We start from the raw sequence: 288,358 nt of genomic DNA, 5'->3' as shown, positions 1-288,358 counted from the left end.
GATAAATCAGTAGCTATCCGATCTGAGAAAAACGCATGAAGTGACGCGCGCGTGTAACGTTAAACAGCCGACCCAGTCCCAGCTCAAAACAAATTACACCAAAATCCATGATTGTTCGTTTCACACATGTATTTAATGATCTGTAAAATATGTTGTTGTCAATATTTATTTAAAACAAAATCGTGATAAAGTAAAATGCGATCAAACTAAAAGTAGTAATATGCGATAGGGGGCCCCGGCTGTCAATCAATATCTTCCAGTCAAGCGGGCCCCTGATTGGTCCGGGCCCGTAAGCAACCGCGTACCCTGCTTACCGATAGTTACGCCACTGCACACACACACACACACACATATATATATATATATATATATATATATATATATACTGTATATATATATACACCACACCTGTTGTGGTATCCTTAACAAATCACATTCTCTTTGTGAGGAACGATAGTTAATAATCTCGTATGCATCAGTGAAATTATTTGACTTCTTTGAGCCAAAAATACATGCGTTATAGTACAAGATTTTGCACTTGTTTTTTTATGTAACCATGACACCTTGTAATAATTTGGTGCTTCCTAAGAACATAAGCATTTATGCTAGTTAAAAAAAGAATGCAATAATATTTCTTTAAGGCTGACAGAAATGACAGATGATGGTGGTAAAAATAAGAATGAGGAGGAAAAATGCAGGCTCCCATTGGGCGAGGGATCACATTATAAAATAATCGAATGATTATGGTGAATAATGACGAAGCTGATGGGACAATATGAAAACCATTTTTTGGGTCTATATTTGGATCAGAAAAAAATCTGAAATCTCATGGAGACATTAGAGCAATGTTATAGAGCTAAACAGTGCTTGAATAATTTTGTGATCAAACTTTCTTTACAACTTTTGCTCTTTAAAAAAATCTAAAGATTGTGTTGGTGTTTCATTGGCCAAGAATCAATACAAATTGTAAAACACCTTGTTTAATGTGCTGTCTATAACTGCTGTAAGTGCTCATTAGTTCTGCAGCAATTAGCATGTTCAAGAAATTACAACAATATCTCCATGGTAACTGTTTGACATTTATCAACACAAAGCTGATTCTATAATGCAATTTATGCTCTTATAGTATGCAACGTCTAAGACTTTCACCATATCAACTAAGGAATGTTTGTCTTGATTGAATGTGTGAATTTGTAAACCTGTTGCTTCTGACTATATATTAGGTAATACCCACTGTGCAATAATATGCATTTATATGATAGGGAGCTGCTTTGTGCAGGCATAATTTACTGTATATAAGAAACATATCTGGCATTAATCAATACGATCTATTCTTAAGTTGTAGATACTCGTGCCTCATATCAGGCTTTCTTAAACAATTTTGAATCAATGACCCCTTTCATGACTTTAAACTTGTGCAGCACACTAACCGTTTTCTAATTAAATGTTTTTTTTTTTTTTTAGTTCCAGATATTTTTGTAATATGCTGATTTGATATTCAATATTTAGCTCCATGGGTGATATACTGTATAATGTAATGTAATGTAATGTAATGTAATGTAATGTAATGTAATGTAATGTAACGTAATGTAATGTAACGTAATGTAATGTAGGATAATATAATGTAATGTAATGTAATGTAATGTAATGTAATATTATATAATATGATATAATATAATATAATTAATATAATAAATGTTCTAATGTTGTGATTCATCAGAGCTAGTTTGGTTAATGTGGTCTTTACAGAATAATTTGTTGAAATACTTATGGAGAGTAAATGAAAATCAAATGTATACAGTACTTCCAGAACTAAGATAAAGAGAAAATAGTGCTTTTTCCCCCCTTCAAAATTAAAGGGATATGTCACACAAAAATGAAAATCCTGTCATTGTGTACTCACCATCATGCGGTTTCAAACTGTGCCTTTTTTTCTTTTCTTTTTCTCTCTCGAATTTTGAAGAACACTGGGGTTCAAAAATCATCAACTTTTATTGTATGAGCTAAAAAATTTTTTTTTAAAAATAACAAGCTTTTTCACTTGACACACAAGTGAAACACAAACAAAATAAAGTCATGCAGGTTTGGATAAATTTTGAGCAAGTTTTGACAATTTTCATTTTTAGGTCAACTGTCCCTTTAAGCTTTGTTCTAACTATCTGAGATTAAACATTTGATTCTACCTCAGACCTTTGTATGAGATTATTAGTTATCAGACTACATGTGACGCCATCAGGAAAGGTAATTGCACAGTCGCTGCTCTGTCGGTCCGAACAGTCGAACGTGAATTGTATTTGTCAGATCCCAAGTGCCTGACTACAAGCTGACATACAATTGTATCCCACCACCACACCCTAAAACACAGCAATACTCAATAGATAGATGATCAATGAGTGGACCTGCAATGAGAGATAAGGCCGTCTGACAAATCTCTCACAGTCTGCATGTATTGAGGCACTCATCCACCCATCCTTGTGATTTTGACCTTGAAAGTTTTCTGGCATCTAAAACCAAATGTCAAGGGAAAAAAAGGCCTGCCAAGATATGAATTAATATATCTTGAACAACAAATCCATCGTTCAGAAAAAGACCACGCTCCCTCGATACACTCAATTCAATTATGAGAGGACAGAACGCATTAATAAGATCCAAGGATCGTTGAGGAAGAGGGTGAAAAATGGAAAGGCAAATCATGTCATCACATCTGCCAGCTTGAATCTTTCTCTGTGGCCTTCTCACATAGCCTGTTAAATTTTATGGACGTTGTTTCATGGTCGTTGGCCACCCAACATGACTATATGCTATAACTATGCCAAATAGGCAACGGCTCACATAATTCATTTTAGTTTAATACAGCAACCCGCATCAAGGGCCAAAACACTTACGCGGGCAAAACGTCAACATGCTAATCGTCATAAAACCTGAAGTTGTCTGAAGCGAAGACTTCAAAAGTCCTCAAAGTCTTTGGGGACATCGAGCAGCGCGCCTCACTCAGGTATTACGGCCAAGACAGATAAAAAGCTTTTGAGGATTAGGCGGTCTAATTTGGTATTGTCCTTGTAGTTAGTCCAAAAGCCAATAATATGTCAGCACTCCGGTGTGAGCTGGAAGTCTAATGGGAAGGAGGACGGGGCGCTTTTGAGTTTTCTCAGCCAGCGTACAGACATATGTGGGACATGGCAAACATCACACTCTGACACGGGACAGTCATCCCTGTCCTAGGGACAAACATAGCTTCATTTATCATCCGCACCCAGCGTAGTGGCAGACGGCCCTTAGCGAACTCAACAAAATGAAATACTGGTGATCCACGTCGCATGCAGTGTGTGTAGTTGCATGTGTGTGTGTTTTAGGAGCGGGAACACAAGGAGCTGGGAGATTTTCTACAACCTTGACATCCTCAAGACCTGATTTTTTTTTTTTTAAGACGTGAGGGGGAGGGGGAACAACAACAAAAACAAGCTTGAAAAATGATTCTGCTGGGAACTTGAACAACCTATGTTGTGGCCCTAATGGCGAAAGCACTGCCAAACTAAAGGTGGTCTTCCTTGTGCACACCGTTTCAAAACCGTTTCTTGTTTTCTGTCGTGTTGCATAGACTGTAAACTGCAAGATCATCTTTTCCCCCAACTGTTGTTACGATCCTGAAGTTTGTTCTCATCCACAGAAACCTGAGAGCCCTGAAACGTTAACAAACAATATGGAGGAAGGGCCTGTGTTCAGACAAAAGGTGAAAAACATACAGAACATAAGGCTGTGTAACACTTTACAATAAGGTTCAATTCATTGGCATTAGTTAAAGCATGGGGTATCATGAACAAACAACAATCATGAATTAACAATATTATTAATATGTGTTCCGAACACATATGAAGACCACAGTAAGACTGGGAGTGTAATGTTGCTTTTAAGCAGTTCAATAAACAGGAATTAAATTGTATTGTTTGTGAATGAATTAATCCATTTATTTTAGTTGTTTTTTTTACAAATCGGCAGACTGAATGATTGAATGACTTCATTATTGAGTTACTTGTTTCGTTCCTGAATTAATATTTGTTTTTGAATGAATTGGTTGTGTAAAAAATAAGTTTTGAATGAATCAGTTAACTTAAAGTTAGCTGATTGCTGAAAGATTCAGTGTTTTTGAAAGAATTAGTTGACTGAATGCTTCAATGACTGACTTAATAAAGCAGTCACTTGTTTTGTTCCTGAATGAATTAGTGTTTTTGAACAAATCAGTGACTGAATGTTTCAGTGACTCACTTAGTTTCTCACTTGCTTTTTGGGGACACTTAATTTTCAATGATATTATTGATCTGACTGTTCTGATGCTGTTGTATAAGAACTAAAGGTTACTTGACTTGACTTGCCGCATAAAGACAGTAAATTTTGTGTTCCTGAATGTTTCAGTGTTTTTGAGCAAATCGGTTGGCTAAATGATTCAATCACAAAGAATACTGATGTATTGGTGTATAAAGAGTTACTGAAACATCACCATTTATGCTACATAAATAAATGCTGTAAAATGTGTTGTTTATTGTTAATTCATGACACACATCAATGAATTGAATCGTACTGTAAAGTGTTACCATGCATTTTTTTTCTATCAAAAGCAATGAGCTTCAGTTTTACTATTAGTGTGTGCTTTCAAGGAGGAAAAGCAAGGAACTAAGAGATTTTCAACATACTTAAGACTTGATTCTCACATTCTCACATTTTTAAGAAGTGAAAAAAAAAAAAGCAATATGCATGCAATACTGATAAAGATGAATGAGACATCACAGTTGTATGTGTACAATGTCATATATTAACCACGATCTTAAAACTTCATAGTCATAAGTATATGCATCAAACATTTTTATTTCTTCAAGTACATTTACATTTACATTTAGTCATTTAGCAGACACTTTTATCCAAAGCGACTTACAACTGAGGACTAAACCAAGCGAGTCATCGTGAAGAGACAAAAACAATGCAAGAAGTGCTCAAAATACAAAGTTCAGACATTGCTCGGAGTATAAGCCAGATAAGCAAGGATTTAAAGGAAAAGGATTTATTTTTTATTTTTATTTTTTTTATGTTAAGTGCTCACGGAAGAGATGAGTACGCACATTGTTGAATGACAAAAACATTTCTTAAGCCTTCTGCATGCCAGGTTGGAATGCAACTTATTTTCAATATAATGAATCACCTGATGTGTGGCTGTAATCTGACTTTGACCAAGCACCAGGACACAGCTCTCAAGGCTCCTTATGGGTCTTGATATATATATAATGACACTGCAGGACCATCTATCACAGCCTTATACTAACTAGATCCCTTAAGCAGTATTTTCTAGAGAGCGCCATGTCATGAAATGACTTACGCCATAACCCATACATGATCTACTAAATCATTCCACTATCCATGACCGGTAAGAAAACCACATTACATGAACCATTTCCTGCACCCAGGCTCAATGGTCGCCCATCCCATAGTGCAATTAGAGCCATGTTCAGCCCACATACATTACCACTTTTACCTGGGCATATCCTTGATGTCTTCCCACTAAAAGACGTGTCACCTAGAACATAAAGGAGACCCCGTGAAAGTGACATGATTTGGTATGTGGCCATTGACACAAGGTTCCATCCCATAATTCACCAGCAGATTGATGCATGCATGCGTGACCCAGGCCCATTGTGCGTTTAGAGACGCGAGGACAGAACATGGCATCATCATTAATCAGGACATCCCTGCAGATTAACAGCAATAGGCATTCATCTTCTTAACCTCTTAAAGCAATATTGCAAAAGCCCCGGGATTACAAAACCGCATGCGCGTAATTATTGTTCTGAGATAAACGGAGCTGTGCCTTCAAAAGCCCCCCAATTAGAGCAGATATACTGCCTGTCAGACATCCGTTTATGTTTATCATACTCATTATGTGGGATTGTGAGGTGAAAGGAATTCCAGAAAAAAAAAAAATCAGGTTAAAAGGAGGATTATTTGAATGAATTAGGCTGTAAATTAATGACGCTTCGAAACATTTGTTCAAGGTAATCACAATGAAGGTCTTTGATGCTTTTTCATTAATTGCAACCTCAGTTTAATTCGACATGCAATTTAAATGCTTCATAAATGTCTTTATCATAGAGTTTTAATCTTAAAATGCTCATTGCTGAAACAAAATTGCCAAATAAGTTATGTGAAAACATTCAATGAGGTCACACAAATGCTAAGAATAGCTATAAATATCACATTATGTATTTTTGGGGTTGTGTATTGATGGTGGCAATCATGTTGCTAATGTCTGAAAATAGATGGGGTAAATGTTGCAATAGTCCAACAGATTACAGAAGTTTGATTCTAAAACATTAAACGTGCCGTTAAACATATTTTCAGCAGTACAAGCACAAATTCTTTGGAACATAATTTGCATATTGGGCCACTAATGATGATCACAGTCCAAATATTACTTTGCAAACATATGGATTCTCAAATTCCCTTTCCACACACACTCTAACATATCTTCTTAAAAGCCCAATTACATTCTTTAAGATGAAATATGTTTGTTAAGATTGGAATAAAAACATTTTTGAATGAATTGTATATTAATATGAAGCATAAACTGCCAATAGTGAGATTTCAGTCATTGTTTACTCACACTGATGCAATTCCAAATCTGTATGGTCACTTGAACTGTCCTTGAATGGAGAAAGATGGATTTTGAATGGATTTTTTTTCCCTCTTTGTGTTCTGTGAAAAAATAACAGTATACTCGTTAGGAATGACAGCAGGGTGAATAAATAATGACAATGAAATTAATTTTGGGTGAATCATTCCAGTAAAAGCATGCATAAGCATTATGACAGCGGGAATGCTGGCCTTCTTTGCTGCATATTTGATTCACATTCATGTTTGAAGAAAACGGCTTATCTTGGCGGGGGGTGAGTTGGGAAAGAGAGAGAAAAAGGCCAAACACAATAGTTTATTTTGAGAATTAAATCAACACACTGTGCCAGTGCTCACTAGTCCGACAAGACATGGATGTGTGGGATCTCAGCAAGTGATTCCTACTTATATCAGAAAAACAACAAGCAAATAAATAAATCATTAAAAAAAATCCATCACTCACTCCCCCACAGAGCAGATCCAGAAGAATAGCCTTCTTTTCATTATAATATAATCTGCAAACAATCTTTAAATCATAGAGTAACCTAAACTAAACTGTACTAGAGGTGTATGATTAATGTTGGGTCAGTTTGACAATACAGGTTAGTAAGAGGTCTGACAAAGAAAACAATGGAATTTGTGTGGATATGTCATAATCAAAAACTGGACAGTGTGCAGCTTTAATGGAGCTCTAGAGACAGTGTCATAAGGGAAACATTTGTATCCCCAAACACCAAAACATCAAATATGTTTTTTTGTTTGTTTTTTTGTTTTTTAACAGTGCTTTTGTCATTATTTTTTTAATCTGTAGCTTGGACATTCTAGGGGGAAAAGAAATTCACTCAAGTTTTGAACAACTTGAGGCTTTGTAAATGATGACATCATTTGAGTATACACTACAAGCTTAGTCTTGGATAAAGAGCTGAATACAGCACAAGAGTTGGTGCTACACAATAAAAGATGCTTGACTTACTGAGTGTGTTGCTATATGTCGAACATGGACCAAGTATTGGCTGACTGCAAAGTTCACGGCCTTCCTTTGCGGGTGAGACTTGTGTTCTCTGAAGCCAGCACTGTAGATATGCAAAGCAGACAATGAATATGCATATAATCAAATAAAAAACATAGCTCTTTAAGGAATATAACTCTATAGAGCTTTTCACTGGAAATAGTTAACCCTAGGTCATTCTAAACTGTGGGTGAACGGAATCACGGGTTATCTTGCTTCACATTTCAAATTGCGTATAATGGCACCACAAAAGCACAGAGCAGTGCTAAACCCGCATCTAAATGTGTAAAACATTCCTTTATCCGGGGTTAAACATGGCGTTTAGAATGAGGTTAATACTGTGGGTTAAGCACAGTGTGAAAAGCCCTTGTGAGGTTTGGCTAGCTTGATCATTTATATTTTCATCTGAGCCACTGGTTCATATCTGTGTGAATCTTACAATACTATGGTAAACCAAGTTAGTCAGAGGGAGTTCACCTGCTGTGTCTTGCAGTTTGTCTGACAGATGGTCCTCAGGATCTCCTCATTTACATATCACACATCATATTTAGAAAACAGAGCCAAAAAGATGGAATCTGGGTGTAATTAACTTAATTTGATTCATTGATGTTGACTAACATCACAACATGCTCAAATCAACCATTCTGAAAAAGCAGGATTCATCTTCCTCCTTGAGGTTTAGTGTTTTTACTTATTACACAATTGCTTATGTTTTCCCTGCTCTCGTTCTGACTCATCCAAAAGACAGATTGTAAAAGCCCAGAATTTGCTTGTTTTGCACAGTCATGCCTGTAAGCATTTGCATTCCATTAACCTTATTACCCAAAAATCCCTCTGCGTATGACATTTCATTTCAGCTGACTGAAATTGCATTCTAAATGATGCCTGGCACTAAAGTTTTCACCCATTTCTTGTTGACAGGTTTCCAGGGCGTTCTCTATCAATGACATGTGTTCTATCTTCCCTGCTTTTGCATTTGACACATAGGCCGACATTTCTTCAAGACCAATTAGTTGTGTGTGTTTACTTGTTGAGTGCAGTGAAAGATAATATGTTCCTTGCCTTGAACGCAATTAAATGGCTCAACCAATTCAGCAGAATAAATTGCATTTAGCAGCACAAGGTGTTTACAGAAACAGTCTCTTCATAAATTCCCCATTTGTTTTCAACCTCACCAGAAAATGTATTACTACAGTGCCCCATAAAGAAGGTGATAATGGCCGACTATGAAGGTACGATTTCATGCTAACTATAATGAAGAGGTGAATTGACAATTGGATGGGAGTATATCAGACTCAATGCCAGTGGGAAATCATAGCCCGTTACAATAAAACAATTTGAGGACAAATAGACAATAATTTAGAGATGAAAGCACTCAGTTTATGACCACAACCCATGATGACCGTACCAATGCATTAAAAAAAGCTTTTACTTATGTTTTGGCAGGTTAAACTACAGACCTACATGTTATATTGAAACAAATATCCTGAAACACCCTAATGTAAGTTATTGTGTTTGACTTTTATTTTTTATTTTTTTATTTATCTTAACAGTACAGGACAAGAAGTCTAAATGCCTCAAGGGTTAAATGGTAACGCTTCCTTTTACAGTACAGTACTTACGTGTACTTACAGTGTACTTACCTAGAAAGTACTGCCTAATATAAGGTAAGTACATGGGTTAGGGGTAGGTTTAGGGGTAGGTTCAGGGTTAGTACCTAGTTATTACCCAGTAATTGTAATTACTACAATAAGTACCTAGTATGTACATGGGTAACAGGACTGTAAAAGGAAGCGTTACCGGTTAACCGGTTAAATGTCCTTCTGATTTTTTAAAGGGGTCATATAATGCCATTTTGTTCAAGTTAATATGAATCTTTAGGGTCTAAATGAAAACTTTGTAATATACTTTTTAAAAAAATTCTCATAAGCTCTGTTTTCAGCACACCGTTTCAGTGCATTTGCCTTTAGATGATAATGAGCTTCGCTCACTCCGCCCCTCTGTTCTGCGGGCGTTTTGACACAACGCACGTGGAGTGTTGCCTTGAGAACAGTTTAGGGTATATTTTGGAAAAAGAATGGCAGCAGGAGTCTCTGAGGACACATCTGTGCAACCGTATCAGTTTGAACCGGAGTCGGACCCGGAACAAGATGACGGCCGCAAAGAAGTTCGACAATTAAGGCTCGAACAGGACGTTTCTGAATGGTTGGTTAACGTAATGTCACTTTGATCTATTTTTGTATGAATTGGCAGGGTAGAGTAGTGAGATACGAACGCTATGTGTTTACTGATGTAACGGTATCTTATAGGTTAGTTCGTTGACAGATTGATGTTACAGTTAATGGTCATGAACAACTTTTTTTCGCGATTTGCAAAAATTAATATAAAGGTTAATACAATTTTACACTCACTTCTTCTGGAGGTGCAGCAGGAACATGAATAGTTGGCACCGATTCTTTTTTTCAGGAGCAGCTTTTTAGCAAAACCAGCTTTATAGGCTGCATTTACACTGCAGGTCTTGATGCCCAAATCCGATTTTCTGACTATATCCGATTTTTTTTGACGACCCGCTTACATCATCTTTTAAAAGTGACCCGTATCCGATTTTTTTTATTTACACTATACACTGCTGAAACTACCAAATGTAGACGTTCTGACCCGGAAAAGGAAGTAAAACAGCACGAAATGCAATGGATGCAGATGTGAATAAAATTATCCAGTGTTTTGCTTTCCACAATATTTTTAAAAGTCATTAAGCTTTTTATCTTACGGTGGCACTGTAACCACGAGCGCTTAAAACCGTGCCTCCCCATATCTCGTGAAATGTCTTCAAACACGGATTTATTTCTGTAACAACCCTGCATTTTTGTCTCTTTGCCCCAAACACTCAAAAGACATGAAACCTCCGTATTGCTCCACTGTGTGTATCCTTCGTCCTCCATCGCGCCTATAATAAGTCATGTGATCTCAGTTGGTGGTATCCACCTGAGTTGATGTCACTTTTTTAATGACGCATGACTCGCATTTACTGGGGAATATCCGATTTGTCTGCTTACATGGCACACGCAAATGCACGTATCCGATTCACATCCGATTTATTACCACATATGAGTGAGGCCTGAATCCGATCTGAGAAAATCGGAATCCATGCGTTTTTTTCCTGCTTACACGTTCATGGGTCATATCCGATCTGTGCCACAAGGAAAAAAATCGGATTTGGGTCACTTGAACCATGCAGTGTAAATGGGACCATAGTGACCCTCGTTCATAAAGCAGTCTGGTGAGAAATGATTTGCGCAAACATGAAAGCATTGACGTTGCTCGTGGGGAATATTCCCTTCGAAAACAAACTCAGCCACTGCGTCTTCAGCGGTTCGGATTTAGGAACATTAAAATGACTGCTGTGTTCGTTATTACACCCAAGAACAGAACACCACAATCGCTTAGACGCCATTCTGCTCCAGCGTATAAACAATGACGTATACTATGATGACAGCTCCCTCAGGGCGGGGATGTGTTGAAACGCTGCTGTCAATCAACAATCGTGGGAGGGGCGTCCAACCGTGTGACGTCACACGGTCGATTGGCTCAATTTGAGCCAGGGGAAAACATATAAGGAGATAAAAAAAAACACTGGATGGATTTTTATCATTATATGATGGTTGTGTACAGGCACTGCCAAAACACATTTCAGTACAATCAACTTGTAAAAGTGCATGTACCATTATATGACTCCTTTAACACCAACATTAAAACACTAGCAATTAATCAATTAATCAATCAATCCATCCATCAATCAATCAATCAATCAATCAATCAATCAACCAACCAAACAACCAACCAATTTTCTTAAAAAAAAATTTAACCATGAAGTCGTCACATGCAAAGACAAATGGTTGATTTTGAGAGACCCCAACCTTTTGCATGGCTATACTAACAAATTACACTGATACATAGTTTATTCTATTCTATTTTGTGAGTAGAAAAAATAATGCAGAATAATACAAGAAACATGAAATTTGACCGGAGTAGAAAATATGTTGCTCAATTGTACAGCTTATTGTCATTATACAAAAATATTTGCCACAATTAACCAAAATCAAGTATCTCAGAGAGTCTAATAAGCTTTGAGGACCAAATAATTCAATTCTTAATGTTTCAATAACCATCAAATAAGTGAAAGGACACATGTTGGGGTAAAATAACCCATTGATGTTGGGACTAAAGGCCCTTGTTGAGAATGTAAAATGGCATTGCAAAAAAAAAAAAAAACTGATTGTTTTCCATGACAAACACTGTAGCTCTAAGTAAAATCTAACAAGAGTGCATATTATATAGCCTATTCAAGAGATTGTGAAATGCCTCAAGTGATTAAACAAATGGCTAACTGGCTCAACATTTGCTAAAACGATCGTTTTGAATAAGTGTGTACTTATCTTGCTATATCAAAAATATTTGCATATGGGGACAAATTGTATCACTACTGTTCCTATGACTTTTTAAATATTTGCATGATCAAAAACAGACATTTTACATTTCACAAATTTCTCCTCCAATGAATCAATAAAAAATACTTTTTTATGACAATTTAGGACCAGAAAAATAATATTTAGCCCTGTTGTATCCAACACATTTTAGAGATTATTTTACTTCCGCTGTTGTTATCAATGGAAACCTTCTACCATCAGTAAATGATCTATCACCCTGTACAAAGATAAAAGAACAAAAATAAACAGAAAAGAAGAGAAGAAAATAAAAACACTGACCACCAAAAATAAAAAAACGTGAGGGGAGTGAGAGTCAGCCGGGGTTGATGAATTCCTGCTCTCTCTGTTGACATTGTGTTAGAGAGACGTCTTCCAATCTGCAACAGAGTTTATGGACATAATGGTATTTCTTAGCCTTCGCCCTCTGGTCAGTGAAAAAAAGTTTTCAGTCCCAACCTCCATTTTCTTAGCTTAGTTACACACAGTCATCTGCAGAGGCTGATATTTGTCTCCCTCTAATCTGGTTCCAGACTAGCATATGTATCATAGCTGATGTAATGTCCCTTCTGATAAGAGTGAACAATTTTCTCCAGGTGTGAAAATGTGAGAAGAATTCAGATTGTGCTTTGTATTTTTACAGTGTACGGCGATAGGTAACACTTTACTTGAAGGGGTGTGCATAAGACTGACATGACACCTTCATAATCATGACATGACACATGTCATGAACATGAAGGAGGTTTTATGCATGTTTATGACAACTGTCATTAAGTGTCATTCGCTCAATTATGACATTTTTAATGCAAATATGACATTGTTTAAGATGTCTTTGTTATGACAACTTGACATAAACCAATACATCATAACCTGTCAGTGTCTTGGTAATGACAACTTGGCATTACTAAGACCACACAACCTGTCATAAATATGTCATAAACATGACATAGCAGATTAATTATCAAACTTAACAAACCACTTAGCTTTATGGGTTAACATTACATTAAACTGTCACGTGGTTGGTTTTGACATTGGCTGTCATGAGGCATTATGAAGGTGTCATGTCAGTCTTATGCACACCCCTTCAGTAAAGTGTTACCCTTTTTTTTCATTATGAAGAACCTTAAGTGCATTGGAAAGTTTCTTCATGGAACCATAGATGCCAATAAAGGACAGTAACTAACAAGTTCTGGTTTGATGTCATTGATGCCAAATAATTCAACACAGTGTGCGGTTCGAATATGTAAAAAGAGAATTGAGAGCTCTATGGTACGATTTACAGTGAAAACCAACCTATATTTTGGTCCATTCATCATACAGAAGACTCAAAATATAGTGACTACAGCATTTTTTTTGGTGTTTTTATGGTGTATCCCCATAACTATTTGCATGGTTTGGAATAAGTCAAGTCACCTTTATTTATATAGTGCTTTTTTAAAATACAGATTGTTTCAAAGCAGCTTTAGAGTGATAACAGGAAAATAATGCAACAAAGTTTGTTTCGGCTGTACAGCAGATCTAGAAGATAGTGTCATTGTCCAGCTTAAGTAAGTTCAGTGTTGATTAATTTATGTTGTAAAAAAGTTATTTATTTAGTTATCATATCTATAACAGCGCTCTGGACAAAACAGTGATGTCATCGTCCAGCTCAGTTCTCATACAATGGTGTCAATACAGGCAGATCAATAATATTGTTGAATATTAGTGGCAAGGAACCCAAAACTCCATCAGGTGACAAAATGGAGAAAAAAAAAATCTTGGGAGAAACAAGGCATAAGCTGTGCAAGGCATTTCATTTTTTTGTGACGTTTAACTATTCACAAGGCAAAGTATTGCACAAATCAACAAATATTTGTTAAATATTGATCTTCATATTATAATTGAATACGGCAGAGTTTTGCATAAAACTAACCTCATTCACATAAATCCTTAGATTATCACAAACTGGATTCTGCCCCCATGAAAGTCTAAGTACACTTTTCTTTTTACCTATAAAGAGTCTGGAAAACATTACTCTAAATATTTGAAGAAGAAAAAAGCGATATATGAGTTCAGTTCAGTAGAAGAACGATATGAAAAGCAGTCATGAGAGCTGCTAAATGAGGCAGAACTGAATTACACAATATAGTAGTGAACAACTGGCCACCCTCATTCTCTTCACTGACCGTCTGATGTGTACTGCTCTCAAAAAGAGCAAGCACTTGCTTAAATCAGCAGTTCCGACACGACAGGCTTTACATAGCTTCCGTGACCGAGACCACACAGGTATTACTATCGTGCAAACGAGGAAACGGTTTGATACGATGAGATCAACTTTCTTCTGAGAAAGAACTAATCACTGAATTTGCCAAAGTTTGCCAGATTAGTCTCATTAAAACATGGAAATATACTCCAATGTTTTGTTTGAAGCACCCAAAGCTAGCAGTCCACCCATGAACATTGTCATTTGTCTGTGAAAAACAGTAGTCCATAAAATCAAATCACAAAGTCTAAATTACTGTAATACATGTTTTCCATTAAGCTGTTTGCAGAGACTATGACTGCACCACATATATTTTTTTACTTTTTTACTTTTACTTGTAAACCTCATTTCAAACTGCCCTACAATAAAAATGGTCAGTTGGTTTAGTCAGAAAGGGCTGCAATTAAAAGTATATATATATATATATATATATATATATATATATATATATATATATATATATATATATAATAAAATATGTGTGTACATTGAAGATTTTGCATTCGGCATTCGTCTGACGGCCATATCAGCCCATCTTTGTGTCAGTTGTTGACATTTCATTTCGTCAAACTGTTACATCAGCATTTTACATTTTTATTTTATTTGATTAACTACAAGAATTGGACACATTTTTCACAGAGCTGACAGTAGAATGACAGCTGATGCTGGATACTCGCTGAGAGAGTGAAAAAGAGAGAAAGAAAGACGAATTTTGAGAGGATATGAGAGCTGACAGTAGATATGCAGTTTTCTCCCCAACTCAAGCCTGAGGGAAGGGAGTCAAGCTAGGGGAAGGCACATCTTATTCTTAAATATGATGTGATTTTTCAAAGTGTCATTCCTTTGGCATCATGTATTGGTGAAGCATTAGTTTAGCCAGGCTTTGCTCTATTTACTTACAACTCATTGAGAAGACAACAGTGTCTGTCCACAAAAGCTTTAAGACTTTCTAAATAGAAAAATATGTATCAGATTAATATACGGTCAATACAATGCATTGGTTTAGCACGATTAGAGAAAAAATATAAATAATTAAATCAAGCTCATTTTAAAAGATAACGTAATTAAAAATAATTTTAAACATGGCTACACTTAAATAACATTTCTGTAATAATTTAACTGATCACAAAAGTAAATAAAACTTTCATCCACATGATTGCGTTGAGGAAGTATTTTCCACATTTGTATTCAGCGATATTGTAAGCCAATTACTTATTTTCTTATATATATATACATATATATATATATATACACTCACCGGCCACTTTATTAGGTACCCCATGCTAGTAACGGGTTGGACCCCCTTTTGCCTTCAGAACTGCCTCAATTCTTCGTGGCATAGATTCAACAAGGTGCTGGAAGCATTCCTCAGGGAGTTTGGTCCATATTGACATGATGGCATCACACAGTTGCCGCAGATTTGTCGGCTGCACATCCATGATGCGAATCTCCCGTTCCACCACATCCCAAAGATGCTCTATTGGGTTGAGATCTGGTGACTGTGGAGGCCATTTTAGTACAGTGAACTCATTGTCATGTTCAAGAAACCAATTTGAAATGATTAGAGCTTTGTGACATGGTGGAAGTAGCCATCAGAGGATGGGTACATGGTGGCCATAAAGGGATGGACATGGTCAGAAACAATGCTCAGGTAGGCCGTGGCATTTAAACGATGCCCAATTGGCACTAAGGGGCCTAAAGTGTGCCAGGAAAACATCCCCCACACCATTACACCACCACCACCAGCCTGCACAGTGGTAACAAGGCATGATGGTTCCATGTTCTCATTCTGTTTACGCCAAATTCTGACTCTAACATCTGAATGTCTCAACAGAAATCGAGACTCATCAGACCAGGCAACATTTTTCCAGTCTTCAACTGTTCAATTTTGGTGAGCTCTTGCAAATTGTAGCCTCTTTTTCCTATTTGTAGTGGAGATGAGTGGTACCCGGTGGAGTCTTCTGCTGTTGTAGCCCATCCGCCTCAAGGTTGTGCGTGTTGTGGCTTCACAAATGCTTTGCTGCATACCTCGGTTGTAACGAGTGGTTATTTCAGTCACTGTTGCCCTTCTATCAGCTCGAACCAGTCTGGCCATTCTCCGCTGACCTCTGGCATCAACAAGGCATTTCCGCCCACAGAACTGCCGCTCACTGGATGTTTTTTCTTTTTCGGACCATTCTCTGTAAACCCTAGAGATGGTTGTGTGTGAAAATCCCAGTAGATTAGCAGTTTCTGAAATACTCAGACCAGCCCTTCTGGCACCAACAATCATGCCACGTTCAAAGTCACTCAAATCACCTTTCTTCCCCATACTGATGCTCGGTTTGAACTGCAGGAGATTGTCTTGACCATGTCTACATGCCTAAATGCACTGAGTTGCCGCCATGTGATTGGCTGCTTAGAAATTAAGTGTTAACGAGCAGTTGGACAGGTGTACCTAATAAAGTGGCCGGTGAGTGTATATAATTGAAAATAAGTATGAATACACACACCAGCCCGAGCAAACTTCTCTGGAAAGACGGTTTGTCAAACTTTTCCGAAACAAACTCCAAACAAACTTAGTTTTGGCCTGATTTTGTTCGAAATGACGTCACATGAGTTACATTTTTACTTGAAGTATATCGTCACTGTTTATTGCCAAAATCTAACAAATCTGGGAAAATCAGGCAGCTAACCGTCTTCTATATTAAAGCAAAGGCTATAATAATACGAATAATACAATAATACGTAGACTTTCACAGCTGAACTGAAGTGGAACTCAGGTCTATATCAGCCTTGACAAAAAGAGAAAAGCTGAAATGATAAAGTCATTCATTTTTAATGGCATACTAACTTAATGGACAATCCACAGGCCAAATGGGCACTGGCTGCCTTGACTGGAGACACATCTTAAATAGTGCTTTACTGATATAAGAACACATCAGACCAGAAATGAATGCATTCATTTTTAATGGGCTACTCTGTCTCTCTCCCTCAATTTCTCTTGATCTCCCTCACTTTTACACCATCTTTGACTATGTAAGCATCATTCATTGTCATTATGCTCCTGCTCTACTGTTGGTTGGTCAGACAGGGCCGGAGGGGTCATGGGCAGAAGCAGCGAGGGGTCTGCAGGGTGGGCCACCAGCTGCCTGGATGCCACCTCTACTCCTAGAAGAAATGCTGTCCCCAAAACATACCCGGTCCCCGTCCTCGGGTTTCTCCACAGCAGGTGCCCAGAGTGTTGCAAGATAATTGAGGTAACCCTGCAAGGCTAATGGAAGCAAACTAATGTGCTCCCTGTAAGCTTACATTAACATCATCATCATCATCATCATCATCATCATCATCGGGAAAAAGCATGTTGGTGCTCTCTTTGTTGTCGTTAAGTGAAAAGCAAGAGTAAAATCTTGTGGATTTGATATATATTAAATTCGAGATGCCTTGAAACCAGTTGTCACGGTGTGGGTTTTGTGTTTTGTTCCTTGTTCTTGTCTGTCATGTGATTCCCTGTTTGTCATGTTATCCTGCCATGTGTCTTGTCTTTTGTCATGTTGTTGCTCAGTGTCCACAGGTGTTCCTCGTCTATGTCTATTAGTCTCCCCAGGTGTCTCTTATTGACCACGCCCCCTTGTTATCTTGTTTAGCTTGTTTGTCTGTGTATTTAAACCCCTGTGTTTCAGTTGTTGGCTGTCGGTTGTTGTTTAATGTTACTACTGTCTTGTTCTGAGTTCCCTGGATTTCCTGTTTGTTTCTGTTTAATTAAATGTGCTTGCGATTGGATTCACTCTCTGTTTCATCCTTGCTGCCGCGTAACAGAACAACCGACCGCCAATGAATCCAGCAGCACGGATCTCGTCTGATCTTCCCAGCATGGACCGGGAGTTTGCTGGGAAAACCGCGGCCTTAGCCCTGAACAGCCCGGATTTGTTTCAGTTTACCTGGGGGTTTGCTGCACTTGCTGCCTCATGCACCCTAGGGAATGAGGCTATAAAATTGTGTTACCGGCTGGGGGCTAAGGCGGTCAACCCTAGGGAGCTCCCCGATCTCTCTGGCCTGGATTGGAGAGAGGCACTCTCCAGTTGTCTGGAGAGCTTCAGCCCGGGGTACGCCAGGCCTTCAACACTGGTCCCAGTTCCGGTGGTTCCGAGTCCGGTGGCCCGGAGGAGGAGGAGAAAGGCCTCCTCAAAGACCGTCCAGCCAGAGACCGTCCAGCCAGAGACCGTCCAGCCAGAGACCGTCCAGCCAGAGACCGTCCAGCCAGAGACCGTCCAGCCAGAGACCGTCCAGCCAGAGACCGTCCAGCCAGAGACCGTCCAGCCAGAGACCGTCCAGCCAGAGACCGTCCAGCCAGAGACCGTCCAGCCAGAGCTTCACGTCAGCCACGTCCAGCCAGAGCTTTACGTCAGCCACGTCCAGCCAGAGCTTCACGTCAGCCACGTCCAGCCAGAGCTTCACGTCACTTCTGCCCAGCCAGAGACTGTTCACGTCACGTCTGCCCAGCCAGAGACTGTTCACGTCACGTCTGCCCAGCCAGAGACTGTTCACGTCACGTCTGCCCAGCCAGAGACTGTTCACGTCACGTCTGCCCAGCCAGAGACTATTCACGTCACGTCTGCCCAGCCAGAGACCGTTCACGTCACGTCTGCCCAGCCAGAGACTGTTCACGTCACGTCTGCCCAGCCAGAGACTGTTCACGTCACGTCTGCCCAGCCAGAGACTGTTCACGTCACGTCTGCCCAGCCAGAGACTGTTCACGTCACGTCTGCCCAGCCAGAGACTGTTCACGTCACGTCTGCCCAGCCAGAGACTGATCACGCCACGCATGCGCCGCCTGAGCCCTCAGTGACCGCAACACTGGCCATTATGGCCACAGCCATGTGGTGTGTGTGGGCTACGCACACCCTTGAGCCAGAGCCCGCTGATCCTGCGCCAGAGCCCGCTGATCCTGCGCCAGAGCCCGCTGATCCTGCGCCAGAGCCCGCTGATCCTGCGCCAGAGCCCGCTGATCCTGCGCCAGAGCCCGCTGATCCTGCGCCAGAGCCCGCTGATCCTGCGCCAGAGCCCGCTGATCCGGCGCCAGAGCCTGCTGATCCTGCGCCAGGGGCCGTTGATCCTGCACCAGAGCTCACTGATCCTGCGCCAGTCCTGTCCAGCGCAGAGTTTCCTTCGCCGCTGGTTCTGCTTAGCTCAGGGCCCTCTTCACCGCCGTGGCCGCCCGAGGGGTCTTCACCGCCGTGGCCGCCCGAGGGGTCTTCACCGCCGTGGCCGCCCGAGGGGTCTTCACCGCCGTGGCCGCCCGAAGGGTCTTCACCGCCGTGGCCGCCCGAAGGGTCCTCTCCGCCGTGGCCGCCCGAAGGGTCTTCACCGCCCTGGCCGCCCGAAGGGTCTTCACCGCCCTGGCCACCTGAACTGCCTACTCCACCCTGGTCGCCTGCACAGCCTGGTCTGCCCACGCTCCATGGCCCAGGTCCACCATGTCCTGGTCCCGTTCCCCTGTGCGGGCCTGGCCCTCCATCCCTCCCCCAGACCGCCTCCGCTTCACCACCCTCCTGAACTATTGTTTTTTGTTTTTATGGGCGTCGGGAGCCGCCCATAGGGGAGGGGCTATGTCACGGTGTGGGTTTTGTGTTTTGTTCCTTGTTCTTGTCTGTCATGTGATTCCCTGTTTGTCATGTTATCCTGCCATGTGTCTTGTCTTTTGTCATGTTGTTGCTCAGTGTCCACAGGTGTTCCTCGTCTATGTCTATTAGTCTCCCCAGGTGTCTCTTATTAACCACGCCCCCTTGTTATCTTGTTTAGCTTGTTTGTCTGTGTATTTAAACCCCTGTGTTTCAGTTGTTGGCTGTCGGTTGTTGTTTAATGTTACTTGTAGTGTGTTCTGAGTTATTTGTTCCTAGTTCTGAGTTTACCTGTTTGTTGGATTATTAAAGTGCTTGCGTTTGGATTCCCTCTCTGCTTCATTCCTGCTACTTCGTAACACCAGTGTTGTTTTAGTATCATTGAGATGCTATTATAGAATATATTAATATTTTGAATCAGTTACTTTCATATTTTCTGTTTTCACTTTAGTTTTAGATAATATATATATATATATATATATATATATATATATATATATACACTACCATTCAAAAGTTTTGGGTCAGTGAGAATTTTATTTTTATTTTTTGTAGGAAAGAAATCAATACTTTTATTTATCAAGGAATAATTAATTTGATCGAAAGTGACAGTAAAGACATTTATAATGTTACAAAAGTCTTTTGAACTTCCTATTCATTAAAGAATCCAAAAAAAAAAAAAAAAAACTGTACAACTGACAGACCAACAACTGTTTCAACATTGATAATAATAATAAATGTTTCTTGAGCATCAAATCCTCATATTATACTGATTTGTGAAGGATCATTTGACGCTGAAGACACTGACACTGGTGATGCTGAAAATTCAGCTTTGATCACAGGAATAAATTACACTTTACTATATATTCACACAGAAAACAGCTGATTTACACTGGAATAATATTTAATACTATAACTGATTTTTGTTGTATTTTTAATCAAATAAGCGCAGCCATGGTTAGCAGAAGATAATTCTTTTAAAAGTATTTAAAATCGTACCGACCCCAAACTTTTGAACGGTAGTGTATATATATATATATATATATATATATATATATATATATATCTTTAATAATATAAATATATATTTTAAAAAATGTCTGTATGGTTTTTACACATTTTTTTATTTTAGTTTTAGTTATTTTAGATTCAAATTCTTAGATATTAAAATTTTTATTTTAGTATCAAGTTAAACTTAATGAAAATGAGAAATATTTGTAACTGCTGAAATACAATTTAAGATCTTGTTTAGGTAAAAAATAGTTATACAACTCACATGTTGACATTTTGTCATGTTATTGTAAAGACAAAACGTTAATTACAGACCTATAGTGATATTGAATGTGGCAGTGTCAATCATTGATCCTCGCTGCTGTGACATCAAGGGGCGTCACCTTTAAACTTCATCAAAATAATTAGGCCCATTTATCAAATTGAGAGATGGGTGGGATCAAGTGACAGTGATGAGAAGGTGAACGGCCTCGTGTGGAAGAGAATACATATCTCGCTTTGCTATTGAGATTTAGAAAGATAGCTGCACAGAATCACTAGACAGTAAAAAGAGGTTTTGCTTTGAATCAATCAGGATGCCAAACTGGGGTGCATTTCCCAAAGCCAACTATTGTCGCAAGTTCCGTCGTTACCAAAAGAGTTCAATGGAAATTGCGTTCATAGTTGGATAACGATGCTTTCGGGAAACGCACTCCAGAACAATCCAAAGCTCTGAAACCATTAATGACCAATTTTTTGTGTGTGTGGCCCTATTTTCTAATTTAACACACAACAGTTTTTTCATACAAAAAAAAAAATCATTAGTATACACTCTTTCAGCACTGAAAACACTTGAAAACATTCTCCAGCATAATTTGAGATGTTCCAAAGCATCTTAAGCTTCAATGTCACAAATGTATCTGATCATCGGTAAAGGCGTTACATGGTCCGTCACAAATTGAATTATTGACTTAGAAATAAAAATCTTAGTGTCCATGTCATGCTATTTTATAGTTTCCTAATTTTGTTTTGAAGATCTCCTTCTATAGGATAACTTCCATCCAAGGTGAAAAAACCCTTTAATTTGCTCAGTGCAGCATCACCTCTTTTCTCACAGTGTCTGAAACAGTTTGATGAAGGATTAGGTCTTGATTAACCCTGTCTTTCCGAGAGATCTATACTCTGCTTCGATTGGTCAGATGGCCCAGTCTGATGCGATTGGTCAACCACTTACAGATTGTGTTGGAAACCAAACTCCCATTACCATATCTGAATTTCAGCTCTGGATCTTCCTCAGCACTTGTTTACACAGTGATACGAACAGTAACTATGGCATCGTATTTATCTCATCAATGTGAGCCTGAGTCCTCATCCTTTGGAAGTGTATGCAACGCAAAATGCTGACAACACGAACCAAGCTCTTCCAGGCAGTAGCGGTTTTAGGCACGGGCGAACCGGGCAGTCGCCCGGGGCGGCACGAGCAGTTAAAAAAAATCCTCTGCGCCGCGAAGGTTTTCTATTTTCTATCATTTCAATTCAATTATTGGCAATGGCGCCCCTGCTTGCTGAGAAGGTGCCGTGCACAGAAGCTATGTCAAGGGGGTCTTCCAGATTGGAGCTAGCTCACCAAGGGGCCGTTCACATATCGCGTCTTTTGCGCGCTCGAGGTCGTTATTTCAAATGTAGGCGCACGGGAAGCGCGCTCATAATTGAAGCGACGCGCTCATTTTTTCCAGGAGCAGCGAGATGAACATTTTTAATCTTTTCAGTATGGGGGTGCACCCAAACACGTGGGTGTTTTTCTCTTCTCCGTAAATAAATCTTTTAGCAGAGCTACAGCAAGCGTTTTTCTGTGGTGGAAATCCATTAGCTACTAAAACTTCTTTGTCGTTGTGGAGAGCGCAGTGCATGGTTGCATAGCAACGACAGCCATGGGAAAATCGGACCGAATTTTACTATTAACAATAAAAAATAAGCTACTGTGCATTATAAATGTCAGGAATTTATCTTTATTGACCCATTCTTTTTATAAGATGATTTAAAGGCTGAAATATGTGAGGTTTATCTTTTTATAAAATCTATTTTTGTCAAAAGTTTATTTGAACGTGTACATGTTATTAGATAACATAAAACACACTCCTTTAAAATTTGGCCATCATCTTTAATGTTATTAACTTGGTGAATAGATTTCATTGTGTATTAGGCCTACTTTTTGAACAAGATTCTGTGTTTAACCGTGATCATTTTGGTCACTATATTCATGAAATGAAAATAATTTTCATAATGATCAACGAAAATCAACTATAATTATGTGTTTTTACAGTAGCCTATAATATGCAAAGTACAATTTTCTATTAAAAAATAATCTCTGATTCTGTCCTTTTCTCTGACATTTAAGGCCTAAGCTATTTTAGGTCTAAAACAGTTTGGATAGTTGTTAATATTAGAGTTATTAGAAATTATTTAAGAGATAAGTATTGTGTTACTACATAAGTATCTCTCGGCCACTTTCACTTTTAAAAACTCTATTTCGTGACAAAGTATAGTTTAACAAGTCATAACTAAAAGTGTGCCATGCATAGAATTCGAGGCAGTAACCAATGAGCTAATGGTTCCTCCCTGAAAGTTAGATTAATATAGCAAAATAACTGGATTTTTTTACTGTTTTTTTTTTCAAATGAACGGTATGTGATTTTATTGTTGTTGTTTTTTTTCTTGGGGGGGGGGGGGGGGGGGGGGGGTTCAACACTTCACGTTTCAAGAGTTCAACACTCTTCTTTTTTTGTATCACAACTTTTCTTTTACACCCCATGTTGAACTCTAGTGCAATTCCAATGCGAATTTTCCAAATCCATAAACAACATAAATCCTGCTATGGTCTACTGTATGTTGTCATTGTGTTACACACAAAATTAAGATATATTTGCAGTAATAAACTCTTGGGGCAAACATCATCTGATGAATTTACTGAGATCAACTACTGTATCATAACAGCCCGTTGAATAAAAAAAAATAAAAAACCTTTTAAAACATCTTTTATTTATATCTGCAATATCTAAATGGATCCTCTATGACTCTGGACCCCAACCAACCCAATATGTATCCTGGATTTATGGGACTGTATCTGTGCATGTGTGTTTGAGAGAGTTTATGTGTGTTTCTTGAGGGTCTGGGGTACGACCAGACTCTCAGAGGAGCCATTTAGATATTGTAGATATAAATAAAAGATGTTTTAAAAGGGGCAGATGGCTAAATAGCCTTATAAAGGGTGAGGAAAATTAAATGCACACATCTAATACACTTAGCAAATTGCATTATATTGACTGTCAGAGCAGTGAAATCCCAAGAGACACAGAAAAGGCGGAATGGTACCCTTTTACTCCGGAGAAAGGAAACCGTCTCATTAGATAATCATTGAATCGAAAGAAGCCCCCCAGACAACAGAGTGCTCTAACACACAACCAAACACACTCGCCCATACATCAGCACATCAAACACACACACAAGTTAGTCCAAAAACTGTTCTCGTAATGTTTCCTCACCAGCATGCTTTAAGCCATTAAACGCTTCCCTCTATTTCCATACGTCTCGTCTCTCTCCCCAGACGCACGCCCACAACCCAGAGTAAATGCAGTCGCTTTCTCTAAAAGCCCACGTGTCCTTGATGGAAATCAAATCGACAGAGTGTGTCAGCCTATATGTTATGGCTCTTGTCGGCTCTTGGCCTGGGACTTTTCCATACACATACGGCGAAGCTTATTAAAAGGAGAGCCTATATGCATTTTGCATGTATATTTGACTTTGATCTGACAGGATAACATACTGTAGTACGGTCGAAAAGCAATGGCGGCAACCTTTTTTTAAACGTTTTTGGAAGAAGTCACAATGTTTTAACCATATGCAACATGACACCGTGATACGCGATAAAATGTATCTTCTCCATGTTAATCAGAGTTTGGTCCTAACCAGCTGGGACGACGATACACGAAGAGGAATTTTTAGAATTCATATTAGAAACAGTTTCTCTTTCTGTGACGTCGTGGCTGGAACAACAACACATAAAGCATGACACTGATAATCTCAGGTAATGATTTAAAGTTAAAATAATTGAATGAGATTTTGAATATGATTTTGCATGACATTTATAGCCATAATGAAAGCGACAATGGATAATTCAACTCATATCTTGAAAATACATTTAAGAATACAAGAATGTTCATACTGTGAACTCAAACAAGTGTATTCTAACAAAGATTGTTTCAATCACTAAGAATGATCAAATTGTGTAAAATTTATGAATTTCATCATGTACTTATTAATTCATACTTATCCACATGCTCTTTTTACTTATTATCAATGTTGAAAACAATTTTGATGGTTAATTTTTTTGTGGAAACCCTTTTATATATATATTTTATTCTAATAAAGTTCAAAATAACAGCATATTCAAATACAAAACGTTTATTATACATGTAATTTACTGATTACCTAAATTTAAAATATTCTTGCTGATTTAAAAAAAAAAAAATACCCAAACCTTTGGAACAGTAGTGTATATTTTTTTTCATTTATATACTGTGCAGTGCAGACAGACAGACTTTTTTTGTGCTCTTGCAAAAGTTAAAGACATTTCAGCATCTTTGCACCTAAAATCTTGTAATGATGAACTTAACTTCTACTTAATAATAAGCAGTCTACATGCTGGTTTGGGAAAAAGATGTTACTCCATCATAAAATACTGCATGCTGTTATTTAAGATGATCTTAATAGCGTGATTTGCACCATTACTAGGAAACCCAGACCTCGTTACTCTCTTTGCCAAAACCTCTCTCTCTCTGTGTCATTTCTACACTTTGTGCAAACCTTCACTATCACTTCTTCTCTCTATAACAAGGTCATTTGGGAGACAATTTTGCAACTTCCTCTTCAAACAGCATGAGGAGCAGAAAATTTGGGATTCATGTAAATGAACGGTAGGGAAACTCTCAAGAGCACCCCTTATCTCCCTCACTGAGAAACAAAGATACGTCATTTCCCTGCACACAATCCAGAGACCAATAACAGAGAAAGCGAACGGCACAAACATTTTCAAGAGCAAAAAAGGTTTTTTTTTTTACATGTGAAAAAAATAAATGTTAAAATTTTAAAAACACTGGCCCAGTGATGTGGATTCTTTAGCTTTTGGGGTCAATATGGAGCTCTGAATTTTTTGATTAAATAATTAAAAGTTATAATCTTCAAAAAACCTTAAGAAAGAAAGAAAAATTGAAAATATTATCAATTTCATCACTTCTTCCCCCCACTGCATCAATCAGTCATTTTTCTTCCAATGGAGCTGCATTATTCATTTATAAGTCACATGAATAATTAATGGCATTCTTGTATTGTGTTTCCAGTGCTGTTTAAGGTTAAAAATAAAAGTGTGCCGACTGCATATTTACAGGTGTACGAGGCATTGGCCACATACAGCGGAACATCCATAATGGTATAGAAGCTTTAACCTTGGCTTCACACTACAAGGAGAGAGTTTTGTGATAGGAATACCAAACAAGCACGAAGACAACTTCAACACAGCGGGACAGCAACACACCCCATAGCCTCCCACTAGTCACTGTTTTTCTTAAAAAAATGAAAAGAGAAAAGAAAGAATAAATAAATAAAGAAGGGAAAAAATATTCTTGAGAGCAAAGAAGTGTCCATTTTTCTTCATTGATGTTATCTTACTGGGCCATTCTTAAACAATCTGGTCCAATCTCTTAAATTATTGATGTAACTGTGGTCAAAAGCTATGACCAAGTTAGGTTTCACATCATGTATATGTTACAGAGAACTGGGGCCCTATCATACACCCGGCACATTGCACCTGGCGCGTTGCTATTTTGAGGCAAATGAAATAACGCGATCTTTAAATAAGAATAAAAAATTATTGTGTCAAATATAGTGTCAGTTGGTCAATGGCACTGTATTTTTTTATTATTTAAAGAGCGCGTTATAATGTGCACCTATAGGCGGTTCCACGATGCACGTACACGCACGGCTTTTAAAGGGAATGGCAGATGAGACTCTGATTGGTTAATTGCACGTTACACCCAAAACACACACATTACTCATTAAGAGAACAGTGACAACCCTTTTAGACCATGCGCTGGTCGCGCTGACCATTTTTCCCGTCGTTAAACTAGCAAAAGTGGATCCGGACACGGCCTAAGTGCACAAATGTAACCCATAGGGAAAAGCCGGAGCTTCAATCAATTGAAATTAGATACATCTTTAAGATATGTTTTTTTTTTTATTGCAGGTTTTTAATTTTACAGCTTTGGGGTAATATATTTTGAATGCTTTTAGTTGTATTAGTTGCATTTCATTTTAGTTAAATTACATGGCATTACAATTTACTTTTACCATTTGAATGAATAATACAATTCAAAACAATGAATAAACTGAAAATAATAATACTAATTTGTGATGATGATGCTAAATAGTAATAATAACGCACGTTAAAAGCAGATAGATAGATAGATAGACAGACAGAACGACAGATAGAGCCAACGGTAGAATGGATCAAATGAACAATAGAATGATAGATACACGAACAATAAAACAATTCATAGAAGGAATGATAGAATGATAGATAGAATGAATGACAGATCTGATCATGATTTAAACGTATGCTCTGCTATACCATTCCATAAGCTTTACATATTAAAACAGAATCTCCTTGTATGTACCACGTTTAGAGCCCTTAAGAACAGGCGCCCCTCAAATATAATGATTTGGAAAGGCACAATATCCTTTTGCCAATATGTGATTGCACTGTTTTGATTAACTAGAAGCGTCTGGCACAAATAAAAAACACAAACACTCTTAATTAGAAATTTAAATTAAATTAAATTAAAACTGAAGAGACAGCAGTGATTCATTATTTTGCTCTGAATACATTTGTAATCCCAGGGAGGAGTTGGAAAAATGCGTGTGTTTTTTTTTTTTACCAAGCACGTGAATCATTGTGATTTCAAGTTGTTTTTATCATTGAATGCGCCAAATAAATGGAGGAAGCCAATGGCCATCTTTGTTTGTAAAATAAATTATTATGCAGTGAATGGCATCTGTTCAAAATAGGGTCTTTGCCTCTATCTAGTCAACCGTGGCGTCTTTTGGAGCCCAAATGGGCACCAGGCTGTCTGTCAGTAGCAGGTCCCTAAAGTAACGTGCTGAAGTACTTAACCTCTCTGTGGGGGGGTGGGGCACTGGGCTGCACCTGAACACCAAATCTGTCACGCACATGGGCCCCCATCAGGGACCGAACACAAAGGGCACACGGCACGCAAGGGTGAACGCAATCAGAGCAGCACAGCATTTCCTCAGACGTGTTAGACACACATAGATGGATTCACAGGCTCACACATGCATCGTGTTGGTTTTCTAAGACAGACATGCATAGGACCCTATGATTTCAACGATGGGGAAAATGCAGATAGTATCATGGAATCCAGTCATAAAAATGAAATTTACAGTATAAAACGGAATGTCATGGAATTGCATGCACTGTTTTGTGCACTAACATTTATTTTAGCCATTAAAACAAAAGGAAAAAATAAAATAAAACAGAATTTGGTAAAAAAATAAAACAGATTTCATAGGGCCCTACATGCACACAAGCCAACCCACAGCAACATCTCCACGACATTCTTTTGCTGACATCGTGAACTCTCTTTTGCACACACACTAGGCCTGTCAAGTCTACTTCCAGGCTGAGTGACGAGACTGGCTGCTTGACTCATACACACCAACCAACCCACATAAACATGTCAACAGCCATTCAAAATGAGCCAAAGCGTAACAAACACACATTTCTCACCTGAGACGCACAAACATAACGTGCACACCAAGTTGAGAAAACTAAGTCAACATCAACTCAAGTTAGGCAGACACACATGGACACAAGTTGTAACTGGATGGATTAAACGGGCAGGCAAACACAGACTCTAACACACGCCCGAAATCATGTTCGAGTTCACTCAAGCAAACCATCTGAGAGAGCAACACCACATGGTGCCCACAACACACCACTTGAATTCACAGGCTCTCACTCCATTCATCACATTTGCCAATCTTCTTACATTCGACCGCACTTTGAGCGATAGGCGATGTTACTGTAACGCACAAGGAATCAACACTGTCTTTCTTCACTTGTGGGCTTCTACCCTTAGTTCTGTCACTGAAACTGAAACTCTATAGAATAGATGATATGCTAACACAGATCACAGAAAATTTGATGAGGGATAAATCTCTGGGTGTGAAAAATGACATTATTTATCCTAATATTGACCAAAGAAAGGAATGATGAGCAAGAAACTGGCCATTTTTTATTGCTAATATACGTATTGCCTGTTTCAATGGCATTCATATTGTTTATTGACCTGTACATACACTTGGACTTTGTTTGTCTACATTTGTTTTACTGTCAAATTTGAAATATAGGTTTTTAAAGAATATGCAGTACCAGTCAAAAGTTTGAATATACCTTGTCTAACTGTTTTGTGATAAAAAATATAACACAGAAGAAGATATTTGATGAATGTGTGTGTAACCGAAGCCATTGACTTCCATAGTATGGAAAAAAAGATACCATGGAAGTCAATGGACAACTGTTTGGTTACACACATTCTTCAAAATAACTTCTTCCGTGTTCAGCAGAAGAAATAAAAACATATTGAGGGTGAATAAATGATGACAGAATTTATTTTTTAGGTGAACTATCCCTTTAACTACAATTTTAAGTGTAAAAAATATATTTAAAAATATTCGTATAAAAAAAAAGCTATTAATTAGTGAATATTAAACAGTAATCAATATACCTTCAATCCAAAAATGAAAGTTCTGTCATTAATTACTCATCCTCATGACGCTCCAAACCCACAAGGCTTTCGTTCATCTTCGGAACATCTTTTTTGATGAAATCTGAGATATTTCTGTCCCTCCATTGACAGCTACGCACCACTTTGATGTTTCAAAAATTTCATAAATAGATCGTAAAACTAATCCATATGAATGATAGACCGATTGAATTTAGCCTTTTATTCACATATAAACATTGATCAGAGAAAATAAACAGAGGCTCAACCGAACCTGCCTGATGTGTGAGAACAAACCTCTTGCGGAAGCTCAAATGTGATGCGTAACACAAGAATGAACCTCAATGGTTCTTGGCGGAAGCTCAAACATGATGCGTAACACAAGAATGAACCTCATTGGTTCTTGACGGAAGCTCAAACATAATGCGTAACATGAGAATAAATCTCATTGGTTCTTGCGGAAGATCAAACGTGATGCGTAACACAAGAATGAACCTCATTGGTTCTTGCTGAAGCTCAAACATGCTGCGTAACACGAGAATGAACCCCATTGGTTCTCGTACGTCAAGCAAGCATGAGCTTACGTTCCCTTTCGAGGGAACTTAACACTGCGTCGAGAATCGACTCTTTGGGGACGCTCCCTTAGCGTGCGCCTCTGAAGTATGAATGAAACTATTCCAATCCTGATTGGTGTTGCGTCATGACGTAACATGTGACGGCATAACCGGATGCATAAAAGCTACGCCGGAACAAACACAAACTAGCTTTCGCTCTTCAGCAAGCGCTCTGTGTTGAAAACTGTCTGTCTTATTTGGTGTTGTTTGTCAGAAAATATTGTATATTAAAGCCAGCGAACAATTCAAAGCTTGTGTGCCTCCCTGCCCTCGTTTCATCACGGGTGGGGACACACATGCTTTGTGTGTGAGTTGTTTTGGAGCGCAGCATGCACGGGCAGCTCTCGAGGGAGCTGCTTGTGTAGACTGTGAAGCACTTCCCATTAGAGTGCTGCGCTCCCGGCTGGCGTGCTTTGATGAGCACGGTCAGGCTTGCGTTCCCCATGGTTCTGGTCCCGCGTCCGTTGAGGCGGCGCGGCGATTGAGATCGTGGGGTTCGCAGCGGGATCTTGTGGATGAGATTGAGACTGCTGAGGCACCTTCTCACTCTTCATCCGAGGATCTCGTAGCCTCTGAGAGTGGTGCAGGAGCCCGCATCGCGGCTTCTCCTGCCCATGATCAGGTCCCGATGCTTGAGCTCTCTGCTTCCGAGGAAGTAGATGTGCTCAGCATCGATGCGGATGACCGTGATCTAGGCGCGCCAGTTCACGGCCAAGGTTATGAGGAGCTGGTGGAGGTTGTGACTCGTGCTGTGGCCAGACTTAACATCAGCTGGCCACATGATGAGCAGGGAACGCAAGTGAGAAGCAAGCTTGATGAGCGTTTCCTGCAGCACAGATCGCAACCTCAGCGCCGGGGTTTGCCGTTTTTCCCCGATCTCCACAAAGAGATTTCGAGATCGTGGGATAAACCGCACTCATCCCGTGTCTCCAATCCCAGTATGGTGGATTACAGTAATGTTATGGGGGCACGGGATATGGGTTATGGGAAGATGCCTAAAGTGGAAGAGGCTTTAGCGGGTTATCTTTCTCCTGAGTCGGCATCTTCCCTAAAAACCCTGGCGTTGCCTAGTAAGCCCTGCAGAGATACATCTGCATTAATAGGCAGGGCTTACATGGCGGCAGGTCGGGCTGGTTCATGTCTGCACTCTATGGCACTCTTGCAGGCATACCAGGCCGACCTCCTGAAAGATTTGGATGAGGGGGAGGGGCCAACTCCTGAAGATATTGCGGAGTTAAGGAGAGCCACAGATCTGTCTCTTCGGGCCACAAAAGAGACGGCCCGCGCTATTGGCCGCTCTATGGCAGCTATGGTGGCCACGGAGAGACATCTGTGGCTAAATTTATCTGGCATGAAGGAAAAGGATAGATCCTTTCTGCTGGATGCGCCGCTTTCGCCTTCTGGCCTGTTCGGCGACGCGGTTACATCGGTCGTCGACAGGTTTCAGGAGGCGAAGAAACAATCTGCGGCGTTCCAGCAGTACCTCCCCCGTAAGGCGAAATCCAAATCGAGTAGGGTGGGGCCAAAAGATCAGCCCCAGCCATCAGCCGGCTCCTCACACCGAGCAGAGCAGAGAGAGAGCGTTTCCTCTAGAGCCCCTCCTCCTGGAGCTTGGCAACAGAGGAAACACTCTCAAAAGTCGAAGTCCTCCAACCAGAAGGGCGACCTGAGGGACGTCATTCAGGCTAGGAGGGCTTCGGGGAAGAGGTCCTAACCGAAGTGGTAGGACCTCTGAGGGCTGTCCCCTCCGCTGTAGGGCAACCGAGGTTGTTCTCGCAGCGGAGCCCTCTAGGAAACGATGTATGTTGCCCGCCGTCCACGACGCTTCGGGCCGCATCTCTTTCCAGCGAAAATATACTAATAAAGAAAAAGCATCAATTATGGTCACAAAAGCCGTATCGACTACACCCTGCCGGTATTCCGCTTCAGGGAGTCGAGAAAGATGCTCGAAAAACACCAGAGGCCAGTCTCGAGAGGCTGGTACCCCTAGTAGATTTTGTAGAGGCATGGTATCATCTTCCCAACATATCTGCATGGGTCCTGCATATAATAAAATCAGGGTACAGACTGCAGTTCGCGTGCTGCCCCCCCAGGTTTTCAGGGGTAGTGCAGACTACAGTGGTTCCAGAGCAGGCTCAGGTGATGGAACAGGAGGTACAGACTCTGCTGCTAAAGGAAGCCATAGAACGTGTTCTTCCTTTGGACAGGGAGTCCGGGTTTTACAGCCGGTACTTTATAGTTCCAAAGAAGGATGGGGGGGTTAAGGCCAATTTTAGATCTCAGGGTTTTGAACCGGTCTCTGAGGAGGTTCAGGTTCAAAATGCTAACCATTCCTGCAATCGTGAGTCAGATCAGGTCCGAGGACTGGTTTGTCACGATAGATCTAAAAGACGCTTATTTTCACATCTCCAACCAAGGGGTTTTCTCCCAAGGGAAATCCGTTTCGTATGATCAGAGTAACGCGCAGATGCCTTCGTTCTCTACAAATATGGAAGAAACCTTGGTTCCTGTCCCAAGGGCCAGTGTTGGGAGTGTCTTGTCGCCGGAAAACCGTTTCGACAGACGCCTCCCTCACTGGCTGGGGCGCGGTCATGGAAAGGCCGCTTTGCCAGGGGTCTGTGGCAGGACCATCATCATTCTTGGCATATAAATTGCCTGGAGATGATGGCTGTGTTCAGGGCTCTGAGGAGCTTCCTCCCAGACATCAAAGGTCACCATGTATTAGTACGATCAGACAATACGTCAGTGGTAGCCTATCTGAACCGACAAGGGGGACTCAGATCGCGCCCTCTGTGCAGACTGGCGCATCAGATTATTCTTAGGTCCCAGGGGAAAATACTGTCTATCAGAGCAATGTATATTCCGGGGGTTCAGAATCAGGGAGCAGACATCCTGTCGAGGCAGGGGCTGAGGCCCGGGGAATGGAGACTTCACCCAGAGGTGGTGAAGTTAATATGGGAGAGGTTTGGACCGATGGAAGTGGACCTGTTTGCGTCTCGAGAGACGTCCCACTGTCCACTTTGGTTCTCCCTCTCACATCCAGCCCCACTGGGGTTGGATGCCATGGTACAGGCCTGGCCGAGGCTTCGCCTGTACGCTTTTCCCCCGATCGCTCTGCTTCCGGGAGTCCTGGAGAGGGTCCGTCAGGAGGGCATCAGTTTACTTCTGGTTGCCCCAAGGTGGCCGACCCGAGTATGGTTTTCAGACATAATATCACTCCTGATAGCTCCCCCATGGCAGATTCCTCTGAGGAGGGATCTGTTGTCTCAAGCGGAGGGCACAGTCTTCCACCCTCACCCAGAGCTGTGGAAGCTGTGGGTCTGGCCTCTGAGGGGGTTCAGTACCTAGATGCTGGTCTATCAGCCGGAGTGGTTGAAACCATACTTAGTTCTAGGGCTCTATCTACTAGGAGATTATATGGCCTCAAGTGGAATGTTTTTTCCGCTTGGTGTAGAGAACAGGAGTTAGATCCAGTTAACTGCCCAGTGGCTTCAGTTCTGGAGTTTCTTCAAAATCGTTTCTCTGCGGGTCTCTCCCCTTCCACACTTAAGGTGTACGTGGCTGCCATTGCGGCTTTCCATGCACCATTGAGTGAGGGGCCTCTGGGGAGGCACCAGTTGGTCATTCGGTTTCTCCGTGGTACTCGGAGGATGAGACCGACAACCAGGTCCAGGGTTCCTACCTGGGACCTGGCAATAGTTCTTGAAGGGTTATCCCTGGCCCCCTTCGAAACCTTTGCAGTCGGCTTCGCCTAAGGACTTGACGCTAAAAGTGGTATTTCTCTTGGCTATTACCTCACTTAAGAGGGTGGGAGATCTCCAAGCCCTGGCAGTGACACCAGCTTGCTTGGAGTTTGCCCCTGGCAGAGTAAAAGCTTTTTTGCACCCGAGTCCGGGCTATGTGCCTAAAGTTCCATCTAGTACGGCTCGGTCTACAGTCCTTCAGGCATTCCATCCTCCACCTCATGTGTCGGCAGAAGAAGAGAAGCTTTATTTGCTCTGCCCCGTCAGAGCTTTGAGCGTGTACCTTGAGAGGTCCTCTTCTTGGAGAAGGTCGGACCAATTATTAGTATGTTTTGGGTCACCTAAGAAGGGGCTCCCGGCATCCAAGCAGACTATTAGTAATTGGATTGTTCAAGCTATTACTGAGGCTTACAAGGTGCGCAACTTGCCTTCACCTTTAGCCGTGAGGGCTCATTCAACTAGAGGCATGGCTTCCTCTAGGGCCCTTCTTTCGGGAGTACCCCTACAGGAGATCTGTGAGGCAGCCGGTTGGGCTACTCCACATACTTTTATTAGGTTCTACAGTCTCCACCTTCCTAGTACGCCTGGTGCACACGTGCTTAGTCCTCGCTGAGTGCCTAGACAGTTTCACTCCGGGACAGGCCTATTCGGTGCGTGGCCTAGTGGGCACTCGTTCCCCAAAGAGTCGATTCTCGACGCAGTGTTAAGTTCCCTCGAAAGGGAACGTCTCGGGTTATGACTATAACCCTTGTTCCCTGAGAAGGGAACGAGACACTGCGTCGTTCTGCCACGCCCCTTAAGGCCTGAGAGCGGCTTGCTTCATCGCTAGGCTAGTTTGTGTTTGTTCCGGCGTAGCTTTTATGCATCCGGTTATGCCGTCACATGTTACGTCATGACGCAACACCAATCAGGATTGGAATAGTTTCATTCATACTTCAGAGGCGCACGCTAAGGGAGCATCCCCAAAGAGTCGATTCTCGACGCAGTGTCTCGTTCTCTTCTCAGGGGTTATAGTCATAACCCGAGACGTTTACCACAACTGATGTGTGAGTTGATGAATGTTTCTATGTGAATAAAACCCTAAATTCAATCTGTTCATCATATAAATTGATAGTGTCTCTTCTGAAAATTTTGGACTAAGTCGCTCAATTAATATGGATTAGTTTTACGATCTCTTTATTAACTTTTTGAAGTGCCAAAGTGTCAGTTGCATAGCTGTCACTGATAGAGGATAGAAATCACTCAGATTTAGTCAAAAATGTGATGAGCGAAAGTCTTGTGGGTTTGGAACGTCATGAGGGTGAGTAATTAATTACATAATTTCCATTTTTGGATGAACTATCCCTTTAAGAAGTCACTAGAACAAGAACTCCTGTCAATCATCTGTCAAGTTGAAAATGCAAAGTTAAAAGCTACTTCCCCCATTTATTTCATAAATACATATACAAAAAGCTCCTTTACATATACATCTTTAATCGACTGGATTTCTACTCGCCTTAATTGCAGTCCTCCATGTGACAATTATCCAGGAATGAAACAGGACCCATTTCAGACTATCACAGAACAATCAGGTGGTGCTTGGTTCCACCTACACTGAGTGACCAAACACCCTGATTACAGGTTGTCTGTGCCGCCCACCGGTCCATTCAGATGGCCCTTTCAATAAACCACGTCAACCAAAGAGACTTGAAAAGAACAGCAGGCTGCCACAAGCTCAAACACTGTGTCCAGGCATTCTGTACCCCGTGTTACAACAATAATTGATTCATTTACCTTTCATACCTTTTAGCTCTTTAGTTCAAATACCAATTTCAAAGATTTTCCCAGAAATCTTGAAATAAATCATTTTTACTCTGCTCTGACATACAGCGGAGTGGTGCTTTAGGAAAAATATACGGCTGTAAAATGTTTGTGTGTAAATATATGCATGTATGTATGTACAATATGCAAGCATGCGTATATAAATGTCTGTATAAATGATTTACATATATACTTAGCCACATAAAGAAAATATCACCTTGTGCACAACATCTGTTTGCTCTACATGCTTGCTTCCAACTTACATCACGGTTTGCAGAGGAAGTGGTGAAAGACCTGAGGGAGAATGTGAAATTTTCAATCTCAAAAAGGGAATGATGACGGCAGTCGTGTCCATAGGAAATAGGGCAAAAGAAACCTGTCTGATGGTAAGTTATTAACTCGAGCTTCTGCTGGCTTAAACCTGTTCAGATGTTTGGATACATGGGGGGATTTACACAGGAGATCTGGGACCTCCAACAAGTATTGCTTTACATGATGGTCATATTATTACCCACATTTATATCTCCGCTGTCAGGACAGTCTCATAAAGGAGATATGAGTTGTTTAGACTACAAAACTCAAAAATTCAGTTTGGAGAATTGGATCAATCCTTGGCTTGATATTATTGTATCGTGTTTACATAATGCAGGGAATATTATCAAGAATGATACACAAAAGTGGCTTAAAATGAATAATGCAGATACATTTTTTTATTGATGGAAAATTGTCTGGAAGGAAAAAAAAATACAGAAAGTCGTTCTACTGCAGCACTCAGATTTCAATATAATTGTTCATAACAATCTATCACATGACTCATAAGAGCCAATGAAATGAAAGCATATTAGTGCATAAGCTTTCACTGCATGGAAAAGAGCAGGTTGGATATTCTACAAACAAACTTAAAAACTGGAAAAGTTTGTACATTTGTGTAATACTTTACACTACACTTGGACCAAACACTGCAAGTGCTGCTTTTTTGCTGCTTTTGATGTATTTGGACCTTTGAAGGTCATACAGTTTTGTTGAACTAGCTGTTTTCAACCCTCCAAAAGTGCAAAATTTTAAATATCAGGGAGATATTTGATAACCTCTCTCACTGTATGAACCAGTAAGCACCTTTTTCACTACATGCTGTTTAGATTACATAAAGGGCAAGATGGCCTCTGTGATTTCAGCAAAAGTCAATTGACCTAACTCGCGAATCCACTGGTGTCTTTGCAAACGTCAAGCAGAAGCAGCACCAGCAATCTAAATGATATGTTTGTGTATAATTTACGTTGTGAAAAAAATAATGCAGAGATATTTTTATACGTTAAAGCAGTCTCCATTATATACCATTAAAATGTTGATCTAAGTGACAACCTGGCTCAACCTCAGTCCACTAAAAGCACTCAAGAAGAACTCAAGCGCAACTTTCACACTATGAAAAAAAAAAATGTATTCCTGCAGCATTGCATTTAATATGCAATCACTTTAATTTTAGTTTACTGGCATTCAAATTTATTGCATCTGCATCTGAAAATTCATGTCATAATAATGTGTAATTTATCATTACACATATAACATGTATATTTCAAGATGAACAGGCTCTGTAATTGTATTGGTTTTAATCAGCATATCAACAAATACAGTAAAAATATGCACCAATTAAACACAGAAGAAAATGATTAAAAGTGGAGTAATTATAATTAAACATTTCTATAAATAAAAAAATTAAAAAATAATGAAACACCAATGTTAGGGCTCTGCTTGGGAGTAAGACGATAAAATACAGGGCAAACTACATTCAAGAGATTTAGTACAGAACACAATTATGTTTATGCATTATACAGGATGGTATAATTCAGCCACTGAAATACTCAATTAAACTTATGAAAAAAAAAATTTCTTGTCCACCAAATAATGATCAAGGACAGGAAATCTGTCCTATACACACACACAAAAAGGTTACACTTTATTCAAATGTAACATTGTTACAGTGCAATTACACAAATAATTATTGAGTAATATTAATTAATTACATGTACTCACTATGGGGTTAAGGTTAGGGTTGAGGTTTGGTTTGGTTTAGAGTTAGTTGCTTGTAATTATGCATAATTTACTGTTATTGTAGCATGTACCTTCTGTAACTACGTCACCTTCAAATAAAGGTGACGTAGTTACAGAACACCTTCAAACACCCCCCGTTGTGGTGTGCGGTCGCCACCACAGAGCTTCCTAAAACGGACTTCCTGAACTGGAAAACTTCCGTCCAGATTCTCTGCTTATTAAACAGATCAGTGAGTGAAACCAGACCAATGATGCCACAGCTCCCTTTCTAAAGAAGTAATGTTAGAAGGTTCTCCTCGAATTAGTGCCATATTTATGTATGCAGGATTGATTACACAATTCCAAAAATAACACCAACCATTCAAAAGTCAAGAATAAATTCAAAATATAAATTGTCTTAATTAAAGAAATATTTCACCCAACAATTACAATTCAGTCATCATTTACTCACTCTCATGTTGTTCAACCGTCTAAGTATTCAACTAGTTAAATAGTTGAATAGAAATAAAGCATTATGAAACTTGCGAACAGTATTTTACACTGGCCTTAAAGCCATTAAAATGGAGTTGTGTGTCAAGTAAATGTGTGGAGAAGAGGACAGCCATCATTATCAATTTTAAAGAGTACGCCATAGGATACTTACATACACTCTACAGGCTTAATCCTTTGAGACAATTTGAGCAATTTCCAGGCAGTAACAGCAGAACCGATTTGAGTCAGAGCCCTTTTCTCTCAGTAATTTGTATATGTCAGGTATGATCATTGAAAAAGCGAATCCAATTAGTCTGCAAATTGAACTCTGACAGAGAAACCAACTCTGGGTTGCCCTGCCATCTCCACAGGATGTAAGTGTTCGTAGATAGAGACACTTCCCTCAGTTGCTACCGATTCATTTTACACACAGGACTTCCAGGGGAGAGAAATAGAGTTTGTGATTCAACACAAACCTGACCAGAATTGGCAAAAATCTACTGAGTAAGGCCATGTGTCCACCAAAGGGTTTTATCCTGAGGCTAGCATATTTTTTCCAATTGTTATCAATGGGAACGCTGCGTTTTTTTAAAACACCAACAGTGTGACGAGGCGCTGAGCATCTATTCACACTGAGCGATTGGCGTTTTTTACCAGATGCTGAGAGTTGAATAATGTTCAACGCAGCTCTGTAAAACACAGCACTCATCACTGTCACTTTTTACTCAGCCGTCTAATCACAGTGAGGGGCGGGACAAATACCACAGCGAGCAAATGCCACATCCTGCTTGTACAACGGCAACAGATGACAACACCAATCACGTCTCTTCATTCAAAACTAGTGCCAGAGCAAGTACATTATATTGTGTTAACTTGTTTATATTCAGGAACAAACTATTTTCTGAAATCAGGTACTATAAACAGCTGTATAATAGCATATAGTGTCTCAACTGAAAAAAAAAAAACCCTGCTGTGCCGTTAATTCCAAAGCGCTCTCAAGTGCCCGCAGTATAAGGTGTTTTCAGAAGAACGCTGGTGTTTTCAGCTGGCTAAAAACGTTTTTGTGGACACACGGCCTAAAGCTCACACAAACACACAAAGCAGTCCGGAAAGTCAACACTCCAGTTTCACTACTGCACCGTAAATAAAACAAGTGAAATTGAAACCTTGAAACCTCTTAACATGAGAGGTCCTTAACGTTTTATATGCACTGAAATCACGATTGGCTTAGGGCTGTGCATATTTAATGAATTATACTGAATATATTATAGGATTGGAGAGGGTACGTTTTTTCTTTAATGTTTATGAAAGAAGTCTTATTAGTAACATTTAAAGTATCATTCATCCTCATTTGTAATTCTTGGGCACATAAAAAATGTTTTATTATATTATTGTAAAATGTAAAAATAAATAAATAAATTGAAAAGCCTAAGGACCTGTCATTCACAAAAATAAAAAATAAAAATAAAAAAAATAAAAAATTATAATCAAATAAAATACAATTAAATTAAATTATATGTATATATATATATATATATATATATATATATATATATATATATATATATATATAATAAAAAAAGTAAAAAAATAAATAAAATAAAATAAAATGGATAAAATACATGTTTCCTCTTACTAACAAAATGCCTCCTAGGGACTACTGGGAGTGTGTTTTCGTGTGTGAAAATGGTTGTACCTATGAAAATACTTGAGCCGTAATTAATGCCCACATACCGAAGACGTTCTTCTCTGTGGGATTCACAGCTGCAGAGGTGCAGGTTCCCTTTCAGCAAGGAAGATTGAATTTAGCCCACATCTCTGCATGAGAGCACATTGATTTATCAGCAACAGCACAATACATATGTAGAAAAGCTTATAAAGATATTCACTTAATTTACTCATGCAATGGCTCTGTACAAAAAGAAAAGAAAAGGAAACTAAGGTAATTGTTTCCTGAACCAATTAGGCAGAAAAATGTCAATACTTTTTTAGTGCTTGTTAATGAGAAGGGGGTACAGAGTCATGCACTGGGTATGTTTACCTTGCACAAAGTCCCACGGTATTCATTAGAGGTCACAGAAATATTAGGCTGTTGTTGCTTAGTGATACAGAAACACAATGGCTGTTTCACTCTTCTATTGAGTTTTGCTGATGTGATGCCAAAGCTAACAACACCCACGTCTTGTTTTTTCTGTCCCCACCTCCCCTGTTCCCGTTCATTACGAGCTTGAGAAGTCTCACACCCACATCTGAAATTATTACAGACCAGAAATCCATGTCTGTACTACGTATAATCCTTACTTTAAAAATTAAGCATTAGCTCAGACAGCGACAGGAGCTAACGTCAACATAATTCCCCCTGACACGCGATTCTGCCTCTGGTGTGAACATTTATGGAAAAACACAAATGTGCTCATATGAGCATGTGATCTGCACCCTGAGCACCTGAATAATGGGTAGTCGGGCCGTGAGGGTGTCATAACCGCGGCGAGCCCTCGTCTCAGGCACCTGGTCATTAGAGGGGGAGAAGCCCAGAGGAACTTGTTAAAGGACGAAGGGAAATAGTGGTAAATAAGGTTAATTGGGGCGATCTGTCAGAACGGAGACGATGCGCTCGCTGACACGGCACCAGCCATAACACGACTCCCTCCATCGCTGTTCATTAGGGTTATAGAGGGAAGAGAGAAACATAGGAAGAGACGGCGAGAGCGAGAGAGCAAATTGGCACTTATTGCGGGCATTGAGGGAAACAGAGTGACAGAATAAAGGGACAACAGAGAGACAGGTAAAAGAACATTCAGTAGTGGAAAAAACAGAAGTGGTAAAAAGAGAGTGTGTAGAACAACAAAGAGGAAGTGAAATATAAGAGGGAAAATGAGTGAAATGAAATTGCTTTCAGATACAACATGCTGAGGAATTCCCTACAGAAACACAATGTCTTATTGGTGTTCAGGTGTTTGTGCACTTGTTGAGGGTCATATCTTGAGGAATCAAGCTTTCCTTGATCTTTCGACATAAAAGCGTTCAATGTACTGTGAACTCATGACATCTTCACCAGCTCTCAGTCTCCTATTGAAACTGAGCGACAAAGCTCATTTTGAAATGCTTGGGTTTCTGATTGGTGGCGGTCCATAGGAGGAAAGAGACAGAGCTGTCTCAAAAAAGAAAATAACAAATAAAGTTTTGAAATGAACTGCTGTGTTGTTTTAAACAATCTACTCACTAATGTTCTACATACAGATGCATATACTATAAAAAAATATTTTTATTTCATGCACAATAGGCCAGACAAGCTTTAACTCTCTGGTACTCTTCGGTCAAAAGAACCAAAAAAATTTACTTATTTATTTATTTTTTAATTTCTTCATCGGAATGGTATGCAACTTGTTTAAAGGATGTTGCACTTGCTATGTGAAAATAAATAAATAATCATGGACATGATTCGAACAGGTTCAATGGTCTTGAAAAAAATAGTCACGCTTGTGCTCCTGAATGAAAAAATGACCCCAGTGGAAATGAATGGGAGACGGCTATTTTTTTTTTTTTGAGATATCAGGCTCAAATTTTGAAAACAACTTGTTTAGATTTATTGATTTAATTTATTAGATTTTTTTCACAGTTTTAGAGTAAAACATGTTTTTGAAAATACATATTTCATGTAAAAATTGAAAATAGTATTTTTGCACAATTTTCATATCAATAAACGTAGAATTCTGTAACTTTTTTTAAGTTCACTGTTTAAAACTTTTTTTACTTCAATAATCTGCCAAGTGATCAAACTTAACTCTGTGCTCTAAATCATTCAAGATTTACGACAGTTTAAGTTGGAAATTAAATTGTTTAGGTCTATCCTCAAAAAGTGGAAAAATGGATTACAAATACATCGTAAATATAATTTAGTACCATAAAATCCCCTAAAAATGCAAAACATTAAATAAAAAACATTATCGAACTAAAATATAGTAAATTAATTTCATTGAAAAAAAAATTTTTTTTGACCGACACCCGAAGAGCACCAGAGACTTTAAGTACATTACAAAGTTATGCCCGTTTACAAAGTCTTGATTTTGTTTTTGTGGTCTACTAGAATAGGTTTTGATGCTTGCATGTTCAAAACACACACTGTTTTTCACATAATTGACATTGTTGCAGCACCTCTCTTCCCAGTCTGTCAGTAACACTCTGTTTAGTTCCTGTCTCTGAACCCCCTCTTTCCAAAAAGCACAATGTGCTCTGATTGGTCAGCTGGACCAGTGTGTTGTGATTGGTCAACCCACCCGTAACCCACACCCATTTTTTTTTTTTTTTTTTTTTTTTTTTGCATATGGCCTGGGCAGAAATTATTCAAATGAGGAATATCAGCAGCCAATCACAAAGAACACCATCCCCAGAGTACTGATCACGCACATCTGATAACAGTCAAGTCATTCATCAACCACAGCATTTAAGCACACGCCTCGAGCTTCATTATTGTCTGGTCACGTTTTGAGTAAAGACTACTTTCCTGTTTTACAGCCTATCAAGACGCTTACCAAAGTTCCTGGTCTCCTGCGTCTCCCCAGTCCTCTCCCGGTGTGTCTGTGTGTTTCCTGTATCATGCATCTGTGTCTACGAACGCTATCCTGACCAACCCGAAGCCTGTGCACTCCACTTCCACTCCAACTATCACAAACTGCTTCTCGTCTGTCAAGGACTATTATTCCATATTCATCCTTCTCCCCATTTACCTGTTGTGTTCCAATAACCACCTTATTCGACTTTAATCATCTGTCTCATTCCATAACAATTACAGCATAAAAGCTCTTCTTGTTAGTAAATTGAAGAGAATATATATATTAAAAATCGTTCAAATCATCAATTGAGTCCTGTTTTTAAAGGAAGTGCAGACTACTAAATTAGACCAAAATATAAATGAAATATTTGATTAAATTCTTTTTTTTTTTGATTAAAAATTATTGAAAGATGTCAAAATAAAAGATAAAAGTAACATTATTCTTGCTAACAATGTTTGTCTATCATGAACAGATGCAACAGCAGAAGAATGGAAGCCAAACTCCTGCTGACTCACTGATGAAGTGAGAAGAGAGACAAAATCAGGCCAAAGATGTCTACCGAGGAAAACGAAAGAAAGAAAGGTATAGAGAAGAAGGACAAACAAGGACAGACATGTTGCCTTAAGCAGACAGCTCACTGAGTTTTGATGCACAGCTATAGAGAAAAGTTTGATGGAGCAGGAAAGAAGACGAGTGAGACGCTAGCTGAGAGGGAGGGCAGGGAGTATAATTACAGTGTCACCAGATCATTTATATCCTCTCTCATTAGCTTCACCGAGCCTCCGGTCCGCACCTCAGACCCGCTCAACGTTCGACGTCAGACTTGGAGTCAAATCGCATGAGCAGCTCTCCTGCTGCAACAGAATCAGTGAGTTAAAGCACTCAGAAGAAAGGGGCCCGGTGTTAATGAGAACGATAAGACAATCACTTCCGCTGCCGGCTCATTAGCTGAGAGTGAAACGGGAGAAAGAGATGATAAGGGGAGCAAGAGAGGAGGAGGAGACGGTTAAATATGTATGACATCACTGTTTCTCCTAGCTCACGCTCAATTAACAAACCACTTCTCTGTTTTTTTCCCCCAACCACATCAACAGCAGGGAGGGGATTGTAAAAATACTTAATTGGAGAGTGGAAACTAATTATGTTATCATATCTTTCATATCTAACTGACGTCAGGACGAGTGCACTCCAGGCACTGCTAAAGCTGAGCTGCAGCAACATTTCTCATTGAATTAAAAAGTGATGCATGTAATTGTTTTCTGTTGAAAGAGTTTCTTCGTTCTCAGCTTAATGGCTAAATATGAGTAAGCCATTTTACCGGCTGATTTTCCAGAAAGTGTAAATACTGTTGTCTTCTCAACGAATTTCTCAGTTTGATTGAACATCTCGACCAGCCTGACACCGCAACATTGATTGACTGTGCACTTCATAATAAGGTATAATTTGTTAATAAAGTGGGTGTGGAGAACTAACAATAAATAATACTTTAACAGATACCGGTCGGTCCTTCAAATATCATCATCGTTTACTTGTCATTCCATACCCCAAGACTTTACTTCTTCTGCGTTCTATTCTGTTTATACAATGAAAGTCAATGCAGTCCGATGTTGTTTGGACTCCAACGTTCTTGAAAAAAAAAAAAAAAAATCATGATAGAATTTACAATTATGAGTGAATTATCCCGTTAGTAATTAAGGCTTATGTTAATTTCATGTACACACCAAAAGTTTATATAAGACTATTTCATGTTTTTTTTAAAGAAGTCTATTATGCTCATCAAAAAAGCATGTTTTTGAATAAAAATACAATCTAAAATAATTTTCGTATAATGTAATTGAATCTGAATTCATAATCATTACTCCAGTCTTCAGTGTCACAAATTCCTTCAGAAATCATTCTAATGTGCTGATTTCTGGACGTTCTATTTATTTGAACCCTAAACTTTCCAATTGATGAAAAACCTAAAAGGAAAGCTAGCAAATATGTCAGAAGATCAGAATCGATTGAGGTGTTTACATGAATACCTTTCCATCTATTTGAGCCATCTGAATACTAAAAGATTATTTGGGTGAACGTACACAATAGTGATTCAAAAGTAGTAAGCAATCATCATGAACTCACTAACACACAGAACATCACTCCAAACCACCCACACACCACTGGTTTTACTTACTTTTGCTCACTGTAAACACTGTCAAACTCAGATGCATTCAATTGATTTATAAAATTAGCTAATATCTGTTTATATTCATTGATGATTTTATTTTTGATAAGAACAAGTATTTAATTTCCATTTTAGCTATAGATCTCATTAGCTGGTTTTGGAATAACCAGCTCTGCCCTCAAAATCCTCACCTTTTGTCCTTTGACTTTCTCTGTTTCTGTTTCTTTTGAAAGTTGAAATGGCTCAAGGCCAAAACATTCACTTAACGAGCATCTCATATACTGAATGTAATGCCTCATTAGGAGGAACAGATTATAGCATTGTATATTTCAAGCTATTTGTTTTTAACAGGTTGCATGCATGCACTCCCTGAACCTTCCTTAGCATCACTGTAATATACATGTAGTGTATAGTACCTCTTTAGTTTAGGGTCCAATTATCACAATTAACTAGTTGCTTATTAGCATATACACTCACCGGCCACTTTATTAGGTACCCCATGCTAGTAACGGGTTGGACCCCCTTTTGCCTTCAGAACTGCCTCAATTCTTCGTGGCATAGATTCAACAAGGTGCTGGAAGCATTCCTCAGGGAGTTTGGTCCATATTGACATGATGGCATCACACAGTTGCCGCAGATTTGTCGGCTGCACATCCATGATGCGAGTCTCCCGTTCCACCACATCCCAAAGATGCTCTATTGGGTTGAGATCTGGTGACTGTGGAGGCCATTTTAGTACAGTGAACTCATTGTCATGTTCAAGAAACCAATTTGAAATGATTAGAGCTTTGTGACATGGTGGAAGTAGCCATCAGAGGATGGGTACATGGTGGCCATAAAGGGATGGACATGGTCAGAAACAATGCTCAGGTAGGCCGTGGCATTTAAACGATGCCCAATTGGCACTAAGGGGCCTAAAGTGTGCCAGGAAAACATCCCCCACACCATTACACCACCACCACCAGCCTGCACAGTGGTAACAAGGCATGATGGTTCCATGTTCTCATTCTGTTTACGCCAAATTCTGACTCTAACATCTGAATGTCTCAACAGAAATCGAGACTCATCAGACCAGGCAACATTTTTCCAGTCTTCAACTGTTCGATTTTGGTGAGCTCTTGCAAATTGTAGCCTCTTTTTCCTATTTGTAGTGGAGATGAGTGGTACCCGGTGGAGTCTTCTGCTGTTGTAGCCCATCCGCCTCAAGGTTGTGCGTGTTGTGGCTTCACAAATGCTTTGCTGCATACCTCGGTTGTAACGAGTGGTTATTTCAGTCACTGTTGCCCTTCTATCAGCTCGAACCAGTCTGGCCCATTCTCCTCTGACCTCTGGCATCAACAAGGCATTTCCGCCCACAGAACTGCCGCTCACTGGATGTTTTTTCTTTTTCGGACCATTCTCTGTAAACCCTAGAGATGGTTGTGCGTGAAAATCCCAGTAGATTAGCAGTTTCTGAAATACTCAGACCAGCCCTTCTGGCACCAACAATCATGCCACGTTCAAAGTCACTCAAATCAACTTTCTTCCCCATACTGATGCTCGGTTTGAACTGCAGGAGATTGTCTTGACCATGTCTACATGCCTAAATGCACTGAGTTGCCGCCATGTGATTGGCTGCTTAGAAATTAAGTGTTAACGAGCAGTTGGACAGGTGTACCTAATAAAGTGGCCGGTGAGTGTATATTACTAGAATATTGACTGTTTATTAGTACTTATAAAGCACGTATTAATGCCTTATTCTGCACGGCCATATTCTACATCCCTTTACCCAATTCCTAAACTTAACCCTCCTGTTACCCTCAAATCTGATAACATTTATTACCCACTGGGGTCAATTTGACCCATTGCACGACTATGGACAAATTTACAAATTACCATAAAATCTTACTGATTGACCTACAATTATAAAAATATAAATAGTATAAATATATTTGGTGTTTTATTTTGTTTTATAATATTTCTAAGTATAGATTTTTGTAATCTATAACATTTGGAAAGAAAAACTATTTATTTTATCAAGGATAGTAACACGAGTTATGTGTGGGGTCAATCTCGCAAAAATTATGTTTTCCCCTCCCCCATGGCACGGGAAACATCAAAGTTCTCGCAAAAATGATGTTCCCTTTCAAGGGAACTTCGAGCTGCGTCAAACGCTGTGGGAACGCCCCTGCGTTGTGCGTCATGAAGCACGTATGGAATCAGCCCAATGGAGAGACGGAACGTCATAGGCGGGTGACGTCATCGACCAGGAAACTATAAAGCACCCCAAAAACACAAGCGCATCAGCTTCTGTGCCTTCAGTCGCGCTATATGTGAATCTGTCTGAATGTAAACACTGTGTCTGTCTTTAGTATTTGCTAGGCAGGAGTTATCACATTTACACCACACAAACAATTTTGTATGAGAGACTATGGCGAGCGAACGGCATTTAAGAAGTGTGTTCCTCCCTGATTTGCTAAAGGACGTGAGCGTGAGTGAGGAGGCAGTACTGACGTGGTTCGAGAACTGCGTCAGGCTGCCGATTTGTGGTAAAATGATTTTTTCCAACATGAAACAGAAAGAGAAAGCTTTCTTTTAGATGATCCTCTCTCCCCTGCGGGGTTATTCAGTGACTTAGTTAATACTGTCATTGATAATTTCAGGAAGAAGAGAAGCAGGCAGCAGCTTTTAAAAGGTTTCTTCCATTAAAAGTTCACGTCCATGGGGCTGCTGGGCGGGAGCAGCCCCGGCTGTCCACGAGCTCATCGCATAGGCGCAGCAAAGCAGAGTATCGCGTCTCGCGCTCCCCCTGCTGGACAGTGGGACCAGACGCGGCACTCTCAGCCAAAGCTTTTTGAAAAATAAATATAATATTATATATATATATATATATATATATATATATATATATATATATAAAAAGCAATAGAACTGTTTTGAGGCCAGTTATATTGGTTATGCTGAGGGCGGTCTCCACCGAGGGAGAAAGGTGTTCACCTCTTTTTACGGTGCCCATTCTTCCTCGGTGCCCTCAGGGGCCCGTTCTGCCAACCCCGCCTTCATGCCGGGGCGTAGACGGTCCCAGCGAGTGCTTTCCCGAGGGACGCTCGCTCCCTCTGAGGAGGGTCTCAGAGCAGTCAAACCAGTTGTTCCCTGCCGGTGCGCCGTTACAGGGCGCTGTGTTTGCTGCTCAAATTACACCAGAGACCAGTCTCGAGAGACTGGTACCCTTAGTAGAATTTGTTTGGCAAAGTGGAAAAGCCTTCCAAGAATATCTCAGTGGGTCCTGCAGACAGTAGTAAGAGGTTATGCGATCCAATTTAGGTGTCGTCCACCGAAACTCAGAGGGGTTCTCCCCATAGTGTGGGCCCCGAGCAGGCTCTGGTAATGGAACAAGAGGTGAAACGCTCCTTCAAAAGGGGGCTATAGAACGGGTTCCTCCTCCCAGTTTGGAGCTAGGTTATTACAGCCGATATTTCATCGTTCCAAAGTAGGATGGGGGGTTGCGTCCAATTTTAGATTTGCGCCTATAAAATCGCTCGGTAGGGAAGCTCAATTCAAGATGCTCACTATCAAGCAGGTCGTGTCACAAATCAGGTCCGAGGGCTGGTTTGTCACGATAGATCTAAAGGACGCCTACTTCCACATTTCCATACTTCCACAACACAGGAAGTTCCTGAGGTTTGCCTTCGGGGGCAAGGCATTCCAGTATAGGGTTCTTCCGTTCGGTCTAGCTATCTCCCCGTACTTTACGGAGCAGATGGCGGTTCGACATCGAGATGTCGTCCTCGCGCATATCAGGAAGTTGGGGTTGAGGCTGAATGCGAAGAAAAGTGTTTATCTCCTTCCCTGGAGACCACTTTTCTAGGCGTTGTTTGGGATTAGGTCACCCGCATCGCTTCGATTCTTCAGCCTTGAAACAGTAAAGCTAGGCCAGCTACTCACTGTAAAGCAGTTTCAGAAACTGTTGGGTTTGATGGCAGCAGTGTCCAACGTTATACCTTGGCCTGTTGTACATGAGACCGCTGCGGTGGTGGCTCAGGACCAAGGGATTCTCCCCGAGGGGAAATCCACTCCGCACGATCAAAGTCACGCAGCGCTGCCTTCGTGCTCTGGTCTTGTGGAAAGAAACTTGGTTCCTATCCAAAGATCCTGTGCTGGGGGCTCTTTGTCGTCACGTAAAGCTAACGACGGATGCTTCCCTCACGGGGTGGGGGGCGGTCATGAGTGGTCGTCCAGCCCAAGGTCTGTGGCAGGACCATCATCTATCATGGCATATAAATTGTCTAGAGATGTTGGCGGTGTTTCAGGCTCTGAAACACTTCCTAGCTGACCTGAGAGGTCATCATGTGCTAGTTCAGTCAGACAACACGTCGGTGGTCTCTTTTATAAATCGTCAGGGGGGCCTGCGGTCTCGCCGGCTTTACAAGTTGGCCCGTCAGGTCCTCCTGTGGTCCCTAGGGAAGTTACTATCACTGAGAGCAATGTATCTTCCTGGGTATTTGAATGTGGTAGCGGACTCTCTGTCGAGGCAGGGGCCGAGGCCGGGGGAATGGAGACTCCACCCCCGAGGTGGTGGAGCTCCTTTGGTTGAGTTTCGGTCGCGCCGAGGCGGACCTATTCGCTTCCAAGGAGATATCGCACTGTCGTCTATGGTTCTCCATCAGTCATCCAGCCCCTCTGGGGTTGGACGCTATGGTGCAGCCGTGGCCGAGGTCACGTCTGTACGCTTTTCCCCCGATTGCTCTGCTACCAGGAGTTCTGGAGAGGGTCGCCGGAACGGGGTCAGCCTACTATTAGTAGCCCCGTTCTGGCCGGCCCGAGTATGGTTTGCGGACCTGGTTTCTCTCCTGGACGGCTCTCCTTTGGAGCTCCCGGTCAGGAGGGATCTACTCTCTCAGGCGGGCGGCATGATATTTCACCCCCGCCCAGAGTTATGGAAACTGTGGGCTTGGCCTCTGAGGGGGCCCAGCTCTTAGATTCCGGTCTCTCAACCGAGGTTGTTGAGACCATCCTTCACTCCAGAGCTCCATCCACGAGGAAGCTATATGCCTTTGAAGTGAAAACTTTTCACTTCTTGGTATGGAGAACACCTGTAGGACCCAGTTAACTGCCCAGTGGGTGCAGTGCTGGAATTCCTGCAGGAGCGTTTCTCCACAGGGTTATCCCCCTCCACACTAAAGGTGTATGTGGCGGCACTGGTTGCTTACCACGTCCCTTTCAGTGGAGTTTTTCTTGGGAGACACCCGCTTCTAACTCGTTTCCTTCGTGGCACTTTGAGGCTGAGGCCAGCAGTTCGTGCCTGGAATTTTCGCCTGGTATGGTTAAGGCTTTTCTATACCCTAGGCCAGGTTATGTTCCTAAGGTCCCTACTAATGTTGTTAGACCTACAGTTCTGCAGGCTTTCTGTCCTCCTCCATTTCTGTCGTCAGACCAGGAGAAACTTAAGTTGCTCTGCCCAGTGAGGGCGTTAGACGCTTATGTCCACAGAGCTGCCCTGTGGAGGAAATCAGAACATTTATTTGTATGTTTCGGGCCACCCAGGAAAGGGTGTCCTGCGTCTAAATAGAGAATGAGCAAGTGGGTGGTCGAGGCTATCTCACGTGCTTATGAGTCGGCTGGTCAGCCTTCACCTTTGGCTGTACGAGCCCGCTCTACTAGGAGTATGGCTGCATCCAAAGCTTTATTGTCAGGAGTGTCCCTGAGTGAGGTTTGTGATGCGACTGGATGGTCTTCACCGTGCAGGTGCTCTCGTCCGCTGTGCGCTAGATCTCACATGACGGTCACTTGCTCCTATGGCGACGTGGGTATTCGCGTTCCCACAGCGTTTGACGCAGCTCGAAGTTCCCTTGAAAGGGAACGTCTCGGTTACGTATGTAACCCTAGTTCCCTGATAGGGAACGAGACGCTGCGTCGTTCTGCCATACTCCCGGCATTCCCGTTAAGCGCTCCTTCAGGCCTATCAGAAGCTGATGCGCTTGTGTTTTTGGGGTGCTTTATAGTTTCCTGGTCGATGACGTCACCCGCCTATGACGTTACGTCTCTCCATTGGGCTGATTCCATACGTGCTTCATGACGCACAACGCAGGGGCGTTTCCACAGCGTTTGACGCAGCGTCTCATTCCCTATCAGGGAACTAGGGTTACATACGTAACCGAGACGTTTTCCACTCCCCATGGCACGGGAAAGAATTATTAGTTCTCATGAGAATAATATCACATGTCACGTGAACTACTAGTGGTTCTCGCAATACTACAGATATGGTTATGTTGGGTTAGAGCCCTAAAACAGAGGGACTTTTTTGAATATAATATTGAATATGTAAAATTATAATGAACATTATAAATTCACATTATAACATGTTATAGTGACCTCAATAAAACAACCAAAACAAATGTGTGTGAAATTTTAATATGTTTTCTGTTTTATTATACAGCTAAACGAGCCTGGGGTCAAATTGACCCCAAGGAACACCAATGCTACAAAATGTGTACAGGACATTGAAAAAATATCAGCAGGTTAATTTTATGTTTACAGAGTTGTCCCCATTAAATTAGGAAAAGTCATTAAATTTGAAGCAAAAAAAATAAATAAAATCATGTATTTACAGACGTTAAACATTGAATGGGGTCAAATTGACCCCAAAGATAATAGGAGGGTTAACTATTACCTTACTATTAATAAGCAGTAATTAGGAGTTTATATGGGGAAGTCATAGTTAATAGTTAACAGTGAGAATTGGAGTCTAAACTAAAGTGTGAGTATATATATATATATATATATATATAAATATATATACTTAAAAAAAAATTAGTAGCTCGGGCCATTTAGCAAGGCAGTTCAAAGAAGCCAAAGCAATCACTGTTCATAAACCTTTCAAGCACTCTCAGCGAATGAGATTAGGCAGTGTATCGTCCCGCCGTGGCAGATTTCTTAATGAAACAGGCCCAACATGACTGTGCATGTCTCTGATCAGTTTGCAATCCTCACCTCTAGCGCTGCCATCTGTGGCACCGTTTATGAGATGCTATCTGATCGGACTGGCAAGTCTATCACAGCTCGGCTGCTTGTGTTAAGCGAGATGGCTGCACCATTACACGGCTCTAATCTCTCGGCCATGCTCTCCAGTTATCCGATCAGACGATGAGGCCATTTCCTTCTCAACCTGCAGATCTAATTATGGGATGTTTGGCCCGTTTCAGACCTGTCTGCGCTTGAGCCCCTACAATCTTAGCCTGGGGGCATGCTGATATCGGTCTATCGTGTGTCACTTTCCTCATCCGACGGTGCATTAGTGTCAGCTTTGCTGAGATACGGCCCGGATGATTGGGTGTTGAGTACTCAAAATTCTATAGTTTCTGAACCCTTTGACTTTACATGTGACTTACAATAACCTGATCGTGGAAGGCAGGACAGGCCTATAAATATACAGTGGACTCTGGTAACGGTATTGTTTAGCTGTCATTGCACAATCAAAAGACAAAGCAAGAAATATTACATTTCCCCATGAAATGTTAGGATTGACATACAGTAACTTGAACAACCTTTGTGTGGTGCCTGCAATAATGTCAGTCAAAGATACACACTAGGGGTTTAACAGTAAACAAAAGTCAAGGTTTGGTATGTTTTTGGTAGAGGAGGAGAAAAAACAAACCATGTTTTTATTTTTTAAAAACTATGTCTGTCGTAAAATAAAAAAAATAAAAAAGTCTGTCAATACTGCTGCAACTGGCAGCAACACACACTGCATTTTATGGTGCTGTTCTAATTGGGCGAAGAGATTTAAAGTGCTTACACTTTTAGATGCAATATATATTAGCAAAATATTTTACAATAAGGTTAGAATTATTGCAGTCCCGTTCTAATCCCCTGTCTATTTGACACACATGCGCAGCGGCACTCGTTCATTGAAGTCTGTGTTAAACGAGTTGAAACGATGGAGACTCACTTGCTGTCTGTTAAATGCTTAATGCGAAATGAGAATGTTTGCATGAATTTGTTACATTTACCGTAAGATGTAAGTGCACTGAGGAAAACCCATCTCAAAGGCATTACACAACACACACATCTGACATTAGGCCAAGCAATGTAGGTTTATGATTTAGTTTGAAGCACTTAATACAAAGCACGTCTCATGTTTAAGACACGTTTGTGCACTTATCCAGCAGCAGATCACTTCTCACTGTCCTTCGTTATTATTCAGATGTGTTTGCAACTTAAAAAGTATATCAATATTAATGATATTGTCCCATCCTAAGGGGGAAACTCGGAATTTGAAATCACGTTCAGCACATGCAGCGGTTAAAACAACACCGTATTCATTTGGTATGCATACCAAACCAAAAGACCCATACCGAAAATTTTCAGTAAAAAAACGTGTACCATTCACTGATATATAGAGAACTGGATTGCTCATGCCATCATAAAAAGTGAAGCCACGTGCCGCCATATTGGTATTCCCTCACATTCTATTGAATTAATAGGAAATCATCTGAATTTAATCAGAAAACATTAACTAATGAGTCAGTGTCTTTATATACAGCGCAATTTTTACAAAAAAATTGCCCCAACTTAGTTAAGGAATCAATGTAAATGACATCCCAGAACCTGGGATACTTTCAGTGCATAATTTGTGGATCAGCAGGGATACATAATGCAGCAGTTCATAAGCTAAATTAAACAAATAAATCAACAGAAAAACAAATTGTGCCTATTCAGGCTGATGAAAAGAGGTGGATGAGTGGCTGTAAAAGATAGATAAGGGGTTGATGCTGCCATCATGAAATTAGCTGATATTGTTCATTCAAGAGACATTTCAAATTAAAGCTTTTGTTAAGGGTATTGTGGAAAATATCAAGACTCCATGATTTTAGGACTTGATTTGAACAAGTGCCTTTTGGAATCCCCAACAAATATAAAGATGAGAATACACAATACAATTTAATTAGAGAGAGTAAAACATTTAACAGAGTTGCTGCTATATCATTTGCATAGTGCCTTCATTACGCTGAGAGATTCCATATAGAAATTGTCATTTAAGGGGTTTACAATATATCAATGCCATTATGAATCTCTTACAGAGGTTTTACATAACTTAATCTTCACTTTATATCTTAAACAGTTTGTAAAATAGATAATTATGAAGAATTCCTGGTCACACTTTATTTCGATAGTCCACTTTATACATATGTAACTGTGCAACTATGTGTAAACTAACTCTCATTAATTTGAAACTACGGTACATGCCAGCCAACTCTCATTAGTTTTAGTAGACTGTTATGTTAGGGTTAGAATAAGTTGATACTTGCAAAGTAACTTTTAGTCAGTATAATGTATGTTGGCAGACCATCAAAATAAAGTGTTAGCAGGTATTTCAACGCTATCTCACGACCAATTCGTACGAGTGAGTAAAATGTGATTGATTTGTATGAATTTGTACGATTTGTCTAAACCCCAGTGACGGTTAGGTTTAGGGGCAGAGTCAGGGGTAGGTCATTCATACGAATTGGGCAACTCATAAAATATGTAAGATTTAGCAAAAATCTCACAAATTCGTACGAGTGAGGTCGTATGAATTCATATGAATTTACCACCTCGTAAATCCGTACGAATTGCCGTGAGATCGGGTTGGATATTTAGCAGACAGTCTACACATAGTTGCTGCTAGTTGACATGTAGTTTCAAAGTTACTTATAGTTTGTAGAAGTGGACTAGAAATGAAGTGTTACCGAATTCCACTTGGGACTCCCTTTGGATGCCGACTGATCCTTATGCACAAAAATCTTCTCTGTCATCTATGCATTTATTGAATTAATCTAATCCCTATCATAAAGATATTTAATTCCTCGGCACCTTGGTTTATTTTGCAAGTGTGGAATAGGTCACAATCCTTAAGAATGGGTTGACCAAACCTATTGATCCATGACACCTCTTCAAAGTAAACCTCCTATTCTGACTCCATCACAATACCCAAGATTCACGAGAAGAAAACGGCTCATGAGGAAGATACAAGGACAAATAATGTGTCCGTATAAATGCATACATGCTGGGTGAGCTGACATGTTCCAGTTATGACTTACTTGTGTTTCAAAGTGATGACACTTCGAATGTCAATCAAAAAGATGGATTTGAAAAAAACAGACATGGGGTTGTCAAACACAACATCTCTTTGAGGGATAGTCTTTGAAGCCAGTTCATGGCCAGTTCTCTGATATGTGTTGCTGTTGTAAGCTTGGATAGCTTTTCTCTGACATTCATGCATACCCTTGAAATGTCTTTCAGTACCTATAGGAAACGGGGAGGAAATTTCCAACTAAAGAATATGTTTTAGATTATTCTCAACATGACCATGTCATTTCCATAGCTTTGAAACGTGAGCAGCGGCGGACACACTTGAAAACATTACAAACAGGAACATCACATCAACATACATGTTACATATCAGCACACGTATATCAGTCACTTCAAAGCCAAAACTCAACAGACATGGCATGAGGCACTTTCTATGAAGAAGGTACAAAATAGAGCATAAAAAAGAACCCTAGACCCTAAAAAATATTGATTGTATTAGATGAGACATTTTATTTATTTATCACTCAATTTACCAAAAATAAATGCATGTCTAACAACTAATTTGTGTGATTTTCTAGCAATCACAAACATCAAATACATTTCAATTTTTCAAAATGTATTTAAATAATTTGAAATTAACTTTGTTTATATTGTCTTAAATTCTTCATCTCATGTTTCTCTTATCTCTAGAAATGTCATGCAGTGAAGACTGCTTTTTAAAAATATCACATGATTACTCATCACATTAATGGAAACATTCTTGCTGAACACAGAGATCAACAAGTTGTACAAGAAACAACAAGATCAAGAACTAACAGATCGGTTTAAGTAGACAAACAAACTTCCTGACATCACAACACAAAATCAACAACAACAGTGTAAACAAAGCAATTATACAATGCAGCTATTCTGATTATTCATGCCAGAGTGCATGCTGGGAAGTGTGCTGGCACAATTGCTCTTTCGCATTGTGATGGATTCACTCAATATCTTCATCTGGAATTATTCAAACAGAATGATTATACCCTTAACAACATAATTGAGTACATTTTGTTCCAGACGTTTTTAAATGTTAATTTCAAATTTAGGTAAAACATGGCACAGATCAAAAAATAATAATAATAATAGTAGGTATCTAATGTGTTTAATGCTATACCTGTTTTTCATGGTATGTTAGATAATAGTGTATCTAACTTATCTAAGAGATCTCACTCAAAAAAAAAAGGCTTGGGATTTGTGCCTATAATACTTTGCAAACATTAAAGGGAAATCAATATACAAAACAGTATTCATGGCAAACTAACTAAAGGCCAATTCACACTGCACCTACAGACGGCAACTAACGCGGATGATCACTAGATTACAGTGTATCACTTCTTAGACCTTCCACGACTAGACAAGTGCCGACTGGGGTAACACACTTATCCGACGAAGTGTCTGTTGCTGTCTGTCGGTGCAGTGTGAACTGGCCTTAAGTGATTCCCGTCCAGCACAGCGAACTTACATTTTAAATTTGTGGAAAGAATTACGCCCCTGCCACTTTCCAGAGCCTGCCATTCTTTTACAGTGCATGAAGTGCATTAAGCCATGAAGATGTGTGCGGGGTGGGGTAATGTGTTCAGTATATTGATCAGTCTGTGTCCTGACAGTTTAAGCTAATGTCTTATAGCAGACCTCAATCTCCTTCAGCTGAGGTAATATCCTATTTAGTTCATGCTTGTCATCTCTTTCATAGGCCAGCATCTGCTAACTCACAATATGCTTTGAGTGATGCGTGCTCTTATGGTGGTCAGGGTCAAGTCAATGCAGCTCCACCGTGGTTTCTTACCAAATTCAAGCTTTCAAGGTTCAAAAAGGACAAAAAAACACCATAAAGTGGTCCAGATGACTTGCACACTATATTGCACACTATATTACAATAGCTATGTATGAGAAAAAGGAAAAGTACTAAAATATATCAAAATTAGTCTTTGTGTGATCCATGAAAGAACGAAAGTCATACGGGTTTGGAACCACACGAGGGTGAGTACAGTACACGATGACAGAGTTCACATTTTGGGGTTAACTATCGCTTTAAGAGAACCATCACATGCTCTACCTGTGATAGCTCTTGCAGGGAAGCCATAAAAATAAATAAAATAAATAAATAAAGCAGTCAAAGTGTCTCTGGAATCGAGACGTTCAACTAAATCATTTTTTAATCAAGCGAGAGCACTCTTCTAATAAACGATCATGCCAGGAAGTGGATGAGAGAATGAAAGTGCGAGAGATAAAAAAAAAAAGACAGTGATTGTGTGTCCTTGGGAGGAACCCTCAGTATAATTATAAATGTTACCTATCCTTATTATGACAAGACAGATCACGAGGGTTCAACTTTTATGCCCCTTAATAGAAAATGGAATGAAGTGGTCACTTGTTATGTAAAAAGGAGGTTTATGCACCCAATAAATCTCGTATTTCATAACAAATGACAATTTCATTCCACAATGTAAATCCTTACAAATACAGGTCCTTCTCAAAAAATTAGCATATTGTGATAAAGTTCATTATTTTCCATAATGTAATGATAAAAATTTAACTTTCATATATTTTAGATTCATTGCACACCAACTGAAATATTTCAGGTCTTTTATTGTTTTAATACTGATGATTTTGGCATACAGCTCATGAAAACATCTCGGTTACGGATGTAACCCTCGTTCCCTGAGTAGGGAACGGAGACGTTCCGTCGGATGACGACGAATGGGGGTTTCGCTTAGAAAGCCTATCGACTTCGAGTATACAAAAACGAGCCAATGGCAAAGAAATGCCATGGGTCTGCGGAATTTGCATAGCGTAACTCCGCCTCACCTCGTGGGTATTTAAGGAGAACGCTGGCAGCAAATAGGCAGCCAAGGAGCCAAGACTGAGCTCAGGCGATCCCCGCGGTACAGCGTAAAGTGGCAGGAAGACGGAACGTCTCCGTTCCCTACTCAGGGAACGAAGGGTTACATCCGTAACCGAGACGTTCCCTTTCGTTGTCACTCCGAGTTCCGTCGGATGACGACGAATGGGGATACCAGTCTAATCACGCCACCTTCTCAGCTGTCTTCCAGTGCCCTGCGTAAATCTGAGATCCCTGTCGTGAGACTAGCACGGACGAAGGACTCCTATTTAGCACAGGAATACCAAGATACACTGGGGAGCATATCCCAGATTTTAGGGGAATATGCAATTACTGCCAACCCAGAGGGGGGGGCTTAAGAATACACATATGACCCGAAGGATGCATATGGGGAATCACTGGGGTGTCCAGCCGCAGGTGGAATATTTCAACCCCAGGGGTGGCAAGGTGGCTTGCCGAGGGAAAGACACATGCTCAAAGAGGCTTACAGTGGAAATACACATGTGGGGGTTACTCAGAGGAGGAACCATGCACACGGAGGCACCTAGCCGACGCACAGGCAATAGACAGTGGCGCCAGCGTCAACAGTGCTGGAGGAACTCAGGGCTTCAGAGAGGAAGGCTCACCTGAGGAAATATCGCACGTATCCAGTCCGTGGAGTGGAATGGCGAGCAAGCGAAGACACCTGAACGGCTCCCATGTTAGCTTGAAAAAGAGAGTACATGGGAGGAGACTGGCTCCACTCGGAGATTATAGAATCTGGCGAATGTGTTAGGTGTCGCCCAGCCTGCAGCTCTGCAGATGTCTGTTAGCGAGGCGCCATGCGCTAAAGCCCAAGAGGACGCCACACTCCGGGTGGAGTGGGCGGTCACACCAAGGGGGCACGGTCGACCTTGCTGCTGGTATGCCAAAGCAATGGCGTCCACTATCCAGTGAGACAACCTTTGCTTGGAGAGAGCCTTTCCCTTCAGCTTCCCACCATAACAGACAAAGAGCTGGTCTGAGGTCCTGAAACACTGCGTTCTGTCTACATAGATGCGAAGAGCACGTACTGGACAGAGCAGTGCCAAGGCTGGGTCTGCCTCCTCCGGGGGCAGCGCTTGCAGGTTCACCACCTGGTCCCGGAAGGGAGTGGTAGGAACCTTGCGCACATATCCAGGCCGGGGTCTCAGGATCACGTGAGAGTAAGCCGGCCCGAATTCCAAGCACGCTTCGTCAACGGAGAATGCGTGCAGGTCCCCTACCCTCTTGATGGAGGCCAATGCAGTCAGAAGCGCTGTCTTCATTGACAGGAAGTTAAGCTCGACCGACTGCAAAGGCTCAAAGGGAGCGCTGCGCAGGGCAGTTAAGACCACTGCGAGGTCCCAAGAGGGTACGAGAGGAGGGCGAGGAGGATTCAGTCTCCTCGCTCCTCTCAGGAACCTGACGATCAGGTCATGCTTCCCCACAGACTTACCTTCTATTGGGTCATGATGTGCGGCAATGGCGGCGACATAGACCTTGAGGGTGGAGGGAGACAGCCTTCGCTCCAACCCTTCTTGAAGAAAGGAAAACATGACACTGATCGAACATCTCCGGGGGTCTTCTCGGTGAGAAGAGCACCAGTTGACGAAGAGGTTCCACTTCAACGCATAGACGTGTCTCGTGGACGACACTCTAGCGGAAGTGATGGTAGTCACCACCACTGGTGGTAGGGTACTCAAACCTGCCTCGTCCCGTCCAGGAGCCACACATGGAGGTTCCAAAGATCGGGACGAGGGTGCCATAGGGTGCCCCGTCCCTGAGAAAGGAGGTCCTTCCTCAGGGGAATCGGCCAAGGAGGTGCTGTCGCGAGGAGTATGAGTTCGGAGAACCAGGTCCGGGTGGGCCAGTACGGCGCGACCAGAGTGACCTGCTCCTCGTCCTCCCTGACCTTGCGCAGGAATTGCGCAAGAAGGCTCACTGGGGGAAACGCATATTTGCGGCCCCGCGGCCAGCTGTGCGCCAGTGCATCCGTGCCGAGCGTGCCCTCGGTCAGGGAATAATACAGGGCGCAATGGGTCGAGTCGTGAGAGGCAAACAGATCTATCTGTGCGTCCCCGAACTGGTCCCAAATCAGCTGAACCGACTGGGGATGGAGTCGCCAATCTCCCGGGAGGGGCTGAAGCCGTGAGAGCTCGTCGGCTGCACAGTTCAGGGCTCCGGGGATATAAATGGCACGAAGCGACCTCAGATGCTTCTGACTCCATAAGAGGAGGTGGCGGGCGAGTTGCGACATACGGCGGGAGCGCAGTCCACCTTGACGGTTGATGTACGCTACGGTCGCGGTATTGTCTGAACGGACTAGTACATGCTGGCCCCTGAGCACGGCTCGGAAGCGGCGCAGGGCGAGCTGTACAGCCAGCAACTCGAGGCAATTGACGTGCCATAGGCGGTGGGGTCCTGTCCAGGAGCCCGCGGCAGCACGTCCATTGCACATGGCACCCCAGCCCGTGGTAGAGGCATCTGTCGTTACAACAATATGCCGGGAAGCTCGTTCCAGGGGCACTCCGGCCCGTAGAAAACTGAGGTTCGACCACGGAGTGAAGGTCTGACGGCAGGTCGGAGTAACTGGTACTCGGAGAGTGCCGTGCTGCCATGCCCACCTCGGGACTCGGTCGCGAAGCCAAAGCTGAAGCGGTCTCATATGAAGCAATCCGAGCGGTGTTGCCACGGCTGCGGATGCCATATGCCCCAGGAGCCTCTGAAAAAGTTTCAGTGGAACCGCACTCTTGCCCTCGAACTGTCTCAGGCAAGTCAGCAGTGACTGCGCGCGCTCGCTCGTAAGCTGCGCGGACATGGCGACCGAGTCGAACTCCATACCGAGAAAAGAGATCCTCTGCACGGGGCAAAGTTTGCTCTTCTCCCAGTTGACCCGAAGGCCCAGACGGGCTACATGGCGGAGCACCAAGTCCCTGTGTTCGCAAAGCTGATCTCGAGAGTGAGCTAGGATAGCCAGTCATCGAGATAAATCAGAATGCGAACCCCGTGTTCCCGGAGGGGAACAAGGGCTGCCTCAACGACCTTCGCGAAGACGTGAGGAGACAGGGCTAGCCCGAATGGGAGAACTGCGTACTGATATGCCTGCCTCTCGAAAGCAAACCGCAGGAACGGTCTGTGTCGAGGGAGGATGGAGACATGAAAGTAGGCGTCCTTCAGGTCGATCGCTGCAAACCAATCCTGGTGCCGCACACATTCGAAAACGCGTTTGGCGGTGAGCATCTGAACGGCAGCCTGTGAAGGGAGCGGTTCAGAACGCGCAGGTCCAGGATTGGCCGTAACCCACCGGTTTTCTTCGGGACAATGAAGTACGGGCTGTAGAACTGAACCCACTGAAGAGGGGGGCGTGGTCCACGGACAAACAGTCGGCGGATTTGTTCCACACTCACACCCTCAGGTCACCCTGGCCACCAGCCGAAGTAGCACCTCATGTGGAGAGTGTTAGATCGGGGTGTGGATGAGGGGACTCTCTCTCTCACGAGATCATTGAGTCTCGACCGTAATGACGTGATGGTCACGTTCCCGCGGGGAGAACGTGAGTCATCCACAAACGCTGCTCTAGCGTGATCAAGCCCAAGCACGCAGAGCAGAGAATGTGCCCATCAAAATCAGAAATGAGTCGACCGCAACCAGAAATGCACGGGCGAGCCGTCTTTAAAAAGACGTGCCGCGTGCGAGCTCTTTTATGAGAGGAGAAAACAACTCCGCGATGTTGAAGCGAGCAGGGAGAACACACTCATTGGCAGATCACTGCACAGATCAGCAGGCAATGTGAACTCGCTGCAGATCGCTGTCACACCAACACCGGAGAGAGTGGCTCGTCTCGTAGAGTGAAGTCAGAAATGGCTGTGGAGTGAAGAGATGCTCTTGGCTCCGAAGCGAAAACATGCCTATTTGCTGCCAGCGTTCTCCTTAAATACCCACGAGGTGAGGCGGAGTTACGCTATGCAAATTCCGCAGACCCATGGCATTTCTTTGCCATTGGCTCGTTTTTGTATACTCGAAGTCGATAGGCTTTCTAAGCGAAACCCCCATTCGTCGTCATCCGACGGAACTCGGAGTGACAACGAAAGGGAACCCAAAATTCCTGTCTCAAAAAATTAGCATATTTCATCCGACCAATAAAAGAAGTGTTTTTAATACAAAAAAAAAGTCAACCTTCAAATAATTATGTTCAGTTATGCACTCAATAGTCAATACTTGGTCGGGAATCCTTTTGCAGAAATGACTGCTTCAATGCGGCGTGGCATGGAGGCAATCAGCCTGTGGCACTGCTGAGGTGTTATGGAGGCACAGGATGCTTCGATAGCAGCCTTAAGCTCATCCAGAGTGTTGGGTCTTGCGTCTCTCAACTTTCTCTTCACAATATCCCACAGATTCTCTATGGGGTTCAGGTCAGGAGAGTTGGCAGGCCAATTGAGCACAGTAATACCATGGTCAGTAAACCATTTACCAGTGGTTTTGGCACTGTGAGCAGGTGCCAGGTCGTGCTGAAAAATGAAATCTTCATCTCCATAAAGCTTTTCAGCAGATGGAAGCATGAAGTGCTCCAAAATCTCCTGATAGCTAGCTGCATTGACCCTGCCCTTGATAAAACACAGTGCACCAACACCAGCAGCTGACATGGCACCCCAGACCATCACTGACTGTGGGTACTTGACACTGGACTTCAGGCATTTTGGCATTTCCTTCTCCCCAGTCTTCCTCCAGACTCTGGCACCTTGATTTCCGAATGACATGCAAAACTGAGCAACAGTCCAGTGCTGCTTCTCTGTAGCCCAGGTCAGGCGCTTCTGCCGCTGTTTCTGGTTCAAAAGTGGCTTGACCTGGGGAATGCAGCACCTGTAGCCCATTTCCTGCACACACCTGTGCACGGTGGCTCTGGATGTTTCTACTCCAGACTCAGTCCACTGCTTCCGCAGGTCCCCCAAGGTCTGGAATCGTTCCTTCTCCACAATCTTCCTCAGGGTCCGGTCACCTCTTCTCGTTGTGCAGCGTTTTTTGACACACTTTTTCCTTCCCACAGACTTCCCACTGAGGTGCCTTGATACAGCACTCTGGGAACAGCCTATTTGTTCAGAAATTTCTTTCTGTCTTACCCTCTTGCTTGAGGGTGTCAATGATGGCCTTCTGGACAGCAGTCAGGTGGGCAGTCTTACCCATGATTGCGGTTTTGAGTAATGAAACAGGCTGGGAGTTTTTAAAAGCCTCAGGCATCTTTTGCAGGTGTTTAGAGTTAATTAGTTGATTCAGATGATTAGGTTAATAGCTCGTTTAGAGACCCTTTTCATGATATGCTAATTTTTTGAGACAGGAATTTTGGGTTTTCATGAGCTGTATGCCAAAATCATCAGTATTAAACCAATAAAAGACCTGAAATATTTCAGTTGGTGTGCAATGAATCTAAAATATATGAAAGTTTAATTTTTATCATTACATTATGGAAAATAATTAACTTTATCACAATATGCTAATTTTTTGAGAAGGACCTGTATGTCTGCTAGTTTCACTTAGATTGAGCATGAAAAGTCAACAGTGCACCAATGAGTCCTGTTAGACAGCTGGGGTTCACTAAAGATCTCTACAACCCCTTAGTTTTAAAACCATAAATTTAGTGACATTTCACAAAGCTGTACAGGGAACATTGTGTTATGCAGCTTGAATCGGTTTGTATTATGTCAAGGATGATAAATGAAAACCAGATAAATGAAAACCATACACATTTCTCCTGCATAACATGTTGATTACGAGAATTGATTGTTTGCTTATCATCTAATCTACCCAGACCTTAATATTTGGCCTTGTTAGCAGTTGATCAACAATATTAATAATGTTTTGGCTCATCAGTGCAAACACACACACACACACGAAAACGTGTGTGAAGCATAAATAAATCCAATCACACACACACACACACATACACACACAATCTGTATTTAGATCATTCAAACTACCTTCAGCAGAAACATGAGACAGTACAGAGAAGTTGATTGACATGCAAAATGATCAAGGTTACATGTTTGCAGGTTTTGCAGAGATATTAAAGGGAACGTATACTGACATAACTGGGCTGAACGGCTTTAGATGAGCATTTGGCAACTCCATGTTATAAAACAACATTTCAGGTCAATACTTTGCCTCTTATAAGGTCAAATCCACATGAACTAACTACTTTAGAAGCCACGCTAAATTCAATAAGACCACAACAATTAACCTAATCTTTATTTTAATTACTGTGACTGCAAAACAGTTTCATGCGTATATCCTGTCATAATGCTTAAACAATATTGCAGTCATGCACACCACCTTGTTAGTAAAAAAAAAAAAAAAAACTTCCATTAGTACTCAAAAGAACAAATTCAGTCATGATACACCGAGGTTATGAATATAAAAGACCAGCTCAGACAGAGTTTATATTAACATACAGACTGTATATATTTCAGCAACAGGTAGAAAACGTCTCTAAATTCTGAGCACAGACACCACTTTATGGCAAATGAATAAGTCACATTTTTCCTTACATATTTTGCAAGCTAAATTATCATGTTGAAAATGTTCTCTGCACAAGGATGCAACTAGGGTGAGCTCCCTCCTGCAAAACAGTCTTTACCCATCCACAGCTGGCAAATGGAAAATCCCAGCTATTTATCAAATGCTCCTCAATTATGGATGCTGGATATCTTGCACAGGGTTGCAGTAATACATTTCCTGGCTGTAAGTGGAGGGGAGGAAAATGAAGGAAGCACACACACTTTTCACTATATAGCTGCCGAACGGGCAGCCAAAGGGGCGAGAAGTTTAATCAATAGCTTGTGTTACAGACAAAACTAATATGGAACAAAATAATCAGGATATATTGTATTCTCAGTGAATTATAAAAATATCATGATCTCACAGTTATAGACGGCTGCAAAATCATTTGATCATTTGTCACACTTTTCATTACAGTGTTCATGTGAACATGTATCAGTAATACCAATGAAAAGTATACTGTTCAAAAGTTGTACTGTTTATTTTTAAATCGATCAATAATGACCAACAAAAATATATATTTCAAACACTTTTATTATGATCTTTCTATTTATAATTGAATACAAAAGTATCACAACTGTTTCCAAAACTGATAATTATAAGAAATTTAAAATTCAGCTTTGCATCACAGGAATAAATTGTATTTTAAGATATATTCAAATAGAAAATAACTATTTTAAAATATATTAATATGTCATAACCTTACTGTTTTTACTCTATCAAATAAATACAGCCTTGGTGAGCAAAAACATTGTAAAAACTTTAACCCCAAACTTTAATATATAAAATAAAATGTATATTAAATGAATATATTTTAAATGGCATATTTATAAAGTAATACAATCATTTAAATTATTATTAATAATTAATATAAATTAGTTAATATTTAATGTGTTACCTTAATTGATAAATGCATACTGTAATAGTGTTTGTTATGATGGCTGTGAAGGACAAAACATGTATTTAAAATGTACAAATTCACACATTAAAAGGAATATTAAAATAAACTGCAAGTCAAATACTTTGTTATTGTGGACTGTAAAGCAGCAGGAGATAGTTTGACTGCAAATCTGTGGTTAACCTTTTTTTTCCTGCAACAAGTGCTATCATGCAGGTATGACTTACTTAAAAAAAAGGGAAATGTATAAAAGAGACAAATGCATAATTCATCAGGACAGGAAGCACATTTATACACTTTCTAGTTTGATTTCCTCTGTCTCACTGTGTCTCAGTAATCAGAGAGTTTTTGGCATGCAGATAACAGGAAATCAAATAGCACAACATGAGTCCAACTCACTAAATCACTCCTTATTACTGTACAGGAACTGAGACTTGCAGAAAAAAAGTAGGAAGAGGTGAAAAGAATGAGAAACATGATGATTACAGGTCACATTTATGAAACTCTCTAAGACATTCCAACATTCTTATAACTCATTTCAATGAGTCACATCGTTGAGCTAGTTTAGGCTATTATTTTTTCAGGTATTTATGCGGTTCTTAACACAATGTCGTAAAAAAAACAACAGTTGAGGCGTGAGAGAATATATTTGCTATTTAATTCAATCATGACTGAAGGATCAACAAATGATTATATAAAAAAAAAAAAGTTTGCGAGGAAAAGTACTAAAATATATCTTAATGAAGGTCTCTATGTCTGGAGGAACAAACAAACAAAAAAGAAGTGGTTAAATAAATATATAATAAGTAATGTGGGTAATATAGTGATTAATAAAAGTGGTATATACAACTCAGTCTTATGGAGGATTATGCAAAAATTGCTAAATATTTTTAGATACAGCAAAATAGCAAATATCAACATATTAAAAAAAAAAGTTAAATATTTTAATACCAAAAGCAATAAAAAAAAAGTTAGTAGTAATATTTATTGATGTTATTATATAGTGATGTTATTCATGTGAGGACTGTGACAAGAATCTGTGTGCCTCTTTCTTTCCCGGTGCTTGCTTCCCTGATAGATTAACAGCGATCTGTTGTCAGTCGCCTCATTGGTGTGTGTGTGCCCCGATGATTTCTAGATAAAGCTGCAGCGAGAGCGCAGGGGAAGGCGAGAGACAACGCACCGTTTGAGGTTTTCCGCCTTCCTGTCCCAGCCTAGTTAACACTCCTTGTTGTTGAGTTACAATTTGTGTCACAATGTACATTTTTTCCTCTCAAAGTCTTTCCATATGTTTGTTGTTCCCTATTTACCCCTAGGCTACAGAAGGGCGTAACAAATAGCATACAGATTTCAAATGGAAAATCTAAATTTGGTGAAAATACATTTCCACAGTATCAGTCTGATACTGTTTACCAATTTTGGGAATATGGAAAACTGCCTTGGAAAATAAAAATACTTTTATGGTGATTTAGTAAATTGGTTCCTAAACTGTAACGTGCAAAATTAGGTTAAAACGATTAAGAATCTTAAGGTTATTTTTTTCAAAATTCAGAGACATGATTTGCCTCTAGTCCTGGCAGGAGCTTAGCTGAATATCCAACACATTCTCATCCTTTGGCGTCATATAGGTGACGCTAGGGATGGGCATCGGTAAGAAATTATCGATATCGATGCCATTGTCGAGTCTGCTTATCGATGCGATTCCCATATCAATTACTGTACCATTCGCTGAACACTTACAGGGTGGCTTTGAGAGTTGTTGGCTTTAAATGTCTAATTTAAAGTGGTTTTAGAGAATGAAAACCAAGTGTGCAATATCTAGGGCCCTATGAAATCAGTTTTATTTTTTCCCAAATTCCATTTTATTTTTTCCCAAATTCCGTTTTTTCCGTTTTAATTTTTGGGAATTCATTTTGTTTACCCTTTACTGTTATTTTAGTCATAAAAAGAGTGCTTTTAAAGTTAATGATTAAAATGTATACAAATAAAATAGGAATGACCTTAAATTACAGACATTTACTGAGTAGCCTTTTCAGGACAAATACTGCATGATGCCACATGACACTGCACTCTTCAAGTAACAACAAAATATGGCTATGAGCTTTAAACCTTCCAGTAAAATAAATTATATTAGTTTATATTAGTTTAAATAAAAGTCACACTCTGTCTCTCTCTCGCCCAGTGTCGCTCGCGGAGTTCGCTTCACTTTTGTCCAGTCTGGCGCCTCATAGACAGACGCGGTGTGTGTGTGTGTGTGTGTGTGCGTGTATGTGAGAGAGACGCGTGAATGATAGAGAGACGGAGGGAGAGCGGGGAAAGGAAATACAATGGAAAGAATACGCTGCGTGTTTTAAATAGCATACAAAAAATGAACGAAACGCAATATGTGGCGGCCGGAGTTGATTTTGTGGCCGCGAATTAGTCTATGTGTGTGAAAAAAACTGCATAAAAGTCACGTGCGAACTGCTCGGCTCGGTACTGAGGGCTTATAGCGTCGAGTTTCTTAACTTTTTCGCCGACGAAAGCAGAGCCGTGGAGAGCCGCTTCGCCATGCTTTCATTGTTTTGATGCCGTCATTGGAGCTAAAATGACGGGAGGGGAGGGGTTGTGTCGCCCAGATTTGCTTCCCCCGGTCTGCATTTAAAATTAAGCCACACTCTTGATCGTTTACGTCTCGTAGCCATCGCGCTTTTGGGGGATTTAAAAATCCAGTCGCATACTGTAACGTCATGCCGCGACGCGGGAATGGATGGAACGGAACATTCGGAATTGTTAGTGGAATCGTTAACGTGTGGACGTGTCCGATTCCGATGGATCGGAACGTTTGGAACCGGTTCCAAACTGGAACCTGGAACCGATTCCCAAGCCTAGGTGACGCCATATGACATTTCAGCCCGTTCTCATCCTTTGGCGTCATACATGTGACGCTTTGGACATTTCGTTGAAATCTTACGCACATGGCATCCTTGACGCAGAACCCAAGGCGTCATACACTTTGGTGCCAACTGTAGTCTTTTATAATAGCATCTGAAATAATAAACAATATTGTTGTCAAAAATATAGATTTTTCGATATATATATATTGATACTGAAATATCTGAAATGCTTCCAATACTAATTTTCCGCAGAATAGATACTCTATACCAGCTGTGCTTTCTCTCTCTCTCATCATTCCGACAGTGAGTTGACACACAAACCCGTCTCCCCTTACTCACTCATTTCATTTTCTCTGGACGAATATTGTTGATGTTTCAGGGCTTGAATTTCGGCGTGGGATTGAACGTATTGCGCATCATTTTACTAATTCCCACAGATTTTGTGCTCGCACCCAAAGTGTGCACACATAAAGCCACCTCTCAGTACTAGATTGACTTCTTTTTCCATGCGTATTGCACTTAAACAGTCGAATAAAAGGATACAATTATGTAAAATAATATAAAAAAATGCCCGTCTAGACGAGTATTCATGTAAACAGTCAGTTATGTTAAGTGAACGTAAACGGTTAAGAAAGAAAATGCATGTGTAACAGTATAATGGATCCATGCATCAGGTCTTAAAGTGACAGCAGCCTAATATACCTGCTTCCAAATTATGCGATAATATTAAAAATAGCTATATGGTAGTTTTTTCCCCATGGTATCATTGTCAAAATTGTCAGAAAATGCTGATTCAAGAAGTGCTATCTGCATGAGTTGCTTCAAAATGTCTCTTACCTCATCCTGTCTGACATGAGAGTTTGATTATTCGAAGGCTTATCTCCCACACTCTCTAACTAAAAACAAACCCAGAGCCTAGTCTATCAAGCTACAAGCATGTAGACAGTCCTGAGGCGAAAAAAACAGATCAATACTGTCAAATAGGCTGCTTGGAGACTCTAGTGACAGTGAGGAAAGAGAGAGAGCAGGTGAAAGAAACCCTTCTGTTTGACAAATCTGCCTGTGAGGGTGACGATTTGGCTGGAATGAAGAGCGTTTGTGATTCACAGTGGATGCAGGACTTACCGCATGACTTCCCCAGCCCGGAGATCTTTTGTGTCCGAAATCACCTCTGTTGACCCGAAAGGCCTCATCCCACTGTGAACGCCACTCTTCACACATAATGCACTTCTCCCTATAGGTGAAAAACAGGGCAAGGATGCGGACGTATAGCCGAGCAGCCGAGGATATAGATGCATCCTTCAGTTAGAGCAATTCTCCTTGAACCCGTTGCTGCGGATCCTGACACTAAATGGCAAACCTTGCCACAAGGCACCCAAAAGATCTCGTTAGTCAAAATGTTTGGCCTAACGTAAGGATTCCCTTCAACTCAACTGTACCCTTGAAACTCTCGCTGCTTGACTTGTCTGATAATGATAGTGTGGTGTTATAAACTTATGACCTCAGAATAGTTCGAGAGGAAGAGAACAAGACGTGAGTGTATACGCCTGTTTGGGGACATTTTAATTTTAAAGCCACCTGAAGGCTGATGCATGCATTTGCATGTATTAGGCGCTTCTTTCCGGGGGAAAAAGAAAATCGGAATCGTTTCTATACCCAAGTGCATTATCCTAATGAAGAATTCAATGCATTCGAAGCCATTTAATTTTCTTCAAATTTGGTGATAGCCTCCGGTTAAATGCATGTTTCTTTAATGAGTAAATGTTCGAAAAATGCGCAAAACATGAAGGGCTGCTGCATTGACGTGGGTTCGAGTCATGTCAAAAGGCCAATCTTGGTGTATGCCAGATTAGCCAATTATTCAGACAATGCAGCTGAAAAGAATACATAAAAATACAGAAGTGAAAATAAATAGACATATTTTAATAAATAGCCTTTCGGTTTCATCTCATTTTACTACTTTTCAGCTTTCCAAACATTACTAATATCAACAGATCACACATTAGTGTTATTATTGGTTTCACTTTATTTGGATGGTCCCTTTAACACATTCAGTTGACTATAAGTAACGTTGCACCTACAACTTTACTAACTCTCAGTAGAGTGTTAGTAGAGTATTAGTAGACTGGTAGGGTTTGGGATAGAATAAGTTGACATGTAGTTGCAAAGTTACTTATAGTCAGTAGGCCTATAGGTGTCTGTTAGAGGAGCAACAGTCTACTAATACTCTAATGAGAGTTAGTTGACATGTAGTTGCAATGTTACTTATAGTTCACCGAATGTTTAAAAGGGACCATCAAAATAAAGTGTTACCTTATTTTCATATTGAAACGCTAAGGCCAGATAAATTTCATTTGGTATCTTGCTGTGCAATAACAATGACCCAAGAGAGTTTGCCGGAAGATAATGAGTCTCTGTTACAGAGAATGGCTACAAACCGTAAGATGTGTCTGCAGGTGGAAACCACCCTGATTCATTATCAGTTCCGTGCACAAAAGAAAGTTTCAGTAGTTTCTTTCTGAAAAAGCCAATGCTAAACTGCCTAGTTAGGACACATAACAAAAATAAATACATGCAGATCTGCTTTAAAGGGGACATACTCTGTACATAGCTTCTCTAATGTTCACAATGCAAAGCTTCACAGCATTAAAAACGGGTCGTTAAGAAATCATTAGTATTATGCGGATAACCATAAGCACATTAGCATATTTACATATCAAAAAGTATTTGAGTATTCAGCCTGCCCTGATGGCTACCCAATCATAAAAATATTAATTTAAAGATAAGAGAAAGAGTGATTAATCGTCATTTTGAAACTAAATTCTGACAACAATGAAACCTTGATGAATGCAATAGAATGTAAATTGTCACCCCTTTAACCCTCAGAAAGGCACTGCTGAAAGCAACACTAATTCATAAATATGAATCAGATTAAATAATGCCTATTTTTCAACAAAACAAGCAGCTCAGACTGTCACATGTATAATAGCATCACATTTTACAGGACAACAGTTTAAATCCCTCAGGTCAATGCATACTGACACCATTGCTATGTTTGGATCAAATGAAGCCATCTGGGAAATACACTCACCGGCCACTTTATTAGGTACCCCATGCTAGTAACGGGTTGGACCCCCTTTTGCCTTCAGAACTGCCTCAATTCTTCGTGGCATAGATTCAACAAGGTGCTGGAAGCATTCCTCAGGGAGTTTGGTCCATATTGACATGATGGCATCACACAGTTGCCGCAGATTTGTCGGCTGCACATCCATGATGCGAATCTCCCGTTCCACCACATCCCAAAGATGCTCTATTGGGTTGAGATCTGTTGACTGTGGAGGCCATTTTAGTACAGTGAACTCATTGTCATGTTCAAGAAACCAATTTGAAATGATTAGAGCTTTGTGACATGGTGGAAGTAGCCATCAGAGGATGGGTACATGGTGGCCATAAAGGGATGGACATGGTCAGAAACAATGCTCAGGTAGGCCGTGGCATTTAAACGATGCCCAATTGGCACTAAGGGGCCTAAAGTGTGCCAGGAAAACATCCCCCACACCATTACACCACCACCACCAGCCTGCACAGTGGTAACAAGGCATGATGGTTCCATGTTCTCATTCTGTTTACGCCAAATTCTGACTCTAACATCTGAATGTCTCAACAGAAATCGAGACTCATCAGACCAGGCAACATTTTTCCAGTCTTCAACTGTTCAATTTTGGTGAGCTCTTGCAAATTGTAGCCTCTTTTTCCTATTTGTAGTGGAGATGAGTGGTACCCGGTGGAGTCTTCTGCTGTTGTAGCCCATCCGCCTCAAGGTTGTGCGTGTTGTGGCTTCACAAATGCTTTGCTGCATACCTCGGTTGTAACGAGTGGTTATTTCAGTCACTGTTGCCCTTCTATCAGCTCGAACCAGTCTGGCCATTCTCCTCTGACCTCTGGCATCAACAAGGCATTTCCGCCCACAGAACTGCCGCTCACTGGATGTTTTTTCTTTTTCGGACCATTCTCTGTAAACCCTAGAGATGGTTGTGCGTGAAAATCCCAGTAGATTAGCAGTTTCTGAAATACTCAGACCAGCCCTTCTGGCACCAACAATCATGCCACGTTCAAAGTCACTCAAATCAACTTTCTTCCCCATACTGATGCTTGGTTTGAACTGCAGGAGATTGTCTTGACCATGTCTACATGCCTAAATGCACTGAGTTGCCGCCATGTGATTGGCTGCTTAGAAATTAAGTGTTAACGAGCAGTTGGACAGGTGTACCTAATAAAGTGGCCGGTGAGTGTATATATGTATTTGACAAACACTTTTATCAACAATGACTTATAGTACAGTACATGCATTCCCTAGTAAATGGCCCATGACCTTGGTGTTTGTTTGCAGGAATTATAACAGGTGACATTTTTTCTTTTCCAAATTTCCAATGTTTTTTTGTTTTTTTTCATCAACCACTGGCTTCTTAAAATACATTTAAGGGGAGATATATTACCTGTTCACTACAGGTATACGTATCTCCTCTATGAAAGCAAAGCCTCATTGGCTGTCGCCGTGCTCATTTGTTTACACATCCATGTGAACGCATCCCAATAAATAATCTATGTGAGACGCAAACAGCTAGCCAGGCTTATAATATCTCGACGGCTTTCATGTTCTGGCTGTAAAAACACCTGATGATCACTCCCTTTACCTGTCCGATCTGCCTCGCTAAAGACATTTATCCTCATCTTCTCCACATCAGGTTTGGCTTTGCATGAAGGCTCAGCGGGATTTGCTTTTGTAGTTCAAATCTTTGTCGCTTCTGGTTTGCTGCAGCGCCTCATATCAAAATGCCTAACAGATTAGACACCGCCACCTTCAAAAAAAGGAATAAAAAAACATTTTTTTCAAAGATTATGCTTCACAGGGAAATGTGGCACAAAAGGAATTCTTAATCCAATTTCTAATGATGCGAAACAACTGTTTCTCAGGAATATAAAAAAAAAAATTTACAAATAAGATTGCCAAAGGCTGTTCATCAAACTGCCACGAGCTGATTTTTTTTTATGCACGATATTAGCTAAGTGATTCACTTGCCCCATGATTTTTCCATGCTTATATGGCTATGTGAATAGTATTTAAACCCTAGTGTCTGTGACGGCATGCAGCTTAACAGAAAACAATACTCTTAACCTGACCTTTTTTGTATTTTAATTCATATTTCAACACTTTCATTCAAAAGGATAAGGCTTTCTTAATGCCAAACATTCAATATTATAGACTTTAAAAATCCCTCAAGGGAATGCAGTCTGACAGATATAGCGCTGTGGAGCTTCTTGCTCTGGTTTCCACAGCATAAACATTAATATGTGACATACACTGCATGCTGTTTATAGACATGCAGGGAAGCAGTTCCATGTCTGTCTGTACTCAACTGTCCATTAGTTCTGTCTGCCGCTGTCAAACATATCATCAATATCATATATACGTATATATATGCTGTACAATTGAATTTGTACACAAATAACATAATTAGTCACCTTTATCAAAATAAATATAATTCAATTGTCACCGGGTGACGAAGGGCGGAACCATTATTTTGGTGTTGTTTCTATGGGGAGCGAATTCAATGTAAGACCCCGCCGGTTGCCCCATGAAAAACAGTTCGGCTGGATCCCGCAAACGGGAGGAATGAGCGGCAGCTGTGCGGTGGGCGGAGAGTTAATCATGGCGGTTACGAGGAGCATTATAAAAGCGCACGTTTGAGTGAAGAGGAGTTGCAGAGCTGGAGGGGAAACAGGAAGGGCGATCCACGGCAGAACAGGAGTTTAAACACGACAATTCGACCTGAATGGAGGAAGGAGAGACAGGATTTACAGAGAAGTGAGGCAGTGGTTTCATGTCACTCCATCAAACATACATTTCCCATACAGTCTGGATGTGTCGTTTCATCAATCCAGGAGGAGGGAGTCGGCTGGGATAACGAGTGGAGACCTTATTTCACGGCGAGTGGTGTGAGTTGCAGTGATTAGTGTGAAGTGGACACCTGTTACTATTTGATGTGATTGATGTGCGCACCGTGTGAGGATTGTTCCCTTATGTCTGTCCGTGCCCCCAGCCGGTACACTCATTGTCCTGGATTGCTGGGTTAGAAATAACCATTACTGGTGTTGAGTGTGCACTATACAGGAATCTTGACTCCAGTCTGTCCCGTGTGAAGAGGACTCCTGAACTGTGCATGCACTGCTGTTTGATCTTCCTGTTCTAAACGAGGACCAGTATCTGCCCATTCAGCTTCTCACGCTGAAGAAAAGCCCTGTCAACCAGTGTCTGCCTATTGAACTCCTCGCATTGAAGAAAAGCCCTGCCGTGAGTATTTGCATACTATTAACTTGAAGAGGATTCTTGAACTGTTCATGCACTACCGTTTGGTTCTCTTGTTCTGAATAAGAACCAGGATCCGTCTATTGAGCTTCCCGCCCTGAAGAAGAGCCCTGCTGAAAGCCCGGTCGTGAGTGTTTGCATACTATTCACTTGAAGAGGATTCCTGAACTGTCCATGCACTGCTGTTAGATCTTCCTGTTCTAAACGAGAACCAGTATCGGCCCATTAAGCTTCTCACGCAAAAGAAAAGCCCTGCCGTGAGTATTTGAATCTCGTTGACTTGAGGATTTGTGGAATGTTCACGCATGACTGTTTGAGTTTCTTGTTCTGAGTAAGAACCAGTGTCTGCCTATTGAACTCCCCACATTGAAGAAAAGCCCTGTCGTGAGTGTTTGCATACTATTCACTTGAAGAGGATTCCTGAACTGTCTATGCACCGCTGTTTGATCTTCCTGTTCCAAAGGAGAACCAGTATCGGCCCATTAAGCTTCTCACGCTGAAGAAAAGCCCTATCGTGAGTATCCGCATACTATTCACTTGAAGAGGATTCCTGAACTGTCCATGCACCGCTGTTTGATCTTCCTGTTCTAAATGAGAACCAGTATCGGCCCATTAAGCTTCTCACGCTGAAGAAAAGCCCTGCCTATCTGCCTATTGAGCTTCCCGCCCTGAAGAAAAGCCTGCTGAGAGCCCTGCCGTGAGTATCCGCATACTATTCACTTGAAGAGGATTCCTGAACTGTCCATGCACCGCTGTTTGTTCTTCCTGTTCTAAATGAGAACGAGTATCGGGCCATTACGCTTCTCGCACTGAAGAAAGCCTTCTAACCAGTATCTGTCCATTAAGCTTCCCACGCTGAAGAAAAGCCCTGCCAACCAGTATCTGCCTACCGAACTGCTCACACGGAAGAAAGTCCTGCCCATTTACTCCTGGCTGTGGAAAGAGGAACGGTCGTGTGGATCCCAAGTCAGCATCTGCTCCAGTATTTATCTCTGGCCGCCCGAAGAGGAACGATAGCGTGAATTCTAAATCAGCCCCCGCTCCAGTACTTACCCCTGGTGGCCAGGAAGAAGAGACACTGAGTTTAGTTAGGAGATTTTAATTCAATAAAATACTTTTATTGTTTGATACCTTGTCTGGTTTCGTGGTGTTTCTGGGTAACTCCTCGAGGTGGTACGCCCACAGGGGTGGTCTGCGCCAGGGGGGGGCCATCCTGACCTGTGACAGATTTGGCGTAGTCGGCAGGATTACCACCACGAGTGGAGCGACCAGAGACACCCGATGGCCGACGAAGACTTGCCAGCAGCCCGGCCTCAAGTCATGCCCATCTTTATGGGAGCCCCGTGGGCACAAAGATATGGAGGGCCAGGGTCGGAGTTGAGTTTGTCAGAGTGGAGAGCCCAAGTCGAATATCTGGCAGGACTCCAGGGACTAAGTGCCCCACAGACGTTGCAGTTTGTCCTGAATTCACTTGAGGGGGAGGCCCGGAGAGAGGTGCAGGCCGCACCAGAGGCGACTCGAGCTACGGCCCAGGCTGTCTTCGATTTCTTGACTGGGCAGTATGGCGATGCTGTTCCCGTGGCCGTCCTCCGGACTCAGTTCTTTAATTGTACACAAGGACCCCGACAAACTCTACGGGCCTTTGCTCTGCGGTTACGGGAACAGTATACTAGGCTGAAGGGGAGGCGTGACCATGGTCTGGGAGGCGAAGAGACCTTGTTGCGGGATCAGTTTCTCCTGGGGCTTAGGGAGGGCCCCATTCGCCAGAGCTTGCGGATACAGCTCCGCCGAAATCCCGAATTGACCTTTGAGGAGTTGCGGAGGGAGGCGCTGGCCTTAGAACTGGACCATGCGGAGGTGGTGGATCCCTCTGTTTGTATGGCCGCCAGTGGGACCTGCGACTTAGCCTCTGCTGGGCTGTCTGATTGGAAGCAAACCTTCCGTGCTGAACTCATGAAAGACGTCCGGGAACAAATGACCGAGCTGTCCAGGACTCTTCTGGAGGAGTTTCGCCGGGACCGGCCCAGTCCATTGCCCTTGCCTCGGGAGCGCTCTTACTCCGACGGGAGTCGAGATCGAGAGAGACGCCCATTCCGGCCTACGGGGCCTAGATTCCAGTGGGACGACCAGGGTCGCCCGATCTGTAATAACTGTGGAGAGCCTGGACACTACAGTCGCCAGTGTGGCCCTCGCCGCGGATCACAGGGGGGTTTTTAGAGTTACCGGCCACTGTGGGTCAAGTGGTCGGGACCCCCTTAATTGACCCTTCTTTGCCTGCTTCCCCTAGAGACCGTCTAGTCGGGCATTGCCCTCTGGTGGAGATCCAAGTGAATGGCATTAAGGTCCAGTGCCTAGTTGACACCGGGTCCCAAGTCACACTATTCTCTGAAAGCCTGTCGAAAGAACTGTTCAGGGCTCTATGCCTACAGGAGGAGGAGGCCCCCTGGCTTACCTTACGAGGGGCGAACGGTCTGGACATTCCTTATATCGGTTACCTGGTTACGGATCTGGAGATCCATGGGATCACTGTACCGCAGAAGGGAGTTGTGGTTGTCCGGGACCATTGTCTGGGTTCACATCGAGCCCTCCTTGGTATGAATGTTATTGCGGATTGTTGGGAGGAAGTGTTTCAGGCTCGGCCTCTTCGGGCTACTCCTCCAGCTGAGAAACGAGAATGGGAACGAATTGCCGCGGACTGTCGCCGGGTCCACGCCGCCAGTTCCGAGGGGGGCCGTGTGGGCACCGGCCGGGTTGCTTGTCGATATGCCCTGTCTATCCCGGCTCGGAGTGAGGCCGTTATCTGGGCTCGGTTACCCGTCCAGGCGTATAGACCAGAAGAGTGGGTACTCATCGAACCCCATTTGGACTGCCAGGCCGTTGAGGTGGCCCGAGGGCTGGCTGTGGCCAGGCGAGGCCGAGTCGCTGTGAAGGTACGGAACGCCAATCTCTACCCTGTCAACCTGTACCGCCATCAGCGACTGGCCCGGGTTACTTCGGTGAGTCCCCAACAAGTGAGGGAAGGTGGGGGAGTGAGCTTCAGCCAAGTGAGTCCCACGGTAGTTGAGGTGGCCCTGGCACGAGTGGATCAGCCGGTGGATGGGTCGGGAGGAAGGATGCCGGCCCATCTTCTGGGGGAGTCCCTGCAAGGAGAAGGGTTGGGAGACAGTCAGACACGACAACTCCAGGCGTTCTTGGCGAAGTGGGCACACGTGTTCTCTACACACGATGAGGATTACGGCCGTACCGACATCGTGAAACATCAGATCCCAACTGGTGATGCCGCACCAAGCCGGGAGCGATATCGTCCGGTGCCACCGACCCTCTATTCCGAGGTTCGTACCTTGCTGAAGGGGATGCTGGAGAAGGGGATTGTTCGGGAAAGTAGTAGCCCTTGGGCAGCTCCGATCGTCCTGGTGCGAAAGAAGACCGGAGCTTGGAGGTTCTGCGTAGATTACCGTAGACTGAACCAAGTCACCAAGAAGGATGCCTTTCCGCTGCCGCGGATCGAGGATTCTCTCACCAGCCTGACTCAAGCCGCATGGTATTCCACCCTAGATCTGGCCAGCGGGTATTGGCAGGTACAAGTGGAGGAGGCAGACCAAGAGAAGACCGCATTTACTACCCCCTTCGGGCTCTTCGAGTGGGACCGGATGCCGTTCGGCCTTTGCAACGCTCCGGCCACCTTCCAAAGGCTGATGCAACGGTGTCTGGGTGGCCAGTTAGTGGATTCCACGTTGGTATATCTAGATGATGTCATTGTTTACTCTCCTGACTTCGCATCCCATCTTCGGCACTTAGAACAAGTGTTTCGGGCCATGGAGAAGTACGGACTGAAGTTGCAACCAGATAAATGCCAGCTGTTTCGTACGGAAGTGAAATTTCTGGGCCACTGTGTAAGTGCCTCTGGAGTCTCTGTGGACCCCGAAAAAGTATCCGTGGTACAGGAGTGGAGCGTGCCGAAGACAGTGCGGCAAGTAAGGTCCTTCTTGGGGTTCGTGGGGTATTACCGGCGGTACATCAAGGATTTCTCTAAGATCGCCAGACCATTAAACCAGCTCCTTGCGGGTTCAGGTCGTCCCCGTGGTCGTGGGTCCCCTCCTGTTGCTTGGGACTCCGCCTGCGATGTGGCCTTTCAGAGGCTCAAGCAGGAGCTGCTTCAGGCCCCAATTCTGGCCTATGCGGACTTCACCCAGCCGTTCATCTTATACACTGACGCTAGCAACCTCGGCTTAGGAGCAGTACTGGCCCAACGGCAGCAGGGAGTGGAACGAGTCATCGCCTACGCAAGCCGAAGTCTTCACCCCGCTGAGCGAAATGATTCCAACTATAGCTCATTTAAAATCGAATTGCTGGCCATGAAGTGGGCGATGAGCGAGAAATTCAAAGATTATCTATGGGGAGCAAAGGTACTGGTGATAACCGATAATAACCCTCTGGTCCACTTACAAACAGCTAAATTGGGTGCAGTCGAACAACGTTGGGTAGCACAATTGGCTAATTATGATTACGAACTTCAGTATCGGCCGGGGCGGGAACACACTAATGCCGACGTGATGTCCAGACTCCCAGGGGCCGAAGGCCGGAGCATTCCAATGGAGACCATGGAAGAGCGCGAAGAGGGACTCATGGTAGGAATGGTGGAAGCACCGGGCCTCCAGCCCGAGGAAGCCCCCGCTAGTTGGGGCTGGGACCCTGAGCGGTGGAGGGGACGGCAAGGGGTAGACGCTGGATTGCTGGCAATACGTTCGTGGTTGACACAGGGGCTGCAGCCGGAGGGGGCAGAACGCCGGGCCCAGACATGGGCAGTGAGGAAACTCTTAGGGCAGTGGGAGAGGCTCTATCTGAGGGATGGGGTGGTCTGTCGGTCCGTCCAAGATGCCGAGCGGGGCGAGGCAAGTTGCCAGGTGGTAGTACCGGAGGATCAGGTCCAGGCCCTTCTGCAAGCTTACCACACTCAGTTGGGACATCAAGGGCAGGAGAGGACACTATCTCTGTTGCGGCGGCATTTCCATTGGCCAGGGATGGAGGCGTCAGTAAACTCGTTCATCCGGGATTGCCCGCGCTGCACACTCTTTAAAACAAGAAAAGAAGTGAGAGCCCCACTGGTCCCTATACGAGCCAAAGCCCCTTTGCACATCGTGGCCATGGACTACTTGACGTTGAGTCGGCCAGCGGACCGTATCCAGAATATTCTAGTGGTAACTGACCTGTTCACAAAATATGCTTGGGCCATTCCGACTCTGGACCAGACTGCCATCACCACTGCGAATGCCTTGTGGAAGACCGTATTCCAGCCATTTGGGTGCCCAGAGACCCTTCATTCAGATCAAGGGCCGAACTTCGAATCGAAGGTGATCCAAGAGTTGTGTCAGCTCTATGGGTGCAAGAAGACCCACACCACGCCGTACCACCCTCAGGGAAACGGGGGATGTGAGCGGTTCAACCAGACCTTGCTGGGCTTATTGGGGACGCTGGACACGGACCGTCAGAGTAACTGGGTGGATAGTCTTCCCGCTCTGGTTCAGGCTTATAACAATAGTGTGCACAGTACAACCGGGTACGCGCCGACATACTTGATGTTTGGGAGGCATGTGCGGTTGCCCACAGATTTACTGCTCGGAACGGCAGCGGCAGGGGAAGGGATGGGCCTGACTGATTGGGCCGACAAGCACCACCAGCGACTTCATTCGGCGTATGAAGAGGTCACGAATCGCATAAATACAGCTGCGGTTAAGAACAAGCGGTTATATGACCGGACATCACGAGAGGCCCCGCTGTTGCCTGGGGAGAGAGTTCTGGTGCGAGACAACCGGCGCCAGGGGAAGGGCAAGCTGAGCGATCGGTGGGAGGCCCTACCTTATGTGGTGCAACGCCAGCAACGTCCCGACCAGCCGGTGTACACCATCCGTCCCGAGGGGAGGTCAGGCCCAGAGCGGGTCATACACCGAAACCTAATCCGCCCCTGCCCCAACTTTCCAAAGTCTTTGATGGAGGCCCCCTTCGACCCTGTGGCACCCAGGCCACCCTTAGTAGGCTGGGCAGTGGTTCCGAGAGGCCCAAACATTGAGCCAAGAGGGGAAGATCCTGTCTCCCCACCAAGGCGATCTCGACGGGAAAACCAAGGGCAGCCCCCGGAGAGGTATGGGGACTGGGTCTCGGGACCTGGTTCTAGGGACTAGAACGGTCTGGTGGGGGAGGATGTCACCGGGTGACGAAGGGCGGAACCATTATTTTGGTGTTGTTTCTATGGGGAGCGAATTCAATGTAAGACCCCGCCGGTTGCCCCATGAAAAACAGTTCGGCTGGATCCCGCAAACGGGAGGAATGAGCGGCAGCTGTGCGGTGGGCGGAGAGTTAATCATGGCGGTTACGAGGAGCATTATAAAAGCGCACGTTTGAGTGAAGAGGAGTTGCAGAGCTGGAGGGGAAACAGGAAGGGCGATCCACGGCAGAACAGGAGTTTAAACACGACAATTCGACCTGAATGGAGGAAGGAGAGACAGGATTTACAGAGAAGTGAGGCAGTGGTTTCATGTCACTCCATCAAACATACATTTCCCATACAGTCTGGATGTGTCGTTTCATCAATCCAGGAGGAGGGAGTCGGCTGGGATAACGAGTGGAGACCTTATTTCACGGCGAGTGGTGTGAGTTGCAGTGATTAGTGTGAAGTGGACACCTGTTACTATTTGATGTGATTGATGTGCGCACCGTGTGAGGATTGTTCCCTTATGTCTGTCCGTGCCCCCAGCCGGTACACTCATTGTCCTGGATTGCTGGGTTAGAAATAACCATTACTGGTGTTGAGTGTGCACTATACAGGAATCTTGACTCCAGTCTGTCCCGTGTGAAGAGGACTCCTGAACTGTGCATGCACTGCTGTTTGATCTTCCTGTTCTAAACGAGGACCAGTATCTGCCCATTCAGCTTCTCACGCTGAAGAAAAGCCCTGTCAACCAGTGTCTGCCTATTGAACTCCTCGCATTGAAGAAAAGCCCTGCCGTGAGTATTTGCATACTATTAACTTGAAGAGGATTCTTGAACTGTTCATGCACTACCGTTTGGTTCTCTTGTTCTGAATAAGAACCAGGATCCGTCTATTGAGCTTCCCGCCCTGAAGAAGAGCCCTGCTGAAAGCCCGGTCGTGAGTGTTTGCATACTATTCACTTGAAGAGGATTCCTGAACTGTCCATGCACTGCTGTTAGATCTTCCTGTTCTAAACGAGAACCAGTATCGGCCCATTAAGCTTCTCACGCAAAAGAAAAGCCCTGCCGTGAGTATTTGAATCTCGTTGACTTGAGGATTTGTGGAATGTTCACGCATGACTGTTTGAGTTTCTTGTTCTGAGTAAGAACCAGTGTCTGCCTATTGAACTCCCCACATTGAAGAAAAGCCCTGTCGTGAGTGTTTGCATACTATTCACTTGAAGAGGATTCCTGAACTGTCTATGCACCGCTGTTTGATCTTCCTGTTCCAAAGGAGAACCAGTATCGGCCCATTAAGCTTCTCACGCTGAAGAAAAGCCCTATCGTGAGTATCCGCATACTATTCACTTGAAGAGGATTCCTGAACTGTCCATGCACCGCTGTTTGATCTTCCTGTTCTAAATGAGAACCAGTATCGGCCCATTAAGCTTCTCACGCTGAAGAAAAGCCCTGCCTATCTGCCTATTGAGCTTCCCGCCCTGAAGAAAAGCCTGCTGAGAGCCCTGCCGTGAGTATCCGCATACTATTCACTTGAAGAGGATTCCTGAACTGTCCATGCACCGCTGTTTGTTCTTCCTGTTCTAAATGAGAACGAGTATCGGGCCATTACGCTTCTCGCACTGAAGAAAGCCTTCTAACCAGTATCTGTCCATTAAGCTTCCCACGCTGAAGAAAAGCCCTGCCAACCAGTATCTGCCTACCGAACTGCTCACACGGAAGAAAGTCCTGCCCATTTACTCCTGGCTGTGGAAAGAGGAACGGTCGTGTGGATCCCAAGTCAGCATCTGCTCCAGTATTTATCTCTGGCCGCCCGAAGAGGAACGATAGCGTGAATTCTAAATCAGCCCCCGCTCCAGTACTTACCCCTGGTGGCCAGGAAGAAGAGACACTGAGTTTAGTTAGGAGATTTTAATTCAATAAAATACTTTTATTGTTTGATACCTTGTCTGGTTTCGTGGTGTTTCTGGGTAACTCCTCGAGGTGGTACGCCCACAGGGGTGGTCTGCGCCAGGGGGGGGCCATCCTGACCTGTGACACAATCATTACACCAAGTTTATTGTAATCTTGCAAAAAGTGAAAATTAAATACTATATGAAAGCAGTGCTGCTCAACCTCAAGGTCATGGATCAGGCCTCCATTAAATGATAAATGCATGAACTCATAAGGCATACAAGCATTTGGTTAATGCATAAATGAGAATGCAAACTTTTAAATTGGTAATTCACACCTGGTATGTATGAAAACATTTAAAATGGTATATACATTTTCCTTGATCTTTAGAGATAAAAACAGATTAAGGCACTATGTAATTTTTCAGAATTCAAAACGTCATCCTATGTGAAAAAAAATACCATTTAATAAAACTAATCTGATGAAATACATTTACAGATGAGTGAATTCACCCCTAAAAAGAGCATACAAAAATGTTAAAAGACTTTCCTCATTACAAGGTGTAACCCATGCCAGGTTCTGGTCCACTGATTACAGGTAACAGTCCCAATCACAGGAAGTGTCCTCCATCTGCATAACCTTGAGGAGTGTGAAAAAGTCTGTTTTTCTAGGTAAATGTGTCTAAACAGGCTGCCCTTTCTCCCCTACACCTGTTCGGCTTAATATTAGCATATTTCTGTGAGGACAGAGTGTGCATGTGAAAGCAGGCTGAGAGGATTAGTGAGAGATGCGCATGAACTCTGAGGAAACACTCCCTTGTGGTGTTCTGCGACTGCACGAACTGCGAGCGAGAACGCATTCTTATATCATAGAAATACTGTGTATGGGCCGTGTTTGATCCACAATTACGGGAAAGTTTGGTGCCGTTTAGGTTTTTGCTGCAAAAGAAAAGGGAAACCAGTGTTGTTGTTTTTGCAATCTGAATTTTTGCATGGTGAAAAGCATAACTTGAATGATGTACAACCCATAATCCAATCAAATTATTCACAGACATAGCTAACAATATAGTCCACTCCAAAATATATATATAATAAATACATATAAAAATGTAGACAAACATGTACTTCCATTCAAAAGTTTGGTATCAGTAAGATGTTATTTTTGGAAAGAAATTCATACTTTTATTCAACAAGAAGGCATCAAACTGATCAAAAGTAAGAGTAAAGAAATGTATAATGTTACAAAACATATATATATATATATATATATATATATATATATATATATATATATATATATACTGTATATATATATATATATATACATGTTTCAAATAAATGTTGTTCTTTTGCACTTTCTATATCAAGGAATCCTGAACAAAAATGTAACAGTTTCCACAAAAATATTAAGCAACTCTTGTGCAGAAAATCAGCATATTAATGTTTTCTAAAAGAATGAAGACTGGCTGCAGACAATTCAGCTTTGTAATCACATATTAAAATAGAATAAAACAGAAAACAGTAAAAAAAATTTATAACATTTCAAAATATTTCTGTTTTTACAGAATTTTTTATCAAATAAATACAGTCTTGGTGAACACAATAAACTTCTTTCAAAAGCATTATATAATACTAACCCCAAACTTACAATAGTGCATACATTTACACACATATAGGTTTTTGGCAAGCAACATATTTCGCCAATTACATTTTTTTAAGGGTTTTTAGAAGCACAACTTGCATTTTTTGTTCTGTTGTTGACAACATCACAGCTCATGCACTAGCCTGGAGCAAGGAGTTCTAATAAACTAGTCAAGGACTTGGGACTGTGCACATTCTCATGATTCTATCAGCCTATCAGTGTTGTCAATCAGAATGTTGTTTACCTTCTGGTCTAGCAATCAGTCACATGACATTTATGGGGGAAAAAAAAAGCAAAGGCTGTAAAGGAACGAGCAAGCTAAAAGATTTCTCAGTAAACAACATAATTCCTGGCTCCTTTAAAAAGCCAAATACCAGAGACTGAACTTCAATTCACAGTGAACAGAATTTTTGAATGTTTGGCTGATGCAATAACATTAACGGTTCTGAAAAATGTTTCAGCCAACCCAGCTACAGATTATGCTAGCATGCAAATTACCGGTTAACATTCTCTCCTTACCAGACTTTGATGTCCAGTTTGAGAGGAGACATCCCCACCTCCATTAGCATACATAAATATAATCCCTTAATATGTACACCAAGGGCCTTCAAATTATTCATCAATTATGATCTCCATTCCTTAAATGTTGCTATTATCGAAGTCGTTCTCTGAAGGGGAAAGGCCACACTTTTACTTTCTCTTCAAGATTTCAAGTCATTAGAGAGAACACTTTCCATATTCCTTTCGCAACTGATGTGAATGGTTAGGCATTTAATTAAATTTGCTGTACATAAAGTCATTAGCGAGCTTTTTGAAAAATGTTATGCTCAACTGAGTCTAATTATTACCCAGTGAAAGCTGGCTTCAAAGTTATTGTCTTTGATGATGATACACGGTCTCACATCGGCTGTTCCTTTGTGATCTTCAGGCGCCTTCTTCCTCAAATTCACCTTCTTCTTTTTTTTGCCAGAGTTCAAAGGAAACGGCGATGTATTTTTAGCTCCGATTAGGTAAAACCATAACCTTTCAGATCACTCCATTATACTATGACCCGAGAAGCTGAGAGAACTTTTCCTTCCCATAACTTTGTATAGTAATTCCTATCAACTTTTTTAAAAATTCAAACAAAGGAACCAGCCCGTTCTCATCCTTTGGCATCATACATGTGATGCTTTGTACATTTCGTTGAAATCTTACGCACATGGCATCCTTTAGCATCAATATGAGACGCAGAACCCAAGGCGTCATACAGGTGACGCTCGTCTAAATCCAACGCACATGGCATCGTTTAGCGTGAATATGAGACGCAGATCTCAAGGCGTCATAACCGTACCCTACCCCAGACCAAAATCTACCCATAACAGTGCGTGTTATATTGACGCTAAAGGATGCCATGTGCGTAAGATTTCGACGAAATGTCATATGGCGTCACCTATATGACGCCAAAGGATGAGAATGCGTTGAAGGAACACATGTGACTGATGAAAACAAGTGAAACTAAAGACGAATGAGTCCAGATAACTGTGACACATACTAAAGCATTGCAAATAAAATAAAACAAAACTGAGTTGTTCTGAAATTACAAAAATATCTTTTGAATATGAATCAAATTTAAAATTTGTTCATTGACAATATAAATAATTGTGTTCTGAAGATGGTGTTTGGTGTCCGATTTGATATTCAACATCAGCAAATATATTGATTATTTAGGGATGTATTACTTTGGGGAGCAAATAGATATTTAATTTTTTTCATAAAAAATGTCTTTTCTTTTTTAAATCATGATATCTTAAATTAAATTTGAACAAATTTTAAATTTGCACCCCAAAGATTCACACCCCTAAATAATCAATATATTTGCTGATGTTGAATATCAAATGTGTTACCAAACACCATCTTCAGACCACAATCTTTCATATTGCATGGTCATTGCACACATTTTAAATGTTACTTTGAGCTATTGGAATAAAGAAATGATTCATGCCTAGGGCGAACTTCCTTTTATAAAAGTTAAAGGGAATATATTACTCACAAATACACAATACCTGTGTGTAATGAATACAAACATTCAAATCTATTGAATTGGTTGTCCACGTTGCGATTCCTTTCTAATTTCAGTGAGCTTCACTTGACAGCAAATCGTTGAAAAATGTCAAGAGGCAGTAGTTTAATATGCCGCCCTTCTTCCTTCTTTAATTGGTGAGAGTGACAGACCTCTGGCAGAACGGCTCGAGATTTCAGCAAACGCAGTCGGTAGGTGAGACACACTGAACAAAATTGTTCTTTCGAGTCAGCTAGTGGGACACAGCCTTTTTTCTCTGCAGTCATTATTTTCTCCAGTGTCTAGAGTCTGTTTTGCTGAACCCTCAAAAGGTTAAACCCTGTATCCTGATTCAAACACCATTGATTTCAATGCCTAGCTGCCTCCCCTCCACTCAACCCGACTCAGCAGAATCACAAGCTTTAAACGCTTCAAAGCCAAGCCCATTAAAACACAATAACTCGTTAAATGAAAGAGGTGTTTCCACTGTTTGGGGATGCAATTCAGCGTAAGAAATCACTGGTGAAAATCCCTGTTTGCAATGTAAGGATTAGTCAGAGCACATTCTTTAAAGTATCTAATGAAGCCATGGCTCAGCTGAAAGATCCTTCTCTTTCCTAAAATGAAGGTTTCTAAGTCTTCCTGTGAGAAAGAGACAAGTGAACCTAGAATCTAAAGGATCTATCAACGGGGCTTCTGCTAAAAAGAAGCAGCAGCTGAGAACAACAATCATTGAACAGGGACTCAGCGTCTATTCCTATGACTAAAGAAGAAGCATCAGACTGCAGTTCCATATGGAGTCATGTGTAACTGCTGTTACAGACGGACGGACGGATTATTTTATATATTTACTGTAAAAAAAAAAAATACTAAAAGATATCAGATTTCCCACTGCCAAATAGAGAGGGCATTCAAGAAAAGTGTTTCTTAAATGCTAAAACATTATGTAGCTGTCACAGGGGTGGTTGTATACACACACACGAAGATGATGATGATGATGATGAAGGCAAATAGGTAATATTTAATAAATCCAACAGGTTTTTCAACACCAATGAGCAACATACAAAATAGACGACACTGAACTGAAACAGAACAGAACATATATACAGGTGATAATGATGATGATGGAGTGCACAGCCAACGCTATCTCACGACTAATTAGTACAAATTCGTACGAGTGATTTCATTTTCATTTCATTTCATTTTATTGTTTATTTTTACAGGGACAATGCACAATTAAAAGTAATTGCACCAGAATTAGCTAATAGCTAGTTTACATCTGCTGTCCCTGGGCAGGTAAACAAATAAAATAACATACATTACATATACACCACATAAAACATCACAATACATACATGTGCATAATATAAAATTTAAAACCAGAATATAAAACAGATAATGTACAACACAGTCATTAGTGGTTGCAGATCTGTTGTGATAGTAGCCAGTACTTTAGCTTATTTTTAAAAATTGAGAAGCTATTGAGGCTTCGAATATTTGTAGGTAGGGAATTCCACAACCCCACTACTCTAACTGAAAAAGCTTTTTGACCAAAGGCTGTTTTTCTGTACTGCGGTACCAAATCTCCCCTGGCAGAGGCTCTAGTCCTACCTGCACTTCCATTATGGGTCACACATCCCTGAAGAGGGGGTGGAGCAAGATTATGAATAATTTTGTACATCAGGCACACATCAGTATAAAATACAAAATTATTCATATTTAAAACATTTAACCTTTTCAAAATAGTACAATGATGGTAGTCCCTTGTTTTTTTATCTAACACTTTCATGATTTGTTTATGAAGGGAGTACACGGGCTTAAGTGTAGTTGCATCTGCTTGTGACCAAGTTGTTATACAATACGACAAGTAAGGTAGAATCAGAGTATGTACTAAAAGAAGTGCAGCTGATTCAGAGAGCTGGTGCCTGATGCTTTTAAAATTATTCAAATGGAATTTAACATTATTTATAACCCTTTTTACTTGCTTTTTAAAAGACAGGTGTTGGTCTATTATTATTCCTAAATATTTAACATGCGTCACAAATTTGATTGCTTCACCATTACATATGATATCTGGATTCACAGAATTTTGTTTTCGTGCAGTGAAATATGTGCATACAGTTTTACTTACATTTAGAGACAAACAAGACTCATTCAACCAATTTGAGACTTTCACCAATGCAGATGACATTTTGTTTGCAACTAATTCTTTAGTTTTTGCATGAGTAAAAAGCACAGTATCATCTGCATACATTATAACGTCTATACCTGGACATGCTTGAGGCAGATCATTAATATAAATACTAAATAAAATCGGTCCTAAAATTGACCCCTGAGGAACCCCCGTAGGACAGCTAGCAAATGAAGAGCATTTATCAGCTACTCTTGTGCATTGACTTCTATTACTGAGGTATGATTTCATCCACATCAAGGCAGCATCTGATAATTTAAATTTCTGAAGTTTTTACATTAAACAGTTATGATTCACTGTGTCGAATGCCTTTGCTAAATCTAAAAACACAGCTCCAACAACACCACCTTTGTCAATTTGACTTCTAATTTGTTCGACAAAATAACAATTAGCAGTTTCAGTAGAATAATTTAAAAGGTGATTAAAAAAATTTAAAATAGATTAAAAGTTGGCTAATTCGTACGACCTCACTCGTACGAATTCGTACGATTTGTCTAAACCCCAGTGATGGGTAGGTTTAGGGGCGGGGTCAAGGGTAGGAATTCATACGAATTTGGTAACTCGTAAAATATGTACGAATTAGCACAAATCGTGGAATTTGTACGAGTGAGGTCATATGAATTCGTACGAATTAGCCACCTCGTAAAATTCGTACGAATTGCCGTGAGATCAGGCTGCCACAGCTGAACATAGTATCCGTGACAACAAATGAATGACGAAACACAACGAGTCCATCTAACGTGATTGTGACAGTAGCATTTTGTTATGCTACACTGCTAAGTGTTGGAAAAGTAACTTGTTACATGAAAAAAAAAGTAAAAATGTCAAGGTAATTTATTCAGAAAAGAGCTAAACTACTGTCACACTACCTAAATGTAGTTAGGTGTTCATTGTTTACTTGCCAAAACTGCTATGTTGCCATTCAAGTATCAAAATATGATTTTTCAAAAGGACTTCAAACTGTAAATTTTAAATCACAATAAACAGAATTGTTACTTTGTTCAATCACAACGACAAATTCAATTCGCCTTTGGCTAAGCCACACCCTAGTATGTAGATTGACCAATCACAGCGCAGCCAAGAACGAGCTCCCACAGAGGTCCGACACTTTTTCACAGCGCTCCATTGACTTTAACACAGGCGTCTCATATTTTTGGTCTGGGCAGGCTATTACCGTCGTAGTTTTATCAAAAATATGGTTAAACGTTGTGCCTGGGGCATTTGTAACACAGATACGCGTTTCCCAGAGAGGGGTGTCCGTTTTTTTCCCTTCCCCAACTGAAGTCAAATCCTGACAAGTGTCGTCTAGCACACGCTGCTAATAAACAACGTTATACTCGCGTAGTCCGTTTGCTTTGTAATAACGATTATAGAAGTGAATAGAGACCTACCCAGCTTTGCGTGAACAGTGTTGCTCCTTGATATTGTTAGTCCCAGCCTCCGTCTCGATTAGTAGGATATGCGGTGGGTCATTTTTTGACTGTGACCGGTATGCTTTTGCCTCTATTTGGATGCCTTGTTGTTCCTTGCGTTTCACCTGTATGTCGTGAATATAGCCTTCGGACGTATATTGCAGCCCCTTTTGCCTACTTCTATCGGACACTTTATTTGCTGCTGCTGTATAAAAGTTTAATCAAATTTCAGCAGGAAGAGCTGTCACAGCATAAGCCATGTTGATACCAGAGCCCAGATGAAGTTTGTTTGTCGGACGTAGCAACAGTAACTAAGGGGGGCGGGGCTTAGCCAAAGGCGAATTACCCCAGCAGTTTGTCAGGAATGGTGTAAATACTGAAGTTTGGCGCTGTAGGTGGCTTGGCAGCGGGCCAGCTATTGATCCTGAATCCCATACCAACAGAGGGAAAACTGCTGACAGCTCATGAATTCACCAAGGACATGGGTGTCCATTATTTAACCATCATTTCCTGAGTAAAGGGATCAGTTTTCCTTCTTCTAAACTTCCTCTCAATAGGAGCTGCCACTCCAGAACCAGAACTCCAGAGTAATTTGCAGCTGTTCCCCTTTCCTCATTTCTGCATGCTTGCTCTTCTTGATGTTAAAAGTGAGTCATTTCCCATTTCCACCATATAAAGGTAGAAGTATTTCAGCATGAGAGACGACACAAGTAATAGGATTTAACGGCACAAGAGAAAGTAAAGAACTGGAAATTTGGCCAGCACATTTTAAGTGAGAATGTGAATTCATTTTTTTATTAAGGTCAGAAACTGTAACATTATAATTCTATGTGTGAGGTAATATATGAGCCCACATGAATGTATATTTGTATACATTTAGACTTTATCTATCACTAAGTTAAGAAAAATTGTTGCGAAACCTAGTGCAAGTTTATATCCTTATATTTTTTTGCTGTAGTGAGGTGAATTTATGATAAATCAAGCAATTTGCAGTTACTGATAATTACACTAATTTCAACCTTCTTTTGAATTTAAAAAACGTTCATTTGTTCTTTAATATCTGATTAGATCTTTTCCTTAATTTGTCATTCTAATAACACCATGGGAAATAATTGCTTTTCAAATCACAAAAGGGTTATGAAACATAATTTTGAAGAGTCTCAGGTCTTTTGTGCTGCTTGCTGTTCAATGAAGTAAAAAAAAAAAAAAATACTTGAAAGAAAGTGAAAAAGAGGAAAGCACCCTATCTCATAGTTTTGGCAGAGGCACTCATGCAGGGAAGTAAATCTCCCAGAATGCCACAGTACCTGCTCTTCCAGTGAACTGTAGTGCCCCAAAAGGCTAAATGCACAGAAAGAGGAATCAAGATAAATAAACACTTCATTGATCCAATGACCTGTCTCACCTCAGATGAAAAAACTGTTCATTTTTCACTGTTTTCATTTATATTATTAGCGGTATTAATTCAAAGCTCTGCAGAGAAAATGTATGAATCATTTAACAGCAGATTTGATTTGTATTTAAAAAATAAATGAGAAGTTAGACTTCCACTATTTGTTTTTTCATTAGATGGGTGAAGAAGAATATGAGGAGATATCAGGGGAACGTGACGCATTTACGAGGATGCATGACCACATTATTGGAACAGTATGTATCATGATGGAAATACTATGAAGAATATTAAAATCAAAATACCTTGTTTGATAGTCAATCAAATGTTTTACAAATTGAAGGCATATCATTTGACAGTTTTGTGTTGTGATTTGGAACTGAATGCAAATAAAAAGATCAGATTATTCATAACCAATACATTATAAGTCTGCCTGGCACAGACACAAACACAGCTTCATTATCTAACACTTAAAAAAAAAAAAAAAAAAACTTTAAACAGCAAAACTAGTGATACTGTGTCCAACCAAAAGAGAAAATTTAGACCTACAACCAGGGTTAGGTGCTTCTACATTACTCACCTATCATTCCCCTGTGATTTTAGGGATAACTCATGGTTAGGTTTAGGGGTTGGTATAGGACTAAACCACAGCTATAACGATGACAGCACAGAAAAACAATATCAATGGAATCACTTTGTGGAATATTTTTTTTCCCAGCTGATGAATTATAAAACACATTGAGATCCATCAATCCATCCTGCTTTAAAGAACTCAAGCATTTAAAGTGACAGATGACAAAACTGCATTGAGCGCTTTGAATAAACAGAACGATATTGTGCATTGGTGCAGACACTTATTATTGTATAGTTATCATTCTTGGTGTGAACAGGCCTTAAACCAATGCTATTGGAGTGGTGTCCAACCAAAGAAGAAAGAGAAAGAAGTGATGACCACATGGATAAACATATCATTTGCTTACTTTCAGTTGTCTACATATTGAACTGGTTAATTGGAAAAAAAATGCTAAATTACATAAATAGCTTTACATAAACTCCATTTACGGTTTCAAAAGTGTATTTTCTCTTTATCAATCCATCAAGCCAGCTAAATAAGTATAAGGAATACATCATCAAGACTTCATTTAAAAGGAGCAGCAGTAGCAAAGCACCCCTGCTGAGAGAGCGCATGCCTTCTCCTCTGAGACCCTCCTGAAATGGTCTATCACCTTCCATTTCTCCCACACTGAGGAATGTCACACTGCTGGAAACATCTTAATGCTGTGTCTGCCCACACTCTCACCTAAACACACCCAGAGATCATGACGAACTCACTATAGGTGACAATTTGCTCAAGATTACCAAACTCAGATTATTCAAAACTAACAGAAACTGCTTTACCCAGTGGTCAAATGATTTTGTTAATGGCAGATTTAACCAAAGACAAGGTCTAGTTTATTAGGATTAAAGTGACAGTTCCTAGTTCATTTTAAAATAAAATTCAGTCTGTTCACAAAACTCTTGTATGGCTATATTTATGTTTTTATTTTAGTTTTATAAGGAATTGTCATATGCTCACGCAGGCTGCATTTGTTTGATCAAAATACTGGAAAAAAAATATTGCTCACACTTTAGATTAGGGTCCAATTCTCACTATTAACTACGACTTTTGCCTCAATAAACTCCTAATTACTGCTTATTGATAGTTAGTAAGGTATTTGTTAAGTTTGGGTACTGGGTAGGATTAAGGGATGTAGAATATGGCCATGCAGAATAAGGCATTAATATGTACTTTATAAGTATTATTAAACAGCCAATATCCTAGTAATATGCATGCTAATAAGCAAGTACCTCATAATGAGAATTGGACCCTAAACTAAAGTGTTACCAGAATATTAACCAAACAAATAAATAAATCAGTTTGCTATTTGAATGTATTTTAAAATGTAATTTATTTATTTATTCACTTTCAGCATCATGACTCCAGTTTTCAGTGTCACATGATCCTTAAGAAACTCCCTTTGTGTTCCACAGAGGGGAAAAAAAAGGAGACAGGTTGGGAATGAACATATGAATGCGTCCTTGAATATAAGGTTACATCCTTGATGTAAATAATGTCATAATTTTCATTTTGGGGGTTACAAAATTCCCTTTAAATCCATATGGGTAAGAATAACATGTCTTCCTTCAACAGAAGATTGTATTATATTAAAAAAAAAACACTCCTTTTGTACATATTATATGTCACTTACACCTTTCCCCTTCCATAAACCATATAAAAAACTCTTTAGATGTTTTGCTTTCATTCCCAGAGAGGGTGGCTGTCTCATCAAAAGCTGATAATGACAGCAGTCCGCTGCTGCCGGAGCAATGAGTGTTTGTATGAACAGTCATCCCTATGATGTTTTCACACCCACACACACACACACGAGTCCATAAATCTGTGGATTTGATTTCCCTTGGTGCTCAAAGAGTATAGGAAAAAAACAACAACTAAAAGACACAAAACTAATGGAAAATATCCGGGTGGATTCGCTGTGAACTCTGCATATATTTGGAGATAATCCAGCTTTGTGTTCTGTGGTAAAGCGGCGCTCTCCTCCAGTGTCACAGCGACTTATCATTGCTATAACAATTATAACAACATTAGGCACAGAGAAAGCACACCAAGACACCGCTGTTACTGTATAAACAAAGCGGATGTAGCTTTGATCCACCATTGACTTGTGATTTAGCATCGGCTAGATGTCAGGCTGTTTAAATATGAGCCAGGAAACTCAGATTTAAACGCTATGAGAGGATACTGGGTAATTAAAAAGGATAACATGTAATTTCTTGAAACACATTTAAAGCCATTCTCTTGACCCCAGAGGAAAATGAAATTGCTCAGAAGTTGCTCACAGACTTGGAGTTTAAGATAAAATAAAAAATGATAGAAAACAGCTATACAATTAGACAACTGGATAGTCCAGAATTTGGTTTTGGAAGAATTTGATTAAATGAAATAAAATAATGAAATTAAATGACAAGGGAGAAACATCTAAAATGTATCATTTTTTTTTTTACAGAAACATCTGAAATCAAGAAGCATTCAGCAAAGGTATCCTTATGCTTCAATTTAATCGTACTAAAGGGATTAAGGGACAGTTCACCAACAAAACAAAAGAAACAGAAAAAAGTTATTTAGATGAAACACAAAATAAGAAAAAATATATATTTTAGGATTTTTTTTCAAAAGTCAATAGGGTCCAATATTGTTTTTTCCACCTATTATTTTTATTTTTATTTTTTTTACATTTTATCAGAAAAATAAAAATCCCGTAAAGTATACTTTGGCCGTAACTTTCATTAATGTGTGTCTGCGGGAATCTGTCAAAAAAATTGGGTTGCATGCAGATGGTGCACGTACAACAGCGCATGCGCAAGGTGAATGTTGAGACAGAAGAGTCCACTAGGTGGCAATACGCACAGTTGTGATGTACTGTGCAGTAGTCGAAGAAGAGTGCGTAAAGAGCGATACAAAACAGTAAACAAAGCAGCATATCCTTCTCTACCGTTTTGGTTCTTGTTTTAAATTTTGCATGCAATGGCGGATCCACTACTTTTCTTCTTGTATCATTCTGAGCGGATATCATGTAAATGACAACTCAATGCTGCCCTCTGACATCGGAGTGTAAAAAAGCAATTGTACTGCGCATGTGTTGAACGTGTCAATTCACATTAATACTTTCAAAGCTGTGCGGACCCGACTGTGCACGAGATGGAGCAGAAAGCGGAAAATGAAGTATACCTGGGCCATAATAAGCATAACCAAAACAAATCTGTGTCATGAACCTCCCAATAAGGGGGAAAAAATATAAATATACATGGCGTTACAGCTCTCTCACACAGCAATCATCATAAACTTCTTTTAAAAGTTTACTTTTAAATGCATGAGGACACAGTATACTTTACACAAACAAAATTAATATTCATTCTGGGCACATCTGCCAAAACAAGCATTCATTTGCACTATGACATGATGATGCTTCCAGCTGTATTGACAGCGAAGCACTATAAAAATGAATTGCTTGGCAAAGGCCACATCAATTTACTGACCCAATTTTCAGGGGACATGAAGGCCGAAATCCGCTTATTCCGTCGCCTAAATGACTTTGGGATCATAACTGTTCAAAATAAGCTACCTCATGTTCTGGAGAGATTAAAAGTCCGGTCATAAGTCATGCGATTCATTAGGTCAAATATAACTGACCGAAAAGGATCACAACACACGCCTGAGCCTGAATATTCAGTCCATGAAAGATGAGATTACATCATTAGATGACATCATTAATATACTAAAATAGCAAACTATCACGTTTATTAAAAAACTAGTCTATGCATCTAACCATTTATCCATCCATCATTATCATTTTAATCATTATAAATAATATATATATTATATTCACATTATTTAGAAACAATTGATATACTGTACCCTTAAAAAGAATTCAAATTATTTTATGTCCAATCTATATTAAATTGTATAAAACAAATTACCGTTAACTTGGACCAGACATCCCACTAAAAATAATAAACATGCAACACCATTAAACACAAATGAATCACATAAGTAAACGTATTAACAATAGCAAATGTCTCTGCAAGAACAGTTCCCTGGCCCGGCTTTCCCAGAGCATATAAAACAGGATTACAGTATCCAGACAGTTCGAATCAATGTGACCTCTGTATGAATACCATCAGTGAGAAGAGAGTTGAGCAGAGAGAGAGGATAGAGGGTCGTCTGTTGAGCTCACCACGTGATAATATCCCACAAGTGTCCAGCCTGTGAATGAACGACTCATGTTGGACACAGAGCTGCGCTGTATGATCACCCAGAATCCCTTTCTCTGCACAAACCTCCAGCTCGGGCCCCTGAGAATTCCAGAGAATAACAACAATGATACAGAAATAGAGTGATGCAGGGCTGATGCATTTTTGTAGGCCAACCCAGAAGTTAGGATCACCCTGGTTCCCTTGACAAAAAAAAACAAAAACAAATGGTATTTTTCCATAGGCTTTTGGATTTGCCTACCAACAAAAGTTTATGATTCGTTCATGTTTTGTGCATCATGATAATCTTCACAAATGAACACAACTTTTATGAATTTTGAAGACTAAATTTAATCGCCAGAAAAAAAAAGCTATATGCTACAAACTACACTTCAGTGTAACCATTACTAAGGCTGCATTTACACTGCAAGTCTTGATGCCCAATTTCGATTTGTTGACTATATCCAATATTTTGAAGACTAGCTTACATCTTCTTTTAAAAGTGACCCATATCCAATATCTATGGAAGCTTGTTTCCGCCACAGAATGAAAAATATAAAAGGTTATTGCGACTTTTTATCTCACAATTCTGACTTTTTTTCTCACAATTGCGAGTTTACATCTCGCAATTCTGACTTTATTTCTCATAATTGCGAGATATAAAGTCAGAATTGTGTGATATAAAATCGCAATTGCGTGTTATAAAGTGGCAATTGCAGGTAATAAAGTCAGAATTGCGTCATATAAAGTCGCAATTGCGTGTTGTAAAGTCAGAATTGCGTGAAATAAAGTCGCAATTGCGTGTTATAAAGTCAGAATTGCGAGGAAAAAAAAGTCAGAATTGATTGATATAAAGTCGCAATTGCGTGTTGTAAAGTCAGAATTGTGAGATATAAACTATTCTGAGGGGAAAAAAGTTAGTCTTTTATTTTTCCTTAGAATTGGCCTGATAACTCGCAATTGCGAGTTTATATCTCACAATTCTGAGAAAAAAATTCAGAATTTCGAGATATAAACTCGCAGTTATGTGTTATAAAGTCAGAATTGCGAGATGTAAACTCGCAATTGTGAGAAAAAAGTCAGAATTGTGAGATAAAAATTGTGAGTCTTTTTTTTCTCGCAATTGTGACTTTATTTCTCATAATTGCGACTTTATTTCTCAGAATTGCGACTTTATTTCTCAGAATTGCGACTTTATATGTCGCAATTGCGACTTTATTTCTCACAATTCTGACTTCATATCTCGCAATTGTGAGATAAAAAGTCGCAATTATTAATTTATTTATTTTTATTCAGTGGCGGAAACAAGATTTCATAAATATCTGCAGTTAGACTAGGGTGAAATAACCCAAGGTAGACGTACTGACCCGGAAAAGCTTTGGTTGAAAAGGAAGTAAAAACGGTGTGATTTGCAATGGACACAGATCAAATGATAACACAAGTTCTTGCTTTCTTTTGCTTTTTTCTTTAAAAGTCAGCAAAACGTTGGGTTGAGCCTTCTGAAAAGAGTCATGTGATCGCGGTTGATCAAAAATCGTGTGAATTCGTACAAATTAGCGACCTCGTAAAATGCGAACGGATTGCCTTGAGATCGGGTTGATCTATCCACTTAAAGATGAACTGAACTGAAATTTGAAAAACGGTGATATAACAGATCTATTTTATTTATTATCATTGGTACAATTATTAAAATGGCAGAATTTGTTAAAAGGGATAAAACTGTACGTTGAAAATGTTGTTTTTGTTACATGGGCGCCGCCATGTTGGATTTCAACATTCGGCTACGTCACTGGCATGGTAGGCTACTCCGTTGCCAACCAACACCAGCAGAGCAGCCATAGCATGTAAATAGTCTGAGGCTAGCTGACATGGCTGGGGAAACAGAAACCAACAGGTCTAGGGGGGGTTCATACTGTATTGCCCCTGGCTGTAGTAATGAATTGTATAGGGCTAAGGCAGCTGGGGTTACGATACATTTTCACAGGCTAACGTTACCTTTAACAAGGAAACCAGCCCTCAAGTTAAGGCTAGCTGCCTTAAAACTGTCTAGCACTCCGACAGCCCCTGGATTTCGAGTCTGTAGTGAGCATTTTTTAGTGACAGACTATTTAGTAGGCCTGTCGCGATAGTCAATAAATAAATTAATCGCACGACAAAAAAATTAGCTCGATAATTTTTCCGGCCGAGAAATTTCTATTTGCATGCTTGTTTGTTTTCCTCGTCTCTCTCTCTCTCTCTAGCAAAGAGACTGGATGACAACTCTCGGTTCCTTAGCGTAGGAAGAGTGAACTAGAGCTTATTCTGCCCGAGCGATATTTCCCGACACTATCCTTGAGACGTGCACCCCCAACGCAATAGAGTGCGGCCGCGCAGGACTAGATCTGATGGCCGAGACTCCGAGTGCGAGCGCGGGCGGTTATGCACTCACTCTGTGTGTGCGGGTTATAAATAAAACGATTCGCGGTACTCCCGCGAACTAGAAATATCTATGAATAAAACATAAAAACGAACAGATTTTTATTCATCTGTTGCAGAAAAGCAACAAGAACAACTAAAACAAAATATAAACGATTTACAGGCCAGAGTTTATATTCATAACATTCTATTCATAACAACGCTATAACATCGCGTTCAGTGATGTAGCCAATCACAGTTATATGTGTTGCTTCTGATTTGCCATTGCGTTCAAGAAATCATTTAAGATAGACTCCCTTTTTGGTATTTATTCAAGTGCATTTTTTGTTACAGAGACTGTTGTTCTCTGCAACAGATTGACTCCGGTGCAGTGTCCATGCTCCGGCAGCTCACACACCCACACCAGTCACTTCGCCAAAAACGATCCTGTGCTGTAGGCTATGTGGAGCCTGAAACTGATCCTCCATGTGGTGGTGGTAGTCAGAAACTACTGGACTGTCCCTTACAGGTTCAAATGCGTAACCCATGCCGTTAAAAGTGCTCATTTTCGTCTGTGTATTAGGACCTGCAGCTGTTGCCTATGCACCTTTGCGTGTCCTACCATGCCAGTGACGTCATCGAAACTGCCAGCGTAACAAGCGCAATTTTTGTGTTGCTTAAAAAAAGCTATATTGATATTTTTAATTACATTTTTTAGTGTAATTTGCTTTTAATTGTCATAAACAACACGTTATCAACGTCGATTTTTTTCAGTTCAGTTCATCTTTAAGGCAGACTCAAACGCACGCATCCGATTCATATCAGATTAATTTCCACATCTGAATGAGGCCTGAATCCGATCTGAGAATATCGTAATCAATGTGATTTTTTCCTGCTTACACGTTCATGGGTCATATGCGATCTGTGCCACATGAGAGAAAAAAAAAATTGGAATTGGGTCACTTGAACTATTTAATGTAAATGCGACACTTTCAGTTGTATTTAAAATAAAACTTCCCTGAAAGTTTGAATTAGATGATGTAACCCAGGTCACTGACTAGATCAATAGTAATTATAATCATTTTATTTTTATTAATATCTGTTTAGTATTAATAACAAAAGAACGCAGATAAGTTAATTTAAGTTTTATATTATATTACAAAAATTAATCTAGGAAAAGAAATTGGCCAAAGAAAGTTTCGATTGGATGAGGTCGGAGGTTAGTCCCGCCTCCGGGAAGTGAGTTCGGATTACAGCGCGAAGAAACAGAAACGAGAGCAGCAGAGAGTGTGACGAAGGAAAATAATGCAGATTGACGCTAGACAGTGCATTGTGTTCATAACTCTTAAAAGAGAATTGAAATAATCTATTTTTAGATTATTTTACCATACCATACCATACCAACTTTATTTGTTAAGCACTTTACAACAAGCAAGGTTGACCAAAGTGCTGTACAGAAAACATAAACATTTGTACAATTAATAACCATACAATAAAAAACATTCAAACTAACAAATAAAATCAAATAAATGGAGTCGACATCTTACTAAGTGTCAAAAGCCAAAGAGTAAAGATGGGTTTTAAGATGGGTTTTAAAAACAGATAAAGAAGAGGCCTGCTTAACATGGAAAGGCAGATCATTCCAAAGTTTAGGGGCAGACACAGCAAAAGCACGGTCCCCTCTGAGCTTACGCTTAGTTTTAGGCACAGTCAGGAGCAGCTGATCATCTGACCTGAGAGCGCGGATGGGTTTATAGTAGTGTAGAACCTCAGAGAGGTATGGCGGGGCAAGACCATTTAATGATTTATAAGCAAATAACAGAATTTTAAAATGGATCCTAAATTGAATAGGCAGCCAGTGTAGAGAAGCTAAAATAGGGGAATTTTAATTTAAATTTAAAAAAAAAAGAACACTGAAACCATCCAGATTGAGGCCAAACCAAAAGAAAACTTTATTTTATTTTTCTCTTTCACTTACTTTTTCCTTGGCCGGGTTTTTTTTGTTTGTTTCTCTTGTTTTTCTTCTATTTCTGATTTCATCGAAATCATTGCCTATTGAATCCTGATCTGTCCCTGCCGTGGATGCTCTGTCTGTGGTTTGGACATGGCGAGCCAACCATTTGCTTGATCGTACCTGGAAATTAAAACAACTATCATTTTGCTGAACTGGTAGGACAAAATATACTCACCCTGAACTGTGATATTTTGTTGTTTTTTTTTGCTTCTGGATTTCCCCTGGATCAATCGTTTGATTTTCTTATTGAACCGGAACTGAACAAAAAATATTCAGTGACATCTGAACATTGAATCTGATACTTGAAGTTGTTGTTTTTCTTTTGTTTTTTTTTGTTTTTCTCTCTGGATGCTGGTTTTGAATTGTGAAATCTGGTTTGAAATCTTGATTTTGAAATCTAAATTTACAAATTGAAGTGTCAATTGTGGACTGAACTACTGTTTATTACTGCTGTCTATTTGTTTATTCATATTGTTTTATTTGTCAACAGATTCCATTCATTTATTTCTTTTTCTTAACAACAATACATTTAATTTCCTAGTAATTAACATTTACCTTTGAGTCTGAGTTGTTTTCTTTCTTTACTGTCTGTTATATTCTCTATACTCCAGTGAGTCGAACCCACCTTCTGTAATCTGGTCCTAGAATAGATCACATGTACCCAAGTTATTACGCCATAAAACGGGTAGCTGCGGGTTACAGAAAAAGTTGGCGAGCCAGCAGCCAGGAGTATACAAATTAAATTTTAACAGATTTAAAAACGCAGTAAGCAATTAGTAGTCATGGAAATTGTGAATAGTGAAAATATCAAAGTTCCGAATTCAGTCATTGTCAGTGGCATAACTCTCTCTGACCTGGACCAAGAGCTGGAAGCCAGTCTGAAGATATATGGTTCAATCAAGAGCAACTTGCTTATCGACGACCCAGAATCAGAGTACCAGAGCAATTGTGGAGTTTGTTAATGAATCTGCCATGAGTGATCTGGAGCCCTCACTGCCTATGGTTATCCAAAGTATTAATGATGCAAATGTTGTCTTCCATGTTCGCAGCCTAGGCAGTGTGTATGCCTCTGCAGTTAGTAGCAGTGCTACTGAAGGGTACTTGGAGAGCCTGCAGGCCATCGCCCAAGCCAGTGGAATGTCTCTGCAGGATGTTCTTCAAAGTGAGCTGCAAAAGATCTCTGTTTTGAAGTTTCCAGCAAACGAACCCTCTAGACCTGGTACTCCTGCACAAGTGATTCCAGAACCTAAAAACCCTGCCAAGGAGAGCACACCGGTAAAGTCATCTTACCAGCTGAGAAGCCCTCACACTAGCGTTGCTGAGACATTGTCCTTGAACCTCCATACAAGTGCTCTGAATCCTCCAGGTATTCAGCGGGTGGTGATGGAGCATGTAGTGAAAACCAATGATGCAATGTCCTCTTCCCATGCTGTTTTGCGTCTTAAAGCTTTCTCAGGAAGAAGTCCAAGACCGAGTACTGAACCTGACTTTGACACTTGGCGGGCCAGCGCTGACTTTCTGCTTAACGACCAGTCACTCTCTGACTTGCATAAAACCCGAAGAATTCTTGACTGTCTGCTGCCGCCAGCCTCAGATGTCGTCAGGCACGTTGGTCCAGATGCATTACCAGCACAGTGCCTTGAACTTTTGGAATCTGTGTATGGCTCAGTGGAAGAAGGAGATGAGCTGCTGGTGAAGTTCATAAGTGCTCTGCAAAACCAGGGAGAAAAACCTTCAACCTACTTGCATCGTCTCCATGTGATGTTGAGCGCCACAATCAGGCGTGGTGGTGTCACAGAGGTTGAACGCCATCGTTGTCTTCTCAAGCAATTCTGTCGAGGGTGCTGGGACAACAGCTTGATTGCTGACCTGCAGCTGGAGGGAAGGAGATCTTCACCCCCTTCTTTTGCTGAACTTGTAGTACTTATTCGTACTGCAGAAGACAAACAGTCACTAAAAGAGGAGAGGATGAGGAAACACCTTGGATTAAATAAGGATGCTCCTCTTCCAGTCAAGTTCTGGACGACCACTCACCAACAGTCTGTCTATTGCGGCGATGTGTCTGATGAGCCTAAGGAAGAAGTGCAACATCACCCAAGTCAAAAGCAAAAGTCAGCTAAGCCTAAAAGCAATGTTGATAAGTCTGAAGTAGATGCACTTAAGAAAGAAGTCACAAAGCTTCAAGCCCAGATTTCTATGATGAAGACTGACCCTGTCAGAAAAGAGAAGACTCGTTCTGATGAGAATGAAATTTATGAACTTAAGTGTCAAGTGGCTGAGCTCCAAGCCAATCTTGTTCCCAGAGTACCAGAGAAGTATTCAGAAAAACCTTCAGCTTCTAGGCATTTTCCTGTGAAATATAGACCTAGGATGATGGAACCAGAGATGAATGAACGCACACAACCCACTTGGTATTCAGCCAACAGACCCCGTCCTGGCTATTGCTTTAGGTGTGGAGAGGACGGACATCTTGCGGTCAATTGTGAGAATGATCCAAATCCCCGCAGAGTGGAAGAAAAGCGTCGCGAGCTGAGGGACCGTCAAGCCGCTTGGGACTTGAAGAATCCCTCTAACTTGCAATCTTTAAACTGAGATCAGTCTCTGTCATGGGGCAGACAGAGACTGGCAAAAGAGAACAATGCCCAAAGAAGCATGGCCGTCTGCACACCCAGAATGTTTATGACGCTCCATGTCATGAATTACCTGCAGGATTGGTGGGAACCAGGTGTACTGCCAGGAATCACATTGAAGGAAGAGAAGTCAGCTGTCTTCTAGATACCGGATCACAGGTAACCACCATTCCTAGGTCCTATTATGAAAGGTATTTATCCAGACATCCCATGAAGTCATTGGAGCATTTGTTAGAAGTTGAAGGAGCCAATGGCCAGGCAGTACCTTACTTGGGTTATGTGGAGCTCAGTCTGAAGTTTCCCAAAGATTTCCTTGGTATGGAAGCTAAAGTCCCCACCCTGGCATTGATAGTTCCTGATCTGATGAACTCCCCACAGATTCTCATTGGAACAAATTCACTTGATGTGTTATATGCCAACTGCACTCGAGAAACATCTACCTGCAAGTCATTCTTCTATGGCTATCAAGCCGTGATAAATATTCTAGAGAAGAGGAAACAGCAAGCTTCTGTTGAAACAGTGGGGTGTGTAAAGTTGAGAGGAAACCAACCAGAAATCGTGCCAGCAGGATGTACTGTAGTCCTAGACGGCCTTGTTCAAGTGAAAGGTCCTCTGTTTGAGAAATGGGTATCAGTGGAGTTACCTGTGCCATCTTCCTTACCTGGTGGTCTTCTAGTGGCAAGTGGTCTGCACAGTCTACCTGCAAAACAACGTATTTCACAGTTACCCGTGGTAATGAAAAATGAAACTCAAACTGACCTAATGATTCCCGCGAAGGCTGTCATCGCTGAAGTTCATGCGGTCCAAAGAGTAATGGGGAAAGAGTTTTCCAAAGGAGTTGAAAATGAGAAGATGGAGTTAAATCCTCCCACGATCCCTATTGACTTTGGAAATTCCCCTCTATCACCTGAGTGGAAGAATAGGATAACATCCTTAGTGAACTCAATGCCTGATGTTTTTGCATTGAATGATTTGGATTATGGTCACACCAATAAAGTGAAGCACAGAATAAAACTTAGTGATGAAACCCCATTTAAGCATCGAGCTCGTCCTATTCATCCCCAAGATGTGGACGCAGTCAGAAAGCATCTCCAAGAGCTTCTTGAAGCAGGTGTCATCAGAGAGTCAGAATCTCCATTTTCGTCTCCAATAGTCGTTGTACGGAAGAAGAATAACTCTGTGTGCCTATGCATTGACTTCCGGAAGTTAAACTCCCAGACAAAAAAGGATGCCTACGCCCTTCCTAATTTGGAAGAAGCTTTTTCAGTCTTGACCGGATCAAAATGGTTTTCAGTCCTTGACTTGAAGTCAGGCTATTATCAAATTGAGATGGAAGAGTCTGATAAGCAGAAAACCGCCTTCGTATGCCCACTTGGTTTCTGGGAATTTAATCGGATGCCGCAAGGAATCACCAATGCACCTAGCACGTTTCAACGGCTAATGGAGCGATGTATGGGAGACCTAAACCGGAAGGAAGTTCTTGTGTTCATTGATGACCTCATAGTTTTCTCAAACACTTTGGAGGAACATGAGACAAGATTGATGCAAGTACTCAAAAGACTCAGAGAGTTTGGATTAAAGCTTTCACCGGAGAAGTGTAAATTTTGTCAAACATCTGTCAGATACTTGGGCCACATTGTATCTCAAAACGGAGTGGAGACTGACCCTTCAAAAGTAGAAGCCCTTTAAACCTGGCCAAGACCTACGAATCTAAAGGAGTTAAGATCTTTCCTCGGATTCTCAGGTTACTACAGGAGGTTTGTACAGGATTATTCGAAGATCGTGAAACCTCTTAATGATCTTACGACTGGATATCCTCCACTGCAGAAGGATCGCAGAAAGAAGATGGATAAGATAAAACAGTACTACAACCCAAAGGAGCAATTTGGAGAAAGATGGTCCAAAGATTGTCAGCAAGCATTCAACACTGTCATTGCAAAACTTACATCTGCTCCAGTGTTAGGATTTGCCAACCCTAAGCGGCCATATATGTTGCACACTGATGCTAGTACCAGTGGCCTTGGTGCAGCACTGTATCAAGAACAAGATGGACAGATGAGAGTCATTGCTTTTGCAAGCCGCGGGCTTACTAGAAGTGAAGCCAAATATCCAGCACACAAGTTAGAATTTTTGGCGTTGAAGTGGGCCGTTACTGCCAAATTCAATGATTACTTGTATGGAGCTGACTTCACCGTGGTGACTGACAGTAATCAGCTGACATATATCTTAACCTCCGCAAAACTGGATGCTACCAGCTACAGGTGGTTGTCAAGTCTGTCAACTTTTAGCTTTAAAATCCAATACCGGGCTGGAAGTAGGAATCAGGATGCGGATGGATTGTCAAGACGCCCACAAGAAGAAGTTCCTGATGATCTGGAAACGAGAAAGGAGAGGGAAAGAATCAGGCAATTTGCTTACCATCACTTGACCGATGCCCCAAAGTCAGTTGTTTCATCAGAAGCAATAGAAGCCATCTGTGACCGCCATCAAGTTTGTCAGCAGTGTGACAACTCTGATCCCTTGTACCAACCAGTGACTTTAGTGGAATCTCTCGCGGTTGGAGTGGATGCCTTACCTCAAGCGTTCCAGCAGGAAGATACTTACCGGTCTGGAGAAATTTCCCACTTGTCTGAACAAGATTTACGGAAAAGACAGAGAGCGGATCCAGAAATTGGAATAGTTATCAAGCAGCTGGAATCCAATGAAAAGCCCTGTCCTAAGACCATGCCCTCTGAATTATCTCTGTGGTTCAAGGAGTGGAATCGTTTGGAGCTGAAAAATGGAGTGTTGTTCAGGAATAGGCAAGAGCAAGGAGGTGAGTCATATCAATTAGCACTACCTGCTGATCTTCGTGATATGATAATGAAGGAACTACACGATGAAATGGGTCATTTAGGCATTGAGCGGACTGTTGATCTAGTTCGATCCAGATTCTTCTGGCCTAAGATGTCTTTGGCTGTAGAACAGAAAGTAAAAACCTGTGAGAGATGTGTCAGACGGAAAACTCTGCCAGAGAAAGCTGCTCCATTAGTGAACATCAAAACCAGCAGACCACTGGAGTTAGTTTGTATGGATTTCTTGTCACTTGAGCCAGACCAAAGTAACACCAAGGACATACTGGTGATAACAGACCATTTCACCAAGTATGCTGTGGCTGTACCAACGAGAAATCAGAAAGCCCAGACTGTAGCCAAGAGCCTGTGGGACAACTTTCTGGTACACTATGGGTTTCCAGAGAAACTACATAGCGACCAAGGTCCAGACTTTGAGTCTCGCACTATAAAAGAGCTGTGTAAAGTAGCAGGAATATCTAAGACAAGAACTACTCCGTACCATCCAAGAGGTAATCCGGTAGAACGGTTCAACCGGACCCTTCTGCAAATGCTAGGAACGCTGAGCACTAAGGAGAAGTCAAACTGGAAGGATTTCGTCAAACCTCTAGTGCATGCATACAACTGCACGAGGAATGATGTGACTGGATTCTCGCCCTACGAACTGATGTTCGGAAGACAACCCAGACTACCAGTTGATTTAGCTTTTGGGCTACCAGTTAACAGTCAGCCTGAATCCCACTCAAAGTATGTGCAGAACCTCAAAAAACGACTGGAGGAGAGCTACAAGGTAGTAACAGGAAATGTTTCTAAAGTAGCCGCACGTAACAAGAGGAGGTATGACAAACGTGTTGTTGCCTCTGACTTGGATGTGGGTGACCGTGTGCTTGTGAGAAATGTCCGTATAAGGGGAAAGCACAAGCTAGCAGATAAATGGGAATCTGATGTGTACGTTGTAACTAAGAAGGCTGGTAACTTACCTGTCTATACAATCAAACCTGAAAGAAAGGAGGGACCCCTTCGAACGTTACATCGGGATTTGTTGCTGCCATGTGGATTCCTGCAGATGGACAACTCTGAAGAAACACTTACCAAAGTACCTCGGAAACCCAGAACCAGAATGAGTTCTGCCAAAGAACCTGAGGAATTTGAAATCCAAAGTGGGCATTCGGAATCTGATGAAGATCCAATTGAGTACAATGTTCCTGAAAGGATACTAGAAATTGAAACTAGAATAGTGTCAAATACAAACCCTCTTACTACTTCTGGAAGTGGAAGAACTGTGAACTTACCCAATGTGGAATCTGTGTCAGAGAAGGATACAGAATATTCTGTTCGGGAAGAACCTGTTCGTAATACAAACTTACCTGAACATGTGGAAGGAAATGTAATGGATTTATCCGAGGATGAAGTTGTTGATGAATACTTGGAAGATGAATCTGAGAGAGGGATTGAAGGAGTGCATGATCCAGAGGAATCTCCAGGTGATCATAACAACCCAGCAGAAAACTCAAATGGAGATGATGTAAGGGATAACGCTATTCCACAAAAAGATAGTGCTATTTCTGGAAATCCTAAAATTGGTCAGAATGAAGAAACTGAACCTGTGGGTGGACTAAGACGTACCCAAAGATCCCATGAACCACCAAAAAGACTTAACTATACCCAGTTGGGAAACCCTCTCAGTATGGTGATTCAGTCTTTGTTTTCAAGTTTGAGTACAGCGTTCACTAATTCGCTGGAAGACCTGGAACCCCCTAGCAGTTCACATGGCATTGTGATGGTCCAACCTCAGATACAGAGGGACCTGCATACATTCAGGAGGGGAGAGTGTAACCCAGGTCACTGACTAGATCAGTGTTTCTCAACCTCTCCTGCAGGGACCCCCTGACAGGCCATGTTTTTGTTTTAACTCTGAAATGGCACACCTGATTCAAGTAATTAAAGGCTTAATGAGTAATTAGAGTAGGAATAGTTCAATTAATCAATTAGTCAACTACTCATTAAGCCTTTAATGACTTGAATCAGGTGTGCCATTTCAGGGTTAAAACAGAAACATGGCCTGTCAGGGGGTCCCTGCAGGAGAGGTTGAGAAACACTGGACTAGATCAATAGTAATTATAATCATTTTATTTTTATTAATATCTGTTTAGTATTAATAACAAAAGAACGCAGATAAGTTCATTTATGTTTTATATTATATTACAAAAATGAATCTAGGAAAAGAAATTGGCCAAAGAAAGTTTCGATTGGATGAGGTCGGAGGTTAGTCCCGCCTCCGGGAAGTGAGTTCGGATTACAGCGCGAAGAAACAGAAACGAGAGCAGCAGAGAGTGTGACGAAGGAAAATAGTGCAGATTGACGCTAGACAGTGCATTGTGTTCATAACTCTTAAAAGAGAATTGAAATAATCTATTTTTAGATTATTTTAGTGGCAAATATTCTTAGAAGTCACACTTTAAACGTAAAAGGAGCCGACAGAAGAAGAGATCGAGACGAACAGGAAAAGTTAGAAAGGCACATTAAAAAAAAAGAAGACTGAAACCATCCAGATTGAGGCCAAACCAAAAGAAAACTTTATTTTATTTTTCTCTTTCACTTACTTTTTCCTTGGCCGGGTTTTTTTTGTTTGTTTCTCTTGTTTTTCTTCTATTTCTGATTTCATCAAAATCATTGCCTATTGAATCCTGATCTGTCCCTGCCGTGGATGCTCTGTCTGTGGTTTGGACATGGCGAGCCAACCATTTGCTTGATCGTACCTGGAAATTAAAACAACTATCATTTTGCTGAACTGGTAGGACAAAATATACTCACCCTGAACTGTGATATTTTGTTGTTTTTTTTTGCTTCTGGATTTCCCCTGGATCAATCGTTTGATTTTCTTATTGAACCGGAACTGAACTAAAAATATTCAGTGACATCTGAACATTGAATCTGATACTTGAAGTTTTTTTTTTTTTTTTTTTTTTTTTTTTTTCTCTCTGGATGCTGATTTTGAATTGTGAAATCTGGTTTGAAATCTTGATTTTGAAATCTAAATTTACAAATTGAAGTGTCAATTGTGGACTGAACTACTGTTTATTACTGCTGTCTATTTGTTTATTCATATTGTTTTATTTGTCAACAGATTCCATTCATTTATTTCTTTTTCTTAACAACAATACATTTAATTTCCTAGTAATTAACATTTACCTTTGAGTCTGAGTTGTTTTCTTTCTTTAGTGTCTGTTATATTCTCTATACTCCAGTGAGTCGAACCCACCTTCTGTAATCTGGTCCTAGAATAGATCACATGTACCCAAGTTATTACGCCATAAAACGGGTAGCTGCAGGTTACAATGAGTTTACCTCTTCTGTGTGATGATGTTTAATGTCACCAACAAAGTAGCTACTTGTTAGCAACCGCCTTTTACAAGCTAAGCACAAGAGGGTATTATTGATGTTTTTTATTATCATTTAATTTCAGGCATTTAACAAAAAAAAAACATTAAAAATACCCATTGACTTTAGGACAATGGAACCGGAAGTGCTATAAATGGCAACTCGTTTTTAGTTTTTTTGGTCTACAAAAAAAACATCATCTCTGCGGCACTCTATTGGAGTTTATATAAAATCAAATTTCACCCTATTTACCTTTTTAATGCACATTATCGGCAACTAGAACTTGTATCCCTATTACTTTTCAACCTCTTCCCTCCAATCTGGTACATAACAGCCTTTTTTTTTTACAATCCAATCGATCCCCATGTATAAAATCAAGTCCTCTCCTACAGATTCACAAGGAAATATGTCCGATAATGGAAGTAAAATGAGTAAAATGACTTTTAAACTAATGCTAATAATTTCCTCCAGTACAAACGCACTTTTCAAAGAGCACACACACACTTTATTATAAAGGATAATCAATAATAATTATATCAGCATTTTATATCGTTAACTGGCACAGAACCGCCTGTGTTTCTGTATGCAACCTCAACACGTCTCACACAAACCATAAAACAGCTCTGTGAATCTCTCCAGTGACATCCAAATCATTAAATGCATTATAACCCATCAAAAAGCCAGAATCAAAAAATATTGGTCAATCAATTATTTTTATAACTGAAGAATAATAAATAATTACAGCAATGATAATCTGATTATCTTCAGTCAAATGTGCTTCACAGCATGGAGGAAGAACGGAAGAACATGACAGAGGCTCTATTTTTAAAAAATAAACACAAACATCACTCAGACATCAATCAACGGATGCCAATACGACAATGAATGCACCGCATCTGAGTAAGCTAGTGGGTGGAGAAACAAAGAGAAAGGAGAAATCTTTTATATATATATATATATATATATATATATATATATATATTTACAGTAGTAGGGTGTAAACATTTTAGCATTTTTGCCCCTTTTTGTTCATTGTTTTGTTCATTTTACACTTGTTATGCTGCAAAGAGAGTGGGAACTATTATTAGATTTTATATTGTATTAAAAAATATAAATAGTTACACATCATGGTTTTATAATATATAAATATACACTTGCAATACAGCATCTGCTGTTACTTTTGTAATTGGCTTTATTAAATAAAATAAAACCAAATTATTTGGCCTTTGTAAAAAAAGTTACCATACATTGTTTGTGTCTGAGTGTCTCTGCTTCCAGCAGAGGTGTGTGTGTGTGTGTGTGTGTGTGTGTGTGTGTGTGTGTGTGTGTGTGTGTGTGTGTGTGTGTGTGTGTGTGTGTGTGTGTGTGTGTGTGCGTGCGTGTGCATATAATTTCATGTTCACAACAGCACTGTATCTCTTGCAAAACAGTGATGTTATGAACTTGAAATCCCAGTACTATTTTGGATGCAGAGCTTATTTTGTGAATTAATCATCGCTGCACACTTGCACGCACAAGATTTCCCAGTTTCTGTTCCATTCTGAAAATCAATGGACACGTGGATGGACTCCAGTTGAAATGATGCCCATTCATTTAGCTCTGACTTGCTAGCTTTTTCACACATTTGTGCATGCCTTCTGTGCAGACTTTTTTTAATTGTCTGTGCTGGACTAACATTAGCTATGAGGGAACATTGACCATGACGGTCTCTCTCTCTCTCTCTCTCTCTCAATCTCTCAACTTCCAGTCCCCTCAACAATATAAACCCAAGGTCAAAAATACTGATCTGCACATTCAAATGCCTCACAAAAGTCACAAGACCTCCTCCATTACTGGCATACACATTCTCGGGTTTTGTTTCAATGGATTGTAGGTAAAAATCCACTTTATCTAGAGCTTGGAGTTCTGAAGTATCACTACCGAGTGAAAAACCGCAACAATTCAGTGAGTCAACGAATGATTTAATTATTCAAACTGAATATTGAACGGGTTCAGATGTGCGTTTCCAGAAAGCATCATTAGAAATCTATGCAGGTTCTGTCAATATCAGCATAGTTCAATGAGTCGGTGTTTCTCGAAACCATAGCAAAGTTGTGTGGTTGGAACGACAGCTCTTGACCTGTGGTTAGAAGTGTAGTTTCTTGTTTTCATGACATGTGGTCTTAATAAATCTTTATCTTGATGTGCGTACGTGCGTATGTAAGAAAGAGCCTATGATTAATTCTAGAAATATAGCAAAATAACTGATAAAAAATAGAATTAATCCTTATATGCCATATCTGTAATGTATAACAAAACGATCTAGCATGAATTTGATCTCAGACTGATTAATTAAAATAAGTTTTTATTCAACCACCTTCATGACATCATTAACGTGGTTGACCGACAAATTTGCGAAAATATGGTTTCGGGATTCGGGAAACATCCGTGACTAGCTAATTGATTTCTTCAACGATGCATACTAGTGAAGCAGTGAGTTACGTCGTTGTACGGGAAACACTCCCCAGAGCGTTTGCTAACCCCTGTATATGATTAATGTAAAAGAACTGACTCAGATTCTTTCGTGAATCGGGCATCGCTAGCTAAATCTGCACAGACAACTGGCAATATCACATGACTTGATTGCCTTTGAACGTATAAAGGTTCGAAAAGGTGGTTCTCCATGGACCCAATAAAGAACCTTTATTTTTAAAAGTGTATGTGGCTTTGTAATTTAGAAACTGAAGATCATCTGATTGTTCATAAGAATCATGTCTAACCATACCGCCAATCCAAACTGTATGCTAATTGTCAATCGTATTTGACGATAGTGGTCATGACAAAAATGTTGTTAAAGTAATAGCTCTCTTGCTTGCCATGCCACATTACACACTTGCAGTGTAGACGCAGAAATGAATTCTCAAAAAAAAAAAAAAAAACTGGATTGTGGCGGGCCATGGATAACCAGTTGGTGGGCTGGATTTGGCCCGCAGACCATCACTGCATTGTGGTTCCTCTCTATCTTCTGCTCACACACAAAAACCTACATCTGTGTCCCTGAGGCCATTTTCTTTCCAACACTGCAGTGGAAAACCCTCGCAAGGTTTGAAAATACTGACAATGGCCATTTTCTTGTTTCAGCAGTCATTACACATGTGGCTGTGTTATTTAGAAACTGAAGCTCCCCTCATTGTTCATAAGAATCATGTCTACATAAGCCAATTCTGCCTCGTATTAGTTCAGAATTAGGGTTTATTGAGGTCTGATTAGCAGTGCAATTCAGCCTGTCTGTGAAGATGATTACAGTCAATGGCTTTACTGATGTGTGTCACTGTTTTCCGTTTCTATCTCGATGTATGTCTTTTTCTTCTGATCTCCTCCCACCTCCATTCAGAAGGTTTGCTTAGAGAGAAATAGAGAGAGAGAGAGTTTACAGCTTGTTTTACCATGTTTACCAGAGTATGTCAATAAAAACAAGTCCCTAAACAGAATTATTAAAATTTAAACGAAATGTGCGTAACCTATCCAGGATTTATTTATTTTTTATGAAAAAAAAAAAAAAATAAATGAATGAAACCTATCCAGTATTTTTTATTTTTTTTTATGTTACAGATATGAATGACACCTCAAACTGAGTTTCTTGTTGGGGAAACATATGGCGTCAGATTACAATTTTTGCCTGATGGGTAAAAACATAGGCAAAAAAAAAAAAGAATAAACAAACAAATGAATGAATGAATAAATTTCACTCACTTGCATTGAACGTACAGTAACCAATAAGTAAGCATCTAGCAACTATTTATAGTGCCAACAACCATTCAAAATGCAGCAACTGCATGTCAACATGCTAAAAACCATATAGTAGCACACTTTAGCAACTACAGATGAGAAAAGGATATTTTTCGGCAAAACTTGATCCATTAATGCCAACACTTTCTTTTCTCTTCTACTATATATATATATATATATATATATATATATATATATATACACTCACCGGCCACTTTATTAGGTACACCTGTCCAACTGCTCGTTAACACTTAATTTCTAAGCAGCCAATCACATGGCGGCAACTCAGTGCATTTAGGCATGTAGACATGGTCAAGACAATCTCCTGCAGTTCAAACCGAGCATCAGTATGGGGAAGAAAGTTGATTTGAGTGACTTTGAACGTGGCATGATTGTTGGTGCCAGAAGGGCTGGTCTGAGTATTTCAGAAACTGCTAATCTACTGGGATTTTCACGCACAACCATCTCTAGGGTTTACAGAGAATGGTCCGAAAAAGAAAAAAACATCCAGTGAGCGGCAGTTCTGTGGGCGGAAATGCCTTGTTGATGCCAGAGGTCAGAGGAGAATGGCCAGACTGGTTCGAGCTGATAGAAGGGCAACAGTGACTGAAATAACCACTCGTTACAACCGAGGTATGCAGCAAAGCATTTGTGAAGCCACAACACGCACAACCTTGAGGCGGATGGGCTACAACAGCAGAAGACTCCACCGGGTACCACTCATCTCCACTACAAATAGGAAAAAGAGGCTACAATTTGCAAGAGCTCACCAAAATTGAACAGTTGAAGACTGGAAAAATGTTGCCTGGTCTGATGAGTCTCGATTTCTGTTGAGACATTCAGATGTTAGAGTCAGAATTTGGCGTAAACAGAATGAGAACATGGAACCATCATGCCTTGTTACCACTGTGCAGGCTGGTGGTGGTGGTGTAATGGTGTGGGGGATGTTTTCCTGGCACACTTTAGGCCCCTTAGTGCCAATTGGGCATCGTTTAAATGCCACGGCCTACCTGAGCATTGTTTCTGACCATGTCCATCCCTTTATGGCCACCATGTACCCATCCTCTGATGGCTACTTCCACCATGTCACAAAGCTCTAATCATTTCAAATTGGTTTCTTGAACATGACAATGAGTTCACTGTACTAAAATGGCCTCCACAGTCACCAGATCTCAACCCAATAGAGCATCTTTGGGATGTGGTGGAACGGGAGATTCGCATCATGGATGTGCAGCCGACAAATCTGCGGCAACTGTGTGATGCCATCATGTCAATATGGACCAAACTCCCTGAAGAATGCTTCCAGCACCTTGTTGAATCTATGCCACGAAGAATTGAGGCAGTTCTGAAGGCAAAAGGGGGTCCAACCCGTTACTAGCATGGGGTACCTAATAAAGTGGCCGGTGAGTGTATATATATATATATATATATATATATATATATATTGCTGGAGCAAACCCTGCTGGTCTGGCAGTGACTGGGGCCTCGTCTGCCCATGCCACTGAGGCTTAACACTGAACGAATGAATATAAAACTGTCGTGGCCTGCGCATGGGCCTGTGCGCAGAAGAACGACCACGTCGTGTTGTTATAAACCAGCGCCTGGATCAGTGTTTACGACAAAACAGGATCTAAATGGATTAAGTGCGATAAATTATAACTTCCATTGGGCTGGGAGTCCAGTGTTCATTAGTGATGGAATAATTCAAGGACACATTCCTGGCGGAGTGGCAATTCTCTTAGACTTGACTCTTGCATTAACATAATTAGACTTGAAGTGGACTGGTGTACTTATATTAAACAAACAAATTAATAGCACAGTTAGCGCTAGTTTTTATCATCTTTGCCGGCTAGCCAAAGGTAAATCATTTTTAAGTAGAGACAGGATCGAGACATTTCCACATGACTGGACTACTGGAACTCACTATATGTCGGGCTTCCTCTCTCTGCAATTTCTTTTATTCAAATGGTCCAAAACGCAGCTGCCCATTTGTTCCCCGGTAGCCGCAAACGTGATCGTATTACCCCAATTCTGCGCTCTCTACACTGGCTGCCAGTTCGATATCGAATTGACTTGTAATCAAGCCCCTAAATATCTATCTGACTTAAGTGTCACTCACAATCACGTAGGTTAAGAGATCAACATCTGTCTGTTCCTCGATCTCACTTACAATGCAGAGGTGATCGAGCTTTTGCAGTGGCTGGCCCTAAGTTGTGGAATAACCTGCCACTACAGGTCAGAACTGCTTCTACATTAGCTGAATTAAAATCCATGCTTAAAACTCATATTTTCTCTTGTGCTTTCAATTCCTTTCTTTGTTTTCTTGTCTTCATTTTTTTTTTTTTTTTTTTATGTTCTATCCATTTTTGCTTTTACTGTTTTTTCTTTCATGTACAGCACTTTGGCCAACTAAGGTCGATTTTACATGTGCTTTATAAATAAAATAAAATTTGATTTGATTTGGTGTATACACTTTAAACAAAATGGCAAGGAATATGTGTACACACCGTATAAGTGTCAACTTAATGATGAATATCTTAATAGACTTGCTTTTATAAATTCATTTATACAGGACAAGAAATGATCTAATGTGTTTGTTGTTGGTGATATGAATTCAGATATAACTGACCGTAAATCAGTTTTTGCTAATCACTTGAACCAGTTTTGTGAAGACAATGGGCTAATTCTGTCAACGAAAGCGCTTTTGCCCACGGATAGTTTTACATATACAAGCGAGGCATGGCATACAACCTCGTGGCTGGATCATTGTATAGCTACAGCAGATGCACCCGCCTCATTAACAGACATGAAAATTATATATGAGTTTTCAACTGCTGATCATATTCTATATAGAGATGCAAACAAACTATGGATTTTTACCTTTGACACAAAGTTTAGAAAATTAAAGTAGTATTTCTTACTTGGATTGGAGCACTCTTTCAAGAGAAGAAATTGCATAATATTCTATGAAAATGGATAACTTGCTAAAAGATATCTACCTGCCAAAGGAGGCTGCCTTGTGTAGAGATTATAACTGTAAAAACTCGAGACACAGATCAGAAATTTGTTCTATGTATGATGATATAATTAAAGCACTGGTTGATTCAAGTGATCCCTCGCAAAGATCAAAAACCAAAAAGAAAGTTAAACCAGACTAGAATACTTCTGTAACTGACTCTTATGATCAGGCATGAGAAGCTTCCAAAGAGTGGATACTTGCAGGTAGACCAAGATATGGGTCTGTTTTTGAGCAAAAAAGGGTCACCAATGCCCAATATAAGTACGCTGTACGTTTTATTAGTAAAAATGAGAGAGCTATGAGGGCTGATTCAATGGCCAGGAAACTTTTTTGTAACAACACGTATGACTTCTGGAAGGAAGTGAAAGGCATGACTGCCAGTAAAATGTCACTACCATGTGTGGTTGATGGCATGTCAGGTACTGATAATATCTTAGAACTTTGGCGACAACACCACAGTAGTTTGTTTAATTGTGTTAAGAAGAGTGAGTCCTATACTGTGAGTAAAGTTGACAGCACAGATATAATTCTGTCACATGAAGTTTTTAAAGCAATTAGCAAATTGTCTAATAATAGAGCTAGTGGTGTTGCTGCTGAGCGTTTAAAGTTTGCAGGTGCGAGGTTGGCTCCACTCCTTTCTGTTTTACTGCTTTTCTTGTACATGTTTTTTTTTTTACCTGACTCAATGTTAACTGTTTTGTTAGTTCCTGTGGTCAAAGACAAAACTGGGAAAGTCGGCAGTTCTGACAATTACAGATTGGCCAGCATAGTGTCAAACATTATGGAAACAATCCTGCTGGACAGGATTTCAGAATTTGTTAAATCTACAGATAACCAGTTTGGTTTTAAGGCTATGCTGGGCACATGTGTATATATGCTCTAACATAGATAATTGCTAAATATAATAACCAGAGCTCCTCCATTTTTATGAGTTTCTAGATGCATCTAAAACATTCAATAGAGTAAACCACAGAAAATGATGTATTCAATTAATCCAAAAATGTGTACCCATATATGTAGTACATATTTTAACCTACTGATTTGCACAGCAAACAATGCAGATCAAATGGGGGAACAGTGTGTCTGCTTTATTCAAAGTTAGTAATGGGGTGAGAAAAGGGTGAATCTTGTCCCCAGTTCTTTTTAACTTGTATTTGGACGAACTGTCAACAAGGCTCAGAGCGTGTAATACTGGTTGTGTGGCTGGGGATTTTGTTCTGAATCGCCTGATGTATACAGATGATCTCGTAGAGTTTAGTCCAAGCACTGCTGGGCTACAGCAGTTACTCAACATTTCTTTAGTCTATATGGTATAGAACATGACATACAGTATAATGCAACTAAGAGTGTGGTCACAGCACTTACATATTGTTGTCCTATTGTTAGTTTAACTGCTACTATTGCTCTCCTCATTTGGAAGTCACTTTGAATAAAAGCGTCTGCTAACTGATTAAATGTAAATGCAAATGTAAATGTGATTATCATATGTATTTGTGGGAGGGCTCTTTAGACTGAGTTAGCATCAAGCAACAATTCAGAACACCCTAGCAGCATAAATCCAGTCTTAACCACCCACAACACATGGGGCTGTGAGTTTAGCACAGGTTTTGCACAATGCACATTATCTTTAGAAAATGCAAAAATACAGACTGTTTCAAAAATCTGTTTGCTTTTTTTCTAGTGAGAGAGAGAATAGGAAGAGTGGAATCTTTTTTTTTTTTCTTGTATTCCAGAGTATGTCGATGTGGAAGTGCAACTGTCAGACTAGGAATCAGAACAGTCTATCTTTGTGACACTGGTAGAGTTTTTATTTTTTCTCCCTCACTCTTTTTATTTTATTTTACAATTTTTTTTTCTCTTCAAATCCATTATTAACCATTCAGGTAACCCTTAAACATAAAACACTACTTCAATTAAAATGTGTGGTGTGGGTCTGTGAGATTGGTTCAAGTATCAAATCCTGGATATTTTTTTACAGACAGTCTCATTAACCAAAATAGCATACCACTAAAACTCTCAGTTTGGGTTTTTAATGACTACGAATCTGTAGGAACCCTTGTTGATCTCAAACAAAATCTATTTTAAACAAAAATGTAAAAATGATTTATCTTGCAGGAAAGCATTTGGAAGATAATTTAAAAAATGTTCTTGCTTATAAGCAAGAACATTTTTTAATTATCTTCCAAATGCTTTGTCATACATACGTTTGTGGTAAATCAAGACTATAGTCTTGATTTACCACAAACGTATGTATATAAAGGCAGTGAACGAAATAAAAAGATCTTGTAAAGTGCAAATAAAAAGACAAAAGCATGCCTTTGTCTTTTGTCATTTTAATTAGCCATGCTATACATCAAGATGATTTTGACGCTTATATGAGAAACGTGTCTTTTGCACCTGATTCGAAAAGTCTTTCATCGAGGTTGAAAAGGGAACACAATGTCATCTTGTTATCAGCTTTAAAGAAAGTGAGGATGAGATAACTTAAATGAATAGATGTGAATTAAGGGTTCAGACTGTGGTACATAATGAGCCAGGAACAAAGAAAACCCAGACTGTTGCGACTCATGAGCGCACAGACACAGACAGACACACAGCTGGTCCATAGAGCAAACGGTCCGGTTATAAGAGGGCTGTGGTCCGCAGACAGCAGGGCTCTTCGATTAGCTTGCTCACTAATGACACTAACACACCTGAGTCCTCAATGTCCTTTTTCCCCTAGAGACAAACACACACGCAGGGCACACTCACGGACACTGTCAAACCAATACAGACACTCATAATCTGTCCCATTTCAGCTCACACTTGAAGGGACAGAAAATAAGAAGGGCTACAAAGACGAGGCAGATACTGAGAAATAGTAAACTCAGGGACAGGGGTCTTAAAAAGAGATTACAACTAGGCAGAACCTGATTTCACCAAGTACAACATGTTCCTGGATCAACAAAGATGTTGATCACCAACATTCCAATCAACCAATCAGATTTGAGGGACAAGTTTACAGTTAAGTTTAGTTTTAAAACCAGGGTCAGGTGCTTCTATCAGTTGGTAATTTCAAGCAAAAACAATGACAAAGAAAATAAAAAAATACATAGCTAATATTTTTTTATTAATATTCCAGGAATAACTATCAATTTAAACACAAAACAAATGAACAGTAATTATCTGAAAATAAGTATAGCATGCTGTACATTGACAAAGAAATCCCATCAGGTAATGTTCAATTTTGGTGCTGTTTTGTATTTAAATTAGGCAGGTCAAGTACCGATAAATACACACGTGTTTATTTATACCATCATACTGCCCAGCCCTAATAATCTCTCAGAAAGCATATTTTGTAGGGCTTGTTAAGCAGACTCCCTGCATTGCAAATGTAACTCAGCCTCTGAGTTGCAGTCAGTGCTCCCCAATGAGTCTCACTTGTCATTCAATGGACATTCGAAATCAGTGAAGGAAACACATTGAACAGATCCATTGAAAAACCAATAACTGTGGTTTTTAACACAGCGTTGTGGCAAGATAACAAGGTCAGTTATCTGTGCAACAATTCTGAGAAGTGGCGGTACGTCAAGATGTTCATGAGGGCAAAGCAAAACCTTCTATGTACAAGAATAAGCTTTTGTCCTGTATTGAACATTTTACAGAAGTATCTTACAATGCATTATTTATTTTATTTTTTTACTGGGACCATCCATCCATATCTACATTCACAAAACATCAGATGCACACAAAAAATGGTGTTACTAAAAATTAAACAAATAAAGGTTATTTAACAAAACAATGCTTAAACACTGGCTTTTGTAAAGGTTTTCTGTAATGAATAGTCTAAATAGTTTTGTTTGAGGAACTGCAATTAGACAGGATATCATTGAACACACCATTTTACTATCTTTCACAGAAATGATGACTACTTAGCCTGTCTTCTTGGAATTCTGAAGACCTCTTATTTGATTTGAACCCTCAAGGTTTCAAGCACAATTCTTTAAAGTGCCCCATAATGCTTTTTTTATTATAATTTTTGGTTTTAATATTACCTTTCATGCAGGGTGTAATAGCTGTTTTTGAATGTAAAAGGTCTAAAAAAAATTTAAAGATCAAAATGCACGTCAAATAAAGTTATCATCTCCTGAAAGAAAGGATCGATTCTGAACGGCTGAAACGAGCCGTTCAGCAATTCCAGTCTCACTTCCTGTTACATACCTACGTAACAATGTAACAAATTTGCATAATGCCAACCTATTGTCTTCATTCGCTGCCCACCAACAACATCTACTTTGACCCGCCCCTCAAACACTGTTGTGGCTGAGGCCTGGAAGAGTTTGGTTTGTGTTGTCGACATGTTGGAACTGATACGGTAAAGCAAACGCTTTTGTTCATAGCACTGTGTATCAAGCGCTGAGGAAGATCCAGAGCTGAAATTCAGATATGGTAATATGCGTTTCGTTTTCTGACATGCTCTGTAAGCGGTAGACCATACATGGGCCATCTGACCAATGAGAGAAAAAAAGGAGAGGATTAGAGAGTCAGACTCTTTGACAAAGGAGATGATGTGCAATGTACTGTATATTATGAAAAAATTAAAGTGTTTTTGACCCATCCTTCCCTCGGGTCATTTTGACCCGAAATGCTTTCTCTTTTTTGTGTGTGTTTATCAGAGGGGTCCAAGACCCAAGGACTTTTGTCGCACTTGAACCACGAATACACACACACACACACACAATAAAATAAAATTAAAGGATTCGAGGAGTTTTGTGGTTGAAATTTCAAAAAGTAACAAATCCTTCCCTCTCGAGGCAATTTGACCCCCTTAGGAATTAATGGAATGCGAGGAATGCATTAGAACACATAGAAAATCCTAAAAATGCTCAAAATTCGAACTAAAAATGCTAAAACTTTACCAAAAAAAAATTTATTTTATGATGTGTACATGCATGTGTATCTGAATGCATACTGAAGAGAAATGACTTCAGGACCCTCCATCGACAGCAACGTCATTGCAACTTTCAAGGCCCAGAAAGGTGGTACAAATATTGTTAAAATAGTCCATGTGACTACAGTAGTTCAACCTTAATGTTATAAAGCAATGAGAATATTTTTTGTGTGTAAAACAAGCCTAAAATAACGACTTTATTCAACAATCTCTTCTCTTCCATGTCATTCTCAGATGCTGTTGACGTCAGAACGTCGGCTATTTTAAGGATGTTTTTACCACTTTTCTGAATGAAGTTGTTGTCAATGAAGGCACAGAAAGCTCTCAGATTTCATAAAAAATATCTTCATTTGTGTTCCAGAGATGAACGAAGGTCTTACGGGTTTGGAGCGACATGAGGGTGAGCAATTAATGACAGAATTTTCATTTTGGGGTAAACTAACCCTTTAAATTACTATTATTATTTATTGATCAAATCTAGTCATTTAAAGGGAAATGCAATAAAAAGCTTTCTGGACAAAACAAAAAAACAAAGGTATAATTTTAGGGCTTCGGGTCATTTTGACCTGCGAGGAAAAGATGTTTCAAAGTGCTAGGGGAAGATGAAGGTTTAAATGCATTTAAACCTATTTAAGGAGACCTCTAAAACAAAATTAGGAACCTTTAAATAGCATAATAGGGACACTTTAACTATACACTAACTACCTCTTGTGGCTCTGCAGTGGTCACTCACAAACATGCATGCATTCCTTGTTGTAGGAGAGTTTTTGTGTACCTCTCCATAATAATGCATGGGTATAAAGAGTTGTTAATTGGTTCAGTGAAAATGAAGCTCAATTTCGCTTGCCATTTTGTCAGTGCATAAAGAGAGAAACATAATCAGGGAGAGATTGCGACTTTCGAAAGAAAGAAACAAAAGAGGTGTGTTTCCTCTATCCAATAGTGAGCATCTGTGCCTAATGGAGTCACTTAGTGGTCACTCGTTCTCAAGGTCGATTTGTCAATCTGAGTGAAAGAGAATTGAGCTTGCTGATAGCAGTCTTTTAAAACACTCTCCAGTCAGAATAATTGTTTCTGTGCATACAATGGCACAGCAGTCGGGACAACTCCTTCTCAGCATGACTCATCCTTTGTTTTTCCTTCCCGAAAGGGAAAACAGCAACCGATCACTAAACCTCCATCTAAACTCTGTTGAAAGAGGTGCTAGATGACTACTGACTACAGACGAACTACTACTTATTCTTCTTTATATCCACCGTGTTATGTGAGTGTTGGTAAGTTGTGATAAATTATCAACACACTCTGAAAAAGAAACTCTAGACTTGTATACTACCTACACCAACAAAATGTCACTTTATGCAGCATTCAGGTTTCTGGGGATTTCCAAAATTTTTTAGACTTTTACTTTACCCAAGACTAAACATTTAGAGTTAAATTTAAATGATATCATCATTTACTCATTCTCATTTACAAACCTGTATTTCTGTCTTCTGTGAAAAACAAATGGAGTTAGATTCATTTTTTTTTTCACCAAGTTTCAGTGCTAAAAATGACAGATCAACATAAGTACCATGAAACCACTCCCATGGCTTGTGCATTGTTTCTGTTGGAAGAGGAGACTGAAATGTAATCGCCCCTCACTTCTGCCAGCCTTCTGCACACATATTTTTTAATATACCATTATAAACTTACTGCCAAAACGTACAGTGCACAAGGTTTGACATCAACTGTCAAATGCAATTAGCTCTAGCATGTATTGTGACTGATTACAACATGCTGAGTTTAAATGAGATTTGAGAGACGTGGCAGGAAAGTTTCAGCAAATAACAACTCACGCTTTTCCCACAAACAGCTATCCTATGGCTAGAGAAGGCTTAATATAGGCTATAGTATGCAATTCTACTTTTAAGGTATTTGCTCTGCTCTGGACAGATATTAGTATGGAAGCTTGTTTCCGCCACAGAATGAAAAATAAAAAAGGTAATTGCGACTTTTTATCTCACAATTCTGACTTTTTTTCTCACAATTGCGAGTTTACATCTCGCAATTCTGACTTTATTTCTCAGAATTGTGAGATATAAAGTCAGAATTGCGTGATATAAGTCAGAATTGTGTGTTATTAAGTCAGAATTGCGAGATATAAAGTCAGAATTGATTGATATAAAGTCGCAATTGCGTGTTGTAAAGTCAGAATTGCGTGAAATAAAGTCGCAATTGCGTGTTATAAAGTCTGAATTGATTGATATAAAGTCGCAATTGCGTGTTATACAGTCAGAATTGCGAGATATAAAGTCAGAATTGAGTGAAATAAAGTCGCAATTGCGTGTTATAAAGTCAGAATTGTGAGATATAAAGTCAGAATTGATTGATATAAAGTCGCAATTGCGTGTTGTAAAGTCAGAATTGCGTGAAATAAAGTCGCAATTGCGTGTTATAAAGTCTGAATTGCGGGATATAAAGTCAGAATTGATTGATATAAAGTCGCAATTGCGTGTTGTAAAGTCAGAATTAAGTGAAATAAAGTCGAAATTGCGTGTTGTAAAGTCAGAATTGTGAGATATAAACTATTCTGAGAGGAAAAAAGTTAGTCTTTTATTTTTCCTTAGAATTGGCCTGATAACTCGCAATTGCGAGTTTATATCTCACAATTCTGAGAAAGATGTCAGAATTTTGAGATATAAACTCGCAATTATGTGTTATAAAGTCAGAATTCTGTCTTTTTTTCTCGCAATTGTCTGTCAAAAAATCTGTCACTGGGGCAGTACCTTTTCAAAAGCTACACTTGTTTCCTTCAAGTACCAATATGTACTTTAGTGACAGCTTGTGTACCTTTTTTTCCTGAGATTGTAGACACAGTAATATTTTGTAATATTGTCACAATTTAAAATAACTGTTTTCTATTTAATATATTTTAAAATGTACTTTTTTCCCCTGTGATGCAAATCAGTCATTACTCCAGTCTTTAGTGTTAGCTGATCCGTCAGGAATCATTCTAATATGCTGACTTGCTGCTCAAGAAACACTTATTAGTAATGTTGAAAACAGTTGTGCTGCTTAATATTATTGTAGAAATCCTGATACAAAACTTGTCGGATTCTTTGATGAAAGAATGTATTAGTAGTGTAGAACCTATATTGCATATCAACGCATTCTCACCCCAAGGCGTCACTAAAATGACAATTTTGACCATGCTTCAATATTCGACGCTTTAGGCACCCTTTAGCGTCAGTTACATGACGCGATCCTAGGGCGTCATCTTACTGACGCTTTACCTAAGCGTCAGTTAGATGACGCGGGTAGGTTTAGGTCTGGGGTAGGGTTAGGATTAGATAGCGTCATCTAACTGACGTTAAAGGTAAAGCGTCAGTAAGATGACGCCCTAGGATCGCGTCATGTAACTGACGCTAAAGGGTGCCTAAAGCGTAGAATATTGAAGCATGGTCAAAATGATTCCCAAGGCGTCAGTTTCATGACGCCTAGGGATGAGAATGGGCTGTGCATATCACAATTAGATGGTGTGAAAGTTCCATTTGCATGCAATGTTTTAGCACCCAATTTATGCCCAACAATTGTATTGAAAATGCAGTTTTCACATCGCAGTCTTGCTAAGTTCTGGGATATTTTACTGGAACTTAACAGTTTCACGACATCACTGTGATCCAGGCATCCGAGTCGACTCTTTCAAATGAAAAAAGTGTGTTTGATTACCCCTCGAGTCTACATGTATGCTCGATAACCATCGCCTGATAAATTGCTGCTGCCATGATCAAGTGCACAGACATTTAATACATAGAAAGTAGACATGTTTTTGCAATGGAAAAAAAAGAAGAAGAAAAAAAGACAATGACTTAATTTGAAATACTAACAGTTCTATTTGAGAAAATGTAGGGCCTGATTAAACTGGATTGCAATGATTGAATAAGACTGAGCTGAATTACTTTGCATCGTGTGAATTCACCCCTGATTCTGAGATCACTCAAGACTTTTTGTTTTTTACATTCATTCCTGAGTGACATTCAGTGTTTTACAGATGAATGAATTACCTTTGTTAAATTCTACTTTAATCATCCTCTGACCACTTGATTCTCTACCCTGACTAGGAAACAGAACGCCTTGCTTTGCTCACTCTCTGAGAATGATACCCTTGTGCAGTTTTCCTTCAGACAGCATCAGATATTCAAGGGAAAAGAACTCACGGGACTCTCTAAACTCAAGAAATCTAGAAACTGTTGAGTGAGACAGACACAAAGACATTTTGGTTAAAAGACAAGTTCAGACAAGTCCATATGCAATGCACAAAGACAATGGGCCCTATTTTAAAGATCTAAGCGCATGGTCCAAAGCTCGCGGCGCAAGTGCACTTAGGCCAAATCCACTTTTGCTAGTTTAACGACTGGAAAAATGGTTGGCGCGACCGGCGCATGGTCTAAAAGGATTGTCACTGTTCTCTTAATGAGTAATGGGTATGTTTCGGGCATAACGTGCAATAAACCAATCAGAGTCTCATCTCCCATTCTCTTTAAAAGCCAGTTGTGCTCGCGCCATGGTGGATTCGCTATTTACATGGCGGATTTTGCAAGAGGAAAGACTGAACGCTTCTCCAGAGAGCAAACAGATCTGCTCGTGCGCGAGGTTGAAGCGCAAGCAGACCATCTACGGGACAAGCCGGATTCCACCAAATCTTTATGTACACAATAATAATCTTTTACATTGTAATCCTTTAATTTTTAATATGTGGCATGCTTTTGCTGCTGTGTGTAATACGCAGAGTGTACGTGCGTTGTGCATCCACCTATAGGTGCATAATATTACTAATGCACCCTTTAAATAACAAAAAAAATATATACTGCGGCATTGACTTTAGACCAGGTTTCAGTTGGTCAATGGCGCAGTCTATTTCAGTTGCCTCAAAATAGCAACGCGCCAATAAGACTTATTAATTAATTACTATGCACTGTGTGAATTCACCTTAGACCACTTGATTTATCCCCACATTGTCTAAGAATTGCAATGCCTTGCTTTGCTTGTTCTCTACGAACAGCAATTTGCAGACAATTTCATATGCACAGAGCGATTTCAGCGGCGGGCATGATACCCTTGTGCAATTTTCTGTCAGACAGGATCAGATATTTAAGGGAAAAGAACTCACAGGACTCTCTGAACTCAACAAGTCCAGAAATACAGAAACTGCAGAGTAAGACTGACTGGCTGAAAGGCAAGTTTAGATGTAAAACCACTCGTAGAGCAACCTAAAGATTATGAAGAGTTTAATTCAGCAACACAAACCGAGACAAAAGAGCAGATATGGATAAATCTCTCCAGTCAGCAGGATAACCTTGCATTGTAAGAGTCTATAACCAAAAGCACAAGTACACTTAAGCAAAGGGGTTGACCGTTCATCTTTATCTTATCCGTTTCCTCAGCATGTGTTTTATATTTGTGTATGTGTGTGTGTGTGTTTTCTAAGAGGATTATCTTCATGCCCCGCTGAGGGTTACACACCATCTGGATGGGAGGTGACCCTGAGTGGGGAGGGGCCACGTCTGGAGCCGTTAGGACGTTGATGGTGTATGTGTGTGTGGGTGTATCTCTAATCCAATACTCCTGTCCAGTAATGTTACAATTCGATGGAAACATACCGAATATAGCTCCCCCTGCATCTGAACTGAGCAGTCAATGGACTTAACCATTCAGGGAGATGGGAAGACACTATACAGGATCATTTAGCCTGGCTGTCCCCGCGTGCCTGTCTCCTTCTCGCTCTATTCATGTCCATATGTTTGGACGCTGCTCTGTCGCAGCTGTACACCTGCTTAATTAATCTCTGATCACTCGCAGTTCCAGTAGAGGGGGAGCTGTCCAAATGAATCACTACGAACAACTGCTTCCTTAATGCTATCTATCGCACTGATTATCAGCGGAGACTCGCACGGTTAGCTCAGAGATTGCTTAAAGGGATAGTTCACTCAAAAATGAAAATTACCCCATGATTTTCTCACCCTCAAGCCATCCTAAGTGTATATGACATTCTTCTTTCAGACGTATACAATCCGAGTTAAATAAACAAATGGGGGGGGCCTTCTGAACCGAAGCGATGCATTCGTGTAAGAAAAATATCCATATTTAACACTTTATCGACTAAAATAACTAGCTTCCAGCAGACGGCCTACACAAGTCGACCTACGCCAAAAGAGTAACCCTTGATGATGTAAGACGTGTCGTATGATGTAGGAGTATCGTAAGCTTTGACGACTCTCGCGGTTCAAACAAACAGCGCTGGGCAACAAACTCAAGCTCCTCAGACATTTCTCTCTAAAAATTCTCGTTTTGAATTCGTGACTGGTGTTTTGTTTTGTTTTGCTCTATCCTCTGCACTTCCCCGTTCGTCAATGCGTCATGTCAAAGGTTACTCTTTTGCCGTAAATCTATGCGTACGGCCGTCTGCCGGAAGCTAGTTATTTTAGTCGATAAGTTCTAAATATGGATATTTTCTTATACAAACGCATCGCTTCGGTTCAGAAGCCTAGGATGGATTGAGGGTGAGTAAATCATGGGGACATTTTCATTTTTGGGTGAACTATCCCTTTAAGGCAAAAAAACACACAAACAAAAAAGCTTGAAAATGGAAATTATCAAGAGATCCAAGAAAGTTCATTGGAAGTTCTGTAGAATATTCCTATCAGGCATAGTTGTGATGAGGTAATTAAAATGACCTCATTCATAATGATTTCTGAAAGTCAACATATTAACATATTTCCCATATGATCACAAGAAAGCGTAAAAGGTCCAAAAAGGGGTTTTGTAATCCGAGCTCTCTTGGATCTCTTTGAGAATTTTCATTTGAATGTGTTTGTTTGCTCTAAGCGATCTCTGAGCTTACTAACTAAGTCTCTGATGATAAAAAAGAGCATTTAGGAAGCTGTTGATTGGAGGGATTCACTGGGACAGCTGAGCCTCTGCAGGAACTCCCAATGATCAGACTGATGATTAATTGAGCAGGTTCTGAAATGCATGTGATCACATACAGTATAAGCAACAATACATAAAATATTAGACTTTTGAATTTTTATTAATAATTATTTAATTATTATTATTATTAATAATATCTCAAGCAGAGAAATTTCTCAAGTAAAAATCTTTTTTAAGGGAAAATAAGACAAAAATAGTCTTATTTTTTTTCTTTTTTACTGCAGAGTGCTACATTATGGCTCTGACAAGGCAACAACAACCAAAAACAAGTTTGATACTGTATAATGTGCACTAAGTATACTGTAGGCTGCATCAGTTTTGTAAGATCAAAAAGCAAATGAAATACAGATAATGGTCAAGAGAGTTGGATATGGTGGATGACAGTGATGGGCAACAAATACCTTTTCCTATCTTCCCTCTATCCCATCCTGAAGGACACACCATTGAAAACTTCTATGATGTCATCTTTTTTTTCTGAAAATACTGGACAAAAACTGAACAAGGTTACAAGAGGAGGAATAAGACATCTTATTATACTTGCTGAAAAACATGCATCATAAATTGAAAGAGAAATTTACAAAACGTCAAAACCTCACTTATTTTCTGACTGACCATGAAGATTTTTTAGCTCATAAAAGAGTCTTGTAGGTATACTTTAAGAGAACCATTATTCCATGTTGCATCCATGAAAGTGTCTAGTTATTTGAGATGCAGGAGAAATGTGAACGGAAAAGTTAACCTTTCCCATGAGTGATGGCCGTCAAGGCAAACAGCTCCTCTTCACGACAAACCCCTATCCTTAAAGGTTACATATCACCATCTATATTTGCCTGTCACTTTATGAAGGTAGGAGTTGAAGCAGAGTGTAAAAGACTCCAGTCTGGATTCAATCATTCAGCCATCAAACCAACTACCCATGCAAATAGGTCCTGGTTAGCAGCATTGCACCAAATTTCAACCAAACTTTTCAACCAAAATATTATGATTATAATTATGTAATGAAAGAAAGGATTAGATTAATATGGAACACACCTTGTTTTTCACAATGCAGCCTAAATTTAAACAAAAAAATGGGAAGTCCAAAACTGACTCGAAATTAACATACCAAAATGGCTGAACTATAACATAAATAAATCAATCACAATTATGGAAATTTGGCATTAGCCTACTTCACCTTTGACTCTTAACTCCACTGCAACATCCACTTGCTCTGCTAGAACAGCAACTGTCAGGGGCGGACTGGGACACAAATTCAGCCCTGGCACTGTAGCCAATCCACCCACAGACACGGGCATTCAAATATGAAGTAGTTAGGGGGGTCCGGGGGCGTGCTCCCCCGAGAAAATTTTGGATTTCTCTGACCTACATACAGTATGTGCAATTTAGGACTTTTGAAGGCCCAAAAAATTGTTAAGAAATAGCTTTAAAACCTTGTCATTCGATTATTTGTCAATACCTGCTCTCTACTCATCTTCATCTTTCTTTTTCTCTCAGGCCCCGTCCACACTACTGCGTTTTCGTTTAAAAATGGAGACCTTTTGCTACGTTTGCACCTCCCGTCCACACTAAAACGGCAAAAACGGAGACCCAAAACGGAGAAGTTTAGAAACGCTGCCGATCCGTTTTTCGTTTTGAATCTCCGGAGGGCGTTTTAGACGGGTCAAGACGGAGGACTTTAGAAACGATGACGTAGTAGAGGCTCACGCTCGGCTCTATGATTGGGTGTCATCAGTCATGGCTAGCAGCTGTTGTAAATTCTGCATTTTACAACGCTATAACTGCCTACATGCACCGGAGTCAAGCTATTATTCGAGCGATGTGACAATTCCCGTGTGCAGCGGCGGCGTTGACCGTACATGGAGCGTCGGTTTGGGGTTAACCCAGAGCATGGTGGGATAATTTTATCAATGAAGTTGTGTTTACACCGGCACGCGCATGCCCAGTGTTAGTGAATGGTCACGTGATCCGCGTTTTCAGTCGTTTTAATGTGGACGGAGATCAATTATAATACGCAGCTAAAACGCTGGTGTGAACGGAGATCGTATCCGTTTTAATTATCCGTTTCTAAACTAAAACGCAGTAGTGTGGATGGGGCCTCAGTCTCATTATCCTGCCCGATTTCTTCCCCTCCTAAAGCTGAACTTTGACTGATAGTCTTTTCATTTCGTCTGTTTCGGTGAAGAAAGTAAACATTGGCTTAACTGATATTTATGTTCTTTTAATCATTTTCTCAGACAAGTTAATTTACTCAAGGCTATACCAGGAAAGCTGTAGCCTAATTCAGCATTGTCAACCTTCTACAAGCTTTGGAATTTGAAAACGTCTGTTTTTAAATGTTAAAAGTAATTTGAAATAATACAAATTATAGGCTACGTTTCCTACCGCAGTTGGTGAAATTAGCAGATCATGCGCTGTCCACTCAAGTCAGAACCGTCCGGAAGCGTGTTTGTGAAGGCGGGGCCAGGGGGTGACGTGTTGATTTGATGAATGATAAGAATCATTGGATTTGATGAGAATGATTTGGTTTGATTTGAATCTATTTATTTATTAGTTTTGAAGTTTAAGAAACCTTTATTACAACTCACAGTACTTAAATTACACCCAAAAACATCTTCAAATACAGAACACAAAGCCTCATTGCAACACCAGATACCTTCAAGTGACAATGTCATCCATACAGTAATTCAAATCAATAATATTCTTACTTGCACCATGTTTGAAAACAACTTTATTCTGCTCCGAAATGTTAGAGAGAGAGAGAGAGAGAGAGAGAGAGAGAGAGAGAGAGAGAGAGAGAGAGAGAGAGAGAGAGAGAGAGACCAGACGTTTGGTAAAAAAAAAAAAAAAAACGTTCCCGTGAGACGCCGAGAACGGGATTAGCATATTCCTGCGATGACCACACAGATCGTTGCTTCTCTGTGGGGCTGACGGAAGGGAGGGAGGAGGAGTGAAGGGAGGGATAGAGCGGAGGCTCCATCTCTCTAATGTAGTTGATGAAGATCCCTCACTCCGGAGACCTGACAGGGGTCGCACTCTCTCCAATCACGCGTGCCACGGACCGCAGAGCCGCGAGCCAGCGAGCCAGTCAGCAAAGCGCTCTCTCATTCCGCTCGGTCTTTTCCTCTCCGACCAGCTCACTCACTGTCACTCTCTCTCTCACACACACACACACACACTCGCGCGCGCTCTGTTCATTCTAAAACCGCAGGGACGCACACTTCAGCACTCTCTCTCGCGCGCGCGCTTGCGCTCGCTCAACCTTATTTCTTTCCTCACTGGCGGCACGCGCATCTGTCTCCGCTTCTGTACTGTTGACTACAGGGTGAAAAGAACGATAGACTCATGAGAGAGAGAGTAAATGAGAAAAGAAGGAACTAAAACAAGGAAGGCAAGGTGAAACGAGGATTGAAAAGAGGCTGAGGACAGATGAAGGAAGAGAGTTTGTGAAGCGTTTTGGATTTTACTGGTTTCCAGCCTCAATCTATCATTTTGGCCGGTGGAAAAGGACTCAATTAAGGTAGGACATTTTCTGTGCACAAATCTTCTGAATGTGTGAGTGTGTTTTGCTGATGTGGACTTTCTTACCAGGTCAGTAATGAACAGTTAGGGAGCGCGGAGAGCTCATAACTCTTGGTGTAAGTGTTGGGTTCCTCTCAAGCCCCTGCTAAATCACTGACCTGTCAGCATCCTCAATTATGAGCGTTTATCCTCAATCGTACAGCCATGTGTAAGCTGCAATACTTTCAGTGTTAAGAGTCCAGAGGAAAACATGCCCATGATTAATCCCTGCACCCTTAGAACAGTTTTGCCCTCGTTTTTGGAAAGGCATGATAGTTTGACTGTGGAGGCTGAGGGGAGGTTGTTTTGCTGACTCTTCAGTCAGGTGAAAACTGGCTTGATGCTTGCAGAGATTGGAGTGGAAATCCTGATTGCAACCCACCAGTGCAAACACTCGTACCTGGAGTGTGTGTGAGCTTCAATTATGAATGTGAGGCAACATTTACATATGTGTGCTTCGTTTCTTACTGCCACAAAGTAGAGAAACACTAGCTCAAAAATAGTGCTCTGCCAAGAGACATTTGGGCAACATCAAGGTCCTGCTTCAAGTGCTTTTGAGGGACTAGAAAAGACAGACAAATTACTTGCAGCTCTGGATATCTCAAGTGGCTCTACTGACAGTTTGTTCCCAGATGAAACAGCAGTGCAATGAACAGTTTCAGCGTGTTGTGAATTATGAGTACGATACTTAATCCACATAATGCACTTGGTAAATTTTTGTTTCTCACACATCATTGTCATACTATTAATAGAGATATTCATGTACAAAGCACTGGTGTTTATCTACATATTAATTTAATCTCACAGAGATTATGGACTTTGTGACATGCGAGAGGGATTAGACCTCAAGCGGTTTCTGTGTTGCGGAGGCATATGAATCCCATACAAAAAAACAAGCACTCATACTGTATTTCTTTGTTTTTAGGAGGTAGATGTGCCATGCTGATTTGGATAAACAAATGCAAGACTTATGTGATAGCTGAAAATGCACAATTTGACTTTTATAATAGCCTGGCAAGAAAAGAGGAATAATAATAATAATAAAAAAAAATAAAAAAAAAAAATTATTTAGGGCTGGAAATATCTCAATATACATGTTTACCATTTAAACCTAGAAATAAGTTAAGTCTTGGGGTTTGATAATTATAAATAATGTAAATAAATGTAAATTTGTGAAATTAGCCAAGTGAATTCATTAATACAAAATACCAGATGTTCTTGCTTCCACTGAAGCACAAAATGGTCTTTGGATCATTTCAAATCATGCGGGAGGACATGATCATCAGGTTTTTCTCTTGTTGAGTTCATTCAGAAATTTATAAAATGTTGTATTCGAAACAAATTGTTATACTGATAATTTATAAGGAAAAAGGTTGCAAAAAAAAACCAAAAACATTTTAGTGGTCTCAGACTAACATGTTTGCTTGTAGGAAACACTTCAGACACTTAATAAATGCATTTCTTGCATTGTGCATTGCATTAAAATAAAAAAAGAACATAATCTGTAGGTTTAATATAAAGATCAAATCCACAATTCATGTCAGACATCTTTTGAAAGCATTTCATGACTGTCAGGGTTACTCATTTACTCATTATGGCTCGTGTAACCAAATATACTGTAGTAGAATCACACTCTGGTGGTAAGTTTTCCATTAGAGAAAACATTTATATAATGTTCAGTGGTTGTTTGTACAACCGTATTGTGGCAGCTGTTATGTGTGTGTGTGTTGGGGGAGGTGTGGCATAATCCCTTCTGGATAGTAAAATTCAGAATCAGCATTCCTAGAATAAACCACAAAGTAGAAAAAAAACGATGTTAAAAATAATAGGAGGTGAGCTGTGACATCCACTTAAATTCATCCAGACTCTGCCTCTAGCTGTCATAAATCAGAGGATGTGATGTGCCAGGAATAAGACACAATATCGGCCCATCTCTAACTGCATTATCCACCTATTTTCATTTGATCTGTTGCGGCATTGCAATTGCAGTCCCACGTTAAAACAATCTGATCCCGTCCATCTGTTAAAGGTTGCACGGATTTGTGGGACGCTCTAGGACAAAAAAGAAAGAAAAAAAAAAGAATAAAAGATGAATGCACAACAGTCAGTGGACAGAATTTAACTCACAGATGAAGCCGTAACACATCCTATCTTTTCCCTGGATCAAGCCAGCCTTTACAAAGACAGGAAACACCAGGCTTCAATCAGTGTCTGAAATCAGTAGGCAGGGACAATCCAAAGATCCCTCCTGAACGTACTTTAGAAACTCAGAGCTGGCAGGTCTTGGGTTTGCTTTTGTGACAGGGATCAGAGAAGACAGTAGAAGAAGCAGAGCTCCTAGTGATGTGAGCTTCTGGTGAAAACAAAGCCGTGTCCCAACAAGAGTCCAATTCCCCAGAGCGATATAGCAGATGCACTAGCATTGGGTTTAATGAGGAATCCTCTTTTGACCAGTTGATAACACCAGAGACAGACAGCTCACAGAGAGAGAGACAATCAGCACTGATGGAGAGAGAGACAGCTCTGAGGGAGAGACGGCTTTGAGGGTGAGCTAAATGAGGTCTAATCAGCTCAAAGCAGATGGGAACCCTGAGACGGAGGGGATCAGGAGTGCAAGATTTGACATGTCCCCATGTCCCTCTCATCAGAATTCAATTGGAATTGAGAGAAAATGATGACATAAAGTGGCACTGGTCCAGGGACATGAACACAAGGGTCAATAACAGCTGGAAACACTGATATATTTGAGTGTGTGTGCGTATTATAGACCTAAACATTCAGATTAACCTTGAACGTGCCCCTACCATTCCCATAAAACCCCCAGCCTATCCATCTCCATAAAATTACCAAATTTAAAACCATATCATGGACCAAAGGGTTTTGCTTCCTCTTTTAAATTTAATTAATGAATTCAATGCACTATGTAGACATGCTCTGTTCCCAGTCCAACCAGACGATTCTGGAAAAAAAAAACCTGCAAAAGGTCATTCAAAAAGCACATAAACATAGAGTAGAGCTGCACAATTAATCGCTAAAAGATTGCTATGTCGGTTGAAACACCCATGCGATCTTATTCCTAAATGACAACGATTCGCCTGTTTCTATTAAACCTTTTGACAAAATCAAACAGGAAAATTCAAATCTGTGTTCTCGCTACCGCTTTGGTATGAAACAGCTTCACAAACATCTTTTCAAAGAGACAGTTTCATTATTTATGTTAAAAGTATCCAAATGATCACAGATATACTGAGATAAAATCTGATCATTTGGACATAAACACTAATGTCTACATTACCAATCACAATAGAGCTGATCACCTTTTGATTACACACATACTACAAGATAACCGGGCCAATTTTGGGCCCAATTCTCCCCATTCAATCCCAGGTAAAGTCCCGATTATCTTGATAGTTCTACAAATGATCTAATAAGATTTTCTTGTGCTGTGACGTGAGAGTGATTGAATTGCTTGGAAGATTGTCTAAAAACCAATCTCAAATCTTAAATATCCAACAAGTTAGATATTTAGAACTCTGCGGACAAACGCGAACCTACTTAGATTAGTCTAAAGATTAACTGTAGATTGTCACGTGGAACGAAACGATACCCAATCAGAAAGCGAGCCGATGGAAGACGGAAGCATAACACGACATCATCCAAACCTTTTTCTCTTTTCCCCAAAAATTTTCTGTAAAAAGCATTTCAAACACTATTATCGTCATTTCTTCGTGCCCGTCGTCTGCCATGTTTGTTTACTCTAATGTCACGTTTGACCGCGATAGATTTTGCGAGATTTTCCGTGTTCACAGTCGGGATTCTGGTTGTTTGTGAATGGAATCTGTAAGTGTGCGCTGTGCTGTGTTGGTCACATCACAGCACTACCCACACTCTAGAAACAAAACTGTTAAATCTAAAAAAAAAATTATATGATTTCTGATTTTTGTCATGTTTGTGGTCTCTCACATTTTGACATTCTGATAAGATTTTAAAAATCTTTTCCTGTGAAAAATAGCTAAAATACATGCCGTTAACTCCAAAGCTCAGAAATGAGGAGACAAATGCTCATGAAGAACTCAATTACAACTGTTTCTGCAGCAAGAAACCTTTAACATTATAAGTGGACTTCAGAGAAAATAAAATGCTGCCAAAGTGTATGATATGGCCCAGAGATGTACTTCACAACACGTCCTTTACACACTTTACACTCCCTTGACACTCCAAAGAATCAAGTTCATCATTTCAACCAGCCCAATGGTTCTTTTCATTCACACAAACCTGAGCCGCTTATCTCAAGTTCTCTCTTAAAGTGATCTCAATGCATAATGCAGCTGAATAAGCTCTCTCTTTAAAGAAAGCCATCGCTGATGCAGTGAAAAACCATTGAGGGAGTGAATGACTGGGCAGTGCTGTACAGAGGAGGATATCCTCTTTGGTGTGGTGGACGGAGCCGTAGGCTGCAGGAAAGATCCATGGTAATCCCGTGTACTTATTGTGTGATTGACGAGGGCCTTCAGATATCCTGGAGACTGAATGGGTGGCAGAGAGGTGATGCGACAGGCCAGCTGAACCCCTTTAATGCCAAAGTCAACAAGGCCTTAGACAGTTCAAGGAATAGTTCATCCAAAAATGACAGCTCTGTCATCATTTACTCAGCCTAATGTTGTTCCAAACGCTTATGACTCTCTTCTGCAGAACACAAAAGAGAAAATTTGAAGCTTTTCTATGCTCCTTTCCATTAAATTACATTAAATGTGCACTGAAGCTTTCAAGCTTAAAAAAAGGCATCATAAAAGCGTTCCGCGACTTTTCAGATTCCACACAATAGGTGACTGGAAAAGAGACGATATTCACTGAAAATGTTGATGGCTAGTCAATATAGCTCACAGAAAATTCATTTTTCGTTCTTCGTTTAGGGGTAAAAAGAAGTTCGAAGTTACATGTCACAAGTTAGCAAACTTACCGACGCGTTTAGATGAACATGTGTTGCGTGCTTTCTTCTCAATAACAAAATAAACACACAACTAAAATGACAGCCGTTAAGGAAGCATCTGATGTTACAAGCTCTGCAATTCGGCACTCCAGTAAAGACACATCACGTTTATTTATATCTCACTTTATACAATGTACTGCATTAAAGCAAGCAGCTTTACAGTATTAAACATGTAAAAACAGTGCCAGTGTCTTATTCAGTTAGAATTACAACTTCAGTTTCTGCTCAAAGCGGCTTTTCGGTGTGAAAGTCTGACCGCCACGGACTGAACAGGAGAACTGAACGGTCAAAGAAGCCATTAATTAATATTACGTAATCGCCACGGACCAATTCACAGGTGTTTACCAGCTGGAGCGAACTTCGCTTTGGCAAAGGTATTTTGAACTCCCAAAACCAACTTCGTTTTGGCCTATTTTTGTTCGAAATGACATCTCACCACGTTATTCATTTTAATGATTTAAATAATCAGTAGATTCGGTTCAGAATGAGAATATGAATCCAGTCTGAATGCTTCATTAATTCACTTAATATTCTTGTTGCAATGGATAACAGGCCACTGGAGAGGAAGACTGTCAGTTAATTATGACTTTTGGTCTTTTTTATCACAAAATTTGACATATTTCAATTCTACTTGACTCCATAAGACTTAAAATATACATATGGATATATTTTATGATATTTTATAGTGCTTTTTTGATGCTTGAAAGCTCCAGTCACCATTTATTGTAGCTGAATGGAAAAAGTGCAACCGGAATGTCTTCAAAAGTGGTGTACGGAAAAAAAGAAAGCCATACAGGGAACAACATTAAGGTGACAGAATTTTCAGTTTTAGGTGAACTATATGCCTTTTAGTTCTTTCTTTCTTTGCTGTGGTTATTTTAATCTCTTTCTCGCTTTCTAAGATCTTACTTTTTACTTTCCGGTCTCTGCTCTTTTCTTTTCTCCCATGTAATTTTAATGGGAAGACAGAGCAGCTGCTCATACCCTCCTTCGTGTCCGCAGTGATGATAGCTCCTGGTATTGAACTTGGGTGTGTGCGTGCGTATCTGAGTATCCATTATCATTTTCATCCAGGGCGAGAGATCCGACCAGATCACTCATCCGGATATGCCTGGCATCAACACTCACTGCCGCAAACACTCCTGCGGAGAGCCCTCTGCCCAGCGCCGATCAATAATTGAGATTATTTGGACTCCCTTCACCTTGGGCCATATGTAGTTTAAAGCTTCAATAAAGGGACTCATTTCTACACTGTTTTATCACAAGCAGAGCTGCTTGAGTGTGTGTGTGCATTCATGTACGTGCATCTACTCGCGCACAATTGAGATGTAACCTTGGTATGGTTATAGATATATTCGTGGCTGCCATGACATTGTTACTGCTATTCTGAAAGTTTTAAAACATATAATGCACTATCTATTCAACATATAGCAGCCTTAAATAATTAAATAAAGAAAACAGAATATAAATCATTTTGAGGCGATTCAAGGTTAAAGCAACAACAAAACATTCACCACCACTGTTTCAAAAGCTACCGAGCTTCCTACGCTGACATTATAAACGCTTTATTTTAGCCAAATCCAAAGGCAGCATTGCAAATGTCCTTCAAAAAGAACGTAATCTCATAATGCTTTGCAACAAGCTACGGAAATAGATGGCAGATGGAGTAAAATAAATGTTAAATATAAACTTGATGCCTAAAAATAAAACAAAAATAGCAGTTCCCTTTCAAGGGATCTCGAGCTGCGTCTCGTTCCCTCTCAGGGAACCAGGGTAACCTGAGACGTTTTTCTACCCAATATTTGCCATATCATTTTATGCTAATTGTGTTTTTTTGTTGCTCATCTGGTAGTGTGTGATGCTAGTAACGTGAAAGATAAGGATTCAATTCCGAAGAATTCATCTATTAAAAACATACAATACCATTTAAAAATAAATTAATAATTTTATTCTACATTTATAGTGGAAAAAATAATTATATTTCAAATAAATGTTGTTCTTTTAAACTCTTTGTTCATTCACGAATCCTCAAAAAGTGTATCATATAGTTTCCACAAAAAAAAAATATTAATCAGAAATGTATTTTGAGCTGAAAATCAGTATATTAGAATGCTTTCTGTAGGATCGTGCGACACTAAAGACTGGAATAATTATACTATATGAATGATATAGAAAATTCAGCTTTGCATCACAGGAAATAAATTACATTTTAATTGATATTAAAATAGAAAACCGTTCTTTTAAATTGTAATAATATTTCACAATATTTATATTTTTACTGCATTTTTGATCAAGTAAGTGCAGTTTTGGTGAGCATAAGAGACGCAAGAGACTTGAGAACAATAGTGTAAATGTAAATCTTATTAGTTACTCAGCTACATGTCCACAGCTGTGCACTTTGTGAGAAGAACTGCTGTGTATGTACAGCATTTTTTAAATCAGTCCATTACAGTTTGTATGCTCCCAAGGCAGTACACTATAGGAATTGGAACAGAGCCATTGTGTTTTCTCTCATTTCCATCACTTTCACGTGAGTCTTTTTTTCTTTCCGTGTCAGAACTCCAACCGTTCTCAAGCTTTTTTGTTTTATTTTGAACATGTAACCCCTCACTGTCACTCTCCACCTGCACACACACACACACACTTGCTGTGAGACAATCAGCAGAAGGGGGCCTAAACATCCCAAATTAAAGTCTGGCTGTGATGGATGGGCTCCTATCTGAGAGAGATATTGCACCTGTTTCCCCCCTGAATGATAGCCACTTCTCCCCATCGTTTATATTGATTTGTCTCCATCCTCACTGCGCGTTTCCAGCAGCTACTCGTACACACACTACTACATAGCAGAAGGATGAACAACCGTGCTTCAACACATCTGCATACTAGCTATCATTTTACTTTTGATGTCTTTAGTGTAATACCAGTCCAGAGATGAACACTTCAACTGAGCGGCAAACATGTTCCACAAATATTAAAAATAATCTTTCCACCCTATTTTTAAATCTTTCTCTTGTTCTCACACTCTGCATTTTTTCCAAGGATTTGCAGAGAATGAAGAATGCACGTCATTGCATTTCCATTGAGAGAAAGAACAGCAAATGAAAGTAGGAAGAAGAGAAATCCTTTGCCAATGCAGAGGTGGGCTTGGAAGAAGAATAAAGACAACAACAAATTATAATATAAAAAAAAAAAAAAAAACGAGGCACTAAAAAAGACACATAAGAATCTTGAAATGTGAAAAGACAACATGACATCAAAATTGACCCAATTTAGTTTTTTTTTTTAATAAACATCCAGGGTCCTTTTGTGCACGATTTATCATGTTTTCTTAAAAAAGCATCAAAGTGCATTCTCAGCTTTTGAAACAACTTTTCTGATGTAGCCTAACCAAGGCTGCACGCAGAGTGATATCAGTTAATAATCTCATAGCCTAACATGTTTTACTTGGCAATCTCTTATCATTGTACAAAACTGCTAAATAGAGTTCTAGTGCTCTAATGTTATCTGTTCTCTCTATCCATGAAGAGAGACATTTTAAGTATTTAAAAAAAAAATGAATTCCAATCTTTCAAGCAAGCCTGCCAGCTGAATTAGAATTATTGTTAGTTATTCACCAATTCTCTCAATTTCATTCAAACCCAGGCTGATAAAATAAAGTCTCACCCTAAAGTATGTATCACTAAATATTCTGTTTTAGTTGTAAATGTCACATTATGGAAATTAAATAATTGGATCACCATTTCATGTGATGTGTTTGCATTCTTCTCCCTCCACGGTTCATTTCTGTTCTCCAGCATGCGGTTCTGTGCTGCGTCGTGCTGCTATCACTCGCCGTGCCATGATATCTGTCCTGTATAAACCTTCCTCTTTTCTTTCTGTGGATGGTGTGTGTGCAGTGACATTATCCACTTGTTCTGTCCTCATACTGTTACTGAATATCTCTGCATGGCTTTGATCCCTCACAGTGTTTTACATGATCAATATCTTATTTATTTTCAGTTCCAACAAACTTTAATTGTTATAATTATATATATATATATATATATATATATATATATATATTTTTTTTTTGTGTGTGAATGTCTGTCACATGACCATGCCATTTGGATGGCTGATGATGTGTTCACGCTGTATAGGAAGTTTTAAATATATTCATGGGTTTTCCTGGACGAAGTGAAACCCACACAGTGAAACAACATCCAGACAGAAACAAACTGGCTGAAGTACCAGAACCGTGCAGAACATGCCTCTGCAACAACAGCAGGGGACAGAAAATGTGTGAGCACTCGTGTGTAAAATAGAAAGAAAGTTTCTGTGTGTCTGCATGTACTGCCACATATGCTATATTTGTATTAATCTCAGCATGACATTGCCAAACATACGTTGTACTCTATCCATAAGTGTATATGTGTTAAGTCTACATAGACAGGAGGACGGATGGACGTATGGACAGACATCAGATAGATAGATAGATAGATAGATAGATAGATAGATAGATAGATAGATAGACAGATAGATATATAGATAGATAGATAGATAGATAGATAGATAGATAGATAGATAGATAGATAGATAGATAGATAGATAGATAGATAGATAGATAGATAGATAGATAGATGATAGATAGATAGATAGATACCAGTTGGTACTTTATTTATAAGAATATTTATGCTTAGACGTTTGAATAGTGGATGGATGGATGGATGGATGGATGGATGGATGGATGGATGGATGGACGGATGGATGGATGGACGGAAAGAAAGAAAGAAAGACAGGCAGCATGGCATTGTAGCATGACATTGTCAAACATACGTTGTCTATCTATAAGTGTATGTGTATCAAGTCTACATAGACAGGAGGACGGATAGACAGAAAGATAGACTGATAGACTGATAGACTGATAGACAGATAGATAGATAGATAGATAGATAGATAGATAGATAGATAGATAGATAGATAGATAGATAGATAGATAGATAGATAGATAGATAGATAGATATTTGTACTTTATTTATAAAAATCATTATGTTTTGGCACTTGAAGCAATCAACCTGGAACTTACAGTTATGGAACTCACAAACTTTTTTTTCTTGTGTGCAATATGCATTAAGCAGTCTGTGGTAGAGCTGTGTGAGGCCGATACCAGTAATCGTTCTCCAGATAAACTCTCATCAACTTTCCTTTCCAGCCGCAATACAGTATATACTTTCAGACCGACAGACATTTGTACAACACATCTCTCTTACCACTTTGGCTGCATTCATCAGTCTAGGGTCGCCTGTGAAGCCCCAAGCCTCAGGGGAATGCTAGAGTAGCACACAGAACCGATGGTCTCCTCCGTGGCTTTGTAACCTTAAACAAAACCCAGCCATCGCGCATTGGCACCGGGGGAAAGATTTCCTGTCAACCAGGTGAATGACTATTAGTTTACGGAGACTGCAGGACTGGGGGGAAATGGGGAATCTAATGGCCCTCAGAGATGGGCTCTGACTATTCTCCCCATGCCATATTACAGTGTCCCGCTCTCTTGGGGACTTATCTTCAGCTTTTTTCTGTTTCCACCCTTTCTAAATGGCAGAGGAGATAGCATGGAAAAGTGCTAAAAAGGCTGACTGTTGGATGATCAAAAACGTGAAGCGGTTGTTGTGAGAAAACAATAAAAATAAGAGGAAGCAAAGAGGAAAGAAGGGGCGACAAGGAGAGAGTCTCGGCCACAAGCCACTAAACAAAATCAATGAAGCAACTTCAAAGCATCAGAGATGCTCCTTTCAGACAAAAGGGCCCAAAGAGTCTCATCAATATCATCAATACATATTCTCTCTCATCCATAACTGAATGTTGTCAAGCCATGCTGAGAGGTTCTCTATGAATAGATTTTCTGTCAGAGAAAAGACATAAATACATAAACTCACATCGGGTCTATATGTGAGCTCAAACAATTACCTTCAATCCCTCTTGACCCTGGAATAGCATTCATACTAAATATTTTTTAAAATATATTTACATGAATTAGCTATTATGTGGGGGTTCCCTGGGAAACAAACCTATGACCAGGTATTAATAACAATTTTTAACAAAATGTTTGGTAACAAAGTGGGGTTTTTTTGGTTTGTTTTTTTTCTACAGTGAGACAATTTTTTTTAAAATAAAAATATTTCCACAAAATTATTGAAATATTAACCATTGTTTTTAACAGCAAACCATCATATTAAATTGATTTCTGAAGGATCATGTGACACTCAAGACTAGAGTAATGATGCTGAACTGAAAATTCAGGAGCATCAATTACATTTTGTAAACATGGTAAAATATATAATAAAAACACAGTTATTAAATTTAAAGAGACAGCAGTGTATGAAAACTTGCTCACCCAAATGCATATACACATATGAGATTAATTAAATACAGAATACACAACATAAATATAATATTACAATTTACATCTGCACAAAATCAATGTACAAGTGAACTTGAAGTTACATGCCAGTCAATATGTTTGCCCTTTCTTGCCAACTAAAATTTACATCACACTTATGTGCCGATTTTGACAAAAATAAATTAATATGACATGATCAAATACACTTTATTTTATGGTGACGTTTTACTTACTGAAATAAGTGCTGAGTAACATTAATTAACTACGCATAATTTACTGTTATTACTATAGTAAGTACATGTAGTAATGTGTAACTACGTCACCTTAAACTAAAGTGTTACAAAAAATATTGACTAAGTTCACGTCAAAACACAATAACTATGACTGAAACAAAAACTATGTGAAAAGGACACTAGTTCCTAGAGCAATGCTTTACCAGCTGAGCTACATGTTCATGGAAGACAGTTGACTGTTTGAAGCTGCATTCCAAAGTAGGAAGACAGCAGATAGTTTGACTGATAGCACTCAGTGCCGCCCCACAAATTGTCTTACACTTGTCCATCACAAAGAGCCCTCTAGCTAGCAGAGCCGTCAGAAACTGTGTCTGATATCATGAGACTGATGTCAAATTTGAGTGTGAATGACTGCTGAAGAAAAAACCCCAGGTTTTTTTAAGCATGACAATTTTGTGAATGCATTCGAGATGCTGAAATAACAGTAATACCATGATTTGACTTAACAAGACTATTTAGAATTGCATTAATCCATGGAAATCGTGTAATTATCTGATAGAGAAAAGATCTGTCTTATCAAAAATATTCGTACCACTGTATCGGTCTAGATCAGGGATTCCCAATCCTGTCCCTGGAGATCTACTTATACCTGCAGAGTTCAGATCAAACCCTGATCCAACAAACCTGACTGTGAATGCTCCTTTAGCTGGTTCAGTTGTGTTTGATCAGGGTTGGAGCTCAACTTTGCGGGAAGAGATCTCGATTGGGCATAGATTACTAATACTGACCACATTATTTAAACATGACTAAGGCCTAAGTGAAGCCTTTGACTCATTTTAAACACAGGTTGTCAGTACGAATAAGTATTACTTTCTAATCTTGCTTTTCACCAGAGCCCTTTCCTACCTCTTTGAAATTAATATTTTATCCACTGCTGAGTGTCACAGAAAATTTGAGGTTATATCCATGCATGCCAAATCCTATCTTCATTTCATTAAGTGGAAAAAGCATTTCCCCTGATTAAGTCATTTACCAGTCCAATGGGTCAGGAATTTCAATGAAAATGAAATATATGATGTGTATACAATACATGTTTCAGAAAGTAATGGAATTTCCTTACGTATATGATGTGATATTATAAATGTAACATTTACACAAGAAGTATCTCAGTTGTGTGCTGGATTTCATCAGAAGATCAACTGTTCATTTGAAGCGTGTCATCTGGTGATGTGTCATCTGTCTGATCTACGACAAAGCTGAATTTCATAAAAAATATAAATATACTTGCTTACTCAATTTGACCTCGTTTCACAAGCCAGTACAACAGGATTATCTTCCTCTTACAATAACAACTATACAACATACATTTTAGCAGTTATTATGCATTTTTAACACTCTAATGAGAGTTAGTAGACATGCAGGTGCAACGTTACTTATATTCAACAGAATGGGTAAAGGGACCATCAAAATAAAGTAAAAACCAAAAAGTGCAATAAGTTAATGCTAACATACACTCGGGGGGAAATTGTGTAGAAACAACTTTCACTCTGAAATTGCTTGTAAATTTCACAAATAATTTTAAAGATTTGGTAAGTAAAATTGAAATTTTAAAGTAGAAATACTGATATAGTATTTTATTAATGCTACACATCACTAGGTTACCCTAATTAACCTCATTCATGGCAAGCTCTGGGTTTGCACAAGGGAGGCAAACAAACAGATACAATATTTGATTTGCGCCCAAATTGTGGTATTCTGCGATTCATAATTAAATAAAAACCGCAGTCTGTGCGCTCCTGCTGCAGTGGCTGAAACCTCACTCAAGTGAGGGATCTTGGCTCAGATTCTGGCTTGCCTCTCTGTTTCCCTTGAGCTGGATGGAAGGAGCAAACAGTCTCAGTGTTTGTTCATCAATCACAGAGATTTCTCTTCCTCCAGCTTCTGCTTTCTCTCCTTCTCATGTTCCCTTCCTGCAGGGTCACGGTCCTAGCCGCTTTCATGATTCCTTTTTACAGAGTAAATACCAGTGACATTTGCCTGATCTCGATGGTCACCGATTAGTCTTAGCATTAAACATAAGCAACCATTAACCTATTCACACATGCAGAGACCCTTGAGTTTTCTATAGTGCATATATATTTTGTTCTGTGTGCGTGTGTGTGTGTGTGTGTGCGCGTGTGTGAAACATAAATATCTAAATTTATGTATTTATTTATGTATACACTATACTTCTCTGCTATACTTTTCCACAAATCCACTAAAACTCCATTTTAAGACCCCATTTTTAAAAACCTTTGCCTTAGATGTTTATATGGAGGCAGACAACTTGTAAAATCCAGGGAATGGATTGGTTGATTGAAATACTTTTATAGAACAAGCAAAGGATGTTGATCCAGGAACATGTCCTACTTTGTTAAATCACATTAAGGAAGAGAAATAAGAGTTTTCTTGAGTGCAGAAAAGGGACAGGATTAAATGACAGTCAATCAGGCCACATTTGGCAACCCCAAAAGGAAAAGCGTTTCCCTTGACCAGCCTTCAGACAAATGTAAATGCTATTGCTGAAGTAACAACTTCATGATTGATGTGTGTAACCGTAAGAAACCAACATGCTGTCCACGCCTCGTCAATTCTGACCCACATCTGAGCCAATGCAGATTAACCTTCCAGGACCCCAGAGCAAATACCCACAAGCCCTTGACCAAGACGAAGCAAACTCTACCTTCCTCCTTACAATGTCCAAAAAACGAACCAGTATTTATGTATGAAGGAGTCTCTGAAGAGATAGAAAAGTTAAAAGAGTATCTGTCAATCCTTCAAAGACTCAGACGGCTACGGATTTACAACAAAATTGCCCATGTTCCCAAAGCCCCCCTTTAAATTACAACGACTGGGAAGAACGTTGTTTCATCGCCATACTTTGACTAAACAGCTTACTGTTTGGATTAGGGCTCGGCCCCCCTCCGCTCCGACACTGCTGCCTCGTATAAACCATGAACCCGGGGTAGAGATAAAGCATTGCTCTTCAATACCAAAATGGAATAAGAAATCATCATGACAGAGCCAAGCGTCTTGAGGGCCCGGCGAGTTGCACAGAGAATGAAGGGAGGCGGAAGGTCATTGTTTTTCAGAGCCTTCCCTGGAAACAAAGACAGAGTCGGTTTTGATAAGAGCATGGGTTAACGCATTCAGTTTAGTCTGGGAAAGGTGAAAGGTTTAAGGTGAGAGCCTGATACACTGTGATCGACAGAAAGAGACGGACAACGATGTCAAATAGGCAGATAGAGATTTAGGATATCATTGAATCTCTTTATCAAAATGCAATTCAGAAACAACATGATTAATCCTGCATAACAAATCTGGTAGACAGCAGATGCAGCATGATGACAGGCACCTGAGGACAATTTTTTCCTGATGCTATCGCAAGAATCTCAATGTCGAAGTTTGGTTTGCCATATATCATAGTATAATGCTGACTCATGCTGAATATACTGCGTAGAGTCACCCTGTTGTCAGACCATTGTGCCTCCCAGGCGGAATGTCATATTGGACCAACCTATGATATCGTTCTCGTGTTCTATTTAGTTTAACGTCACCATGAAATCAAAACTGATGGAATATTGCAGAATGTATTATTAATGATTTATATGTGCACATTTTTTTGTTGAAAACATTCATGTGGCCTTGTAATCTTTCATCTAAATAACTTCCCTTCCCACTTGCAGCAACATCATGTGTTTACTGGCGCAGGGGCAACCTGTCACTCACATGAGATCCACCAATAGCGAACCACAACAACTCAACCATCCAATCAAGTCCCCACGGTTAAAATCAAAATCACGCCCTGGATTTTTTTCTTGTTTGAAAGGACTGTCGCAACTTCCGTTTCATGCCGTCTTTAACAACCACAATATGTGACTTGATTATGAAAAGAACCAATCTTCAAACAATGTTCTTTAAACAGTGGCAGATCACAGTTTTCTGCATTTAGCACCCCGTCCTTATTCAGAAAGTCTCATGAAACATGCGGCTGCTCTCCATTCCGCTTGCACATCTCACTGAAAATGAATTGTGTCCTAGTGCATAACTTTCTTCGAGCAGCTTTCTGTGCTTTACTTCACCGCCCCCTTTCACTTTCCTTTCTATCTGTCTGCAACATAGATATAGAATAAACGGTCTGGTCATAAAGAGTTTCTTCACCTGCTAGAAGCCAACAATCAGGAAGGGATGACAATAGCACCATATTAAAGATCAGATGCCTAATGTACACCCAATGACAACCAGTTTCAATACTATTTAAAAGATAAATGCAAACCCTGTTGCCATGAGGGTCACCGTGATTTTGCCAAGTAAGACATGGTCCTAGATCAACATATTGTGTTGATCCTGGATCAACAATCCTGTCCCAAAATGTAGTCCTTACCCAATCCCTACCCCTAAACCTAACCCAACCCAAACCCTTTACCTAAAATCGTAATAGGTGAATAACACTGATGTTTAAGTACTTCACCCTGGTTCTAAGCCTAAACTTGACATAAACTGTAAACTTGTCCCTCAAATCTGATTGGTTGATTGGAAAGTTGATCCAGGAACATGTGGTACTTGGTGAAATCACGTTCACCCTGCCATTTCTCTCAATCTCTGATTCACATTTTTTGTTTAATTGTATACTTTATTTTTCCATTTATACGTAGCTAGGAAATAACAATCAAAACAATACACTTTATATGATAGTCCACTTTAGACATTCTACTAACTGTCAACTCACTCTCATTAGAGTATTAGAAGACTGTAGACTGTTAGGTTTTTATGGGACGAAATTAGTCTCATAATGATTAAAGGGATACTCCACCCAAAAATGAAAATTCTGTCATCATTTGCTCACCCTCAAGTTGTTGCAAACCTGTATGAATTTCTTTCTTCTGTTGAACACAAAGGAAGATATTTTGAAGAACGATTGGAACTTTGGCACCATTGACTTCCGTTAGTATTTTTATTTATTTTTCTACTATGGAAGTCAATGGTGCCAAACAACTCTTTGGTTCCAATCGTTCTTTAAAATATCTTCCTTTGTGTTCAGCAGAAGAAAGAAACTCATACAGGTTTGCAACAACTTGAGGGTGAGTAAATGATGACAGTATTTTCATTTTTGGGTGGAGTATCCCTTTAACAAATGCATGTACAATCAGCCATGAACTTGCTAAATGCTGCAGATATGTTTTACTATCCACAACCAAATGCCTTTCAACTTGCGGTATTGCGTTATTACATATTAAATTAATGTGCAGCAATTTGTACAAATAGAGACATTTAGATACAGAGACAGATACAGAACACAAGCACTAATTTTATTTAAGTAAAAAGAGACAAATATCTGCTACCTCTGAAATACCAAATGCCCCTGTAATGTAATTCTTCCTTGCGCTGACTCCACAGCTAGACATAAAAAAGTGAATTAATACAAGATGAGAGGAAAAATGGATGTGGTGAGGTGTTTGCGGCCAAACCTGTAAGAAACGTATTTCCTGTGGAGTCGGTCTGCTCGCGGGTGTTGCATACGCACGGCGGTGGGGTTGAACCTCATACTCTGCAGGTGAAAGGAAGGCAATAGTTATTTCCCACCTCATCCATACTCACAGATTCCCTCTCCATCAAACATGACCTACAGGGTGAAGAAAATACATTACCAACTGGAAATGTAGAAACAGATAAATGAATTCACATTCACATGTGAACCATTCTTCTAAACCTGGGAGATGGATTATGCACTAAAACTACTGACAGGTTTTGCTAACGCACAAGCCAGTTAGAAAAACAAAGGCTGCACTTCAGTGATGATGCGGCTGCGCACTAAACCGTCCAAAGCACTATTTGGTGAAGTACCGATGTCAGTTACATCTTAAGTGAATACAAACAGGAAAAAAAAATCAGATCTTGCAGTAAATGCAGCTGACTGATAGGTTGCTGCTATTAATCAAACAATATTGACAAGAAAAAGAGAAACTCATGCACAGCTCTTGGCCGCATAACTTTATTTACCTTAATAAATACCTTTAAATAAATAATATTCAGGGTTTTTTTCTGAATTAAATGGTCAACTGTCTTTCTAAATTATTTTAGACAACATTTTCAGTTTAATGATCAAAACTTTGTCTTGAACTTAAAAAAAAAAAAAAAAAAAAACTTCTGCTGCTGAAATAGCTTTAACAAAAAGTAACAGGGTGAAACTGAATGAGATATTTCATTGTTCCAGATCCAGAGCAGCAGAAATGTCATCATCCAATATCATCTGCCAAGAAGTACAGTTAAAAAAAAGAATGCCTTTCCCCATTTTTGCCTGCAGAGAGATAACCAGGAATGCTCAGTAGACTTTGCATATAGATACTGCAGTGCCTTTGGGAGCCTTGCAAGCGTAACACCACATACGTGATTGATTTTGAAACGTCATCTCTGTCTACAGTACGTCACTGCTCTGTGTTCCATTCGGCAGAACACGGCACACACGGCATCTGAGCTAGCTTATAGTCTAAGTGCACTGGGACCAGGAGGGTTGATCTTCCTTATCCTCAGTGATCAAGAGAGATTGTAGCGCCCCTACTGAGGTTGGTTAGTTCTTGGCTTACTGGTCTTACAGAGAACATGGTTTATTTTTTTGTTTTGCAAGTTTAAAGCCCTTCTTTCTTTTTTGGATCACAGAAGGACTTTTTTTCTTCTTTTTTTTAAAATGTCCTTCTCGTGTTTGTCCATATAAAACCAGTTATAGCGACCATCATCAAGCTTTAAAAAAAGATGCAAAAGTATCACAGAACAGTCCCATGTAACATAGTATATCCCAAGTGTTCTGGTGGTGTACAATAGTACTTGGTGAAAAACAAACCGAAATGTAATGTATTATTTAATGAAAATCCTGACCTTGGTCATTGGTCTTCTGTGCACTTCGCAATGCGAGACTCTTGCACCGCATTTCACTCTATCTTGCCCAGAAAAAGCACACAAGTTGTGAGAAATTTAAGATTAATGAAAACGTGTCCTGAGCATCAAGTGGTATGTAAACTTTTCAGCACAACTGTTTATATTTATATAATGTACATGTTTGACACTGGTACTAAAAAATAAAAGCGTATTACGACTCCACTAAAAGTTATGCCATTACGCTTAACTTAATTTAGTAACGCAAATGAAAATAGTGGTATTTGGGAGTCAATAGAAGAGCGTAACTATTCATGACCGACTCTGCATATACAGCCCATTCTCATCCCTAGGCGTCATGAAACTGACGCCTTGGGAATCATTTTGACCATGCTTCAATATTCGACGCTTTAGGCACCCTTTAGCGTCAGTTACATGACGCGATCCTAGGGCGTCATCTTGCTGACGCTTTACCTTTAACGTCAGTTAGATGACGCTATCTAATCCTAACCCTACCCCAGACCTAAACCTACCCGCGTCATCTAACTGACGCTTAGGTAAAGCGTCAGTAAGATGACGCCCTAGGATCGCGTCATGTAACTGACGCTAAAGGGTGCCTAAAGCGTCGAATATTGAAGCATGGTCAAAATTGTAATTTTAGTGACGCCTTGGGGTGAGAATGCGTTGGCATATAAGTTAAACGTCATTAGATTCTTGTTAGCAAAACGTTCAAAGGAAATTATGAATCAACCAAAAGCCAAAGCAGAACAAACCACACATTCTTTCAGAGAAAAATAAGGCAATCCATTCTAGCAGGTCTTGAAATCAGCCATCTTCAATGTTCTCTGCTCTGAAAAAAAAAGGTCAATCAAACCCTGTCCTACTTTTCCTCCAGTGAAGTGCCTGCAGTCTGCCACAGCACGTATTGTATTTGTGAGCGTTCTTTTTCTTAATAGAGCACTACGGGGAGCCATCAAGACCGTTCTCAAGAGATAGTTGAGGATTTCCTGTACTCCACAAAGAGTCAAGACTTTCACTGAACGTTTTACGCTTGTATTCACTCATTTAAATTACAAGCTCTTGACGTAAATTCCTTTAAGTCCAGCAGTGCCTGTAATTAAATCTTGCACAAATATGCCCAAGGCTTACCAATTTCCAATTCCCTCCATGGGTCAAATCAAGGATGGAGAGATTTTAAGCAACACGGCTTTCCCTATTGTCACTGCAGCAATTCTGCATGTCACACTGTGGTACATATATATGGAAGAGTGGGCGGCAATAGGATAAAGCTCATAGCAAACCTAGGCTGCGTATGAGAAACCAGATTAGCTTTTATATTCACAACCTGCTCTTCACGGTTACTGCAGAGGAACAGAATGTGTTCGGAGGAAACAAACAGTACAAAAAAAAAAAACACACACTAGTATATACTAAATGTATGATGAGTCATATTGGGGAGCTAGTAATATATTAAAAGTAAATTACATTGTGCTGCAAGCCCTACCTTGGTTGTGCATCACCATAAGACTAATTTCCCTGGGGAAATCAATAGTGAGTTTTCTGTGTCTGCACGTTTGGGAAGGTCTCATACTTTTATTGTGTTCGCTTTGCCTCTATTCTCCATCAATACCTGTTTTTAATCGATCTCTCAACCATTTCTGGCTTTGCACACATGACCATCCACACCTACTGTAACAAAGCACTGGAGCATGTGGACACCCTAAATGAGTTTTACGTGATAGATTATCATTTGTTCACTGGCTGCCCCGAGAGAGCCGAGAAAGGGTATTGACTAGTCTCCATGATAGGTGTGTGCAAATGACTTCACACACAGCCTAGATGTGACATCCAGGGGTTTATGTATGCAGAAGCACATACATCCACAGCCTAGATCAAAATAGATGAACTTGAAAAAAGGGGTCTTCCCTAAGGCTCCATTTTACAGACACTGTGTGCCATAATTGTGCGTGCACACGCAGAACTCAAAATAATTTTAGCTGGTTACATTTACAACCTTTTCGGCCGCTTTAATTATTGACACTTGAGACTGCAAATGCCTCCTTGGATGTTCAGATCCATTTTCACTTCTTAGGTTTTTAGAACATCTCATACCTGGAACTCCAGGATGTTTTAATAGCACTCAGAAATAGAATCACTTGAAGCAGTTTCAAAGCTTTTGTGAGTGTTATAATTGAGCTATTCAATATTTCAATAGGATTGCCTGCAGTCAAAAGCACAGGGAAATATTGTCATCCTCTGAGAACCTGGGAGCGGCTGATCTACCTTCCAAAAAGATAAAACTGAGTGCAAAAAAAAAGGGAAAAGGCAGATGATAACAGATGGAAGAACGTCGGCAACAGTTTTTCTCTATGAAATGCTCCATTGAAAACTTTTTTCAGAATGATTATCTCAATGTGATTTCAATGAGCCATATTCTTTTCTACTTCTTGTAAATGTCAGTCAGTGTCTCCTACAGTACACCAAAATATTAATTATAGATGTCCAATTAATGCATGACTTATGCATCTATCTATCTATCTATCTATCTATCTATCTATCTATCTATCTATCTATCTATCTATCTATCTATCTATCTATCTATCTATCTATCTATCTATCATCTATCTATACAGTATATATATATTGAGCAAACTCATTTTTTAAAATCAAGTAAATATTACTAAATTAAATGTAAACAATAAGTATTTCTCAACTCTCTAAATATTGCTTCAAGGTTTGGAAGTAATTACTCAAGTAAACACGGAGTATGTGCACAAATATGCGTTTCAAAGCAGTTGCATGTCAGTCACACAGCCTTTGGGCATCAAATTAAGTAGAAAGACTGCTATCGTTGACTGTTTTTATTATACGACCTACAGTACTGGGTACTAAAGTACCAGTACTTTTGACATCTCTGAGTGATCTGTTTTTCACTGTCAAACTGCCTATACTTTAAATGGCAAAGCATGCGTCTAATTCATTGATGGAGGTATTTCATACTTATTTGGGGATTTGTATGCCTCTGTGTGTCTTCACAGCATGATAAGTCTTTGATTAAGTGAGTTGTATCACCTCATTGCCTGAAATAGCCATGCTTTAATACCTGGCGGTGGGATTACTGTGACATGGCCCGGGGCTAATGTGTCTCTTCCTGCTACTTGATTACTGCATTTAGAGGTCTAATGAGACCAAGCCGGCCTGGTGTCTCTCACATTTTATTAATCTGGCTCAGCTATTAAATGAAAATACATTTGCGTATGTGAATTGCATATTGGAGAATTTTTTCCTTATGATTCAAGGAGTCTTTTCAATATCAAATCTTTAATTAATAATTAATGGACCCTAAAATATTAATTTAGCATTTTAAACCAGCACTTGAAGTGCAAAAAAAAAAAAAAAAAAAAAATGCTGATACTTCTGTTAAAAAGTTTGGGCTCAGTAAGATGTTTTAATGTTTTTGAAAAAAGTCTCAAATGCATAGCAATAATGCAATTTGTTATCAAAAAATATAATAAAACAGCAATATTGTAAAATATTATTACAATTTAAAATAACCGTTTCATATTTTATCAAACTTTAATATGTGATGTTAAGGTAGACCTGAATTTTCAGCAGTCATTGCTTCAGTCTTCAGTGTCATGATCCTTCAGAAATTATTTATTTGATCATCATTTATTAGAAATACAAATCTTACATATCATTCTAAATGTCTTTACTGACACTTTTGATCAATTTAATGCTTCCTTGCTGAATAAAAGTATTAGTTTCTTCAAATACAACAACTTTTGAACGGTATCTAATATAATAAAAATCTAAATGCATACACATTTCCTTTTGAATAACATGCATATAAATGTCTGAATAGATCATATCACATTAAGGTCTGACTCGCCAAAATTTTGTGTAATACACAGCATGTGAAATAGCTGTGTAAGCCAAACAAAAAGGCAGCCCACTTGAGCGGTAACTTGTCCTCAAGAGCATTTTATTAGCTACTCAGCAAATGGCCTGATTGCTGCCACAGCTTCTGCCACCAAGAACAAATGGCTTAAAATATCCATGACCAATGCCTGGTCAAGTGTTGTCTGCGATTATTGATGAGTGCAAAGAGTTGTGTTTTCTTTTTTTCAGTCGAATTGACTGCTGAGTACACAGAGAGCGACCTCAGGTTCTTATAAGATGTACTTAAAAGTAAAACAAATGGAAAGGCCGACGCAAGCTGAAGCAACATATATTTACCGAACCTTTATTCAATTTACACTAGGCGGGGGTGTAGGGGTTTAGATGGAGGCCGAGCGCTCCAAGACAATATTTTAATGGACTGAATGTACCGAGAACTTCATCACCCCATAAAGGCCTAATTCTTCCTGTCACCTTTGCATGAGATTGTTTTCGGTATTCACAAGTGCATGACAGTGCAATGGAATTACGCCTAGTCAAATTAAGCCCGGGTAGATCAGCCATAAATATTCACGATATGAGGAGCCCGTGCTGGTTAACATCCTTCACCAGACCCAGAGGCCTCAACATGCGGTGATATGTAGAGCTCTGACAAATGGATAATGCACTGTAATCAAACTTGATAGACCTATTTACGGAAAATTGGACAGAAAAGTCAGCTTTTAATGGCCTGTGCGCGCATTAATAAATAGAACATCTCATGATCATCTCATAGACGACGCATGCTAATTCGATTATGGCTTGGTTCCCATGAATTTTAAATAAGTGCTATTGTAGTGCTGTTCAATTAGTTAGAAATGAGATTACTGGAACCATTAGCAACACAAAAGTTTTTAAGAGAACATGCACCAACACAGTCACTGAGAAAAAGGATAACACTGAAATGAAATCCTTTTAAATAATTTAAATGGATTATAGCCAAATCTTCAGTCCTTTTTCTCTGAATCTGAGGCTCTGTTTACACCTGGTATTAATATGAGTTTAGGTCGATCGAATCACATGTGGACGACACTAAATACAGGTGTAAACGGGGTCTAAAACGTTTTGAGCTTGTCCACTTTCGACCACTTCCAGAGGTAGCCGAAAACGCTTTCGACCGGTTTGCTTTCGTAGTGTATTTCGCAGCATTCCTGATTTTTAACACCCACTCACAGCGTTGTCTTGCGGCAGAGCAGAGACGAAAGCTGATGCTCTCCATATCTTTTTCTCCATCTCCGTGCACATTCATATGTAAATTGCTTTAGATCTAAAGAGCTGAAAAAAAAATTCAAATACCTGCCCATAGATCCTCCCCTTTAATAAATCAGGACAGAAGTGGTTGAAGGTTGTCAAAAGAGACGGAGTAAAACAGGTGTCTGTTTAAGGAATAAAGTTAAAGGAATGTGTCTCCCTCGTCTACTTGTGATCCGATCGACCAAAACGCATCTTAATACCAGGTGTAAACAGGGCCTGAGAGTAGCTGTCACAGGACAGATAATAGACTAAGAGAACCGATTTTACAAAACATGTAGTTATTTGAGCTCATATTCAATATGGGGAAAAAAAAGTAAGTTGGGTTTGAAACAACAAGAGGGCCATTTTCATTTTTTGGGTGAACTATTACTTCATCTTACTCAACTGTTGCATCGGCAATGGTTGGTGTTGCTCATGCCGCCTCAATTCGCCAACTCTCATCGAAAATGAATGACTTCCAGTCACTTTGTCGCAGCAAGTTGCTGCCAGCATGCCCCTTTAGCGTTTTGCTATAAATGACCCGTGCCGTGATGTCATCACAGAGAAATTCCTCATGTTTTTTTGATATATTGAGATCAAGAGTGTGCAACCAATTGGCAATCTTTCATCTCTCGCAATTTCGTACACTTGCACACATTCACTGCGCCTTTCACTCCCAAAGCGCTAATGAGTCTCAATGCGACTAACGACCCTTAAAGCACCAGAGAAATATTTGCCGTTTCATGGCAAGTTTCGTGTTCAAAACTATAAAGAGCATTTAAAAAAAGGGAAGATTACTGTGAAAGCATAAAGGCTGGTGAGAGAAAGTCAAATAGTGAGAATGGGGTGAGAAAGATGATACAAAACAACAACAACAAAAAAAAAGAACTAGAAAATAATCCGTCCTGATGAATAGCCAGAGGCCTGACAGGGAGAAACAGAGAGACAATAAGAGAGAAATTCAGACCTGCATGTGCAGATCCTGGTGGGAAACAGCTGAATCACCCCAGCACTCAACATCCAGTGAGCAACAAGGTCAGCTGCATCGTTTTAGGCTCACTGAGTTGGCAAAATCTACTGTTTAATGCAATCAGAATAGGTGGTGTCTCTCCAGGGTGAACAAGAATTCAAGGGCGGACTTGTGCTGGGGTGTATCCTGTTTCACATGCTGTAGAGGAAGTAGCGTTCTCATTATATCTACAGCATGTGAGCAAGAGTGTGAGCAAGAGTATATTTTTCTACTCTTGCATTCTCTTTCTATTTTTATACTTGTCAATGGGCAACAGATGGACACTGTTTCATGAAATAATAGATTTGACTCACAGTGAAGCATATGATTTTATTGCATCTGTTTGTCAGTATATGCAGGCCTACATCAGAAATGGTGGTGGATGTGGTTGCATTTTTGTTTTATGGGAATAAACACTGGAAATCACCTGAAAAGAATGCAACGTCTAAATGTCTCCACCCTTTGTAACGTCACATGAGAAGTCATAATAATTTAAACAAGGAATTGCATCAGTTGGGTTGTATAAAAATGTACATGCAAAATCTAACCCTAATCATAAAGTCAATTTCCAATATATATTCCAATTATATTCCTGAATTTATAATAAATTCGAATAGCAAACAAGAACTCTTAAATTCGAATTTATTTTTCGAAAAAAATTTAAAGGAAAAAAAGGCAAGTTTGTCAAAAACAAACTTTGAATGTTGGCTTGACAGCCTTAGAAGTATATACAGTGTTTTTAAGTGTAAATGTTTAATAGTAATGCACATTTTATTTTCGTACAATCCAAGTCAAACAACATTATACTATTTAATCATCTCAAACTAAATATTAGGAATTTTCATAAAAAGGTCACTTATGACTGGAAGGGGTTCCCCTGGCGGACTAGGAAAATTGACAGCTTCACCTTTTATTCAAATATATTAAAACTTTGTTAAAGATTTTGTAAGCATATTGCATAGTTGTGCTTGGAGTCAATTGTTTTATGTGTAATAACGCAATGAAACGTGCCAAATTGTGCGGACATTTTGCCCAGGCTGTCCTTATGAACAACAAAATATTAATAATTAATTATGTTGTAGTCAATGTATGCTTGTTCCTGTGAGCTTTTTGTTTTTCTATGCTTTGTTTTGCTTAGTCAAATAAAACCTGTAACTGTAGTTTGCCTTTTTTGCTAAATATTTGTGTCTGATAAATATCTTAATATACTTGAATAATACCTATGACAATGTCTGGCTGTTTAATATAAGAACTTATCCTGTATGAAGGCCAGAAGTGTTTATGAGTGCAATAAAATTATACACAAAGCCACTGATACCGTACAACACACATACACAGGTACTGCCACAATATCTGATGCACCATGGATGAATAATGACTCACTTTGAAGGGGAAACACTCCTGAGATGCATATGCACAAAGCGCCAAAAAAAAAGAAAAAGTAGGTTTCATCAAACTTGCAGGTAAGATATTTCTTGAGGACAAGATAAGGCAAGTTCAGACTAGATACATACCCCAGACAGGTAGCCATTAATTTTAGTCCTAACTAATTAGTGCACATAGTAAGGGGGCAGAGGACATTCATATGTAATCAAGTAGTGTATTAATTAAAGCAGATAACACACTGCCTAAAAACACTTCATTTGTCTTTGTCACTTAGAATGTTCTTTAACTCAAGACTTTAAACCAACACAGCATTAAATAATGACCCAGGCTGAGAGTAAATCTTGGAATATCACTTACACTAACAGCAGGCAAATGTAATGAAACCAATGTCCAACAGGGTTGTGTGATTTGAATAGAAAGTGCATTTTAAATTCCCTGAATTAGAACTGAATTTGAATTTGAATGGTAACAAACAGGATAGATGACTGTCAAGACAGAGACTTTTTTGAGAGTTTTGTTTTGTTTGTTTCTTTATTTTTTTTTAATTTCAATAGTTTTTTTTTAATTGTCTTGAAAATTGATGGTTTATAGAACTTATGTACAGACGTCCAGACAGACAGATGTATAGTCAGACAGACAGACGGACGGATAGTACAAAGAGATGTTAAAGCGTAAGGGCCCTATCATACACCCGGCATAATGCGGTACCAGGCGCGACACATATTTTTTGCTAGTTTCAGCCCGATGCAGTTATCATTTTCACATCCTGTGCCACGTTGTTTAAATAGCAAATGCATTGGCGCCCATTTGTGCGCCCATGGGCGTGCTGGTCTGAAAATGAGGTGTGTTCAGGCGCATTGTTGGCGCGTTGCTATTTTGAGGCAACTGAAATAGACTGCGCCATTGAATAACTGAAACCTGGTCTAAAGTCAATGGTGCAGTATTTTTTTTTTTGTTATTTAAAGGGCGTATTAGTAATATGTGCCTAGGCGGGTGCACAACGACCGTACAAGCTTCTTATTACACACACAGGGACGCGCAGCAGCACAAACTAGCCAAATATTAAAAATAAAAGGATTACAATGTAAAAGATTATTATTGTGTACATAAATATATGGGGGAATCCAGCTTAGTCCCATAGATAGTCTGCTTGCGCACTTTAACCTTTGCTCTCTGGAGAAGCGTTCAGTCTTTCCGCTTGCAAATTCCGCCCTAGCGCGAGCGCAAATGGCTTTTAAAGGGAATGGGAGATGAGACTCTGGTTGGTTTATTGCACATTACGTCCAAAACACACCAGCCCATTCTCATCCCTAGGCGTCATGAAACTGACGCCTTGGGAATCATTTTGACCATGCTTCAATATTCGACGCTTTAGGCACCCTTTAGCGTCAGTTACATGACGCGATCCTAGGGCGTCATCTTGCTGACGCTTTACATTTAACGTCAGTTAGATGACGCTATCTAATCCTAACCCTACCCCAGACCTAAACCTACCCGCGTCATCTAACTGACGCTTAGGTAAAGCGTTAGTAAGATGACGCCCTAGGATCGCGTCATGTAACTGACGCTAAAGGGTGCCTAAAGCGTCGAATATTGAAGCATGGTCAAAATTGTCATTTTAGTGACGCCTTGGGGTGAGAATGCGTTGAACACACCCATTACTCATTAAGAGAATAGGGACAACCCATTTAGACCATGCGCCTGGCACGTCGACCATTTTTCCCGTCGTTAAATTAGCAAAAGTGGATTCGGACACGCCCTAAGTACACTTGCGCCCTGCGCTTTAGACCATGCGCTTACATCGTTGAAATAGGGCCCTAAATGTTACTTCTTAAAGTGACAGTAACCTCTGCACTTACCGGTCACACTGTCAACTTTGTTCTCACCTTGCACTGTACGCTCACTTTTAAGCCTAGAATGACCTCAACAACCAAGCTAAACACCAAGAAAAGCACATCATATCGCTCTGGAAAGTTGAGGGCCGGTCGATATTGGCGTAGAGAGTGGGATAATGTACGGCATCCATTCTGAACTCCCCTTGCCTGTCATGCAGTGTTGGTGACAAATCGTTGGTGACATATCGCCACGTCCAGGTGGAGAGAGTATCCTTATCATGAGCTGACACCTCTGGCCAGCATGTTTTGTTCATCTGTTCAAGTTCATCCTTGAAGAAAATGATATATTAATGGCACGTCTCCCTGGAGGTCGACCAGGCCTCTGGTTCTGTTTCAGAAAAAAAAAAAAAACTAGCTACATCTTTAGTGTCTGCGCTCAAGTTCATCCTATGCTGAGCACATTACTGTGGAAGCATTTTTTCCCCTCAGCAATACTGTATATGCATTTATGTACGACTATTTGTATAGGGACTTATTATGCCTATCTGGAATAACTCCTATGTTTCCTTCTGCAAACTGTATTAAAATACACTTTATTTCCTCCAAGAATTGGCACTTTTTTATTGTTTTTATGCGATTGTTTGAACTCATTATTTTGAGTAAGTAATGAAACAACTACGCCATGTCTCTTGGTAATGTATTATCCATAATGTGGACCTGTTTTCATAGCAGAGAAATTAAATTCTAGTCTTTATGAATGTAGCTGCTCATGTGTTTTTCGTACCAATGTGTGCGTGTTGTAAAACGGGGAGAATTCATGCATATATTGAGGATATAATTAATATATAACTGATTTATTTCCCGCTCTCCATCATGCTAAAGAAATTATGAATTGCTTAAGGTTATTTGTTCTCTAATAATGAGCACCGGCCAACATGATGAAACCATCTATAGACTGATAATATATTTAATGAGCTGATTTCTTGAAATCTAGTTTTCATTTGATTGTCTCAAAAACAGACTGTTGTCAATAAAACAATTCAAATATACAGTGGGATCCAAAAGCACGAGTCCACTAATGAAAATGCTATTATTTTATAATTGTATTGTATGGAGTTGAATGGTCACAACTTTGATGACACTTTTGATGACCTATAAAACAATCAAAAATATTTCTTAAGCACTACCTTGTAAAAGTTTAGGGTCAGTAATTTGTTTACTTTTTAAAAGTTTTTTTTTTTGTTGTTGTTGTTGTTGTTGTAAGGATGCATTAAAATGATTACAATTGATGGTAAAGAAAGACATTTATAATGTTACAAAAGTGCTTGCTTCAAAATACTTTATAATATTTTCTGAGATACATATATTTATTTGTATCTCTACAAATATTATAAAATATTAGGATTCTGAAGCAATTCAAATATATTTTACTTATCAATCCCAGACTTTTAAAAGAGTTTTGGACATTTTAACCCCACTGTATGTTAGCATCTCGTTGTTCTTAAGTTTCCTTAGTCTCCCTGTTATCTGTCTCTCAGTAATGTTGAGCCATAATTCATTCTGGGGTAAAATGGTAAATCCATTCAGAGCTTTAAATAATTAATCAGATCTTTCTCCGAGTTACCAATCCTTCATTATTTATGCAGAATGCTTATTGGACCATAGCACATTTGCTGCACTCTGTAATTACTTGTAGAGTACCTTAACGTGTTTACTTTCTATGGAGTATAGCCCTACCAGCCCAAAAGGAAGCAATTTCACGAACAACCCCGAATACAAGCTAATATTTTATAAACGTAGGATGCAACAAGATTTTTCATTCTGTCTATGTTGCCTGATAGTGTACCTTCACACACTGTATGGTACCTCAGTTAGAAACCCATTGCAATGCAACTCAGTACCCTTTCATTACTTCATGCTAGTTTGCACACCATTAAGTGTAGACTAAAGGAAATCCCCTTTTTGTAAACTCTTTGTGGGAAAAAAATGGAAGAAAGAACAAGACACTAAAAAGGACAAAGAACAACTCAAAATTATTTCACATCACCTGTAAAAGAACCAATATCAGACAATCCCTTTGTCGACAAATCCAGGGGACTGAAAAGCTATTCAATCTATTGTGTTCATTGCTGCCATTGAAATTGCCTGCCTGTGCCTTGACCTTGGCCTCTGGTTACAATATCACTTGGTTCGTTCAAAAGCTTCTTCTCTAGCAATACTTAAACCAGGTTTAAGCTAAAGTAAAATATAGCTGAATGCATTAAACATACCATTATGTGTGTTTGTTAATAATAAGAATAATTTATTAATGAGGAACCTTTTTCAAATTTTCAAATTTATCGCTCATAAAACTCAAATTATTGTACATATAAAAGAGTAGCAGTCCGCACCACAACTATAATGATAACGGCACAGAGAAACAATATTGTTGGAATCACATTCAGAACCATTTTTTTTTTTCAGCTGATGAATGATAAAAACACTTACAGCCAATAAGAATATATCCTGCTTTAAAGAGCTTGAGAATTGAAAGCGGCAGATGACAAACTGGAGCGTGTGTGTAAGTTTGGTACTTTAGCACTGTCTGTCTAGGAAAACAACTTAAATATAAAATTAGAAAAATCTTAAACCAATATTTACATAACTTAGAAATAATTGTCTTTGTGCCATTGTTAACATTTAAATTGTTAAAATTGATATTAAAAACATAGCACAGTTTTTAACATTAGAACAGGTAAACATCTCCAGAATGGTTTTATATGAATACAGCAAATGTTCCCATTAAAATCCACAGCCAAACCATTATGCTCCATTGAGGAAACATTTCCCAGACTCCCCAAGTGAAGTCAGCATCTATGCGAGCCTACATCATCTCCTTAGGGCTACACGTGCCCCAACAATGAGCAACATTATGCAAAGCCGAGCAAACGGTTCATTAAAGAAAGTTCAGCTTTCTATGGGTGTCAGTCATGCTACAGCTCTGCCTGCGAGCACAACTTGCTAATTGGCTTCTCTACACCAACCCATAAACAGAAAATGGACTACAAATTGGCTGAATCATATCAGCTATGAATCACTGTTATTGAACAATACTGTATGACTATTGTAAGCAGCTAAATGCGTGCCGGGGGTTGACCGAGTTCAGAGATGAGTATGCTTTATGCTGACTGTGGGAGATTCTGCCTCATGAGCAATTTCAGATGGCTGTTGCCTGAAAAAAAAAAAAAAAGACTTTAGAAGACACGGAGAAGTTCACGCAAATATGAAGGTGATATGGAGAGTGAAAAGTAAAATCTTAAATCAACTGGAAGCCAACGAGTTGCCTTAAACCTGGAGAAATGTTTTCAAATAACTGTGTTCATGTAATGATCTGGGTTGCTAAATTCTGTACCACTTGAAGTCTATAAAGAAGTTTCTGTGAAACACCACTGAGAAGAGAATTACAATAGTCAATACGAGATGTAACTAATGCATGTACTAGGACAGCAGTATTACTAGCAGAAAGAGATGGTCGAAGATAATTAATATTTCTCAGATGATAATAAGCTGACCGTGTAAAGTTATTTACATGTGCCTCAAAAGATAAAGTGCTGTCAAGGATCACACCCAGACTCTTAACCTGAAGGGAAGGAGTTGTAAAATGGAAAATTTGTCCTAAAGGCAATAGATAAATAATAAAAAGAAGAGGGCCGAAAAAGGAGCCCTGAGGCACGCCTGAGGCAATGGCCTGAATCATAAATTCAATTTTGGTTCAAAATATTTGGTAAGTCTTTAAAAAAAATGTTCAAAACTTAATAAAATAATAATATTATGTATTATTATTTAGGAATCAAAGTTTACTCGCAGATATTTAAGAATCAAAGTTTACTCGGCTTCCATTGTCAATATCACTCCTCAATCTACCAATCTGCATGAGCGTCGAGTCTGAGGGGGTAGGGTCAACTCTCCAATATTTAGAATTTGGACTGCAGTACCCATTTCAAACGCTAGCTGTCAATATTACATACGGCACCTTTAAATTGAAAACTGTATTAACTGTTAAGAAATAAAACCTTATTGTACAGTGCTACCAATTATCCTTTTTTGTATTTTTAACAAGTAACACTGAAAAAAATGTATCTTTAAAAGTTGTAATTTATGCGCCACCAATGTTTACCAATTGAATGCAAAACAATATCTGCATCCTCTGATCTGCTATTGGTCAGACAAACAGATGCCTGTGTTAAATTGTCTCCATTGGTTGAGCAAATATTGCAGACAGATAGAAAAGTTTGATAGTGCCACTATGTTTGATGCACTTTCCATTGAAATTTACTAATGGCTTACAGTATTTCAAGAAAATGGGTTTTATTCATTAAGCATGCATATGCACAAATTTGAGCGCAATCTGGGAAAGATTTCATGAACAAATTTTAATTCACCAACAAACTTTTGTACGAAAATGTAAATTTTTAAATTTACGGGAAAGGAACAATTGAAACCACACGTACTCAAATATATAACTTACGACTTATAATTGTGTTAGAAATGTATATTTAATTTTATCTGACTATAATTATATTACATTATTTTATATATAATAAATTAATAAATAATACAATTTAGTTTCATCTTAAATATATTCTTCATATACTGTGTACAAGTAAGAAAAGCTGTGTTATAGCTTTTAGCTGCGAGGTTTCTCTGAATAAAGCTGCTGATATTCGCATATGTACAGCTGGCTAATGGAAGGTCTGTAATCTGGGTCTGTATAAAATGTGTTTATTTTGTTTGAAATGGTTTTGAGAATGGCACACTTGGCATTGTTTGAGGATCTGGCAAGAGCTCTTCGGCAACGCAGCGTTTTTTTTTTTTTAGCTGAGATGTGCTATGCGGAATATACACAAAACTGTTACTAGTATCTGATTTAGCAAAATAGTTTGTTTCTGAATATAAAAATGTTGTCCCAATGTATTGTACTTGCTCTGGTATTAATTTTAGATGAAGAGATGCGCTTGTTGTCGATTGTTATCATTGTACTAGAAGAATGTGACAATTGGTCGTTGTGGTATTTGTCAAATAACCTGTTGGTATTTGCCTAAAGGTATTTGTGGTGATTGGACGGAATTGACAGTGATGAGCGCTGTGTTTTACCCAAAGTTGAACATTTTTCAACTCTCCGGTGACCCTTAAAAAAAAAAACAATTGGAAAAACATGCTAGCCTCGGGAAACACACCAAGGTGGACACGCGGCCTTAAATCTTGTATTATCAAAGATTTTAGATATATAAAGGTACGCTCATATTACTATGAAAGGGATAAAGGGCAACGCACAATCTGTCAGAATAAGTCCCGCCTTCTTAATAAAAGGGACAATCACCAGTCTTAGGCTTGATCGATGTATGACATCAAAGTACCGCGAGAGCGATTCAAAAGCACGGTAGTCGTTTTTGTAATGATTAGAAACAACATTTCTGGGACAGTTGGTTTCAGATTTTATTGGTGATTTCAAAATGTCATTGTAAGCTTGATGAACAGCTTTGGATAATTTGATTTTTCCCCATTCAAAGAGCTGCACTTGCATGACTCTAAATAATTGCCCAAGAGAGGCGTTTCAAAGATGGCCACCGAATAAAATTACTGACTTGCCTTAAAGGGACTTTGATATTAAGTGAAACTCTGATTTTTACATGAAAACTATAAACACTGATAAAACAACCAGACAAGCTGTAAGCCTCACATATACACTGAAAACGGTTCTAAATCTCATGATAGATTTACTTCATAAGAGTCAATTATTTGCAAGACAGACTACACTGATCTGATTACACAACGTTTGCTGCAGGCAAACGACGAGGACAACAAAATACAGCAATGCATTGTCTATTTATTGTCTGGACTCTAGAGTGTTTTTTTTTCTCATTACATTCATTGCAGGCTGCAAGTTCACAACTCATACTTCTCATAGAAGTGCCGTAATATAGGCTACTATGCAAGCAATGTCATAGCACCCGCATTTTTATTCGCATAAGCCAAAGAATGCAGATGCTCAAGGACTTTTAACAGAATAAGCGTCACAAAAGCTGTTGGTGACTGCACTTTGGAATAGCTTCTGTTTCTCGTATCTTCCCTAGCACAATCACCTCTCTGCAATAGCTGCATGTGGCATTGTAAATGTATTTACAAGTGTGTGTGTGTGCGCGTATGTGTCTGCCAAGGGAATGCTTGACAGCTAGAGCTAAGTGAATGCCATGTCACTCATTCTAACAGCTGGCCTGAGCAAAGATTGATGGCCAGGGTGTCTGGAAGTGGATAAAATGAAGCATTTTACCGCCACTGGTCCGTATCTTCTTCCACAGGCCCAGATGCAGTAAATCTACGGGGCTCCGCAAGGTTTTGTTCCCTCGCTATAGCCCTTGAGAGCCTGCTGTCGGCACAGACAGAAACAAGCTTGACGCATTTCTGTTATTTTTCAGCCTGTCAGATGACACAGAGCAATGAAGGATGAGAAACACTGTGTTAATTTGGGAGTCTGAATGGTACGGCTGAGGACGAACACGTGTTTACGGGGCAGCAAGAGGCAGTTCTCTTGGATCAATGTTCTGACACCGCTGAGCCCACCTGAATTGTGTCCTAACAATAGAGTGTCTTCCGTCGAGTCTCCGCATCGATACAAATGTATTTTAAGCTTGTAAAAGGGTATTAAGAAACACATGAGCGCACACAAACGTTAGGAAGAGAAAATGTGAGTTTATCATGTCCCAAAGGATGACGTGATGGATTGGCACTCTTGTCGTGAGTGCTTTTGCTCATTTAACACAAATCCCTGCTCTCGAATTGAGATGCTTCATTGAGACCCTCGGTGGCACGTTAACCCAGTAGACCGTCATCACCTTTTATCGAAACCCACCATAAAAATGATGTTCCCATTTGGAGAGGAAAAAAAAACAAAAGCTTGTGTCTACGGGTTGCATCCAAGCGCTTTGGAGAAGAGAGCCAATCAAAATTTGCATTTAGATTACAGTTGTAATGGGGAAAAAATGGGGTGATGAATCTTGCTGAGGTAAAACAAGGACTAATTTTCTTGTTTGCCAAATAAAAATATACAGCCTCCACACTGAGTGGAAAATATGTATATTACTTGGTTTTATGAGGAACTGTAATTACCAGATATTGCAGTATTTAACTGATAATGGCTGCGTGGTAAATGTACACAAACAAGAGAAATTAATTGCATTTCATTTAGATAAAGTCAAAAGAAACTGCTCTTTACTATAAGATAAGCTAAGCAACATTTTAAAGAGGAGTAGTTCAACCAAAAATGAAACTTTTGACATATTTTACTCACTCTCATGTCATTACAAATCCTGTTTTCCATGGAACACAGAAAGATATGTGATTAATCTTTTTTCACAGCTATTTTCCACACAAAATTTAAGTCATTAGTCATTGCTAATTTTCTTCTCCAGCAAAAGTTTGGAATCGTTTCACAATTGCTTTTAGATAAAAGCAATGCAATTAAGTTATGCCAACATCATGGGTTTGATTCTCAAGGAAATGCATGAACTGATAAAATGTATACCTCGAATGCAATATATGAAAACAAATTAAATGCATAAATATAAATAAATATTGAAATATGTATAAATGTCATCAATGTAATAATAAAATATAATATAACAATACATGAATATACATTTTTAGTAAACTATACAATAAAATACAATACATTTTTAAGGCGTTTTTGGTCCTTTTTGAGTTTGAAAGTCATGGTCATTATGAACTGTCATTGCATTCAAAAGAACTGTGTAAAGAAAAAAATCAAATTTGGTTTTCAATATATAAATAACAGCTTGCTGTACTACTTAACCGTACATTTTGTTGTCATTAATGAAAACTGTACATGGAAACAAAACTAGTCCAAAAGCCCTGAATGTTCATCTAGGCTATATTAGACCCAGAAGTCAATTAGATAAAGACGACATGTTTTAATATTTATATCTGCAGGTTTTCTCATTCACTCTGCCACAAGAAAAGCTCATTTGTTTTCATAGAGCCCAACCCTCAGCCCGATCCTGCCATTCAAATCATCCGAGACCCGAAAGTAACAAAGGTAGTTAATTAAACAGCCCGACTTTTAGGACACACGGACACACGATTGAATGATCTCGTGAAATTAAACAATACAGCTATTACGCAAATGCCACACACAGAAACAATGAGCTTAATTCTCTGGCTTCCTCCATCTGTGACTCAGTCCAATCACCATTCCCTTATTCACTTACAGATAAGCCCTACTGAAAATAGCAAGTATTTCTAACAGAGACAGACACTCTCATTTTCATCTCCAGACGTGTGTGCGGACCTGTTGCTATTCTCCCAGCCATAATGGCAATCATCTGACTGTCAGCAGACATCAGTCTCAGTGTAGGGGTGATGAAGACTCAATCCTCCTCTTCTTCCCCCAGAGCCCCTCAGAGACGTGACACTCCAACAGGCTCTATTTAAGAGCCACTGCTAACTGCTCTCAATCTGATGCCTCGCCACCTTTATTTACTCACGCACCTCCGAAATACAAATTCAATCGGCTTCTTTATAAGTGCCCCAGAAAAAGTGCTTGTTGCTGCCACAGGAGGGAATAGAGATTTGCTGTTTTCTTTTCCCCTCATTCTTCATAATCATGCAAATCAGATCAGGGCTGAGCGAATGCTAAAGAGTATCATGGGGTCTCCCCGTGGCCCCTGAGGAAGGGCATCTGGGGCTGTTTTCATAAGCATTTTATTTAGATTGTGACCTTAAGTCATACAATAAACAGGCTATCATTATTACCTCTCTATTTATGAGTTTGCGCCATGCACTTGAATTTCTCATTGCACATCAATAAATATAATACCGCCGGTTTATGCTCATAATTCTTTCCTCAAAACCGCTCAGCTCTGCATAGCTTGGAATTATTGGAATGAGAAGTAGACTCTAAGAAGAACCTGTGACTGCAGAAACTTTGATTATATTAGCGATGTGCCATCATCTGTGAACTATTGCACCGAAAACTGTAAAAACAAAAAATAGCAGATAATGTGAAAGTGATAATTGCACTTTGATAACATAGAAAGTACAAAACTCAATGTTATGCATATGTCAGCCATACATACATGAAACAGGTACTATAAGATACAGGTGCAATTTCTGGATTCAAAAAAATACTGATATTATTACAACGTATTAACAACGTACCAAAAGTTGGAACTTTTTTGTAAAATACAATAAAATCAAGAATCTGTGAGTTGTTAATTCTCTTTCAGCTTTATTTAACTGACAAAAGTACAAAGAAAAGATTTCCAATGTTTTCACTGAACAACTTAATTGTATTTTGTTAATGTGTATAAATCGAATTTTGATGGCTGCAACTCACTCCAAAAACTCCTTTGTGAATCGTAGTCTCAGTTTCCTGTTCTTAGCAGACATGAGTGGCACTGTGTGTGTCTTCTGCTATTGAAGCTCATTTGCCTCAAGGTTCGATGTGTTGTGCGTTCAGAGCTCAAACCAGTCTAGTCATTCTCCTCTGACCTCTGTCATTAATAAGGCATTTCACCCACAGAACTGCTGCTCAATATTTTCTCTTTTTCGGGCCATTCTCTGTAATCCCTAGTGATGGTTGTGCATGAAAATCCCAGTAGATCAGCAGTTTCTGAAATACTCAGACCAGCCCGTCTGGCACTAACAACCATGCCACATTCAAAGTCTTTTAAATCCCATTTCTTCCTTATTCTGATGCTCAGTTTGAACTTCAGCGGATCGTCTTGACCATGTCTACATGCCTAAATGCATTGAGTTGCTGCCATGTGATTGGCTGATTAGATATTTGCATTCACAAGCCGTTGAACACCTTATAAAGTGGCTGGTGCGTGTATGTATTACTGACAGATATGCATCACATTAAGTTTATTAGTCAATGCATGTTTAATTGATGGACATATTATATGCAATTCAACAACTTAAATCTTTATGGCCTTTTCAAGCAAAGCTCTGATGCCAGTAACCTGGAAAATGTTGGCATAATCCAGTGGCAAGTCCTTCTTCCTGTCATTATGTGCTTTTATACATACAAATCTTGCTTGCAATCATTTATCAGGATCTGAACATAAACAAGGACATGCAAAACAAGTGTCCATTTACCATGAGACCCATAAGATGGTCAAAGTAAAGTGCATGAGATACACCTACAGTTATTGAGATAGTTGCCACCAATATAACCATTTGAGCATGGTGAGATATTATGAAATATCAGACTAGGATTGCGAAGTAGATGTTTCTAAAATCAGAACAGCTGACAGAAGCCAGACTTCTATATTTTATAACCCTATAGAGAGGAAGTTGTGATTGCTGCAGAAGTGCGGTGTCACCTTCTAGAATGAGAATAAAGAGTTGTCAGCCAGCACATGAATGATTTTGCAAATTATTGACAAAAAGGACCTTGCATAGGTAATAATCACAACATTCATATATAACATTTTTAATTGTTTTATTTTAATGAAACTTTTTTTAAAATTTTGGGTTTATTACACATGTAATTCACAGGGTTTAAAAATGTAATAATATATATATATATATATATATATATATATATATATATATATATATATATATATATATATATATATATATATATATATATATATAGTTGATAACAGACTGCAGCAATGAAAAAAACTGCTGCAAGCAATCAGTCAAATTCACAAATTAAGTGTAGCTTTTTCCATCAATTAAAAAGAACATTCTTTCATTTGGCATTCGCTAAAAGGGATATCATTGACATCGTTTTTTAGATGAAAAGATTTGTTGATGTGGAGGATGACTCATTTTAGTTACTGCCAAGAGATTATTTGCTTGAAGTACTGAGTCAAAAACTCAGAGAAGTGAGGTTAATCAATATTTTGACAGTTTTACCTGCAGTTGGTGGATTAATTTTGCACAATTACAGACAGTCAATCCGCAAATGCAACAACAACTACAACTGAAGACCTCAGTTTGAAGTCTATATGTGCCTGCCAAGGACTCTGATCCAATGGGACCAAATTGAAAAAAAAAAAAAAATAATTCAGAATGAGTGTTTCCATTAAGTAAAGTGTTGCAAATTAACACAATTATCATTTGCTTGGAAAGTGCTCTTATGGGAGAGCAGGAGTGGAACAGTGCTTTACAGTCAGACTAATGAAGCTTCTCGTTTAACAGGAATCAAATGTAGCAAGATGGAGTATTAGGCATGCGAGTGATTTATTGGCTTGGAAGATTTCATTTCCTTCTCTCTAATAAAAGTTTTTCAACAAGGGACACTTACAAAGTAAAAAAAAAAAAAAAGTTGTTTTTACAACCTCCATCACTCATAGGTTTACCCGATGCTGCATGGTTCACTTTTCTGCACACACTGAACAAGATTTATTAAAGCAACACTCAAACATAAATCCTTCCATCTGGGACATTAGACGGACAATCACAGAACATCAAAAATGAGCACAAGAGTGACCACCTGGTTTTTTGGGGGGTTTTGAGTCTCTGGAAGGTCTGTATTAGGAATATTTTAGCTAAAAACTGTTTTTTAATGGAAAACCATATGTTTGTACATTTGAAGGCTTGATAAAGAATGATATGTCAATCAAAACAGCATAAGCTGAATGCCATTAATATTCATTTGTAAACTACAGTGTTCTATCACTGACACAATGTACTCATGAATAAAGATGAGTCTAGAATCTGAGTGCAGATAAAGCCATACCTTATGAATTAATATGACTATTTCAAGTCATCTCTCAGTTTGCCCAGTGAACATATGGTGCGGTTCTAACCAGCTCATTTAAAAGTTCAGGTGTTACAAAGGAAACTGAGAAAAGTTTCATCAATGAGTCAGCTTGTTAGCAGACGCGTTCATACTAAAAGTGACAAAGAAGAAAGAGTTATTTTCTGATGTATAGTCTAAAACTATGATCCAAAACTTAGTGAGCTGCTTATACACGGAGGACATGTGGAATAAGTTGTTCAAAAACGTTTAGCACAATTATGCTAGCTTCTATTATTCTGTCCAAATTCTAAAGCAATGTTGCATTCATCCTTCACACAGAAGACAATCCCAGAATGCACAGTAAGCTGAAAGTTTGGGGTTGATACGTTTTTATTTCATTTGTTAAAGGTGACCTATAATTCAAAATTGAATTTACCTTGGTATAGTCAAATAACAAGAGTTCAGTGCATGGACATGACATAGAGTGAATCTCAAACTGGACTGTTTTCGCGTTCTCATTTAATTCACGTTTATGAAAAACACCCCTGAAAAACGGTCGGTTCTCCACACAATACCGACTGTGACGCAATAGTCGGGATCATAAATATGTACGCCTCCAAATATTTGCATAATGCCAGCCCTCAATGCCAGGCGGAACTGCGCAGCCGAAGCATGGCAGTTGCTCAGTGTGGATGTACACATGAACACAAAAGTATTTTTTAGTTCCTTCATCTGAGCCTCTGAAGAAACAATGCGTTAATTTTATTTTCTCTGGAAATTTCCAAACATTTCACCGAGTGTTTCCTCAACTTGGGCCAATACAGAGCTGGCCTCGGATCGAGCTACCAAGCAACACTTTCTGATGTGTAATTGTTCAAGTTCAGACAGGTAATCTTTCTCTCAAAATCGTTCAATACTGTTTATGCATCAGTAAGTCAAGCCAGTGACTAAAATATCAGCTTCACATCGTTTCTTTTAGTAGGATGAAAATAATCGTATTTAAATTGTGAACAAATTATATACAGAAAGCGATCAAAGAACAATCTTTCCACACAGCGCGAGTTTATCTGGACACTTGCCAAACTCGTTATGAAATCAATGACGCACGTTACTGCACAACGAAGCTCTTACTGTATTTACATCATCGTGTTTGCATTGGTGAAAGCAGAGAGAGTGCAGAAACTGCTTTGCAATGATTAGATCTTCATTCTCGCGATCAACAGACTGTCATCTGCTCAATGCTCATCACGGCAACATTTTATGTGATGGGAATAGATCTAAATACTTTAAAAACATCTCACGATTCGTTAATCTCGATAGCTGTTATAGTAAAAACGTATAATAGCAGTAGTAAAAGTATTCGGGAGAGAGTTTCACATGTAATGCGTAGCAATTTCATATGCAAGCATGTCAGCCAATCACAGCAGTGGCCGCGGTTACACTGAATCCCACAGCAGACACGCCCCTTCAAACAGAGTGTTCAAATCAGAGGTTAAAAGCAGGCTAGGAAAAATGCCATTTATTTCTAAATTATGATTATTTTTTATCTAAAAAACATACTAACATTATAAGGGTAACCCAGGAAACATTATAAAATAATAAAAAAAAACATTCTAGGGCACCTTTAAAGTTTCTTGTGCTCTCTGAGGCTGGTTTATAATAAATCAAAACAGTTATATTGTGATATAGTTAAAATTACTGTTTTCTATTTGAATAGACTTTAAAATAGAATTTATTAATGTGATCCAAAGCTGAATTTCCAGCATCATTACTCCAGTCTTCAGTGTCACGTGATCGTTCACAAATCATTATAATATACCAAATATTATCAAAGTTGAAAACATTGGAAACCATAATAAGATTTGTTTCAGGGCTCTTAAAATATAAACTTCAAAAGAATAGCATTTATAAAAAAATTGAAATCTTTTGTAACATTATAAATATCTGTATTGTCAATTTTGATCAATTAAATACATTACTTGCTAAATAATATTAATTTTAAATTTAAACAAAATCTTACAGGCGCCAAACTTTTGAATAGTAGAGTACATTTCATAGTTATTTTCTTATAGTTGAGTATATACAGTATTACTGTCAATACCTAAAAACACTGATTAAAATAGATCAAATGATAAATATAACCCAGTATCTGTGCATACTATTACAGTATTAGCTTAGCAATGTGATACAATAGGTTGGTAACACTTTATAATAACTACACGCTAGTTAAGCATGAGTAAACAGTTAATTTATCATTCATAAAGCATTGATAGACATTAATAAGCAGTTTATAAATACAGCTGTAAATGCTTTCTTCTTGATTTACAAGCATATCTACAATTTATTTAATAATTGTATTTTCATCCTTTATCAATAATCAATTTATTATTTCTAAATGAATAATTGCATTTTTTGTAAACCAGTTATTTAAGAGTTTCCAGTGGTTCATAAGATTACTTAGAACGTGTAAGTAAATGATTAATAAACTATTTAAATGTACATTCATACATCTTATTATTCAGACATATAGTGATGGTTACTTAGTGTGTTAATAAATGCTTTATTAACATGTATTTATGCTATAATTCAGGGTTAATTCAGGTAGTTATAAAGCATTTAGTAGTGGTCAGTTAACTATGTTTGTGAGCTCATCTAAAGTGAGGACTATTCATGCATTGTAAAGCATTTATAAAGGAGATTTAAAGGCTGTTAAATATTTCTATGTTCTGTATCACTGTGTTGTGTTTGTTACATTTTACTGTTTAGAAGATTGATGCGCCTTCAAATCTCCTTTATAAATGCTTTACAAGGCATGAATAGTCCTCACTTTAGATTAGCTCACAAAATAGTTAACTGACCACTACTAAATGCTTTATAACTACCTGTATTTACTACATTTACTTACACTTTCTAAGTGCTCTTATGAATGACTGACTACTCTAAAATAACTGGTTTATAAATAATGCTATACTTCATTTAGAAATTATTAATTGATCATTAACAAAGTATGAAAATATAATTATTAAACGCATTATAGATATGCTTATAAATCAAGAAAAAAGCGTTTATAGCTGTATTTATAAACTGCTTATTAAAGTCTATTAATGCTTTATAAATGATGAATTAACTGTTTACTCATGCTTAACAAATGATTAATAGCATGCAGTTATTATAAAGTGTTACCATTTATTTGCATCACATTGTTCATTAACTTTGATTTGAGATACATGAAAAGACAAAAAAATGTAGATACGTGTGCATACTGTTAAGAAAAAAATTGGTCATAACAATTATTGGTCAGTTTCTGCTTATGAAAGTCCATTTCATTTAGCATGCTTCCATAATCTGTAGTCCCATCTCTCTTCCTGTCTATGCTGATGCTCATTGGGAAAGACTAAGAGGAATCGTTGCTCCAGAAACTGGCTCCATTGCTCTGCAACGCTTTGTAGATTCAGCTCTTGAACTGATATCAAAGGACTGAAAGCTTATGCTCAGGACAAAGCGGGTTTCAGACCCATAAATGATGTGTCATTGCCGCTAGTGTTGTTGAGGCTGCAGGGTTTTTAGATTCCTCTGCTCGAACTGACACCGTTTCCTCACTGATCTTACTCCCTTTCTCTCCGTCGAACACATCTTATGTCTTGCTCTGAGATCCCTTTTCTGATTTCCAACCACGGCTTGGACTTTTAGATCAGAACGTCTAACACCAGGGGTTTTGAACTTGACGTGTGCTTCTTACTTGCTTTCAGGGTGTTTAAAGTCACAAAGCTCTAGATGTGACAACTGCCCTGCTCGTCTTCATTTGCTGTGTATTTTTAAAAAGGCCTGGACTCTGCAACTCTGACATGTGACAGGTAGCTGGAAAATATAAAGTCCAGATGCTTGGAGCCATCTCTAAACTGTCAAATGATGTTTCCCTCTCCTTTTGCTTGCATTCGTTTGCTGGTTGCATCATAGGCCCTGATTCTTGGCAGCGAGGCCTGATGTGCTCCCATAGGGCTCTGCTGACTCAGCGCCTCGCGTATCTCTGCTGTTCCTTGCCCGCGGCTATCTCTGTCTGTGTGTTCACACTCGCTGTGTCTTCAGGGGGTAAAGGAGAGTTCATTTCTGTGATGTTATGGCAGCTGCGCAGGTCGGGCAGAAGTAGATCAAGGAGAGTGTAAAAAGATGTGGACTAAATCATGAGATTCAAATTAGGAATGCGAACCATTTAAATAATTCCACTTTTTTTTTTTTTTTTTTATCAAAGGAATGGCTCAGCCAAAAATTTTAATGCAGGAACACGAAATCAGGAATTCCTAATCATCATTATACAGCATTTATCAATTCTTCATTTACCAAGTGTTTTTAAGCTCCAACAAGCTTTTTAAAAAATATTTAAAAAATAAAGTCATCCATAGAATTTGTCTATAGTCTAAGGGGCCGATCACATGACACCGTTTTCAACTAAAAAAGGAACACTTTTTATGAGTTTTGAAAGTTCATTCACACAACAATGGTGTTTTGGGGGCCTGAAGATGATGAAAAAAATGGTGTTTTTAATGCTGATTTTAGCTCAATTTCTTATTTATTTTTTCTCATTTCTTATTATCAATGTTGAAAACAATTGTGCTGCTTAATATTTTGGAAATACTGATACATTTTTCCATGGTTCTTTGATAATCAGAAAGTATTTATTTGAAGTCAAAATCTTTTATAACAATATAGATGTCTTCACTGCCATGTTGAATCAATTTAAAACATACTTGCTGAACAAAAGTATTAATTGTATGCTTTGGTGTTTTTGGCATTTGATAGAAGTTTGGAAGAGTAAAAAAAAAATTATAAAGGTGAGATAAAGGTCTAAAATAAGAAAAAATGTGAGAAACAGTCACATTGCAGGCCACAGTCAATTTGTGAAAAGCAATTATGAGATATACAGTGAACTGTTTTGGAAACTAAAAATATATATTTAAATCAAAAAGTTAGGTTTGTTTTCACAATATGAAGCTATACATATTGTTAAAAAAATCTGCTGGTCAAACTGTGGAACATGTTCACAGCTAACAGATGAACTTACAGTGTTACTCTGCTTAAGCAAAAGGAAAACTGACTTAACGTCTCCTCATCGAACATGTTGGTTAAAAATTATTGAAAACAAAAAATCTAAGGTAAAGTTTTGAACTAAATAAGTTAGTTTTGAGAAAGCTCATAATTTGTTTGCTGATGTCACTTGGTTTGATATCTAATGTAATGACATTCAGACATTATTACGCATAACCTAAGTGCCTAAATACTTTTTAGGTTGAGTATAAAGTCACAATTATCTTTTTTTTTTTTTTACTCTGAAACTGTCAATTATGAGCTGCCTGAATATTTCTACTTTAGAAAGATACCAGCATACAAATACATGAGTAGTGTATGCCATCATATTTACACATTTTGGTGGACTACCCCTTTAAAAACAGTTCTTATTTTGGTCTACAATCTGTTTGGAGAAAAGATAAGAAGACATAAATGTGTTGCTACAGCCCTACAGTGGGATGGAGTTCTCAGCACTGTTGTGAGATTTAAGTGAGAGACACGATTGGCATTTAATCCAGTCTGCCCGAGGTCTCTCTGGGGCTTAAGCTCCATCCGTGCGGGTTAGCTTCCCTCCTTCCTCCTGCCTCCCGCCCAGGGCCAGGCTGTGATGGAGGACATGCATGGGATGGGAGCTCAGGCCACCAGCACAAAGCTGCAGGCAGTTGTTCCAGATGGCTGGCTGCTTAATAGGAAGCTTAGCTTGGGGTTTGAGTCACTCAAATGACCGTTTCTCTGGTGGGTATGTCTTCGACAAACTTTGGACACTGTAAAGCTCCTGATGCCATGGTGTTTACACAGCAATGTCGTGGTATTGACTGGAACATACAGCAAATGAACGGGAGGATAAATAATGTGTCTAAACCCTGGCAAACATGTCACTTTGCTTTTAGATCCAGAGGGCTCTTACTTAAGACAGTCTATCAGAGGCACAGACTGTACTGCTACTATTCCTTCTGCTGATAAACATCGGTTCCTCTAGTAGTCAAAAGTGCCATTGATTCAGATAGAATCTACAGACAATCAGTGCACCTTTTCCAGCTGAATGGAAGTCACTGGAAGTGCTGAACAGAATAAAGGTCAGTCAATAGAACAGTATCAGAACTTTCTTTTTAAGGGTATAAGGGTCAATATCAGTCCCCTGGAACTGATTTTCTGGGGAATTTCACAATATTTCAGATTAAAAATGAGAAATAAATCTAAGCTAATTTAATAAAGATATCGAGTGAAATAAATTCAATCAGATCCCTATAAAATTGAAAGAACCCTTAAATATGACTAAACTACTATAAGCACATACACACCAATATTTCATTAGCTTTTAACTGTTTGGGGTTGATAGTTTTTTGTTTTGTTTTTTTAGAAAAAAAGACTCTTATGCTTAACAAAGGCTGCATTTTTTTTTTATCTAAAGTAAAGTAAAAACAATAATATTGTGTAATAGTATTTATCTTTAAAATTTATATTTTAATATTTTAAAATATAATTTATTCCTGTGGTGCAAAGCTGAATTTTTAGCATCATTGCTCCAGTCTTCAGTGTCACATGATCCTTCAACAATTATTCTAATATGCTGATGTTCTGCTTGAGAAACATTTCTTATTATTATCAATGTTGAAAACAGTTATAACAGTGATGCATTTTATTCAGGATTCTTTGATGAATAGAAAGCTCAAAACAACCGCATTTATTAGATGTGTTATAGCATTGTCTTTACTGCCACTTTTGATCAATTCATTACAATATATATATATATTTTTAATATATACAAATAAAAAAAAATGATAATGATCACCAAATTTTGAAATGGTAGCGCTTAACACTATGATAGAATCCATTAGCCAATATCCAACAACACCCCTTTCTGAAACTGTTAGACAGAGAATTACCAAACCCATAAAATAATATTTTAAAATATATATAAATTCAATACAAGGGCTTTTTTCTGCTGATTTGTGGCATTTTGCGCATTTCGCCCTAATCCCTGATTTATTTCTGACATTGCAATGTACTAAACAGCGTGCTGCCAAGTTTTATTGTAAACTTGTGAGATTGCAGAGTTAAGAACGTATTTGATCTTCTGTATTTTCTTATATACCTTTAGTCTTTGTTGCTTTCTGAGTATCGACCGCATAATCATGTAGAGCTGCTTTACAATGATTGCCCTGCGCCAAAATATAACAAGTGAATTGTTTAATAACCCTTTGAGTCAAAGCTTGAACAAAAACACCAAACCAAATATCCATTTGCAGGCATTGATCACTGCTCTTAATACAAAGCGTAATTCTCACATGTCGCTCAGACTGACAGCAGCACAATGTGGAACAAGGGGAAGTAGATGAGTGAAACAAGGGAGAAGCGTGAGGACTTGAGTAAAAGCAATCTGATGACTCAGCATCACAGACCAAATGAAAACTATAAGAACAGCTTTGGCTGTGATTCAGATGTACTCGGGTGTGATGGCCTTTGCCCCTGAGCTTGGCACTGCCATCCACTGGCACGCAGCTTGAATGATCAAACCTAGTGTGGCTTTGCAGGCTTAAGTTCTTTGTTGAAGTTGGAGATCTGGAGTTCTTGTCTATTAGGTTTGAGATCATCTATATGCTAGTGCTGCTAAACTTTGACAAATAGCCTATCTTTTAGCAGATATACACATTCCAAATGGTCTTCCATTTACAAGGAAATGGACCTAAAGACTGATGACCCTGCACTCATCCTATACATGGAGTTCTGGAGTTTGGAGTCTAAAGTTCTGCAACCCGGTTCAGCTTCTTAGTGTCCTTTTGTTAAATTCATGAGCCCTTTCTTGATTATTTATTAGCCTGGTTGAGTCTGGTACACACTTTATTAGCTCTTTCCATCTTTGTTTTCTCAGCCTGTCTTTATATAAACACCCCTTTATCTTTCTAATTTTTCTTCAAGTCTTTGTCCGCTCTTTCTCGGTGATACACAACAACCGTGTTTTTACAAGGTCTTACAAAAGGTGGAAAAGGGTACAGTTCATGTGAAAGCAATCCATCCTAGCTCACAAAGGTAAACCGCTAGAGTATATTGATGATGTATAATTTGCATGCTCCTGGTCATTTATAGGATAATATATTTCTCCAAGCTGCTTGTCAACAAATAACTCCCTTAGGAGAGCATCTTGCATTCTCCGCATCTTTTAAAACGCAAGTACCAATCTGTATTTTTACCGCCTGTTTGCATTGCAAATTACATCTTAGACTCAAATGTAACTGGTGACATATATTTTTAAGGCCATTTTATTGACACATAAATCTCTGCTGAACATTTTCTAATGGTGAGTAATATGTTTGAAAGTTTGGATGGTGAATTATGCATAAATGTCTATGACAAAGGGCCATTTCCCAAAGCATATCCCACTTGGAAAAGTATGGACTATCTATCTATCCATCCACCCACCGGTAATAAATGTTACACAATGTAAAAAATAAAAGAGGTAATTGTGAGTTAAAATCTCACAATTCTGAAATTTGTATCAATTGCGAGTTATAAAGATATATAAACTCGCAATTCAGACTTTTTTTCTAGCAATTATGAGTTTATATCTTGCATTCTGACTTTTTTTTTTTTTTTAAGAACCATGAGATATATACGCAATTGCAATTTATCCAAGTCGGAACAAGCTTCCATATTTAATACTGTCCCATACATTTCAGTGTCTATGGCAATGTTTGAAAATTCACATGTGCAAATACAAACTAACACAAACACTCATGCACAATATATATCAATTTGTAGCCAAAGCCCTGATTCATGGTTTGCATTCCCCCAAGATTTACAGTATGCTGCCGATTCAGAGTAAATAGGAGACGAGAGAAACAAGAATTGCTATACTCTCATTCTAAAATTCCCCAAAGAATCCCAAGGATCCATTTACCGGCTTAATTAAAACAGCTTTGACTTCTATGCCTAATACAATATTACTCACCATACAGTCACCACACACACACACACAGGCGCACACCTGTGCCATCGACACGATTAAAATGGCGCATTTACCGTTGAGTGATAAACAGATTTTAGATTAAGGTCTTCGTCCAGATGAGCTCCATCTTTCTTTCTCCAGTTTGCCACAGTTGCAGCTGCTTATCAGTTAATCATGTTTACGACAGGCCTGACAACTAATAACTTTCCCAGGGAGTTTCGTCTCCTGCCTCCTAATCGGTGGCGGCAGCTCGGCGAGCCATATGCTCGCTGATTATTGAAGGTGATGAGAATGGGGAACGTCGGGCAACACTCAGGGAATGCTGTCAGGCCCAGCCTCCGTGTTATCGAGGGCCAACATGCAGGTCAGGGCTCCAAACGCAAGGCTTGACACATGCTAATGAAGCGCGCTCTCATCAAGCATGCGGCTCAACGCGGCCCGTCGAAAACGACCTGCGGAGCGTTCTGGACTCTCCCGGAACTGCGGGAGCAGTCATATCCCATTATGTCAGCGCAGAATAAGCACTGACCCTCACCGTCACTCGGACGACCCACGTCGTGACAGCTTGTCTTGATCGCGAGCACAGGTGGAGGAGGAGAAGAAACCGGCTGATGAGTTTGGACTTTAAAGCAGCATCTTGCGGGTGTAAGTGAAAGGGGAAATGCTGCATAACCTTGATAAAGTCTTCTCTCCTGTGCCAGTGTCGTTTCAGGTCTATGGAATTAGTCGAAGACAATGGGTGTCAGAAAGACCAGTACTAATTGAATTAATCTGGCTATGACTAATAGAATTATGCAAATTATAATCAATTTAGAATGGAACTTTGAAAGACATATAATAGACATTTTCTGAAACAGTGGTGAGAAAACGAACAGTATTTATATCGTTTATACCTCTTGTAACGCACAGACCGAAGCGCCCGCGCCCTCAGATCACTTGGACGTGGCTGTGGTTACAAGAGGTAAAAACGATATAAATACTGTTCGTTTTCTCACACAAACCGCTCGTTTCGTGTCTTAGGCCATCAATGTGTACTTACATTTACGAGTCATTAAATCATGTTTAATTTGGACTTCTCTGTGCATGCTCTTTGAGGTGGTGACCATAGACCTGCATTATATGACTGACAGACAAGAACGGTTTGACCTAAAAAAAATCAAAATTGAAACTTCTGCGGAAACAAAGACACCTACATCTTGGATGCCCTTGAGGTAAGCTAAAACATATCAAAAATTAATTTCAAAGTGAACTATCCCTTTAAAAGAAGAGATAATTGCCAATCATTTAACCATCCTCTGGTTGTTTCAAACCCAAATGACACACAAGGAACACACAAGAAGAAATTAAACAATTGTACTATTAATTCTTCTCCATGCAATAACAATGAATGGGGACTAAAACTTTCAAGCTTCACAGAGGATGCAAAAACACAATAAAACTTTCACAAAAGTGGTTCACCTAACTCTTTTACCTAACTGTTTATGGGTAAAGAAACAATGTTTAATTCCTGAATGAATCTTTAGAATTAGATGTATAATTGTAATAATTTATTCAGTTTACAAAGTTTGTCTGAATTAAAATTGCATGGGGAAAAATACAATTCTTTAACACTTTACAGTAAGGTTTTTAATTTATAAAATTAGTTAACTACAGAAGTTAACATGAACTAAAAATGAACACTATTTCTACAATATTTACTGGTCTTAATGTTAATTCATACATTACTAATTACTAATACATTTTTAAAATGAAAAGATAGTTCAAGTTCATGTTAACTACTTAATCTAATGTTTGCAAATGAGACCTCACTGTACAGTGTTACCAAAATGTCTAATAAAGTTATACAAATAGGAAAATGATGACCAATTTAATAAATTTTGGAACTGTCAATAACATCTCACATGAAGTGTACTGTAATTACAACTTGAAATCCTTGAAGCTTTACTGTTCTCTTTCTAGAGATCTATAGTTCTCCTGGAATTAATATTTCAGAAAATTCTTTAATTTTGAGATAAATATTGAGTGCATTTGCAGAGAATATCTCCAAGGACAACAACAAACCCGCACAGGATCGATATTTTTAGTCTGGATCACGCCTTCTCAGACTGGCAAATTTAGGCTAGGTAATTTGCCCAGACCCACCAACGCTAATTAAATGCAAATCATCAAATGAACTCCTGCTGATGGGTTGGTTTTCCTTGAACTTTGTTTAATCCAATCCTTTAATTGCTTAACAGGATCAATCATGGAACCTTAATTAGCCTAAATGTCCAGATGCGTTTAAGTCATTCAGGTTATGGAGATTGGAAGAATGTAATGGAGGCTGGCAGTCTGGGGCTGTCTGGGAATTCATCTACTGCAGTCAGTTGTCTCCTTGAAATGCAGCGTGAATGCTTCCCTCTCCCTGCCGGTCCACATTCTCTCAGTGCGGTGAGATTAGTCAGTGAACGGATGCTATTTTGCTCTGCTAAATAATTTTACATTAGGCCTACCGCTTCCAAAAGTGGTATGACGCAACTGGCACAGGCCTCCGTTTAAATCAGCCGCATTTTGACCGAATGACTAGGCTAGAACTGCTGAAGTGATTCTGTAATTGAGAGAAATTTAGAGCAGTCTCCTGCAAAGTCTCTAGTTGAAGAGAGATATGTTTCACAGGCGTCGAATAACTGGGATGAGTTTGACTTCAGGTCACCTCAATCTACGCTGAAGTGATGGAGGTTTCTAAAGTGCTGATATAAGCCTTCTGCTTGCGGTGGAATCAAGGGCGTAGGCTTGTCTTTAACATTGTATAGGGACATTTTAAAATCAATCAAACTATATAGATGCACCACGCTTTCGCCTACACAGTGAAATTGCCTGTTACAGTTGAACAGATGTTCTTGTCTTGAAGAAGTAGGAAAAAGCCATAGCCTTGTGGGCAGGGATCCAACATACTGTAAGATGCAACAACATTTCGGGCGATCCAAATTTCTATCTCTCCTGTATCATTGTTTCCTGTCTTTCCCATACTGTCCTATAGACACAGACAAACATGTACTGTAAAAAAATGACATGATCAATAAGTCATGACAACATGTTTTTACATTACTTCAACTCATCAAAATACAGTAAGTTCAGCGACTTTTTTTTCAGTTATACAAAATATATATATATTTTTAAGTCAGTTTAATGTAATTTAATTTGAAATTACTAACACAGCCAAGTATATTGTACAGTCAGTCACACCATGTGATCATTATAAATATTGATATGGATTATTCTGAAGTCTCTTATACCCAAATCTACAATGACGTAAAGATCAAGTGGAAGACTTTGTTTAAAATGCCACTTGAAATAAGCATTCAGATGTGCAGAGATTGTTTCATGCGTTCCTATCAAGATAAGACACAAACGCACTTTCCTCTGTTTGCTTTCCTCATTCACTCACTGCATAGCAAATACTAAGCATACATTGCATAGTACATTAGATAGTAAATATGTAATCTAATCTGATTTAGTAAGGCACATTTCATTGGGGACAACTCAGATGGAACCTGCATGTTAAGAGCCTGAAGTTACTGCAGAGATTTTATAACCATCGCTTAAATTTATGACTCTGAATCATTTTCACGTTTGCTTCTTGATTAGAACAGGCAGGTTCAATTTCACCAGCCGTGTCTCGCTCTATATGAACCAGTCTGAAGTGTCTCTTTGATTTTTTTTTGGGGCTTTGAAAAAGGCTGTTTCGTTGAGAGCATCCAGGGATAAGAAGTCAACTGCTTTTCCATCAACACCTCCCCTGCAGGAGGATCAAGTCTGGCAGGCTTTAAGAGCTACTCCTTTCTCTGGCCTCCTCCGACCACTCTTGGTGTGCCAGCACCTCCAGATCTATTGTGAGCTAACTGATAAACCTGGCAGGCCTGGCTTACTGTTTACACTTGATGCACTTGAATGCTGTCAAACTACCACTGGGTGGTAGCAGGTGGGGTTCAGCGCTGGCAAACTGATAAGCACATTGACCTGGGCACAAAAAGCTAGCAATCAATCCCGCAGCCAATGAAGCACACAGGAGAGGCGAGATGCACTCAGGCATATCTGAGAATTATTGGGTTGGCATTGGGACGAATCAGGTGGTGTGAGAGCTAGCGAAACTGAAAATGTGTAAAATCTTATGAGTGAACTGGATTTACAAGATCGATGAGGTGTTGAGCACAGGCTCGCAGTGATGTTCTACATCCGTTACAGCATCGCATCAGGAGGTAGAGGATGGCTACTGAAACACTTGGAACTGTATTATATAACCACAGCATTAAATGTAAATGCAGATTTCATATACTTTCACGTCTGGCCATGCATTAGACAAATATATCATCCAAGTGTCTCATTTGTATGAGAGCAGCAGTGTATTATCTCTTTCAGCCCCTTGACATTACCAAAGAACAAAGGCCCAACAACAATATTTTATAATATAAAATCGTAAAGTCCCCCTGGTGAAAATCAAAATTTTAATATTGTTTATATGTCTATGTGGTGTTTTAAATATGACTTAAGACAGACCATGTGTAAACGCATAAGTCAACACCATTGCTGAGTATTTTCTTCTTAAAACTGCAGTGAACTAAAGACGGTCTCAAATCGCTGGTTTTTCTGACGTCGCAAACTACCTTGTAACCAGTCACGTCATCGTGTGATCATCAATGAGTGGATCTCTGAGCTGGTGTGAGTGAGTGGAGGTGGGGCTAATATGCACATTCATAGAACCGAGTATTCTAAATGAGCCAAGGGTGTAGAGTTACATTCAAGCTATTTTAAGGCATGGAAATACTTTTTTTTTCAAGTAAACAACACTTAAATGTGTCATTTTGGTGATTAAAGATAAGTTTTAATGGATAAAATGATTGACTACAGGGGGTACGGGGGCTTTAACAATGGTATATAACAATTGTATGTGTGTGTGTATATATATATATATATATATATATATATATACATAAGTTTGAGGTCAGTAAGTTTAAAAAAAATTAAGGATGCATTAAATTGATCAAAAGTGACAGTACATGTTTTATATTACATACTATTTCTATTTTTAATCAATCTTTTAGCAGCACAACTGTTTCCAACATTTATAGTAATAAAAAAAAATGTTTCTTGGGCATCAAATCAACATATTAGATTGATTTCTGAAGGATCATGTGACACTGCAGACTGGAGTAATAATGCTGAAAATTCTGCTTTGTCATCATAGTAATAAATAACAGCTATTTTAAATTGTAATACTATTTCATAATATTAGTGTTTTATTGTATTTTGAATGATCAAATAAACACATTAGATACTACACAATCTCACAGACACCAAACTGATAGTGTAAGTATATTTCCTTACAAATTCCTGTTCTGGTCCTTCTAAAACAAGGACATTTTATTAGCTTTCCCTTCCTCGCAAAATTGTCTGAACTGATCTCAAACAGTGCTAAATTGCCTATGGCATCAATATCTGAAGATATGACAGTCCCCAGTAATTATGGTTACAGGATTTGTCTCTGCTCTTGGATGTGCCGTGGTCCATTGCATCTCAAATATGGTTTAATGTCATCCAAATCCACGCTGAAAGGTTTATTTGCTGTTTTTGTTTTTGAACAAGGGGAATATGCTGTGTCCCTTTCTCATAGAAACTAACTGTTAGATTAAATTACCATCTAATAATGGTAATTTAGGAACCTGACATATCTTGTTGAACGCGTTCCTAGGCAGAGATGCTCAGATAACCACTGGCTCGTTACAATCCTTGATGGATCTGAGCAATAATTGCAAGCTGCTCCTGCTGACAGCTTCTGTGCAAAATTGCTGACTTTAATGGAATTGCTTTTTGCTAACAAAGTGACAAAGGTTATTCTTAACATGATATGATAATGATTCACAGATAAATGTTCGCTATACACTTTCCCTTTGAACTGTACGCAGTGACAAGTGTGTGCGGGTGTGAAAGTGACAGCAAAAATGTATAGTTAGTCAGAGCATGCTATAAGTTATAAAGAATACAAAGTCACATGCAAGTACTAATTTACCAAAAACAAGCCCTTAACCTTTTTTCCAACTAATAATAACACTTTTTAATAACAACTGGGTTATCTACTTAGACTGGGTATACTACCTTAAAATATAATATGATCAGAATAAATATGTCACGATTCAATGCACTGCAATGCATCACAACTTCATAAATTGGATTGTGACTGAAACAGCATTAAACACACCCAGTGTGTCCATAACAGAGTGAATCTCTGTGCTTATTTGGACGACTTGCTTCTTCAATCGATCTGTTGGACATGATATGGATGCACAAAATAAAAATATTGATAAAAGGATCTAATGCACAATATCATGACTACAAATATTGCTATATCTATATGATTGTATCAGCACAGCTCTAATACTATTACTACTAAAACAAATATTTATCTAAGCCATATAGGATTAACAAGTGATGGGCCAAAGTTACTTCTGATACAAATCATACAAATCCTTTCAAATCCATTACTAGAATAATTAATTAATCAACTAAATTCTATGCTATAGTGGAATTTCAACTGGAGCATGGTATCATCTTTTTTTATTTGAGTTAATACAGTTTACTGTTTTCTATTTGAATGTATTTTAAAATGTAATTTATTTCAGTGATGGTAAAGCTGCATTTTCAGCATCATGGCTCCAGTCTTCAGTGTCACATGATCCTTCAGAAATCATTCTAATATGCTGATTTGGTGCTCAAGTCTTACCTCAATATTTTGAATGGTGTAAAAACTGTTTCCAACATAAGAAATGTTTCTTGAGCACCAAATCAGCACATTAGAATGATTTCTGAAGGTGACACATGTGACACTGAAGACTGGAGTAATGATGGTGACAATTCAGATATGCCATTACAGGAATACATTTTAAAATATATTAAAATAGAAAACAGTTATTTTAAATTGTAGCAATTGTAGCCTTGGTAAGCAAAACACATTTAATGAAAGATATATTAATATTGAATTATCAAAACATTTATGTAGTTATGTATTTAATAATATTGAAAGTGAAAGTGACATGTGAAGGTCACATATGGTAACCCATACTAGGAATTTGTCCTCTGCATTTAACCCATCCAAGTTAGTTCACACACATTAGGAGCAGAGTAATGAACACACACACACACACACACACTGCAAACCATGACACACCCGGAGCAGTGGGCAGCCATTATGCTGTGGCTCCCGGGGAGCGATAAGGGGGTTAGATGCCTTGCTCATGGGCACCTCAGTCATTTCCCTAAAGCCCTATATATTGATATTGCACCCCAAATCCTCAATACTGAGTGTACCTCAATTCGAGAACTGATTTTAAATCCAAGGAAAAAACTTTTTTCTCAAGGCACAAAAAAAGAAGTGGCCTGCCCTGCATGCATATCCACTATGACAGCTATTCGCTATGCAATTCCAGATCTCTCTAAGAATGGACATGCTGTGAATGTACGGCAGTATTAATAGAAAGACAGCATTCCACAGCAGCAATAGAGCATTTTAGAGGATACATTAAGCATTTATGTCCCCATGCTTTCACTGTGCTTTCATCTTTTCAGATGCCAAACAGGGTTCAACACAGGGTCACTGGTATCTCTAGATGACTAGATATTCCACAAAATGTATAGTGTAGCTATTCCGCATTTAAAAAAACAACAAAATCTTCTGCATAGCTACAAAACTGATTTCTCTCTTTTTCAGTTGCAGGTGATGCATTTATTACCTGGGTGACCTGAGTCAAGTTTCCAGCGAGGGGAGTGGTAGAGCACCGGACCCCTGACCTCCTCTCTACTGGATTCACGCTCCAGCTTGTGAGCCTCGGAGCCCTGGATCTCTTGTCTCTCACCTTTTTCCTCTGGACCTTGACCTGGGAACAGCGCCATAACAGTCCGCCCAATGCTGAGGAGGAACTGCCTGCTGCTGTTCCTGTGCTTCCTCTTTGAGCAGAGCTCCTGCGCTCCCTTCCAAAGCAGGCCAGGGCAAGAGTGGTCCCACAGCCAGACGGGGCCATGGGCGGCAGGGAAGCATGGAGGTTCCAGAGGATTCCAGAGGGTCAAGAGGGGCTGGGTCTGGAACCAGTTCTTTGTGCTTGAGGAGTACATGGGCTCGGACCCACAGTACGTTGGAAAGGTATAAAGTGCTTTGATCAAGGATAAGAAGTATGATTGCATTTCAACTGCAACTTAATAACCGTAACAGCTTTCAGAAGTCATACTGAGCCAAAGCCCAGTCCCCTCTGCCATGGGATCTGTCTGCCTTTCCTTTAATTTGTTTAATCCAAACCCACAGCTCATATTAGTTTGCCTAAATTAATTAACATATTCTGTCCCATATTAAAGGAACTCAGAGACTCAATGTTTTAAAGTTGCTTAAGATAAGCTAAAAGCACAGGATACAGGGATCTGCCATAATATTTCCATTACTTTAATGTTTCAGTCGGTGTTTTCTTACCACGACTTACCAAGATAGTTAAGCAAGAAAACATAAGCAGTGAAAGCTTACCCATTGTAATACCAAAAACTCACTGATTTGAGATCTAATACAAATCCTCTTGAGTAAGAACAGTCAAACATAATCAACAAATTGGGTTTCATTCACTAATCATGTATACAAACATATGTGCATAAAACCTGGGTACATGCAATTACATTTTTTTTGCATCTTTGCATGCAAATATTAGTGAACGAGAGTGTTTTCTTTGAACTGTTAAGCAAATATAATTCACACTGTAGTTACTGTTTTTGTCTGTTACTCCAAAAAAGCACTCAGTATATAAATAGTTGCATGATAAAATTTAAAAATCTTCATGTGTTTAAGGAAAATACAGCACCGCATATTGGAAGCGATTGAAATCCAGCCACAAGACAATAGAGACAGTGAGACTTTGCCATTAATTCTAATAATAATGCAGCTGACAGGTCACATAATGTAATTTTTCTGTTGTATTGCATGAACATGAATCTGTCATCAGGTAAAAATTGGTTTTTAGCATGATGCACACATTTTGGTGGAAGACATGTGCACACTGACAGTGATCTTTAATCACAAACCATTCATATTCATTGGTGCATTTCCGAGCATGCGGTCACAACAACACAACTTGAAGCTGAAATCTAATTTTCATGCAGAAAAGTGCCTTAGTCTTCCACAGAACATCGCCTTTAGCAGATTGTAACCCGGCCTGATCTTTCCACACACTTATCAAGTAAAATGAGACATTTCAGTATGAATATTATTTCACATTAGTAAGACTCATCGCTGATGGGCCTTGCCACTGTGTCACTGTCACCGCCTTTTTCCAAATACTGTACATGCAGATATGTGGAGAGGAAGAGACTAAACAAATCTCCCAAAGTGAAGTTCCTTCTTAGTAGTGATTAGGGCTTCATTTTGTGCCAAATTAATCTTAAAACAGATGGCTTCGTCCCCTGCCATGTGGAGCATGGTTTGAACACCTCACTTTATTTAACATTTAAGGAGGATTTTCCCTCTAAGGAAGTATGAACAAGTGCCCTCCACACTTTACCCAGTTTAATGGAACAAATCACCTGATACATCCTATATGTCACTCGAAGCGGAAGGAAATGTCATATTATATTTAGCATTTGCTTAACTTTTTATGTCAAACTACGGTCAGGTTTCCTAGCACAGGAGTTCATTCTCTTTCTGCAATAGCGGTTTCATTATCAGGCAGGCAAATGTGAATTTACCAAGAGAACTAGGAGAAACAAAGAAAAAAAAGTGACAATGGAACGCTCAAGGCCACAACACATCAGGAAACATGACTTGCGGCACAGATGAATACTTTGCCACCTTTAGCGGGGTCTGCTTTGCATACTCTTCAGAGCGGTTTGCGTAAGACGTCTTAATCAGGACAATGAGCCAAAATACCAGCAAAACTGATTAGCATAATAAAAAATAAATAAATAAACACGGTAATGTCACAACGCATATTCAATGAGTTCCAAGACCGTAACTGATCATGGCTGGGGTTTGGAGGTAAGAGGAAATGCAATGAAGCTTCTCTTTTGGCTTGTTTTGTTTTCCTTGAACCAGGGACTGGCTTTTGTCTATTTTGAATTAATAAATGCACAACTCTCCTAACATTTGTTTACTGCTGTGTGACAGAAAGAGGGTTGTGTGCTATAGTGTCTAAGGAATGAACAAAATGAAAAAGGAGTGGAAAGAACAATGCTTGTGTTTCTTTTGGCTTCTTAGTCAGGCATAAATTGCACTTGGGACTTTGTATTGTTTCTCTGCCATGTCCATTAGCTTTATCTATTGACATTCAAACTGCTTTTTGTTTGTGTATGGGTTGGTATTTCTGATGAACCATGAAGAGTGAGGCCTGTCATAACCGGTTACATTTGCTTATGAAGAGACAACACATACATTTACCTTATGAATACATTTGATTTTTATTTCTTCTACTTTTATTTAACCGTTTAAACAATCCATTTCAGAACACCCTTAGCAACCACATAGAAACGAACTACAAACCAATAAGAACACTTCAGCAACCGCATAGCAACGCACTACAGTCCAATCAGAGTTGTTGTGAGATGCTTTGATCTTGCTGCCACATGGTCACATGGTTCATGGAGCTCTCAATAGTTCCAAACAACTCTCTGCTGTCAATCTCTTTGAATGTGATTAAGCAGGATAGACTTCACTATATTTGCAGCAATTCAGACCAGAGCCAATTGTGATTTTGTACTATTAATAAAAAATAGTAGAATTAATATTTTTTTATTTTATATTTTATTTTATCTTATTATTTTAGTGGGTAGAATGAGTAAAGCTGTTTGTTGTTGTTAGAATGAAACATTGTAGGCTCCTCTGCCTCAGCAGTCTAACAGTGCTCGTCAATGTCAAATTAACCAATCAAATCGAAGAAGGCGGGGGAACAGTGTGGCGGTAAGCTTAACATTTAAAATTTGACAACTGACCGACAGTGATATCCAGTGATGCAAACTACTCAACTTTATATTAAATTTCACCATTGTGTATTAAACATCCTATCATGATTCACACAATTCATAACTGAATGTGACAAGACAACAAACATTTAGCATTTTTGACATATTGCAAGCAAATATTGAATTTAACCCAAGACAGAAGTTTAAAATAGCTTTACATAAAACAAGGCAACCAAGTGCATTCAACAAAATTCTTTATTATATAATATATCCAGTGAGGCGCTAGATTATTCCTTGAATAGGCAGTCTTCATAAACTCATTCGACCTCATACAAGTAGATATCAAAAAGACTAAAATCGTTAAAATATGACAACTAGAATCTGGTTATGGTATCTATTGAAGTATAGCTCACATTATATAACTTCAATTATAGTCTAACTATTATCTAACGATAAACTTGAACTATAACGCGCTGCATAAAATACCACTACTGGCTTGAGGTCAACTAATGTGTTAAAATGTCAAAAAAATGCAGTTATTTTATCAACTTACTTGCACGTCTGCTTGAGAAACACTGAAATAAATGGGGTTCAATGCAGGAACTTTAGTGTTTGGAACAATTTGTTGCTCCACGACTCGCTTTACTTCCACATTGCACAGTTCCGATGGAAGTCTATGGGAGTGTCGTAAGTCCAATAAGTCCACATCAGCAACAGCATAACAATGCACTAACAGTCAAATTAGAACACCCCAGCAACCGCATAACAATGCACTACAAACCAAAAAAGAACATTACCCATTACATTCAAGCATCGTGATAAAGAGCTCTGCTCCACTCACATTTTCCTTAAAAAAAAAAAAAGTAAAAATCTAATTGAATTATATTCTTAAATGGCATGGCCTGGGTCATTTATGTGAAGCAGTACTTTGAGATATGTAACCTTTTAAAAATCTGTATGCTTGTGTTGTAATTTAAGGAAGTAATTCTATACAAGTAAATACAAGACTTTCAGAAATAAGCTCTGGTTAAGAACAGACACTTAAACTTTATCCACTTTTAGGCCCGTTTCACAAAAAGGGCTTAGATTAAGCCATGTGAGTTTAATATTTTATCCATTATAACGCATACCTTATGACAGGGACACAGAAATGTACTGCATAACAGGAATAACCAACCCCGTTGTTTTAGCGGTACATGGCATTTTGGCAGTGGAGACCTAATAGATATCTTATTTTATGAGATAACATTTTTGCAAGCATAAAATATTCATTCCAAGCAGAAGAGTTGATGGATTGACACATAATATGCAACAGCAGGCAGATTTTATTTTTATTTATTTTTTTATGTATTTATGCAAAAGCTGTGAGCATGAGAACATCACAGCCTCCAGATACAGGAGAAACTCTACAACACATCAGCATTTTATCGTTTATTACAGATGAATGAAAGCCTCATTGAGCCTTTGGGAATACAACAACAAAGCCTCAATTCTGCAATTAAATAATGCACTACCGTCCCGGGTGTTGAGCAATGTCTGTTCGCAGGAAAACGACAATCATCCTGCTCACTATAAATCAGGTTCTCTTTCTCCTCCTCTCCCTGTCCTGCTTTAGCCTTTCAATCACCATTAAACCCTCCTCTCTCTGTCACTTATGACCACCCACAATTCACCTCTTCCTTAAATCATCTGAGCTAATAACATAATAAAGACTATACATCTCAAAGACACAGGTCGGCAGGTTTAAGCAACTTTATGATGTAACATTATTTATGACATCATTAGCCAAAGTGAAATCAGTCAGCCTCGGTTTCCAACCTTTCATATCTGAGAGCAGTAATTTTAAAAGGCAAATGAACCAATATACAAAAGTAATTTGATACGATGTGTATCTGTGTGTCATTTTATGTTTCAAGTCAACATGAAATCAAAATTGAACCCATTTACTTTCTTAATGCACGTTCCTAGTCTTACTGTGCATGATTCATCGAGACGTCTCACGTTTCACGTCGGTAAACTAGGAAATGAACTTGCGCTCCCCGGGCGGGTCGGCGCAGAAAGGAGGCGTGTTTCGGCGCAAACATTCCCTAGTGCTATTTTGCAGTTCCAGAAAACAATTTCGCCACTGACCAGAAAAAGCCTAGTCTAAAGTCAGTGGCGCGCTGCGCGTTGTTCATAATGCTATTTTAAGCACGCATGCTTGGCCATAATGTAGCGGGTGCACAACACGCATACACTTTGATTCTCTCATCAACACAGATGCAGCAGTTTTTATTTTTGCAAATCATACATTATAACAAGGAACAATATTAACACATGAGGGAAATCATTGTGGTGTCCATGAAGATGTAAAAAAATGTAAGCCTAAATCTAGCTTACACATTTACCCAAATTTTTCAGGCTAATTGTAGTAATGACGGATCAGACCTGCCTAATAGTGGCAAGACACATATGTATATAAGGACATCTGACAAATTAGTTTGTCCGTCAAGAACCAGAAAAAAAAAAATCTCCCATCCCCAAACAACATCACTTTTGACGTCATGTCTTTCACTGCCCTGACAAGAACGTCGGTCTCCTCGGCTGTGAACCGCTCCTAGCGCGCCTGATAAATCCGCCGTTATAAAAGCAATCCGCCATGCAACATGCGCACCTGCTCTTAAAGGGTATGTTGGATGACACTCTGATTGGTTTATTTCACGTTACGCCCAAACCACACCTATGAAAAATGATGCTATTTCAGACCAACCCCTTTTAAACTTGCGTCGGGCGCAAGAGTCATTTATCCCACCGGTAAAATAGCAACAGCGCCCAAGACCCGCCCACAAAGTAAATTGCGCTTCGCGCTTGATACTTGCGTTTCAGATCGTTAAAATAGGGCCCAGAATCTTATTGACATCCATTTCGGCGTCTCGCGCTCGTCATCCACTCAAAACATAATTTTAACCAACTATTTGGCCGGCTCGCAAGCCCAAACAAGTGTGTGCGGCGTGCCTGTTGTTTTGTTTCCGGTCTAGCTAGATCCGCGTGCGCTTTGGTCGATGAAGCAACAAAACGTCCTCGTGCATGCCGCATCCTGTTGCAAAAGCATGTGAAAAAAACTACAAAGTTTGCTAGGCCAAAAAAAAAACGTTAATCGCGCGATAAAAAATGTACGGCGTTAAAATGGGTTTGCGTTAACACCGTTAATAACGCGTTTAACTGACAGCCCTAATTTTTATCCAATTAAATGACCTTTAATTAACAAACTTTGTAAAGTAATCATCCTATACGCATGGATTTACAGTAAATTCAGTTTCACTCACAGTTTGCGGATGCAAAACGGCTGGAAAAGGCATTTCAGATTGACTATAGAGCAGAGGGAGCTTCTCAGAAAGTTAAGCTGGATCACGTTCACCTCATATCTGAGGATTTCAATCCCAGATGAGCACAAACGAATCATCAGGAGTCCCAAGCGGATCAAGGGTTTATACTGTGTTTACAAAGGCGCAACCGAATGGGCTTTTTCTGTGTGTGTGTGTGTGTGTCCATCCCGCGGCAAGCTTTGGGGAGAAAGGCGCAGGAAACTGTATGTGCAGGGAACACAGAAGAGAATCCTTCCCCTATCAAAGAATATGATAAAAGAAAGATTCAAGGAGATGTACACCACGTTGTCTGGGAAAATTTGAGATAGGTATTTACAGACCCAATCCAAAAATGGCAGCTGGGCGGGATGTTCCAGATCTTTTGAAACCTTCCCATTTTCAGAGTTTTACCTGCACTGACATCATCTTTCACTCATTTTCAGCCTTTCTCAACACATTCTGTTCATCAACTGCTATCAAACCGCTTTTTCAAACCATTTAGCTTCTCCCTTGCTGCCTCTGCCTTACACTTGTGCTCTTTTTGTAAAAAAAAAAAGAACACTTAAAAAGACCAAATTTACCTAGTTTTTCTTAAATCAACTATGACACTGTGTATTATGTAATGTGTTGTTGTTCATCTTTAAGACCTGCTAATGACCAGATGATTTTTTTTTTATTAGCCTATGTCTTGATACGTAAAACCATAAAATTCAAAAGGTTGTCCTTTCTTTGTCATGCAAAGACAGTTAATAGTGGCCGAATATGTTTAATGTTTAAAAATAGTTAGTTCAACTTGTCCACTACATTGCAAGTCTTCTAAAGACATGCAGCAGCCTTGTATGATGAACAGGATGAAATTGAGGTATCAGCATATAAATTTGATGCCCAAAATCCTTTAGAAAAACTTCCGAAAAATACTTTCCTCAAAAAGGTCTCTCATTTACTATAATGCATTTTGCAGAAAGTCCATCAATTTTACAGCTTGTTTATGTGAGCTCTTTCTGGCTAACAGGTTGACACTTACTCACTTCCATCGTGTTATTGACACCCACGTCCACCTCATCTCTCCACATCACCTTCTCAGATTAATTCCCAGAAATATGACTGCAATCTTATCTGTCTGAGACAACCTATCATTAGCTCTCATATCTTTTCAACATAACTTATGAAGACATGGATCTGTGCATGGGAGTCAAGAGGGCTATTTACCAATTTAGTATGCAAAACAAAAACCAAAACATTTTTACAGATAAGCATGGATGGATGTACACAGCTTGATACAACTTCAACATCACAATGATAACCCAAATTGAGCCTATGCACTTTTCTTAATACACACGTAAGGTGTTGTTTTGCATAAATTAATCAGTGCACATAATAAAAAAAAAAAAAAAAAAAAGATCATGAAGACTAACTTTATCACAATGTAATAATGTTCCTTTTCTAGGCCAGAAACTCTGCTAAGCCTACTGTTTTACGTAATGCAGCCTTCCTTAAGTATAAGTAACTTAATGCTGGTTAACATTGATGTAATTTACAGATAAAAAAAAAAAAAAAATTATAAGATTTACTTTGAAACAACTTTCACTCAAAAATATTTAAAGTTATAGCAAGGAATATTGAATGAAGTCACTCAAAAGTATAAAATAACAAAAATATAATTCAACTACTGGAATAGGTTAAGATGATGTTCTGGGTGAACTTGACCTTCAGCCTCCATGACACGGTCTAAAAACCTCATCCAAAATTGAGTGTCTGTACTGTTTCAGACTCAATCTAGTATGAAACACTTTTCACAATCCAATCAATTCCCACTGAGAAAAATCTAGTACTGCCCTACTTTTGTTTTTCCTCATTGAATATTTATTTTCGTTCAGAAATGTCACATTAGAGAAGTAAAATGGGTTAGGAACGTTGTTTCATGTTGACTTTGAAATGAAAGAGAATAAGCTTCATATGCAAAATTTACAATGATATCCAAGATCACCCATCCCTTCAATTTAAAATTGTTCATACGTTAAATGGTTAAACCGACGATTTAAATGTCTAACACACACATAAATACACAGTAGCTGGAGCGAGAACACTGAGCTCCATAATGCAATCACAGGCTGCTCTCTCCAGTAATCAGTGTCAAATGACCAGACAGAATCTCTCCAGTGACCTTTACACTAATCAAGGTTACCATGTACATAGACCCAGCAAGACACACTGCAATTATCCATTCGCTCTCTTCACCAAGCATGTCTAAAGCATTAACAGAGGTTTTGAGTGCCATTGCCATGGATCACTTAACTGGGTGTATTTATGGTTAAGCACACCATGCACTATCTATTGATGTGTGGACTACAGTGTTGCATGTCATGCATTTCACATTTATTAATATATATATATACATATATATATATATATATATATATATATATATATATATATATATATATATATATATATTAATAAATGTGAAATGCATGACATGCAACACTGTAGTCCACACATCAATAGATTTGTGGACTATCAATAGAGTTTATACTGAATTGGATCAATGAAGGTCAGCAGCAAAGACATTGGTAAATAAAGTGAGATTAAATACATAAAGTATATTTGTATCATTTAACACATTTAATTATTGCAGGTTTGCCTAAAATTTGCTTTTTGCATTTTACTATATATATATATATATATATATATATATAGTAAAATGCAAAAAGCAAATTGACTGAGAAAAATGAGAATTAGTCCTCGATGCCGTGATTTATAACAGAAAATCTGGCATGAATTTGATCTCAAACAGATTTATTAAAAGAAGTTATTACTCCATCATCTGCATGACACCATTAAATAACATGTTTGAACATCAAATTTACGACAATAGCGAGTTACGTCGTTGGACGGGAAACGCACCCCTGGATTGCAAGAAAGTTCAACACTCTTACTTTAGTAATAAAAACAAAAAATGAAACAAATGTGATGTTTATCAAAATTCATTATGGCTTGCTAGTATGGTTTAATTGGATTAATGAAGGTCAGCACTCAGCAGCAAAGACATTGGTAAATAAAGTGAGATTAAATACATAAAGTATATTAAAGTAAAGTATGTATCATTTAACACATTTAATTATTGCAGGTTTGCCTAATATTCTGAGTTTGCATTTGTTTGTATTTACTTTCACTGCTGTTAAACGATTGCTTTTTGCCCCTGAGTCCAAATGAATACAATAACATGGATTCGGGAGAGATAATTCCAGAATGCTTACTCTGGTACCCGGAATGCAACAGCACGCTTGAGCACTAAAGGAATACTTGACCTTGGTGGGATCAGAAGTGCTTCTTCTGCACCAAATGTGTTCCAAGCCAGATTGAGCCTCTTCTGAATTCCCCATCTAGGGTTGACCTTGCAGGCTGACAGCAACTAGTAGCAGATAATAATGGATTTTGTGCTGGAGAGCTTATCTTAAACAGGCCAATCTTTACCTGTGTGTGTCTCACGACATAGCTTGGTTAAAAGAGAGGTCTGCTTTACTTGTGTGCATTTAATGAGACTTAAGCATGATTGGAAATGTGCACCTGATAAGACTGTTTACAGACCCATAGGGCCCTATCATACACACGGTGCAATGCAGCGCCAGGTGCGACACAAGTGTTTTTTGCTAGTTTCAGCCTGACACAGTTATCATGTTCACGTCCTGCACCACGTTGTTTAAATAGCAAATGCATTTGCGCCCATTTGTTCGCCCATGGACGTGCTGGTCTGAAAACGAGGTGTGTTCAGGGGCATTGTTAGCACGTTGCTATTTTGAGGCTGAAATAGACTGCACCATTGACCAACGAATACCTGGTCTAAGGTCAATGCACTATTTTTCGCATTAGTAATATGTGCCTATAAGCTGGTGCACAACGTGTGTACACTCTGCTTATTACACACACAGGGACGCGCAGCAGCACAAACATGCGAAATATAAAAAATAAAAGGATTACAATGTAAAAGATTAATATTGAGTATAGTGCTGCCGCGATTAGTCGACTTAGTCGACGTAATCGACCATGCAAATTAGTCGACGGCAATTTTTTTAGTCGACGTGCCGTTTTAATATATAGACCGCTATTTATTTTTGGTCTCCCGTCACAAACGGCTCACTGTAATTCACCTCCACACACCAGTCTGTGCGCCGTGCGCGCCCTGCTGGTTTATCTGCTATCATTTTCCTTCACGTTCCCGCCCGCCTTCACTGCTTTGATATGAAAAATTGCGGAGGCAGGTGACGGAGCTTTCACAGTGGGCTCGTTTGCTGCGGTCCGAGTCCGAGCGCGAGCGCGATTGTTCCCGGCGCCCCCCGCAGCGTTGGTCTGGTTTCACACTCAATTCTATCGAACCCTGTTGAGTTTGCGTGCATCTTATGCCATCGCAAACGTGCACGGCGCATGATAGAAAATAGAACGCGGGTCAATATTATTGTGTTTTTCAAACGGACTCTTTTGAGGAGACAGTGGATTTCCAAATGTGTTGCCCTGATTGCACGCGCAATGCGCGAATACACTGCAGACTCAACTCTCGCGTATCCAAGGTAAATCATCAACACTGTCATCCCTTACATGTGTTTTATTTAACTAAATGCATCATAATCAGCTAAAACGCATGGGCAGGTTACTTAACTTCCTGAACAAGCGCTCCCGAGTCCGTGTTGCTTTCACATTCACGCGAACCGCGGCACGGGCCCGCCATGCACGCAGGTGTAAACGCGAGCTACATAACTGCGTGCCTGCCTGCTTTCAGCGCGACTCATAGTGGGCTAGTCCAGACTCTTTCAATTCAATTCCAATTTATTTGTATAGCGCTTTTCACAGAAAATGCATTGCATCTACTTTACTATTCAGAGTGATGTTATCAGTTATGCTTTTCAGAAATGTACATAAATGAATCATTATTAGCTTACTGTACATTTTTTAAGGCAGAACAAAGAGCTAATTTAAGTAATACATACATGTTTGTTATTAGAGGATTAGATTAGGACTCTGACTAATATGGAATAGCCTAATGGAAATGCAGATACTTAATGCTTAGATTGTATAATGTTTTTGAACAGGTGACATTTTATGTTTTGGCCCTTCAGTTGAGTTCAAAATAAAATGGACACAACGAAATAAACACTTGATTTTTTTTTTTAATTAGTCGTTTAGATTAGTCGACTAATCGAAAAATTAGTCGAAAGATTAGTCGTTAGAAAATTAGTCGTTAGTGGCAGCACTAATTGAGTACATAAAGATATGCTGGAATCCGGCTTGACCCGTAGATGGTCTGCTTGCGCTTCAACCTCACGCACGAGCAGATCCGTTTGCGCTCTGGAGAAGCGTTCAGTCTTTCCTCTAGCAAACAAATTCCGCCATGTAAATAGCAAATTCCGCCATGTAAATAGCGAATCCGCCATAGCGCGAGCGCAACTGGCTTTTAAAGGGAATGGGAAATAACACTCTGTTTTTTTTGCATGTTATGCCCAAAACACACCCATTACTCATTAAGAGAATAGGGAAAACCCTTTTTGACCCTGCGCCGGTCGCGCCGACCATTTTTCGCGTCGGTAAACTAGCAAAAGTGGATTCGGACACGGCCTAAGTGCACTTGCGCAGAGCGCTTTAGACCAAACGCTTCGTTAAAACAGGGCCCATAGTGTGATAAACGCTAAAGTCGTGGAGATGCAACATTAAACACCCTGCTTGGGCTCAAACTTGTCAGGCAATGCGGCATGGTGTATAACATTCCAAGAACAGTGGATTTGAAGTCATTGTTTTATTGATTAAATTGCTTTCACAAAACCAAACTTAGGTAAGGGTTTCTAAAGAGACAAACTTTTTAAAATGTACAGTAACTTCTGTAAGAACTTTCAAGAAACATCTACCAAATTCGGCACAAACTGTACTGACTTAGTATATCTCTTCTAACTAAAAAGCATCTCTTCTATCTCTTCTTCCCTGTGTGTGTAATAAGCAGAGTGTACACACGTTGTGCACCAGCTTATAGGCACATATTACTAATGCGAAAAATAGTGCATTGACCTTAGACCAGGTATTCGTTGGTCAATGGTGCAGTCTATTTCAGCCTCAAAAATATATATATATATATTTGCTGCATATATACAGTATAAATACAGTATATATATATATATATATATATATATATATATATATACTGTATATATATACTGTATATATGCAGCAAATGTTATTGGACATTTACAGGACGTTTAAGTTGTTTTTTTTTTTTTTTTTTTTTTTTACTTTATGGCAGCAATCGAAAAATATGTATGACTGTTCTGACATGGACTTTATCATTTATATATTTCTGATCAGACTTATAGTTTTCTTGCAGTGGACAATCCAATAATATTCTAAATTGCCTATTCTTCCTTTGAAAACTTCTATTCATCCATCGATACAGTACAGTCCTCAGAATATACAAGAGAAAAAATAACCTTCGAACTTCAGTGCCCTTTTCCATTGTTGTAAAGCTACTGGACAAAATTTGTCGTCTCGTTGTTTCGATTACAATTGTACAATTTTATATAAAGCTTGTTATTTAATCGCTGTGAACAAGACTTCATGCCTGTGTGCAGCATTGTGCACTATAATCCTTCATAAACACTGTGCATTCAGTATTACGGTGAATCAAGTTTAAAGGTTACTGAATCCAAACTCTTGATTACATTTGAAGAGCCATGATCCAAAATGGCCATGAAATGCATGCAGGAACCCGAGCAGCACAATAACCCAACACCTCAAAAAACAATCACGCTGCGGTAATCTCACCCCTCCCAAAGCTCACGCCGTTTAGCTCACAAAAACCCGATGCCAAACTAATTCTGCAGATGTGAAGTCATTTGTACGGATAACTCTGCCCCAAATTATGCAAGTGAAACCCAATGCAGCAGCCCAGCCCGTATGCCACAGATGACGAATGCGCTGGCACAGATAGGTTAAAGGAATAGTGGAATAATGATGTCATTTATCTGCACTGCCAATATAATACACGCATTCTTCTAATCCAACTTTTATAATAATGAGATTTCTGCTTGAATTGCACTGCACACGTAGTTCAAAAACCTCTAATGTTCCTAGCAGTATCTCTCGCTCCTTGCATGAATTCAGAGTGAGCCGATATTACCGACTTGAAAGTTGAAATTGCTTTTTAACACTTTTCCTTCAACTTATTCACAGCTTATTAATTTTTTGAACTATGATCCCCATTACAGGCCTAATTCAGCTATAGCCGAGGAAAAAAAGATGCGTTCATCTGTCATGTACAGAAGCATTAAAGTTTGGCAATCTTGCATCAGTTAATTAATTGAAAGCTAGTATTACTTTTTATACATTGCACATGGTTAAAATGCTAAATATCACACTCATCAGTATAACAGTTATAACGATACATATGTGTTTGTGTCATACAAATATAACAATAAATACGTAAATATTGTGCAGTATTGCAGACTGATCTCATGAAATGGCGTATGAATGACACCCCAATTCGTATTTCCATTTTTTGGCGTGCTATCAACACGCATAATCGCTTTTCAGCGTGTTTATCAACGTCGTTGACTTAACGTACATTACTGTATATATAGATATATGACCTACCCCAACCCCGTCCCTAAACCTACCCGTCACTGGGGTTAATACCATTTATGAGTCTTCCCCTATCCTAGGAAAAAAAATATCGCTCCCCAGATGTAGATCTACATTTTGCTTCGTTTCACTCGGACATTTAACGGCGTGTACATGCACGCGGAATCACTCGGACATTTAAGGGCGTAGACATACACACAAAAGATGACGGTTCACGCGGATAGCTCAAAATGCGTATAGATAACAGGCCACTTGACTTGAAAGTGGCGTGTATGTTTACGCAAAAGTCATGATGTCATGTTGAGTATTATTACAATTTAAATGAACTGTTTTCTATTTGAATATATTTTAAAGCGCCATCTTCTGGTCAGATGCGGGATTTCATTCGGTGCGCGACTCTCCCAGTGCATTATGGGTATTCTCTAGCCGTTCAGCGTACGTCGGTTGTACACTCGTTATTGCGGTGCTTTCTGGGACTGAATGAGTCCACTCGGTAACATCTACTATGTTTTCGGACACCACTAATCGCTGTTCCCTCAAATACTGCACTATTTAAGGGTATAGGGAGTGATTTCAGACACAGCCTTTCTTTCTTTTCTACAAAAAAACTTTTGTCCTCTTATCAAAGCACATCCAGAAGTTTGAAAAGCTACTGTCAGATATAATTTGTCCTTTGAGTCTGATGGACTTTGATTGTTTGTTTATACGCAGCTTTTCCACTTTTCTTTTGTTCCAGTTGTTATGTGAGTGTGTTGTTGCGGTTTTGATGTGGAAGTACAATGTAGTATTCCTTAATTGCTTGTGATTAGATCAGCTGTTTATCCACCTGAGACTGTCTCCATCTGTTGAGGCTGTTGTGTTTGTTTCATAACACACACACACACACACACACACACACACACACACAAGCACACACACACACACAAGCACGTCAGTATTCCAACTTATGACAAAAAAAAATAAAAGCTTTAAAAAACTGTGCTCTCTCTCATACAATCAAACAGCGAACTGTATGACAAACTACAGGAGTGTGAGACAGATTTCACAGTTTACAGTGAGTCTGCACCCCAGAGCAACAGAAATGAAAACAAACACAGGCACTCTTCCGTTCTCTTACTTTTATCAACACTACAGACTTGACAAATGTAAAACACACATTGTGATCTCAACACACCAATATAGGCCAATATAGCCAATACAGCCATTCCCAAAGTGCCTGATGATATTTACAGTACCATAATTATTAAGACTTAAAAAAAAAAAAACTTTAGTTTAGGGTCCAATTCTCACTATTAACTAGTTACTTATTAGCATGCATATTACTTCGATATTGGCTGTTTATTAGTACTTATAAAGCACATATTAATGCCTTATGCATGACCATATTCTACATCCCTTAATCCAATACCTAAACTTAACAATCCCTTAATAACTATTAATAAAGCAGTAATTAGGAGTTTATTGAGGCAAAAGTCATAGTTAATAGTGTGACTGAAATCTCTTGTGCTCACCAACGCTGGATTATTTGATCCAAAAATACAGAAAAAAAAATATTGTAAATGTATTCCATTTTAATATATTTAAAAATGTAATTTATTCCTGTGATCAATTTTTCAGCATCAGTACTCCAGTCTTCAGTGTCACATGATCCTTCAGAAATCAATCGAAAATGCTGATTTGCTGTTCAAGAAACATTTGCCATTTCACATTTATAATTATATATTTTTTAAAACATCGTTAATTATTCAGCATCACTATGGCTGCTGAAAATTCACCGTTGCTATCCCAGGAATAAATGCCAGGAATTGAAAATATAATAAATGTAAAAAAACAAGTTCTTTCAAATTTTAATAATACAATATTACTGTTTTTTTTTTACAGCACACACGCACACATAACACATACTATGATTAAAAAAAAACAAAAAAAACACATATGATGTAAGATTTTGGTCACACATAATGGACATATAACCACACACACAATCATATATTTTTCCTTTTGCACAGATGTCTGCTTTTTCACATCCATAAACACACACACACACACACACACGCACGGGTTTGGAGTAAAGGATTCTAGTGCTCGTCTCCTCAGACTCCTTGTAGTCGTAACACGCTGGGGAATGTATTTATTTAAGTGAATTGGCTGAGTGTTTAGGCCCCGGTCTGACTGTATTAGCATGCTGTGAGTGTGCAGGAACGCTGGTCCTCAAGGGGTTTCAGTATCCCGGTGTGTTCGAAATATCCAGTCATCGAGCTGACACTTCCTTTGCAAACCAAACATGCATTTAATTACTGGTCAGACACCATGTAGTGAACCGTATGTTCATGCCCACACTTAAACACAGAAACACACTTAATGTGGGGAGCTGAGCTTATCAACCACACATATTATTACAAATAACACACTAACAGATCAATGAGATCTGGTCAGGGCTTTGAAAACACTATAAATATCATGCAAACACAGCTTATCTTTATCCTCTGCAGAATTACAGCTTTAATAATTACTAGTTTTGTGCTGAAGAAGGAATTTTGACAGTGATTCGTTCGCTTAGGGGATCTGAATGGTAATGGACCCTTTATTTATTCCTCTAGTATATTAAAACCCTATTGAATCCGCAGGCAGTAGAACAGTCCTCTAATTGTCCTTAGTGTGAGAGAAGGCAAGTATTGGACTGTTGCTCTCTCAGCACCTGTTAACTGTGACAGTAACACATGACATCCAGTGCTTATATCTACTGTAGATGTTCAGAAAACAGCATAATGGAGGTCTAAGCCTTTCTGTATGAAATGTCCAAAGATGTGAGACTGCAAGCCACAAATTTGCAGTTCAACTTGCCATTTGATAAAAAAAAAAAAAAAAAAAAAAAAAAAAAAAGCTTCACAAATCAGCATTATCTTTTAAGGTAAATCACAATCAAATGGCTAGGTTTTTTTTTATTTATTTTTTTTATAACATAATATAAGTGCATACTATGCAAGGAGTTGTTTATTTAAAGCTGCAGTCGGCAAGTCTGGCAGATTGAGTGGACTTAGGCAAAATTTTGAATGTTTACAACTCTCATGGCCCTCCCCCACTATCAACGGATACCCTCCCAACCGAGTTCGTGCTCGTCAGTGCGTGTGCACCAGGTTATCTGTGAACGCGCCCGTCTCGTCAGCATCCATCAACACCATGGAGTATTTGGAGGTATGCTGCCCTGGCTAATCTACCGATAGATTGCAATTGCTAACGTCATTTATACTCTAAATGAGCTTACTTGATTTGTTAGTGTTTTGAAAGCGAGATACATCCGCCATCACTCTTCGTTACTGCGCGAACTTCCGGCGTGTGCATGTGATTGTAACGTGCGCGAGGGGTGGCGTGTGCCCGATCTGTGATTGACAGTCAGATCTCACACCCCCCTGCGCTGATTGGACCCGATGATCTGAGTTAGAAGCTCGGGTTTTTTTTCTAAAACCACTTTATTTATGTTGTTCTGTCGGATTATAGTGTCGATTTCACTGAATATGATCAAAAAATAGAAATAAGGTATATTAATACTGTAAAGTGAATATTTACTATATAGCATGGTCAAAAAAAGAAAAAGAAAGTGTTATAAAATGAACTTTTGGTTTTGGATAGTATTTTTTATCAAGTAAATTCAAAAGATGTGTGCATGTGGGTGTGAGAACACATCTAACAGGTAACAGACATCTTATATTCACTGAACCTCTGCTTTCTATTTCTCCCCTGCTGCGTTTTCTGATTTGGCTAGAATTTGCATGTAAATACATATTTCCTTTTTTTTGTGCTTGTCAGTTTATGCTGAACGACTTCAACTCATGACTGTGTAAAATAAGAGCAAGTGTTTCTTCTGAGAGCATATTGAGTATCTGGGAAGACCAGTTAGTCTGAGAAAGAGAGAGAGAGGGAGAGAGAGAGAGAGAGAGAGGGGGGAGAGAGAGAGATGGAGAGGGAAGATGTACTCACTAATTCTGCATTAATATACACAAGGTTTCTTCCAAGACGTCTCGAGGACCCAGTCTGCACATGAATCCTTTTTGTGTAATTGATTACTATTGTTATGCTAATTCTATTTTTAATTAGAATCACCTAACTTTCCCACTTCAAGTTATTACTGGAGTGATTGTTGAATTTTAGCTCTTTTGAAAATCTCCCTTTTCTTTTTTCTTCCTCTATTCTCTTTCTTTTCATTCACTTCTGAACGTGCTGACATGCGACAATGAAGCGTTCTGATAATTAAGCTCTCTTTCTGATTTACGGGGCGCTCTAGATATTATGCAGATTGGGAAAAACAAAAGCTTTTTAAAGTTTCAACAACTTCTGCACAATCTTTGATTGATGCTCCCTCAGACGAGAGACTTGCATATGATTAATGACACTGTACAGCATTGATATGATATAATTGTTGAACAATTGTACTGCTTTGACTGCATTCAAATGCAGTTTACTTTAGATACGACCAGGGTTGAGCACTGTTCAGAGCTGAATTGAAAATACCTTAATTCAAATTTATGAGATTACAAATAATAATTAAAAACAGAATTAAATTCATATAACAACAGTACAAATATATATTATGTGTCTAAATAAATAAATAAATGTATATAAAATTATTATAATAAATTATATAAATTGTATAATTTTATAATCATTTTAAATTATATAAAAATTAAATTTTAAATTGTATTTGCAATTATAAAAAAAATCAATTCGTGTCATTCTAAATGGCATTCAAATTCAAAATCCGCTGTGTTATGTGTAAAATTTTAAAAAGTTTTGCCCATTCATACAATTTTAATTCAGCCAAAACATTGTTGTCACAAGTATGACCTGTGTTTCTTAGTTTTCCCCGTCTCTGTGTTTTGGTTTAGTCCTGTGTCTCAGTTTTCCCGCTCCTCGTTTGTGTTCAGTTCCTCCACCTGTGTCTAGTTAATTTGCCCCAGCTGTGTCTTGTTGCCATGACCCATTCCCTGTGTATGTAAACCCAGTGTTCTCCCTCACTCCTGGTCGGTTATTGTATATGTTACGTTCTTATGGTATGTGTGCATCTCCTGAGTGCCTTGTTCATTAAATTCCTGTTCATAGTTATTTCCTCGTCTCCTTGTGCTTCCTATCTACACACCCATCCGTGACAATTGTGGACAGGACTGGATCTGAAAAATATTATCATAAAATCAGAATGTTTCCTCCATCATTCAACTTTAGAGACACATGTTCACCAAGACTGGCACAGCAACCCAGACAATATAGATTGAGGGTGGGAAATCAAAAAAAAATAGGATTTAAGCAAAGCGAAAAACTGACAGAGAGACTACTGTGCAGATAGAATTAGGTCAGGTTCATCTACCTGCAGGCTAACCGAGCAAATCACATCCTCAGAGTTCAAATCAAAGGAAGTCTTTTTAAGCATGCTGAAATGTGAAGTCAATGACGAAACAGCAAAGTTTTCTGTCAGGAATAATTACATTATAAACTTCCAGACCCGTATGCAAAGTTTATATATAACACACAGGCTATCCTTGTATGTGTAATCTCTCTTTTTTTTTTCACTTAATCTTCAGTTGCAGATAGTAAATAGCATGCTTCAGTCAACTGTCTGTGCTTTCTTCCACTAACTGAATAACCAACGCTATCTCACGACCAATTCATACGAATTCGTACGATTGATTAAAAGGTGGCTAATTCGTACGACCTCACTCGTACGATTTTTCTAAACCCACGTGATGGGTATAGGGCGGGGTCAGGGGTAGGTCATTCGTACGAATTCATACGAATTTGGTAACTCGTAAAATATGTACGAATTAGCAAAAATCGTACGAATTTGTGCGATTGAGGTCGTATGAATTCATACGAATTAGCCACCTCGAAAAATTCGTACGAATTGCCGTGAGATCAGGTTGGAATAACAAACTATATTGGAAATGCGGCAATGCGCCTTCCCTTAACTTCTTAATTAACCATACTATGCAACCTAATCAATATACCGGTAGTCAAATACACCACTAAGGTCATTAAAACACTCTGTGTATTCCAGAGAGCCATATTGTATATGAAGAGTTTGGTTCCAAAACGCGATAAACGCCATTTCTAAAAAAAATTAGTTACTGCAAAAATCAGTATTGTATCTGGTTGGTATTGAAAAGTCAATGTTTAATTTTAAGTAAAATGCGATATCCGCCGTGTTATTCTGTCATGTTTTCTCCCTTTCTTTCCAAACCGCGACAAACGCCAGTCTCCCTTCTCTGCAGAATGCGATATATCCGCTCTCAACCAATCACAACGCACCATTCCACGCAATGTAAACAGTAACGGCAGCGCCTTAAATACACCCGGCTTCCTAGTTTTTCTTATCTATTTTGTACTTTTCGATCAACAAACAAACAAAAAAATGAATAATTTTGACGGCATTGATGAACCTGTGGTTGTTTCTGCGGTGGGTAAGAAACGTAAGGCATCGAAATCGAATCATTTACGTGAGGAGATTAAGAGGATGAGGCACTCGGGAGGAGGAAAAATGTTTTCAATCTTCTTTACATTTCTTAATAAAAATATTATACTAATAAACTTACGTTGTTGTGTATTTTCAACAGTTTCAATATGAAAAAAAAAACTTTTATATTGATTCAATGGATTAATTGCATTTTGATTTAAAAAAAATGGATTTATTGCATTTTGGGGAAAAAAATAATCCGTTTTTATAATAAATCTTTGAAAATCAAAACCTGGATTTTTTTTTTTGTTTGTTATTACGACCTACAAATGCTATGTAAGTTTGAAACAGAAAATAGTGGTTTTCATCTTTCCACTTTCTTGGTAAAGAAAACACATTTTTACTCAAATTAATCTAAATGGATTTATTGCGTTTTGGAACCAAACTCTTCATATCTTTACCACTGTTTGACACATTTTTGCCGCTCTTTCTGTCTCCCTTAGTTACACACTGACTTGGATAAAGGGGATAGCGGAGTGAAATACACTCTCTCAGGCGATGGGGCTGGAACCATCTTCACCATCGACCAGACCACCGGGGACATACACGCTTTACGCAGTCTGGATCGGGAGGAGAAGCCTTACTACACGCTACGAGCGCAAGCGGTGGACATCGACACCAACCGTCCACTGGAACCAGAGTCAGAGTTTGTCATCAAGGTGCAGGACATCAACGACAATGAGCCAAAGTTCCTGGAAGGCCCCTACACGGCTAGTGTACCTGAGATGTCACCTGTGGGTAAGACGCCCACTAAAATGGTTGGAATAGAGTCAGTACAGTCCTTATTTTTCCTTCATTTATGTTCAAACTACAAGGTTCAGTTCACTAACATTAGTCAATGGACTAACAATGAGCAATATTTTTGCAGCATTTATTATTCTAGGATAATGTTACTTTATAAAGAATAATATTATTACATTTTATACCTATTAAATGAATTAATAAATGAATATGATTTATGTTTATAAATGTTAATATAATTAATGTTTGTTCACGCTACATTCATGTGAACTAATGATTGTGAAAATGGTAATGGTTCCCATATATTTTTTTTTACAAAATTGTCATATTTAAGCTATTCTGCACAGAGGAACAATGCAAACCAAATTTGGAGCACAAATAAAATAAAACAATCTTTGTCAGATTGCACTTGTTTGTTCACACGTTGAACATTCGTGTTTCCTTAATTTATTTAAGATCTGAGGTGAATTATAATTTTACATTTGCAGTAAAGGTCACGCAAAATGATATTTAAACTCACATTAAATTATTTTTACATTAAATATAGCACATAATCAGTACCTGAGATTATCATTGTCATAATTTGTATGTTGTTGTTCCGGTCGCAGAAATAGAAAGCGTTTCTAAAATAGAATCGTATTGTATTGACATATGTATTGCTGTCGCAGCTGGTTAGGACAAAACTCTCATATATTGTATCGCGTGTCGCGTCAACAAATGATGAAGCAAAACTAAACAACTAAATTAAAATGAAATGAAAAGTGATTTTTTTATGCAATTTTAATGAATGGAAGCCAAATAAATTAAGCCTAAAGGTTATATGATAGTCACAGTGTTACAAAATTGGCATATTGAAGCTTTTTCTTCAGGACAGTGGAACAATCCAAACAAATGTTGGAGCAGAAATGAATGAATGAACGAACGAACGAGCGTAATGTAATGTAATGTGATTTAATGTAATGTAACATATGTAATCCAAACAATGAAGCCTAAAGGCTACACGGATGATTGCCACAGTATCACAGCGAGGGATGCTAGAGGTCATATATTACTCTTGTTATGAGTTTGCCAAATATTCATTGGTGTGGCAGAGGGGATCTAATTCAGACATTACTGTGTGCCGTCAGATAATGAGAAGTGCATGGGCTCCAAATCCCCACCAAACTGGATTACACAGCCCTAGTAGGATTTCTCATCTCACAGAGACCTTGATTGTATTACTGATTATTTCACCAAGGCATCTGCTCTGGGTGATGATGGCAGCAGGACCTTATTTTGTTACTGTCGCTGCTTCTCTAAAAAGGCTTGTCTCTTATACCGGCCAGAAGTTGTATTGATTTCCACACAGCCTAATCCAATCGCCGTAACTACTAGCAGATCAATGTAGCGCTATCCTCTTGCATTCATGGAACACATTGCAGAGCTTGTTAAAGTCATAATGGCCTCCATTATTTGGACAAATATTCTTAATCATGATGTCAAATATGATTGCAGACGATGCATCAATCCCTGAGGCCACGCTGGGGAGCTATGTAATATGACGCTACGTTCCCTGCAAACATGATGGTCGATGAAATGCTGGTTCCTTTGTGTTATATAACATTTAACTGGGTACTTCACTGATTTATAGTCTACAGAAGAGACGAAAGCTTGTTTGTTAACCAGTTTAGATGGAAGCATCAAGGGCCCACCATTGTTGTTTGCACTCACTGCATGCCATTGAAACATTTAATCTCAAAACTATTTGTAATTAGACTTCAGCGATATTTGATCACAGATTTATTGCAGAAATGATACAAAGTACAAACACGCAACATAAAAATCGTTAATGACATTTATAATATGATAACGCAGCACATGTCTGCATTCACCTGGTATATATTTACTGAACAGCATCCACTATAACTTTTAGTTTAAAAACATGTGCACAAATAAAGTAATATTGATGGATTCTCGCTTGTTTAGAATTATCATGTCTAATTTATACTAAATGTCAAACAGTTTAGTAATGCTTTATTTCGATATTCCACTTTAGAGATTCTAATAATTTTAGGTTACTTTGACTGTCAACAAGGAGTCATTATAATATTATTAGACTATCTGCTTAATATCTGCCAACACTTTATTTTGATGCTCCTCCAACTGACATTCTACTGACATGTCAACTTATTATAAACCTTAATCTAACAGTCTAATACCATAATGAGAGTTGACAAGAGTGTGTAAAGTTACTTATAGTTATAGAATGTCTAAAGTGGACTGTGGAAATAAAGTGTTACCAATTTGGGACAAAAATACAGAACAAAACCAAAACAAATCTAAAGGAAATAGGCAAACCAGAGCCTGACAACAGCCAACAATTTCACAGCTATTTTGACAGGTAAAACATGAAGCCGATAAATTCAAAGTTGCAGCATTCCATGTGTTTCAATCAGTCGTATACAATGTGTTTATGACAAATGCTAAGCAGGTGTAGCCTTTAGTGTCATTATAGACTACCTCAAATCATTACAAGTACTAATATTTTATGCCTCTAACAATTCACAATTCAGCTCCAACGACTTCCAAACAAAGAGTCTGAAAATCGTATTTTCATTTCACTTTATTCCAGATGAATTCCATTCAGAGTTTCCATTCAGAATTCCATTTGTATAGTACTTTTAATGAATGGTAATTTTGACAAAGTTGCTTTACAAACTTCAGGAATTGCCTGCAATAGTACAGCGCAGTAAACAGAAGCAGTAATTCTCTGGGACTCGTAATCATTTGTAGTCATAGGACCCGAGAGAGATCAGTCTTAAAACCGGCCCTGAACGAAAGCAGCACTGACTATTTTAGGAAAAGCTAGATTTAGTGGAACAGTTCATAAATCTGTAACAAGTCCTATAAAAACATCATGAGATTATCTTAAAATATTACAATTATGCTTTTGTCTTGATACCCTATATTTTTGTATAATTTACACATGAAGAAATCATGTGATAGCATGTCATTCTTGATGACCGTAAGGATAAAACAACTGGAAATACAGAGTGCATAGAAAGTTTAATTGCATCTTATGAAAGCTGATACTGTAAAACTGAAAATCACAGGAGATAAATCACTTGTTACAACATATAGGACATAATACCCCCCATATTTAAATCGCCTTTCATCTGTTAAGCACAAAGCAAACAGTTTTGTTTCGAATTTGTTTTGAGCTTGTGAGTTTAAAGAGATTTTAATCATGGAAAAGCCGAATATATATCCAGATAAACAAAAGAAATAAGGAAAGCTTTGCATGGCAAGAGGTAAAACACCAAGAGTAAAAGTCTGACATACAATTTGGTGTCGAGCTTAATAAACTACATGCCCTATCCAACACCAAAGCCCTTTTCATGTTGCTTCCCCTGAGGATGACAGATCAGGGTAATACACTTTGAGATTGCCTTTTCCTTGATCTGAATGGCAACAGAATGAAATGAAACCCTCCCGTTCCCAGCTGAATCAAAGCTACTCATGATCTCAGATAGCGAAATGTGAATAGACCGGTTTATAAGTGCACCATAGTCCAACATTGAAGCTATAGGCCTATTTTGCAGACGTCTGTGTGATTTATATTCTGGCTGCTGCCATCACAAAAGCATAACTGAGTCTCGCTGTTACGCACAAACAAGAGAGGAGGATTCCTGCAATTCTGCCTTGTCAATTTGTCCGTATTCCTTGACTTTAGATGTATTTCATCAGGTTACAGGATTTTGCTCTGACAGAATGTGACTCTAATTTGGAGGTAACTTAAAGAAGGAGAACTGTGTAGGTTTTTAATGCTTTTCACCTCTTTATGTGGAGGCCAGGACAATCTGAAAGCATGTCGATGTGTGCTGAGACGACAAAAAAAAAAAAAAAAAAAAAAATCAAAGGTAATTGCATCAGCTGGTTGAAAAGGACTTCCATTGGGAAATGGCCTTGATTTAAAATCTGTACAATTACTTCTTGGTTTCGTTTGTTTCTTTCTTTTCTCTCTCTTCCAAGGCCTTCGAGTTTCATTCCTCATCTCAGACAGTACAGTGTGATCATTCATTCTACGTTGTGGTTTGAGTGTTTTCATAAAAGATGATATAAAATCACAATTGACACTATACTTCTCATGAAATATCCCTGTAGATATATACACTAACTACTGTATATATTTCCTATATATATATATAAGCAATATGTCACAAGCAGGAGTATGATATATATATAATCAGGAAACTATTCTAGAAGAACACACAATTGCTGCTAAATTGCAAGATGGTCATTGTGCAGAATTCTGCTGCATTTCAGTAAAACACAGTGATTCAGTAAAACACGGCGATTCAGCGGACCGTGACCATCAGTTCATTCTACAATACGGATGGTTTGTCATTTATTGGGCAATTTAAAAGTGCTGCCCTTTGTAATGTAAAAACTGCTATTGCAGACATATCGAAATACAGTGGAAAATCAGTACACAGGAATCTACTTGGTTTTATGTCAGCCCATCAGAACAAACGCATATAATGGCGTTCCTATATAGGCCTGTTTTCGAGTCACGGTCAAACCCTATCCAATCCACCAAGGGCCGATCCATGCAGTTATAACCTCGGACAAAGCACATCTTTCCAATCTATTCATGCAGTTTAACACAAATTAATATCCTCTGTCTGTTTGCAGGTACGTACGTGATGAAGGTGACGGCAACAGATGCAGACGACCCTACATACGGCAACAGTGCCCGGGTGGTGTACAGCATACTGCATGGCCAGCCGTACTTCTCCGTCGACCCCAAAACTGGTAAAGCACTCCTGAATATTTGAGAGAAAACATACAGAAAAATGTTTGCTACATTAAAAATTAAATGATTATTATTAAAAAAAAACAGTTCCGCTGCTTTGTTTGAGTAATAACAACAGGCTAGGCTCATTAATTTCACAGTTCACAGGTTTCAACATAATTACATTCATTGACCCTATTAGACAAATAAGCTCGGCGGTTTGATTTGATAATGTGGCCAGCCAAGAAAATGGATTTGTAACTCAAAATAAACTGCAATTAATTTTGAATAGCGGAACAGAAAGGGACATACTGTCAGCTAAACAGGCCTGAAAAGATATATGGTTATACAATCAGGTGCTACTTTTTAGACCCCAATACCCTCCAAGTAAAAAATAAAGTCAGCTTGGTAAGAGCAAATGGATTTTTCTGTTGTTTATATGGCTGGAAGAACTGTAGCATCATCAAATGATGCAGCAAATAAACTGCCTTTTATTTTAAGCCAGTGAATATTTTGTTATGCAATATTCAAGAGCGTTTACTATACGAATGTGAATCTACTAATGGGCGTCCTCTGCATTCAGTGAGCTGTAATATCCAATATGTAAAAGCACAAAGCCCAAACATGCAAGGAATACTTGATGCACAGAGCGTGTGCGAGAATTTCACACTTGTATGTATGTCAGTATGTTTACGGCCCTGTTGAACAAGTATGAAGCATAGCAAACAGGAATACATGAATAAAAATATAATATCCTGATATCAGCAAACCCGCTGGGCTCAAAGGGTGAACAAATCAAATGACTAGTAAAGGAAGAAAAATCTGGTTTTGTCCCATGCAGGCCATAATAAAACCGACAGTAAACAAAAGCTGTGAGACGAGGGCGGTGGTAAAAGTCAGGGGGTAAAATGCATAATGGAATCAACAGAGTCGAGAGAGAAAACCGACTCAGGAAACACACACCTAAGGAATGGTTCAACCAAAAATGAAAGTTTGCTACCATTTAATCACCCCCATGTAGTTCCAATCCTGTGTTATTTTATTTCGAAATACAAAAGGAAGATCTCAGGCAGAATTTCTGCAAGAAAAATCCATGATGATGCAGTAAATGATTTTAAGGGTGAACTACTCCTTTAATTACTGACACAAACTTCAAAAATAGATCTGTCCATGCAAAACTAAAGTAAAAAAACAGAGCCTCAAGTAACAGGTCTATAGAATCCCATGTGGCACACCTTTTACATTTCATTTGAAACTGGTTTTGTATGAAGGTCTGTGCCCTTTTTAACTGCTCACCGCCATATCTAATTCATCCTATGAAGTGCTTTCCCTCGCTTGATCTGGGAAAGCTTCTTGTGACGTTGGTAAAAATGCATTAGTTGTGCTTTATGGAAGAAAAGCGAGGAAAGGTGTTGCTACATTGGCTTTGTCGGCTTGTTAAGACTGTTAAGCATCAGAAGCTTTAGGGCTGACCTCAATCTTTTAGCCAGAGAAAAACACTTGAAGGTAAAGGTGTATATCGCTGGTTTCTGGAAGGTTTTAACAGTTTGATGCCAACGGAGAACACTTTTAATTTCTATGGTATTTTAGAAACCATTTATGTGCTAAAACTTAAAAGAACCCAAGAGAGCTTTTCCCTTTTTTTAACAGCTGATTGCTAAAAGCAATAATGTGTTCTGAAGGGGGTATAATATAATATATAAAAATATATATTTCAAAGAGCTACATACTCATATATTTTTTTCCAGTGTTTGATGTACTATGTAGACATACTCCAATGCTTCCTCCGAAAGCATTTATGGACACTAAACTGCAAAAATGGTTATTTCAGAAATCATCATCGCAGTGGTCAAAACCATAAATACATTACTGTAACATATGGATGCACAAGTTTACACAAACACCTATTCAATGTTCAGCAACTTGCAATATGAATGACAATATGAACTAATATGAATTTTCCATGCAAAGAAGCCAATCAAAACAAAAGTCATACAGAAGTCTTAAAGCTATATAAAAACAATGTTTAACTTTTATTATGTAAAATAATAAGCTTCAGATTAATGCTTTTAAATCCTCCCAAAATTGGCCACAATTTCTTTCATATTAAGTGCCTCGCCATAAACTTTTTCACTTCAAAATGATTATTTTTGTCTTTATTAACATTATATCACTTCACGTTGAACCCTGAATATTCCTTTAGTTCTAAAAGTCAGCAAAAATGTTGAGAATGGTCAAGTACAGCAAAATCAGCCATTAATACAGTAGGAGTTATTTGTTATAATGTTTAGTTACGGCATCAGAGGCTAACAGGGTCGAGCTAATTAGCAAAACCTCAACCCATTGTTTGGATTCCATTCCACTGAGTAGACACCCTGTTCCATGGATTAAAACATGTTGGTACATTTTACAACCATGATAATAGTGTCAAAAATGTAGGAAACATCAGCCAGGACATACAGTATCTACCAGGATGTGTACCTAAGCAGGACTAATTTATAATCCCCAAACACTAAATTGAACCCTAAAACAACACAAATGTAATGTGGGTAAGTCATCCTGGGAGGTTAATCGATTGTCAGAACACCAATAATAGCATAGAAATGGCACACTGCACCTTTAAGTTCAATTTGCTTCGGTTTCCTTTTCCACAATGCTACAGACTTCTATCCATTTGCTTTTTTTTACCGCTCTCAATCTCAATTGTGTCTGTTATTTTAGATTACCACTCACATCCCTTTCTCAGCAGGCTTCATTCTCAGGTCTAAACCCTATTCTTCTCCTCACCTTACCCTCTTTTCTGTAATCCGATTCTCTCCACACACTGATACCTGCCTGTATTCACAGCCTCTTCATCTACACTCTCTTTCTACCTCACTATCCCTTTATCGTCCTTTTCTCTGGTCTCTTCTTTCCATTAACACAGTCTTTCGATCTGTGCGCAGGTGTGATCAGGACAGCTCTACCCAACATGGACCGGGAGGTGAAGGAGCTGTATCAGGTTCTCATCCAGGCCAAAGACATGGGTGGGCAGTTAGGGGGTCTGGCAGGGACCACCACCATCAACATCACCCTAAGTGACGTCAACGACAACCCACCTAGGTTCTCCAAAAGTAAGACAACGGATAACTGATAAACTAGCAACTCATGTAAACTCAAATCAGTCAAACGTTTGGAAACACCTGCTCATTCTTTTATTTTCAACATTTTAGATCAGGGGTGTCCAATCCTGCTCCTGTTAGGTCACTGTCCTGCAAAGTTTAGAACACACCTTTACCAGCTGATCAAGGTCTCACTAGGCATATAAAAAAACTTCTGAGCAGGTGTGTCGAGGCAAGTTGGAGCTAAATGCTGCAGGACAGTGGCCCTTCAGGACAGACTTTGGACACCCCTGTTTTAGATTATTAATAAAACCTTGCCTTTTAATGGTCTTAACCATTTAAATCACAAATTACTGGTCAGTAAATTAGCAAGAAATGCACAAATACTGTAGATAAAGTGACTTAGCACGGAATAGCCTTCAACTTGCAGACAGCTTCTTTACAGGAGGAAGAGTCAGTGTTGTCCCACTCATTGTTAATGTCTTCAAACAGTTCATGAGTATTTGACAGATGTCTCCCAGTTCGTTTGAGCTTAATGTGAGACCAAATATTCACTATAGGGTTCAAATCTGGACACTGACCAGGCCAAAACATGAGCCTGATGGATTTGTTCTCAAGCCACTTCTTGGTTGTCTTTGCAATTTAGGCAGGGGAATTATCTTTACCAATAATTCCTGTTTAGATAAGAACAGCAATATTCTGCTGAACTTCAAAGCATTAAATTACTTTCTTAGTGAAGAATCTCACCAAAAGAAGCAGCTAAAAAGGCTCCCCACACAATGACACTCTTCCTCCACGCTTCACTGTGGTAGAGATGCATTTATTATTATATTTCTCAGCAGAGTTCCAAAGACACCGCTCAGGAGCATCACCGTGCAACTCCTGTTTCATTGTGATTCATCACTTCCCATTCTGCCAAAATCTTTGCTGTTTTTCTGAGATTTCCTGACCAATAATGTGTGGTAAAGACATTTTAAAGTCCCCCTGTAGTCAATCATTTTATCCCTTAAAACTCACTAAAATGACACATTTAAAAAAATGTCCCTGAAAAAAAAAAAAATGTCATGCCCTAAAATAGCTGTAATGTAACTCTACACCCTTGCCTCATTTAGTAGGCCTATACTCTGTTCTATGAATATGCAAGTTAGCCCCGCCTCCACTCACTCACACCAGGGGCACGTTCAAGTTCAAAACGGTGCACAACGTTTTGCTACGGTTTCCGGGTTGAACATCATGTTTCCTGGAAACGGCGTGCACCAGTGTGCAACAGGGTTTGAGATACGTTGTCTCTTGTTTGGTGGGTGTGTCAGAACTGCTGTCCAATCAGCAGCAACATGTATATAAAGCACACGGTATTAAAGTGAACTCGCACAATGGGTTCAAGGAAAGTTATTTACAAATGTGTTCGATGCAGCTCGGTATACGCAACAACTGAGGATATTAGAAGACATGTTTGTCGTAAGTTTTATTGTAAAAATATAGGATATCAACATAATGATATAGTTGTTTATATTTTTAGCTTCATTGCAAGTGTATGACATTTGGTATAGAAATAAACAACAGTGTTTCCCCTAGGATTTTTTTCAGGGGGGGGGGGGACTGCTAGTGTTGCGGAGCGGGCGTGTTACGGATACGTGGTGTAAATTTTTTAGCAATCAAAAAGCATGTCTAATTAATTGAAATAGTGTATTATGAATCATTAAACGTATACAACATTTAAAAAAAAAATATGAAAAAAAATGTCACACTAATTCTTTGTTGTGTTTTTTCTGGTAATAAAATGAAGACATAAACACAAATTTTATCATTTATCATCAATTTTAATCATATGAAATTAAATAAACTTTTTGTCAAATAACGTGCTGCACAATGAGCTTTACTGTTAAAATTAAAACATGGATTATTCCTTAAATTCAGTTTTGATGATAATTTATTTGGATTAGTGTTAGTATTATTACATTGGGACATATCTAAATTCTACTGTACAACGGTAATATATTTCTGTCAAGTTAAACCGAACTTTTATTTTGACGGGTTGCCGTGAAGACCTTTTGAGTTTGTGTGTTTATGTCATAATGATAGTTTTTCTCAAATGAAGCGGTTAAATGATCACGAAGTGACTTTCGGAGTGGATCTAGAGCCTGGAGAGGAAGTTTATGCATTTGTGTCTTCATATAGGCAAAAAAACAGCGCAAGCGTCACACGTGCTTCAGTGTGTGTGTGTGTGTGTGTGGTAAATGAAACTGCGCGTCGGCTGCACCATTCATTCACACAGAACAAGCAGGATTCGTATTTAAATTGTCTTTGTGGTTTAATATCCACACACACTTGTCTACATCGCGATTTGATTTCAAGTGTATACTAAACTGCTTTTTATTTATTCCTCAAAAGATTGACAAATTCCATGAAATTCTGCGTTATACAGTAAATTTCTTTTTTATGACTGGATTTCGTCAGCAATTTAGGGGGGGCGGGGGTCGTTTTGGGGGGGCGGGCCGCCCCCCCAAAACAATGGTAGGGGAAACACTGAACAATGGTAATTAAGTGCTTTTCCTAAAAATGAGAAAGAAAATACAGGGTATTAAAACAGTATGAACTACAAATAAAGTCAGTATGTGAGGCCAAATAGATGTGATTTAGTCTGAATTAGGTAAGATGTGTGCTTCCATTTCAGTTTCAGCAATCCCTTCACTCGATTGGGATGTTCTCTTGTATTCTGGGCGGCAAGTGCAGTAACTGTAACATCGGGCACATTTTGTAGTATTGAACACATATTTATACCATATTCCAATACTTCATCAGGCTCCGAAAACTCTTCACAAAGAATGGCCTTCTCAGCTGTCATAGTTGCAACCCTTGCGTCATCAGAACAGTGTGTTCAACGCATCACCGTTTCTGTTTAAAAAACGTTGTGCAATGTTTTGTCGGGGCTGAACGCAGCCCTGCTCAGAGATCCACTTGTTGACGATCACACGATGACATTATTGGTTATAAGGTAGTTTGTGATGTCAGAAACACCAGCGATTTCAATCTGAGTTTTTGAGACTGTCTTTGGTTCACTGCAGGTTTAAGGAGAAAATACTCAGCAACAGTTCTGACTTATTGATTCCACATAGACATATAAACAACATTGAAAACTTGATTTTCACCACAGGGGGGCTTTAAAGAGTATTATTCCCCTTATTCTGCAAACCCTACCCCTACTAATACTCTAATGAGAGTTAGTTGATAAGTAGGTGCAACGTTACTTATAGTCAACAGAATGTCTACCATCAAAATAAAGTGTAACCAGAAATTCTATTGGTTCAACAGTCATTTGTTTAACAGTCACTATATAATTCCCGTACTTCCATTATTGTATTATTATTTTTCAGTTCCCTTTCGAGGGAACTCATGATGCGTCAACGACGCTTTGGGAACGCCCCCAGCGTGAATGCGTCTGAGCATCAATATCAACTAGTCCAATGGAAAGAATGAGCGTCACAGGCGGGTGACGTCATGACCAGGAAGGGATTAAAGCACATCCGGTGCAAACCGGCATTAGCTTCTGTGTCTCAGCAAGCGATCTGTGTTACTCTGTCTCTGTCTATTTATTGTTGTCTGTTCAATATTATTGGGAAGAGTTATGGCGAAACAACTTTACAAACTCTGTGCTTCTCCCTGCCCGCGTTATTTAACGGGTTTTGTGTAGTTTGTTTGGGAGTGGAGCATGCGGTGTCAGCCTTCGAGGAACAGGCTGATTGCCAGCATTGCGAGATGCTTCCGCTCCGCATGCTCCGCTCTCGCCTGGCGCTTTTCGAGGAAAGTGGCCAGGCTCGAGATCCTCAGGGTGCAGGACTCGCGTCTGCCGAGGCAGCGCGGAGAATGCATTCCTGTGGATCGCGAATAGGATCTCTTTACGGGGTTGGAGACAGGTCCGCGGATCTTATCTCCTCCCTTTCCACGAGGGATCCAATGCTCTCTCGCCGGTCTCGGAAGCCCGCCCTGCGGTCTCTTCCGCCCGGGGAGAGAAATCAATGCTTCAGTGCTCTACCTCCGAGGAGGTAGATGTGCTGGGCATTGAAAGTGACACAATCATGGGGGAAGTGGATTTGCCATCTCTTTCCCCAGCGTATGAGAAATATATATACCCTAAATATATATATATATATATGATAGTTTATATATTATATATAAAATAAAGTGAATATATAAAGAATATATATAAAAAACTAATAAGCTGGTGGAGGTGTTTACAAAGGCTGTAGATAAATTAAATATTTAATGGCCAGCAGAAATAAGGGGGCACTCGTCCTAAAAATAAAATAAATTGAACGAGTTTCCTTCCCTCTATTTCTCCACCTCCATCACGGGGCCTTTCATTTTTCCCGATCTGCACAGTGAGCTGTCTAGATCATGGAAAAAGCCATACTCATCTTGTCTTTTAGCCCCCACATTCATGTATATTCAGACATTTTTGGGTTAAGAGAGTATGGCTATGGGGCAATACCCCGGGTAGAACAGACGCTTGCGAGCTTTCTGTCTCCCGGTTCAGTATCGTCCCTGAAGGCGTCGGCTTCTCTCACTAAACCATTAAAGAAAACTATTTTTTAATCTAGTGGGAAAAGCATATATGGCAGTGGGTCTAGCATGAGCCTGCTTGCACACTATAGCAGTGCTACAAGCATATCAGGCTGAACTGCTGCGGTGTTTGGACAGAAGTGAGGGAGTTTGGCCCGATGGGGTTTGAGAACTCCGTCGGGCCACAGATTTATCTCTCAGGGATGGCAGCCCTTGTGGTCACTGAGAGACACCTCTGGCTCAATTTGATGGGAATCATGGAGAAAGATACAAGATAATCTCTCCCTCGCTATGTCCAACCCCCTGGGGCTGCTGGGCGTGAGCAGCTCCAGCCATCTAGTTTCTCATACACAACACACCAGCCAAAGCCTTCAAAGCAGAAGCCGGATCCGAGGACCGTTCTTCACGCTGAGAAGGCTGCGGCTCAAAAGAAAAGGTCTGGCGCCACCGGCGTCAGACCGGTGAGAGCAGCCCCAACCGGGGTGGAATGGTGTACACCTCATTATACGGTGCCCTTTCCATCTCTGTGCCCTCAGGGGACCGTTCTGCCAACCCCGCCACCCTTGGTGCTTCGGGGCGCAGCGGTCTCCAGCGAGCTTCTGGCGCAGCGTCAACTCGACATTGCGTCGGACTCGCGCCCTCTGAGGGGGGTTCGAAAACAGTCAGTTCGGGTGGTTCCTGCCAGTATGCTTCAGGTCCCCGAACTGGCTGTCTTTATTACACCAGAGGCCAGCCTCGAGGGGCTGGTTCCCTTGGTAGATTTTCTGGCAGCGCGGAAGCTACTGCCAAATATGTCTCTATGGGTCCTGCAGTTAGTAGTAAGAATAGTCCTCCAGGCTACAACGGAGTGTTGCTCACGTTAGTGCATTCCGAGCAGGCTCTGGTAATGAAGCAAGAGGTAAAGGCCCTGTTAGCAAAGAAAGCTATAGAGCAGGTGTACTCACCCGACATTGCGTCGGGTCTTTACAGTCGTTATCTCATTGTTCAAAAAGAGGATGGAGAGCTGCGTCACATACTAGATCTTCGTCTGTTGGAGTGTTTGGTGCTGGAACTCAAGTCCAAGATGCTGACACTCAAACAGATTGTGACTCAAATCAGATCCGAGGACTGGTTTGTCACGATAGATCTAAAAGACGTATACTTCCATGTCTCCATCATCCCTCAGCACAGGAGGTTCTTGAGGTTTTCTTTGGGGCAAAGAACACCAGTATCAGGCACTTCCTTTCGGTCTAGCTCTATCACCCCGCACATTCACGAAGCGTGTAGACGCAGCTCTGGCCCTGCCAGGCTGCAGTGCATACGCATTCTGAATTGCATAGATGACTGGCTGATTCTAGCGGAATCAGAACAGTTAGCGGTTCGGCACCGAGGTGTCGTTCTTGCTCATATGCAGATGTTGGGGTTGAGGCTCAATGCCAAGAAGAGTGTGCTTTCTCCAGTAGAGAGAACCACTTTCCTTGGTGTGGTATGGGATTCAGTGACGATGCGGGCCACTCTGTCGCCCGTTCGTGTAGCTGCTATCCTAACAGCCACAAAAGAGCTGAGGCTAGGCCAGTCACGCACTGTAAAACAGTTCGAGAGACTGTTGGGTCTTGTGGCAGCAGCGTCCAACGGGATACCTTTTGGCCTGCTGTACATGAGACCTTTACAGTGGTGGCTCAGGACCAGAGGGTTCTCCCCGAGGGGAAACCCACTTCGTATGATCAAGATCACGCGGCGGTGTCTCCGCGCCTTGGTTATATGGAGGAAACACTGGTTCTTAACCCAGGGTCCGGTGTTGGGAGCTCTTTGCCATCGAGTTGTGATCTCGACAGATGCTTCCCTCACCGGCTGGGGAGCGGTATTGGAAGGCCGCTCAGCTCAGGGCTTGTGGAGGAGTCGTCATCTCGCTTGGCACATGAATTAACTAGAGATGATGGTCGTCTTCAATGCGTTGAGACATCTCCTCCCAGACCTGAGGGGCCATCATGTGTTGTTCTGGAACAGTGACTGTTAGGCCTCAGGGCAGCAGCGTCCAATGTGATGCCCTTTGACCTGCTGTACATGAGACCGTTACAGTGGTGGCTCAGGACCAGAGGGTTCTCCCTGAGGGGAAACCCACTCCGTACGATCAAGATCACGCGGCAGTATCCCCGCGCCTTGGTTATATGTAGGAAACTCTGGTTCTTGACCCACAGACAACACGTTGGTGGCCTCTTATTTTGGTCCCTCAGGAAATTACGCTGTCTGAGGGCAGTGTATATTCCAGGGGGGCCAGAATATTGGAGCAGACACCCTGTCGAGGCAGGGGCTGAGGCCAGGGGACTCCACCCCGAGAAGGTGGAGCAAATATGGGAGTTTTACGGCCAGGCAGAAGTGGATTTGTTATTGTCTCAGCATACGACGCACTGTCCACTCTGGTTTTCCCTTACTCAACCAGTCCCCTTGGGGCTGGTTGCTATGGTGCAGACGTGGCCGAGGCTACGTCTGTACGCATTTCCCCCTGTTGCTCTGCTCCCAGGAGTTCTGGAGTGATTTCGCCAGGATGGAATAAGCCTATTTAGTAGCACCACCCTGGCCGAGCTGAATTTGGTTTGCGGACCCTAATTTTTCTCCTCGACGGACCTCCCTTGGAGGTCCCGATCAGGAGAGACCTTCTGTCTCAGGCAGGGGATGCAATATTGCACCCCCGGCAGGGGATTTGGAAACTGTGGGTTTGGCCTCTGAGGGGGCCCAACTCATAGAGAGTGGTCTCTCAACTGAGGTTGTTGAGACCATTCTAAGCTCCAGAGCTCCCGCTACGAGGAAACTATATTCACTATTTCGAGAGTTTTTCACTTCTTGGTGTTACCAGCGTCAGTGGGATCCGGTTAACTGTTCAGTAAACACAGTATTCGAGTTTCTGCAAGAACGCTTTGTTTCAGGTCTATGTCCTTCCACACTTAAGGTATACGTGGCGGCCATTGCGGCTTTCCACGCCCTGGTGGGGGGTACATCGTTGGGTCAAGACCCCCTGATTACACGTTTCCTTCGTGGCACATTGAGGCTGAGGCCTGCAACTCGCACTAGGGTGCCAGCTTGGGATTTGGCAATAGTCCTAGAAGGCCTGTCTAGGGCTCCATTCGAGCCCTTAGATTCGGTTTCAGAGAAATTTCTTACCCTTAAGACTATCTTTCTGCTAGCTATTTCATCCCTTAAGAGAGTTGGAGACCTTCAGGCCCTTTTGGTTTCCCCCACTTGCCTTGAGTTTGCACAGGGGATGGTCAAGGCATTCTTATATCCGAAACAGGGATACGTCCCTAAGGTGCCGACCTTGATTCTGAGGCCTATTGTGCTGCAGGCTTTCTGTCCTCCTCCTTTTACATCTGCGGACCAGGAAAGGCTGAACCTCTTGTGTCCAGTGCGAGCACTGGATATTTATGTTCATCGGACATCTTCAATGAGGAAGTCCGACCAGTTATTTATTTGCTTTGGATCACCTAAGAAGGGTCTTCCTGCTTCTAAACAGACGGTTAGTAAGTGGATAGTTGAGGCTATTTCACTTGCATACGAGTACTCTGACCAGCCGTGTCCTTTGGCGGTCAGAGCTCACTCTACGAGGGGTATGGTGGCCTCTAAAGCCTTACTATTTGGAGTTTCTCTTCAAAACGTGTGTGATACGGCAGGCTGGTCCTCACCGCTCACATTCATTAGGTTTTACAGCTTGGACCTGGATGCTGCCCCAGGTTCTCAGGTGCTTAGTGCTTAGTTTCAACAGACTGACACTCAGGTACTTGGAATTCTGGCGTTTTGGGTATTCTCGTTCCCAAAGCATCGTTGACGCATCGCGAGTTCCCTCGAAAGGGAACGTCTCAGGTTACGACTGTAACCATAGTTCCCTGAGAAAGGGAACGAGACGATCCGTCACCCTGCCATACTTCCTGCATCCCTGTGATCGGCTTGCTTCGGCGATTTCGAAGCTAATGCCGGTTTGCACGGGATGTGCTTTAATACCTTCCTGGTCATGACGTCACCCGCCCGTGACGCTCATTCTTTCCATTGGACTAGTTGACATTGATGCTCAGACGCATTCACGCTGGGGGCGTTCCCAAAGCGTCGTTGACGCATCGTCTCGTTCCCTTTCTCAGGGAACTATGGTTACAGTCGTAACCTGAGACGTTTTTCCATTACAAATGTAAGTATGGAAATTATTTAGTGACTAAAAATGTTAAACACATAAATATCTGTATTGTTTAAGCTTGCTTAAACATCCTGGGAAGCTTTTTTTTTACATTATGAAAAAAGTTCCGAAGTTTGCCATCATATAAAATTTTAGTGGCCACAATTTATGCTGTCCACAAAACAAATTTAAAGCATTTATGCATAAACCTTTAGATCATAAGGTTTTTAAGATAATGAGAACCATAAACTCCTTTCACAACCTTTCACTGGTAATGTAAATTTGCAGAATTTTCTTTTTAAATGCACATAGGAAAGCTTAAAAACTGAATTCATTCATAGAGATAATTTATGCCAGCATTTCTTGAAAAATAAATAAATAATCTTGAATCTATAAATACTGTTTGGATAAACCAGTAAATGCAGCATATTTAACAGCATCCCCAGAGAAGTGTAGAAAGAGAGAGAAAAAAAACTGCACATAAATATTATTGGTTCTTGAGTGTATCAACATGCTAGATTTGAATATGCATAAATTAATGAGATTTTTAGAGAAACCAAAGTTTCCTAAGTACAAGCAATCATAAAAATGAGAAAGCAGTCTTATAGCTTCTACCTAACAGCCTCATATTTTATGCATTTTTATACTTGTAGAACTTCCTTTGTTTATTTTTCCACTGAAATAAGCCCAATCCTTTAAACAGGTGAATGTGAACAGGCTCCATTTGCGCTCAGAAATCGTGCAATGGAAATCATGTTGAGTTTCAGTGATAAGCACTGGTTTTCTCGCTGTGTAAATATTGGTAATACCCTGGGAGAGAAGTAGATTTCCATCTGCATGTCTCAGAGGATGGCACTATGATGACTGCTGCATTCTGGGCCGTGTCTCTGCCTCTCTCTCTCTCTCTCTCTCTCTCTCTCTCTCTCTCTCTCTCTCTCTCTCTCTCTCTCTCTCTCTCTCTCTCTCTCTCTCTCTCTCTCTCTCTCTCTCTCTCTCTCTTGTTGTTTGTTTTTGGTGCATTGCACTAATGCATCTAATGACTTCTTAATTAGCTGAGGTGTTTTTTTGCAGGCATCGCCACTCAACACATTCATTTTTACTAATCAGCATGATCTGTTTGTGCCTACCGTGCATATGTCTTCACTAGTATTGGGGTAACTAACTCATAGTAGCCGTTCTACTAACTTAACTACAGTTTTATAGCGTGACATTAGCTCAGCTGTTTTTACAGTGTAGCTTAGCCAAAAACAAGCATTTTTCCAACAAAATGTAGTGTAGTGTGAAACCAACACCACATCCTTACTTTTTATGTCACATTTACACCCAAGTTCATTGAGGCTGTTATCAAACACCCTTTCCAACAATAATGTTCTCTCTAGGGTTGCCAACTTGCGAGATTTGTTGCAGTATTCCATAAACTGGAAGTGAATAGCGACCAGCATCAAGCTTTAAAAATAAAGATGCAAAAGTAGCCTATCACGGACCCACAGAATGATCCCATGCAACATGTGTCATGTATGCCTAGTGTTTTGGGGGTAAATGATAGGGTTTTGTTAAAAAAAGAAATTTTATGTATTCAAAGAGTATTCGAAAATGCAAAGGCTATAACGAAATTTCAAGACTGAGGAAAACGCGACATGAAATACAATCCATGTACTTTCTTCTCTGAGGTGAATATATCCGTTGTGTTTGTCGAAACAAGAAGTTATCGCATTCACACGGATATATATTTTTTTATTTCTAGGCGTTGTATTTCATGTCACGTTTTTTATTCATTGGTACATGTTATTCCAAACATGAATAAAACTGAAACATTTGCTCAAAACTAGTTTTCAAAGCAGCTTCCCTAACATGTGCTTCAAAAAAACTGATTTTGATTCTACAGGCATCTTCCATCTGCGTGTACCGGAGTCATCAGCAGTCGGGTCAGCGGTTGGCCGAATCAAAGCTCATGATCTGGACATAGGGAAAAACGCAGAGGTGGAATACAACATTGTTCCTGGAGATGGAGGAGCCATGTTTGACATCACCACCAACGAGCACAATCAGGAGGGAATCATCATGCTCAAAAGGGTAAAGTCTTATGTATTCGAACAACAAATACATACGCAGGTTAAAAGCTCTGCGGTTGATTTGTATTATTATATGGAGGTCACATTAAAACATTAAAAACATTTTGTCATGCTTTACACTTGCAGTACACTAATTAGAATTGTCTCTCAGTAAATTAAATTTTATCAAAAGTTAGTGGACTTAAAGGAGAGATGAGATGAAATATGAGGCGTATTTTGTGTGAAGGAAACAGAAAAATCAAGGTAATAATCTCTTGTGAAATTTCCAATTAAGCTGTAACTTTGTCAAATTGTGGAAAAAATATGTGGAAAACATTTATGCCATGAAGTCACACTATAGAACATAAACGCATAAAAGCTTGACTTTTAAATGCAGAAGCATTAATATACAGTACATGTAAAATGTCCTCCCTCCAGGCCATAGTCCTTCAACGCTGTGTCGTGACTGAACCATACGCTGAAAATGACAGAGAGCCCATCATTCATTCAACCGCAACCGCATTATCAAAACATCTCTCAAACATCACTGTTAAGAGCACTTTAGGGTAATTGTGTCTGACATTAAGGACTCCCCCAAAGGTAAACTCGAACATTCAGCTCGACTGGAGAGTGTGCAAGGTGACTTTCTTTGATTTGAATTGAGCTCAGTACTTAAATACTGGCAGCGTGACAGGACTTATTATTGCGGCACACATCTCTTTATACTACCTCTATTGTCTCCGCCTAGTGGAATGAGAACAGCCTCGTCAATAAAAACAACTGGTATAATATTACTGAAACTGCACTGCGTTGATCTCTTTAAGTGTTAGTGGAGATATATGAGGGTGGGGAGCACTAACTGTGTCCATATGCTTCCCTCTAAATGCACACAGCATGCATGAAAATAACACAGCCAGGATCCCCACAATACTTTCTAGACATCATCTATCACGTACACACTGCTTTAGAAGTGACAGGAGTGTTTATGTGCCGGATTGAAACACAATGGTTGTCTAAGTGCAATGTTTTACCTGGTTTTGAAGCTGTGAACAAGAACCATTCGTCTATATAGGGACATTTTTAAATAACTGTTTTCTATTTTAAAGTTTCAAAATTTAATTCATTCCTGTGATGAAATTGTCAGCATCATTACTCCAGTCTTCAGTCACATGATCATTCAGAAATCCTTCTAATATGCCGATTTGCTGCTCAAGAAACATGTATTATTAATATCAATGTTGAAAATGGTTGTGCTGATTAATATTCTTGTGGAAACCATGTTACTTTTATTCAGGATTCTTTGATTAATTTAATATTCAAAAGAACAGCATTTATTTGAAATGCTTATATTTTGTAACATTATAAATGTTTTTACTGTTACTTTCAATCAATCAAATTAATGGGTCCTTTTGAATAAATTTTGTTCAAAATTCCTGACCCCGAAGTTTTGAACAGTACACACTAAGTATAAAAAACTGAACAATAAAATATTAACGATACGATTTAAAAAAAAGTTTGTAGACAAACTTTAAAGCAGCACTAAGTAGGAATTCCGTTTTTTTCAAACAGCGACCCCTAGAGTCGCTGTGGAGTACTTGTACTGTCGTGAATAGCACTCACGCAGAGATGGCTCGCACTCACGGCCGGATCCCCTCCCCCTGTACACCGGTACCTGTTCAGTAGGATGGACGCTGTAACGAGTGGAAATTAGGTTTGGCCCCTTTAAGAGCTGCGCGCGCCCAACACCACATGTATACGGCGCCGGGTTATTTCTGTTTGATGCTCATTTTATCAGAATTTTATCGGATCTGTTTTTTGCCGTAAAGCAATTTGTTACCTCGCGAGACCTGATATCACACGATACTTCCTAACACTGAGGCCGGCGGTTCGACGGCCCAAAGTTGCAAGGGTGGTTTTGCGGCTCACAGGCACCAGGGGGGTGCGAGACAACCACCATTCAACACGAAATCAGTAATATAAACATTACAATGACTCCAACGCTGTGCGGTTAAGGTAAAAAAGTTACTTAGGGTGTATTCACACCTGCCTTGTTTGGTTCGATTGAATCGAACTCTAGTTCGTTTCCCCCCTTGGTGCGGACCTTTTGGGCAGGTGTGAATACAGCAATCGAACTCGGGTGCGGACCAAACAACCGAACCGAGACCCAGCTGAAGAGGTGGTCTCGGTACGGTTCCAAACGAACTCTGGTACGGTTCGTTTACGGTGTGAACATGAACCGACCCAATTGCAAGAAAAAGCACTGCGCCTTTGAGTTAACAGGCTTCCGTAGTCGGAGATTTTGGCATAATGGTTTGTGTTATTGTTGTTCAAGTGCGAAAGAGAATTCCATTCCGACGCGCTGTCTGGCCACACGATACTGTTGCGCGTTGTGTCATTGGAATGGAATGAATGAATGCGTGTGTGCATCAGGACATTCACATACAGAGCGTTCTCTTTAGTCTAATCTTAGTCTAAAAATGTAATGATAGTTACAATACAAGGATGACGCTGCGTTAAACTGGACAAACTTAAATCGCAAGCGTTAACATTGACAGCACTTGTTAGCAGTATAAATAAGAATCTCATTATTTGAATGTGTGAACATAGCCCCTCTCTGTGAATCAAAACTTTATACCTTATCCGTCTTCTGCACAGTTTCTTCATATTGCGTTTGTACAGAATAACACAAAATTAGTAAAATAACAAATATTGCAGTATGAAATATCTCCATGCTGAGCCTTTTTTGCACTTCCTGATTTCCCTACTTGAGAATCCTTGTCCAATGAATGGACGACCTTAGCACACGTGTGGTTTTGTTTACAAATTTTGGTTCACTTGCAAAAAGAGCAGTGTGAAAGCAAACCGTACCAAAAAAAAATTGTTTTGTTCCGGACCAAAGCAAGTGAACTATCGGACTTTCCTGGTGTGAATACACCCTTAGTTCACCTTTAAGTTGGCTTGAAAACGACAAAGCCAGAAAGTTTGAAGAAGTTTTAAAAGCTTGAAGTTTGAAGGTTTGATAGATAGATAGATAGATAGATAGATAGATAGATAGATAGATAGATAGATAGATAGATAGATAGATAGATAGATAGATAGATAGATAGATAGATAGATAGATAGATAGATAGATAGATAGATAGATAGATAGATAGATAGATAGATAGATAGATAGATAGATATATAAACACACTACCAGGCTCTGTTCAAAACTCTCATTGACCCATCGGTTGTGGTGCAATATTGCATCAAGGAACCTACAGTAATAATTGTATGTACACAATAAAACACCACAGCGATATTAAACAGCATCATGATTTCATTTTACCTGCATGCCTGCCATCTTTTCCAGAAAACAGAGATGACTAAGTTACCTCCAGGAATAGAGCATTGCACCATTCCCAAGGGTACTCATAAAATCTGACACATTCGCACTCAGAGTTGCAAACACTTCTCTTATAAAACCGTTGAAGCTATAAATGGTTTTGTTGTGATTTGAAATTTTCTTTGTCAACACATTGCATAAAGAATCACATGGGATATGGAGGCAGAGCTAAGAAAGTGTGTCAGAAAACAACAGGCAAGCATCAAGTGATGACATCAAAACAGCTGGAACATTAGTGTCAGGTCTATAATGATCAATCGCCTGTTTTTGCCTGTTAACATCTCCCTAAGTTGCACACAAGATAGTCATAGTCACTGATTCAAAGACAAATGGAGCTTTGCACACTTGATGAATCAGAATGAAGACTGAAATAAAATGTCATTACATTACAGGTAATATGACTGGTTATATACTGTGCAATGGTAAAATTGTCAAGAGAAAGAGATGTAGCTACACTAACCTTTTAATCATAATGCTCAATGGCAGCTGTAGAAATGAAGGTCCTGCATTACAATTTAAAAAGCCCTTCACTTATTTGTTTACTCTAAAATGTGCACATTTGCTGGACCAGACTGAAAAATATTTGAGCATTATTTATATATAATGGTCAACTATTTTTCAGTCTGGACCATCAAAAGTGCACATTTTAGAGTAAACAAACAAGTGAAGGGCTTTTTAAATATATAAATATATATTTATTTATTTTAAATATTTTTTAAGCTGACATTTTATTTAAAATATATATATATATATATATATATATATATATATATATATAATATAATACTGGCAATGGAATGCTGTAAACATACTTTGAGAAACACAAATGAAATGGTAAATTACTTTAGGTCTTGTCTGTGCACGTTCCACAGCAACCGTTTCCATATCAAAACATCAGCATCTCAGTTACCATAGAAATATAGATTATTGAGCAGCGGTCTCACAGCACTAAAGGCTAAATCTATACTAAATCAGCATGCTTTTTGTTCTTCTCCTTTTCTTTTCCAGTGCACAACCTCCCCCTTCCTCCCTTCCTCCCTCTCCCCTTTGAGGCATAAAGAGATAGCATTATGATTTTGTTCTCTACACTTATCTGACAGTCCACTAACAGTTTTCAGTGCTTTGTCTGTATTCTTGGGGGTTCAAGACACCAATTACAGGTGTGGACAACAGAAATTAGTGCAGTTATTTTCTCTCTGTAGAGCTGAGAGAGATTGGGAGTGTTATTGTGGGCATGTATTGTCTCTGTTTACCCCTCAGTATGACTGTGTGTCGTGCCAAAACCGAGACAGAATGATGCATTCTCCTCAATAGGAGGTCCAGGCAGCAATCCTGCCAGTGTGGAGATGCTGTCTCTTTCTCCACAGCGAAAGAATTGAAGCATGTGCCCGACAAGCAAAACCTTACATGAGGTGAAGAGGTTTCTGTTTTTTTTTTTTTTTTTTTTTTGTCTGAGAAGTGTTTTTGTGCACATGTGTGCTGTTTATGTGCTTGATAGCAATGAGGCATGGTGACTCCTCTGTGATTTGGAACAGTGGGCAAAACAGGAATAATCGTTTTCTGCAGTTTAACAACAGAACAGACTAACACAAACACACAATGGGAATGTTCCAGATGCTATTCTACCTACTGTTTTGAAAGAAAATAAATACACGGTATGTGTACTGTGTTCGAGATGCTGTGCAAATTTATTTTGAAATAAGCAAATTTCATCCTACATTTGCTAAAATATGCAGTAGACTATTAGAGACACTGTATCCCACCATTTAATACAATGCTGAATTAAACATGCAACACCAGTCAAGATAAATACTGTAGCATGCTACTGTTTAAAATGTTTGTCATTGCTAATCCCATATAGTTTAAGATGATATTTTAATAGGCAATATGCACTAAGTCTTGCCAACATTGCTAAAATCATTTTATTTAGGCTTGCCATGGTTTATGGTGATGCTGATTATAATTTGTACAATAGAGCAATATTGGTGTGAAAATTTATATTTGGTAAAAGGTGGAAAGTATGGAAGCCCATTTCCATCACATAAAAAAAAATCAATAATGCTTTGGTAAATCATAATTATAACATTGAAAGTCAAATGTATTAAATAAAAAGTCATAATTATGACACAAATATTGACTTGTCAACAATTACCTATTATATCATAATGATGATGATTTTTTTTCTCATGTTGTGGCGGAAGTAGGCTTCCAGCTGTTTTAGGATGGGAAACATTGACTTTGTACACCGATGCATGTATCATTCCTATTTTGCACCCCGACGCACAGCGGACTTTTCCCTAAATTAGGTAAATTAGGGAATGAACTTGCGCTCCCGGGGCTGTTCAGCGAAAAGAGGAGGCGTTTTCCGGCGCAAACATTCCCTGGTGCTATTTTGCAGTTCCAGAAAACAATTACGCCACGGACCAGGAAAAACCTAGTCTAAAGTCTAAAAGACCTCTTGTGTTTTACGGCCCTGACGAGAACATCGGTCTCCTCGGCTGTGGATCGCTCCTGGCGCGCGCCTGGCAAATCCGCCGTTATAATAGCAATCCGCCATGGAACAAGCGTGCCTTTAGAGCAGACGCGCTTGTTCCATGGCGGTTTGCTATTACAACGGCGCGTTACGCCCAAACCACACCTATGAGTAATGTAGCTACTTCAGACCAACCCATTTTAGATTTGCGTCGGATGCGCAAGAGTCATTTATCCCGCCGGTATAATAGCAACAGCGCCCAAGATCCGCCCACAAAATGACTTGCGTTTCGTGTTTGATACCTAAATTCAGATCGTTAAAATATGGCCCATTATGTCAATATTATAATGACAATTATTGCATATCACTATTTAGCATCCAACCGGTGGTATTGTCGGTATAGCCAGTTTGAATTCGAATAACACACCAGCATGCAAATTACAGTCTAATTATATATGAATACATCATTATAATTACACTAACAAGTATTTTACTCAATATTGCACAATATAAAAAAATTGGCTTGGAAAAAGTTTCATTCTGTTTCATATTTTCGACCAAACTGCCACGGTTACCAAGTAGATTAAATTTTGTTTAATCAATTTAAGAAATACAAATGCCATCTTAAATAACCAAGGCATGTTTTCCCAATAGAGACTTTCATGATCAGTTTTGATGGTGCAAATGAATCATTGAATCGATATTGAATCAACTCACTGAAACAGACAGGCTGAATCCAGAACCGCATACTACTCTTATTATTGTTTTTACTATATCGTTCTATGGCAGAAATACTGTAGTAGTAAGCTTGTATGTGGTTCCAAATTCAGCAACTACTTCTATTCAGATAAAGGTGCGATTTTGCTTGTAAAAAGCAAAAGTAAGCTGAAGACTATACCAGGGCTTTGAATGGATGGTGCTCTGTGCTGGCCGACTGAATGAGATGTATTTGTGTGTGTGTGTCTGTGTGTTGAGAGGATCATCAAGGCTTAAGGATTCTGAGTGATTACCTGCTCTACTGTCAGCTTGAACATGGGCAGCACAGGAGATCATGAAAATGTTTAGACAACCTCTCGGCTAAAGTAGCGATTAAAGCAAACAATAGGCCCTGCCGATCCCCGCGACAATCGTGCGAAACATCCCTATTTACAATTCCTCAAATAAACACTCGGCAGCACAATAATGCGCAAACACATGCTTATATGTGTACACAGACACACACACACATGCAGCGAGTCACATATTCCCTTATCTTCGGTTCTACTCAAAGGATGCTCTTGTCAGATTAAAATGCTTTGTGATGTAGGCTATTGTGTATTTGCGTGTCTGTTAGCGAATGTGCATGAAATTAGTTCTTTGTGAAAGCGGTAATTGAAATAATAAATATAGAGAAGAGGCTTTTATGCTACAGACCCCACACATTTTACATTTAGGGGAGACCAGGGCCAGTTGTCACAGTTTTTTTGTGAAAATTATCAGGAAAGGTTTCTTTGTCACAATGAAAATCTGCTATCAGTCAAATCGTTACGCTATCATTCAAAAGTTTGTTCGTTTTTGTTTATTTTTAATACAAAAATAATTAATTCATACTTTTATACAGAAATGATCCATTAAGTTGATAATAACTGACAGTAAAAAATACATTTCTAATGTTAAAAAAGGTTTATATATCACATTAATCTTGATCTTTTGAACTTTCTATTCAGATTTCCAAAAAAAAAAAAAAAAAGATTTCACAGTTTTTAACAAAAATATTAAGCAGCTCATTAGAACTATTTCTGAAGGATTGTTTGACAATGAAGACTGGAGTATTCAGAGCTTTTGCCATCACAGAAACATAATAAAACAGAAAACAGTTGTAATAATTGAAATACCATTACACAATAAGGCTGTTTTTATTGTTTGTTTATTTTTTGATAAATAAATGCAGCCTTGGTGATCAAGAGAGTTATTTCCAAAAATCTTACCGACCGCAATCTTTTCAACTTTTATGTACACACAAATAGACACATAGCCCTACATATATACATAACCAAACGGTCAGGTATAACCACGTTAGGAGATTTACATTTCACACCAGTCAGCATTCTGTGCGGTGGTGTGAAGCAACAACAGCCCCGAATTCCCAGTAAGTGGGTCAGCTCGTGATTAGTCATCAAAAACAAATGATGCTCGTTTCCCCCATTAGTAAACAAAAGCAATTATTCTTTTAAGTTGTGAGAGAAGTCTGATCCCACAGGATCTCACCGTCTCCCACTCCCTCAGAGTTGGCAACACAACACAGAATGCAGGCCTACTAATTATCACATAGTTCACTTAAACAAAGAAACAATGGCAAATAAGACAATCTGAGCTGCAGAGAGGCTAACAAAACATGACAAGAAAAAGTGTGAGGCAGATGGACATCCATGGCAAAGTGTCAACACAATAATCAGTGCTGCTCTTCAATTGCCACATGGAAACATGACTTCTGAAAGTCAGGCACGGGCTTACATGCCTTCAGTCTAATGACTCATTCCTGCAGTGTCCTACTCTGTCAGAGTTGCTCATCCCTCATTAAGTATGTCATTAATGTGCTGTTTGATCTATAAATCAGCTGAGAGTGCTCAAACTGCCACTGTCACTGGGATTTTAATGACTCACCACTTCCGTGATAAAAAAGTAATGGCATATTCACCTGATTTGAGATCGTTTGGGAAGGAAGAAAGGAGTCTTGCATGCAAAAATCCAACAAATCACATTGGATGGCCTTGTTTATCCATGTTTACTCCACATTTTCTACATGTGTTTTGTTTGGGAACAGGAACTAGGTTTCCAACTGGAGAAAGCAGTGCCACCTATGTGACTCCTGATTAATATACTGGTAAAATAAATAAAAAAGGGCAACGTTCAAAAGGGAATACTAGCTTACTTCTTACTGAATAATACAAATCTACCATATATTGGTTATGAATTATTAAATAGTGTGTGAAACAGAATGCAATAATAAAGATTTCAAACAGTAGTTTGTAACATTGTTGTCACATGACCTTGTCACATTCAGTTTGTCTGGTTAGCTTTGGTAAATATATTGTTTCTCCATTAAAAAAATCTACAAAATGTCACAAAAAAAGTGTATCTATATAAATGTGTGTGGTATGAATGTAATATGGACGTACTACGTTCGCCATGTTGTCAATATCATGTGATCTATACTAGCTTAATTTGCATCACTTCTCTGCCATTCACAAATCCTCTCCCTTGGCATCATGGGATAGTGAAGTGTCCATCGTATGCACACTTCAGAATCTCGCTGGAAGTAGTAGGTCATCTGGGTATTTTTTCCTTCTCTTTTATTAGTACTGTGAATTCAGACATAATTCTTTTGTTTTTGTCACCTACTATATAAAAGGTAGTATGCGATTTCGGATGCCGCCTGAATGTCAAGTGCGTTGTATTGTGGGATATAGTATTCCGTGCAAATGTAAAGTGGGTCATTCATGTGGAAAATTTGCTTACTGTGCACAGTTTACATTGTATATTCTGCAGAAATAGTATGCTATTATGCTGTTTCAAGTCAGGAGGAATAATATCGTATTCGGAAACAGAAACAGCTTGTTTAACTTAATGCAAACGTGTGAATGTGAAATGTAATGACATGACAGACAAGTGACAAAGATGTGATGATGTATACTTGATTATATCCAATAATGCATATCAAAGACTCCACAAACAGTATGTGTGGGGTTGTGTGCGTGTGCGTGTACGTGTACGTACAAGTAGGAATGTCAGCATGCACGGCATGTGGTAAAGAAAGGGAATATAAAAAAACTTTAGCTGAGAGCAGCAGTCTGAAGGTGACGCGATGTTAGCGGTGTGTTTGTGTCAGTGCTGTGAACTGAGGTTATTAGAGGGGATATTTTATACCACCAAATGTCAAGAATCTAGAAACCAAAGGTGTGTTATGACACTACTTGTGTGCCTGCGGATATATGCATCAATATATGCATCAATTCAAACCTGGTGTGCAATATACATTTGTTGTGCCCTAGTTTTGTGTTTATGTCTGAGTTTACTATGAGTTTACTTTATCCTTTTACTATGGTGAGATAACACCATGTCAACGAAGACATCAAACATCCCAGTTACAACATGAATTATTGACACAGAAAACTCATTTAGCAGAAGAGGGCTCTGCATGCTTTGCTGGTTCCAAATAGAGGTCTGTTTGCACCTCCAAACCCTGCTGTGGTTGTAGGCCTTGCCGTCTATTTCCAGACACTTCTGCTCAATGCAGAGCACACACTGCTGTGTTTACCTCCAGTGTTCATTTCGTTTTAAAACAATGTCAAGTTTGATGTATTGGCCAATGCTTGTGGAACAGTGTTGTGAGATACAGTTTATGATTGCATGGTTGCATGCTAGTTTAGGAGATCCTGCTACTGATTCTGTGAAACGCATTATGGCAAAATATTCAGCAATTTCAAGTGCAGTTCCTCAATTAGTGGGCCATGAACCGAAAATGAGACACAGGGACAAAACATAAGAAAAAAAATCATGCTTTGGTAAATCAAAATTAAGATGTAATTTATGACAACAAAAAAGTGATGAATTAATTATGAGAGACGAAGTCAAAACTATGAAATACCGAGTCATAATCATATAAGATAAAAATACTACTGACACACTAATTCATAATTGAGAAAGTTAAAAGTATGACAAAAAGTCATATTTTGTCATTATTGTCTTTTTCTCATAATTACAACTTTTTACTTATTTATTAATAATTATCCGAGAAAGCTCTCGGATTTCATCAAAAATATCTTAACTTGTGTTCCGAAGATGAACAAAGGTCTTACGGGTTTGGAATTACAAAAGGGTGAGTAATTAATGACAGAAATTTCATTTTCATTTTTCATTTTTCATTTTTCATTTCAGAATTTTCATTTTTGGCGTTGAACTAACCCTTTAAAACCCACTAGAACTGAGGGTTAAACATCTCCTCAAAGGCACCATGCTGATACTGTCCAATTACTTTTATCTTCCAACCTGCAATCTTTGTACTTCCAGCTAAGAGGCTTACAGCAATATTGAGGTTGTTTTCAATGTAATGTCTAGACGTTGCATTTGTGGCATCCTACTGATTTACAAAGACAATAATTTTGATTTGTCCCTCAGTTTTGAATAATGCATGAGAGACATGTTTTACACCAATTCACTTATAATAGAAGCCACTGTTGAAGAGATGTGTTTATTCTTCTAAAATGATGTACAATTGTTGAAAAGCTATAGGCTTCCATTCTGGATGTGTTATTGTAAATATGTATGCATTCTGTACGGGTTTTTTTTTTAATTGATTTTGGTTATCAACAGCATGGTTACTGGTTATCAAATTTACACCCTTGAATACGAATTCTTCTAATGTTTGTATTGTAGATAGATAGCATATTTTGTCATATTTGTCTACTCAAACTAGTTTAAGACTGGTTTAGTTCCAAGATAGCTGTCAAGAGTATAGCAATTACAATGTTGTTGTCACGTCAAAAAGTGCATCTGGATGAGTAGTGTCTGTATATGGACAATAGGTTAAAAGTAAATTACTATATTTTTCTCTGTTTTCAAAGAATTTCCATCTATTTCTTTCAGAAGGATGCTGCCTTCCCATATTGTACCTCGCTGACGCACATTTGTTTGCTGTTTGCCAGAGTACTACAGAATATAAAGCAAATTAAGTCAGCAAAAAGGTTCATAACAGTATAATTTTAGAACTGCACAACTGCAGTTTCCAGTACTCTCTAAAGTCGTGCACTAGCCGAGTGGACTTATTTTGCGAGCTGTGTCTTTGTGTCAATACAAATTATCCACTGTGCAGTTTCGCTAATAAAATACAACAAGCTAAGTTGCGTGATGATCCTGTAATGCACTCATTCATGCTGATTAAATGAGCTCTTATCCACCCAGATCAGCAGGAGATGCAGACAGGTTCTTTACATCAGACACACACGCTGGCCTTGGCTTGCATTGCCAGTATTTAAGCACATTCTGACAAAATAGAATATATAATTGGGTCCTTTTGTTTCATTACAGCCTCTTGCTTTCCAGGTGTCCAAAAAGAATCTCGCACCACTGCGTTAAGATGTACTGCTGTTGTTGTCTCTGCCGCTGAAAGTGTGTCATCATTTTTTGTTTTATAATTAGTATGCACAAGGTGCAAATATAAGTAGGCCAGATTTTTTAAAATAGAAAGCGGTCTTTCTGTTTTTACAGAATGTTTTATCAAATAAATGCTGCCTTGGTGAGCATAAGAGACAAAAATCTTATCAACCCCAAACTTTTGAATGGTAGTTTATATACACAGTCGTATTTGGAAAATACTTGTTTAATAACACTCTAAAAATGACATCAATTCCTAGATTACAATGTTATTAGAACCTAGATTTTGTTTGTTAGATGATATAAACAGATTACTTATTAAAACACTACTCACAAGAAAACATGCAAAAAAACTTTTTTAATTTGAAAGAGATAAAAAAAAACACCAGCAATATATATATCAGCCCATTCTCATCCCTAGGCGTCATGAAACTGACGCCTTGGGAATAATTTTGACCATGCTTCAATATTCGACGCTTTAGGCACCCTTTAGCGTCAGTTACATGACGCGATCCTAGGGCGTCATCTTACTGACGCTTTACCTTTAACGTCAGTTAGATGACGCTATCTAATCCTAACCCTACCCCAGACCTAAACCTACCCGCGTCATCTAACTGACGCTTAGGTAAAGCGTCAGTAAGATGACGCCCTAGGATCGCGTCATGTAACTGACGCTAAAGGGTGCCTAAAGCGTCGAATATTGAAGCATGGTCAAAATTGTCATTTTAGTGACGCCTTGGGGTGAGAATGCGTTGCAGCAGCTATATATATATATATATATATATATATATATATATATATATACAGTATATGTCAATGTTATAAGTTAGTGCAGCACCCATGGACATGGTAAAAATAGCACTTTCCTCTCAAGCCAAAGATTTACATTTAAATATGTTCACTTAAAGTTGTGATCATATTTTTAAAGTATTTTTAGACATAATATGGACACGCACTGCATAGTAGGAATTACAGGTGGTAGGCAGAGCTACAATAAGTGTATCTACGTTCCATGTGTCCATTGTATGTGCCCATCTTGAAAAGGGAATGAAAAAAGTTGTGTTAGAGTAATACTGTTCCAAACACAAACAAATCCAGCTCTTATTAAATATGCATTACCCTGCATCCTGCGTCCTTAAGAGGAAAGTGTACAAGTGAGCCAACGAGCGTCTGATGGGCTCATGCAAAAAAAAAACAAAAAAACAGCCTTTTCATGAAAACTTGGAGGTATTTCACAGGCCAAGGCTAACAGGCACACTGTAACAACAACAAGAAGAGCACTTTTTCCGGGTGCTTCACATTGTAATCTTATTTAGATGAAGGCAAACTGCATTACACTATACGAAAATCTGGGAGCGGGTTCTGCATACTAATAGGAGGGTGTATTGATACCATGCAGAGAAGCCCTGAGGATTAAAGGGCTGACTTTAATAATAGCTATTGATTTCACAAAAATCTTCTTAAGTAAGAATAGAATAATGCAGTATTTGGCGGTGTGGGCAAAATGTCTGCTAGAGCTCCTATTGGTTACAAAGAATAAGCACAGATCCAGAACGCTAATGGAAATAAAAACGAACTTTACATCAAAGCGCTCTCACATCTACAACCTGAGTTGCAGCCGAAATTCTCCAGAGGACAGTGACGCTGCGTTCTAAAAGCCCCTTAGTGTTTTAGAAATAATCATGAAGAGAATGCTAATGGCAGACATATTTACATTGCACTGAACGGCTCAGAGCATCTGCACCTACACAATGGATGTTGTTTGTTTCAGGATCAGGTGCGCAATTATTCAATTCCCACAACTGGCATTGACGGCTCGGGCTGCGATCATCTGGATTTCTCTGCTGGCACTCACACCAGTGCAAGGAGGGAGCACATTACCATATCAAAGAGTTCAGTGGCATGAAGTGTTGAATTTAAAGTGTCTTTTGTTCTGGTAACGTTTAAGTGTCAGTACACGCAGATACGGAAATGAGTATTTCCTTCACGTACACGTATACACGTACTGCCTGAACTACTAACACCTTTCCTGAGGCCTTTGATCTATGTAGTGTTGATTAATGTTCTTCAAAGCTTTTAGCTGCTCAGACCAAATGTATCTGTTATAGAGATGCACTGATGCTACATTTATCTGCCGATACGATAGCTTCAGAATCATATCTGCCAATAGCGATATTTGATTATCTTTAGGACAAAAAAAAATCTCTCCCAAACAATGCTGCAAACTATACAGGGAACCCTCTCATTTGGTACATTACTATAATATTAGAGGTTAAAATTAGCAACAGGGTTATTATATTCAACTGCTATTTATTTTCAGATATAATCCTAAGAACTAACACTTTACTTGAAGGGGTGTGTATAAGACTGACATGACACCTTCATAATCATGACATGACACATGTCATGAATATGAAGGAGGTTTTATGCATGTTTATAACAACTGCCATTATGGGCCCTATCTTGCACCCGGCGCAAATGACTTTGTACTCTGACGCATGTGTCACTCCACAAAGCGGGCTTTTCCCTCCACAGACGCACGTGGGTAAACTAGGAAATGAACTTGCGCTCCCTGGGCGGGTCGGCGCAGAAAGGAGGCGTGTTTCGGCGCAAACATTCCCTAGTGCTATTTTGCAGTTCCAGAAAACAATTCCGCCACTGACCAGAAAAAGCCTAGTCTAAAGTCAGTGGCGCGCTGCGCGTTGTTCATAATGCTATTTTAAGCGCGCATGCTTGGCCATAATGTAGCGGGTGCACAACACGCATACACTTTGATTCTCTCATCAACACAGATGCAGCGGTTTTTATTTTTGCAAATTATACATTATAACAAGGAAAAATATTAACACATGAGGGAAATCATTGTGGTGTCCATGAAGATGTAAAAAAATGTAGGCCTAAATCTAGCTTACACATTTACCCAAATTTTTCAGGCTAATTGTAGTAATGACGGATCAGACCTGCCCAATAGTGGCAAGACACATATGTATATAAGGACATCTGACAAACTAGTTTGTCCGTCAAGAAAAAGAAAAAAGAAAAAAAAATCTCCCATCCCCATACAAGGTCACTTCTCTGTCTTTCACTGCCCTGACAAGAACGTCGGTCTCCTCGGCTGTGAACTGCTCCTGGCGCGCGCCTGATAAATCCGCCGTTATAATAGCAATCCGCCATGCAACATGCGCACCTGCTCTTAAAGGGAATGTGAGATGACGCTCTGATTGGTTTATTTCACGTTACGCCCAAACCACACATGAATAATGAAGCTACTTCAGACCAACCCCTTTTAAACTTGCGTCGGGCGCAAGAGTCATTTATCCCGCCGGTAAAATAGCAACAGCGCCCAAGACCCGCCCACAAAGTTACTTGCGCTTCGCGCTTGATACTTGCGTTTCAGATCGTTAAAATAGGGCCCTAAGGGGCTGTTTACACCTGGCCACTTCATGCGTTTTCTCAGATCGGATAGCTATCTGATTTATCAAAACAATTCCATTTACACCTGGTCACATAAATGTGTTTTTGCAAAACGGATATAAATCTGATCTTCAATTCCCGCGCTATATGCAGATTTAATGGAGTGCACGTCACCGAAAGCAACAATATGAGCTGCATTTTATTGATCATCAGCTAATTTCAAAATCAGAGACGGCAATAAGAGAGAGCGGCAACAGTCCTGGTAAGATCATTTTGTTTCTTTACTTTTAATGAAGATGATTGTGTGTTAAGCGTCTGCGACTTACTTTCACTTTGATTTGAGTTTGCACGTTGGCTTGATGAATAGACACTCAGCTGCTCATCTGCGGTAACGCGTGTTGCAGTAGCGTCGTCATATCTGACTATAACATGACATATAGCCTATATAACACGCTCTCACACGTTTATTTTTTAGCATTTTTGGGAGGAGTAAAATTTACATATGTGGTTTCAACAACCAGATGCATTTACACTTGTCCAGTTTCGTCTGGAATGCGGCCCAGACCACCTCCTGAAGTGGTTTGAGCGATCGGATTCAAATCCGCCTCTTATGCGTTTCGGAGGGCATTTACACCTGGTCTTTTCACGATCGGATAGCTATCCGATCACAGAAAACGCATGAAGTGGCCAGGTGTAAACAGCCCCTAAGTGTCATTCACTCAATTATGACATTTTTAATGCAAATATGACATTGTTTGAGATGTCTTTGTTATGACAACTTGACATAAACCAATACATCATAACCTGTCAGTGTCTTTGACATGACAAATTGACATTACTAAGACCACACAACCTGTCATAAATATGTCATAAACATGACATAGCACGCAGAGGAATTATCAAACTTAAGAAACCACTTAGCTTTATGGGTTAACATTACATTAAACTGTCAGGTGGTTGGTTTTGACATTGGCTGTCATGAGGCATTATAACTGTGTCATGGATATTTTTCTTTACCTCAACTACTGTGGTGCAAATTGAATTTGTCATTAATATGTTATAATGGCCTCATGACAGCCAATGTCAAAACCAACCACATGAGCATTGAGTTATGTCAGTCTTATGCACACCCCTTCAAGTAAAGTGTTACCGATATGAGATATATTTACACTCAAATAAAAAATAAAACCGGAAATGTTTGTATGCAACATAAACACTGTCTTCATGACAAATGTATTCAAGTATCCATATATATAACAGTAAATAAGCTCCTCTCTAGTGTTTTTTGTTAACACTGGATAACTTTCCTGAGGTAAATGCAACGTCAAGTGACTGTTTTTATCGACATCTTTTCATGGTTGAAACACTGATTGAGTGATTACATGAGACTTGATTCATTTCAGTAAGTTGTACTGTATATTTGACTCCTTCTGATATTCTTGCATGTTTGATATATAACCTGTAATTAAAGTGGAAGAAAAGACTTGCGCTCCACGCTGCTGCTTGAACTGAGGTGTACAGCCACATGTCACGCCACAATTAAGTGCATCAAAACAGCATTTATTGTTTGAATTTCACGACAGAATTTGAAAGCTGAGTCTTTGTTTCTTATCACAAGTAACAGAGCACAAAGCTCTTTGCGATTATTGGATGGGGGCGTTACAAATATTGTTTGGTGAGGGAAAAACTACAGTTCAAAGTGGGTTGGTTGATGTATACCCACTCCATGCGGGACTACTCTGGTTACTTCATTATTACCCTACTGCTCATTCTGTTTGGACTGTTGGTCAGATATTTGTATATTTTTCACTCTGGACTATACATTTCCCTCAGATTCCATGATCGTCAGTGGTTATTGATGTGTATACTGTATTGTTTCTTCTATTTGTCCTGTTTTTTATGTATTTATGTTTATTGATTGTAAAGCGCTTTGAGCTTGGGAAAAACGCTATATAAATTAAACATAATATTATTAGTATTATTAAATCTAACACCAAAATAAACACATTAGTATATATTTAGCAAATTTGAATGTCAATATTCATATATGTTAACAAGTAAACATAAAAATATATGTAATTATATATAAATAAATGTAATTTATTCTTGTGATGGTAAAGCTGAATTTTCAGAATCATCACCAGTCTAGTGTCACAAGATCCTTCAGAAATCATTCTAATATGCTCATTTTCTGCTCAAGAATTTTTTTTTATTATTATCAATTGTCATGGTGCAGACAAAGGAAGATGAGCAGAGGACATAAACTGCAGCAGTTTTAGTTTATTTACAAAAAATTAAGCCAAAGAAGGCTATCCTGAGGGTAAAAATCACCGTAACAGCTTCACACAAGTAAAGACAATACAGGACAATGAGAAGAACCAAACTGAAGGCTTACATTCATGGTTAAATGGGGAACCAAACAAGACACAGGTGAACATAATCAATGAACCAATAAGTAATCATAGAAACTAACTAGCAACGGGAACAAAGGGAACAGGAACTAATCCTGCATTCACGGCATGTCGTAATTACCGCAATTTCAAGATGACAACGCGTGACGTGGAAGCTGTTCACGTCCTCAGACTAGGAATTTTGCGTTTCTATGGCAACGCTATCAACGCCCAATTGAACCTGCAATGGTCAGGTAGTACAGTGGTCACGTGGTACAAGTAGGAGCTCTCTGAAAATTTCCAGTTTACAAGCTGTAGTTACGAGTTCTACGAGGACGTGAATGCCTTTCAAGTTGGAATCTTGCAATTACAATAATAATGAGCTGGCCTGAATACACCTTAAACACAGGATGGAAATATGGGAACCAAAGGAAAAACAACATAAGAGTCCACACATAAAACACAACCATTACATCAATGTTGGAAATAGTTGTGCTGCCCATAGTTTTGCGGAAACCATGATACTTTTTTTTTTCAGATTATTTGATGAATAGAAGTTTCATTAAGAACAGCATTATTTTGAAATAGAAATATTTTGTAACATTATACATTTCTTTAATGTCACTTTAATTAATTTTATGCAGTCTTACTGAATAAAAGTTTTTTTTTTTTCAGACTTCTTTTGAACAGTATCCTGTTAGCAACACCAGAAAATTCATACGATTCAGTCCCCAGTGATATTTGTGGCTTTTATAATGTTCAAATTCATATAACTACAATGTTAATAGACCAGTTAAAAAAGAAATAAGAAATTACCATTTATAGTATTACACACTGCTGTGCTGTGTAAATAATTGTACTTTGTGGTGCTAATGTCATTTCCGCATGTTCCTTGAGCAACATTCTTTTTTCAATCAAATGTTTTAAATGACTTTCTCTCAGTAGCATTTTTTCTTTTGTGTAAATGTTTCATTTGAACACCTAAGGTTTTCTGTGTCCCCTGAGTTATTGTCCTCCCCGTCGTGTCCTGATATGTGACCTTTAATTGAAGATCAATGTTTTCCAATGACAATACTCACTAGAGCTGGCATCAGCCATTAAGTTAAATAATGGCGGAGTGTGTAACTCTTCTGTTTTATGTTGATAGATAATAGTTAATGGATTTGGGATTTGCAAAGTACGGTTATTTTGTCCGATTTTCTGTCTGATTGTAATGACAAATCAATAGATGGAGCTGGAAATTAGTTTGAATCCGGCGTGTAGTCTCAATTCATTAATTCACTGCCAGATATTTCAGTGTTTATAATGAATATTTGACACATTATTTTTCTATCTGACCCATATTCAGTGATAAGCAAGGAAAAACAGACATTTTCTCAGAAAATGTACCAATTCAAGAGGTGACATCTTAGGTGAATGTCTCTGAACATTTTCTTGATAAATAAATATGTTCAGTCCTCATATACAAATACAAATCTGTGCTGTTAAAGCAACAGCTATACTTCTCGTGATCAAGGGTTTAGTGTTGACGGCACAACGTAAAGCATTCAGGACCTTTCCAAGTAAAAGATGTTGTAAGTATAGTGTTCACATTGTGATTCAGTTTCATCAACAACTAGTGACACACTTGAAGAGCCTTTCATTAGTTTTGAGTCACTGTCATTACCCTTCCGGCGTCTTTTCTCTCTTTCTCTCTCTTTTTCCCTCTGTCTCTTCCCTTGTCTTGCCGTAAAGTCATTAACTAGGGCCGCCGGGGTGATGTGGCCACTCACACACACTAAAAGGGCAATGATGCTCTTGACATTCTTCTAGGCTAAACCTCCTCACCTCCAATAATCCTGCAGCTTCCTCTGACATTTAATCAACATTCACGTCCGTCCACCATCAATACCGGACACGGGCTCGGAGAGACGCCACGTCTGGTTCACCCTTTTCACCTCACCTGTCGTGAAAACTCAAATGGCAATCTGATGCACATGGTAATAAGAGCAGGTGTTGGCTTGGAAATGTGCATATGGCATAATGGAGTGCTTCGTTCCCATTCGTCATGCTTAAGGACATTACACTACCGATCAAAAATTTGGAATATAGAGGCTTTTAATGTCTTTTCTAAAAGTCTCTTGGAGTTATTGGTTATTGGTAAAATGGTAACATTGTGAAATATACTACAATTTAAAAGCTTTCTATTTTTATATATTTTAAAATGTAATTTATAAAGCTGATTTTTTTAGCAGCCATGTCTTCAGTGTATCCTGATCCTTCAGAAATCACTCTAATATTCCGATTTGATGCTCATTTATTATCAATTATTATTGGTGCTCAAATATGAATAATGTTCTATTATTATCAGTTTCGAAAATAGTTTTTTGCTGCCTAATATTTGTTTTGGAAACTGTGATACATTCTTTGATTATTAGAATGTTAAAATAGAAATAACATTGCATCATCTGTTCTGCCACATTTGATCAATTGAATGTGTACTTGCTGAATAAAAGTATTAATTTCTTCTCTTTTTTTTTATGCAGGATTCCACAAAAATGTTAAGCAGCAAAAACTGCTGAAAATTCAGTTTTGCCATCACAGGAATAAATTACATTTTAAAATATATCAAAATAGAAATTGGTTCCTGTAAATTGTATTAATATTTTACAATATTACTATATTTTTCTGAATATTTGATCAAATAAATGTAGCTTTCTAGTGAGCCTTCTTTAAAGAGACTTCTTTAAAAAAAAATATATATATTCCAAACTTTTGATTGGTAAAGTATGATCACTCCAGTTACATTCTGTCCACACAAATGAGGAAAAGGCGACTAACACATTCGACTTGTCATTATTTGTAATTTTGACACACTGCTGGCTCATGCGCTTGAAGTCCAATGCTGTGTACAATTCATATGTTGTTTATGTCCAATATGTAAGTCTATCAGATATTGTATTCATATATGATATGGGAATTGATCATCTTCCATGCAAAGAAGATGGTTTGAAATTTGTCTGCCTGCAACAAATAACCCATTTTCATGAAGTCACCATTGGTGCAGAGCTGAGGCGGATGCTGTTTCATGTCTCCTCTGTTTCTGCATGTTTCTAAGTATTATAATTTATACCGAAGCAAAGCTGTTATGTGGTCAAATAGTTTAATGACCTTGAAAACTCTCTGGGGGAGTATAAATGAAAATATTGTGTCATAGAGGGAAATATCATAAGGCGGCGCAGGGCTTTCTCGGGCGATGCGACTGTGAAGATCAAGCCATAATTCAATATGAGCATCACTAAAGATTCCTTTGAGGCGACCTAAATGGAAAATAACCACATGAAATGGCAGTCAGAGAGCAATTTATAGCTTTTGTTTCAAATTAGAGTTACAAAGGCTGTGAGTTCTGATTGAAATGAGGGACGTGGCATAATGTCGTCCGGATGGAAATACAGTTTTACTAGCGTTATGCATATTAAAGAAGACAGAAGTCCTCCATGTGTCCTTTTTTTTCTGAAAACCAAGCAATTTTGCTTGTAAACTGCCTTTCTGTCATATTTCCATAGCTTGCGACCTTAATATCAATGCATCTCTTGGCCTCTAAAGGCCAAACAGTGTCGTCTCTGTGGGACACAGAAGGCCATAGGCTAGTCTGAATAATGAGAAAAATATATTTTGTATACAATGACTTGGGTCCTAATTACTTGTGGGCAACTGTAAGCTTATTTTCCCTGTATTTAAGACTTCAGTAATACCAATGCTTCTGTTTTCATGTCAACAAGAACATTAGCTAATTAGCGACTGCAGTTTTTGGAGGTTCACTTTAACCTGATTGGGATTCTAATTAGCACCATTTGATTTAGTCGGTGTGGAAACTTCAGCAAGGGCATCTGACACAGACAAATCCCAAACGATTTGGAGTTGCCATTCACCTAAAGCTGACGTTTTTTTCCTCTCTCTGCTTAAAAACTGTTTGCTTTGGAAGTCCCAGGTGCAAAATACATGTTACTGCCGTATAGAGTGCATATGCTGTGTATTTACGGGTCTGCGGGTGCCATTCATTTACCTGTGGTGTTTGTTTTCATCTAAAGATGATACCGCACTAAATTGCTCATGATGGAAACCGTATACAGGTCAGATATATGATCTTTGTCTCCTTCACCCTTTCGCTATCCCCCAGCGAGACAGATTGACAGAGACAGAAAGCTGTGATTGTACAATAGCATTGTATGATTTTCATCTCTATAGATGGGCTGCTTTGATTTAGTGGTGCAAGACCACAATCATCCACACTAGCACATGTTATGGCTGTCGTACTGATGACAGACAATGATTCAGAAGAACTGAAGTGAGAATTTAAAGATAGTTTTCAGCAGAAAACAGGGCCCCGAATCAAGGGCGAGGGGAGCAAAATCAGGAGAAAATGCACAAAGAAGCATGAGAGAACCGTTTTTGGAGTGTGTGTTGTTTGTTTGACATGCCTGAAAGCAATTGTGACAAACTTCCCCAGACATCGACACACTCGAGATCTGAGAAAGGGCCTGCATTCATTACGATCAAAGTGAGCAATTCCAGCAAAAAAAAAAAAGAAAGAGAAATAGATAAAACGCAAATAAATTAATTAATATCTTAATGTAAGACCTCAATGAATGGCTGACATGGAGGAGTTCTATAATACCTGGATACTATTCATTATCTTCTTTTAGAATCTGATGCTGTATGTTGCAACATCTACCAACAGGGACTAACTGAAATGTATTTATTTTTTAAAAACATATTTGAATATTCAGCAAACATGAATTAAATCGATCAAAAATGACACTGAAAAATGCATAATATTACAAAAAATATATATTTCAAATAAATTATGTTATTTTGAGCTATTGTCACGGTTTGGGTTTTGTTTCTTGTTTCTTGTTCCTGGTTCTTGTCTGTCATGTGATCCCCTGTTCTAGTCATGTGATCTTGCCTTGTGTTCCCCTGTCTGTTGTGTCATTGGTTGATTGTTTAAATGTTCACAGGTGTCCCTTGTCTCGTTGTTAGTCCAGTATGTATTTAAGCCCTGTGTCTTGTTCAGTCTTTGTGAGTTCTTAATGTTGTAATGGTTGCTGTGTCCGTTTTTCCAGTCTGAGTTTCTTTTGTTTGTTTGTTTAATAAATGTGCTTACAATTGGATTCACTCTAGGTTCATTCTTCCCGCAACGTTACAGAAGAACTCACCGCCAATGGATCCAGCAGTTGTTAGCAACCAGGCCTTAGGGAGATTCCTATCATCTCTGTCTCAAGATGCCCAGCCCTTGGAGAGGTATGTGAGGGACTTTTTGGCGTGTTGTCATCTGGGAGCGCTAAATGACGCTCAGCTCGTGGACCTGTTTTGTAGCGGGCTGGATTGGCACATCGCTCAAGTGATGCCGGAGGATCATACTGGCTGGACCCTGAAAGGGTTTGTTGATCTGGCCCTTTCCTTGGGCAGTTCGGCACTTGCAGAGCCTGAGTTTCCCCACGTCGCGCCTACCATCAACCCAGCCATCGGATCGGTCTATGGCCATCCAGGACTTGTTTCCAGCGTGGCTGACCCCCCGCTGATGTCAGCTCGTGCCTACCAAGAGAACCATCGCTCCCATGCCCCTCCAGCCAGAGACCGTCCAGCCAGAGACCGTCCAGCCAGAGTTCACGTCAGCCACGTCCAGCCAGAGCTTCACGTCAGCCACGTCCAGCCAGAGCTTCACGTCAGCCACGTCCAGCCAGAGCCCGAGCCCGTCGCCTGCCCGCCAGAGCCCGAGCCCGAGCCTGCCCGCCAGAGCCCGAGCCCGTCGCCTGCCCGCCAGACCCCGAGCCCGTCGCCTGCCCGCCAGAGCCCGAGCCCGTCGCCTGCCCGCCAGAGCCTGAGCACACCGCACGTGAGTCCACTCAAGATACAGCGCTGATTGTGATGTCTGTGGCGATTCTGTGTGTGTGGGCTACACACACATCAATGATGGCCCATGAGCCCAATTCCGAGTCCCATGATGTGCTGGTCCCGTCCGATCCTGCGCCAGAGCCCGCTGATCCTGCGCCAGAGCCCGCTGATCCTGCGCCGGTGTCTGTTCCTGCTGATGACCCCATGGCTGCCCCTAAGAAAATTTTGGGGGGGGGCAGTAGGACCCTGGATGGGACTATGAAGGCCGCACCGCCATGGCCGCCCGAGGGGTCTTCACCGCCATGGCCGCCCGAGGGGTCTTCACCGCCATGGCCGCCCGAAGGGTCTTCGCCGCCGTGGCCGCCCGAGGGGTCTTCACCGCCGTGGCCGCCCGAGGGGTCTTCACCGCCGTGGCCGCCCGAGGGGTCTTCACCGCCGTGGCCGCCCGAAGGGTCTTCACCGCCGTGGCCGCCCGAAGGGTCTTCTCCGCGATGGCCGCCCGAAGGGTCTTCTCCGCCGTGGCCGCCCGAGGGGTCTTCTCCGCCGTGGCCGCCCGAGGGGTCTTCTCCGCCGTGGCCGCCCGAGGGGTCTTCACCACCGTGGCCGCCCGAAGGGTCTTCACCGCCGTGGCCGCCCGAAGGGTCTTCACCGCCGTGGCCGCCCGAAGGGTCTTCACCGCCGTGGCCGCCCGAAGGGTCTTCACCGCCGTGGCTGCCCGAAGGGTCTTCACCGCCGTGGCCGCCCGAAGGGTCTTCACCGCCGTGGCCGCCCGAAGGGTCTTCACCGCCGTGGCCGCCCGAGGGGTCTTCTCCGCCGTGGCCGCCCGAGGGGTCTTCACCACCGTGGCCGCCGCCTGCGCATCCTGCTCCGCCCTGGTCGCTCACGAGCCAGGTCCACCCATGCTCCGTGGCCCAGGCTCGCCATTCCTGTGTCCTGGTTCCTGGTCCCAGTGCGAGCCTGGCCCTCCGTCCCTCCCCCAAGACCGCCTCCACTCACCACCCTCCTGAATTTGTGTTTTTTTTTGTTTTGATGGGCGTCGGGAGCCGCCCATAGAGGGGGGGCTATGTCACGGTTTGGGTTTTGTTTCTTGTTTCTTGTTCCTGGTTCTTGTCTGTCATGTGATCCCCTGTTCTAGTCATGTGATCTTGCCTTGTGTTCCCCTGTCTGTTGTGTCATTGGTTGATTGTTTAAATGTTCACAGGTGTCCCTTGTCTCGTTGTTAGTCCAGTATGTATTTAAGCCCTGTGTCTTGTTCAGTCTTTGTGAGTTCTTAATGTTGTAATGGTTGCTGTGTCCGTTTTTCCAGTCTGAGTTTCTTTTGTTTGTTTGTTTAATAAATGTGCTTGCAATTGGATTCACTCTAGGTTCATTCTTCCCGCAACGTTACAGCTATATATTAAATCGTGAAAAAAAATATATATATCATGGTTTCCATAAATAAATAAATAAAACTTTCTGAAGGATCATATGACACTGAAGACTGGAGTAATGGTCCGGAAAATTCATCTTTGCATCACAAAAAAAAAAAAAAAAAAAAAAAGATATTACTATAAACTGTTATTACAAAATGTAATAATATTTTGCTATATTACTGTTTTTACTGTATTTTGTATCATATAAAGGAAGCCATGGTGCGCATAAGATAATTATTTTAAAAACAACAAATCTTACCACCCCCAAAATTTTGAAAAGTGGTGTTTAAGTCAAAAATATAAAAATTATGTAAACAGAACATATATTGGATATATATATATATATATATATATATATATATAAATATATATATAAAAAAACAGCCGAACGTTGACCCCCCTGGTTTTGCCTAATTCAACAGGCACTTTACCTGAACTTTTCTTTTGTTCTTTTCTGTTTCTCTTTCTCTCAGCCGCTGGACTATGAGACCAAAAAGGCGTACACATTTAAAGTGGAGGCCTCGAATGCACACCTGGATCCACGGTTCCACAGTTTTGGCCCGTTTAAAGACACCGCAACAGTAAAGATAAACGTTCTGGATGTGGACGAGCCTCCCGTCTTCAGCAAACCCTCCTACACGATGGACGTTTACGAGGACACGCCGCAAGGCACCATTATAGGAGCCGTGACTGCACAGGATCTCGACGCAGGGAACAGTCCAGTCAGGTATGCAAACACAGCAAATACAAAAGAATAAGACTCGGGGCTGGTAACCGGGGGGTTGTTAGTTCAGTCCTTGCCATCACCATTGTACCTTTGAAAGAAAGAAAGATTATAATTGGACACACATGAATGCTTACAGTCCATCTGACACATCTCTGTAGCTTTGTGCACACGCAGGTCAAAACAGCAACATGCTGAAAGATGTACCTCGTTGTATAATCCATTATGTTTTAGAGTTGCACTTCTTAAGATTGCTTTTTAAAGTTTTACAAGAAGACAAACAACTGATGCACCATTGCCGGGGTCCCAACACTACCTGACGCATCATGAATCAGTTTGTTTCTCTATGAATATTTCATTCAGTATAACAAAGCAAAATGGACAAAGAAAGGATTTGTATTTGTGAAAGGGCTTTGTTTTACTTATATTTGGGACTTTCTTGGTTAATTATTCAGAAACATCGAAACATTGCTCAATGGGGATGGGCACTTTCTCATCAGAAAACAGTAGTCCCCAATGAGCTTCTGTGCGAAAAGAACAAAGCTTTTAAAACACTTCTATACACAGCGCGTGTCCACCGCGTGCAGGAAACAAAATAGCTAAAGTGCTTTTTGGTATCGAAAGTTTCAACGACTTCCTCCAAAGCTTTTGAAGTTTTTTTTTTTTTTTTTAAGCTACAGGAGTCAAGAAAAGAGCTTCAGAGAGATCAGAAATGGATGGACTTATGAAAAAAGTAAAGTCATCCAAAGCTGTGTTGTTCACGTCAGCTTCAGTTCACAAACTGAAACATTTCTTGAGGTAAACCACTCAAAGGAGAGTTCACAGGCCCACAGTGGGCAAAATATAGGAGGAATAAAGTTCTGTACAGAATATCAGATTTACATTTCTACATTTAGAAAATGCATTTACCCAAAGTGACTGACAATGGAGGAAATACAACATAAGAAAGTCATCCTAATGAGGCAATGACATGGGAAATACTGCAGTTTCAGGATTGATCGGAGAGGTACAGACTAGAACCAAGGTAATAGTGAGAAATAATGAAAGAATAGTTAAAGAGAATAGTGATAAATGTGCACGCATATACTATTATCACTATTCTATATCCTTGGCACACACCAACAGGTTTTTGTTATAAATAAAATGTTTATATTCGCAATCTTTTATCAAAAAAAAAGTTTTTTTCTTTAATAATATCCCGTTGCACTTGTAAATTCATCATATTATGGAAGTAAAATGGGTTTTGAACAGCCTTTCATGTTGATTTTAGATCAATTTGTCCTCAGATGCATCTGTATTTATGCAGTTTTGTATTTGTTTTTGTTTTTTTAACATGCTCATCTTATTTCCTCTGGGATATTTATCTCATTACACATTTGGATCTCGGGCCCAGCGAAGCTGCTATTTCAGCTGAATCGACCCACATCGCTTGCTTTCCTTTCCAAATATGAATGTTTAAGCTTTGAGCCGACATAGGAATATGCACAATATCCTGACTGCATGACTCCTGATAAAATTCAGGAGATAGACATTTGTTTAACCTACTCTCACATCATGCAACAGGAATAGAACAAGACTTATGCAAGTTGTTAAAATAGGACAAATTTGATGTTCTGCTTCATCTCTCCGCACAGCCAAGGGTCTGTCGAGCCGGTCTCTTAACTACTTTCTACAATGAATAATTTGTTCATCAGTCTGTTTGTTTTGTAATCTCGTAGTCGTGTAAAGATTAATGAAGCAGCATATTGAAATTCAGTTTGAAGGTTTGTTTTTTTGTTTTTTTGCAGCATTTGTTGTTTAAAAAGTTCAATTAAAAAGGCTTTGCTCAGATATATTAGGTGAATGATCAGCTAATTAGAAATGAACCAAAACGTGTGTAGCACAAAAAAATTTACACAAAAATGAAACCACAATGGCCCGATAGAACATTAAATAAAACAAAGTTTCCATAATGATTTTTTTTTTTAAATATTAAAAAACGTTGCATGTACTGCATTAATCTTGTTTGATCTTCATATTAAATATTTGGCCTTCAAACGCAGCTTATGAGAACCAATACCAGAACATATTAGTCTGTCTTCTCTCTCACACATGATGCCATATTAATCTGAGGTCCTGTTTACACCTGGTATTAAGATGTGGTTTGGCCGACGCTAAATACAGGTGTAAACAGGGTCTAAAATGTTTTGATCTTGTCCACTTTCGACCACTTCCAGAGGTCAAAAACGCATTTAAACAGATTGCTTTCGTAGTGTAAATCCTAATGTGGTCGAATGTGTTCAAACAGCCACAAAAGACCGCCAACTCACCGCCTGCTGACCTAATGTGTAAACATTATAAGACGCGCGCTAGCCAGACGGGATTTAAACTGTCGGATGAAGACCCAAGTTTGTTTTGAAAATGAAAAACAAGCACAATGTTCTCTCACCATTTCTAACATGCACTCACTGCGTTCAGCGCGGTCTTGCATCTGTAAAAGCAGAAACGAAAGCTGGTGCTCCCCGTGTGTTCATATGTAAATTACTCAAGCTTATTTTGTCCATTAGATCTAAAGATATGAAAAAAAAACATACATTTACCCGCCCATAGACCCTCCCCTCGAAGAAATCAGGACAGAAGTTGACAAATGAGACGGATTAAATCACCAGATGTTAACGGGGATGTGTCTCCCTCGTCTAATTGTAATCCGATCGACCAAAACGCATCTTAATACCAGGTGTAAACATGGCCTGAGGGTTTCGAGCGATCCTTTCTTTTCCCAAATATTTCCTGTTTTGAAATGTGCTATATTAACACAGTGTCACATAGCCTACTGCTCCGAGACACGAAGGTTGAGTATCCAAGTGCAGTTTATTTTGAAAGGGTCATCCAAAAACATAATCCAAAGTAGAGGCAAGGTCTAACACAGGAAGGCAGTCCATACAAACAAACACAAGGGGAATCCAAGAAACAGGCAAAGATCAAACACGGGATCAACAGAGAGAATGCTCGGAATTGCAGTACACACACTAAACAAGACTTTGCAGGGAATGAATGTGAAAACCAGGCGTATACGGGGTGAGCTAAACAAGGTAATGACACACAGGTGGATGTGAGATTGCAAGATTACTACAATAAAACATCACTAAAAGTCATATTTACATACACAATTATCTATGCTGACACGACTGGTTTTCCAATATCACTTTCCTTAAATTGTGAGAACAATCCTTCAGGTCTAAGGTAAGTTTCAGACTCTGTGGGAGTTTGTTCCATTCTTTGATGCCTTTAAAGGTGCTATATGTATTTTTTAGTGGCCTCTATCGGTGATGTTTCAGATTGCAACCAATTTTTACAAGAGCGCTCGTGCTCTTGCGCGTGCTCGAACACAAGAGCGAGCACTCATGGTACCGGCCACACTGAGACTTTCAACACACCGGAGAAAGCATCACACAACATGCTGGAAACTCATGTAAACTCCCACTGCAACGTTACAATAATAGGCTACTTTTATCAGCTTGACATTGAACTAGTGCTCCATGCTCGTACCATGATGACGTTACATTGACTGCATTTAGCCGACATGTGGTGTTATAGCATAAGGCATTTCACTAACTATTCGTGTATCTTTCACAATCAGCAATGTCAACATAGGTGAATGTATAATATGATAACGAAAACGGTTAGTGAACTAGATTGAACAATTTCAGTGTAACAGTAAGATCGTGGAAGTAACATTACTGTACTGAACATGTCTGAAAATTATAAACAATATGATAGTAGTGGGATGAGTGATGTTAGACAGTAGATCTAGTAGATCAAATAAAAGTTACATCCTAAAGCACCTACTTTTTGTCATCCTGGAACAGTCTTTTGTATTCATTTCATGTCTCATGTATGTTGTAGTTTACCTTGCCATTTCATACAGTTTACCATTATTTATTTCAGCATATCTGAAAACTTGTAATTTATCACAATAAAAATAGCGGAGGTCTCTCCATAATTCAAACGCTCTGCCGATGTTGATCCGTGTTTTCGTCCTAAGTCAATCCGATTCACGTTTGGCCTGACGAGCTTCAGCAGATACATTTTTGTTTTGTTTTTTATATTTATGTGGAGTTTGTGTTGGAGTGTGTGTTGTGCTGGAGGCAGGTCGTTTTTGGGTGTTATCAGACTCTATGTCGTTAGCTGCAGTGCCGTCGCATAGACTATAAAAAGGAGAGAGGCTCGGGAGCACGCATGCACGCCACATCCGATGGATTTCGCAGAAAATCCGACCCGGAGACTTCACACAGGAATACTGGCCTTCAGAGGTAATAGCAAAACCCGACAAGTGGATCATTGTAATGTGTGATTACAACCCCTTCACACACAGGCAATAAAAAAAGGATTCATTTTAGAAGAAAAGTTACATATAGCACCTTTAAATGAGAAGGCTGTCGGTGCAAAGGCCGAACCACGTTTAGGCAGTCTGCAATCATTGCAACTCGTGGACCTGGTACTCCTAGTCATCTGTTCAGAACAAAACTGGACAAATGTTTTCAGGGGAGGAGGCGCAATATTATTCGAAATTTTAAAAACGAATCGCACATTGGCATAATTATATTATCAAAGTTGAACATGCTGTATTTTTCAAGAATCAGACAGTGATGATATCTCACTGTCTTTTTGTCTAATGCCTTAACAGCTTGATTATATAAAGATTTTAAATACACACAGATTCAGAATGAGTCATTTATATGCATTACATTCCCACTGCTGCAGTCTCTGTATGGTATGTATGATGATTATTATGGAGAATCAGGCCTCCTAACGGTTGTGAATCAGAACATCAAAGGCTTTTGTTGAGAATCCAATGCAAATGCACAAAAATCCTCAGATGTTTTTTTCTTTTTTCTTTTTGTTGACCACCTTTTGAGTAAATTTAACAAGGCAGCAGCTGAAATGTGGAAACTATAAATCCCGTAGCATCCCACCTCACCCAGCTCTCCCACTTAATTTCCCTTTTGCTCAATTCTAGGTCAAGCCACAAATAAATAAACAAGCGGTGTTGAAAATACCAAGCCTGCATTAATACGTCCAGAAGTTCAGGTTTGAAAAAAGTGTTTGTGAGAGAATGAGTCCAAACCGTCAAGTATATGTGAACGAGGTCATCGCAAACCGAACTTTCTCATGCATATACTGGGGTGCGAAGTCTCACCGAGACACATGTAAAACACCCCCTGAGAATGGTTACGGGGGGTGTGTTAACAAGGTTGCTAGGCTATTACACCGAAATCACAGCTGTTCAAAACTGGACCCACACATAGCAGTTCGCTAGAGTGCACAATATTTCCATGCCTGCTTGCCGCATGACTAAATCAAACATAATGAGCACTGTGCAAAACTGTGAGGACGAGAAAAGAAGGACAAAAATGGTAATATATACTCTTGAACATCGCCTACAGTGGTGCCTAGCCTAGTAAGGGTGAATATGCCCCTCAAATGCACTGTATGAACTCAATCTGTTCTTTGTTCTTCAGGTATTCCATTGACTGGAAGAGCGACCTGGACAGCTTCTTCGACATCGATCCCGTCAGAGGAACCATTTCGACCAATGAGCTTCTGGACAGGGAGAGTATAGCGCAGCACAACATTTCAGTTGTGGCCACTAAAGTTAGTAAGTATGGCTGTGAACCTCAGAAGTGATTCATAAAAGTCCAATTGTCTTAAATGCAGGGATTTTGTCTAACGGATTTACGGTGGCCCATCACTGCGCAGTCAGCAGCGAATTCCATTAAGTCTGCTTTTTACGAGCATTCATAAAATATGACGACTCTCCTGGAATATGTATCATTACTACAGTGTCTTTCTTTTCTCCTTGACCTCCTGAATTTAACAATTGATGTATTCCCAAGTTCTTAAACTGCTGGTGAATGAATTGTTCCTTGCCATCAGTGTGGTCATTTATGGAAGACTTGCTCTCACATTATGTCTTCATGCAATGATAAAACATTAATGATAAGGTGTTTCAAAGTCAGTTTGAAACCAAAATTGACAGTTTATATTTCAAGGTCTTACTGTTCACAATTCATTGGTGCATGTTATATCTGCAGCATCTGCAAGATGTTTTAAATGTTTTATTTTATGCTCACCAAGGGTGCATTTTTGGTCGAAAATATAGTCAAAACTGCAATATTGTTGTATATTTTTACAATTTAAAATAACAGTTTTCCATTTGAATATATTTTAAAATGTAATTTATTCCTGTGATACAAAGCTGTTTTTTCAACATCATTACTCCAGTCAGTGTCACATGATAATTCAGAAATCATTATAATAGGCTGATTCGCTGTTCAAGAAACATTTCTGATTATTATCAATGTTGGAAATACTGCTACTATTTTATTTTTTTTTTATATTTTTTTTGTGAAAAGAGTGATACTTTTTTCAGGATTCTTAATGAATAGAAACTTCAAAAGAACAGCATTTATTTGAAATCTTTTATAACAAAATTAAAACTTTTCCTTTTCCACGTGTACATACTATGAACTTATTATAGCAATTACAATAACTGGGTAATAACAAGGTACTAACCCTGAACCTATCCCTAAACCTATAATCTTAAACCATGTAGTTTCCTTATAATACCAGTACTTTCTTGGTTAACTAAGTACACATTTTTCAATGTCAGCCCTCCCTCCAGTCACCTCAGTTGTGCTAAATAACACCCACTTTTCATAAGCCGATCAATGCTCAAAGTCCCGGCCTACGATTTTTATCTTTCTGGTCGAATATGCTATTTCATTTGTAAAGGCCTTCAGATTATGGAAGTAAAAGGGGTTGCAAACTACATTTCGCATTGACTATTTTAGGAAGCCATTTGAAAGGCGATCACGCACCAACGTCAAACTTGTCATTGCTGTAATTGTGTTTGTGTCGGAAAGGATCTGTGGATTGAATCACCGCGTACATAAGCAAATCCATCGTCATCAAGTCGTCAAATCCGCTGAGAAGTCACCAAAGCCATTATCTTGGAGGCTATGTGGTCCTCAATCAAAATTACAAACCCGGCGACTCGCATTCATTAAGACGGAATGGGGATGAGAGGTCATTAAAAGTTGAGCCTTTATCACCATGGTAACAGTTATAACTCACTGTCTCTCAAGGTTGCACTGGTGATATGCTAATTGTGATTTCTAAAGCTAATTTTGGAGAGACTTAGCAGAAGTCAGAGCTGTTACACTCCACTCTTCTACTGCAGTGGGAATTGTCCACCATGTGTTAGAAGCTCAGTTTTTTTGTCTTTTTTTTTTTGTCTTCACTATCAGTGTATTGTAGACAATTTTACATTCTGTTCCTTTGGCACTGATGGAATCATTCAGATTAAGAGAAATCACAGAGCACATAGTCTTTCATTCATAACTCATAATCTTTTTTCTAATATTTCGAAAGGCATATTTCAATTATTGATAAACTAAGCCATCTGTACTACTTTTGACTTTTTGAATAACACATTTATATTATTTACTTTGTTTGAAAATATTGTATTTATTGATTAAAACCTTGATTAAAAAATGAAATACCAGATTATATTATATTAAATAAAATGTATGTATATAACAACATATATATACATATATACATGTATATCTACACACACACACAGTATATATATATATATATATATATACTTTTTGTGTTACATTGACATATACATATTTATTACATAAAATATATTTATATAAAAATGATCATTGTTCAGGCATCCCAACTGAATAGTCAATGTGCATGTCCCTAAAAGTTGGTTAGTTTGTTAAAACTTTTTCACCCACTTTGGCCATTTGGAGCTGTACATTTATATGTACACAAAAAGTATTTAACCAGCCATTTTTTTGCAGTCTTACATCTTATAAATGCTAATTTCATCAGCGTGTGATGTGCAATACCCTCACTAGCATTATACAGAGTCTTGTAAAACATGCGTGACTGCTTTTATATCTCTCAGAACCAGTGATTACGAGATGCGCAGAACACCTGTTTAACACCATCACAAGCTAGTATAGCATATATCGCAGATTCTTGTTTGTCTGCCTCTCTCTCCTGAGCTTTTTAGCAGTGTTAATGTCACACCAGGTGGAATTCCAGATGTTCTGGAGTCTCTGAATCATACTAAATATGAAAATGCTGAGGAAAGCACGAGTCAGCACGCAGTTTCCAAACATTTCACGCTTGTTGCACATGATGAAAACTTCTGCCCTTAGTTTCCATTAGAACACACAGATACCCTTGATTTACATCATCCCTTTTATGAATAGTCAGCTAGCTGAAGAAAACTGTTTTTTTACTCTACAGTTAGAAAAAAAAATGTGTTTCAGCAGACATAATTATTTGCCCTTTACATCAATACCAGTTGAAAATGGGGCCACAATCCAGTTAATGAAAAGGAAAGTGTGTTTCTCATATACAAGCTAATGTACACAAACTGTCTTTCAAACCTGCAAAGCAAACGACAAAAACATCACAAAGACTCTCATAAAGGCTCATTTACTGTTTGTTACTCTGTCTAAAAGTCTGGTGATTTCACTGTTATACAACATCTCCATCTAGTGGTTAAATCCGTCCTTGTTGAAGCCATGGGTAACTATAGGCTTAAAGGATATTTTCTATGAAAATTTGTTGCAAAATGTAATATTAACAACATCATTATTGAATATTATTTTATATATGTTCATTATAACCTCCTTATGCATTACTTATTCAATCATCAAATATAAATATAATCATAGATAGCTTATGAATTTTGAGGGCATTTGTCAATTACATTTGTCTTCAATACGGGCTATGAGCAAACAAACATCCGTATTCTATATATCGCTTCCGGTTCATATAGAGCTGCCTAAAAGATAAGCATAACCAATGTCCATCGCATATTGAGATTGATATCTAAATGTCTTTTGTCAGTTCATACTTCTAAAATTTTGTCCGACAAGCAGATACGATGAAGACCTGTTTGTTCACGTGGCGTTCAGCGGAAAGCCTATAGAATATAGTTGTAAATTTTCCAGAGGAAATTCAACATTTGCATCAGCATGAAACACATACACACACACACACACACTTAAAAGACAGCCATATAGAATTATGGGTCAAAGTTCACACCCTGAATTGTTAAATTATTTTCAAGATACTATTGATATTGTCCATAGATTAATCATTATGTTCAGCTTTATATAATGCCAAATAGAAATGTCTAAAAGTTAAAGCTGCAGTCCGTAGTTTTTTCTCTGTGTCGCCATCTCTGTTCGAAATCTGCAATTGCAGTCATTCGCAGTCAGAGTGTGTGGCTGCCAGTCGCCGCACCGGTGTGGATACTGGCATTCACAATCACAGATTCTACTTTTTGGAAGTATGACCAACATAATAATTTTTTACCAGAAAACGTCATCTGAACAAGTAACATCGACTTTTGTTCTGACCAACTAAGGGAAAAAAAGCATTGCAGTAAATCTCGCTGATTAAATCTAACGATCGCTTATCATATCACGTCAAACCGTGCAAATTATACTTTGTTCTCAAATTCATGGGCGTCAGTTTGGTTTGAAATGTGCTGGGGACAGAGACGCATTCGGAAGGGCATTTTCAAAAGGGCTGGGTACAATGACGCATTCATTCTTTTTTCTCTTTCGCGCAGGTCATGGTTTGAAAGACGATATCCTGTAGCTTACTGATTTAAATAAATAAAAATGTATACAAAGATGTGATGATGTCCGACCAAAAATATGATGGTACTTTGGGTTTAATTGGTCGTACAATGAGATCTAATATAATGTTGTTAGTATCGTGAATTTTTACGTGAATAAATACATAGATCCGCCTGTGTTGTGTATGTACTGTAATGGTCCAGTGGCAGAATTTTTGCCAAGCGTGTCGGAGGTTGAGGGTTCTAATCCGCACTCGTATAGTTTTTTCCCCTCATCAAAACCGATAATGTTTATCAGTGGTTGTATATCAAGAATCTTGATATACTTTATCACTGATAAACATTATCGGTTTTGATGAGGGGAAAAAAAACTATACGAGTGCGGATTAGAACCCAGAGAAGCAGGGACACGTTTGTGTGCATTTTGAATTGTGATTTCTCTGGAACGAACAGAATCTCTGCAACGGATTGAAGCGCGCGTCCGAGTGAAAACAACACATTTCAGCGCTAGATCGCCTCTTATTTAACAAATGAATGAAACGAATGCTGCTAGTTAACTGGAGATGTTTTATTTGTATTGTTACATCCGTGACGCGAGATGTTTCAAAAGTGGTGGGGACAATATCGACCCTGGCAAAAAGTGGTGGGGACATGTCCCACCCGTCCCCCCCCCCGTAAATGACGCCTATGCTCAAATTGTTAATGTTAACAACATCAGCATTGCGTGACTACATTTAATGCCCTTCCGATATTATCCTTGTTTTCGCATGGGCCGGTTGCAGTCTCTTTTTTTCTGTAGCGACTCCGAAGTCTGAAGTCTTTTGCATTTTACAGCGGGTGAATCTGTTGGTGATTGTCGTTTGAACCTTTCTGGATCCGCCATCAAATTGAAAAGTTGAATTATATCAAGTGCAGTGAGAAAAGGCTATAAATCTCCACCTCCAACACCCTCACTCTCATAGTCTACTAGCCGAGACTCCTTCTTTATGTGTACAGATGTGACGTAATGACTCAATATAGCCTACTAGCCGATAGTCTTCTTTATGTGTACAGATGTGACGTAATGACTCAATATAGCCTACTAGTCGAGACTCTTCTTTATGTGTACAGATGTGACGTAATGACTCAATATAGCCTACTAGCCGAGACTCTTCTTTATGTGTACAGATGTGACGTAATGACTCAATATAGCCAACTAGCCGAGACTCCTTCTTTATGTGTACAGATGTGACGTAATGACTCAATATAGCCTACTAGCCGAGACTCTTCTTTATGTGTACAGATGTGACGTAATGACTCAATATAGCCTACTAGCCGAGACTCTTCTTTATGTGTACAGATGTGACGTAATGACTCAATATAGTCTACTAGCCGAGACTCTTCTTTATGTGTACAGATGTGACGTAATGACTCAATATAGTCTACTAGCCGAGACTCTTCTTTATGTGTACAGATGTGACGTAATGACTCAATATAGTCTACTAGCCGAGACTCTTCTTTATGTGTACAGATGTGACGTAATGACTCAATATAGCCTACTAGCCGAGACTCTTCTTTATGTGTACAGATGTGACGTAATGACTCAATATAGCCTACTAGCCGAGACTCTTCTTTATGTGTACAGATGTGACGTAATGACTCAATATAGCCTACTAGCCGAGACTCTTCTTTATGTGTACAGATGTGACGTAATGACTCAATATAGTCTACTAGCCGAGACTCTTCTTTATGTGTACAGATGTGACGTAATGACTCAATATAGCCTACTAGCCGAGACTCTTCTTTATGTGTACAGATGTGACGTAATGACTCAATATAGCCTACTAGCCGAGAATCCTTCTTTATGTGTACAGATGTGACGTAATGACTCAATATAGTCTACTAGCCGAGACTCTTCTTTATGTGTACAGATGTGACGTAATGACTCAATATAGTCTACTAGCCGAGACTCTTCTTTATGTGTACAGATGTGACGTAATGACTCAATATAGCCTACTAGCCGAGACTCTTCTTTATGTGTACAGATGTGACATAATGACTCAATATAGCCTACTAGCCGAGACTCTTCTTTATGTGTACAGATGTGACGTAATGACTCAATATAGTCTACTAGCCGAGACTCTTCTTTATGTGTACAGATGTGACGTAATGACTCAATATAGTCTACTAGCCGAGACTCTTCTTTATGTGTACAGATGTGACGTAATGACGCAAAGACATGCTCGAATTTCCCGTGGAAATCCACCAGCCACTGAAATTAAAATCATTATTACAAGCTTACCGTTTTGAATCGAGCTAAGGCAAGCAGAGAGTTTTGAACACTGGTTATGCACTTGCTCAAAAATTTATTTGGGATAATTTTTAACCCCAAAAAGTTACGGAATGCAGCTTTAAGTTAGAAAATGATAATGTGTTGCCATGTATGAACATATTAAATACTACGTGGGTTCAAATTTAGCATTTAACATTTAGTTAGCCAAAACGTGCTTTTTTTATTTTATTTTTATCTCTTTCAAAACTCCAGTATTGGCTACACAAGAAGTAATTTTCTGCAGGACATTTGGGGCAGAAGCACAAGGCCTGGTGAATTATGTGTCAGATCTCAGATAAATTGTTGCAACAGTATTTCTTTTATTATTTTATTTTTTTACTGGACATCAGACGCCCTGGAGTCCCTGAAGCTGAAGTAACAAACAGCGCGCACACACACACACACACACACTCTCTTTCTCTCCAGGAAGATTGCTCATCTTCATCAAGGTCGCCCACAGGTCTTGGCTTTATACGGGACCCCTGGGAGGGATGAGTTCAGATCCCTCGTTCTAAGCCTTCTCACCTTCTCCTCAGACATGCTGAGCCCATCTCACGGATCTGATCTATAAAAGTTTATTCCGCACTGATGTTCACCTCCACACACTGCCCGCTCAAACAATATCAGCAAGACGTGTTCGAACATCAACAGCTGTGCCAGAGAGGACACCAATGACCTTGTGTGTCAGCTAGAAAGTTCTTGGATTATCTTGTGTTATTTTATTAACCATGTTATTCAGTTAAAAAATGATGAAAGACATATTTTTCTGTAGTTTTATGAATAGAATAGAATAGAATAGAATAGAATAGAACAGAACAGAACAGAACAGAACAGAATATAATATAATATAATATAATATAATATAATATAATATAATATAATATAATATAATAGAATAGAATAGAATAGAATAGAATAGAATAGAATAGGAATAATATTTAAAAACCCTTGAAATAATCGATGTGAAACCACATGGTGGCAGTATAGTAGTATGGTTTAGACATAATGTTCAAATTATTAGTACAGTGTACCACTCTTTTTTTATGCCTGTAAATTATATTTTCAGACCTTTTGGTTCCTCAATAGAAAGCTCATGTGATATGCCATCTATGTATGATATTAGTGAAGGAAGTGTGGAGTTATTAATGTGATCCAATCCAAATACAAAGCGGTTCTGGATCCATGACATGTATATAGGTGATTTTGTTTTAAACACTCTGTTTGGGTACTTGAAATTATCATCAATGTTAAGAAATGATCGTTTTAAGGATTATTGGATGAATCACATGTGTAAAAGAACAGCATTTTTTTTTAAATAAAAATATTTTTTGACGTTATAAATGTCTTTACTGTCACTTTTGATGATTAAAAAATATCATTGCTGAATTAAAAAATCTTACTTTAAGACTCGTACCCAAATTTTCACCATTCAAAGCTTATTTTATCAAATAAAGTTAATATAAATGAATCATGGTGTAGGTATTGCAGTGTTTATTTGGGGCATTTTAAAAATCTTTAAAATCATCAATGAACAGAAAAGTTCCCCTAAATGAAGAACGACTGTAAACGTGTGCATTGTGATGTGTGTAATGAGTAAAGCACAGTTCACAGGGTGCTGTTTGTCATAATATCTTACGTGTGTGTGTTGTTTGTGTAGATAACCCAGTGCTGACCAGCAGAGTGGCCGTCACAGTTCATGTGCTGGACATTAATGAGTTTCCACCAGAGCTGGCCATGCCTTACGAGACCTTCGTGTGTGAGAGTGCCAAAGTCGGGCAGGTGAGTGCATGTAAATGGTTGTGTGTGCATGTGTGTATGTTTGCATGTCGAAAACCAATTCTGGTCTAATGAGCCATTTAAGATGATGTATGACAGACTCCAGACTCTGACACTCTCATTAATTCCAGAAAGTGAAGTATATTCCCTGTTCTAGCCAGGTACAGTGTGTGTGTGTGTGTGTGTGTGCCCATGCATTTCCTAATCTACTGTATCTTACCCTCACTGAACCTCAGAGTTAACAGGAAAACATTTCTAAAAAAAACAGCTATTTATACAATATATTTTATTTTATTTTCACATTCCTGCCTCACTTGATGCCAGGAGGGGTAGAAAAGAAAAAGAAAAACACTTGTTCCATTAAAAATTCTCCTTTTCTTACTTTGAATAAGTATGACGCTTCCGGGCAGAACTGTTGCTTGATACATTGGACAGGAAGAGCCTGGTGGTAAGTGATGCATTAGAGCTGTGCTAATCGTCCTACCCAGCATGCACCTGTGGTGCCTGTGACAGCTCTACAACAGGTGATGCCAGCGGGAGGGTGGGCGGTACGGATGTCTGCTAGCCACGGAAGATCGATCTGCTTGCGATGTTAGTGCACAGTGTATCATGATCACTGGATGTGAAAGCAGACTAATTGGTTTTAGATGCAGAATGGAGAAGAAAAACCACAGGAGCAGTGTTTTAAACATTATTATTGAGCACATGTTTCCGGCTGATGCGTACATTCATCCACTTGTGACTAGTTTTTTAATTATGCTTCATTTAATGTTGTGAGTTTAATTGCTTCATATACATAACGCACTGTAAATCGGGTTGTTTTTCTTATAAAGTATATTATGTGGCTGTATATACAGTATATCTCCGTTAATTGTGAAAAATTAGTTTTCTACACTCTCTGTCTTTTAAAACACCCCCATGGTTTCAGATAATGTTTATTTATGACTATAGTTTGTCCATAAATACCTGAAGATATTCATTTCAATTTTAATAATGTATATTTAATAAAGTTTAATATAATTGCCTGAGTTTATTTGCCTGTGTTCACTAATAACCTTCATAAATCATTAGAAAAATTCATGAACATTAATATTCACCGTTAAACATTTAAACAGAAGTTGTATTCGTCTTTTATTCCCTATTGTGACATATCTGAGTGAAACTGTTTCTCGAATGAGAGGAATGTTGGGCAGGGCTTGATTTTGTCCATTGGGGAATTGATTGGTTGTTGGATGATTGTGGTTTGCTGCTATTGGTGGATCTCATGTGAGTGACACATTGTCCCGCCCTCACCCCATTAGAGAAGAGATGTTGCTAAAAGAGGAAGGGGTTGATTTGATTAAAGATTATGAGGGCACATGAATAAAAATAAATAAAAAAAAGAACATGATGTGCACATATACATAATTTAATAACATTTTGATTTCATGATGACTTTAAACAAGAGATAAGTTATGCAATGATTACTTTAGTTTTTACATTTTTGCCACATTCTGGGTGTCCAGCAGTGATAAGAATGTGCCACCAGAGACCGTTTATGATCTATTCTGAAACCCTGATAATCTTTCATTAACTTTGTGTCACAGGTGGTTCAGGTCATCAGTGCAACTGACCAGGATCTCCCTCAAGCCGGACAAAGATTTTCCTTCAAATCCCCTCAAGAGGGAGTGAAGACCAAAAACTTCACCATCAGAGACTTTGGGAGTGAGTCTGTCTGTTATTTCCTAGTCAAGTGATCTGTTTGGAAGAAGAAAAAAAAAAAAAAAAAAAAATACATATATACATTTATGGATTTATATATAATTTCATACACAAGTGTATGGAGGGCCAAATTACTTAAAATTATATTAATAAATTAATGTTGCGTTATTTATATAAATGATTAAATACATACATAATTTAGTAATAAAATATAAAAAATCATTCAATGAATTATTAAATCAGCAAACAAATTATTAAATGTACTTTTTATTTAATTTAAGCATCTGTTATTATCCATTTGGATTGCTTTTTCATTTAAACACAAGCTTGTGTCATTCAAATTTCGTTTTCAGTATTATATATATATATATATATATATATCCTTAAAATTGCTCTTTGTGCATGCAATCCTTAGGTTAAAAATGATTTAATCCAAGGAAAATCCTGAAACTGTGTTTTATGTAATTGTTTATTATAACGCAGCTGACGTGCTATTTTTCCTCTACGTTCACTATTTTTGGCCTTATGGAATGGCTGTCCTCACTTTAGGCATGAATGCACACTTAAGATGTGATTTACTGGGACAAGGTGACAGTTTTCGCTGAGGGCAGTCCAGAAAAAAAGAGATGAAAAGGGTCTACCTGTAACATGCAAGATTTTTTTTGAAAATGCCCACCCGTCAAGAAACTGCGGTCAGCATAAAGTCACAGAGACAAGGTCAGGTGGACTGATCAGAGTTCAGAACCAGCAACTTACAGCCGCCATGATGCTGGCAAAGTCTTTTGACAACATGTCATTTCTCTGAACATTAAAACACCAACTAGATTGCACTTATTTTACAAAACACAAACAGCTACATTGTTTATTGCCATTTAACCTTTATGACTGGAGCATGGGTGTTGCTACAAGGAAAAATCTCTTGTGAAAAACACAATTCTGTTTAGTTTTGTGACATAGAGTCACATTTTTAGAGATTATAGCTGCACTATCATCACAAGATGTCTGTTCAAAACAGTGTGCAGCAAAATAATGCTGTCCTATATATATAAGCAATGCTGTGTCTCTGTCTTCTGAATCTGTTTGTTCAGTTTATAAAACGAATGCAGTGCTGATTCACCTTAATGAATCAATTTGTTCAGACTTCATGTCAAAAAAATGATTCACGGATTTGCATACGTCCCTTATAGCACAAACATCTTTTTGTAGTGAAATATTTTGTTAAATTCTAATAGATTTAGTTGTGTCTAGTTATATTTAGTGTAAATTTACCTATTCAAGTTTAATAATGTCAATTATAGACACTGTAATTGTAAAAAGATGTTTGTCATGTAAAACACGCCTTTTAAAATGATAGCTGTCAAGGGAAATGTTGATTATAAATATGTTATTCGGCATTAGAAGTAGCCTTATCTCTTTTAAAAAGCACCATTTAAAATTATGTGTGCATTTTGTGATTTTTACCCCCCACATCATCAGATTAGAAGCATGAAAATGTCCGATTCTGTTGGAAGGGTTTGGAACTGAGTCAGAGAGATGGAGTAGCCTTCAGGAAGTTATAAATCTCAGTTGACCAGCAATGTTACAGTAGGTCACTAGAAGGTAGATTGTGAAAGAGCTTCTCTACCTCCTGAAATCATTGCAGATGAATGTTCAGGCTCAAACAGCCTCCTCAAAGAGATAAAGCATTTTATTTCGACGCCTGAGGGGGATTCGGCACTCAGCTGTAGTGTGATTTCCCTGTTGAACTACTGCATAGTACATTAAACACTGAATTGTTTGTTCACTATGAAAAATCGTGCAAGAGAGCTCTTTGTGATGCACAAAATCATCTGCATGAAGGATGCAGCGGTGGTAGATGGTAGATCAATAACAATCCTTTATAATGACACAAGCATACTTCCTGCGGAGGGGTTGTCAAAAAAATCACCAAACAATCAATAGCTGTGTGCTTTCATTAGCAAATTCAATTTGTGGTTTTCTGTGTTTGGGGGGTTATTATTAAGCTTAATAAAAAGGAAAATGTGTAAGACATACACGCATATATATATTATACATTTAAAAAAATATTATTTCTATTAGTCAGTTTTATTAGGCTCAGAAAGCGACAAGGGGAGCAAAAATTACCAAGATTACTTTACCTACACATTTTCCTTATATATATATATATATATATAATATTATTAAATATATTTTTATTCCAAATAAATATTAATAATATATTAATAATATTAATATTACAAAAAAATCCATTATTTTTCCTGTGATAAAAATGCAACAAAATATTTTGGTAAGAAAATTTTTCAAATGTCTGCTGTTTTTTACCTAGATAACACTGCTGGGGTCGTGGCTCTGCGTAGTGGTTTCAAAAGGTGGTCTCAGGAGATCTACCACCTTCCAGTGGTGATTGAGGACGGTGGCCTCCAGACTTTGAGCAGTACCAGTACTCTCACCATCCGTGTGTGTGGCTGTGACACCGAGGGATCTTTATTAACATGCAGTGCTGAAGCCATTTTCCTCCCTGTGGGACTCAGTACCGGAGCCTTGATCGCTATTCTGGTGTGCATCGTCATACTGCTGGGTAAGCAAACATCCATCCATCAGAGCGTTTGACAGAGAGAGAGAGAGAGAGAGAGAGAGAGAGAGAGAGAGAGAGAGAGAGAGAGAGAGAGAGAGAGAGAGAGAGAGAGAGAGAGAGAGAGAGAGAGAGAGAGAGAGAGAGAGAGAGAGAGAGAGAGAGAGAGAGAGAGAGAGAGCTGCCTGTCCAGACTCCGTTTACCAGATGTAATCCCAGCTCAATAAGAAGTGACAATGCATACTGCAAAGCAAAAGCTGCCAGGACCTTATTTTGAAAGATAACTAAAGAGACTGTGATAGTGTCCGTCATAGCACAAGCTCTTCTGAATCACAATATTTCCAAATAAAAAATAAAAACAGTCATTATCTATTTTTTGGAATGGAACACTAGCTTACATGTTACAAATGCTGTACAGTATATAGCCTACTGTATACAGCCTACAAATAAAAAATGCATTAATTGACAATAAATCTAATATGCCACATCGCTTTCACATGACTTTACTGTTTGTCACATGACCTTGGCATTCAGTTCTCATTTTGAAAATCATTTTGCAATTTGAATCCAATTTGGTGCAAAGAATATTTGACTGCAGGATAAAACAAAGAGCCCAGAAATAGATTCTTCCAGTTTATCAGTCACCCAAATGGAAGATCATTTTGTCAGATGTAGTACTCTAGGATTAGGTCATACAGAAAATCTGCATACTGTGCACAGTCTACAGTACATACTACTCTATATACTGAGTAATGTAGTATTCCAAACATCATTATTTTTACAATATCATTTTGTGATGCTAGTGGTTTTAAAAGTACACACTTACCTTGAAATTAGCCATGAAGCACATTCGCAAATGATTTTATTTCTGTAATATGAAATATCTCAAAGTGAAAGCATTTAACAAAGAAAAATACTGACTGAATCATGAAAAGTGCAAGAATGAGGCAGTTGGAGGGGAGATTTGAGAAATTGTTACATCAGTCGAAAAAGGAAAGTGATTATGATGTGAAGTTGTTGTTGTTTGTTACGTCTTTGAAATATCATTAATCAATCATGCACTTTAAAAAGTATATTTTCATTTTGATTTCATGAAGACTTCTTTCGGCTGGCTTTAGGCGCTTCTTGGACTCCCCTTTTTTAGACGGAAGATACATGGGCCGCTCTGAAACTCTGGGGTGGTTTAATTAAAACACACTTGTTAATTAAGTGCCTGTATATTGGCCATTCTAGACAGGTAAGGAGGAGGATAGTTTGATAAAGTGAATACGCACGGGTTTAAATGAGCCTTTTCTTCGCTCATCAATGTCATAGTGAAAGCCCTAAATCTCAGAGTGTCATTACCATTAGATCGCATGCAGGCTGAATTACTCTCCATGTTAACTTAACCCCTGAGGTCTAGACGGGGGAAATCTCAGGAGTTATAAACCCACTTTTATGGCCTCGTTTCCATGGTAATTTGTGTGGGCTGGCTGGTCATTAAGTAAGAGCGTGCTCAACAAAATGAGGTTAGCACTCGGCTGTCCTCGAATGAACCTCAGACACAGATCTCACTGTAGCCTCTCAGTCGGAAATGATGTGTATGTCCACCGGACTGACACTTAAGCCTATACTTCAGCTAAAATTACAACACACAGACTATCTGCGAGCTGGACCGGAACGTGGACAGTCTGCATGATAAAAGTTTTGTCATCAGCACAGACTGCAAGGTCAAAGAAGTATACTTCGAAAGGATTGAACTTGCAGTGGAACGTGGAAAATGAAGTAGAACTGAGGTCAACTATATGCAGATAGATAGATAGATAGATAGATAGATAGATAGATAGATAGATAGATAGATAGATAGATAGATAGATAGATAGATAGATAGATAGATAGATAGATAGATAGATAGAAAGTCCAAAAGATCAGAATTTATTTGAAATAGAAATATGTTGTGAAATTATAACCGTCTTTACTGTAACATTTGATCAGTCAAATGCATCCTTGTTGAATAAAAGTATCAATTGCTTTAAAAAACGTAGTACCCGAAACTTTTGAACAGTACTATCTAGTCAAAATCTGCTAAGGGGTAATGTACAATTTTTGAAAAGTGATTTTTCACTATTATTTACAACAGGATCTGCATTTCCATGGGTAAAAAAAAAAAAAAAAAAAATGTTATAAGACACAATAAGACACAAGTAACAACTTTTTGCATCAAAGCAATTTTCAAAAGTTAACGAATTTGTGAAAGCTGAATGTAATTTTTTTTACAAGCCAAACCAAGTAAAATCATTTATTTATGCCACGCAATAAACTTCATTCCGTAAAATAAGTATGAATAACACAAAAAGCATTTCGAAATGCCTCCAGCACGTTTTCTAATTACCCAGAAAGCAAACATAGTGCACTTACGCATGTTATCACGTCTGTCAAAAACTTAGGCTGGCTATTGGTTGGAATATTAGAATCAAAAGCATCGACATAACACACTCATGGGCATCAATCACTTCACTGAATACTTGCCGGCTAAGAAATAAATTAGTATTACCTTACGATCCATCATTTAAATATCAAGACATCGATGTCTGTCAAAAAATAATGTGCACAATACACGGTAGTATTTTCGAGAAGCAGTGGTCCAGCGAGCGCACGCTCTTCCTGTTGATAAGCTCTAACGTTTTGGTTTGTTTAGATGTCACTATTTTCATTCCCATTCTCCTCTCTGCTATTTCAGCATTCATGCTTTTATCTCCTCTGTCTCCATCAAATTTCAACTCATTTCCTTTCTTTATCCCTCCACAATACACCTACAAAGGACACGAGGCTTTGCTTTCTTTTTTTTTCAAAGTAGAGCAAATGAAGTTGAATCACAAAAGAAGAGGGTCCGACGAGACCTCAAATACAATTTGTATACGCATTGTATTACAGAATGAGACATTTTAGAAGAAAATGATTTACCGTTTGCAGAGTTTATGAGTTATTTTTGACATTGACCATATTAAAGTCAACATGAAATCAAAATCTTCTTAATGCAAATCGTATTGCTTGTATTCCAAATAAGAAGAAAAGGGTTGTTTTTGTAATATATTGCTCCACAAATGGCTTTACTTTTCAGCTGACATCACCAATCTTTCTTTAAAGGGATAGTAAACCCAAAAAAAAAAAAAAAAAAAATTTACTTGAAGAATGTTGGTTCCCATTGATTTGCATTGTAATTTCTATTCATACAATGGAGGTCTGATGGGAACCGTACCATTTGGTTACGTTTTACAAAATATGTTATTTTGTGTTCCACAGGGGGAAAAAAAGAAATGCATACAAGTTTAGAACTACATGAGGTTGAGTAAATGATGACAGAATTTCATTTTTGTGTGGACTATCCCTTTAATTGTTCCCACTGCATACACCACCTCCATTTGTTAGAATGACCTTCAGTCCTAAAATACTGTTGTCTATTTAATTAAGCTGATCTTCACGCCACTTGGAAAAACAGTCAATCCATCTTTTACCAGTACGTGACAGCTTGTATTCAAAAGACTGCTGCAGCGCTCTAAAACCTGACCTGTCTCACAGACACCGGCAAGCACCTCTCAGCATCACTGCGTCCTTCCTAAAGGTGCCAGCCAGGATCACAGACAGCGCAGAAAGAGAACACATTGTCGAGCTGGAGATAAGCCATTATCGGGGCTTCATTTGTCAGACTGACCCATTTCCCACTCCACGGATGCAGTCATGGCAGACAGAGCAAGAGATCAGCGTACCGAGGACGAGGGCTTATCAATCTCGAACCTATCTCCTGCATATGCCAATCAAATCACAAACATTGACTCAGAAAATAGGCTACATGTCTGACAATGGTTGAGAATTACAATGCAAATATCTGTCACTTGGGGGCGCTGTCATCTCACAGACACTGATCTAGACTGTTTGAACATATAAACAACCTTGTTATTTGTTTTATACCAATTTCCTCTAATTTGCTGCATACTAATAAACATAGTACAGGTGTTAACTTATGTACTTAGAAACCTTCTGAACGTATAAGAAGAACAGATCTCCATTACAGCACAGTGTGAGACACAGTGTATGTCGTGATCATGGCTCTGATCTATCTATCTATCTATCTATCTATCTATCTATCTATCTATCTATCTATCTATCTATCTATCTATCTATCTATCTATCTATCTATCTATCTATCTATCTATCTATCTATCTATCTATCTATCTATCTATCTATCTATCTATCTCGTGTTCTGTCTATCTAGTTGAGGATCGTCTGTGGCCAGTCAATATAAAATGAATAATAAAGCGCGAGGACTGGGTTCTGAAATAGTCACACATGATGGGTGAGAGAGTCCATCAGACAGAGGGCACACATTACTGCTGCAGCTTTCATTCCGTCTTTAAATGATGACTGCAGTCAGGAGCTGTTTGCCAATCATGGAAAACTCTGACAAATGAGGGGGTTGTCGCTTGATTAAATGAGGAAGAGTGTTTCCACTGGCCTCTGCCTGCCTCACTCCCTGATTGTACAGACAGCATAACGAGAACGATTTGAATGAATGGGAGAAATCACAGCACTCAATACGATGGCTATAGGAACAGAAGACTCGCCTTCTAATTATTACGAACTAATCGCCAGTTTGTTTTTTTCCCGTCACATGCATATTGGCTTGACCTCGCCTCAAAACAAATATGCATGAGCTAAATAACTCACATGTATGATATCATTGTTTTCAGATTTTATTTACTGATTCTTGCATATTTTTCTAAAGATGCAGACACATTTACCGCTGTTCGTCAATTTAACACAAAATCAAGTAGGAATCCATGTGATTGGGAATTTTATCAAAGGTTGAAAGATTCCCCCTTGCAGATTTAGGGTCCTATTTTAACGGTCTAAAGCGCAGGGCGCAAGTGCACTTAGGGCGTATCCGAATCCACTTTTGCTAGTTTAACGACGGGAAAAATCAGTGCACGCGCCGCATGGTCTAAAAGGGTTGTCACTGTTCTCTTAATGAGTAACGTCAGTGGTGTAGTGCAGGGTATACGCAGGTATACGACTTATTTTTCAGTCGGCATTGCGTATACCCACTTCTAAATCCCTTCTGATGCGCATCATTTAGTTGCTAATCCAATCTCGTGAATAAAAAAAACACCCAGTCAGGGTCGTACCCCTAATATTAACTCTAATTTGTTGCTGCAATGATTCTCCCATCGTGACGATAACTGACCTTCTCATCTGATCTGCTTCATCACTCGCCCGCTCGTCAATGTCAAAATGTTTGAGACCAATCAAAGCATGCGGGATTTTTGTTCACAGAAGCGCGAGCCGAGCGCGAATCCCAACGCGACGCTTCACTTCAGTTAACGATCATACAGTTCGAGATAAGATGCAAGTAGCTAAAATATACGGCTGGTTTTCGATAGAAGTTTTAAATGACCGACAGAAATAATCAGTTTGATCAAAGACAGTGGAAATGATAAGCTCAATTTAACAACACAAGCACCCTATTAAATATATTGCCATTATTATTGTATAAATATATTTGTATAACGTTACCTCGAATGTTTTCGACTTTTCACTGTTTGTATCACTCCGCTTGTCTGTGTTTGCGCAACTTGCATCATTAAGCCAGAAGGCGGCGACAAGTGACTGTCTTTATGAGTGAGCAATTGAACCATTAATTAAATTAACAGATTAGTCCAAAAACATCGATTAATTTAGGAAAGAAAAAGTAGCTGAAACTGGAAATGATTCTCATGTTTAACAATCTGATCAAATACTTCATGCTTTTAAAGATACTGTTGTCCTTTTTTTTGGCCATCAAAACACCTTAAAATGCTCATGTCGAGATCAGGAAAATCAAAATTTTCTCGGGGGGAGCATGCCCCCAAACCCCCCTAGCAATATAATTTATGGGGCCTGGGTATTTAGAAAACCCTACGTACGGCCCTGATATGCAAAAATACTAATGATTCTATATGTTCTATTGTATTCATTACATTATATTCTTGCATATTCAGTCTTACATGTCACTGTTTATAACACAGAGCGTTCATCCTTTGCTGGGATGCTTAAAAAAATATTGGGGGCATAAATTAAGAGTATACCCACTTCTCCAGGCACCACTACATCACTGAGTAACGTGTGTGTTTTGGGCTTAACGTTCAACAAACCAATCAGAGTCTCATCTCCCATTCCCTTTAAAAGCCATTTGCGCTCGCGCCATGCCAGATTGCTATTTACATGGCGGGATTTGCAAGTGGAGTGTGTCTGTGTGTAATAAGCAGAGTGTACGCGTGTCGTAATACTAATACTAATGTGCCCTTTAAAGCTGCATTCTGTAACCTTTTTTGGGTTAAAAATCATCCAAAATAATTTTTTGAGCAAGTACATAACAAGTACAAATTCGAGCATGTCTTTGTGTCATTACGTCACATCTGTACTGACAGGCCGCTTGGTTTGAAAGTGAGTTTAGAGTGAACAGTGCTTTATAGATCACTATACACTATGGACTACCTCAATGTACCTTTTTTGCCCACAAAAACAACACAAAATGTTGTTAATATGTTGCTAATTAAGTCATGTGATATATATTGTGAGATGCTTTTTCAATAAATAATAATATTTTTTATTCTCATCATTCAAATTCAGAAAAAAAATAATAAATCAGCACAGCAACTCCTTCTGGGAGGTATTTTAGACAGAGACTGTGGTCTTCCAACGCCAGTTTGCATTGGAGCGGGGCAAGTAGGATCAGAGGGGTTGCATTGGTGCCGTGGCCTGGATGGGAGTGAAATTTAGGGGGGGTGAGTGTAACGGAGGCCAGTTCAGGTAAACCTCACTCCCCTGATCTCAAGAGGCGCACTAGCGGCTGATGTTAGAGACTGCGGTCTATAGTGTCCTTGTTAGCACGCATGCCTACCATGCTGGAGACACCATTTGAATCCCGGTCATTGCTGGGTGAGTAGGACTGTATGGGTTACATAGTGAGTGTGTATATATATATACATATATACAGTATATACATACTCACTGGCCACTTTATAAGGTACACTGTTTAACTGCTCGTTAATGCAACTATTTAATCAGCCAATCACATGGCAGCAACTTATTGTAGGCATGTATACATGGTCAAGACGATCTGCTGAAGTTCAAACTGAGCTTCAGAAAGGTGATTTAAGAGACTTTGAATGGTTGTTGGTGCCAGAAGGACTGATCTCAAGTAGCTGTTCTTGAGTTTTTCAGAAACTGCTGATCTACTGGGATTTTCACACACAACCATCTCTAGGGTTTACAGAGAATGGCCCTTAAAAGAGAAGATCCAGCAAACTGCAGTTCTGTGGGCGAAAATGCCTTGTTGATGCCAGAGGTCAGAGGAGAATGGCAGACAAATCTGGAGCAACTGCATGATGCTATCATATCAGTATGGACCTGCACCTTGTCGAATATATGCCAAAAATCAAATAAAAATATATACAAAATAGCTCCCAGAAGGAGTTGCTGAAATCCTGTTGACATATTTCCAGGAAGGAAAAACTTTTTAAAATTAAAAAAAAACTGTATGTAATTCTAAACTATGTTTGTCTGTATTTATAAAAAAGTATGTACGCAAGTATAAAATTGTATCTGTATATTCATATATAAAAAAATATTATATATATATATATATATTCAAGTATAAAAAACAGTATAAGATACAAAAAAAAGATGACTTAATGCACTATTACTAGTTACCTCAAGCCTGACCGTCAGAGACTAAAAGCCACATGATCTCGATTTCAGGGGAGCTTTAGAGACCGTGTTGTATCACATTCTGAAAGCATCCTGGTGATATATTTTCATTTGTGTTCTGCTTGTGTGTTTCCTGCAGTGATCGTGGTACTCTACGTGGGGGTTCGGCGGCAGAAGAAGAAAGAGACTCTCATGACATCCAAAGAGGACATCCGTGACAACGTCATCCATTACGACGATGAAGGAGGAGGCGAAGAGGACACGCACGCCTTCGACATGGGCACCCTCCGCAACCCCAAAGTCATCAAGGAAAATCTGTTTCGCCGAGACGTTAAGCCAGAGTTGGGTTTGTGTCCACAGCGGCCAATATCCTCTCAGAACAGCGCTGACATCAGCAACTTCATCAGTCAGCGGCTGCAAGAGCACGACGGTGACACTTCCGCCCCGCCATACGACTCGCTGGCCACATACGCCTACGAGGGCGAGGGCTCGGTGGCCGAGAGTTTAAGCTCTATAGAGTCTGTAAAGGGTGAAACAGAGGAGGACTACGATTACCTCAACGAGTGGGGGCCTCGCTTCAAAACCCTCGCAGGGATATTCGGAGAACGATCAGAGAGCCAATCAGATGTAACATCCAGCACCGTCACTGAAAACAAACACTGATGTTTTGTTTTTCTCTTTTGCTTTGAAACAAACCGAGATGTGTGTTTAACTCTGACTTTTCTTTTTACAAGATTCCATTGTATTCTTTTGTAGTGGTTCTTTTTGACCTTTTTCTTTTTTTTAACTTTTTAGTTTGCCTTGATTTCACACTCAAAACAAGAGAGGATAAAGGAAGCCAGAATAAAATGCAGCCGTCGGGTTATCTGTAAATGAATGTTGGAGGTTTTTTGGTCGTATTTGTTCAGCTTTGCTTTTCACAAAAAAAAAAAAAAAAAAAAAAAAAGAAGAAAAAAAAAGAAAGAAAAAAAAAACTCATAGAAGATGCAAAATTTTTCTGACATCCTTAAAAAGTGCCTCAATGGAGTTGGTTTGTTATTCTTCTTTTTATGGTTTAGCTTTGTTTTGTCACCCTTCTTAAGGATGAGTGGCGTCCCTAACCGAAGCTGACCCTAATTCCAAGCTTCGTTGGAGGGAGTTTTGAGGAGGAATTGTCTACACGGGCCTCGTTTGGCCAAAGATGTTTGTTGAATGTTATTTATGATTCTATTTATTTATTTGTGAGGCTGTTGAGACGGGTTGTAACGTTTTGTTATGTATTTATCTATTTATCATGATTTCAAATCGAATATGAATTTCTTATTTTTTTGAAGACACAAGGATTTTCATAATTATTTTCTCCTCACGAGGACATGGACGTTGTAGTCCCAGAGGAACTTGTATAGACTTGTACTTGTAAAAAAATCTACTTTAGGGCTAAACATGAGCTATTACAGTTGAGTCCTGTAATAAACACAGTTTTCTTAAATAAACACCACTTGGAGAAAAAAAAAAACATATTTCAACTGCTTAAACATGTGGTTTGTGTAGAATCCAAAGATCCAAAAGACAACAACTTGTCCCCAATGCCTGAATTTCTAAATCCCATAGGTCTGATTGTGCTTGCGATATGGTGATATAACAGACAGAGCCGAGAGAGACTGCCGAAAATGAGATAGGTTATCAAATATACTCTTTGATCTTATCATGGTGTCCGCTGAGTCGGAAGGAGATTTCTTGAATCACACACTGCCAATAAATGATAGAAGGCTGCATACAAGGCACACACACACACAAACACAAACACACAATCTATCACTGTTAGCACATCAGTCTTTGTGCAATACAACCATGATATAACCAGTCCATAGATAGTTTTCAAGCATTAGAATAGAGAAACTTTATCAGATGAACAAGCAATCAATCACTATACAAACAACTGTCTTTCACAAAAATAGTAGACAAGAGATGGATACCTTAGTAAACAGATATTTTGGTTATTCATCCACTGGGAAATTCATTTATTTGGTAGTAGAGCTTATTAAAATTAGCTCATAATGTACCGTTCTATCAGTTATTCATGTGACATGAACTCAAACTTCTGTGAAACCAAACCAAACATCATCATGCAGGCATGTCAATGGAGAACCTCTGTACCTGTTGCATTTGTATTACTTTGTTTGTCTTGGGGCATGATCTAGGCTAGGGCACTCTATGAATATGCAAATGCGCCTGTCGTTACTAATTTGCTTAATGACTCTCTCCGTGGGAAAGTCGGACAGTGATAAAATCTGCTGATCTTTGCAGTGAGCTCTGGAGCTCATTAAACAGCAGGAATCCACAATTGCTGGAAACACTTAGGATCTTGTGGGCAGATAACGTATAGATACGTTTATACACAAAGAAAGACAGGATTTTTCAAATTTACAATTTTAGCAGACACTTTTAACCAAAATGATTTATAAATAAGGAAAAGCACCATGAATGCATGTATCATACAGAATATAACATATTTATTGCACATCTAATGATTGAAACAAGTGAGTTTCAGGGAAAAAAGAGTGAATATCTGATACGGTGCTTATTTATTGTTAGAGATCAAATTTTATATACATAGATATATATATATATGCAGTCATGTGAAAAGAAAAGTGCACCCTTTTGAATTCTATGGTTTTACATATCAGGACATAATAAAAAAATCATCTGGTCCTTGGCAGGTCTTAAAATTAGGTAAATACAACCTCAGGTGAACAATAACACATGACATATTACACAGTGTCATGGTTTATTAAACAAAAATAAGGACAAAATGGAGAAGCCATGTGTGACAAACTAAGTACGCCCTATACTTCTTCCATAGGAATTAAGAGGGTAAGTTGCAATCAGGGGCTGCTAATCAAATATCCTTAATTAAATGATCATCAGCAATTGAGACCAACTCTATAAAAGCAGACGTTTTGGCAGTTTTCTGGTCTAGAGCATTCAGGTGTGTGTTAACACAATGCCGAGGAGGAAAGACATCAGCAATGATCTTAGAGAAGGAAGTGTTGCTGCTCATCAATCTAGGAAGGGTTAGAAGGCCATTTCCAAACAAGAGCATGCTGTGCTCTATGCTATTAATGTTTAATGTTCAGTAATGTTGAACATTTAGTGGAGTTTCTGCAATGGTTGTTTTGCGGTTACCACTGTGCTGAAGAGTAGTGCTTGTGCTCAGGCTGTGGGCACTCAGTGTTCTGCTGTTGTCACTGACATCTATCTTTTCTTAGTGCTTTATTATATATATTGTGCATAATGATGAACAATACTGTTGACTCAACTTAACTGATTTGATTTGAATAAACTCATTTAAGTTGTGTGCAGGGCCGTCGCTAGTGGGGTGAAAGGTGGTGACAATTATAGGCGCCCCCGCTACCCAGGGGGCCCCACAAAATCCAGCAGTTATACTATTTAGGCCCCTGTTGTCACAGTCTACTAAAGGACGAGGATACGGAAGTAGAATATACACTTGTTTATTTGACACGTAAAGCAAGCTCCAAGACAACAGAAGACATCAGATCCAATCAGAGGTACTCAGCACACTGGATATACTTTACTGGAACAGTCCTGGGTACAGATCAATCACCAGATGATTCGCGAAGTTTCCAGATCAAAGGAAGCACTGGTGAATGAAGCTTGGTGATTCAAGGGCGATCTCCACGTTGAAGCTGTTCAGGAGACACAGATAGGTTGTTAGCATGAGACTGACAATACTTTGCAAAAGGAGTCTTTCTAGAACCAGACAAAGATGGTTTGGAACCAGAGGGTCGTGGGTATCGTATAGACGAGACCGGACGCTGAGTGGAAAGTGACAGGGCTTTTTAAGCAGTGAGCGATAGAGGTGAGTGATGATGACATGCAGGTGGAACTGATCAGAACTCCGGAGATGATGAGCGAGACCAGGTGCGCTGAGTTGAGTTTGGTTGGGATGTGTCATTGCTGATGGGATCCGTGACAGTACTTTCCTTCTGGTAGTCATCGTGGTACTTTGGCCATGGCGCAGGCGGTGCATCCCTGCACATACCGAGAGGTATCCGGAGCCATACTGGGCCACCAGTAGCGCTGTCTGATAAGTGCGAGGGTCTGAAGATAGCCTGGGTGTCCTGAGCCTGGAGAAGTGTGCACCGATTCCATGAGGGGAATACGAAGGTTGGCTGGAACGTAAATCTTACCCTCAAAACCTCCTGGCGGAGCTGGTTCGGACAGGGTGGCATCCGCTATCAGTTCGTCAAGGTTCCATTGGATGGGGCTAACAATGAGGGTCGGAGGGAGAATGGTTTCGTTACTTTCTGCAGAATTCTCCGGTTGATGCAAACGGGACAGAGCATCGGCCTTGAAGTTCTTTGTCCCGGGACGGTAGGTTACGGAGAAATTGAAGCGAGTGAAGAACAGGGCCCATCGGGCCTGACGCGGATTCAACCTCTTGGCACCTCTCAGATATTCCAAATTGCGATGATCCGTGATCACTTGAAATGGATGATTGGCTCCCTCCAGCCAGTGTCTCCACTCTTCCAGTGCCAGTTTAATGGCCAGAAGTTCACGATTACCCACATCGTAATTTTGCTCTGCCGGGGACATTTTCCGTGAGAAGAATGCACATGGTCGGAGCTGAGAAGGGGTTCCCTGTCGTTGAGACAACACGGCTCCCACCCCATTGGTGGAGGCGTCGACTTCGACCACAAATGGTTTGTCCGGATCCGGATGGCAGAGCGTGGGTGCGGAACAGAAGGCATTCTTCAACCTCTCGAAGGCGGTAGTAGCTTCAGTAGACCAGGTTAACCGCTTGACCCCCTTCCGTATCATCGACGTTACGGGAGCACAGACCTTGCTGTAATCCTGGATGAAACGGCGATAAAAATTGGCGAAGCCAAGGAAACGTTGCAGTTCCTTTAAGGTCTGAGGCCTCGGCCAGTTGCGGACGGCTTCCACCTTGTGTTGATCCATGGAGATGCCCTCAGGACGAATAACGTATCCTAGGAAATGAATGGTTTTCTGATGGAACTCACATTTTTCTATTTTGAGGTATAGTTGATACTCCCGTAGGCGTTTAAGGACTTGCTGTACCTGTCGTACGTGTTCATCCAGGCTGGTGGAGTAGATGAGGATGTCGTCGATGTAAATGATTACAAAACGGTGGAGGAAGTCCCGGAAGATCTCATTCATGAACCCCTGGAATACCGATGGTGAGTTTGACAGGCCGAAAGGCATGACCCGGTATTCATAGTGGCCTGCAGGGGTGATGAATCCAGTGATGAATCCAGTTTTCCACTCATCACCCTCGCGTACTCGGACCAGGTTGTAAGCGCTCCTGAGATCGAGTTTCGTGAAGATCTTTGCTGACTGAAGTTGTTCGAGTGCCGCAGGTACCAACGGCAAGGGGTATCGGTATTTGACTGTGGATGCATTCAGAGCACGATAGTCAATGCAGGGGCGTAGGCCACCATCCTTCTTACTAACGAAAAAGAAGCTTGAAGCGGCTGGAGAAGTAGAAGGCCTGATATACCCCTGACGTAAGGCTTCCTCCACATACTCCTCCATAGCTTTCTGTTCCGGAATGGATAAGGGATAGATCTTTCCACGCGGTAGAATGGCCCCAGGCAGTAGTTTAATAGCGCAATCCCATGGCCGATGAGGTGGTAATGTGGTGGCTAAACGTTTGCTGAACACGTCCTGGAAAGCAAGGTATTCAGGTGGAATGGTGGTGACAGAATCTGTGGTTGGACTTTCTACGGAGGTGGACCCCAAGAACATGGATGCTGTTGGCTGTGGAATAGTCTTCTTAATAGACCGAAGACAGTGTTCTTTGCAATGATTGCTCCATTGACGTACCTCACCCGTAGTCCAGCAGATGTCAGGCGAATGTAAAGCGAGCCATGGACGTCCTAGGACGATATCTGCTGTGGAACCCTCTAGCACTAGAAACGAACATTCCTCATGATGCATACAACCCATGGATAGATCTATTACAGAACTGCAATGACGGATGTTTCCTCTGCCGAGTGGTTTGCCCAGAATGGAATGAATGCTCAACGGATGGGTTATAGTACGACGGCGGGCTTGGAGCCCGTTGAGTAATGATGCGGAAATGAAATTCCCCGCTGCGCCTGAATCTATCAAGGCTTTTGCTGAAACAGAGTGTTGGTGATATCTCAAGACTACTGGGGTTAGTTTCAAACTAGAGACTGGGAAGGGTAAATCAACAGTACTCACCGCCGAACGTCTGGGACGGATGGGACAGTCTAGGCGATAATGACCCGGAGCTCCACAGTAGATACAGAGGTTTAGGTCACGACGGCGATTACGTTCTGCGGCAGTTAGATGTCCTGAGTCGATCTCCATCGGTTCAGGCGTTGTAGGGTCTATGGACACGGGGGGTCGTGATATTGGTGCGGTGGTTGAACTTGAGTTCCTGAAGGAAGAGAATCGTGGAGAGGATGCTGTGGTTAAACTGAGACATGCAGCGCGCTGTTGCGAAATAAGAATGGATCGCTGGATCAGCTTCTTAATCCCTGTGGAATCTTCATAGATGGCAAGTTGAAGACAGATGTCGGGATTTAATCCTTGTCGATAGGCGGACATCAAAGCAACCTCGTTCCAACCGCTGCTAGCGGCGATAGTTCGAAACTGCAGAGCATAATCAGACACAGTCGATCGGCCTTGGCGGAGACGTAACAACTGATTGTGCACAGAAATAGCATTAGTAGTTTGAGAAAAAACTATTTGAAAATGTTAAACAAAGCTACTTAATGATTGCAGTGCAGGTGCATTGGAATTCCATAGTGCCTGTGCCCAGTTCAGGGCGTGTCCAGTGAGTAGGGACAGAATGAAGGATATCTTGGCGCTTTCTGAAACAAACTGGTTAGCGTTGATCTCCATATACAGGCGACATTGTAAAAGGAAACCACTGCATTCACCTTCGCCTGAATAAGATGAGGGTCTGGCCATGGGACTGACTGCGGCGGGTCTGAGATTTTGTAGAGTACGACTGAGTTCAGACAGAGTTTCTTGAAATGATGGTGGGTACTGCAGCGGCATCGTTGATGGGAGGCAGAGGTGCGGCAGCCATCAGATCGGCATCTATTCCCACTGCCGGAATCTCGTGTGCTGCTGGAGCTTGCATAGTGACGGTCCGGTCTTCTGTCACAGTCTACTAAAGGACGAGGATACGGAAGTAGAATATACACTTGTTTATTTGACACGTAAAGCAAGCTCCAAGACAACAGAAGACATCAGATCCAATCAGAGGTACTCAGCACACTGGATATACTTTACTGGAACAGTCCTGGGTACAGATCAATCACCAGATGATTCGCAAAGTTTTCAGATCAAAGGAAGCACTGGTGAATGAAGCTTGGTGATTCAAGGGCGAACTCCACGTTGAAGCTGTTCAGGAGACACAGATAGGTTGTTAGCATGAGACTGACAATACTTTGCAAAAGGAGTCTTTCTAGAACCAGACAAAGATGGTTTGGAACCAGAGGGTCGTGGGTATCGTATAGACGAGACCGGACGCTGAGTGGAAAGTGACAGGGCTTTTTAAGCAGTGAGCGATAGAGGTGAGTGATGATGACATGCAGGTGGAACTGATCAGAACTCCGGAGATGATGAGCGAGACCAGGTGCGCTGAGTTGAGTTTGGTTGGGATGTGTCTTTGCTGATGGGATCCGTGACACCTGTAGTATGAATAATTCTAATATTTATATTAGTTGTATGCCTGAGATTTAAATGAAAACCACAAAAGCGTGCAATTTGGGTAAATATTTTTCCAAATATCTGCTTCTCTTACCTCCATAAAAATGGTTTAGTCCGACCTAAAGTATTTATTAATTATTCAGTCAGAGTCAGTGACAAACATCAGATGGACCCAATAAAATTGTAAGTCCCGCCCCAGCTCGTGAACAGAACCAATCAGAGTAGAGGCGGCAGCCTGAAGTTAACGATGAACTTGGTGGAAGAGCAGGAGACTAACTGACTGAAAAATGTCGGGGAAAAGAAAACAAATCAGGGAACCAGAAATGCCAGGAAACGACGGAGAGGGAGGCAAGGAGAGTGGTTGTATCCCAGTCGATCAAGACGTTCTTAAAGACCGGTTATATATTGTTATTTCGCTGGGAATTAGAAAACTTCCGTCTACAGTCTGCCGTGTACAGTCATTTTTTATTATCGGTGCGCTACAATCGACCGAATGATTACGTGGTCTAAATTCCTGTCTTTTTACAGTATTGTAACTAGAGTTTTAAAAAAATTACACGAGTCACGACGCATTGCATTATGCATCTGACCTGCCGGCTGATGATATTTTAAACATCGAGAAAACACGAATACAACACACTGCACTTGGATGAATAAATGTATTCGCTTTATTTAATAATATTACCAGTTCCATATTATCTTTAT

The 288,358-nt window shown here is 39.4% G+C and overlaps 1 protein-coding gene across 1 annotated transcript; it reads left to right on the top strand.

The window, feature by feature from the left end:
- Window positions 1-131,359: 131,359 nt before the first annotated feature.
- Window positions 131,360-280,872, top strand: LOC130080131 (cadherin-12). Its single transcript, XM_056245423.1, has 12 exons — window positions 131,360-131,886; window positions 188,350-188,772; window positions 209,468-209,762; window positions 214,440-214,559; window positions 217,485-217,652; window positions 228,224-228,411; window positions 253,946-254,199; window positions 259,698-259,834; window positions 267,826-267,947; window positions 269,531-269,648; window positions 271,972-272,223; window positions 280,083-280,872. Exons 2-12 carry the CDS (start codon window positions 188,539-188,541, stop codon window positions 280,604-280,606), a joined length of 2,412 nt encoding a protein of 803 aa, XP_056101398.1. The 5' UTR covers window positions 131,360-131,886; window positions 188,350-188,538; the 3' UTR covers window positions 280,607-280,872.
- Window positions 280,873-288,358: the final 7,486 nt, after the last annotated feature.

This window comes from Rhinichthys klamathensis, unplaced genomic scaffold (assembly GCF_029890125.1).
Source record: "Rhinichthys klamathensis goyatoka isolate OS25496 unplaced genomic scaffold, OSU_Roscu_1.1 h1tg000030l_1, whole genome shotgun sequence".
NCBI lineage: Eukaryota > Metazoa > Chordata > Actinopteri > Cypriniformes > Leuciscidae > Rhinichthys > Rhinichthys klamathensis.
This window is presented reverse-complemented; position numbering and strand designations above follow the sequence as displayed.

Bases quoted from the DNA above. Each gene is read 5' to 3' on its own strand.
- LOC130080131 (XM_056245423.1), top strand. From the start codon at position 188,539: ATGCTGAGGAGGAACTGCCTGCTGCTGTTCCTGTGCTTCCTCTTTGAG. The intron at 209,763-214,439 runs GTAAGACGCCCA...GTCTGTTTGCAG, and splicing joins ACCTGAGATGTCACCTGTGG to GTACGTACGTGATGAAGGTG. The intron at 269,649-271,971 runs GTGAGTCTGTCT...TTTTTTACCTAG, and splicing joins CACCATCAGAGACTTTGGGA to ATAACACTGCTGGGGTCGTG.